Source organism: Panthera uncia (genome assembly GCF_023721935.1).
Source record: "Panthera uncia isolate 11264 chromosome A3 unlocalized genomic scaffold, Puncia_PCG_1.0 HiC_scaffold_11, whole genome shotgun sequence".
NCBI classification, from domain to species: domain Eukaryota; kingdom Metazoa; phylum Chordata; class Mammalia; order Carnivora; family Felidae; genus Panthera; species Panthera uncia.
The window spans coordinates 20,353,287-20,639,660 of NW_026057578.1; the positions used below are offsets into that span (position 1 = coordinate 20,353,287).

General features: G+C 49.7%; 5 protein-coding genes and 1 long non-coding RNA gene across 10 annotated transcripts; 1 reads left to right on the plus strand and 5 right to left on the minus strand.

Moving 5' to 3' along the window:
* Positions 1-17,159: 17,159 nt before the first annotated feature.
* Positions 17,160-83,126, minus strand: DHX35 (DEAH-box helicase 35). 3 transcript variants are annotated; one of them, XM_049650794.1, is made up of 22 exons: positions 83,062-83,125; positions 77,943-78,076; positions 73,402-73,494; positions 66,340-66,417; positions 61,225-61,329; positions 59,049-59,110; positions 58,137-58,206; positions 55,891-55,950; positions 49,463-49,575; positions 48,168-48,264; positions 47,141-47,299; positions 45,050-45,260; positions 40,649-40,773; positions 37,867-37,921; positions 34,340-34,435; positions 32,442-32,536; positions 30,458-30,535; positions 28,822-28,951; positions 26,600-26,681; positions 24,674-24,745; positions 21,915-22,026; positions 17,160-18,391 (listed from the first exon to the last, which is right to left on the minus strand). In XM_049650794.1, the coding sequence occupies exons 1-22, from the start codon at positions 83,099-83,101 to the stop codon at positions 18,347-18,349; spliced, it is 2,112 nt and encodes a 703-aa protein (XP_049506751.1). In that variant the 5' UTR covers positions 83,102-83,125; the 3' UTR covers positions 17,160-18,346. The 3 variants fall into 3 exon arrangements, with proteins under 3 accessions (XP_049506751.1, XP_049506752.1, XP_049506750.1); XM_049650793.1 differs by lacking the exon at positions 17,160-18,391 and having other exon boundaries at positions 21,555-22,026; positions 83,062-83,126; XM_049650795.1 differs by lacking the exons at positions 17,160-18,391; positions 73,402-73,494; positions 77,943-78,076; positions 83,062-83,125 and adding an exon at positions 71,838-73,394 and having other exon boundaries at positions 18,414-22,026.
* A 7,057-nt stretch (positions 83,127-90,183) lies between these two features.
* FAM83D (family with sequence similarity 83 member D) lies at positions 90,184-111,010 on the minus strand. The gene is made up of 4 exons (XM_049650796.1): positions 110,500-111,010; positions 99,085-99,252; positions 94,730-94,854; positions 90,184-91,613 (listed from the first exon to the last, which is right to left on the minus strand). The coding sequence occupies exons 1-4, from the start codon at positions 110,974-110,976 to the stop codon at positions 90,623-90,625; spliced, it is 1,761 nt and encodes a 586-aa protein (XP_049506753.1). The 5' UTR covers positions 110,977-111,010; the 3' UTR covers positions 90,184-90,622.
* A 2,278-nt stretch (positions 111,011-113,288) lies between these two features.
* PPP1R16B (protein phosphatase 1 regulatory subunit 16B) lies at positions 113,289-213,958 on the minus strand. Its single transcript, XM_049650798.1, has 11 exons — positions 213,617-213,958; positions 185,637-185,987; positions 138,161-138,231; positions 134,273-134,418; positions 132,261-132,364; positions 130,466-130,590; positions 127,473-127,598; positions 126,864-126,939; positions 125,806-125,935; positions 125,546-125,714; positions 113,289-118,115 (listed from the first exon to the last, which is right to left on the minus strand). Exons 2-11 carry the CDS (start codon positions 185,884-185,886, stop codon positions 117,606-117,608), a joined length of 1,707 nt encoding a protein of 568 aa, XP_049506755.1. The 5' UTR covers positions 185,887-185,987; positions 213,617-213,958; the 3' UTR covers positions 113,289-117,605.
* A 23,513-nt stretch (positions 213,959-237,471) lies between these two features.
* On the minus strand, positions 237,472-264,734 carry ACTR5 (actin related protein 5). Its single transcript, XM_049650801.1, has 9 exons — positions 264,281-264,734; positions 262,855-263,084; positions 260,567-260,736; positions 254,299-254,516; positions 253,315-253,497; positions 244,825-244,941; positions 243,735-243,874; positions 242,603-242,735; positions 237,472-238,088 (listed from the first exon to the last, which is right to left on the minus strand). The coding sequence occupies exons 1-9, from the start codon at positions 264,677-264,679 to the stop codon at positions 237,831-237,833; spliced, it is 1,848 nt and encodes a 615-aa protein (XP_049506758.1). The 5' UTR covers positions 264,680-264,734; the 3' UTR covers positions 237,472-237,830.
* A 6,219-nt stretch (positions 264,735-270,953) lies between these two features.
* Positions 270,954-276,277, minus strand: SLC32A1 (solute carrier family 32 member 1). Of its 3 annotated transcripts, none has more exons than XM_049650804.1 (4): positions 276,191-276,277; positions 275,357-275,680; positions 275,033-275,257; positions 270,954-272,868 (listed from the first exon to the last, which is right to left on the minus strand). In XM_049650804.1, exons 2-4 carry the CDS (start codon positions 275,423-275,425, stop codon positions 271,681-271,683), a joined length of 1,482 nt encoding a protein of 493 aa, XP_049506761.1. In that variant the 5' UTR covers positions 275,426-275,680; positions 276,191-276,277; the 3' UTR covers positions 270,954-271,680. The 3 variants fall into 3 exon arrangements, with proteins under 3 accessions (XP_049506761.1, XP_049506760.1, XP_049506759.1); XM_049650803.1 differs by having other exon boundaries at positions 275,033-275,266; XM_049650802.1 differs by having other exon boundaries at positions 275,033-275,680.
* Positions 276,278-276,342: 65 nt separating this feature from the next.
* Positions 276,343-280,719, plus strand: LOC125936614 (uncharacterized). The gene is made up of 2 exons (XR_007462077.1): positions 276,343-276,723; positions 280,388-280,719. It is a non-coding gene; the product is annotated as an uncharacterized LOC125936614 (long non-coding RNA).
* Positions 280,720-286,374: the final 5,655 nt, after the last annotated feature.

Here is a 286,374-nt window from a genome sequence, read left to right on the forward strand (position 1 = left end):
TGGTTACTGGAGGGGAGGTGGAAGGGGGGGGGGGGTAGGGAAACAGGTGATGGGGATTAAGGAGTGCCCCTGTCATGACAAGAACCAAGTGACGTACGGATATTACACGATATTTTAACTGACGGGAATTTAAATTAAACTTTGAAAATATATAATAATCAAAATAAAATTATTCCCCAAAAAAGATTTTTTTTTCCAAAAGCAATGATGAGGGGTGCCTGGGTGGCTCAGTGGGTTAAGCGTCTGACCTCGGCTCAGGTCATGAGCTCAAGGTTCATGGGTTCGAGCCCTGCATCGGGCTCTCTACTGTCAGCACAATATCTTTTCCTCTCGCTGCCCCTCCCCCACTGGCTCGCGCGCGCTCTCTCTCTCTCTCTCTCTCTCTCTCAAAACTAAATAAACATTTAGATAAAAAAGCAATGATGATTACTATAACATTAGGCATAACAGTTACCTCCTGGAGGAACTGACTCAACAGAAGAACATGGGGGTGTTAGCAAGGCTTGATTTCTTAATTCTGGGTGTTGGGTCCCAGGCTGTCTGCCCAGGCTGTCTGCTTTAAACTGGACATTTACACTTTATGCACTATTCTGTATATTAGCTATTTCTCGCAAGTTTTTAAATGTTAAAAAAAGACAAAAGATTACATGCACAGCAGAGATGGAGAATAGAAGCCTCCCAGCTTAGTGAAAGAGGAAAACGCCTCTTTATTGCAGGCAAAATAAAACATTTATCTGGTAAAGAGAGAGGAAAGAGAGAGCGGCGGGGAGATAACACCCCCTTTACCTCAAACATCCAGCAAGTTCATCCCGTCCCATACACAGAGGTGTTTCTGCACGAGCCCGACTCTTCTGCTCCCGAGACACTCTGCCGTGGACATCTTCCACTCGGACACCTGCTCAGAGCCGGGCTCGTTCCTTTCCGAGTGTGGCTCCACCATGATTCAGCCCCCGCACCCCCCGATGGATACGCAAGCTGTCCCCCAGGGTCCCACTGTCACAGACCAGGCTGCAACCCGCCTCCTCGCCCACAACCCTGTACACCTCAGCAAGGGGTTTCCGTAGCCTCAGTTTCCCTAAGTGGAGCATCTCTCTGGGCGGTGTCAGAAAGCTGTTGTCCAGCATTCATCAAGATGGGATTTTCCTGCCCTGTTTCTTTTGTTTGTTTTTTTGTTTTACTTATTTTTATTGTGAAATATGTATCAGGTCACAGGAATCTACCCCCGAAACCAAGAGCACACTGTGTATACACCGTATGTTAGCTGATTTGACAATAAATTATATTTAAAAAAAAGAAAAGAAATATGTATCAGGTAACATGTACCATGCGGACCGTTTCTAAGTTACAGGTCAGTCGTGTTAAGTACATTGGCATCGCCGTGTCACTATCACCAATATCCATCCCCAAAAGTGTTTTTTGCCCCCCAAACAGCATTCTGTACCCATTAAGCAGGAACTCCCCATTCCCCTCCCCCAGCGCCAACCCCTAGTCCACCTTCTGTCTCTGCGATTGTGCCTCTTCTGGACGTCGCCGAACAGTGGAATACACAGGACAAACGTCACGTCAGCCCTGTTGCTTTTTGCCCCCGGAGGCTCTCCCCCATTCAGGCACCAGCCTGCCATCAGGGGCGAGTGGAGCAGAAGAGAACAGAGCAGGAAATTCTGGCTTTGGGGTTTAGGATGTAATATTTGGAAGCATCCTGAAGGAGCTTTGCTTCCTGCAAAGAAAGAATTGAAACCGAGAAAACTTAGAGTGAGTAGGGAAGGCGGGGAGTAAGAAGCTGATCCTGACGGCCTCCAGGGAAGGTCTCACGGGGCACCTGCTCAGGGTTAGTGCTAAGTACAGGACGGGGAAGGAGCAGTAGTGCCTTGGATGAGACTGGCATCTGAAGGTGGCAGTGACCTGGACCCACTTCCTGTCTATAGTCCTCGTCATGTCAGCCGCGATGGCCGAGGGGGATACACAGCCTCAGTCTGCAACATTTCACTGTCTCTGTGCTTCTGAGAACGTCAGAGAAGTGAACTGAGACCCTAGAGGGAGTCTCAGCGTCCTGTGGCAATGAGCAAATGCCACCAACCAATCCAGGGCTGGTCCGCAGACACCCCGGCATGGATGCCATCTTGGGGGTGAGGGCTCACCATCCAGCGAGGACCTATTACATAAGCACCCACCACCCCCAAAGACAGTGAGCCCTCAGGAAGAGGGGGTAAGAGAAACCCCATAAGCGGTGAGTTTATCTCGAATTAACTAGATTTCATTATCTGCCAGATGGTGAAAGGGTACGTGCATTCGGAAGGGAGGGGACGGTACTGAGACAGAAACCAAATTCAACCACGAAATAATCTAAACACTTGCTTTTCTTGCCCAGCTGAGTTTTGAAGGCTGAAAACCCCAAACCACCGCCCACAGTTTGTATCTCAACGGCATTTTCAAACCATTCTCCGTAAGAGCTGGGCCGAACACATAAAAGTGTACTCTTTCCCTTCACCCATGCCAGCATCCACTGCCAATCCAAAAGGTACTCTTAAAAACAAAATTAAGTTCACTCCTTTCTGACGGAACAATCAGTCATTAACACGCACCGGTCCGTGATGTTACCAAATCTGTCCACACCAGCTCCTGGCACACAATGGGAAGAGAATGCCAAACCAGTGTTAATGAACTTGGAAACGAGTTCTTGGCTGGGAAAATACTGGGGCTTGTTGACAGATGTTGTTCCTCGAGGGCTTGTGAACATCGCGTCCAAGGCGATGGAGACATGGAACGTGGAGCATGGAGACAACCTTGTCAGAAGATAGCCGGGAGGGAGCATTGTGGGATGGTCTCCGAGGCTCACCGAGGACAGAGCCCTGCAGACGCTCCAGAGCCGGGGAGACGCCCCTGCCCGCCCAGCAGCCAAGCTCAGCATTTTCCCCTGCCACAGACCCATTTCTCTCCCAGCCACCGTCACCACCTCCCAGGCCTCTGGGCACCAACCTGGGCATCCAGTCTCAGTCCTCTGTCATCCATCAGACTTTTACCTCTTTCTTTGCACTAGTGCGTAGGTTCTTAAGGCTGGGGGAGGCCTCAAAGTTGTCAAGTTCAACTACATAACAGATGTCTTAACTCTCCCATGGCCCCATCAGTGATGGAGAGCTCCTTCCTTCCCAACAGCATCCATTCCATCCTGAATACCCTGCCTGTAGAAAGTCCTCGCCATTGGGAGCTGGGTACCTGTGATTTCCATGCTCCTGCAGGAACACACAGAGTGAACGCAACCCCCCTTCACACGCCAAGACTCATCTTCTCCAGAACGGCATCTTACCAGCCCCCCCTCCCACCCCACTCTGTCAGTTTCCTAGTGCTGGCATAACAAATTCCCCAAAACGTGATGGCTTAAAACTACAGAAAAGCATTCTCTCTCAGCTCTGGAGGCCAGTCCAAAATCAAGATGTCAGCAGGGCTGGTTCCTTCTGGAGGGTCTGAGGGAGAATTTGTTCCATACTTCTGTCCAAGCTTCTAGCAGCTGCCGGGAATCTTCAGCATTCATTGGCTTCTGGACGCAGCACTACAATCTGGGGCACTGTTTTCACGTCCCCTTCTTCTCTGTTTCTTCTCCTCTGTTTTCCCTTCTTCTAAAGACACTGGTCATGGGATTTCGGGCACATGCAGATAATCCAGAATGATCTTACTTTAAGATCCTACATCTCCAAAGACCCTTCTTCCATTCAGGCTGCCATTAACACAATACTACAGACCGAGTAGCTTATACACAACAGAAATTTGTTTGCCACAGTTTGGGAGACTGAAAGTCCGAGATCAGGGTGCTAAGCAAAGCCATGTGAGGGCCCTCTCCCCGAATTCATAGCCAGCATCCTTTTGCTGGGTCCTCATGGGGTAGGAGGGGCTGGGGAGCTCTGCGCAGGCTCTTTTATAAGGGCACTGACCTTGTTCTAGAGGGCTACACCTGAATCACCTCCCAAGGGCCCCACCTCCTCATGCGATCACCTTTGGGGGTTAGGACTTCAACATGAATAGGGGGGCAGATATAAACATTTAGACCAGAGCAGATCACATTCCCAGGTTCCAGGCACACGTATCTTTCGGGGCTCCATTACTCAAGCCAATACACCCTCTCAGCTCTTCATTCTGCAGACAAAACAGCCTGTCTCCCTGACATTCTTCAGACGGCAGAAGGTCAAGCCTCTTCTATTCCCTTTGGAATAAGATGAGGTGAAACCTGTACGTACATATGTGTATATGCATACGTGTTTTTCACAAAATTGTCACTATCGTTTTCTCTCTGAATTCATAATCTGTATCTATAGCTATATTTGGAAATCATGATCCAGTCAAAACCTACAAAAACAAAACCAAACAAACGCAGACAAATGTCCGAAAACCAGACAAACAGGCAGAAAACGGTTTTCTTTCTTTACCTCTCCATTTCTGTATACCCTGGCCTTAAGGAAGCCAAAACCTGAGACTCTGAACTAAGTCTGTTTTACCATTTTAGAATTCCGTGAGATTTGCCTTTGGAAAATGTGGTCACACGTAGTTCATTTGTAGCCCTTCCCATTCCCCAAACCTTGACAAGTGACGACGGATGAAAAGATCATATATGTGATATATAGCACATGATATATAGAACATAATGCATGACACATACTGCTGTGTGTAATTCATATTATATATATATACATTTTAGCTAATATATATAGCTATATATATAAATATATATTTTTAGCTAATAAAATATATTTATATTTTTATATATATTTTTATTTTTTATATTATATTTTTATATATTTATATTATATATATATTACATATATGTTTATTTATATTTTATATATATTTTTAGCTAATAAAAAATATATATATTTAGCTAGTGATCCATGCAGTGAAAATAAATAAGAAATCATAAAGCAGGGGAAGGGGGTTGAGAATGAACGGTGTTATTTTAGGTAAGGCAGGCAGGGGAGACATCTCTGAGAAGATCACATCACACAGAGATCTGAAGGAGTCTGTGACCACGGGGGACCTGGGGCAGGGCATGCCACACTGAGGGAACAGCAAATACAAAGGGCCAAATGAGAATGTGCAGAGCAATTACTCAAGACAGTCTTTTAAATGCAGATCCCTGGTCCCCGCCACAGAAATTCTGGCTTAGTAAGTCTGGGAGGGACCCAGTTACCCCCATTTTCATCAATACGGGTGGTCCAAGGACCATATTTTGAGAAAACATGGTTTTACATTTCTCCCCTGGTTGAGATCCTCAATCAGTCTCAGTGAATCTGTCCTATGCTTTTATAAAACCCCAATAGCTTCAGCGTTTCAGACCTACACACTCTAGTTAAAGTCAGCGACCAGAGCACAGAAGATCCGCCCAACACCTTCCTACGCACCCACGTGGCCTTCGTCAATACCGACAGAACATGGGGCCCATCGGGGGCTCTGGGGTGGGGGGCGGAGGATGGGAGAGGCTGTAATTGCTGGTGGGGGGAAGGATCTGAAAGGTGTGCAGGTCAGATGCTCAGCCCCTCACACCAGGGCACTGCTCCCCAAATTCAGGGCAAGGTACAATGATGGGAAATGTCCCCTCCTCCATCCAGACGTAGGCTCGGTCTACCTGCCGGGTCCCCCAGCACCCACACTGCACCCCCCAAGGACTCTGAAATAATGACCAGAGCTGCAGGTCCCTTATTGGCCACATGACTTAAGCAAGCGATTACTCCTCTGAGCTCCAAAGAACCCATCCAAAATGGAAATAAAAGTAATACCTGCCCCCGAGGGCTAGTAGGAGATGAGACACGGAAAGCTCTTGGCACAATCTCTGGTCCACAAGAGCATTCCGTAAAACGTAATCCATAATGTGAATAACTCCATTATTTAACCCAAATAAATTCGGTGTGCCCATAAGCCCAGGCTCGGTATGGCGGCACATTTAACAAGTCACAAAGTCCAACGCTCAGAAAGTTACTAGGGACCCGTCTACTCTTTCTCTGCCCGGATCCCTCAGAGGGAGACGAGGATGCCAAAGTCATCACCCATCACACCACTTCTTAACACGCCCTTTGCACGTCCTTTTCTTCTTCTTCAACTTTCTCCCCCATCCCAGCGACCCTGGCACCTCTCCCCCCTCCCCAGGTTCTTCTCTCTCAACTCCTGGCCAAAACATTCCTTAACTCCCATTTCACGTCCACAGTCTCTACGGTACATCTAAGCTGCTTAGATACAAGTTTCCCATCTCCACTTCTCCCTCCAGTCGCCCGGTAATGACCATGACGGTCATTACAAACGTGGGTGGCTCGGGTGTTACGCATCTGACTTCGGCTCAGGTCATGATCTCCCGGTTCGCTCTCTCTCTCTCTCTCTCTCCCCCCCTTTCTCTCCCTCTCTCTCTCTGCCCCTCCGTCACTAGCACCCTCCCTCCCCCTCTCTCCAAACACAAACAAACAAACCTGGCACCTTGGAGGAAGTGGTGATATTCGTGAAAAAAAGAAGAAAGAGTTTAAGCCACAAGCACACGTGCTCATCGGCCAAATGCAAACGGAGTGTGTGCTGTAGCACGTGTACCTGCGTGTGCACTTGCAAGGCACCCTTGTGCGGACCGTGCGGGCACGTGTGAGCGTGTCGTGTGAGCACGGTAGGTGCTTCACAAGCTGCGTGTAAACGCGCGTTGCAGTGGCCGCACATGCCCGTGCACACGGGCCACGCGGGCTCCCGGGGTCTGCGGTCCGGGCCCTGCCTCAAGCCGCAAAACGCTGGCCCCACAGCAGCCCGGCCACGCCGCACCCCTCCCCCCCCCACCCTGCCCCCAGCCAGTCCTCCCTCCCACTGGCCTCAAGAAACAAAGACAGTTTAGCAAGAACTCCCCAGCTAAGCGGTTTTTTTAAGACCTTCAGCCAGCAGTCGCCTGGCTGAGCTGAACGTCTCACTTTATTAGTGAGTTTGGCCTTGGGTGTCTGGCTGTTTGATCAATCCTGCCGGGGGTCAGTGATATTTCCTCCAGGCCCCCCACCCCCCGCCCCTGCCTCCCCACGCACCTGATGAACAGCGGTGCCCCTGGACCGCTGATCACCTATTGATCCTTCCCCCCCGCCCCCCCCCCCCCCCCCCCCCCCAACTACAGACCCGGCTCCTCTTTCCGCTGGCTCATCCTGCCTGTCTCCATTTGTCTGTGTCCAGCCCCTGCCCCGACTCTCGGGGCTGAGCGCTAGGGCCACAGACACCAAAGTCAAGGTCTTTCCTTTCTCGGGGCGGCCTGGCTTTGAACCCCAGCTGTGTGACCTTGCGTCAACCTCCTGTGCCTCAGTTCCATCATTTGTGTGACATATTAGAACCTACCCGTGAGTACATAAGGCAGCAGTTTCCAAAGTATGATCTGGGGACCTCTGTGGTTCCCTGAGACCCTTCCAGCGTGTCCATTATCGTGAAACCTATGCTCATAATACGAAGATGCTATTTGGTTTTTTCTGCTCCCAATTAAAGATTTCTTTTAACTCTCAGCGGAGGGTTCCAGAGACTACATGACATGTGATGTCTCAGAAACCTGAACGCAGACACAGCTATGAAAGCCCAGCTGTTTTCTGTGAAGCTTGACCCGATAGAGATTTGCAAAACGGTAAAACACCACCACCACGCTGCCTTCTCCCTAAGTTTTTTGTGTTAGGAAATGTAGTTACTTCTCATAAAGTACTCACGTTAACACGTAATGCGTTTATTATTGCCGTCTTAAACGAATAGGCAACTGTGGTTATAACTTCTCAGTTTTAACTCCGTACTGACACATTCGACCCCTACTAGCCAGAGCTCTTAGAGCTCCCCGGTAATTTTTAAGGGTATGAGGAGCTCTTGAGACTAAAAAGTTTGAGCGTTGCTGATAGAAGGGGCTAACCACACCGTGTCTGGTCACTGAAAGGACTCAGTAAATTCGTATTAGACGGAACCATCGATGGGCGATTTCCCCACTTGGGCAGAGGGTTCTGGGGTGGGGGGAGTTGCCAGGGCCCCTGACTGGGGATTTAGTCCCTGCAGCCAAACGGGGTGGGGGCCGTTCCCTCTACTGGCTTCTAGAGCCCTCCTTGCCCGGCACTCACTGGCAGCCTGGGCGTTCAGTGCCATTGCCAAGGGAAGCGAGCACCTGGCCGCCCTCCCCCCCCTCCCCCCCCCTCACTGGCCGCTCCTCACTCCGAGTTCACGCTCCAAGTCACCCAGAGGGACGCTCTTGCTACAAACAGCACATCTTACTTTATTATTATGCAATAATAAAAGCTACCTCTTGCTTGGCGGCTTAGGAAAGTCTTTTAATTCCTGCAACAGTCCTACGCGGTTGTTCTAAAACGTACCTGGGACTTTGTCGGCATCAGGCGGGATAAGATGACGAAGACAAGGGCCTTGAAAGAAGAACCTGTGACAGTCCCCAAGGGGGGGCAGAGGACACCTGGCAGGGCCCTGGGGGGGGGGGGGGGGGAAGAGCAGATCCACAGGCGGCGGGCACCGGGGGAGAGCCCGGCCCAGAGGCGCGGTTGTAGTTTTCACAGGAGGCACGGGCAAGGCAAGGTAAGCAGGTCAGGATTGGTTAGTCTGAAGAATTTTGCAGGCGCCAGGCTAAAGCGTGATTGACACAGATACGGCGTACTAGGACTCTCATTTTCATTTTAAAGATGAGGAAATCGAGGCAGGAGTGTTAAGAAGCCTGCCCGAGGCCCACAGCTGGTAGGTTGGTGACACAGGACTTGAACCCAAGCCTCGCGGCTACAAAAACCAGGCACTTAACCCTGTTGCCACCCTACCTTCTGCCGGGGACTTTCCCCCCACATAGGGGGCTGCTCGCTGGCTGGTGTCCAATAGCCCAGGGCCTGGACTGGGATGAGGCCAAGCCATGGCCGTGACCTCGACTACATGGCCTTGGCACAGAAGGACACAGCTCTGGGATCAGGCTTTAGCTCTGAGAACCATGACCTTGGCCATTGCTTCCTAGTAGGTGCTAGGCCTCCTGTTCCTGGGCGGTGACCCGGGTGTTCTGGCCACTCAAGGCCACAGGAAAGATGGTTGCAATGGACAGAAATCCAGATACAGGCGGGCCTTGGATGGTTCGGACTCCCCCCTGCCGGACCTTCAGATTTACTCTGGCACATCAGTTCCTCCTATCAGGTTCTCAGGTCCGCAAGGACCCTGGCGGTATAGCAGGGGTCTATGAGGATGGCCACTCCCTGGGGGCCGGCTTTACACCCCTCCCCTGCCTGCCCTGACTCCACTCTGAAGGTGCCTGGCCAGCCAAGTGAGTAATCAGAACTCCATAAAGCTTAGCTGGTATCATTTGATTTCTGTTGTTGATCATTGTTATCATAAACCAGACCCGTAAACTGGGAAGATTCATGCCTTCCTCCAGGAGGTTGTCGCGATTGAAGGATCTGGTGGGTCATGTCCAGCCCTAAGCAGGGTGGGCAGAGCAAGGGACTGTCCTGGGCGGTGTCCTCCATTCCCAGGCGCTCACACCGGGACCAGGGCAGCGGGAAGCGTGCCGGGTGGCCGGGTGGCGAGCTCACGCCGGGTAGGGACACGGGTCTGGGGGGCTCTGGGCACCAGCGCGCACGCAGGACCCAGGGCCAGGTCGGTTTGTCCTGGCGGCGCAAACGCAGGGCGCCAGCGCCCCCTGCCGGCTGCTGAGCGCAGCACCGCCTCTGCCTGCGCTGTGGGCGCGCGGGACGCTGCGCTCTGGCATCTTCTGCCAGGACTCGGCTCCCCTGGGAGCAAAGGCAAGCCCCTGGAGTGCGCCCCCGGCGAGCTGCCTCCTCTTCAGTGTTCCTGACACCTCGTCCTCGTCGGGGTCCCTGCCTTTCCTCGGGTCCATTTCCAATCCCACCATTACTCCGCTATGTGCCTGACACTGTATCATTCCCGGTCGCAGTGTGCCCATTCCTGTGCTTAAGACCCTGCAGGCAAAATGCTTGTCGCACAAAGCATGGCTTCCCCATTAGAATAAACAGGGGTCCAGCAGGTCCCTGGAAGTATTTTCGGCACTTTGCAGTCTTTGAGACATTAGTGCACCGTCTTCCTGGTGTCGGCCTCACCGAAATTCCTTTCTTGTTTCACCTCCACTCATTTCTCGGCCTTTGGACTTTGTCAGCGGCGAGGGGCTGAACCTGGTCTGTTTGGGACCTCCCCCCCCCCCCCCCCCCCCCGCCAGTGCCCTTGCACCCCTGCGCCCTGGCTACAGTACTCACAGGGGGATGTGGGTAATGCAGGAAATAACAAGGAGCTCAGGGCACAGGGGAAGAGGTCTTCACTGCCCCTGCCCCTCCATAGTTGCTCTGCCGGGTGCCAGAAGCAAGGGACCAAAAGCACCATCCCCTTTCCCGCAGCCCATTGTCGGGAACGGCCCGCCCAGTCTTGAGTCACTACCACCATATGGCCAGCAGAGGGCGGTGCAGCCCCATTCTGCGGCTTCCAAAGCTGAGCAGAGGCGCAAGACTGATTTTTACCAGATGGAACTCAAGGCCACACTGAGGACCTTCCATACTCCTAAGGAAGTGCAGCCTAAACGTGGGATCCTAGTCTCTCAGTGTGAGCTTCAGGGAAGCACGGGCTTGGCCGTGTTCGGGGCTGCATCTCCCGGAGCCTGGGATGCAGATGATCAATCCGAATTTGAATGTAGGGGTGTGCCTGCGTGTGTGCAGTTCTCCGATCTCAAAGATTTTCTGGGTGTGTCAGATGTGAGTGTGTCTTATCATGTAGGGTCTGGGGGGGATTCCACTAGCCACCGCTCACCTGGAATGTCCTGAAGCCCCTCATGCCTTTACTCACTCTCCCAGGGAAGGCCCGGTGTCCCCAAGGCCAGGGAGGCCCCAGTCCAGGCCTCTGTAGATGCCTCCAGACATATCCTTCTCCCCCACTCATGCCTAGCCACCCCTGCCCATCTGGGGGCCTCATCCCTTCATCCCAGTCTTCCTGAGGTGTCCCCATACCTCTCGTTTATTTATTCTTAAATGTATTTCTTTTCAGAGAGAGAGAGAGAGAAATAGCACACAAGCAGGGGAGGGGCAGAGAGAGAATCCTAAGCAGACTCCGTATTGTCAGCACAACGCCCGATGTGGGGTTCGAACTCACAAACTGTGACATCACGGCCCGAGCTGAGATCAAGAGTTGGATGCTTAACCAACTGCACCACCCCATGTACCTCTTATTTAAATAAAATGATTCTCCTTTGTGGGGGGGGGGGGGCAGGACCTGAGATCGTGGGAGGCTGTGATAGGTGTGGCAGGATGGGGCAGGGATCCAGTGGGACTGAAAGAGCAGAGGCCCCATCATCCAGTGGCCCCCAGCCCAGAACTACCTCGGCACCCGTGCCCATGTGAGCGAGTGAATGTTGTAAGTTACTGTTGTCAGTTTACAGGTAAGGAAACTGAGCTCAAGACAGAAACCCCATCCTGCCAAGGGCCCCGTAGTTATCTTTTTGTGGGACTGAGGCTTAAACCCGGGTCTTCTCCAGACACGAATGATTCCATTGATATGAAATTCTAGAAAAGGCAAAAGTAATTAATAGTGGGGCCCCCTGGGTGCCTCAGTCCGTTAAACGTCTGACTCTTGATTTCAGCTCAGGTCATGATCTCACAGTTGGTGGTATGGAGTCTGGAGGGTTCTGTGCTGACAGTGAGGAAACTGCTCAGGATTGCTCTCTTCCTCCCTCTCTCTCTGCCCCTCCCCTGTTCTCTCTCTCTCAAAATAAATTTAAAAAAAAAAAAAGTAATTCATAGTGATAGAATGCAGAATAGCAATGCCTTAAGCTGGGGGCTGGGGAAGGGAACTGACGACAGAAGATTGTGGGTCACGAGGAAGGTTTTTGGATGGAAATGTTCTATACTTGATGGAGGTGGTCATTTGTGGTGCGTATATTTGTCAAAACTCATTGAACTATGCAATTAAAATGAGTGCATTCATCAAATGTAAATTATACTTTAATAAAGATTTCTGGCCTTTGCTCTTTAAATCCGGGTCTCCTGACTCAGGTTTCAGTGCTCTCACCCCCATCACTCGGGAGGCGTCCAGTGGTGCTCACTGGTGTGTGTCCTTGTGGCCAGCATGAGTTATCCCCGCACCCAGTGGCTGTCAGACCCCCGCCCCCAACCTGCACAGGAGGCAGGAGAGCCCTCAGGAGAGGTCACCAGGAAGCAGAGCCTTTAACCCCAATTCTGGCTGCAATGATGCACTGATCAATTGGCAAAAACCAAATTTAAAATTTTATCCCATCTGAACCCACTCAGAACTGGGCCAGGCATCGTCACAGTTCAGGAGAGCTGACCTTGATTTATAAATCCCGGAACGGGAAACCTTTCCATTCCCCGTTCCCCTAGAAGCTGGGTTTCCATGACCCCGCTCACCGCTGGGACAGGCAACTGTTCCAGAATCTGCCCTCCTTCTGAGTCTGCAGCCCAGGCCAGGATGATTTCTAACACCCTTTCGCCAAGCAATAAAAAGTTTAGAGTAAGACTTAAATTTAATAAGCTCCCCGGTGGCCTCTTCCAGTTTGCATGTTGCCTCTCTAACCTGGCCCAGATTTCTCTTCCAAGGCAATTCTTGGAAAACCGGATGCCAGCGATAATTGAACTGGTCCTAAATGACGAGCAAGCCAATGGCAAGGGGAGAGGAGCCACACCTCGGGGCAGCAAACGACGGCTGAAATTTACACACTGCTTGGATGATAAAGGATCGTCAAGGGATCCTCAGAGCCATGGCATATCCTGTTCTTGTCAGCCTCATCATGATCGAGGCCAGCTCTGAGAGCAAGGAGGGACAAGAGCTGCAGTGGAGGGACAAGAGGCCCCGGGGGTTGAAGGCATAAATTCCATCTTAAGGATGCTGACCAGCAGGAAGGCCTCACAATGATGTCATGCATTCTATGGGTTCCTGTCTCAGACATACGGATGCCCTTTGCCCAGATAAATCACACAAGCTACCATCCACTGCCACAGTCTGTCCGTGCATAAGTCTGGGGAGGGCTTTTCCAGCGAATTCGTTCCCCGCTACTGAAAGGGACCACAGGGCCGCATGCTTCTCACCCCTCGGTGGCCATACAAGGCCTGTGGCTGTTGCTGGTTTTTGGATTGCCAGTGAGCTCCGCCGTGCGGGGGGTGGGTGGTGGGTGGGGGGGTTAGTATTAGCTACACAAGCATCATGAGAGCAGATGTCTGAGCAGAAACACGCTGTGATGAGGAATGTAAGCATTAAGACCTTCCATGGTGTTCATCAGAACATCACATCCGGGACAGAAGTGGCCCCTGCAGGGATGTGAGCCGGCAGGCCAGCCCCAGGCTCACCGAGATCAACCTCACGTAACCCCCGCCTGTCTGGGCCACAGGTAACCCTGTCTAAAACCCTGAATAGGAAAAGCATAAATGCCCTAAGAGCCAAGTCTCTTGAACATCTGAGGCTCCTTCTTCCGTCCTGTCCTGTGTGTCAATTTCCTGTCACCTCCATCCTTCTCCCCACCTCCAACAGGCAACCCTTACAATGCACATCTGTACGTTCTGCAAATGCTGTATTGTGTCTTTTGCACATTATTTTTAGCGTCTGTAAATGGTACTGTCGTGTCTATTTCTTACTTTTCTCACTCAGCTATTCTTGAGGCACGTGTTGTATGCTGTCTGTGCCTTGAGACTGCTCTGTAGTACTCTGTAGTCGGTGTCATCCAGACTTTTCCCTAAACGTCCTCCTGCCGATGGACGTGACTCATCCCCTCCCAACTACTCCGGTCCCTCCTACCACACTCCCACTGGGTTAAGCAGCCTCCCGCGTGCCTCCTTATGCGCCCAGGTGATCATTTTGTTGGGAACATTTACCCAGACGTGGAATTTCTGGACTGTGGGGCACGGTGCCCTCTAGCATGGCCACACCAACATTCCACTGGGGTCCCCACATCTCTGCCAACGCTTGGCATTACCCACCTTTGCACTTTTTACTAATCCGACAGGTGCAAAGAGCTAATGGTTGCTTTGGTTTAAATGACTGAAACATCTCTCCATAGGCGGGGTAGACTTTAGGGTCTGTTTTTCTAAATTGTTCGTTCCCCTTGCCCATGCTTTCTATTTTTCTGTTCTATTGTCTTTTGATGGTTGATTTGTAGGAGTTCCTTGTCTATTCTTGGCAGTTAATCCTCTGCCCATTTCAACCACCACAAACCTCTTCGCTCAGCTCCCACACCTACCAGTTAGGCCTGTCGCCAACCACGAAAACAAATGAAGCAGACTAAGATATAGCAGAAGGCGGGTAATGGAGGGGAAATGAAATGGAAAGTAAATTGTACCGGTGAGTTTAAAAAATAGTAATATTAAGGGACGCTTGGGTGGCTCAGTTGGTTGAGCGTCCGACTCTTGGTTTCAGCTCAGGTCATGATCGTGAGTTTCCGTCTGTGAGTTTGAGCCCAGCGTGAGGCTCTGTGCTGAGCATGGCACCTGCTTGGAATTTTCTCTCTCTCTCTCTCTCTCTCTGCTGCTCCCCTGCTTGTGCTCCATCTCTCTCTCTCTCAAAATAAACATTAAAAATAACTAGTAACAGGGGCGCCTGGGCAGCTCTGTCGGTTAAGTGTCTCAGGTCATGATCTCGCAGTTCATGGGCTCCAGCCCCATTTAAATATTTAAATGAATGTTTAAAAAAATAACTGGTAATATTAAAATGAAAATAATGTTAGGAAATATTTACAGAACAAAAACAAAAACCTAACTAAATGAGATTTCTTTTTGTACCTAAAAGTACAAAATAAAAGTTAGGAACAAATAAAGTATAAACAAGATCGAGAAGTTAGGGACGCCTGCGTGGCTCAGTTGGTTGAGAATCTGACTTCAGCTCATGCTGTCTCTCAAAAATAAACATTAAAAACTTTTTTTAAAAAGTTAGAATATAGGCTAAGGTAAAAATACTTTTTTTCTTTTTTTTTTTAAAACGTTTATTCATTTTTTGAGAGACACAGAGTGCGAGCGGGGAAGGGGCAAAGAGGGAGACACAGAATCCAAAGGAGGCTCCAGGCTCTGAGCTGTCAGCACAGAGCCCGACATGGGGCTCGAGTTCACAAACCGCGAGATCATGACCTGAGCCGAAGTCGGACGCTTAACCGACTGAGCCAGCCAGGCGCCCCAAGGTAAAAATACTTCTTAAAAAAAGTAGACAAACGAAGCAAATCCCACACATCCATATTCATTTTCAAGTTTCATGGTAAAAAGGGAAACAATGCAGAAGTCAGAGAAGTAAAGACTAAAGGGACAAAGCATCTGCCCCAGTGGAAGTCAAGCAACAGGTGGTAAGAGTAAACGCGGTAACAACAGAACAGAAAGCAAGCAGGATGGGAAGAAAAGGCTAAAATAAACCAGTTGAGGGCAGACAGGTAAGCCCTTATCAGCCAATCCTGCCCTCAGGGCTCCTGGGGTCCAGGGGTGAGGGCAGGAGGCAGGGAGCCTGGGCTCCTTTTGGATCATGTGTTTGTCCCCTGAGTCCGGGGCCAGCGAAGAGCCCAGCCTGGACCTCCGGATTCAGGGCCACGGTTAACAGACAAGTCTTGGGCACCACCACACTGGCTCCCTTGCGAACCTCCCGGCCTCCTTGGCTGGCTCACTGCCTTCAGCAGAACCCAGGCAGAGGCTGAGGCCGCGTATGCCCCTGGGCCGGGGGCAGGTGCCACACTGGGATCCCTGCTGCAAGCGGGGAGATGGCCTGTTGGAACAAGCTCAATACCACCCAAGATCACAAGGTAGCACCTCCGTGATCCGCCAGAGACAGTGGAACGTCATCTTGGCTTGCCAGAGGGAGCAATGACCTTGAGGACCGTCTCTAGGAGCCCTGCCATGCAGGCTCCAGCTACTTATCCGAAGTGGCCAGCGGTGTGGAAAATGATTTGATTGGTTATTTCCAGTTTCGATGACGGAAGGATTAAACTGAAATGCAGAGTTCCACCATCCTGTTTCAGCACGAGTTAGAAGCCTGAGGAAGATTCCAGGTGAGTCATGAGAGTGGAAAATATCTGATCTTATCTAAAGATGAGGTAAGGGATGTGGGGGCCGAGTCCCGCTAATTCGAATCCTTCCAATTACATCAAGACAAGGGAACCTCCCAGCGGCTCCCAAGGTTCACCGGAGAGTCAGCTTCTCGGCAGGAAGGTCGCTCTCCCAGGGCTGCGCTGCCCAGTGCTGATGTCGCCAGCAGGCCCCAAATCTGCTTGGCCCACAATCCAAGGGGTCCCTGCCTTGCGGATTTCATCAACCAGTTTTCGTGTTTGTTTTGAATTCGTTTTGAACGGGGAGACTGATGTAAGGCTGTTGGGATTTTACTTTTCCAAGGAACAGAGTTTCAAACTACCATGTAATTGTCGCCATCATTTTCTAAAAGAAGGAACGTGTAGCACCAAAAATGAAAAAAAAAAAAAAGACCAAAAGGTCTCTTACAGACTCACTTCAGCTTTTCAGAATGCTCATTACTCCATGTCCGTCATTCTGGAGGGGCAGCTGGTAAAAGTGTGGGGCCGGCACCACGTGACACCCCCCCCCCAAAGGACCAGCCAGCCCATTGGCACTGGGGCCCGCAAAGCGCAGCTGAGAACAGGGCAGAAGGCCCGAGGGGGCCCCGACTGAATGGCAGCACCCGGGCCACCGAGAGCAAGCAGCGCCGGTCACAGGCTGCCCCGACGTCGGACAACAGTAGACGAGCGCGGAGCTGGGGCCCTGCATCCGCCAAGTTCACAGTCGAAGTGAAACGTTCAGCTGGGACAGCACAGACAGGGCGGGACATGAGCACGATCTACGTTCACAAGGAAAGAGTCTTGTCGTGAGGAAGCCTCTTCTGGGTGCTGCCCTGGCCTCTAAGTGCCACCTTGGCCTCTGTGGTCCCTCCCACGGGGTAGCTCTCGCCCGCCCACCAGCCCAGTCGCTTGTCACCAGCACACAGCCTGTGTGCCCAGGCTGTGCTGAGGGACTGGGTGAGCAGCGCTGGGCCAGGGCCCCTGTGACGGCACCCTCGGGGAGACCGGCGACAGGAAAAGAGCCACCAGCAAAGAAAACTCCATCTCGGGGGTACAGGACACCAGATTTGCACAGGCTACTGTGCACCAGATCATCAGGTTTCTTAGCGAATGTCAGCCCCTCACTCAGAATTCACTGGACCATGTTAAAATACAGACCACGAGTACCATGGGCGGGAGGGAACATGTTTACTTTAGGTAGAAAGGTTTACTGTTATTAACAAGTTATCACTATTATTTACATGTTTACAAAATGGAAATAAAAATGACATACATATTTGGTGCCAAAAGTGGCACATCCAAACTAAGATCGGTACAAAAATAAATTTTCAAGCTACATGTTTTTAAAATAAAGGTCATTGAAACAGTAAGGGGAAAAACACCTGCATCGGCATGTGCTGAAACGCAAACGTCATCACGGCAAAGAAGCCCCGGGGCAGCACCGAGACCAGGGCCTGCTGGAGGGACTGCCCCGGTGTTCTCACAGAACCCAAGCAAACAAAAACCAAATATACAAGTTGTATTCCTGAGCTACAGAAGCTTAGAGCCTCTAAACGGTTGTGAATTTCTGCGACAGAGGGTTCCCGACGGGGTTTGAGCTGACGAGCTCACCGGTGCTCAGCTGATGGCATCAGGACGTGGTGTCGTCGCACGCAGACAGAAAGCTAAGCCCACTTGTGAGAGAGAGAAATCTTCTCTGCTAACAAAGGACAGTGCGCACGAGTCCTGCCTGCCGATCACCAAGCCTTGCGCATCTCCTGCCGCGTACAGACAGGGACACGGCACAGAGGGAGAACAGAAGCTGCTCACCTGGGGAGCCCCTGTGCCTGCCAGACACGCGCCTCAGTGACTCCAGCAGAAACTGCAGTGCGGTCTCCTCCCTTCGTAGACGCATGCTTGTCACACCTGGCAGCGGACTTCGTTGGTCAGCACAGCCGTGGCCCCGCCACGGAAAGCGAAGCCAGCCCAGCAACCCTCATCCACCCTGCACAGCACTTCTGCCTGCGGTGGCTAGCTTTCCTCCTGGTTCCCCAGGAAGCTGGGCCAGAACTCTGTGCCTGCTGGAAGTGGCATGCTGGGTCAGCGAGGGTGCTGAGTGAGCAGAGAGCCCGGCCCTCCCACCCCCACTCGGCCTGGGTGCGGCACAGCGGGATGCCTGCTCATGCACAGACTCCCCCGGGGATCCCAGCAAGGAACGCGAACGCGGAAGGCAGCGGGAAGGAAGGGGCTAACGGACGGGCTGCGGCCCACTGCAGGACAGTGGAAGATTCCATGTGAGCCGGGGCCTGCTCACTACCCAGGGCTGGGGGGCCACAGTGTGGAGGAGAGGGCACCGAGGCCCCTGCGGCTGAGCTCTGCTCACTGGTCCTGGACCTTGGCCCTTTTCGCTTTGAGGGACAGGTGCTGCAAGAGAAAAGAAACACCAGAGTTAGGGGTGCCCAGAGACCGGACTTCACAACGCCCACATATACAACCAAAGCCACCCTCTGGCTCACACCTTCTCAGCAGACGCCATGCCGCTCGGGCAACAGTCTGGAGGGAAAAAGCCCAAGTGATGGACAAAGGCCATGGACCGGCTTTGGGAAGGCACAGCAGCCCGAGGCCCAGCCCGCCACGGACGAGCCTGCTCAGCCAGGGCTCTGCGGGAAGGTGTCAATGGAACATGCTCTCCCTCTGCCCCAGCCCCTGGGACAGCACCGCAGCCACACCTTCCGTGCTCAGGGGATTGGGCTCAGGCTGCAGGTCACTTCACGTTTCCAGGAATTTCTTGCAAATGGTCAAGGAACCAGGAAATGGAGGAACCATTCCTCCTCCCCTCAGGAACAAGGAGATCCATCATTTCACCAAGCATCTCCGCGTGCAAGTGCGTGTGCTCGGGGCACTGACCCCCGTGCACCCCCTTGCCAGTGCGTGTGCAGGGAAGGCGCACAGGAAAAGGACACCTTTTTTTCCTTTCAGAAACGTTGCTCTCCACCAGTACAACGTACGATGTACAACATCATCATGGGCATCGGATGATAGATTTAGGGTTTCCATCAGACTTGATGTTCTAAGGTAAAGTCAGAAGTGCCGGAAACTGTGAAATATGCATTTAAGGCAGAGTATGTAAACACACGCTTTTGATAAAGGACCTCTGTTTACCATCTGAGGTATCCCTGGTATCCCCTCGACAGTCACAAAAAAGCAGCCAAGGGATCTTGGAGGAACTCCCAATCGGACCGCCAGTCCCCAGCACGCTCACGCCCAGCACCCGACGGCCGCACACCCACGTGGGCGGAGGCGGCCGCGCCACTGCCGAAGGGGAGTTGCAGGCCCTGGAAGAGCGCGGGGTGCAAAAGATGCCACACACCACCGAGCACGATGCACCAGTTGACGGAGTGAGTGGGACACAAGTCTAAGGGAGTCACAAGAAGTCTCCTAACCGCGTAAGCTGGAGAAAGGACCCATACGGGCTCTTGCAAAGGCCCTGGTTAGGGTTCTTCCTAGATCCCAAGGGCATCTCTGAGAATCAGGACATACAATTTAAGGACAAGGCGGCGAATCTCTGAACGGGTCACCCTGCTGCCTCCAGCTGGGAGTCATTTCTCTCCTCCCCACACTTTACCCAGTGTGACCCCTCCAACTAACGTGAGACGCTCACAGCCCTTAGCTTGGGGGTGAGGATGACGTCATCACGCCTGTGGGACCGTTTTTGGTGCTCATTTCCGACAAGAATGCTGAGTATGAACACAGCCGACTCTGGACCATTTCAGGCCCCTACACAGGGTGAGAGTGACACTCTGAAGACAACAGCGATGGAAAGTCACCACAGGTGCCAGGAACAGAGCCGGGGATCACGGGGGGGGGGGGGGGGGCGTGGGGCGCTATGTTCCACAAAGGAGCATCCACCACACGTGGGCAGCCACTGGGACCTGAGGGGCTCCTGGAGAAGTCCGTTCATTCTGGGCAAGTTCATACAGAAGGACCTCTGAACCGTCTGGGTAGGAAGGGACCGAGGTTCTTGGGGGGTTTCAGGGCCTTCGCCTGTACAGTGAAGGTGTGGCACCGGATGACCTGTAGAGGCCCAGGCATCTCTAAAGATACTCCGATCGCAGGCAGTGATCTGAACGGACTGATGAGTGGACCACAGGCATCTGGAGAGAAGAGGCCAGTGCAGAAACCTGCGATTGTCATTTTCTTCAAACTCCTGGGGGCTCTCTGCCCTTTAACTTGCTGGGCTCCAACTGTGGTTCCGAGCTGAGAGGGGAAAAGGACCCAGCCTCTAGGTCAATCCTGCTCCCCAAAGAACGAGTCCAAGACGGCTCCGGGTTCTCCCCTCGAGCCCCCGCACGCTACGACCTGAACCAGCCCTTCCCTAGCGTGTCGCTCTCAGCTCCCAGCCGGCGGCTCTGCCCACGTCTCCTGGACCTCGGAACTCTGCTGTTTCCCACCCGAAAGGTTCTTGGGGGCAGACGCTCCCTCACTCCAGGTGTGTTCTTGCCAGCCGGACCCAGCACGGGCGACACACTCTGAATTCTGATCAGTGCCTGCGGCTGATCTCGTTCCCAGCTGAAGTATCCGTATGAGGACATGTGAAGAACTATACAGGCTTGAGATAGTTTTCCTTTGACTGGATAAGATTTAAATACTGTAAGAAAGTTCTGGAAGAACAATGTCCCCTGACGTTGCTGGAGGGGAAGGGATGAGAAGAGCTTTCCATTTATGGGGCCACAACTCAAATGTGTCCCAGAGCTGAGCAAGTGAATTAATACACAAGTGAAGCAGGACTGTGGCCCCGGGACAGTGACAGTCACAGCGCACAGCCGCTCCTCACCCCTGCTGATTGCTGCCGACGGGTCATGCGGGCCCAGTGCCGGCAGACTTAACATTTCGAGAGAAACTTGAAATCCATATTCATCGTGAGATCTCCCCATTTTTAGATGCGCCCGTCAATCCAAGTTTTGGGTTGAGGACACTGCAGTCTGGTTACGACCCTGATGACGTAACAGGTTTTGGACTTTCCGTTCTGGGGCACACAGTGGTAAAACTGAAAAAGTATCTGAAGCAACTGTCTTTGGGCACTGGGCAACAGATAGCAAGGCAGGAAAAAAGAGAAAACGAAAAACAAAACCAAACTAATTCAGACGACAGAAAACCACCAGCAAGATGGAGGACTTCACTCTAACCATTCCAATAACCGCACGACGTGTGATTACGCTGAACCATCCGGTGAAATACAGGACGCAGACCAAACAGCATCAGTCAACGGAAGTTTGTGGACGCTGGTTTACCTGTCTTCACGCCAGCCTTCCAGATAGAACCACCACTCAGTTAAAGATCTTATTAGAAGAATGTATGGCCTTCCCCCCTCGCCCGATGAACAGACCATTTTTTGGTGAAAATAAAGAAAACAGGACCATGGGTCTCCTCTGCAAGGCTCACCACCCTGCGGGCCCTGAGCGTGGGCCGGGCAGGGAAGAAGGACAGACGTTCACGGTAATGCCAGCGCTCAGCATCACCCACCACTGTGTGAACCACGCCGGGTTTAAGCTCGCACACCTGTCTGTGTTCTTTTTGTGAGGCAATCTTCACCAGAGAATATTTGTGCCACTCCTTGTGAACATGGTCCAAAGTGTGATGTAATTTCTTTCGAAGAAAAAAAGCAGAGGGGGAGAGGAAGAGCTGAAGATACATTCTCTTTGTTGTCTTTTAGGCTGGAGGGATTATTTCTAAAGAAATACCTCTAAGCGCACTTCACGATGAGCAAATGGTACAGTGCTTTTACCCAGAATGGGGCAGAGATATGGTAGTGACCTTTTCACCCCACGCACTTTTGAGGGGGAACAAACTTAGGGCACTAAACGGGCGCGGAGCACCGATCTGTACTTCAACATACGGAGAGGCAGCTAACGGGTGGTTTTGAGGGACGGTCTCTATTCACCCCTACCGTTCCTTGTTGATAGAAGTGCGGAGCCAGCTCCAACAGCCAAGCAGACTCAATGGCGGTCACGTCCCTCATGTAGTACTTGGAGGTCTGTATGACCTCATTGTAGATGACCCTGCAACCAGGAGAGAACATGGATTTCCTGTGTCTCACAATGAAAATCAAGCACCACGGCAATCAGAGACGGCGGGTTCCCTCCCGTTTACCAGGGACCCCATCGCGTGCACCAGAGACCACACACAGACGCGTCCGCGCTGCTCGCTCGCGCCTCATGACCTGAGGGGTGGGTAAGTGTGTCCACTTTACAGGCGAGACTCAGTCTGACATGACTGTTGTCTGACACGTCAGGTCTGTTCAGACTCGTGTCTGAGCATCTGTTATCAGCACAGGACCTTTCCGGATTCCAGGTCTGCATTTACAGAACTCTCAACAGAACACCTGACTCTATTAGAAGATGCAGAAATAGAAGCAAAGACCTACCTGATTCTGAAGGGGATGGAAATTAACTGTAAAGAGACACAGGGAGGTTCTTAGAGATGAAAACATTCTCCATCCTATTTGGAGTGTGGCTTACATGGGTGTGGACAGGTGCCAATGAGCTCACTGTACATAAATTACACCTCTACTTAAGAGAAAAAAGGAGGTGGGGGCGGGGGGGTTGGCCTGAGGCTGAGGTAAAAGACACCAAGAGCCAAGAAGATCACTTCAAATCCCCAGATTTTAGAATGCATTTTTAGATAAGATACCGTTTCTGAGCGCCCGAACTGCTGATTCGGGGCTCCCCTAACAACTATAATCACCCAGCCACACTGCCACCGTGCGCCCTTTGAAGCCGGCAAATAATCGGCTGTTGAAGGGCGGATCCAGTGAAGGGGGGCCGTCTGCAGAAGCAGGAGGGGAAGGGTGCTTCCTCGGCCACCCTAAGGTTACGGGGCTGCCTCAGGAAGGGCCCTATTCAGCCACGCTCCCTTTGCCCTTCAGGGCTCCTTGGGAATGAAGCAGGAAAAAGAAGTCTCCCAAATTAAGCAACTCCCAAATTAGTCATCCCGAAGTCAGCAGACCCTTGGGGAAGGATCTAGAACGGAGATTCGCTTCCCTCTTCAACTCATCCTGCACACTAATGGACAGAGTATTTTAATCCATTAAAAAAAATTTTTTTTTAATGTTTGTTTATTTTTGAGAGAGCGAGAGAGCAAGAGAGAGACAAAGAGAAGATCTGAAGTAGGCCCTATGCTGACAGCAGACAACCCGATGTGGGGCTTGAACCCACGAACTGCAAGATCATGACCTGAGACCAAGTCAGATGCCCAATCATCTGAGCCACCCTGGTGCCTCGACATCGGGTAACATCTCTAAACCCCGAACTGACTGACCAAGCCCTGCGCTGGCTCAGCAGCTTTTGGACCTGCACTGGTTACAGGACAGAGTCTGATTCCTTGGTCTTGGGGACAGGATCTCAAACTTGACCCCACATCAGATCACCTGGAGGGCTTGTTGAAACTGGCTGCTGGACCACCCCCCCACCCCCACCCCGCCCCAGCTTCTGATTCAGAAAGGCTGGGCAAGGCCTGAAAATCTTCCTTTCTAACAGGCTTCCAGGTGAATCGGATGCTTACCTGGAGATGACACTTTGGAAACCACTACTCTGGGGTGCCAAGTACCTTACAATGGGCCTTCTTGCCCTCTACTTTCTCCTGCCGTGATCCCCTCTCCCCTCTCCACACATGGCACGCTCTTGCCTAGGCTTCTCCACCTAGCTGTGGTGAAGAACCAGCTGTTATTGTAAAATTTTCCAATCCGTCGGGAAAGAAATTATTTTTGTAAAACACAATACAAATGAATTACTAGAAAAATGAGATTTGAAAAAGACATACAAAAGGTAGGCTCCAGTTCTCTATTATTAAATTGGGCAGACAAAAACTTAACCTAAACGTGAAGCGCCTGGATGGCTCAGTCGGTTAAGCATCCGACTTCGGCTCAGGTCACGATCTCACGGTTCGTGGGTTTGAGCCCCGCATCGGGCTCTGCGCTGCCAGCTCGGAGCCTGGAGCCTGCTTCGGATCCTGTGTCTCCCTCTCTCTCTGCCCCTCTGCTCACACGCTGCCTCTCTCTCAAAAATAAATACACGTTAAAAAAAAAAAGTCTAACTGCCTCCTTTTAACTCGAGCGTGTGTCTCTTCCTCCAGGCATGTCACAGACTTGCACCACTTCCCAGACCACTTTGGGGCAGGCTGCCCCGATGACTCCCCACTTCTCAGAAAGGGGGTTCTTTCACGTTCCCATGACTTTGCTTCCTCAGTCTGTATTCCCTTCTCATCCTTTCCTGCCCAACAACTCCTATCTGCAAGCCCCAGAGCAAATGTCGATTCCTCCACGAAACCAGCCGTCACTCTCCCTGGCACATGAGGTGCCAACCTCAGTGCTTTCTACCCCTCCCCCGGGCCCTTGTCCTGAGGTGCTGGATGCTCAGGCCTGTGGCCCAGAACCCAAATTCGCCTCCACACTGCTGTGCCCAGTGCAGGGTTTGGCATCTAGTCTGTGGGTGAAAATGAACATTTGCTGAGTCCACGAATGAGCAGAGGAACATCACCATTTGCATAAGGAAATCTGTGACAGGGCAGAATCCTGTGGACGACTCAGCATAACAAAGTCAACAAATGTGTACTCCTGGCACAGTGCCAGGCCCGGGGGCCCAGGGGTGAACGGGAACCAGGCCTGGCCTTCTGAGCCGTTACTAGGCTAAGGAGTAGGGGGGTGCTCACCAGCGAGGCGGCTTCTCTGCGTAGAGGACCGAGGCAGGGTGGATATGTAATTCATGGTCGTCACGGATAGTCCTTGTGAACAGAAGAATTTAATCGGAAGTCAGTTTGAAATACTTACAGCAGGACTCTCCCACAGATGGTTCATATTATCAACAAATATATGCAGATCATACTTGACTCGGCCGATTGTTCTCTGTATATTCTCTAGAGCCCTGACTGACCCCTTGCCCGCTGCCCCCCGGAAGTCAGGAACAAATCACGCAAAAAAGGGAAGAGGAGAAAAAAACAGCATGTGGCCATTTGGGGAAAAACATGAGAATCATACTGCTCTGCCCACGTTTATGTTTATCTTACACACGTTCTTTTTCACAACAATCTCCTTAGGGAGAGAAATACCATACATGGTTACCTCTATAAACTTTTCTATTCCACAAAGTAGTAAAGATAAAGACCATGGGGGACATAAAAATAGGGGAAGAAGAAGGTTAAGTATGGGACCATCCATTTCTCTGAGACAGTATTTCCAATTCCAACTCGGATTTGATCCAATTTAACTAAAAAAATAACTACAGAAACACAACAGTAAGATCCGATCACAGGAGAGCATGAACACGTTAGAATGCTGCCACCCAAACCCTAATTATGGAGTGTTTCTGTGGGTGCCAGGCAAGCAGTTCGAGCACCATGGGTGCTCTCCAGATCTGTAATAAACCAACATGCTGGGGTCCTGGCTGTGCCACCAGGTGGCCTGAGCTCATTGACACTGAACTTTTGTCTCAGAGGAACTGACTGACCACTAAACCCTGTTATGAAGCCCTTAGTTGAGGACTCCAGTGAAAGAATTTTTTCAATACCGGTAGAAATTGCTTATTAATACCCTTGAGGCAGGTGGGACAATCAAAATGACAACAAAATGACAGGCCTCACTGGAGAAGCTCACAGGCCTCCCCAGAGTTGCCTCCAACATGGACAACTCAGTGCCGGGAGGGGGAGCTCATCATGACGGGCAACAGAATCAGGACACTGATCACGGGCTAGAAAACTTGGCCATACTAGTATGGAACTGGTATAGAACATACCAGAGGTAAATGTCAAGGGCAGGGGCTCAGTCAGCTACTAGGATAGCAGATGTAAGAGACCTGGCTGCCAGAGCTCAGTGCAACTCTGGGCTCGCTCACAAAGCCCGGTGTCTGGGAGGGAACATCGTGGCTGACCTCCCCCCCAGGGAATGGGAACAGAGTATTTTCTGAGGGAAGATGGGTAATGACAAAATAGTATGAGGAGGAAATGCAAAGAAAAGTCGGGGAGAAAGCCTTTGGATTGCTCCCGTTTGAAAGAACAGATGTACTCTGAACAGGTTCCGGTGAAGTTCTGGAGCAGAACGGCCGAGGTTCTGAGGTTATTAGGAGGGTGTTGGTGACCAGTGATTTTCTGCCCAGAAAGTGGAACTGCAAGAAATGGGATGTGGTCTGGGGCAACAGGCAGATCCAGCGCCAGAAGAAACACCTGCCAACACCCACAGACCAAAGTTACGGTGCATCAGGGCAGGCCAGGGTCTCGGTCCCCCAGATCGCTAGAGACCAACTGCCGACGGCCAAGGGAGCTTCTCCTGGAAAGACAGTCTAATAGTCCCTTCTGGTTGTATTATTCTGTTATTAGAATGGAAACATTTCCAGCCTCCAGGCTTGTAATTGTCATCCTTCTACAACATATGGATGGGCTAAATATTTGGGAATCATTTCCGTGAAGTTAAGATGTTATGCTTAAAGCTATGTAGTTAATCTCAACTGACCTCTGGAAGCAGGCAGATAAAGACAACTTATTTAACTTAATTTCTGTACTTTGCTGGCACATTAGCTTTCTAAGGGGGCTGGGTCATTTTTAAGATTTCTCCTTTAACAAATGACTTTGCAAGGTACTAGTTACCTATAAGCTCCGGTGGAATGAAACCTTGCTGCATTGGCAAAGAATCCCGAAACAAGGCACCTCAGGACGGGATCCGGATCACCTGTACAAGGTGGCAAACAGAGTGATGCGTGAGCCCCCGGCCTGCCCTATACTCTGCCCGCTCAGGCCTGTGCTGTGAGGCCCCACCCAAGGCTGTTTCGAGCCTCCTTGAAACCCCGTCCTGAACCAGCCCCAGCCCCATGCCTCCCGGTGCTGGATGCCTGCCCTGGCAGTATCCATGGAGGCCCCACCCGCCCACAACTGGCTGTTGAGGGAAGCACGCTGAACTGTCCCTTTAACTTGGGATGCCCCAACCTTCCTAGGCCACAGGATGACCCAACCAAGGCTGGGCACCAGAACCCAAGAGAGCACACCACAGGCTGGCCAGTGACCAAAAACTCCTTTTTAGGAGACAATCTTGTGCGAATAACGTTTCTTCCGCAAGACACAACGTTATTTCTGTGCTTATGAGCTACTGCACGTAATTCTTTGCAAGTTTCCAAATGTTCCATTTTGATTGGTATCTGTATTGCTACAGTGATCATCTTCCAAGGATACAGCCTGACCATTTATGAGATGATGTCCACAGGACGCATTCCAAATTATTATGCAAAGCATAAGGTCACGGAGGTGGCTTATGACATACGGTATTTCATTCATTCTAAGGTTCACTCTTTTTTTCCCCTTTAACTCACTGAAATCAGGACAGCATTTTGTAATTATACGTGACAGTACTTTTTTCTTTCTTAGTGGTACATAAAATAACAGCATGCCTTACAAATGACGGCATCGTAGAGCCAATGAAATACAGTATGTCCGTAAATAAGTTCCCAAAAGGTGGTATAATTTACAGAGCCATCAACAGTGCAGAACAATGTCAGTTTCACTGCATTCTTACCGGCAATGTTTTGGCAAAAAGGCACCCCTTCTTTTATTGTATGTTTATCAATTACTATCCGTAGTTCTTCTTTTGTGAGTTTTCTGTTCTTGAGCCCATTTATCAACTTGGAAACTAGTGTTTTTTTGGAGCATGTTAAAGGAACTCATTCTATGATAAGCTTTTTAATTTTTTATCTCTTAGATCTGCTGAAAATATTTTCATTATTTGCATTTTCTTTAACATCTAGAAGTTTCAAATGTGTAATTTACTGTGTTTCCATGATTTTCTCTATTGTTCCTCAGCACAGAACTGATAAATCTCAAATCTACATTTCTAACCACAATCTGATCCAAGATTCAGTCTCTGTTCTCCAACTGCTGCCCAAAAGAAATTTCTATGTAGACCATACATTCTTACCATTATTAGGTTTACATCACTTCCAAAGGGATGAAAATGGGCTCTTGGGGGCAGGGAAGGGGGAAAATCTTAGATATTACAATGGCTATGGCCCACCAAGGCTCAACCCTACCTTACAGAATCTTATTCTCCTTCGTATTTAACTTCTCTCGTTAGGAAGAATTTTATTTTATTTTTTTAAATTTTTTTTTTTTTTAAGTTTGTTTATTTTTGACAGAGACAGAGTGTGAGCAGGAGCTGGGGAGGGGCAGAGAGAGAGGGAGACACAGAATTTGAAGCAGGCTCCAGGCTCCAAGCTGTCAGCACAGAGCCCGATGTGGGGCTCGAACTCACGAACTGTGAGATCATGACCTGGGCCGAAGTCGGACGCCCAACCGACTGAGCCACCCAGGCGCCACCAGGAAGAATTTTAATTTAATGTAACTTTTCTCCTGACTGAGGGGTTGATAATGAAAAACAGGTTAGGAAACACAGATGTAGAAGTAAGGCTGTCATCTGTCTGCTAAGTGACAGGCGCTAGATCAACTAACTTCAGGCGGCTCTTGGTTTCAGCTCAGGTAATGATTTCACGGTTTGTGGGTTCAAGCCCTGTGTGTGACAAGTGCGGAGCCTGCTTGGGATTCTCTCTCTTTCCCTCTCTCTCTCTGCCCCTCCCCCGTTCATGTTCTCTCCCTCTCTCTCTCTCTCTCTCAAAACAAATAAATAAACTTAAAAAAAAAAAAAAAAACCCTCAGAAATAAAAATGGACCTTCTTAGAAAAAACAGGCTACTTTTACACGCTCAGCTTTTCACCGACACATGCCTGTGAGCCCCGTGCCGCACATCAGCACCACACCAGCATGTCCAGGGGTGTGAGTGAGCAGCAGAGAACGGGGCGTCCCCGGGCGAGGTGGCCTGCTCTTACCTTCGCTAGATTTCTTGGGCACTTGAAACTTGACAAGAAGCTTCTTCAACTGCTCTCGTACTGTCGCAGCTCTGACAAGACCCTTGTAATTCAGGAAATGCTCCTGGCACCACTGAGAGTTTTTATTGTGCTGCAGGGCGACCGAGACAGAGGGTGAGTGAGAGACACACAGACAAGTTCTCGACCACGGCTAAGCTGCGAGGCGCACCGCTTCCTCATGGGGACAAGAGCTTCCGGTGCCGACGGGTCCCTTTCGACCCCACCTCCCTAAACGGGCGCTGACCACCGTGCACCGTGTGACTGCTCTTCCAGCTCAGTCCCTGCGCTCAAGGGCAAAGGCGAACGTGCTGACAAGCAGTTGTTTCCTATCTGAAATACCCACCCGGGTGGCGAATTATCAGAAAGAACCACTTCCCTGTGGGTCTTTGTCAATTAACTTTGTAAGTCAACTTTCTCCGAGTTTATCAATCTGCGAGACTACAGGTGAGCAGCACTTGCCAATCTAGAAATAATGTGCAAGTTATTATTATTTATCCCCAAAGTATGATTTTTCTATCAACAGTGCTTAATTTTATTCTACATTCCTAAGCATGATCATTATGTCTTACACTGAGTTACTGCCGTGGGAATGTTATGTCTGAAATTATGCCGTAAGCCAGAAAGGACGCTGTTTCACATAAGAAGATGTAATTCACAGACTTTCGGAGGCAACTCCGCACAACGATGGTGTAGACCTGTGCTCGCCCTCCCCTGGTTGAGGGAGCCTCAGACTGCAGACGGCACGCTGTGCCGGTACAAACGAATTCTAACTGAAGTAACTCATAATTCATGATCTCAGTTAAGAGATGGGGCTTTTCTGAAGACTGTTCATTAACTGAATAATCTCCCTTAGATCTCTGGCAAAACAAAAATTCAGTACCTCTCCTCTTCTAAGAAAGTATTTAAGAAAATGATACAAGATACTGAAAACCTGAAGCATCTAATTTCCCCCTCCCACCCATTCCTATATATAAGAGATTTCTTATGGTTTTCATCAGCTTTAGAGCTGTCAGGACAGCTTTTCAGCGGTTTTTAGTGACAATTTCAAGCCGCATTATTTGCTTAGTTTTACAAAATGTTAAGAATATTCCAGAAAAACACAATAAAAATGAACAGTACCTACGGCTAAATATGGGTACGGCGTGTGAACAGACACGGGTCCTCACCACACGCCCCTCCCACCCACGGCCTGTCACGCCATCTCACACGCCCAGAGACAGCTCTGGAGATGCCACTCAGGGCCTCGCTTATTTGGCAGAAAATAGAACAGGACTTGGTATTCAGATGCCAGCTAGTGCGAACCAGCATCACCGGCGGGTGTGAGGCAGTAGGGAGAGCGCGGGCCCTGGAGGGGCACGGCCAGCCGGCCACGTCTCCAGGCAGGGGAAAGCCAGGGCGACTCGTGCGTTCTTCCAGGCAAAAGCGCACCACGGACTCTGGCAGGGGCCCCGCCCGTAGATCAGAAGTCCTGGCAATAATCTAATAGGAAGATAGGAGGTCTCTCGGTCATTCCTTTATAAACTGAACCTCTGGACTCCCCACTCCTAGCTCACTTCGAGTGGGGTGGAGGGGCCTTTCAGGTGGGAGCTGTGCTTACTTTGATAAACGCTTCATACACGTTGAGCATAGTGAGATGATCACCCTCCTCCACAGCAAATTTTCGGTGCACTCGCATCTGGAAAGAACAAAGTTGACTCCTGTGAGCCTCCTGTACTGGGAGCTAACATCACGCGGTGAGCAGCTCATGGCCTGCATAGTCAGAAAGACCTGGTCTGCACCGACGCTAGCTCTGCCTTCCCTGAAAACCTGACTAGTGACGTAACCTTTCTCTTCCTCAACTTCCTCATCTGTCAAATCAGGGTATCAAACCCATCGAGACTGTTGTAGGATTAAGGTGATTCACTGTAACACCGGCCACAGATGTCAGACAGATGTCAGCGTTCTCGTCTCTCTCCTCCTCTGTGCAGTCAACACCACCTCTTCCAGAAGAACCCCTCCAGCCCCCACTAGAACGTAAATTCTAGGGGGCTGGGCGGGGGCAGCTGTCTGGCACGTGGGAGACACTGTATTTGTGGGCTATCACCAGCTGCACGATCCTTTCAGACCCCATCTCTCAATTTTCCTTTCTGTTACCTCCTGGGCAACACCACCCTGCTCCCGGGAGTTCAAGAAGCAGCACGTACGATACAGGTTTGAGCTCACAAATACACTTATCTGCACAATTTTCTCCTTGCCTCAAATACCACATAATTAACCAACCTACCTACCCGCCTCCCTGCTTTCCATCCATTCCTTCATTGACTGGTATTTCCTGAGCACCACCAGAGGCCAGGCGCTGTTCTAAGCACTTGGAATGTAACAGTGAATCAAACAGGGGTGGGAGCAAAAACCCAACAGGTTAACGAGCCAAACATATACTAGAGCAGGTGGTAAGAAGCGCTAGAGGAGAGCAGGGCAGCGGAGGGGGTGCACCACCACGGGGACGTGCTGCCATTTCAGACATATGGCGGTCAGGACCTCAGGTTCCTCACCTTGGAAATGAGTCTGCCTGTTCTGAAGGAGGAGCGTGAGATTAACAGAAAAGCAAACAGGGGAGCCTGGGTGGCTCAGTCGGTTAAGCATCCGACTTCAGCTCAGGTCATGATCTCGTGGTCTGTGGGTTTGAGCCCCGCATCGGGCTCTATCCTGACAGCTCAGAGCCTGGAGCCTGCTTGGGATTCTGTGTCTCCCTCTCTCTGCCCCTCCCCTGCTCACGCTCTGTCTCTCTGTCCTTTGAAATTAACATTAAAAAAAAATAAATAAAAAGAAAAAAAGGAAAAAAAAGATAATAGAAAAGCAAACAAACAAACAAAAAAACAATGGAGGAAATGGACATAACCACCAGGCACAGGGACAGGCAAACTTTACAACATATGACACGACTGTCAGGGAAGGGGACACCAGCCCATAAGAAAGTCTCTCCTCCCCGGCACACACCCAAGCTGAGTTCCCGTGTGTGCAGGGCGGCCGCTTCTCGGCCTCTTCCCGCAGGAACCATCCCAACCTCACCTGGCCCGCCTCACCGCCAGGGGCTGACTTCCCCAGTCTCCCCAGCACCCACTCCTGCAGTGCTGTCTGGTGCCGGGCCTCAGGCGGGGGGCCCTGCCGTCTCCTGGGCTCGGAGCGCCCCTCCACCAAAAGCAGCCTGCTGTGCCTAGGCACGACTCATCACGTCACTAGTGTGTGCCACCCGGCTTGTCCCGGAGCAGCCTGAAGGCCCGTCTCCCTTATGGGGAAGTCGGCGGGACACACGTAAGACCGGAGTCTCTGGACTGTGAAAGGCAACTGCCCCATGGCTGTGCAATCACAGACGAGTTACCTAACCTTTCTGGGCCTCCACCTCTAAAAATGGTGAGAACGGTGTCTACCTTCCAGGTTTACGAAGATACAACGGAATGAGGCACAATGTCAGGCAAACACTGCGAATGCACACAGACTCCATCTGCACAGCCCTGTCATCGGTGGCTCCGGGGTCCTTTCAACAAGGAAAGCCCAGAATAAAGACTTAGGTAGGAATGGCTTGGGGAAAAGGCTGAACTTACTGCCTGAGACTTCTGGTTTGAGGGGACCACAAAGATATTCTGGATTTGCATCATGGCTGCAATGCTTAGAATTTCCTGAGAACAGCCAAAATTTCCTATAAAACAAAAAAAGCACGTTTGATTTCAAACACATATTGTGTCGCTGAGAAGTGAAAGACATCTTGTTATTTTCCTTACACCACAGTGTCAACCAAAGTCATACATTTCCACATGAACACTTTCCCCTGCTGAACTTAACGTCCCGTATGTGGCCCCGGTGAAAGCAGGCCTGGGAGGATTCTGAGAAAGCACAGCCTCTGGGCTCGGCAGCTGACGGGGGCGGGAGGGCAGGGGGCCGCGTCACTCGGGGCAGGTCCGCTCCACACCGGTTCCCTACTCCCATGTGGACAGAGGATCCTGGCCAAAACCCAAGAGGGAACAGAGGGGCAGCAGGGAGTGTGTGGGCTGTGTCCCCTCTGTGATTTCTCTCTTCCTATACCCTCCTCTGGGGTGGCCTCCCTCTCGCTAGGGCCCACCCCACCTGGCAAGCTCAAGGCACACGCAGACCAGGGCAGCACCCTGCCCTGGAAACTGGGTCTGTGGCAATCAATGCCTCAGGGCACTGGACAGTGAGAGCAAACTGCACTGCCCGGCCCCCTTCCCACAGCTCCCTGCCTCACGACCGATATGCGCCCCCCCCACCCCAAACTTAAGAGTCCCGCTTCTCAGTGTAAGCCTGAGGTCATCCGGGCACTCCTAAACACAAGTATAGCTAACTCCCACCATGCTTAGTCTGGCTTAGTCTGAAATACAGCTTTGCAAATTCCTAGTGAGTGCACAAGCTAGCCAAAGGCAAGAAAAATTCTTATTTCCTTTCCCACCGGGGATGGTGGCTGGGGGGAGAAACACAGAAACTATAGTCTCCAGATGATTCTGACATACAATGAGAAGATCTCTGACTTATGAACTTAACTCATAATCTCACAAAAATCTGAAGGCGTCAGAGAAGTTGGGACCCTCGTGTGCTGGGAGAGGGAATACAAAACGGTGGAGCCTCTGGGGAAAACGGTACGGTGCCTCCTCAAAAAAATTATAGAGTTACCGGGTGGCCCAGCAATTCCACTGTAAAGTATATACCCCAAAAAAGTGAAAGCAGGGACTCAAACAGATGCTCGTATGCCCGTGTTCACAGCAGCACTATTCACAACAGCCAAAAGATGGAAGCCATCCAAGTGTCCCTCTACAGATGAATGGTACATACACACAATGGAATATTATTCAGCCTTGAAGAAGGACATTCTGACATATGCTACAACATGAATGAACCTTGGAAGACAGTACATCAAGTGAACTAAATCGGTCACAGAAGGACAGACACTGTAGGGTTCCACGGAAGTGAGGTTCCCAGAACGGTCAAATTCATAGAGACAGAGAGGAGAAAGGTGGTTGCAGGGGCTGGAGGGGAGGGAATAGGGAGTTGGTATTTAAGGGGTACAGAGTTTCAGTCTGAAAAGATGAAAAAGTTCTTCTGGCAGGTCTGGAAGTGGATAGTGATAGGGGTTGAACAACAATGTGAATGTACTCAATGCCTCAAAACTGTACACTTAAAAATGGTTAAAATGGTAAATTTTATGTATTTTTTACCATAATGAAAAAAAAAAGAAAAAAACTTCTCTGGTTTTGTTTTTTTTTTCAAACAGGTCAGGCGTTAGGTCTAGGCCCCCAGAAAAGAAACAGAAGTTTTTGCTGAATTAATGATGACAGACACTGAATCCCAAGTTAACAACATGCCCCACATCAGACAGCATCATGGGAAAGCTCCTTCGCTCCTCAGAAGATTCCGTGCCCTCTTCCCCAGGGTGCACAAAAGTCGAAGAAGTTGGTGACAAAATCAATGAGAACTGTCCGTCTCCACCTACCTGATTCAAGCAGCATTTTTGCAAACATGGGATTCAAAGGAAACTCTGCTATTCTCATGCCAAGCGGTTCAGTGAGGCGACAGTCTTTGTCCAGACCTGCCAGAAGAACAACAACAAGGAAAATCAGAAGGCACGTACCATTGTGTTGGAAGATGTAGTTATCGAGAGAATAAAAGGCGATATGTGCTAAAAAAGATACCCAAAAGATGAATCATGCTACCAAACTCCATTGACACCGGACGGCTGTTACAGTAAAAGAAGAAAAGATCCCCTCTGGGCTCCTGAAGACCCAATTTTGAAAAACGGAGACTTCTAACAGCTTCTATTCAAGGACTGAATTACAGGGAAAGGGCCCTGCAGCCTCCCCTCCTTCCCGCTCCCATCACCCACCCCAGAGCCTGCTCTTTTCAAGTGCAGATGTCCCAGAATGGCATCCTGCACCGTCTGTTCCTCCCGCGGTAAGAGAGCAAGTACAAGGCCAGCGACTCTGAAGCTGAACACTTGCCCACATCTCTCTTGGATGCCAGCGCCAGAAGTGTTTATCCAACTGCCTCCTGGGCAGTCTACTGAATTGGGCGGGTCCCAGTTCCCCACATCCCTCCTTGTCTCTTCACCACTAGCCAATATACAGGGACTGGATTCCTGAGACGGTGACTATTTATTATTTTACTACCGTTTAGACTGTTCCCAAGGTGTGCCGGCCCAGAGAGAGTGTGAGCTGCAGAGCTCAGAGTAAGACAGAAAAGGCAATTTCTCTTCTGTTCCCATGTAATCATCTCTTGAAAGGTGGTAATTCGGCTGGTGACTGTTAATTAAGTCAGGTGGTTCCCCCTGCCTTCTCCAGCTTATTCAGGGAGGTGAAGAAAGAGAAAATAATTTTAACTTCCATTCTGTTGGACTGGAGGAAAATCAAGCCAGATGAAAAACTATGTAGTCAGTGTTCCCTCATACTCGTTACAGACTATCCCAGGAAAGCCGACTCTCGGGTTCCTACTACACGCCTGAGAACAAGGGATGGAAACCAGCTCACACTCTCCCTGGGCTGACGCGAGGAAGACCCACCCAAAGGCCTTTTAAATCACTGACGATCTTTTAAATCAGTCATTGGCTATTCCTTCCCAGAGAAGTATCATAAAGGTAATGAATACAGATGGACCCCATACAAAAAAATTAACCCGTAAGATCACAGGGTCACCGCGGTGGCTCAGTCGGTTGAGGGTCCAACTTCTGCTCAGGTCACGATCTCACAGTTGGTGAATTCGAGCCCCGCATCGGGCTCTCTGCTGTCAGCACGGAGCCGACTTCAGATCCTCTGTCCTCTCCTCTCTCTGCCCCTCCCCAGTTTGCGCTATCTCTCTCAAAAAAATAAACATTAAAAAAAAGGGGGGGGGTCACAGATGTACTAAATGTAAGAGCTAGAAACTATAAAAACCTTCCAAAGAAAACCTAAGAGATATCCATGCCCATGGGTCGGCAATGGTTTCTTAGGTTAACACACCAAAAGCACAAGCAACAGAATTAGAAATACGTATACTGAACTGCGTGAACACTTAAAGCTTTTGTATTACCAATGGTACCATCAAGAAAAGTGAAAAGCCAACCCACTGAGTGGGAGAAGTATTTACAAATCACAGATCTGATAAGAAATGTATACCCAGAATACATAAAGAACTCCTCCAACTCAATAATAAAAAGACAATAACCCAAGGGAAAATGGGCAAAGGATTTGAATGGACATTTCTCCAAAGTTCTACGGATGGCCAATAAGCACAGGAAAAAGTGCTTAACGTCATTAGTCACTAGGGAAATGCAAATCAAAACCACAAGATACCACTTCATATCCACGAGGATGACTATAACACAAAACACAGATAACAGGTGTTGGCAACTTGCTCGAATGTTATTATGTGAAGCAAGTGGAATCTTCATACACGGCTGGTAGGAATGTCCACCAAAAACTAGCACACAAAGGTTTAGAGCAGCATTATTTGTATTAGCCAAAAATACAAAAATTTTGTATTTGTACAAAAATCAATTGCTCAGTGGATAAGGATACTATCTGGTATATCCAACCCACACGATGCTATGTTATTCAGCCATAAAAGGGAATAAATTATCAACACACACTACAACATACATGAACCGTGAAAACATCGTGCTGAATGAAAGAAGCCAATCGCAAAAGACCACATATATGTGACTGCACTTCTGTGAAATGTCCAGAACAGGCAAATCTACAGAGACAGAGATTCGATTAGCAGTTGCCTAGGACAGTTGCGAGGAGGAGGGGACAGGGAGTGGGAGTGAGCACGAGTGGGTACGGGGTTTCTTTCTTAGGTGATAAAACTGTTCCAAATGTTCTAAATGTGGGGTGATGGCTGCACAACCCTGTGAATATACTAAAACCACAGAACTGGACATTTTAAATGGGTAAGTTCCACAGTATGTAAATTATACTTCAATAAAGATGTTAAAAACAAAACAATCTCAAAGGACAAAACCTCTACTGAAACTCACTACCATACCAGACATTATGCTCACTTGGGGCAACATTCATAGAAAAGGTAGGTACTTCCTGAACAGATGAATTCAGGCTACAGTTTTCTCTATCTTAAGATAAACACTACATTTTTATTTATTTATTTTTCATTAATTTTTTTAAAGTAGGCTTCCCATCCAGCGCAGAGCCCAACATGGGGCTTGAACTCGTGACCCAGAGATCAAGACCTGAGCCGAGACGAAGAGCTTAACCAACTGAGCCATTCAGGCTCCAACACTACATTTTTTTTTTTTTAATTTTTTTTTTTTTTTTTTTAACATTTATTCATTTCTGAGACAGAGAGAGACAGAGCATGAACGGGGGAGGGTCAAAGAGAGAGGGAGACACAGAATCTGAAACAGGCTCCAGGCTCTGAGCAGTCAGCACAGAACCCGACGCGGGGCTTGAACTCACATCGTGATCGAGATCGTGACCTGAGCCGAAGTCGGACGCTTAACCGACTGAGCCACCCAGGCGCCCCTCCAACACTACATTTTTAAACGAGAGAATAGAGGTTCCTCGATAACATGGTGTTTCCTTGCCCCCAAAGAATTCCACAGGCTGGTCATCAACCCAATTCTCCACAGGGAACTCCAAGAATGGAATGATGGGGAAGAGGGAGACAATAGTGAGCCTGAGATTTCAGGATGCAGTGCAGGGACTGAGAAAAAGGTCTGGAGAGGTAACACCTGAAATACTGGTAGGCAATCTTCTAGATGTCTTTCAGGAGTGTGGCTCCAATGATGGTTATTAATAACTTCTGATGTACTGACATGCTTTAGGTATTCATTGTCATAAGTGGACTTCATCTATTAATTATGATCCCACCTTTTTTATTTCAATAAAGCTTAAGCGTTATTAAAAGGATTGTATATGTGGGGAGAACCAATCCCACTCCTAAAGACACTAAGAGCCCTAGTGTGAATACAACCTACCTAATACCATCTATTAGTAAACAGATTAGAGAACACGGATGAGACAGGCATACCTCCCAGAGCATAGAGTAACTCCAATGCTTGAACCATCGACTGTGCTGGAGGGGGCTGTAAAAACATAAAAATCCTCCTAAGTTAATTTTTTCAGGTACCAGACACAAAATGTGACTATTTCCTGCTCAAAGCCGCTCTTCCCTCTTAGGTGCCCCATACTTCCCGGCCTCCGGGCCTCTATTCATGTCAGCGCCCCCTGAGGTGTCCTTTCTCTCCTCAGCATCCTTAGTGCTAATCGGTCTTCAACCTCAGCTTGATTAAACATTGCCCCTTGAAGCGCTCCCCACGCTCCCCTCCATCAGGAGTGATGGCTCCCTATCTTGAACAACCTCCCTGTTTTTCTCCACTCCCATCGGACATTTCTGATTTTTTTACTTCGTAGTCTCCACCTTCCATTCCAGCAGCCCCGGTGGCCAACCCTGGACCACCCAGAGCCCGGCTCCAGGCCTTGCCTACAGAGGGCAAATGACAGAGGCGGGACCTGAATTGCTGAAAACAACAGAGAATGCGAGGCAATCTGAAGTTAAGCAAAGCTGCTATTGTGACCTTCAGTCTGATTCTCTGAATCCAAATCACATCCCTAGTATTTTCACCTAACCACACACACCTAGTATTTCTCTCTGGCCTCATCTGATTTGGGACCGTACGTGAACACTATGTTTTAAGATAGCTGGAAGGACTGCTTATGTATAATTTTAGTTTGTTTTTCTCATTGTATGATTTTCTGTTTTCATTGTGTTTTTTCACCCATAGAAACTTCACCCTGATTATTTGGATGGCTGCATAATATTCCGACAAGGTCATACTCTGTAAAGTAAGCAATTGTCTTAGTCCTGCGCAACTGACTGGTTTCCAGTTCTTTGCTACATAATTAACACTGCTAAATATACAAACTTACATGTACCCTGTGATTTCAATTGTTTAAAAAAAAAAAAAAAAAAAAAAAAAAAGAACAACACAGTTTCAGGAGAAAATAACCAGAGAGAAATCAACAAAGATGAATTTATACGTATTTTCCTCATTCTTCAACTGTCCACAAATTTATGATTTTCATTATTCTACTTAAAAATTTGATACACAATGATACTATAAACATGATCATACACCGAAGTGTTTTTTCTTCTTCTGAATTATTTTTTCAGCAGAAAGTTCCCTGAGAAGAAATACCAGGCATTTCTAAGGCTCCTTAGATAATGTCGGAGAGCCCTCAGGGACTCAAACGGGAGTATATAACTGCCGTCCCAAACCGTGCCAGCTTTGGATTTTACCATTTTGCTTCATGGGATCATTTAACTAACGTAAAGCGGTGCCTTACGGCTCTTTCAGTCCGCACATATCTGTCTCCCACATGGGTAAGCTTCCCCTGTCCACGCACTCTGCTGCCTCCTTTCCTTCGGCTCCTTCCCCAGCAGGTAGCTCACAAGTTCCAAAGGACGCCTGAAAACTCTTTGCACTTTCTCAAGTGCTGATACGTCATTTCTGCCTTAATACATATTCCTTTCATCCTAGATGTGAGGTTCCTCTTAAGCTTCTAATTTGCATGTACTGTTATCTTTTCTTTATAACTTCTTGCACACACCAGTAATCAAAGCGTGCGTTTTTTCCATATTTATGGTGAACACACAATTGTTTTCTTTGGGACACAGGCTGACGTTTTCTATTCCTTCATTCACCTAGTTCATCATGACATGTATATGCCATCAGGGACTTTATCATCCGGGAACCCAGGCTTGTCACACAACAATGCAGTCGGGGCAGAACAGAGTTAAAATTCAAGTCTTCAAATCATAAAAATTCAGGAAGAAAACATGACTGAATGTTTATTAACTGACCTAGATACGAGGAAGTGTGTCATAAGCAAAGGAACGACAAAACAAATCGTAGAGACAAAGACAGAAAGACTTGACTGTGGAAATATTTATAATGTCTGCACATTTAAAAAACAAATTAAAAAAAGAGTAAAATACAAATAACTGGAAAAACCATTTCCAAGAAATACTACAGACAAAGGTTAATGTCTTTATTAAAGGACTCCTAAAAATCACCACAGACACTAATTCTAACAGAGAAACGGCTTAACGATTCGGAAGAAATATAAAGTGGACAATAAATTTTTTTTAACTGTCTTTTAAGAAATCAAATATTAAGGTACAGCTATTTTTCCTTCCTCCCTCCCTGCCACCAATGCAATCAGCAAGGCTCTACAAGAAAACAAAACGGCATGATGAAGGCACCACGAGTGGGCATCGTGCAATACCGGACTTCAGGCATAAAAGCAATCTGGCCACATGTCAAGGATGTACAAAATGGCTATGGCCGTTGGACCCAATAATTTCACTCCTGGAAACCTGTCTCGAAATAATCCGGAATGAGATCGGCCACAAGGACGTCCCTGCAGCTCTCCCCCAGCTGTCAAGCTCCCTCACGTAGGCCCACACACGCTGGCTGTCCTGGCTCTCCCGTCCCTCCCACGTGCTGAGATCCTTCTTGCCTTTCAGGTCTCACTTCACACACGACTAACCAGGGCGGGGGCCTTCCTTGGTCTCTCAGAGCACCAGGCCCATGCACTGCAATCAGTTACTTGTCTCCCCCCCCCAGCAGACAAGTACAGGACGTTGCGTCTGCCGTCTGCCTCCACTCCCCCATACCCTGCGAGGGCCTGGTGCAAAGTGACACACGACGCATGAGCTAAGTGGAAATAAAAAAGAAAAGTGACGTGCTCTGCTCTATCTGACGTCCTGACATTCACCAGTGGGCATGCAGACAGAGAGCAGGACTTACCGACATGAAGTGGAACCTGAGGACGTTGTCGATCCCTAGTGCTTTCAGCTGTAGGATGACAGGTGCCAAATTGCTACGCTGCATCTCAGGGACAGTGCATTGAGGCAGCTTGTCAAAGGCTTCCTCTGAGGATAGGAAATCAGAACTGTTTGGGGTCAAATGCCACAGTCAAATGCAATCGTTACGCCCAAGGCACAGGTTTTCGTCTCTGACAAGAGGCTTTAAGATTCTAGGATCGGATGCATAGGATGTCACAAAACAAAGTTGTTTCGTATTTAGAAAAGACCACTCTATATAAAAATACCTTAGCTGTTTATACCTTTATAAACAAACAATATGCCTTTTATTGAAAGAGAGAGAAAGGGGAAGAGGGAGAAAGAGAGAGAGAGAGAGAGAATGTGTGAACACGAGTGGGGAGGGGCAGAGGGAGAGAGAGGGACAGAGGATCCAAAGCAGGCTCTGTGCTGACAGCAGAGTCCGATGCGGGGCTCAAACTCACAAACCGTGAGATCATGACCTGAGCCAAAGTCGGACGCTTAACCGACTGAGCCACCCAGGAGACCCCCTCCCTCTTTTTTATTTTTGAGAGAGAGAGAGTATCTTTATAAAAGTCTGTCCTTTTACTTTTAGAGCCTTTTTTAATGTGCTTTTTGCCAGTAAAACATTAATCAAAGCAACAAGTACTTGCTGAATCCCTACTGGTGCCCAGGCACCATTACCCTCTGCCTGGGCTGCAGCAAGTCTAGAAAGCAAGAACTGTACATATCAGCCAAGAACAATCTCAACGCAAATCACCAAAACGGTAACCACAATAGAGCAAATGACCAAATCTTACAAAGGGCAAAAATCGTCCAAATCTATCTTTTAAAACCAACGGGCCAGGTATGCGTCACACTCAGAATCTGATGCTGCCCCAAACAGATCAAGGAATGCTGACATGCCCCGTCAATGACAAAAGGTGACCGACAGGAAAAAGCACCACAAGGTGATGCCAAGATGGGAGGCCACAGGAGAGGGGTAGGGAGGAAGAGGCTTTGGGAGGCCTTTTAATAAAAGCCTGACAAACAGGGTGGAGGAAAAAGAGGGAGGAAGGGATTAAATCACTTCTGTATATATTCAGTAAGCTTCTGGATTATACACAGCATGCTCCACCCACAAATCCCTCTAATCAGTCAACATTTTAACTACGCACACCCTCTTTAACACAAGGCTCACCCAAGCTCCATGCAGATCATAAGGCTTTGGTTAACTAAGGAAAGTAAACAACAACAAAAGGTATCATGAAGAAACAGCACTATCCCTGAAGAACTTCAAAAATGTTTTCAGAAACAACCAATATTCTGAGGACTGATGGATGCAGATTGCCAAATGCACAGGTCTAGCTGGAAGGTTCAGAATAACAGGCGACAACAGGAAGTTCCAAATGGGATCCTCCCTCTGGGTTTCAAGAGTATTTGGGGACAGCTTTTGGTAGGATAACCACATTTTCCAAGCACACTGCTGGCCAAGGGAGAGCAAAGTTATCAGATACGAGACAACCCTGCTGAGATACTGCTCTCAGGAAGCAGTGCTTCCCAAGAGTTCAAGGACACTCAATTAAATTCCACTGAGGACTCGACTACACAAGGCCCTGGGCCAGGAGCTGCGGGAGCAGCTGTGAGACGCTTCAGTGATATGAAAGGGCTGGCACCGAGACCGGAAACAGTAAACTCCAAGGCTGGGTCCCAGTGAATGGTCCTCCTGAAGGAAAATGGAGGCTCAGGGAAGGAGGAAGCACAGTCATTAGAGGAAGCGTCTGAGGTCACTTCATGAGGAAGCTGCCATTTGAGAAAGGATCTGAAGGATAAGGGGGATCTGCCGGGCAGAGGAAACAACCCAAGGAAAGGTATCAAAAGTATGAGAAATGGGCGTGGACAGACAGAAGGTATGTTCGGGAAGAGCACGGTTCAGCTCGGATGCGGGGCAGAGCAGGGTACGTGGGTCGTGGCAGAACATAAGTGAGGGCAAGTTCTGGAGGGCTCTGGGAAACAGTGAAGGGTCTGAGCAGAGAGCACTCTGCTCAGGACTACATTCTGTGAAAGCGCATCTGGAAGCCGGTTAGCCAAAAAAGCCTAGAGGCTGGATGCTAACGCACCCCATTTCTGTCGGGTGAACCCTACCCAACCCCACTCCACTGAAACTGTTCCTGCTAAGGAAGTCAGTGACCTTTCAACCAAATCTACCTGCCTATCTTCAGTCCGCGTTCTACGATTTCACTTCTTTGGAGCACGAGATAACGCGGGCCATTTCTTCTTTAAAAATAACAAGAGTTCCTCAAAAAGTTCAACATGGAATTATCATATGACCCCACAATTCCACTCCCAGGTTTATGTCCAAAAGAATTAAAAACAGGTACTCAAAACACACATTTTCATAGCAGCAACTATTCACAAAAGCCAAAAGGCCGAAATAATCAACTGATGAATGGATAAACAAACTGTGGTATATCCATCCAATGGAATATTATTCAGCCATCAAAAAAGAAGGAAGTGCTGGGGCGCCTGGGTGGCTCAGTCAGTTAAGGGTCCAACTTCAGCTCAGGTCATGATCTCACGGTTTGTAAGTTCAAGCCCCACACTGAGCTGTCAGCTCAGAGACTGGAGCCTGCTTCGGATTCTTTGTCTCCCTCTCTCTCTGCCCCTCTCCCACTTATGCGCATGCGCTCTCTCTCCCCCTCTCTCTCTCTCTCCCTCAAAAATAAATAAAAATTAAAAAAAAAAAGAAGAATGAAGTATGAATACAACAGAGATGAACCCAGAAAACATTTAGCATTCATTATGCTAAACTGAAAGAAGCCAGACACAAAAGGTCAATATCGTATGATCCCATTTATAGGAAATATCCCGCACAGAAAAATCCACTGAGACAGAACAGACTGGTGGTTGCCAGCGGGCAGGGAGGAATGAGAAGAAAGTGCTTGATGGGTATGGAGCGATGGACATATTCGGACATCAGACAGAGTCAGTGGGGCACACTATAAATGTAATAAATCCCACTGAACCGTTCGATTTAAAATGCTTAATTTTATGTAATGTGAATTCCACCTCAACACATTTATTTTCAAGTATCTTGGAACTTTCTCTTCTCCTAACTTTCCAGATCCTTTCAGGCTCAGTGCTCTCCTCTCCAACCTTTCCTTCGTGCCTTCAGTGGTGGAAGACCCCTCCACTCTGGCTTCAGGCTCCGCCTCCCCACGTCCCATGAACACTCCTTACTCGCTTCCTCCACACCAAGTACCTGCACCTTCCATTCCCTCTGCCTGGTGCTTATCCCTTCACCTGGATAACCACTGGGCAGCCAGTGAGATCAGGTGCAAATACTCAGTCGTGAAGCCCTCCCCAGCGGGATAACTCCCTGTTCTCTGCTTCCAAGGCTCATCCCGTTACGGCAGCCCTATCACACCGTGACGTGCCAATCTATGCCAGGGGCTGCCTCTACCCCCTGGCTGTCCGCCACGTGCCCGCAGCCCACACCTCGCCTAGGCCTGGATCTCCAAACCCTGGCACGATGGCTGGCATACAGCAGGTCCCCCGTCAACATTCGCTACAAGAAAGCATAACATCAAGGACTGAACGAGGGGGATGGTTACCAGAAGGAAAGAAGAGACAAATGACAAAAGCCCTGATCTGGGAAATGAGTGCAGATGGATACTGGACACAGGAGAGAATTAAAAATGGTGTGAAAATTAGGTCTGGACAACTGGGAGAAACCTTGGTGCCATCGCCCACAAAAAGGCAGCACAGAGAGAGAAAGCAGCTGTAGAGATATCACCGCCGAAGGCAAGGCTGTCTTCAAGCTGGAGAGAAAGTTCCGTGAGGGCTGCGACAGTCTTCATCCTAATTTTATTTTGCTCCCTCAGAGTCTAGCCTGGTGACTGGAGTGGAACAACTACCCGTTTCCATCAGTGGTCTCAGGACAGAGCTTGCCATGTTTGCTCTGCAAAGACGCTCTGAACCAGAGGTAAAGATGGAACCCAGTGTGAGGCCTCACAGGAATCAGGGATGCCGGAACAAGAAAGCAGCACATTAAGCTGAGGGAAAAGGTAAGAAAGACAGGACCCGAGACATGAGGCCCAGGCTGCAAGGTCACACGGCCACAGGCAGGCCTACACCCAGACGTGAGGGTGGAACGGGGACGGCAAATAACTGCTGACTCATGGGCTCGCTCTGGCCGATGGGAGCAGTAGCAAAAATGTGCTAAGTTTAGAGTCAAGAAAGCAGCAGGGGCCGAGGGCAGAGGGCCTTGTGAGGGGGCTCTGGATTTTATGCGAAGTTCTGCCCATTAGGGAAAACGCGTGATCTTCTCCAGTGCTCAGGCTTCACTATGAGAAAGTCAAAAACCCTTAAGGAAAGCCACACTAACCTGTATAAAGGCGGTAACATTTTCCCGAACGGCTGCGGCCGCCACGTCCTGCGCGCTGGTTGGCCGATGCCTGGGACACTGGGACCACCACCAAGCACTCAATGGCTGTCCTGGGATTGTAGGCTCGGAGTTTCACGAAGCCACAGTCGATCACATACACAATCCCGCTGATTGTAATGGAGGTTTCAGCCACATTGGTGGCTACGATCACCTGGGTCCCCACAGGAAGAAGAGGAAAAAAGAGCTGCTTAGATCTTTTCACTGTTAAGAAACTACTCAAAATCCTACAAGATTTACCGAAGATATTTCCAACAGTGTAGAATCTGTACGAGGCAGTTTAATAGACTGGAAAGGACATGAGTTTTAGGGTCAGTGTGCCCTGGGCTTGAAATCTGCCTAAGGTGTGTCTTTGGACAAGTTACTTGCCCTCCTGCACAGTCCCTCACCTATGTAATATCCACCCCTCCTGGGCTGTGGAGGGGATCAAGTGCGAACTATATACATAAAGTACTTACAGCCTGGTGCTCGGCCCATAATAAAGACTCAACGAATGTTAGTTTTTGCCTTTTGCATCACTGAAGGAAATGACCACCTTGTACATCCTTATTCATTTATTTGCTCACATTCGAACCATTTCTGAGAATCTGTCTGTGCTTTTGCAGGTACTGCTCAAGGTGCTAGGGATGTACGAGGAACAAGAAAGTCAAGGCCCCTGTTCTCCCAGAGTCTGCATCCTCGTGGGAGAGTCTGGGTGAAGAAGCCGTGAGCATGAACAAGCAGACAACCTCAGAGAGTGACAAATACTACGAAGAAAACGCAACAGAGTAATAACACAGCATTACTGGGTGCAGTGCTCATTATGTGTTAAATAATAATAACGTGGTACGCTACTGTGGATGGCCAAGGAAAGTCTCTCTAGAAGATTTTGGGCTGAGGCCTGAGTAACGAGAACCAGCCAACCTGCTGGAGATGCGGGCAGAACAAACAGTTCGGAGCAGAAACAGCCAGGGAGGCTAGAATCCAGGGGAAGTACAAGAGGAGGCTGGAGGACAGCCGGGACCAGATCGCGCACAGTCTCTGGGCCACCAGGAGGGCTGGCATTTTATTCTAAGCGCACCAGGCACTGCCCCTGGAAGATGTGAAGCAGCAAGGAGCATGCATAACAGCACTCAGAACCTTTCAAAGGCACTTCTCCATCTATCGTTTTGTAAAAATACACACTTAGTAGTTTATACTAGAGACCCACCTACCCAAACTTGTTGTTATTTATGCTTCGCAGCTGAGAAAACTGGGCCTTGAGGTTGAGAAACCCATCCAGGCTCCGAGTAGCTCAGGCACAGAGTCCAGGTCTCCTGACTGGTTGGCCACAGTCCCCGGGCTCGCAGGCTTGAGGTGCTCCACCCCAACGACCAGGAGGCTGGGCAACTTCTCCCAAGTGGTCAGAATCGGGAGTGGATCCTCAGACCAGCCCTCACCCACCGTGTTCTCTACCATCCGCTTGCTGATAAACAGCTACAACAAGCCAGCTTCAGGCCAGGTCTGGGCCTTCCTCGTCCTCTGGGAAGGAAAGCTGAGCCAGGCCCAGGGGACAACGAGCGGGACACAGGCTGGCCGCCTGCTTGTTCCTTCCAACTCATGTTTCTCACCACACCCTTCCCCACCCCAATTTCCAGGCTAAATATTTTTAAAACCACACTTTGAATGAACTGATCTAAACTTGGCTCCATAGGCTAACTGCTGATGCCTAAAACAAACGGTTTAGAAACCATTTGTAGTAACTCATCTACACGATTCACTAAGACACTCACGTCAGGCAAGCCGGTATCGTGCCATAGGGAACAATATTAAGCAGACAGAAAAGAGGCAGAGAGGAGTCACTTGTTCTGATCATTGCTGTCACAGTGATCCTTCTGTGGGGCAGCTTTAGAGATTTCTGAACGCCGTATTCATTGTGATTTATTGTGTGCGTTTAGCTCTACTGCACAGAAACCTGGACCTAAAAGTCTTACCAAGTTTCACTTCCATTAAAAAACAAGCAAACAAACAAACAAAAAACGTCTGCCAAGGCCCTGGTCAGCGGGTTAGTCTCACCTTTCTGACGCTGCGTGACACCCTTTCAAACACTTTCATTTGCTCAAAGGAAGGCAGTCCTGCGTACATGGGCAGGACCCGGAGGTGTCTCTTCATCCCAGTTCGCCCTAGCGCCCGAGCCTGCTCGATTAGCATAGACACGACCGTTTCCACCTCTTCCTAAAAACATCGAACCAGGAACCAAAGAACCCGAGATCAGTTTGAAGCACGTCATTTTTGAAAGAAAATATTAATTCAGGACCGGAATTTTAACTGTGGTGGGATTCACGATTCCCAGGGCGAGCACACTCTGCTCTGGGGCGGTTTTTAATCAAATGCTACTGAACAGTGGTGCCTATGGGGTGAAAATTTGCAACTGTCAGGTTCATTACTGACATCTATCCTATCTGCAGTGAATACAAGAGCTCCCAATCAACAAAAACAATGACTATTTTACTCGGCTTTCAAGTACTGTGGTAAACAAAGCACGTCCTACATGTGGACAAGCTGTGACACATAAAATCACTACAAGCTTTCCCCAGAAAGGGCTACCGTACTGTGGAAAGTGTTCGACAGTGGAAAAGACTACGGCTGGAGGGTGGTTCTGAACAGTGCTCCAACCCTGAGTGAGCAGTGGGGCTTGTTCAGGTGATTTTCCAGGGATGTGCCCGCTCACCACCCCAGGAGGGGTGGTGTCGCCGGGAAAGAGGCATACAGCAGCCAACGCACATGCACAAAGGGTCCCTAACACAGCATTTCACCACGGTTAGCACAACAGCCCGCTGACTGCCTCGTTTACTTTGGAACCAACTAATAAATTTAAAATACACTGAACCCTCTGCAGATAGAACAGGCGGGAGCTAATGATTCCCTGACAATCCAGTCGGTAGATGAATGACATCAATCCAAACAATTTTATATGCAATTAATTAATCACAAGATACAATAAAATCTGAAATGAATAGTTAAGTAAAGGAACACGCCCCTGTGTTAATTTTGGTGTTGCCTTAACATGTCTGTTTATCAGAGAAAATTCCAGTGGAATTACCTGGCCAGTAAGAAATGCTAGTATGTCTCCATCTCCCTCTGTCTGGTGAATTTTCATCACAGTCTCTACAGTTGATTTGATATAATCTGGAACAGGACTGAAAAGACGTAGGAGATAAATTCATCACTAGGACACGCTCATCAATTATAGATTAATTAGCCTAATAATCCAGCAGCAAAGCCTCATGAAAGTTAGTTTGGGCCTGCCTGGCAGGTGAACAGTATGTGAATAAATAAAATAGTCATTCACTTTTTTCCTTTTTTTTTTTTAAAGGCAGCATTCAAAAGTAATCCATAGGGGTGCCTGGGTGGCTCGTCAGGTAAAGCGTCCAACTCTCATTATTTCAGCTCAGGTCATGATCTCACGGTTCCTAAAATCCAGCCCCGTGTCGGCTCTGTGCTGACAGTGTGGTGCCTGCTTGGGATTCTCCCTCCCTCCCTCCCTCTCTCTCTCTCTCCACACACACACACACACACACACACACACACACACACACACGCATGCTCTCACTCTCTCAAAATAAACATTAAAAAAAAAAGTAACCCATAATTACATGGATACCATGATTCTTAGCTTTACCTGCAAAGAAATAAAAACTCATGCAAATAAATGTGCTATCTTTAGCATGCACAGATGGCTGGTCAGTGAAAACTGAGGGCTTTGGTTCCAGTGCTAAATTCCACACTCTTTCCATCTTCCCTCCTGATCACTGGCAGCAAGTCTGAGTGGGGTACTCGAAGCTAATGGATGCGTTGTCCAGCGAGAACAACTCAGAAGTCAGACTCCCAGCTCTGGCCTTATCAACCACTGCGCCAGGCTCCTGGTGTTCGTCTGTGCGGTGACTAGGTGTAGGAATTAGGATGCACCCTTCCTATCCAAGGGGGCTCCTCCCAACCATGTCAACCAGGCCTTCTTGCAAAGATGAAGAGAGCGAAGAAACAAATGATTCAAACCATTACTGCTGCTCTCGCAGACAGGCAGCCTGGGAAACCCCCGTTCTGAAGACCACCAGGCCTCCTCCCTGTAATCTCGTTACCCCTTGGCTCTCTCCCACTGAGACCGTGACCACAGACGCCCAGCAATCTGCCCACCGGTGTCAAGAGTTCAAACGCATTGAGCAGCGACACCGACAGGGCTCCAGAACATCCTGCCAGTGACAGGAGACACGAAACATGCCCCTCTCCCCAGCCTGGCATACTGCCCTTGGGGCTGGGAGCGGATGCAATTGCTTCTCGTTCCACAACACAGGCCAGGTCTGCTGACGACCATCATTAAAAAGGCAAGGGTCATCAAACCTTTGTAGATAAAAGATGTCCACTGGAAATGTTCGCCCTTCTACTGTAAGGATCACGCACGTATCCCTCGTTGGGTCACTGGTCTCATTTTGATTAAAGAAATCCCGGAATTTCTATTAAAACAACAAAACAAAACAAAACTTAATTTCTCTAAAAAAAAAAAATGATTCACAGTAACTCACAGAAAGAAAGAAAATAATACAAAACTGGAAGAGCAGGGGCTGGGTAGAAGAGACTGGATATATATTACATGGCCTATGGGTTATAAAATAACTACTAAAAATTGTGTTTTTATTACTGCAATTTTGAGGAATGACATTTCAATGACGGACTGACTCTACTAAGGTTTGATAAAAAATAATGAAGATTTCAAAACTATTCACTAATGGATCTGGGTCAACATGTAGCTGTGATATTACTTATCTCATTTTCATCCTCTGTATTTTATTTAACAGAAAACTGGGTCAAAAGGTGTGATGCAAATTAAACACAGATTAAGTCGGGCCGATCTGGAAAGCACATATGTGATCACACAGGTTATCAATTAATAGAGGAAACTTACACCTCCATGAACACCAGGTACGGTCCTGGCACCATGGTTACGGATACCTATTTACGATAACCTTCTCAGACTTTAAGCAGGGACGGTGTCTCCTCCGTCTTTCCATGCCCTGTGGGAGCGGGCACAACACTGCGTATGGGGGAGGTCACGCGCTACACACCTGAGCCCTCCCACAGCACCCAGCGGACAGAAGTAGCTCCTGGCAGTTTCTCCGGGAAAGGCAGCTATGTCCTCCTTGGGGGCACTTGACCACCAGACTGGCAGTCTATAGGGAGGCCTGGCCCGAGAACTCTGGCCAAAGATGCAGCAGGGAGGCACCACTGAAGATCCCCTCTCGGAGAACATGACCCAAGATACACAGAGAAGCTGGCAGGGGAGCGAGTGCCAGACAGGAAGTGGCTGTGCCGACGGCAGAGGAACACGGAAACCCTGCTGGGTGGAGTGTGTCATCTGAGTCCCGCCGGTGATATCCCAGTCCCCCCGAGGCCTGGCTGGGCATCCCTTTCTATTACCCTGGGAGGTCTGCCTACGTGATCACAAGTCCTGCCTCCTTTACTTCCCCGCCTATCTTTGCCAACCATGCCGCGGCCCGCTCTTGGTGCCCGGGAGCCGGGGGCGCACGGAGGACGGCATCGAGCACCGAGTGAATGCACGTGGAGGAATACTTCTTCTACAGTCGACCGGATTGAACTACAGAAAATGGGATGCTATACGCTGACCTCAAAGTTGTGTCTGAGAAGAGTCGGCACAGACATACAAGTGCCTCATGCCAGCAAAGGACCATGGTTTGCAATGAAGAACCACAGGGCACCATTCTTCGCTTCCCTTTTGGATAAATTCCCTTCAAGGGACTTCAGCCCTCCTGTGTCCGATGATGTGCATGTAGCACAGGCAGGCTGCAAGCGACGCCCAAACAACCGAGCAGGGATGGCTCCTCCACGCTAGAAAGACTGAATACTCCAGGGGACGGGCGCGCAGAGAACCAGTCACAACACAAAGCGAGGCAGAGTGACTACGTGACCAGAACAAAGCTGCCAGTGACTGGGAGAGAACGAAAGGTCAACGCTGAGTGGCTTTCAGGGAAGGCTTCAGAGAGGCAGCAGCACCCCTGGCTGAGCCTGAACGGATGAGGAAGACGATCACTGGCTGCGAAGGAGATCAGACACCGCCCCCACCCCCAAGCCCCCAGGATGAGAGCAGAGTGCAGACTAAGGCATAAAGGGGCCCCCGACAGAGGAGAGGGCCCAAGGTCTAGGGCAGGCCAGCCCTGTTCGGAACTAGTCCTCTTGTCTACAAAAGAGACAAACTGCTATCTCCCCTGCAAGGCCGCCACACAGGCCACATAAAGCGTACGTGACTGTAGTCGTGACTTGTACGTGTACGTGACTATAGTCCACAGGGCTGGCCTAAAGTATGTATCATCAGTAAGCGATCGTGTTACCGCTCTGAAAGGGCCAAACGTCATGCCGCACGGGCACTTCACCTGACGCACAAGGCGAGAGCGGTGAGGACAGGCGTGACGTCGTCAGACCTGCCTTCTGGATGCCTGGCTCCGGTGGCCATTGTGAAGGCGGGCAGGGGCAGGAAGAGGCTGGAGGCCGGCCGACTAACTCAGGAAGCTATCGGAAGAGCTCAGAGGAGAGAATGAGGCGTACGCTGGGCAGGGGCCGGGTGAAAGCGAAGCATATGCCAGAGGTAAGGCTGACGGGGCCCGGCAGCCGGGGAGTGGAGACCAAGTTATCCCTTGGTCAGGGATAACACTCCCTGAAGCAATGCAAGTCTTGAGACCGAACAACTACGATGAGAGAGTACCACAGAGAAGGCAACAGTCACGGGGCTGTGAGTTCAGGTGGCCGGTGACCAGCCAGCTGCGAACAACTCAGCGGGAGCACAGGAACGCGGTCGAGACGGCCACAAGCCCAAAGTGTCGGCTGAACCAGAGGCCGCGGAGGTGGGCAGCCCTGAGGAGGAACGGCAGCCAGCAAAGGAGTCTGAGGGGAAGCCGCAGGGAGGCAGGAGAGAGGGGAGACGGCGGGGATCCAGAAGTAGCAGACTGAGAAGGAAGATTTTAAGAAGGGCTTGGTGGGGGCGCCTGGGTGGCTCAGTGGGTCAAGCGGCTGACTCCTGACTTCGGCTCGGGTCAAGGTCTCACGGTTTGGGAGTTCAAGCCCCGCGTCGGGCTCTGAGCTGATGGCTCTACGCGGACAGTGAGGTGCCTGTTTGGGATTCTCTCTCTCCCACTCTCTCGGCCCCTCCCCTGCTCGTGCTCTCTCTCAAAATAAATCAATAAACATTAGAAAAAAAAAGGGGGGGGGGGCCTGGTGAAGAGAACCGAATGTTACCGAAAAGCCAAGCAGAACAAGGAGGATGGCTACACCTCATTCCGAACATGTGGTGCCGAAGAGAACGGACAGGGACTTGCTCTTTCAGGAAATGAAACTCAGTGTTACTGAGGAGGCACAAGATTTTTAGCCTCAGGATAATTACCTTTCATCTTCATCTGGAAACATAAAACACATACTACATAGAGTTACAGGCTAGAGACCAAATAAATACAGCGTGAGGCCGAATGAAGGAGCGGCGAGAGCGAAGTGAGGAAGGAGTTCAACGCACCAGGAAAAGGAGCGTGTGAGTCAGGTCTCAAAGAGGTGGGCTCGGACCAACACAGACACACGGCCCGGAACATCAAATGACAAAAAGAGGACGGTCTCTGGAACAGAGTGTAAACGATGAGGACATCTGCTGGGCTGTCTTCCCAGCTCATCACATTCCCCTCCCCGACAGCTGCCCAGACCTGACCCACAGAAGTGGGCTCCCAGCGGCCATGTCTACACCACACGCCCACAGCCCTTGGTCAATGCAGATTGGTCCCGAGGGGGTACCTGACCCCAGCTGACCCTCAGTTCCTTCTCTAGGAATCTGGAAAGACAAATCAGTCTTCTGCAAGCAGCTGGACCAGTGACAAAAAACCTCGGCATTGTCAGCAACCAGATGTCCCGCCACGTGGATGGAAGCACATAAAAGAAAAACAATAGCCTGTGATACAATGGTCAATTAATACTTCCTAATTATACCTGGTCATGTTCTAGAATTGCTCGCACAATTAAGCTTCCATTAACAAAGCAGCTAACTGAATCAAGGCCACGATCCGATGGGCCCAATCGTACTCCGCCTGCCTCTGCCCCCACCAGGCCGCGGTCACCGGTGTCTTCGCTGCCAGGCTAGGTGTCCCCAGGCCCTGAAACCAGAGCAGATGGCATCTACCCCTCCAGACAGGGGGGCCTGGAATTAGTCCGTCGTCCACAGAGCCAGGAGCTGAGAAGCCAGGGGAGAGGGTCTGGCACACCTGGGCCTCCAGGGCAAACGCTGCTGTAGCCACATCCTGCCACCTCGACCCTCACTCTCCCCACTCCCTCACTCCAGTACACTGATTTCTCTCACCCTCTTCCTCTCACGTAGGGACTCCCACCCCACGCCCCACGCGCACCCACTCCCACCCTCCGACGCCCTCAGTCACATAGGACTGACTCCTGCCCGCGAGATCCCTGCTCACGCACACACAGGCTCCTCCCCCTCGCAGAGGAGAAGCTGAGCAAGGGTGGGTGAAGGAGCGAAGGCCCAGCATGCCTTGCATCATAAAGCACCCCCAGGCCGTGCCAAGCTTCCTACACTCCACTCTCCCACTTAAAAAACCTACTTCCAGAAAGTCCACCTATATCAACTACTATAGGCAGAATGGAAAGAAGCCGTTTTTTTTAAGTCTCTGGGCCACACCAAAAGACAAGGAAAGGATACTGGAAGCAATAAATTTCCACAACAATTCTAAGAAAACACTGGGACGTCATCATTTTCAAACACAATAAAAACTGTTGGCAATCATTTTTAAAAGAGAAGGGGAGACGAAGGTAAGAGGTCAAACAGAAGCAGATGCTCTGTGCAACGTGGGCACGGAGGCAATGACGGGAGGTGAGGTGGGGCAGAGCCCTCTAACCGGTGTGCCGGCAGGTGCCATAGGCTATGGGGTGAGAAGTAATTCAAGAGGGCAACAAAGAGCTTTGACCCAAAAGTTATCAAGAGCCAACTAAAGACAAGAGACGGCCTTGACAAGGTCCGAGAAATCAGCCAGGCTACACACGCAGACACCCCTCTTAGACACACTGAGTTTTTTCTCTCTCCAAGTTTCTCTGAATCCCTGAAGCCACAGGGAGGCCAGGAGCCAGGGGCCAGGCCCTTTTCACATCTCAGCTGGATGAAAGAACTGGCCTGCTGACTGGTATCTCTCTCCACATCTACTCCTGCCTCTTCTACAGGGCACCCAGGGTGATCTTTCTAGAACTTAAAGTTGATCAAGGCACTGCCCCTCCTCACACTATCCCAGGGCTCCCAATCAGGTATGGGGTGGATCCTTCCTCCTCTGCTTGGCCTATAAGACCTTCCATCATCTGACCCCTCCCAACCTCTCCATTTTAATTCCCAGGGCTTCCCATTCTGTCAAAATTCCCTAAACCTATAAGCATCTACTCTGTGCCAGACACTGTTTCAGGTGAAAGGGATAAAATACTAAGACATTCCAAGTCCCAATCTTCGCGGAACTTTTATTTTACTGACGGGAGACACACAATAAACAAACACTTGGCTATGCATACAATGCTGGGTACTAACAAATGCTAAACAGAAGAACTGAGCAGAGTACGATAATGGAGAGCAGCAAGGCGCGGTTTCAGTCAGGGGAGTGAGAAAAGGCCTCTCAGAGAGACTAATACACGGTCAAACCCGGGATGAAGTGAGGGAGCCACGAGAACGTGTGGGAGCACGGTCTAGAGAGAGGGTCCCGCCAGAGTAAAAGCATACTTGGGTTTTTCTGAGGAACAGCAAGATGAGGCCGGGTGCGAGGTGCATAGGAGAGACTGTGGACGGAGAGGAAGTCAAAGAGGTGACAAGAGAGGGGACTGGGGGCAGATCGTACCCCACAGGCCCTGGAGGCAAGGGAAGACTCCCACCTCCACTTGCCTCACAGCCCCTTGGACACATGGCATCATGCCCCCGTGGTTCTATGCTTGCTTAGAATGCCCTTCCCCACCCCTGCCATTCTGGCAGACTTCTGCGCATCTTTTGAACCCAAATGGGATGTCTGACTTCTGTGAAAGCTTCTGGACGTCCTCCAGCCAGCTAGACTTAAGCAGCCCTCGCTTTAGCCGTCTCAGCACCTTGACATACTGATCTGTAAACATCTATTTATGTGTCAGCTTCCCAAGAAGTTCAGGGAGGGTATCGATCACCCGTAGCCAGCACTGTGCTTAGCACAGTATATGAGTATATATTTATACTTACTTTATTAGTATATATTATACTTATATTTATTTATATATTTACATACAGGAAGTGATCAAAATTATCTAAGTTGAACTGCTGTTAGAACTAAAATATTACTTGGTAAGAGAGAAAAATAACGTAAGCTGAGCTATCAAAGTAATAACATGGAAATTATTATATATACAGGGAAAACTTCAACTGCACATGCAAAAAAAATCTAAACATAAATGCCACAGTCATAAATAAATCCAAGAAATATAACCTCATACCGAGAAAAGTAACAAAGAAACTGCCTGCGTGGGGAGAAACACAGTATGTAGAGAAACAAGACAAGTAGGTAATTATGAACTCACTTGATTACAGGCTAATTTCCACCCACAAGCTAAAAAGGAGTATCCTCTGATCAAACGGAATCTAGGACATCGGATGGCCCCACAGGGAAGGTAGGCCATTCCGCCAGAGATCAGCTCTCGTTACAGGTAACTTCCCATGGACACGTCCAACAATCCCAGTGCTTACAGGGGACAGCGGGGGGTGGGGGAAATGCTTGTACCTCTGCATCCAGAGTGGCTGAAGCCACAATCAATCGAAGATCCCCTCGCTTTCTCTGAATCTAAAAAAGAAGGCATTAAGAAACAATGATACAGTGCAATATCTAGTCCCTGAAATTTACTTCAGAATAATTCAGTGCATCTATTTTTGGGGGGCCTGGGGAGAGCTTACAGTTATAAGTTGGTATTAGAGTGACAGGTAAAAAGGTGGCTCAATATACTATGCTAACTGTGTAAGTAGTAAAATTTTCCAAAATAAAAAGCTAAAAAAAATGTCTATAGAAAGCATAAAGGAGCTTTAAGAACTGAATTTGAATTTACCAAAGGTAAAACCATTTTTTCCTGATACTTGGGTCTCTGGATAGCCAGACGGTATACACAGTTAAAGCATAAAAAAATTCATTAAAAGCAAACAAACAATAAACATTAACACCAAGACAGAAATATGGACAAAAGATCTTAAGGTATTCAGAGAAAGAAATGGTCAACAGGCAGAGAAGCAACGATCATATAAACTGTAGCAAAACTATACAGTAACAATGACATTTCTTTCATCTACCACACTGGCAAAAATCTATTTAAGGCTAATTACTCAGGAATGGCAAAGATGCAGTGACATGAGCCTCTTGTTATACTGTTCCCAAGAGGATACAAGCAGGTGGGATAATCCCTTATAAGTATCAGAAGTATAAATCTCTGGCCGAAGAATAAAATAACAAAAATAACAGGAACAATGGCAACTAACAGAACTAACGTAAACTAAGTCACGCACTATTCCAGGGTCCCTGTGTACAGCCGTGTGGCCTATGTGCTGCACAAAGATGCCTGGCTGAGGCGGCTAGGGGCATCTGAAGTCCAGACCACCCTCCCCTCACCTAACTGTGGACAGACTCTTAGTGTGGGCATCTTTTTCTAATTTGCACAAAGGTGGGACCTCACAGTCTATTTGTGACTCTGTGCCGGGTACCGTCCTACGAATTGTACACGATCTTACTTGAGCCTCACAATAAATTATGATACAGAGCAGCTCTGTCCCAGAGAGCTCTCTCCAGTGACAGAGAGGTTCCGTCCAGTGCAGTAGCCCCTGGCCACGCATGCTTATAGAGCTCTTGAAATTTAGTCGATGTGACAGAGGAACTGCGTTTAAATTTTTAATTCTATTTTCACTAATTGAAATCCGACTAGCCACGGGTGGCTAGCGGCCGTATGCGAAAGTGTACTAGCACAGATGTAGACGTCTACTATCCCCATTTGAGAGATACGTAAACCCAGCAGAGTCAGAATTTGAACCCAGGCGGTCTGACCCGGAGTCCATGCTTTTAATCACCCTGTTCTACCACCTACCTCTCTCTAGACTCCTGCGATTAGGACTGCGTCCAAAGAAAACAATCGGAAAGTACGGGGAAGGGAGGCGAGGTAAAACTGAAACAAGACTGGCAATGAGTTGTAATAGGTGAATCCGGACGATGGCCACAGAGGGGTCATTAAGCCCCTCTCTTTACTCCGTGGTATACCTGAAACCTTCTACAGTAAAAAGTTAAAAAAAGAAAAGAAACAAATGCAACAGATTTCATTACAAAGGTGCTCACTGAAGTATTATTGAAAATACTTCAGGGGCGCCTGGGTGGCTCAGTCGGTTAAGCATCCGACTTCGGCTCAGGTCACGATCTCGCGGTCCGTGAGTTCGAGCCCCGCGTCAGGCTCTGGGCTGATGGCTCGGAGCCTGGAGCCTGCTTCTGATTCTGTGTCTCCCTCTCTCTCTGCCCCTCCCCCGTTCGTGCTCTGTCTCTCTCTGTCCCAAAAATAAATAAACGTTAAAAAAAAAAATTAAAAAAAAAAGAAAATACTTCAAATCTGGAAGCCATTCAAATGCCTAACAGTAAGGCAAGAGAGAGACATGTGATTATATAGCCGTTATTAAAAATAATGTCTTCGGGGACTATTTAATGACACAGAGAAGTGATCTTGATGTAATATTAAGAGAGATGTGCGAGATACAAGTTAGCACATACAATCCAATGCCTCTTATGCCAACACAGATTCAGGTACACACAGATACACACAAGAATAGAAAGAACCGTATCAACATTCTACCAGTAATTTTCTCTGAGTGAGCAGAAGTATGGATCATTTGAATGTCTTTCCTTCATATTTTACTGGATTTCCCAAATTGCTACAATTACTTTCCTAACCAAGCAATAAAACAAAACAGAAACAGAAAAAGAAAAGTCTGGCGGCGAAATCACACCTTTTTCAGCAAGCCAATGGCAATGTCTGTGTACAAGGTCCTCTCGTGGGCTTCATCCAGCATGATGGCACTAAGGATCAAAGGGAAGACCTCAGTGAGCATCAAACAAACCACCTGCATGATCCCACCCAGACCATCAAAGGGACTTCTGGGTATCTAGTCCCCATGCAATCACCTTGTATCGAAAGGAGAGCTAAGTAACTCGTCTTTGTCAAGGAGACGACTATTCAGCTAACAAGAATGGTGACACTGACATATCTTGGTGAAGAACGGTGCATATTTTTTTGCTATCTTTAAAGAGTTTTATAACCCACATTGGATTCTCATAGGACCTAATACCTGACTTTTAAATCACAATATAACACATAACCCCACAAAGCACATAGAATTAAGAGCAAGGCCCCACTACCCGAAGACTGTTAGGCTGCAGATAACAGCACAGAGACATGCGAGCACAGATGGGTCACATGTATACACGGGTGTCAAATGCGACATCCTTCCCCAACATACCCCAGAGCCTGTGTAGGACAACGTTGGTACGTTAATGAGTAATGGACAAAGACACACAGAGTGTAAGTAATTATTTGGACTCTGCATATAATATCCAACAAACATCGCCCATTTCTGTGCTGGCATCCACAGTCACCATCAAGCCGGGGATATAACAGAGGCCAAGATAAGTATGACGAGTCAACAGATTATTCAAATAATGACAGGACTTTTAAGGTGCCCATTTTTTACTGTCAGTAAACTCTGAGAAAGCGTCAAAGGTCAAAACAGCCCAGGTAAGGAGGGAAAGCTTTGGGCCAACTGAAGGCAGTTGCAAATCCCAGCTACTGACACAACTGCTTCTCAATCTACTTGTGTGCCTTTCAAACTTCGGGGAAGTTATCATAGGAAAAACACATTTACCTATATTTTGTTAACAACGGATCAACCATCATTTCCCTGACCAACATTCCATCAGTCAGAAACTAAAAAACAGAGACACAAAGTTTTAGAAATAATTCATTTACGCTGTACGTTCATGATTTTTTTTCAAAGCTCAAGTGTAACCAAATGCATACAGCCTCTTTGCCAGTATGCGTACAAGGTAATTCCCACAGAGGACTGAGGAAATGCCCCGACATTTCTGTTATCAAGCCATGGAACTGTTCGCAAACAAGACTTCAATCACGGGGTCCGCGGCTGGGGCCTGCAAATCTTCCAGCAGAATCCCACCCGCATTTACTATCTGACATCGGCTCAACCCTGCTTCCTCCGGGCCTGCACTCCTGGTACTGTGGATGAATGGCCGTGAAGACAAACCCTGTCTGCGCAAAGAAAGGCCATGAATCTGAGGCCATCGTTCTTAAGATGTTCCAGGGGCCCCTGGGTGGCTCAGTTGGTTGAGCGTCCGACTTCGGCTCAGGTCATGATCTCACGGTTCCTGAGTTTGAGCCCCACGTCGGGCTCTGTGCGGACAGCTCGGAGCCCGGAGCCTGCTTCGGATTCTGTGTCTCCCTCTCTCCGTCCCTCCCCAGCTTGCACTCTGTCTCTCCCTCTCTCAAAAATAAACAAACATTAAAAAAATTTTTTTAAAAATGTTCCAACTCAGACTTGCAGCTCTGAGGTTGCTAACTTGGGCTTCGCCTGCTATCATCTTAGGGAGGCTGGATAGGGCGGTGGTTAAGAAAGGCTGTGGTGTCCGTGGGCTGGGAGCCCGGATCCTCTTCCCGCCTCTCACGAGCTGTGTGAACCTTGGGCAAGTTACCTACCCTCTCTGAGCCTGACTCCTCATTTGTAAAACGGAGATGATAAAGGCATGTACCTCGGAGGGTTACTGTGGTATAATTAAGAGAGACAGGACACGTAAAGTGTTCAGCACGGGACCTGGCACACAGTGTTCAAGAATATCAGCTATTATTATTTAGGATTAATGAATGTTTATAAAATGCTTCAAAAACATGCAGTAGTAACTACGTTATTAATGTCGTCTAAAAGAACTCAGTACTTTAACCAGGCTAACCATCTCCCTCGCATGCTGTAGCTTAGTGTTCCTACTTTTTGTTTCGTGTTTAAGAACAGGATGTGCTTCCATCCTGAGCCTGGTACCAGCTGCCACAAATACGCAGAGCAGTGAGGAGGAGGACCCACCCCCGACGACAGGCATCAGGTAGGAGCAGAGCACCTTAAAAATGATGGCCAAATGGAATACGGAAGCTTCTCGTGAAAGACTCAGAAACGACCGTTTTAACAATTTGCTAAATTACCTACTTTCAATATATTTGATGGTACAGAAGAATGTTCCCTTGACCTAGCAAAATCTCAAAGGTAACAAAATACAGAAATGTAGAAAATAAGATCCCTATTTTTATAAATCACCACCTTGTTTGGTTCCTCTGATTCTTTTCAACTTTCCTCTGCTGCAAATTGAGAGGTCATGGAGATTCTCAGAACCAATTTCCATTTCATCAGGGCATTTTCATGGTTCTGCAGTACTGTCTGATGAGAACGACTCCAGCACTGCCCTGAGGAGCAGACGCCCCGGTGACTGTATACTGATGGTGACTGGTTACCACGGATACTGATCGTTTCAACAGTAGCAACTAGTCAAAGAACACACAAGTAAAATCTGTCATCCTGTAAAAATGGCAAAGTTCTAACTTTGGGAATTCCATGCTTATCAACTGATACTGCCTTGTCCCTGTTGTTAAGTCTTTCGCAGGCAAGTTTCTTCGTTTTGACAGCCGTGTGAATTGGTGGAAAAACAATAAAACACACGGAAGAAAGGACAGCCTCGAGTCCTGGTTCCATCACCAACGGGCACAGACCTCAGACAAGCCATTCAACCTCCCGGGCCCTCAACCTCTTCATCTGTCGAACCAAGGGCTTAACCTTCCTTCCAAGGTCCCTTCTGGGCTATGATTCAAGGACTCTCTGGGAGAGCACCGCACCTCCCGCGGACTCATCTCCCTGAGGGCAGGGTGATTTCATACACTTTCTGCCATGGCATCAAGGTCCCCGTCAGCAGTGAGGCTGCACGTTCGCAATTTCCCCCCAATAATCTTCTTGGTTCACAGCACGAAAAGCAGTGTGAGCACTTCACCTTAATTCTCGTGGCCAGTGGGTCGGTGCAGTCATCAAAGCGGATGCAGTAGCCCACCTCGTGGCCCAGCAGCGCGCCCCTTTCCTCAGCTACTCTCCCTGCAACCTTTGGGAAGAAAGATCATGCTGAAAACAGAGACGCAGAAATTACTGCACAGAGCACATCCTGTGGAAAATCTAAAGGTCCCTTATTTTTTGAATAGTATGTGAACACCATGGAGAATGAGAAGAAAAGGGGCAGGTCATTAGAGAGCAAGCATGTGATTTATTCTACACCCAACTTGAGGCAGCTTATAATTAACTACCGTGTAACAATAAGCCGCACAATGGAATCACATAAAGATGTTACGGACCAAAGAAATGGCAGATAAAATTCAAAAGATCAAAGCCAATGAGAGAATCTTAAAACATGGATGTGCCAAAATGATTTCAGTTGAGCCACAAATTCGGCTCGGCATTTCCTGGCGGCCGAAGCAAAAAGTTGAAGAAGTGACAAGATTACACCGTAGTAAAGCTTTCTTTAGCACACGGACTAAGGACAAATTTTCACATCTTCACGCCTCGAAATAAAGTACCTTCCACTGGACCATGAAGGCAGGAGAACAGGAATGATCCCATTCAACACTGGGCCAAGTTCATTTTCCCTTTGGAGGCAAAGCAATGACGTTTCCAGAGGCAGATAACCTAAAACAATTTGCAACAGTGCCCCAGCTACCAAAAAAGCAGTAAAAGGGGAAACAAAAAAGAAGAACGTAGGTTAAAAGATGAAAAAAAGGAACAGGGTGGATAAGCAGGTGAGAAGGTTAATGAAGGATCCAAGTTACCTTAATAAAGTAAGAGTAGAAAACAAGATACATAACAATATATTAGAAAGACCACAATCTATAGATTTCTTCTTCACTTACCAACATATGACAAATGAGAGGTGAACACAGGAAAGAGAAGACAAAACCCAACGGCAAGAACTCCCACCACCCCTCGAAGGCAAAGGCTGTCAATTTATTAATGGAGAATATTTGAAATAATAGATAAATATCAAAGTGGGAGAGCAATAAAAAGAAAATAAAGAGTTTAATGTTCACCGTATAAACTACCTAACTGAAAAGAACCACAGGCAAACGGTAGTAAAGAGGCTTCCCGGGGACCTGGCACACGGCCCCCCACGCGAGGCAGGCAGCCGGGCGACCGCTCCCACAGGTGAGGCGACCTCTCCACGGAGTCTCCGAGTCCTGGGTCGGGGACGTGGGCCGGCACAGGAGCTGTCTGCAGGCAGGGCTTCCTGCCAGTGCCGCTGGGCTGCGGTGGCCCCAGGGGCAGGAGCCCGGAGCCTCCCTGCACTCAGCCCTCGGGCCAAGCCTTATTACTTCATGATTCGGACGCATCTGCTATCCAAGATATTTTATTTTCAAACTTTTTATTTTAGTCTTTCATGTACGATCACATCACTGGACATTGAAAAGGCTTTCTGACAGGTTTTTACCTCTACTATTTAAGTTTCACTCCCAATGACTGCATCAACCGGACTGGGTAAATACTATATTTTTGACACAGGCAAACAAACACAGGGAAAAGGAAACAAAAAGGAGAACCCAGTCACCGAGCACTAACCACCGGCCCGTGCTGTGCTCCAAGTTTGCAAAAACTGTATCTCGCTAAATACGCGCACGGCCCACGAGGTGGGCGAGGTACCCTTGTTTTCCCAGAGGAAGAAACTGAAGTAAGACAGGGTTAGGGCTTGTCCTGAATCACAGGTCAAGGCAGGGCCTGGTCTTGAAGGCGAACCCAGACCCTAGCAGTCCAACGGATCTCCTCATTAGGCGGACCGCCTCTCACGGAGATCGAGCAAAGGCTTGCGCGATCTGTTCTCAGGCTCTGAGATGGTTTTCAGAGTTTAGTCTGCACACAAAGTACTTTTTGAGATGTAGCATTCCCAACTTCACAGCTCTATTAATACTACCCCGTTGATTTCTACACTCTTTGCCCTTTCAAGAGAAGGCATGGGGCTTCGTGGAAATTACCCATAGCTACAAATTTGGAGCAAAACACGGAGTGATTAAGAGCTGGGAGTCCGAACTACATACAGGAAAAATTGCTCTAATTCCTAAGTAACTGAGTCATCTTTCAGTGACATAGAAGGTTACTAAGTCTAGTGGTTTCCCAACTGTTATCTCTGTTTTTACTTACACAGGCTCAGAAAAAATGTTTATCAATAATTTCTGCCTTGAAGACAATTAGAAAATGGACTTTAGGGAAAAAAAAGATGACACAATAATTAAAACTCAGTACAGAGCACAAGTAACTCAAGGCAACAGGATTAGTTTCTTGTCCAGGTAAAGATGACAAAATAGAGGCATTCCTCTGAAGAGCTCATTTGAAACAATAAAAGAAAGAAAACATATTATCAGCCACAACCTGTATCTCCGATGAAAGGAGGAAAGAGCCACAAGGCCAGACAACAAACTGGGAAGCACAGCTGCCAGATGCCCTGAGGCCTGACTCTAGAAAGGCTCCAAGGTCAACCATGGCCGACTACGGGGGTTTTTAATGTGACACCATGGCCCTAACGGTCAGGACGGACAATCCTTATTTTAGGAAGACAAGAAACAGCAGCGTGTTTGGGTCCAGAAGACCCAGGACATGTCTCAGTGGAAATCCATTTTGATAGCAAACAATCACAAGGGGGAGAGGACTGAAGGAGATGCATGCAGTCAGGCAGCAAGTATCGAATCCTAAGTCAGAGAGCCCAAAGAATTTTGTCATGAGCCTTGACAGACCTCTGCAATCACTACAGCCTGCGCCTCGAGCTCCGCAGCCCCACCTTGGCCCAGCAAAGGAGGAGAAGAGATGTGGGGGGAGGCCGTGCGTTATCAGGCCCAACGGAGCCTCAACATTCTGCGGCCGTCGGTGGCCCATTGCAAGGATGAGCACTTATCATCAAAGTACTAACGTCAGCCCGCCGCAGCGAAGCCGACCAGGAAGGAAAGAAAGGCAGGAACACAAGCAAAAAAGCAATTAAAAAGAAATTTTAAAAGTCTTTTCCATGGTTCAATCCTAGGTTCCGGCACACACGAAAAAGGGACTTTCCCAAGAAACAAGCAGGATTAAGGTCTTAAATGGGCAAGTCACAAGTCAGTCTGTGGAGGTCCCCAAATCTCACAGCTTCCATAGGACAGACCCCTGAGAGGCTTTTCTCAGATTTGAGAACAATTCCCCAAATGTATACAATGCTACAAACAACCACTTACAAAATTAAAGAAACTTTTCCTCAGTGGCAATAATAAAAAGCAAATGTGAATCGACTGTTCCAGGGAAACACGAAAATGTTGCTCTACTCCCTCTGTAAAAAAAAGAATAGGAAATCACTGTCGTGTGAAGAGGCGATCCATGGCAAGGCAGTCAACAACTGCCGGCCAAAAGGATTTACGGAAATGTGTCAGGCAGTTAATAATAACACTGTGTTATTTTTCTGGATTTTTTAAAAAAAAATTGTAATATTATCACCTTTAAAATTTGTAATGTATTGTAATATCTCCTCCCATTTTAGACATTTATTTTGAGGGAGAAAGAGAGAGAGAGAGAGACAGGGTGTGTGCACATGCAGGGGAGGGGAGAGAGAGAATCCCAATGCAGGGCTCAAACTCGTGAACCATGAGATCACCACCTGAGCTGAAATCAAGAGTCAGACAACTGGGCTACCCAGGCGCCCCTCACTTCTCTTTTAAAGCAAAACAAATAACAAAACAAAACAAAATGAAAAAAACCTTCGAAGAAGTGATTATGAGACCCAAGTAGAGAGATATAAAGGAACCCAAACAGAATACATTTGACTAAAAACAATCACAAACATTGCAGACAGCCTTGGAGAAATCTTACAAAAGAAACCACAAAAGAGCAGATGATTCCAGAGATGGTGATAGACACTAAAAGTGAACAAAGGATATCTAATATCACTGAACTGATGCCCTTACACAAAAGAAAACATACATGGAACAGAAGTTTGCCAACATCTAACAGAAGAAAACCTGAGATTTGAACCTGAAGGCGGAAAGTTCTTCCATATTTAAGAAAAAATGAGACAGAACAATCAGCATCGAGATGTATCCTGGCACAAAAACAAGCTTACAAGCAGGGAAAGTGAGCCAGGAGGGCAGCGGAGAGAACCCACTGGAACTCAGGCATCTACACAGTGATCCTCCAGGCCAAGGGCAGTGCACAGTGTCTGCACAGTTCCTAGGGAAAGAGAGTGTGAACCAAGAACTTCGTAACAAAGACCACAATCAAACGTTCTCAGGCACAGAAAATTCAGCCAATGAAGAAGTAAGGCAAAATGAACCATTCGAGGTTAGCAAAACCATGGAAGAGAACTGGCGATGAACACTGGCTCTATTTAAACTAGAATTAAAGTTCATCAGCTGTGGGAGTGATTGGTGATTACAGGAAAAGAACATGTATTTATAATCCTTGAAATTAAAAATCCTAGCGCTGCATCTATAACAAACGGAGGGAGAAAATATACAGAGAGTAAGTGTGCATTTGTTCGTCTGTCACAGGAAACTACCGAACGGGGTTTCAAAAACAAGTAACATCGTCAAGCTCTTTGGAACCTTCTTTCTTAGTTTTTAAGCTCTCATACGTTTTCCTGTGGCGAACATCCGTCTCTCCCGCATTCAGCACCGACTCCTGCTTCACTCCAGTTTCCCCTTTTGTTAAATCCAACAAAGGCAAATGCACAGCCGGGACCCCATGTTTGCAGAACTACTCCCGTCCATCCAACCGATTCATCTTTATGTGAACATAAAAGCAGAGCTGGGAATGATGCTCACAAATGTTCAAAAGGTTTTCACTGGGCGATGAGATTTTCGTTTTTTCCTTATTTTTTGTTTGTTGTGTGTGATTTCCTCTGTACTTTATTACTACTTTAAAAATTCGTCAAGCTCATACAAGCACCAACTTTGCAAAAATAAGCAGGTCACAGCTCTTTTTAAACTGAAGAATTAAAATACTTAAGGAGCCACTTCGTATTCACTTGGAGCTCTCAGGAAACAAGAAAACAAAATAAGCCACTGAAAACAGAAGATGCAGATGGGAGTTTTTGCAATACGGAAAAGAGACTCACTGTGACAGCTGCCACTCTTCGGGGCTGGGTCACTCCCACGACTCTTCCTTCGGCCGTCCAGCCAGCTTCTGCAAGGTACTGCAGAAAAAAGCACACCTAAGTTTGCACGCGACACCACTTCTCCAGAACCCACTTCCCCCAAGGTAACTTCGTCCTGTGTCAAAATCGCTGACAAAGTTAGTAACAGAGGGTTCTTATCCCAGCAGACATTTTGGAAATTATTTCGCAAATGAGGGACCTGAGGCTTGGACATGTTAGGTAATTTGCCTGCGTTCACATCAGAGCTAATAATCAGAAGAACCAAGGCACGTGGTCAACATTCTGACGCTCCGGTCTTACTAATTTCCAGGTGCCAGTGCTGCCTGGAGGAATAAACAGCTATCCGTGGGTCACACAGAACGCTGCTGAATCCACAGAACAAAGAATTTTAAAGTACACGCTGAGCCAACTCAATGTAAATATCAACCATACAAAACATCTTAGTCAGATTAAATAAAAATAACTGGGTTTTGTCCGTGTACGTACGCCATTACATCAGTACACAAAAAATTTGATTATGTGTATTTATCTGATTTATTTACATATTTATTTGCTTTATGTATTCATTTGTTATATATTTATTTTATCGTTTACATTTTTAAAGCCTGAAGTGGATAAGAGTGGTTATCAGTTATATATTTTTATAACATCGACATTGTTTCACCAGGAGTACATATTCTACAGTAGGAAAAAAAGAACAAAAATGCCACTACATAAAAACGTACCTGCTCACTCGTTCAAAAGAAATAAGGGAAGGAACTAGAGAGAATGCCGGTCTACGAAGGATGGGCAGGAAAAAGGGAGAAATAGAAACAGGGCAGCAGGGGAGGAAGAGGGAGTGACAATGTTCTGAGTAGATGATTTTGTGGAGCTCTGACTCTTAGAGCCAGTCATGTTTCACGTGCTCTTCAAGTACCCAAAAAATAAACAAACTGACCGGGATGTAAGTGAAGAGAAATCAGAAGGAAATACAAACGCTAACACATGGCCCTTTCTGTAGTACAAATGAATGACGTGATCACAACGAAGCCAGTGGAAAAGACCTGACCTAAGTAACTGGAGAACAATGTCTGGACTGGATGCTGTAAAGCCAAAGACAAAGAGAATTGTGATCCAGTTACTAAATGTTAGTAAATAAGCAAATGGGCATATGGGTTAGCAATTCTAAAAGTGTTTTATGTTTATACTAGAATCTAACACATAAGTTAACATACTGTAAACAATGAGGTCTGAGTTTCTCCCTGTTGGAGAAAAGTTACAAATCAAGAAAGGCTAAAATGAGCCCTGTGGTGTGGGACTGGAATCAGAAGTATCGGCATAAGTTCAAGGTTTTTAATACGTATACAGATTGACATAGATATACAGATGCTCTTATATGTGGGGATTGGTAGTCACATAAAGATTTCCTAAATCTACCCACCGAAGACTCATAGCAATGTCACCTCAGTAGCATGGGCACCCTAGCACCCAAATCTTGATTTCTAAACACCATTCTCCAATAAAGGAACCAGGGCTCCTTGCAGAGTGTTGGATTCCAGGTCTAGGGCAGGGAAAACCTTAGACAAGCCTGGAACATCCTATGGTACTAGAAGGTAAGGAAAGGTTCAAAAAAAAGGACGGAGGCTTTTAGAAAGAACACAGGGCCTAAGTAAAGGAGCTCCTGATGATCAAATGAACAAACTAAAAAGGATAGCACTGGATTTTAACCCACAGAACAAAATATAGATCCATGAATCCACATTGACGTACATAAATAATTGAATAAATAAATAAATGAGCGAGAAAAGACAGTTCTTCCTTACAGAAGATTCCATTTAATGAAGGAAAAAAAAAGAGAAAAGAGAAAAGTATTACGCAAACACCTGAGTAACTGCTGCAGACAAGATCCACTGAGGGAGGGGCACCTGGGTGGCCCAGTCAGTTAAACGTCTGATTTCAGTTCAGGTCACGCATGGTCCTGCAGTTCGTGAGTTCGAGCCCTGCATCGGGCTCCTCGCACTGACAGTGTGGAGCTGGCTTGGGATTCTCTCTCTCTCTCCCTCTCTCTCTGCCCCTCTCCTGCTTGTGTGCGCTCTCTCTCTCTCTCTCTCTCTCTCTCTCAAAATAAATTAATTAAAAGAAAAAAACAAAAGATCCACTGAGGGATGCTAACGTTAGGAGGCAAATCCTGAAGGGAAGGGGAGTATCTGCAGTCTAAAAATATCTCCCCCCAGGATATTTACCAACTACAAAGGGAAAGACAGTAACTTTATAGGCAAACCCTGGCACCTTAACCAAGATGAACCTCACCAGTGATCACACATTAGCATCTCAAACCCCGTGATACGACGCACTGAGAAGGATACAGCAATTCTGTGGTATTCTTTCCCAAAATGCATCAATGCATCAGCCCATTCTAATCATGGCAAAACATCATGCAAATCCAAACTGAGAGGGATTCCAGAAAATAAATGCTCAGTACTCTTCAAAAATGTCAAGGTCACGAAAGATGAGAAAGACAGACTCCAGGCTAGGACACCGTGCCAGCCTAGAGAAGACTAGGCAGAAATAACAACTAACTACAACATAGGGTCCCGGATCTTGGAACTGGAAAAGGACACTGGTGAGAAAACTGAAGAGACTGGGTAAGATCTCCAGCCCAGCTGTTGCACCATACCAACAGCGATGTCCTGCTTTTGATTACTGTACTAGGGGAGGTGGGGTGAGAGGTTTAAGGGAATTCTGCATTGTTTTTGCAACTTTTCCATTTGTCCAAAATTAGCTGGAAATAACAGTTTAAAAAAAAATGACTAAGGAACAACATGTTTTAGATAATGTAGGTTTTTTGCTATAAAAACTGTCAAGTTTCTCTCTCTTCTATTAAACATTAAATACATACACAAGACACTACCAACCACACCAAACAACACAAACGCAAAACCAGAGCCACAAGAAACAATAGCTACGGGGCGCCTGGGTGGCTCGGTCCATGGAGCATCTGACTCTTGATTTTGGCTCAGGTCATGATCCCAGAGTCATGGGATCAAGTCCTGCGTCGGGCTTCTCACTGGGTGTGAAGCCTGCTTGAGATTTTCCTTCCCTCCCTCCCCCCACGCCTTTCTCTCTCTCTCTTTCTCTTTCTCTCTCTCTCTCTCTCTCTCTCTCTCTCTCTCTCTCTCTCTCTCCCCCTCTGCCATTCCCCCCTGCATTCTCTAAATAAAAAAAAAAAAAAAAAACTTAAGAAAAAAAATGAAATAATAGCCAAGATTCAAGGATTACATTACTAATTGCCAGAACCGTGCTGAGCACCTTGCACACACAAGCCCATTTAATCCTCGCAACAAATCCTATAAGGAAGGTTAACAGCATCATCAACAATTTAGAGATAAGCAAACAAAGAGATCACATAACTTGTCCCGGGACAGATTAAAAATCTAAGCACTGGAATTTAAGCTCTGCAAACCACAGCCCTGTCACAAAACTGGGACACAATTCTCCCATCCAAAATAAAACATACATAACTGTAGTCAATCTCTTAATAACAGTGGTAAGCGAAAGAAAAAGAATTCCCATAATAACAAACAACCTGTCCACGAAGCCAGTCTCCTCAATACACCTGTGGTTCAGACTTCTGCATGCTAATGACCACTGACAGATGGAAATGTATAGCTGCTGGAAAGCAGGTATAGTGTTGCTATCAAAAGGCAGTGTTATGTCACGCTGAGTTCCATCTCCGCTCTTTTTAAGGGTCACTAAATCTGGTCCTCTTGCTAAGGAGTGGGATTAGGAAGCACTCCATCAAAAACAGCACTAATAAAAATTGTAGTAAGGAAGCTTGTTTGCATAATCCATTGTTTTGACAGAGCTCTGGGAAAAAATATCATCTGGGTTCTACATATAGTTTGTGAAATTTCAAAACTGGTGTTTGGTGCTTCAGCATGCAGTACTTTTCCAAGGAAAGATATTATATAAATCCAGCAAGATGGTTTGTTAAGAAAACCTGCTCCATATTCTTGCCATGACCTTCAGCTCCTCGCTCAGCCTGTCCAATTTTCCTAGGCCATAATAAGAAGTTGTGGTAATCTTGGAGAAGAGAAACTCCGTGGTGAGGAAAGGGAGATGATCCGTCCACACGAGGGGTAGCAGATATGCGGACCAATAATATAATCATCTATCACAATGACCTAGCCAATTTCACCAGCAAAGCTTAGGAGACTCACGCTTTACCATTTATTCTTTTGTCCTTTTTTCAACTGTGTACCAGAAGAATGCATTAAAAAAACACAGTGTCTGTAAGAAAATACAGTTCCTTAAAAGTAATTAAATTCAAATGTACGTGCCCTTGGATCCATTACCTCCATAACTCCTCTATTTATTCTGTAAGTATACCCATATGCGTACAAAATGATACATATGAAAATTGATTCACTTCATCACTGCGATAATACAACACTGGAAACAACCTAAATGCCTCTCAACTGGGAACTGGTAAAATAGATTACGTAGAATCTATGCAACTGAAAAATGACACATTAAGTGGAAAAAAGGACCAGGTATATTAAAGCATGGATACGTGCCACCATTTGGGCTTTAAAAAGAGGTACACGCACACTTTTCTGTAAACGCAGTAAGAAAATCTCTATCTGCAAAACTACTAACATCCGTTGTATCTGTATAAAGGAAATGAGGATCAAAAGATAGGGCAAAAGAGAAATCCTTTCTTTTGATGTTCTTCCATGCCTTTGAATTTTAAACGATGTGAACCCATTAAATATTCCTCCAAAATTAAAAAGATGAAAATAAAGTAAACGTTAAAATAAACCTTAAAATTTAAAACGAATTACCTTCATTCGCTGCCACACTGCCCAGGCTGGATCCTCAGACCCCGCTCTCTGGCCTCCAGGCCACTCTTTCCCTGGACTCGCTGCTCAGCAGGCCCTCTCCGTTACCTGGCAGCTAAACCTTGCTGGGGGAAATGACCAGATCGTTGTGCTGTTCTGTACTATGGATCCAAATATCTGCCACCCACCTGATAGGAGGATTATATATACCGTCACCCTACTGCTATCGGGCCTGGCCGTGAAACTTGCTTTCTCCAAGGCAACGTGAGGAGTGCCACAACCAGTCACGAGTCCTGACACCTGAGCCATCTCACAATTCCGCCATCTACTCCCAAGGCCCGGACAAGAACTGGGCCAGCATCCTAGGTCCCACTGACCATGTGGAGCAGCCATCTTGGGTCATCGACCCGAGACCACACGGCATAAAGAAGAAATACACCTTTGTGTTCTTAAGCCACCGAGATTTTCAGGTTCTTTGTTAACATAACACAGTTATGTTGAGATGACTAAATAAGCATACAGACTGATTCCAAAACAAACAGACCACCTCAACTCACGTGGCCCATTTTCACCCTTGCTCCCTCCTCCACATCACCGCTAATGTCCTCATCTGTAACACGAAGGTAATAATAACAGTACCTGCCTTGCAGGGTCGCTGGGAATTAAACAGAGTAACATGTGCAAAGTGACCACTTTATGTAGCACTTGTTCACTACTCATTACTTGTTTCATGGTGATGATGTCTGGGATTATCACGACTCTCTGGCGGTCTCTTGGTAACTTCGCGTGGCCCTTCTCCCGTGGCTCTCTGCAGGAAGCAAGTAATCTGCTAAGGGCTTGATACCACGTGCACCTGTCTTCCTTGCAGCTCGCCATGTGCCCTGCCGTCCTTCCTCTACTGCTGTCCGTTCCCTTCCGCCTGTCTTTCCCGGGCTACACATTAATCACCGGGGGACCTTCTAAGAAATACCTATGTCTGGGTCACATCCTAAACCCATTAATGGGTCGGGTAAGAGAAGTTACATTATCTCTTTATACAAGTTCAAAAATAGGCAGAACAGGGGCGCCTGGGTGGCTCAGTCGGTTAAGCGGCCGACTTTGGCTCAGGGCATGATCTCGCAGTTTGTGAGTTCGTGCCCCGCGTCGGGCTCTGTCCTGACAGCTCGGAGCCTGGAGGCCGCTTCAGATTCTGTGTCTCCTCCCCTCCCCCACTTGTGTTCTGCCTCTCTCTATCAAAAATACATAATTTTTTTAATTTAAAAAAAAAAAGGCAGAACAAATCTGTGGTATGAGAAGCGAGAATAAGAAATACCCTTGTGTTGCAGGAACAGGAGGAGAGGCCAGGAGACCAGAAGGGGACACGAGGGGACTTCTGGGGCTCTGGTAATAGTGTTCTGCTTCTTGATCTGGGTGCTGGTAACACAGGTATATTCACTTGTGAAAATTTATCAAGCTGTACAATTATGACATGAGAACTTCTCAACATACGTTTTATACTTCAATAAAAATCTACATTAAAAAGGAAAGAAAGACCTGCAACGACCCCCATCCCTGACCACTTACTTACACATCACTCTTCACCCTCATAAGACATACTTTGATCTCACCCTAACTGTGAACTCTTGCTGAGTCCCAAACACTTCTCACACCCCAGCAGCCCTGAGCACAATATTCCCTGGAGGAGAATGTCTTCCCACCAGCTGCCATGGGTATTCAACGTCTACTCTAAATGTCATTTCTCTTACAAGGCCTTTTCCGATCCTTCTGTCAACTTGTGTCCACGCTAGATAGGGCTTTGCCCTGCACGGGGGGGTTCCTTCCACTCCCACGGGGGGTATTTCTTTAGTCGTCCATTTTTATTTACAACTATGGCAGTATTCCTTTTACTTTCCTCTTCACCTGTAACTATTCGAAGGCCAAAACTACACATTACACCTCTCTGAAGGAGCCCCCACCATTCCTTTCAGAGTATGGCTATTCAATCGTTACTGTGGAATTATATTAAATCCAAGACGAGTGTTACTTTGACACTAATCAAAGAAACCACAAGAGCCAGAAGTTGAATAAAAAACATCCAGTTGGGTTGATATTTTCTCTCTGATGGCAGATCTTAAAAATGCAAATTATAGTAAAGAGAGTTCTCAGGTTACAAAACCCTTCCAGTCAAATATAAGTGCAAAGACACATCGAAGCGTATACTCACTTGTGGGATCTGTGTGCTCTTTCCACATCCCGTCTCTCCGACAATCACCACTGTCTGATAGTTTTCGACCAAGTATAATATATGATTCCGAAGCTGAAAAATACAACCCTACATTGTAAAAAGCCATACATTTCCTCAAAAGAACGAAACAAAGACTTTTAAACATTATGAAATGAGCTGTCGGCCAAAGGCAAGTCAATTTTAAAAAGAACTATCAAAATGTATTTCCAACTCGCAGACATACTGTTGGTGTCTATATAAGCTGAACCAAGTGCAATTGAGAGCAATAACTCACCAAAACATACAATGTACTTAACCTTTAATTCAACATTGTCACTTCCAAAGAGTTTAACTGCAGACGTACTAATACATGTGAACAAAGAAGTACACACATACAGCACACTCACTGAAGGGTTGTTTGTAACAGCCAAAACTTCAACCAGTCTAAATGTTCACTAACAGGGTTAAGTCAGTTATGATACACTCCAATAACGGAATACACATGGTTGTTAAAAAGAACGAATGTCTATTTGCAGTGATAACCAATGGTCAACAAGGTATGTTAAGAGAGGAAAGCAAGACACAGAACTGTGTAAATAATACACTACCATTTATGCTTTTAAAGAAAGGGTAAATACATATATGCTTATGTACGAGCTCTCTTTGGGAAAAACAAAACAAAACAAAACAAAACAAAACAAGAAACTGGTCATTGTAACGTCTCCAGGAGTGGAAGAGGGTGGCCAGGGAGGGGCAAGGATGTGAAGGAGACCTTTACACTTTGTACAATTATGTATTATCTAATTACAAATTCTTCCATTAACTGGGGGAAAAAAGAAAGAGAGAAAAAAGAATATGCTTTCACCTCTACCTCTATATCTGAGTTCACACTACAGCACCTGTAGGTTGCATCTAGATTTCAAGTGAGCCTTCCTTTACCCATTTAGTGTGAGCAGAAATACTGGTTTGGCCCCTGAAAACTCAGATCATCTCCACATCCTATCTACTTAGCTTCAGGATATATTTTTGTACCCGCATTTGTTTACAGATGCACCTGATATTCCGGAGAATCATGAAAGTATTCCCTAACTACCTGGTTTGGAATGAAGGAAGCCCTGCCAAGTTCCCGCACTCTGACCACCGCTCAACCCATCTGATTCTGCACCAATAATGTGGTGAGGACTGGGAGAGCAGAAAGGCCGCCTAACTGACCCAGTAAGGTACTGGCTGTTTGGGGTTTTTGAATTTGGGGTCTAAGCATGTAGTTCTCACATCTTAGTGTGAAAAACCTCTTAGGATATTTGTTAAAAAATGAAGATTCCTAAGGCGCCTGGGTGGCTCAGTCGGTTAAGCGTCCGACTCTTGATTTCAGCCCAGGTCACCATCTCACGGTTCGTGAGTCCGAGCCCTGTGTCGGGCTCTGTGGTGTTGGCATAGAGCTTGCCTGAAATTCTCTCTCTCCCTCTCTCTCTGCCCCTCCCCTGCTCTCTCTCTCTCTCTCTCAAAATAAGTAACACTTAAAAAAAGTAAAAATGAAGATTCCCAGCCCTACCCTCAGGGTTTGATTCAGCAGGTTTAGGACAGAGCCCAGGAATCGGCATATCTCAAGCCCCCAAAGGAGAGCCTGCTGCAGGTGACCTATACTGACTAGCCTACACGCTGGACTTTGTGCTTTCTTTTGTTTTGGGTAAGGGAAGGTGAGAGGTTTGGGATCTTTGCAGGTATTTTGTAAATGGAAAATCCATCCAGTCGATGGGGGAATGGATAAATGGACGGATGGTCAAGGAAAACTTGAAAGACAATCTGAATACAGACAGAAACAGACAAGGCATTCCAGGAAAGGGAAATAACATAAGCAAAAGAAAGAAAACGGAAACAAGCAAATAGTACCAACTCTATTCAAGGGGCACCAACAAAAGCCCACAAAAAGCTCCGGGAATGGTTTGGAAATGATTACGAGAAGGGTGGTCCGGGCTTCCCTGTGAAAGGCTGTGCGTGCCGAGCTAGAATCTGGACTTTCCTGGGGGGCGCTGGATGGGCTGTCAGTGCTGTGAGAAAACTGGGCAGCACCACACGAGACTGGGCACGAAAAAACAGAAGGCAATTAATTCATACGTCACATCCTAAATACGAAGGACTGCGAATGGAGAAGTCCAGTGTGTGACAACAGAGAGAGAAATGACAAAATTTCCGATTGGGAGACAGAGAATGACACTACCACCCAGAGGCCCAAGCAGGGAAATCCAAGAGCTGGTGAGGAGGGGGGGACTGAGCTTCAAGAGGCGGCTGTTGAGGGAGTAAGAGGAAACCTCTCATAGCGGCGTCAGGGCCCTAATGGGAACACCAGCCAACAGGAGGCAGTCGAGGAGCAGGCAGCCTTGTAACGTCATCAGGGGAAAGGGAGTGACTTTAAATTTATTGCCCCTTTCGTTTCAGTTTGTTTTTAAATCTACTTTTAGTTATGGCGCAGGGGTCGGTGAATGAGTTAACTTTTACCCTTTTTGTCTACATTTATCTTTAACTTCTCAAGAGATCCAAAATGTGCTTAAATTTAAATTGTTTTGCTTATCAATAACTTATATTCCTCTTCTTACCATTTTAATTTCCGTCAACGTATGTTAAATCTTGATGGCTTTTTCCCACTGTTTCATTTATCATATCTTGTAAGTTCAGTTGGAGAATGAAGAACAGTCCAGAAAAGGCCAAAATTCAATACCTGGTAAACAGTAATTATCTGTGTACTCAAATGTTTACTGTATGTCAGGTACCCAGCTAAAGGCTCGATGTGGATTAGCTCGTCTGGGCCCCTTACGGATCCTCTGAGGTAGGTGCCATCAGTCCCATGTCACAGATAACAAAACAGAAGCTCAGATGGTCAAGCAAGATCGCACAGCACACAAGCGATGAAGCTTGGGTTTGAACTCTAAAGTCGAGCCCCAGAGTCTCGATACTTCACCGCAGTTCAGGCTGTCCCTTACCAGTGAGGCAGCAACAGTGAACCTATAAGCTTATCTCCTGAGGGGCAAACCTGTTTACATTCACACGTACTGGATGAGGCTAATCACCTGAGGGAGAAATCCAGAAACATCAGTACACGAGTGACTAAAATGTTTGGGGCCACATAAAGCTCTAACCAAGGTGACTTGGCTAAAGTAAGAAGGATTCTGCTTCAAATCCACTTGGAGAAAGCACGAATTAATAGAAGAGGAATCATTAGCACGGTCTATACAGAGGGACTCCCTTAGCGGAAGAACTTGGCAGCCTTCCCCCAGCACTGTCCAAGCGAAAGAGAGACAATCACAGGTGCTGGTGGCCACACCTACTCGGGTCATTCCAGAGGCACCTCGTGAGGCAGGGAGAGCTCGTCACCCTTGATGGGGGGCTATATGAAATATTCTTCAGCTATATCTAAATGGCCTTTGGCCCTGCACAAACTTCCCGATTACAATTTGGCTTCCCACGTGGTCTTGGCAACAGGGAGAAAGTGTGTCCATGGACCGTGTCTGTCCGTACTGAAGAACTATGGCTATAAATGAACATATTCTGAATTCTAGCCTATGCTCTGGCCTCTTGAGATAAATATGTCCACTTCATGAGACCAATAAAATCAAGTGTCTGGATGTGCACACAGCCCATAACAACCACCCACATCCCGTCACTGGGTCAGTTGGAGTTGACCTCTTCCACCGAAACAACCTCACATTCCCAACTAGTCTTGTTTAAAATTTGCCTTTAAAAATAAAGCTAAGGGGCGCCCGGGTGGCTCAGTTGGTTGAGCATCCGGCTGGCTGAGGTTATGATCTCGCGGTTCGTGACTTTGAGCCCCGCGTCGTGCTGACAGCTCGGAGCCTGGAGTCTCCTTCGGATTCCGTGTCTCCCTCCCTCTCTACCCCTAACCCACTTGCATTCTGTCTATGTCTCTCTCAACAATAAATAAACATTAAAAAAAATGTTTTAATAAAGCTAAAACTGGCCATACGTTGGTTAATTTGTTGAAGCTGGAGGCATAGAAGTTCGTTGTGCTATTTTCTCTACTCTTCTTTATATTTTAATTTGTCCACAACTGAAAGCAAAGTTTTTCAATACATAAGATTCAACTAAAAAAAACCTTAAGGACTTTCAAGATTGATATGGTTAACTAACACACACATATTTTGAAAAGCTAATCCCCTTACATAAGGGTAGCTCTGAGCTCACTGTGTTCTGAAGAATCCTTTTTTTTTTAATTTTTTTTTTAATGTTTACTCATTTTTGAGAGACAGAGCGCATGAGTGGGGAAGGGGCAGAGGGAGAAGGAGACACAGAATCCGAGGCAGACTCCAGGCTCCGAGCTGTCAGCACAGAGCCCGACGCGGGGCTCGAACTCACGAACCGTGAGATCATGACCTGAGCCGAAGTCGGACGCTCAACCGACTGAGCCACCCAGGCGCCCCCTCTAAAGAATCATTAAGAGTTGGAGGACATCATCCACTTCAGTACCAAGTACGGAGCCACTGCACGCTGCTTTGGACCAACAGACTGCGCATTCTTATTCAGTGTACCTTGAACACCGGCAGCTTCTGCCTCTGCTGCTCTATGGAAAGGGCAGCGTAAGGATTGTAAACAACGGTTGTTGCAGAATTTTCGGCTAGACTCTGTCTCTCTTCAGAGATGCTGACGCCGGGTCCCTCTGTACCTGCAACAGAAATGCTTTTTTCAGATGCTCTGATGTAACCAACGAACAGAAAAATGTGCAGACGTTGCAAATTCAAAGACGAAGGTAAACAACACCAGCAATGCGCTTTATCTCAAACTACTAAAAGAGAATCAACTTTAACTTGAGGAAAGCATCTAGGAAAGGACCTAGGAAAATACAAAAATCTTCCCTAAAAGCGTCAAGAACAGAGATGAGAGTCCCACCGGGCTCCAAACTGGCCACACGTAACTGTATGTCACAGAGGACAACGCTTTCAGGCCCGGCCTCCACATATTACTACTAATTACTGAAAGTGACAGAAACCCAATGGGAATTGGCAGAGGCGAAGGAGGGGCGGCACTGCCGCAGGACTCCAGCGGCAAGGCCTGGGGACGCCAGGGACCGGGTACTCCAAAGCTGCGCTGGCTTTCTTTCTCTCATCTCAGAGCCTCTCAATCAGCTCCTTTCTGTCGCTAAGTTTGGCTTCTTGTAGCAGCTGGAATCAAGGCTGCTGACAGGGCGAGCTCAGGCTCACCCTCCCTCACCGATCACCCGTTCGCTCACCCGACAAGGACAGGAGGGCAAGAGATACCGCAGCGAACACTACAGAGGCAGGCCCTCCTCTCTGCAGCTTGCTTGCTTCTTTTATTCTGCCTCCCAAGAGAATGTAACTTAGTGCACGAAGTGGTTCTAAGTGCTAAGGAGAAAATAAAAGACTAGGTAAGGGGGATCAGGAGTCCCAGGTGTGTGTGGTCTGGAGGGTGGGGAGCCTCTCCTCCCAGGTCAGGTCCAAGGCCCAGCCTGATCCGATCAACCATGGCCAGTGGAGCGGGATGCGCTAGGCGGCAGCCCCCATTGTGAATCACAGAACCGGGGTGGCTGGGTGCAAAGCGCTGTTCCAAGAAACCACTGTGCTCAGCAGATTAAACAACAGCTTCCCACGACAGCTGCTTGGTAAGAACAATGACAAACTGATGCTCAGGAGGGTGAAGAGTAGGGAAGCCATATCCCACCATGAAACACTGTTCAAGGTACACTGTTCAAGATTTTAGCCTGAGAAGGAAAATGCCTTACAAGGAACATGGGTCCAATTTTTATGATCAGCTTCCGTAACTTTTCACGGGGATTCATTTGTGTAGCCCTCGAACAGAAACTGGAAGTGGTAAGTGACACATAACGCGACATAAGGAAGCAATTTTCAAAAGCTAGAGCTGGTCAGCACTGGCGCGCAATGTCTTTGGGAGTCATAAAAACCCTCCCTGGAAGTTCAACGACGTGCCCCACCGCCTTCTGTTGGGGGGCGCTACAGAGATGCTTATCCAAAACTATCATCCCCCAGGCCTTCTGAACTCATGGAGATGATAATGCTATGTGGAAACACAGGGGCTTTGTGACAAGCACATTTAGCCACCGATTTATTTTTACATTTTTTGGAGGTCCCATATCCCTTCGACAATCTAGTAAAGGCTATGGACTCTCTCTCCTGAAAAATACACCAGAATGTAATTGGTCAGGAGACAAAATGCTCGTGGTCCATAAACCCCCTAGAGCTAAGTTTAGAATCATTGCCACAGATCTTTAATCCCTTTTCCATTTATTTTGAGGAACACAGTTGTGTTCCAGAGGTCCAAGATTGCCAAAAATCGGGTAAGTGGGGCACTGCTGTATTGTTTTTTGCCAAAACGCTGACCTTCCTTTCAACAAGATAAAAGATAGAAAAGGACCTGGAACAAAGCCTGGGCTCAAAGAAGCAGGTTTCCTTTCCTTTTGTCTCTTATGACCGCTACATCTTAATAACTTCTTGTAGACTTTACCCACGAAAAATCTGCAAAGAATACCTTAACCTCACCAGCTCTGTTTTTGTCGCAAATTCCCTCCTTTTCAGAACACAATTAAAACTTTTACAGCATGTCTAGAACATGCTAGCATTGCTCCCGCAAGGTCTCTTCCTCCCCCCCACCACAGTTCAATCCACCCAGGTATCTTCACTACCCCACCCCTCCCTGTCTCTAACCTACATCCAAGTATATTGTTATGAGATGTTTTACAAGAGCTACTGCCAATCAATAAGGAACATGTCTCCTCCTGACAAAAGACTTCATTCAGGGGAGTCTGGGTGGCTCAGCTGGTTAAACACCTGGCTCTTGATTTTTGGCTCAGGTCATGATCTCAGAGTTTCGGGAGCCTGAGCTCTGCATTGGGCTCTGCACACTGACCTCGTGGAGGCTGCCTGGGATTCTCCCTCTCTCTCTGCCCCTCCCTGGCTGGAGTTCTGTCTCTCTCAAAATAAATAAATTAAAAAAAAAAGAAGAAGAAAGAAAGAAAGACTTCAGTTGACCAAATCAGAACTGCTTCCTTCTATGTATATTCCACCTCCCATTCTGACCGCCTATGGCTGCCTTTCCCTTGGGAGCATTCTCTTTCCTTACAAGAGTACACGTCTGTAATCCTGCAAACCACAAATGCCTTCATTTCTCCATCTACAAAACAAGGATGACAGCAGCACCCACACCCTCCCATCTGGCATTCCCTCTAAACCAGTTTTTTAATTTGAGTGGTGCCCAATTAGTGGATTATGGAAAGCATGTAGTGGGTCATGACCAGCATTTTTTTTCTTAATTTTTTTTTTTTTAATGTTTATTTATTTTTGAGAGAGACAGAGACAGAAGGCGCGTGGGTTAGGGGCAGAGAGGGAGGGAGACACAGAATCCAAAGCAGGTTCCAGGCTCCGAGCTGTCAGCACAGAGCCCGACACGGGGCTCGAACTCAAGAGCTGTGAGATCATGACCTGAGCCGAAGTCAGTCACTCAACCGACCGAGCCACCCAGGCGTCCCAGCATTTTTTTCCCAATAACGAACTATAAATAGAATACCATCATCTCCTGCCTCGACCCAAAATATAACCTATCCTATCACAACATCATCTTGCTACTCAATTATCTTGGTTTTTAGGACATGCTTGAGGCACACATCCCATTTTGCCTTGTTCATGCTGCGCCCTTTGCCCAGCTCTGTACTCCTACCTCTCCATGAAGTAAACCTTATTCGTGCTTCAATGTTCACCTCAAAAATGTCACTATCTTTATGAAGTACTTCCTATCCACACAATCTTTCCCTCTCCTATACTTTTATGTAATGATAATACTTAATGTGTATCTAGTGCTAAAAGCTTTACATGCATTCTCATTTAATCCTCAAAAGAATCCTTTGGTAGGTGTTATGCCCAATTTACAGATGAGGATCACTGAGACTCAGAGCACTTAAGTGACTTTGCCAAATCACCGGTTTAGTATATGGCAGTCAAGGATAGCTCTACAGACTGACTTGTGGAGACTATCTTTCTTACCATCACCTTTTTCTGCCTCATTTTAATATCTCTCCTAGAGGCGCCTGGGTGGCTCAGCCGAATGAGCATCTGACTCTGGATTTCAGCTCAGCTCATAATCTCACAGTTAGTGAGTTCAAGCCCTGCATCGGGCTCTGCGCTGACAGCGTGGAGCCTACTTGGGATTCTCTCTCTCCCTCTCTCTCTGCTCCCCCCTCCACCCCGCTCTCTCTCTCTCAAAAAATAAACTAATAAAAAAATTAAAGGATACCCAACTTCATATTCTAACTGAGAGAAAAAGAATAAATCTTGAGAGCAGAGCAGCAGCCTGGTCACCTGTCTCCTGACCACAAGGTTAGGTGTTCAATAAGTATACTCTCAACAAATGAGCTAAATAACAGAATAGAATGCTTAGAATAACCACATGTTCTTTAGCCAAAATAGTATCCTGTTCTGATTTTCAACATTTCATTCAGGCCTTTATCATACTTAACACTTTGACCTGTTAATAAAGGCTTGAATACATAAAATGCAGGCTATCACATTACCTAATGAGATCTAATTTCTGGCTACAAATAAAATTCATGATGGATAACTGGCTGACGATTTTAAATACTGAATAAAACTGTCGTTAAGTGACAAACTACATATTTTTTAAAAAAGAATTAACACATCCCTTGCTTGGGCTTCTCTCCTACATCACTTATATGCAAGGTTAGAATTCCATCTAACTCTGTTCTCATTTCATTTTTTGCTGCAATCTACTTTGCACATCCGGACATGCAGAGGTGCAAGTGGTGGAAAAAAACAAACTGGTAATTGTTAAGAAACTTTTGCTTTTTACAAGAAATTGATGGAAGGGGAGGAACTAATGTATCTAGCAGGATCTGGCAAGTACACATTCTATAAAATCCTGATTAATGAAGAAATTAAAGCAAATCAGGCCAAGCATTTTGCGACTAAGATTCGTGTTTGCCTGCAAGAGAGAAAGCGGTGGTAGCCAATACGAAGGAGGATGGTCACTTTCTGGCAGCCACTCGGGATGGGCAAGAATTACCCTAAAACAAAACAAGGCTTCTTTCCCTTTTTATGAGGACTTACTCTACGTCGGGCAAGGCGCTGTGCTCATTATTCAATCCCACAGGATAGTTATTATTCTACCCATTTTACAGGTGAAGAGGTCAAGGCGACTCAAAAAATTAAGTGACTTGCCCCAAGGAACTCTGCTACCACAGGGCAGAGCCGAGAAGTCTGACCCCGGCAGCGCGACTCCAAAGCTTGAGCTCCTAAGCCCTGAGCAGCACCGCCCGTCCCGCCCCAGCGTAGCCCCAGGACGGTAACAGGACACGCGTGGGCGCTTCAGCGCTTTTCCAGCGTTGGGCAAGACACGCATCAGGAGCGAGGAAAACGAGGCCCGGGGAAGCTGAGACTCGAACAAGGTGACACAGAGACTTTCTGCCCAGCCTGGGGGCGGACCCCCCGAATCCGTCCGGACCACGGTGAGCACCAGAGCCACAGAACCCATCCGCTCCGCGGCGGCGGTGGCCAGCCCACCGAGGTCAGGCCCGCGAGCAGGTCCGCAGGCCCCAGGACGCCGGCTGCGGGGCCAAGACCAAAGTCAGGCCGCCGCATCTGCCCAGCGTTCCTCCAAGGGCCTTACCGGGTCGCCAGAACTTCACCGGTCCCACGGGCGCAGCCATGCTGGGGTGAAAGGTCACGAGGGAGACTCCACCCCTCCGTTGCGTGTGAGCCCCCGGAGGGGCCGGGGGGCGTGGCCCGCGAGAAGCCTCGGCCCAGGAGGCGCCGGCGGAGTTACGGCCACGCCCCCGTAGTCACCACCACCCCCGAGCCACGTGACCTACAGCGGTTCTCCAAGACCGCCCCGGCCCGCCCCCTGGCCCACGTGACCGGGCCCGCCATATTGAGGGAAAGGACGCCGTTCTCCGTGCTCTTCAGTGTGATGTGTGAAGATTCTGGATGCCCTGCCCAGGAGCTTGGCGTGGACTGCGTGGCCGCCGTACACCTCCGGAAGGACGAGCTTTGGGAGAAAGCCGCCGGCACCAGAGTCTTGCGGCTACCGGCGGCACGCGGTGGGCACGGAGATAATCCATCCCGAATTAGCTGTTACGTGCTGATTATGTTACAAGCCGTCCCAGACCTACTGGGTTTTTTTAAGTTTCCTCCGTATTTTCAAATGAAGGTTCATAGTAACTACCTCGTGAGTTTGCCGGTCTAGTAAATAATTCTTGGGAGCCCACTGTACGCCCAGGTACTGCGGTTTCCGCCCCTTAATTGCAGTTTCTGTCCAAGGCGGTGGGGAGGGTGAATAGTGAATGAAATAAATGCTTGATAAACAGTAGTACTTATTATCAGTGAATAAAGCCATCGGAAATGGTATGGAAATTTCCCGGAGCCTTAAGAGTAATGCTCTTAAGTAATGCTCGAAAAACAGTGGGGGGGGAAATGGGTTGAAATAAGAGCCTTAGAAATGGGCAGGTAAGTTAGGCTAGGGTACTAACCCAGTACTTCCTCCAATTTGACTGCTCATAGGATTCCAGTGCTGGTTAAAAATACAGATTGTAGGGGCGCCTGGGTGGCTCAGTCAGTTGAGCCTCCGACTTCGGCTCAGGTCATGATCTCGCGGTGTGTGAGTTCAAGCCCCCGCGTCGGGCTCTGTGCTGACAGCTCGGAGCCTGGAGCCTGCTTTGGATTCTGTGGCTCCCTCTCTCTCTCTCTCTCTGCCCCTCCCCTGCTCACACTGCCTCTCTCTATCTCAAAAATAAATAAAACATTAAAAAAAATTTTTTTTAAATAAAAATACAGATTGTAGGCCCTGATCCAATCCTGAGTCAGAATCTCAGGGGTATGCCCTGGGAACCTGCATTTTAGGAAGCCCCACAGATGATTCTTTCAGTCAACAAGCTTGAAAAGGATTCCGCTAGCCCAAAGAAGAGAAGAAATATTTTATGGGTTGGCAACTAATAGGAAGGGATAGGCCTCAGAATTTATGCATTTTTAGAGCTGTGAAGAAAATTCTGCATTTATGAGAAATGGCATAGTCATGGAAAGACCAAGAGCTTTGGAGATAAGTAGCTATGATTTGGAATCCTAATTTTGCCATTTGCTCCAGCCTAGCTATAATATAATATAATCATGTAAAATGAGTTATTCAAAGGTTCTGCTAAATGACATAACATGTAAAATACCTAACAGTGTAAGACATAAGCATTCAATGTTTGTTCTCATTAACTCAAATAGAGCAAATCCACCAGGGGGAAAAAATACATCAGAATTTACATACCTATATTCATTTTCCAAATATCCCCTTTGATTTATTTCCACAGTAATAAAAATAGGGTTCAATACATGATAATCTCTCTGCCAAGAACTCTTTATTCATCTTTAAAATATACGGGCACCTGGGTGGTTCAGTCGATTGAGCATCAGTCTCTTGGTTTCTGAGTTTGAGCATCAGCCTCTTGGTTTGGATCTCATTGTTTCCAAGTTTGAGCCCTGCATCAGGCTCTGTGCTGACAGTGCAGAGCCCACCTGGGGTTCTCTCTCTCTCCCTGCCCCTTCCGTCTCTCTCTCTCTCTCTCTCTCAATAAACAAACTTTTAAAAAATAAAATAAAAATATACAGGCCAGCTCTAAGAATAAATTCACTGGCTTAAGCCTTCCTCCTCTGGACTCAGAACCAGTGTGTTCACTATTGTGTTACCACTTATTTAGTTGAACTATAATTTGCCTCCACTATTAACATGGAGAGCTTCATAAAGATCCTGTCACATTCATACTCATAGCCCAGTAACAAAGCACCTGTTGAATCATATACAGGTGAACGCCGTGCTTTATGCTTAGTTTTAATTCTTCATGTCATTGATCCTTCTTTTATTTTCACTCAGGGCCAAAGTATAGAAGGAGGGGTTTATACATGAATACAAGGGAAAATGAAATAAAAGCCACTTTTTATTATTTCTATATTTTATTTATTTTTTTTTAATTTTTTTTTTTAACGTTTATTTATTTTTGAGACAGAGAGAGACAGAGCATGAACAGGGGAGGGGCAGAGAGAGAGGGAGACACAGAATCTGAAACAGGCTCCAGGCTCTGAGCTGTCAGCACAGAGCCCGACGCGGGGCTCGAACTCACGGACTGTGAGATCATGACCTGAGCCGAAGTCGGACGCTTAACCGACCAAGCCACCCAGGCGCCCCTATTTCTATATTTTAGAAATCACTCTGACTTACATGAAGAAGTCTTCCTATTTAGAAAGAGGCAGTAGATTGGCCATTCCCAAATTACTGGATCATAATCTTAAAGCTAGAGGAGACATCTAGCCTAAATTCTTTGTTTTATTGAAGAAAAAAAAAAACCTTGGCTCTTGGAGATTAAAAGGACTTGGTCAGACCCAATGAGCTAATTTTAGCATCAGAACTGAAACTAGAATTCAGGCTTTCTAATTCCCAAGCCAGTGGTTTTTCACCCACATGGGCCATTTAAAACCATTAGAGCTTAGCTCTCCTAGATGAGAATTAGTTCATCGGCCTCAGAAAGTTCTCAAAGCCCGACGGTCCCTAGTGGGTTGTTTTGCTTTCACAAACTTCTTTTAGAGGAAACACCTAAGTAATAACCTAGATGCCGATGGTGTGGTTTTATTGTCACAAACTAGGAGTGTTTTAATAGACTATCTTATTCTTCTTAACTATTTTCAGAAAGATTGGCCTTAAAATAACTACTCTAAAATTAAAACTTGCTTCTTGAGATGGCATCCAGAATTTAGTTCATTGCCAACAATTCCATGAAAGTTGATCATTTTGTTACATAGTATATTTTGTAACTTGTGAATAATTGCTTTTCCAGAAAGATAATATTCTTCAAAACCACGTGTCATGGATATGTTAAGAAGTTTCTCTGTGCTAGGGCGCCTGGATGGCTCAACCCGTTAAGTATCCGACTGTTGATTTTGGCTCAGGTCATGATTCCAAGTCCTAGAATCAATCCCCCAGTTGGGCTCCATGCTTAGCATAGAGCCAGCTGACGATTCTGTTCCTCCCTTCCTCTGTCCCCTTTCCCCCTTCCTGCTTGCGCTGTCTCTCTCTCCCCCGCTCTCTCAAATAAAAAAATAGTATCTGACTGTGTTTCCATCCCTGAACCAATCACCAGGACCACGGAATATGATGTTCTGAGTGGCTTGAACCTCAGTCATTAGCTCCACCCCGAGTCAGCTGTGGCTGTGGTCAGCTTCACCAGAACCACATGGACTGAGAGTTGGAAGCAGAATGGTTCCTCAGAGGGAAATCTCAGGATGAAATTATCAGAGGTGGATTGAAGGAAGCAAAAATAACAGATGTCCGTTACACCATCCATGCATTCGTGTGTTAGAACTCTTGGCTTCTGAGAAAAAGTCCTAACTGCCCTGGGTCTCCTCCCCAAAGCCAGATCAGAAAGAGCTTTGCTCCAGCCCAAAAAGAGGTCGTTCTTTGCAGAATTGCATGATACTGGGATTTCCCCCTGGGTCTCAGTGCAGCCCTCTGCAATTTGTAACTTATGTAAATCTGTCTGGTTTGTTGGCTTGCACACAAATGAATGAGTTCACACACATATATATTAGCATAAGCAAAAGTGTTACTTAGCTCCGAGGATTTGGGTGCAGAGGTGTGGAGATCCACTAGGAAAGAGATTCAGCTATCAGGGGAGTGACTGTCACATTGGCCTGAGGGACGATGCACATCTATGCAGTTGGATGCGCTGGGGAAGGCCTCCTTAGACCTACCAGGTGCTTTCAAGATAGGAAGACCGTATGCTTTATTGTACAAGCTGGGACACTTCTGGGACTGAAAGGGGGTGGGGATCTACAGACATAAACTGGAACTCTGCCAAGCAAACTGGGGCGTATTCTCATAGAGTGTCTGAATACATTCAATTCACTAAAGCTTTTGACAACTGCCCTGGTGCGTTCAGTGTCTGGGCACACCTCAAAGTATCTGTCGTGGGGTTTATCATCAGGGCATTATTATCCAAATTCTTCACAGTATCATTTAGAAAAATTTTTTTTAATGTTTTTATTTTATTTTTGAGAAAGAGACAGTGTGAGTGGGGGAGGGGCAGAGAGAGAGGGAGACACAGAATCCGGAACAGGCTCCAGGCTCTGAGCAGTCAGCACAGAGCCCGACGCGGGGCTCGAACTCACGGACCGTGAGATCTTGACCCGAGCTGAAGTCAGACGCTTAACTGAGCCATCCAGGTGCCCCCACAGTATCATTTTTCTTAAGTTTACTAATTTATTTAAGTAATCTCTATATCCAACATGGGGCTTGCACTCACGACCCCAAGATCATGAGCCACACATTCTTCTGACGGGACCAGCCAGGTGCCTCCCCCAGTATCATCTTTATAGGAGGGTCCTTGTGAAAAATTCTTACCTGGTCTTAGTCACAAGAATTCTTCCTGAACCCGAATTTAATCTTACGGATGCTGTGAATGGTGGGTCTGACCAGGTTTCTCTCTCTGCCTCAGCTATCGAGAAGCTTAAAGGTAAACATGTGGCCTGCCAAAGGGAGTGTGCTGGTCGTTATGGCACGCACATGTAACCTCATTCCAATCCCCCCTTGGGCTTCTTCATGTAACTTTTCCTTTACACGATCTGTACCCTAGGTTTTCTTCTGAGTAACCTCAAGTTCCCTTAGTAAAAGATAAATACTCCCCAACCCAACTGCCTACAGGGGTGGGGTGGCCAGCTCTCCAGTTGACTGCTTAAGTTTTTCAAAAGAATGTCGACCCTGCAATCCAATTGGGTTGACCTTAAAATTGTATGGATCTCTAATTTCAAACAAATCAGCAAGGAGAAAATAAGACAACTGAATTTCAACACCGTTTGATGATACCGGGAAATTTTTAAAGTTGTTCAGGTACGATCTTGGTATCGTGGTTTTTAAAAGGGAGCTGTTTTTTGTTTTGATCTTTTAGACATATATTCTGAAATATTTACAGCCAAATTTGCAATGGCTAAGCCTGCCATTAGATGAGGAAATAATTCTCTCGCAGAAGGGGCAACAAATATTTTGTACCAAAAGTCTGCCCTAGTCACCCTCCCCTCCCCTGGGAGCAGGGCCAATAATGGACATTGGAAACAAGGACCCAGCTCACTCTGAGGCAGGTGGTCCTCAGACCTCACCCTGACACACTCTGCCCCGGAATGATCTTTCCACGCTCAAGTGCCAGAAAAGCTTTGCTCCAAGAGACCTGGCCATTTTCTTGGGATCCCATATTTCTCTTGTTCTAATTTCTAATCACTGGCAACACCTTCAGAGAATAATGGTTTGGGGTCCGACTCCACAGAAAGAGGACTCTGTGGGCAGATGAGTTTGTCATGGGCCACATACCTGCCCTCCTCTGAGAAAATCACTGGGATCATCACCTCTCTCAAAACTCTCGAGTCATCCCATTTAAATTTATTTGATCCATCAATTCCCAAACTCAGTTATCATCAAATATCCCAATGCACAGCCTTTTTTACGAACGCCTATCAGCAGTTCCTTAGAATACACGGAGTTGAAATTTCAAATGTGCCTACATTTGTTACTCAGGTTAAATTTTAACTCTGAACTCATCAGGGTATTAACTGCATTTCCCAAGGTACACCCTGTAATGCCTCTACGCTCCCTGCAGACAGACAATCGTACAACAAAGTACCAGACTCAGAATCTGAAAAACCTGTGTTCGTTGCCTTTATCAGCCTTGTGACCTAGAATACGCCACTTTACCTGAGCTTCAGTTCCTTTGCCTGTTTATTGGGAATAACAAGCTGTCCAGCCACGACTTGGTTGCGAGGGTCAGAGACAGCATATAGGAAATTCTCTCCATCTGCAAATGGTTTCAACCAGCACTATGTCTGTGTGAGGCTTGGGCCTGAGTTGTTTACAGTCAGATGGGAACCGGTTGTCTGGCTGGCTTCACGGCCCAGATTAAGGCACGAATCCAGCAAATAACCTGGTGACCGTAAGGGAGGCCTGGTGCACGCATGAAAACCTGCAGGCGCGCTCATGACCGGCTGCATCGGCAACGTGCCGACGTGGCAGACAACGCCCTCCCTTATTACAGATCTCTGCTGCTTTGACCGAATCAGAAGGAGGAAGCCACCTCTGAATTCTCTTCCTCTGGTCTGGCCACACGAATGAGACTGGACAAAAACAGGATTCCACAGCCATACCAATCCTGATTAGCAGGGTGTAGAAACCAGTTGCATCGCCTGCCACCGAACTAGCAATCTGGGATAATTGTCAGTGTCCTCTTCTGCCCCTACTCCAGGATATTAGATTGCTAAATCAATGTCAGTACACCCATCTGATGAAATTGGGCCCATGGGGCCACTAGAGTTAATATCAGGGATGAATCCGGGAATGCACACTAAGGCCGCCTTTGGCAGAGAAGCAAAGAACCAAGGTCCTTGTCTAAAGGGCTCAAGCTTTTTCTTTCAAGAAAAGACAAGCAGAGCACATGAAAAGACCTGCAGGTCCTGGCAAGTTCCCTCATTCAAACTATACGGATAGTAACGCCAACATTCCTATCCCTGAGGAAGGCATGACCCTGAAACTTACTTTAGGTCTTCTAACTTTTAAGTGGCTATTTTCTCTTAACAATCTGGGTCATCTACTTTTTCCCCTCCCCAACTCTATTAAAAAATTCTGCAGAAATAGCTGTTATGTGCGTTTACTTGTGACACACACCTAGGGTTAAAAAGAAAAGAGCGGGGAAAAATAACACTCAAGCCATCACCAAACAAAAGTTGGTTGTATTTATTTAATCCTAAGAACACAGATACCTGAAGAAGAGACAGACAATAAGAAAGTTTTTTCTAAACAGGATTTTGATAAGACCTAGTGTTCAAATCTCTAAAACAGAAGAGCACACAAATCTAAAAAAACACAGCACACATTTTATCTCTTACCTGAATGAACCTGAGAACCCCAAACACTCTCTTTAAGAGATATCAGTTAAAGTCGTGCAAAGAAATTGTACCCATAGTGTTTCGACCATAAAACCAACACCTGGTTTATACATGACAAGAACAGGATAAAAGCACATAAAATAATGTGCAGTTTATAGAATTCAGGGAAGAACGGGGGGACCAAAGGTCAGGTGAACAAACTGTAAAGCAGGGTGCTCGGTGGACCAGCACCGCGCGCCTGATGGAACCAGGAGGCGCCGAACGCCGAGCGGTCACTGGTAGGAGGGATACAGCGCGGTGTCTCTCACAGCCAGGAGATTCACTGATGCTCTGGTAACGTTTCCGGAGTGAAAACCGAGGTAGTTCTCAGCAAGGAATGTTCTCCTGGAGAGCATGGCCAGCATGTGGTTGAGCCGGGACCGGATACCAGCAAAGTGAAACTGGCGCTCTTGATTCAAGTTCCTAAAGGAGTCTCGCAAGCACAGATCCAAGTGGGGGGCGCCCCAGTACTTGGCGTGTCCAGCGGGGACAAAGTCAGGGGCTCTGCTGGACGTCTGGGAGCCCAGGGAGCTTGCCACAGAGCCCTGGGAAGACAGAGAGGAGGAGGACCTCAAACTGGGAGATCTGGACACAGACATCCTGGACACTGGTGACCCTTCTTTAGACTGGGTGCCCTGAGAAAAGAGAACGTTCTCGTCCACGTCAGTCTGGGTGGTGGCCGACGTGGACCGAACCACAGCTTGGGAGCTCGCGACCCTGGTGGTGACCGCGGTCTGGGTCCCGGCACATGCCGTGGTGACGCTGGCTTGTGTCCCCGCGTCGCTCGTGCTCACTGCTGGAACCTCCTCTCCTGGCTCCGTCTGGGTGGCCGCATCGGTCGTCCTCCTCCCGCCCTGTGGTCTGTCCTGGCAGCTGATGACATCGTCCTCATCGCCGACGGTGGAGGACTCGCAGTTCTGGTGCCTGGCCTCTGCCCTGCCCTCAGCGGGGGCCTCACACCCCAGCTCAGCCTTCTTGGGGGTGCTCGAGAGCCGAGACAGCCGCAGGCGCAGCAGGCCGCCCAACGTGAGCTCCTTAGACAGGGGTTTACTGTCGACTAGATGGTCAAACTTGCCGCTGATCTGGAAGTCAGACAGCAGCTTGGAGCTGATGGGCTTCGACTGTGCGTACAGGATTCGGAACTCCAGATCAAAGTGTTCAACCACTTGGCCAGACAGAATGACCAAGTTACTGCTATTTAATTTGCCATCTGTCCACGTAAAACTTAAGGATTAAAAACAAACAAACAAACAAACAAACAGAAGCTGGTAAGCATGAGCACTCTTAGTTTACTCACTGTCAAAATGAACAATAAAGCCTAGATATCCTGCTCCAGGAGTCACAACTCTGGTGACAGCATACCCACCATTCGGTGTAAATTCAACACCCCAACCCCATACATAACGTATGTATGCGGTAACAGAAAGAAAAAGGCCAACTGTTTAACCAACACACTGAGACTTAGACATCCACAGCCTCAGCATTTCTACAAACTAGAAGGGGCTTCAAAAAGATTTAGGCAAGCACCCTGATTTTAGAAGTGATGAAACTAGCTAGTGATGTCCCAGCGGGAAGCTGGTCTAGACTGCAGACTAGACCCCAGGACGTAAGGACTGTTAGTGCAGTGCTCCTTACTACCTGATCCCATGCTGCCATTTTCTTCCTTTCTTTTTTAAGATTTTTATTTATTTTGAGAGAGAAAGTGCAAGCAGGGGAAGGGCAGAGACAGAATGCAAAGCAGGGTCTGCACTGCCAGCACGGAGCCCAATGTGGGGCTTGAACTCATGAACCATGAGATCGTGACCTGAGCTGAAGTTGAAAGCTCAACCAAATGAGCCACCCAGGTGCCCCTTCTTTTTCTTTTTCTTTTTTTTTAATGTTTATTTATTTATTTTTGAGAGAGAAAGAGCAAACGGGGGAGGGGCAGAGAGAGAGGGAGGCAGAGGATTCGAAGTGGGTTCTGTGCTGACAGCAGCGAGCCTGACGCGAGGCTCAGACTCACAAACAGTGAGATCACGACCTGAGCCAAAGTCAGACACTTAACCGAGCCACCCAGGTGCTGCCAGTGCTGCCATTTTCAATGGGGGACAGTAGCACATTCCCCCATTCCCCACATTCCCCCAGCTGATTAGTGGCCATGTGCCCTGCCTGTCAGGCATCCTTCTTCCTCTAGTAATAGAACCCCATCCACCCCAGCCTTCTTCTTAGGCACTTCCTGCAATCACAATGGGTGGACATATGACCCAGGCTGACCAGAGTATGCCACCCACTTGGGTCAGGGACCTACCCAGGATGGGCACGTGACCTAGCTAGGACCAAGTAATTCTTCAAGGACTGATGCCAGTGCAGGCAGAAAGAAAGTCTCTCTCTTTGGGAGAGATACTAAAGGCTATGTAAGTAAACCTGGACCTTGCCTTCAAAGGGAGAGCGTGACTGAGAATAAAGATCAACTAGAAAAAAAGCAGGACCAGGAGACAATATTCTGATCAATGTGTGCCCTCCAGGTCAAGATGAACTGAAAACCAACTGCACCTTTCTACACTCCCAAGTTATGGAACTCAATAAATTCTATTTTGCATAAAGTAGTTTGAGCTAGCTTTCTACACTCCCGATCACCCCACTGATAAAGAAGTTTGTATCAGGAATAGGATGCTTTATGGGCGCCTGGGTGGCTCAGTCGGTTAAGCATCCGACTTTAGCCTGACTTCAGCTCAGGTCGTGATCTCGCTGTCTATGGGTTCGAGCCCCGTGTCAGGCTCTGTGCTGACAGCTCAGAGCCTGGAGCCTGCTTCGCATTCTGTAACTCCCTCTCTCTACCCCTCCCCCGCTTGCACTCCGTCTCCCTCTCTCTCAAAAATAAATAATAAGCATTAAAAATTTTTTTAAAAAGGAATAGGATGTTTTAAATGAGAGATCATGAAACATAGTGTCAGCCCTGTCTCTACCTTGAGAGCTGCCTTCAAAGCCCCAGAAGAAAGATTCTGAAAACCTTTAATGAGATCATGCAAACAAGACACCTATCCAACACCAGGAGTATAAAATACCGTCAACAAATAGAAGCTATAATTCTCGGGGCATCTGGGTGACTCAGTTGGTTAACCAGCTCTTGGGTTCATCTCAAGTCACGATCTCATGGTTTGTGAGTTCGAGCCCTGCATCAAGCTCCATGCGGACAATGCGGAGCCTGCTTGGGATTCTGTCTCCCTCTTTCTCTGCCCCTCACCCCACTCAATCTCTCTCTCTGTCTCTCTGTCTCTCTCTCACTCACTCAACATAAATAAATAGACTTAAAAAAAAAAAAAACCTATCATCATCATCATCCTCAATGGTAGCATATCTCATTTGCAGAGGGTAATTTTTATATTTGATATTTCAGGATGGCCAAAAACCATTTGGGACTAAGTTTGTATACGCAGATAAAGCTTGCTTCGGGTGAAAATCTAGTCTCCTCCTGTTATTTATAAACGTCTTATGAAAGGAAGTCTCAAGGAAGTGTGAATTTTGTTCTGAGCAATGATGGTACTGTCTGAAAAGAAAGGCACCAAGAGTTTCTTGATCTGACCCCCTCAGCTTCCACAACCTTTTGCACATCTGCCAGGGCTGACACAATCATCACTCGGGAATGGGCGTTTCTCCAAAAATAAGTTTTTCTTTTTTAAACTCAAGACATGCCTCACGCACACCGTCAGACGATCGAATGCACAGACACACTGCCATTGGAGCCACGTAAGTAAACACGCTGCATCTTAACTTCTGGAGATTCGTGAAAATCAATGATCCAATCATCTGCACCCTCTATTCGACGACACTCTACCGTAAGATACCACTGCCAAGTTAAGACTTCAAAATTGGGGCTAGAAACCTGGATCAGTACTTTCTAGACTAAAGCACTAAGTTATAAGGCTTGAAGGAAGGTGAAGGATTTAAGCATAAGGTAACAGCTTCGGCTCTGCCCTCCACACTGACGCTGAGACCTGTGATGACCCTTACCTGCAAGTGAACAGGGACAAGGGGCGGGGGGGACCAAGGAACAGGAATTGAGACTGCTCCTGTCACCGGTAACCCCAGTTTGGCCACCGCAGGCCTTGGCAGAGGCTCCAGGCAAGGTTCAACATCCACGCCTTAGTTTCGTGGCCCCCCAGGGCAGGGGAGGCGACCCGCACCCCAACCACCTCCTGCAAAAGGCCGCTCGGACTGACGTCCTCACGCGCACAGATGCACACCTACCAGAACACCCAGCCATGGAGGCTCACGTTGAGAGGAAAAGCAGCTTTTCCTTTATCTAGCATGCACCCACTGCGAAGTTCAGAGTCACAAGCACGGGCAGGCTAGAGACTTACCTATAGGAGCCCGTAGCCACGCGAATGCCATCAATCAGTGTGAACTTCTCGTGCACCTGCCCAACTATCTTAGTCCCCGACCTCGCATAGTAAGTGTTTCCGGTAATAGTCCGGACGGTCATCAGCTGTCGGCGGGGAACAGGGGAAAAAGAAACACACAGGCCAGTGAGCAAACGACAGAGGGCTTGGGCTACAGTTCCCGAAAAGACGCACTAGGTGGCAAAGGAGCGGTCCCCCGTCCCCTTCGGTAATGGCACACACGCACACTAGCCAGCGGTTCTCGGGACTCGACGAATGTCACTTCACTTGGTCCGTCTTCTCGTGTGCCCTGTTCTCACACGGACTTGTGAGACTCTTGGTTCACGGGTACATGCGCTCTCAAAGAAGAGCCACTCGTTCTTTGACACGCCAGAATCCAAGAAATGACATTGAAACAGAATGTGGGGGATAAAATCAGCAAAGAAAACACCCTAATAATAAATGTCATTTTAACGAAGGCTTAAGGGAGCTAAGCTGATATTTCTCCTACTCTCTTATTTGACTGCATCAGTAATGACTAACAGCCCACCCTCACTTACCCCCATGCCATCCTCAGTATGGGGAACAGGACGAGCCTTCTCTAACACGGGACTTCTGAGGCGGACACACTCACATCACATGTGGCTTCACCAACAATGTCACATCTCCTACGAATTTATCAAAAAGGTACTCCGGTAATACGCTGGGGCCCCACAGTGCGTAATCATCCTTGGAAAATGACCCGCATAAATGTATATCCGATGGTATGTAAAACACTAAGACGATCTGCGTTATTTGGAACAAATCAGTACAGCGTCAGCTTTATGCCTTTAGAAACCTGACACAATTCAAATTAAATGCTTAAGATTTTTGTTTGATTCTCTCATTCATTCCATAAGCAAAGAAAGTCCCTACCGTGTGCTGAGCCTTGAGACAATAGAGGTATCAGGCATGTTCCTTACCTTTAGGGACTAAGGGAGAGAAAAGTAATGCGTGATTCAAAAAACAAGGTATGACATCATCCAGAGAAGTGAAAACCTACATCCACACAAAAACCTGTGCACAAACACTCACAGCAACTTTATTCATCATAGTAAGAAACTGGAAACTATCCTAAAGTCCTTCAGCGGGTGAACAGTTAAACTGTGGCACAACCACACCACAGGACACTCCTTAGCAGCAGAAAAGAACTAACAATTGATACAATAATTTGGATGGATCTCAAGCGCCTTATGCAGAATGAAAAAAGCCAATCTCAATAGGTCATATACTATATGATTCCATTTATAGAACATTCTCTAGATGACAAAATTATAGAGATGGGGAATAAATTTACTGGTTTCCAGGGGTTAGAAACGAGGAGGAGGGCACAGAGAGGAGAGCAGATGGGACCATAATGGGAGCAAGGAGATGGTTGTGGTGATAGAATAGTCCTGTATCCCGACAGTGGTGGGACAGTTCTGGATCTTGATGGCGGGGGGGGGGGGGGGCCTCAGGGGGGCACACATGTGATAAAATGGCATAGAACTGTCAACACATGTTGTGCCAACCCCAGATTCCAGGCTGTGATTTTGTACTAGAAGTCACATAGGATGTAACCATTGGGGAAACCGGGTGAGGGACACATGGAAACCTCTATGTATGACCTTTGCAACTTCTGTGAATCTATTGTTCCCTTTTTATTTAAAAAAAAAAAAAAAAAAAAAAAAAAAAAAAGAATTGAGAGAGAGACGGAGCATGAGCGGGGAGGGTAGAGAGAGAGGGAGACATAGAATCTGAAGCAGGCTCCAGGCTCTGAGCTGTCAGCACAGAGCCCGACACAGGGCTCGAACTCACAAACCGCGAGATCATGACCTGAGCCGAAGTCGGACACTCAACCGACTGAGCCACCCAGGCGCCCTGAACCTACTGTTCCTTTAAAATAAAAACATAAGACAAAACAAAAACACCATGGCATGACATAACATCACTTCCGTGGTCTTACCAAAAACATGATCTGAATTTAGCCATGAGGAAGCATCAGACAAACCCAAATCCTACAGAAAACTGGCTAATGTTCTTCCAAAGCACCAACACCCTAAAAGACAAAGACAGAGGAGCAGCTCCAAATGAGAAGACGCTAAGGAGATAGGACAACTCAATGCAAGATTCGGTCCTGGGTTGGATCCTGAATAAGAAAAAGGGCATTCATGGAATGATCAGTGAAACTTAGAAGGTCTGTAGATTATGGTATTATATCAAATGGATTTCTCAATTTTGAAATTTACACAGAGGTTTATAAGACGTTAACATTTAGATAATTTGGGCAAAGAGTATTCAGGAACTCCTTATCGCTAATTCCTTTGAAAATCCCATTATTTCAAAATAAAATTAAACAAACAAACAAAGAAACTAGGACCTTCCATAGAGGTGCCCCCAGAGCAGGTGGGGCAGGGGGTTCCTGGAGGAGATACCGATTCCTGACCCAGGTTTCAAAGGATCCACATATAATAGCAGGCATTCAAAAATGTCACTGTGGGCACATTTAGGTGTAGTTTTCTGCATCTTTTCCGTCGGTGCTTACCCAAATGTCGTACAGGCCTCTGTGACTGCAGTCAAAGCGCTTTTGAGGGCCTACGCACAAACACGTGACCAAGTGCCTACAGACAGGACACCCAGCGTCCAGAACCAGCCACAGAGCGAGGGTGTGGCAGATGTCAGCCCCCACTGGGGGAGGGTACAGACTCACCAACAGACACGTCCTGGTGAGAGAAGCCACCAGGGAAGACGGTGCTGCTCTAGGAAGAAGTCAAGGCACTACAAAAATTGGGGCGTCTGGCTGGCTCCATCAGTAGAGCATGCGACTCTTCGTCTCAGGGTTATGAGTTCGAGCCCCGTGTTGGGTGCAGAGATTACTTAAAAAAACTAAAATCTTTAAAAAAAAAAAGACACTACAAGAAATGCTGAGGCCAAAGGTACAGACTTCCTTTTGACTCCTCCTCAAGGCAACAGTCAACACTGTGCAAGTGAGTCGGCAAATAATGCTGGATTGGATAACTGGATCGTCTCTAAGCCAATCTCACGATCAGAGCTGTGGCCAGAGCCACTCTGATTCTCCTGCTGCTGGCACACAGCCCTCGTTGCAGGGAGAGCCTCAGAGTCAAACAGCACATCTTCCATCGCTTCCCCTGGCTCTGTGTAAAAGCAGTCACAGGCTGAATGTCTGCGTGCTTTTCCACGCCTGACATGCATTTGCCTTGGGTCCCCCTGACCTCATACTTTAACCGAGTGCGGGTCGCACGGCTGGCTCATTTCATCCTGGCTCCAAGCTCCGATTCTACCTCCGCCAGGAATTGGCTTTGTAGCGGCCGTGATAAGTTAGCAACAACCTGATCCTCGGTTTCCCCATTTGGGAAAACGACCACCAAGAACTCGAAGTTTAATAGCCAAATTTTGTAAACCAGATTACTTGACAACAGGGTCGGGGCGGGGGGGGGCGTGCGCTGATGTCCACTCTGCAAGCAGCCTATAGCACCGAAGCCCAAATGCGTTGTTCGGTTTGCTGACTGCTTTATTTCCAGCGCCTGGAACAGTTAAGTGGCTCAGAGAAGGTGCTCACATAGGTGATGAGCCAAGTGGATGAATTAAGTTCCAAAGCTCACAGCTCACATTAAGCTGCTTAATTGAAAAAGATGAATAACAAATACGACGATGCCGCTTGCCTCTTTCTGCTACAGAGAACAAGCTGGCTGAGTTATGTAACCGTACATTTAAAGACTTCAGTTTGAATTACTGTCATGCTCAGAGCAAAGGACGTGAAAAGCCTAATTTTACAGCAGCGAGAACGGAGAGGCAGCATGTGACGGTGATCAGGAACACGGGGCTGGAGGCAGGCCCACTGCGAGGGAGGCACACCCCCGCTCCTTTCCAGCGGCAGACCCCGGGCTCTCTGTGCCACCACGTCTGCGCTGAAACAGGTACTTACCCGGCAGGGCTGCGGTGACGACGGAGTTGCCTAACACTTGTCAGGAGCCCAGGACAGTGCCAAGGACGGAGCAGGGGCTCCGTCAGCGGTGGCCGGGCCGGCGCTACTGTCAAAAGCAGCGCCTCCAAGGCAGCCCCATGCGGCCAACAGCCGAGCTCCCGGCTGTTCAGGGGAGGCCAAGGTTTGAAACCTGGCTCTGTGGTTTCTTTTCTGCGAGACTGCAGACAAATGGCTTTGGCCACAGCCTCCGCTGCCTCTCGTGTCATGGGGATCCAACCCCTGCCCCACCCTGCACCATCACGTAGATCATGTAGGTTACAGAGGCTCAGTCTTACTGCTGATTAAGGAGAAACTGGAAACATGGAACACAAACCTTCTCCTTTTCAGGATGCACTTTCAGGTCCATGCACATATCCAAAAACTGCGAGAGCAGAGCCTGGTCCAGGAGGATGTAGACAGCGACTCCCTGTTTCCGACATATTTCCTGTAGGTCCCTGAAGATGTCGATGTCCGTGAAAACATCCATCACCACCGCAATCACCTATGGCGTGAGGCAGAGGGAAGAGCAAGCTGTCGGCTCACGGGAACACCAGCTTACGGTGCACCGTCCAGACTCTGGAGCCCCTCTCCGAGCCGGGAAAGGATCCCCACCCTACGGGATCCTTCCTCCCTTCTCCTTCTGCACTATCGGTTTGCCCCCAACCGCAGACACCTCCTTCTCCAAAGACACTCAGGCCACATCTGGATTTGGCCCAGCTGACCCTCCCGATCGCCTCCTAGCCACTGTCCTCCACGCTTCCTCGGACCAGTCCTTTTTTCTCCCCGGCAGCACTCCATTCATGCCTGCTGCTCAATCTTCCACACTCGGCATCAGACTACAGTTCCGAGATGCCTCAGCCATGCGGCCCTAAGCAAATTACAGTCGTTCCCAAGGTCTGGTCCTGCGTCTGCAAAATAGGCATGTGGTCAGAACTGAATGACTACGTTACAGGAAGCACAAGGTACAAAATCCCCTCAAGTATCTGTTCGCGGGTTCCCTTCGCCAGTCCAGACAGCTCACCACAGGAAGGCATCGCTCCAGCCGCCAAGCCTCTCATTACACCCTTTGCAAGTTTAAGAGTGGGGCCCTCAGCGAAATCCCTCCAAGGCTGTGGGGTGTCAGAATGTGCAGACTCAGTACAAGTCTCTGCACACCAAGCCAGAGCTGGGGCCCCGAGCTAAGGCCACGGCTCCCTGGGCCACGGTTTGCAGCAGCCTGGGCCGGAAGGGGGTCTCCCTCCTCCTCACTTCAACAGTGAAAACTAGTGTCTCTTAGGACCACATTAACTCCTTTTCGAACATTAAGGTAATTTATTTATGGGCCTCACTTCCTCTATGGGGACGGAGGCCCTGGAATGGGATAGACTCATCTCTGTGACCCTAGAGGACTCAAGACAGTACCCGACAGTCATGACCCCTCAAGGACGTGGGTGTTCAAGAAGCAAACGGAGACAAACAGGAGATCCCGTGGTCTGTCTCCAACACCCCAAGTCTCGCCTACCAGGAGGCCACCTTGGAGAGACCTTGAAAGGCCAGCTCCCGGGAAGTCACTGCTATGAGGAGTCTGGGAAGATCCATTTCTCTCTGGCTACTTATCCCTGCCCCTCCCCAGTGTTGATGAAGCCCCAGCTGTCGAGCTATTCCCCGGGGAAGGGTTTGCCTCAACCCCCCAGACACGTGATTTTTCTGAACTGGTGGCATCTCAAGAAGTTCACGGGCTCCCATGTGCTTTTATGCATCTTATTTGGAGTTGTATCCACCCCCAGGTCACACAGCATCGTGGGCAAAAGGCAGAGAGGCCTGGTCACAGATGTCAGCTCTGCAGCTCACCACCATGTGACCCGAGGCATGCTGCGGAGCCTCAGTTTCCTTCTCTGGAAGAGATGGACAGTAACAGCATCTATGTAAGGGGCTGCTGTCGGGATCGCAGGGGACAAAGACAGAAAGGGCTTAGCTCGGGCATGAAACGAACAGGCGTTCCATTTTGTGGCCGGCGCCTCTTCAGAGTCTATGGCAGGCCGAAGCCTGGGCCAGGCAGAAAAGACGGCTGTACAGAATGTGACAGACACCGGACTTGTCCGCAAAAGGAAGACACGCACGCAGGGGGGCCGAATGATACACACTGGACGAGGCGATCACATCACGGGAACTTGGAGGTGGGAAGGAGATGGTCAAGCTGCGGTAGACCCGCTCCAGGCCCTCAAATGTTTACAAGAGCAGAGAAGGATTCCTGGCGGGGAGGGCCTTTGAGCTGAGTCACGAAGAAGGGCGCAGTCTTGACAGGGGAGAAGTGAAGGGGAGGGTCTTGAAGCCACGTGGCGGCAGAAGAGGCAGGGAATGATGGGGCAGGGGCCAGCGTGGCCGGAACGGAGAGTGTGCGTGATGGGGAGCAGCGGGACAGGACTGAGAGACAGACGGGTGAGCCAGGCGGTAAAACCAGGCGGTGACACCTCCACAGAGGTTTTGAACACACTCGTGTAGGAATGAGCGCAGAGCTCACGAGAGAAAGCTGGAGGAAGACACATCCAGGGTCCGTCCCTGTCCTCAAGAAACCCAGGCCAATGGGGGACAGAGGCAGCGCATGGACGTGCACCCAGACTCCCCGTGGGAGGGACAGAAAACCCCGCCCAGCTGGCTGGCTTAGAGAGGGCTGGAGGGTTGCTGGAGGCAGGGACCCAGGAGCAGGGCCTGCCAAACTGGGCTTTGATTCACCACTGAACCAAACAATACAAACGCCACCTTTGTTAGGTGGTGAGTAAGTCTCTAATTTGTCATTGGTTTCATTATTTGGTGTTAAAGCCCCAGCCTTTCCTGTGGGTGTTGAAAATAACTGGATCGGGACGCGAGGTGTTAAGAAGGTGGGTGCAAGTGCTTCCCTCCCTAACTTCCCCCTGGACCCAACATCCCCTCCCTCTCTTACTAGAGCGGGACTCTTGAAAGGTTTGCGACGGAGGCACAGCCCTGCGCAGGAAAGCAATGAGCACGAAGACCTTCCCTCCTTCAAGACCCCACCCCTGCTTTCCTGTACTCTCCCCACTCCAGCCCCGTGCAACCAAGTCCTGCAGACTCAACGAGACCTGGGGCTTCTCCAATCTCTCAAGGGACAGTCTCCTCACTGAGCTCAGCAATGGCCTGGACTCATTCGCTGGCCAGCCAAGTGTCTGCTTTCCAAGGCCGGACCTGTCTCCCAGGTGCTGGGGCTCCTGCTACAGGTCTCTGGGCCCTGCAAGGATGCCCAGACTTGGAACCGGTCCCTGCTGTCACTCCCTGAGATATCATGCGGGATGGACAAAGGAGAGACGCATCTGGAAAGGGGTCATCCTGTGCCCATCAAGCCCCCACACGGCCACTGTGGGCACTGCCTACCCCAGCCTGGGCCGCCAAGAGCCTGCCCGATCTCTTAGGGCTAGAAAGCTCTGCAAGAGGTGACTTTTGAGAGTCTGTTCCAGGTCGACCCCCATCTGCAACTCTGTGCAAATCAGTCATTACAGGAGGAAACATCTAGCCGCCAGAAGCCCGGCTGGCTGGTCTGCCGCCCAGTACCCCATAGTTCCTGCACATCTCCAGCCACATCTAGAGCAGCCGTGACTGTGTCAAGCCCCACACCATCCTCAAAGGTGCCCCCCACCACCGCCACAGTCACTGCAACTACTCCTTGATGATTTAAACCAAGGGATCGAGTGACACACACAGTTACACAGTAGCAACCACTGCGCTATTGTGTATTGGGGACAAGCAGACACTCTATTCACGTTCATTTTTCACGTGACCTGGGAGCTTTTCCATTTGCTTTCTTGCACAAAAGCTCTAAAGAGAGATCTAGAGATTTCAAAACACCAGTAATTGTTATCTCCGATTTACGGATGAGGAAAATAAAGCTTGGAGGGGCTAGGTTACTCGTTCGTAGGGATATTCTTAAACAAATGCAGGAGCTGGAGTCTCAACCCCGGCCTGAGCGACTCTAGAGCCACCTATTAGAAGAGGGTTAAATATTATTCCAAACAAGCCTGAGGTTCAGTGTTCAAGGGACAGAGCTTGGAATACATCCTGAAGGGACCAGTGGAATATTTCGCAAAGGACATGGGATGGAGCCCGTCGGAGGAGGATTACTAATAACACGAAACAGCTCACAGGACGAACGTTCAGGAAGTGTGGAGTGCCGTAGCACATGGGCACCTTCCCTCTGCAGGCGGTCCCGCCGAATAACCCAGAACGGACTAAATCAGGAAACCTTGGGAGCACAGGCTGTAGAGGCGGACCTGACGCGGAGGCCAGCTCCTCCGCTTTCGAGCACCCCGTGCCCGCTGGCGCGGTACCTAAGTGTCGCTGCCTCCTGTCGCCTGCAAATACTACTGCCGATCCGGTAGCGGCTGCAGTGGGTTCAGTCCAGAGAGGGCACCTGATGGCTCCTGGCACACAGGAAGCCCTCACACGGCAGCCTGTGTGTCTTAGCCCCAAGTCCGCCACAGTCTCCCTCCCTTCCCGCCCACGGCCACAAAGCAAGGACACGTGTGCAACACGCTTGGAATTCTGCCAGAGGTCTGCGCACATTCAATGACGCGTCAACCTGCCCGGGGGGGGGGGGGGGGGGGGGGGGGGGTGGCCAATGCCAGCCCGGCAACTGGATTCTTCGCGCGGACCACATGACTCTCAAACCCATTTCCTCCAGGTCCCCCGTGCTCTCCCACCTACTCTTCTGGAGATGGTCTCGCTCAAAAACAAGAGACCTCTTTTCTCCCCATTCATTACAGGTTTTAAATAGAACAGAAACGATCTCCTTGAAATGTCTTAAAAAATTTTTAAGTTAACTTGGCATTATCTTCCGGAGTTAGAAACAAAGCAAATGTCCACGGTCGACCCTAACCTTGCCTGTGCGAGTTGGTCTCTCTCGGTTTCATGGGCTGTCAGTGTACGATTAACCATTCAAGTGCCGGACTAAGGTGCTGGCGTGGCCTCCGTCTGCAGCCTGGCACAGCGGCTCTCCCGGGAGGCAGGAAGGCGCGCCAACTGCTCGCGGGCCACGGTGGCAGCCACGTGGCTGCCGTTGTGTCCCAGCGTGAAGTACGCATGCCCGCTGGGCTTTCAGAAAGAAAAAGCATCCAGAGGGGCTTGGGGGACTTAGGGGGCTATCATTCTGAGTTATTGATAATTACGTAAAACATTTACCTGGCTCCGACGTCCGATTTACAAAACAGGATGCTTTCAGAGACACCTAGCTTCCGTCCTTGTCCCTTCCCTTTTTCTCCTTTCCCTTCCTCCTTCTGCATTACAATCACTTCAATCCATTTTTGGTTCATCTTCCATTTTCTTGAATATAAAGAAGGCTGCCTTAGGCCCATGTATGTACATACTTGTTTGCTATAAACAAGAATGTGTATTATGTACGTGTGTGTGTGTGTGTGTGTGTGTGTGTTCACATCCCCCTGTAGATTACAAGGCAGAATGTGATGCACGCTGTTCTAGAGCAGTGCTCATCAATGCAAGCTTCTGAGAGGAAGGAAACGTGCTAGGTCCGTGCCATCCACACAGCAGCCGCTAGCCACCGGCGGAGACTGAACACCTGAAATATAGCTAGTGAGGCAGAGGAACTGAGTTTTTCATATTTCATTTGAATGCACATAAATTGAAATTGCCACTGGTGGCTAACGGTGACTTCACTGGTCGGTGCGGCCCTAGACACTTAGTCACTGCTTTCTCAGAGCCGCAGGGGACTCCACTCTGGGGACGCAGCCGTTCTACTGAAGGACATCTCAGCTCCCCCAGCCTCTTGCTATGGTTAAGTAGTGCTACAAACAGCCTGCTACACGCGTCTATGCGTGTTTTTGCCAGTGTTCTCTTTGGGACAGACACACACACGCGGAGTTGCTAGGCTGATGCGTAAATACAACTGAAGTGTCGCTGCATATGGTCAAATTCCCCTCCAGAGGCTATATCGTTTGCATCAGTGTCTTTAGAAAGCCCGCATACCCAGTACTTTTTTGGCAAGCGAACGGATCCTGTATCTGTAAAGGAATCCGGATAATCCTGTATCTGTAAAGGAATCCGGATGATCCTGTATCTGTAAAGGAATCCGGATGATCCTGGGGCTTCCCTGCTGCCTGATGGACGCCAGCTGGCAACAGTGAAGGAAGGAACCGGCCGACAGAGAAGGTGGCTACGGGACCGAGAGCAGGAGGGAGTGGGAGTGGCTGTTCCACGGGGGCAGAGCTTCAGTCAGGGAACACGAAACCATTCTGCAGACAGATGGTACAGACAGATACACGATGTGAATGTGCTCAAGCCCAGTTAATGGTTAAAATGGCAAATCGACTTGCGTGTATTTTACCGTAATTTAAAAAAAAAAAAAAAAAAGAGGGGCACCTGGGTGACTCAGTCAGTTAAGTGTCTGACTCTTGATCTCAACTCAGGTCTTGATCTCAGGGTCACGAGTTCAAGCCCCACACTGGGCTCCACACTGGGCGTGGAGCCTACTTGAAAAAATATAAAATAAAAAATAGGGGCACCTGGGCGGCCTAATGGGTTAAGCTGACTTTTGGTTTCCACTCAGGTCGTGATCTCACGGTTCGTGAGTTTGAGCCCCACATTGGGCTGTGCACTGACAGTGCAGAGCCTGCTTGGGAATCTCTCTCTCCCTCTCTCTCTCTTTCTCCTCCTCCTCCTCCTCCCCCCCTGCTCATGCTCTCTCTCTCTCTCTCAAAATAAGTAAACTTAAAAAAAATAAAAAATAAATAAAAAGAAAGAAATGAAGTGGCTAACAATTCCAAAATCCTTCACCTGACTCATAAAACCAAAAGGAAGAGATAAAAAGCAGCCACCCTGTCTGGTGAGGCACAGCCTAAAGTTGTGCATCAGACAGGCTTTCTAGGCCAGTGCTTCTCAACCAGGGACAATTTTCTTCCCCAGGGGACATCTGGCAATTTCTTTGAATTGTGGTAAAATAGATAATAAATCTGCCACCTTCATCATTTTCAAGTGTATTTTCAGGGGCATGAATTACGTTCACCGCATTGTGCGATCATCACCACTATCTGTTTCCAAGAGGTTTTCATCACCCCAAACAGAAACTCTATAACCTTTAAGCAATAGCTCCCTATCCTCCCCAACCCCCCTTGGGAGACTTTTTTGAACATCACGACTCTTGGCCGGGGATGGTGCTTCTGGCATCTTGTGGGCGGGGCCCGGGGAGGCTGCTGGGCACCCCAGGCACAGGACAGCCCTCCAAGACAGAGCGTGATCTGGTCCAAAACATCCACGGCAGAGTGATGCTGAGAAAGCCCGCCCCGGGCTGACTGGGGCATCCGGAGCAGGAACTGATCACACTGCACAGATTCTACTGAAACTCAGAGGAGCGTTAAACAAGACCAGGAGCACCTTAGTTCTGATACATCCACACGCACATCAAGGGCCTCGGCCAGATTTCTCAGCAGCCACTCCTGGCAGGACTCTTCGTCAACACAGTGACGCTTCTCCCAATGCTCAGGTTATCAAATGGATGCCCCAGGGCGCGTCACAGCGCAGGTGTCTCTCTGGAACACGGGCAGCTGGTAAGAAGGATGCCTGAGGAGTGTGGAACCTCCAGAATGGGCTCTGCCCATGAACTCCCATTCAAAACCCAGAGATACCCCAAGGGCCAGCACAGAAACCCATCACCAGTGGGGGCACGCAGCACGTCCAGGGAAGGTCTCCACTCCCACCTGACCCCTGGGGAGGTGGGGCCCAGCCACACGCTGATTCACAGGGCAGCAGAGGCAAAGAAAAAAATGTCTCCTCGACAAATTCAGTAATGTAGGGAAAGGCTCCAGAGTAGGTGTGTCAGGGAAAAATCCTGTTCGGTTCAAAATTATTCTAGAATTCCCTCGGGAAGCCAACATCTTGGCTCTCGGGTCCAAAGCAGTCAGTATTTCCTCCAGCTTTGGTGGAGCTCGACCAGGTCAGCAGTCAGCCTGCATTCAGAATCCAGGCTGCACATACATCATGTGTCTTTTCAACGCCGTCCCTCACTCACGTGGCAGGATGCCCACGCTTTGAAAGGCGCTCGGAAACTGAGCCAGTGGAGGGCCTGGCAGACTCCCAGCCCCGGTCACACCTACTCTGGGACAAGAACTCGCTGGAAAGGCAGGCGGAATCGCTCAGACCATTTTGTCACTTCTGCCCTGCCTCTCCTCTCCCTGCCAGACACCCTGCATGCGGCCCAGGTCCCAGGTGAGGATGAAACCTGTCCAAAAACCCTCCGTCCAGGCTGCAAAGCTAGGATTAGACACCTCCGTTTCCCAGGTGACCCCGGTTTCTTGGGCCTGTATCCTGACCACTCCAGTCTTCTTCCCGAAACGGACAGGAAGTATTCATCCTGTCCTAGTCGTTTTCCTGTTTATAGGATATGCAAGGAGGAAATAAAAAGTCCCAATCTTCAGAAACTGTTAAAAACCTTCAGCCTGTCGCTGAAAACTGCCAAGGTGCCAATCCTCTCTCATGCCAGGGAATCCTCGGGGAGCAGAGATTGCGAGCATGGGCTTGGGAGCTAGGCAGACGGGCTACCTCTGTGATCTTGGGCAAGTTACTTAACCTCTCTGGGCCTGGTCTCTTCTTACCTGTGGCCTCCTCCTAACAGTGGGAGGGTTCAATGGGAGAATCCAGGTAAAGGGTGCAGCACAGAAATTGACCCACTGCAAGGGCTCAAGCATACCATCAGGATACAGATGCGTAACAGCTTTTCATCTCATCCTGAGACAGCCCGGGACCGGCATCGTCAGCGTCCTTGCTGTCACAGGGACTGAACTTCAAAGGACGCAGCCGGAGTGACGCAGCCACTCCTGTGCACACAAGGCGCAACTCTACCCCGAGCCGCAGCTCTGGTGGGGCCACCCGGTGAGCTCGCTATGATATCACCCCCATAAGGCCCTGTCCACCTGAGGACGGAGACAGCGCCTAATCCTTGCACGGCACCAGGCCGAGCGCTGGGACTGTCGGGGGCTGAGGGCCGCCGTACTTCAGTTGGGAGTCCTGGCTCTGTCTTTCCCCAGCTATGTGACCTCGGGGCAACTTAACTTCTCCGTGCCTCAGCTCCATCACCTGCGGAGTGGGGATAACTGCACCTACCTCGGGACTACCTGCTTCGCAGAGCATTATCGTATTCTTTAAAGTAAAGGGGATGAGGCCTCAAGGTTAGCATGTCTCAAATCCAACCCGTCTCCGGGTCCCCACTCTCGGCCTTGTTCTTCCTCCTAATTTGGTAGCTTCACTGCCCACCAAGCTAAAAAAAAAAAACCTCTGTCCTCCCCAACCCTGCCTCTCCCGTGTTCTCCTTGGCCTTGCTCATTCTCCTGTTCCCTCCCAGGCCAACGAATGACCGAGTCCTGCCATTAAAACTTCCCCTGCCCAACTCCCCAGCACTGCCTTAGCACACACCCTCTTCTGGTCGCTATATCCCTATGGCATCCTCCTTACAGGCACCCCACACACCAGCCTCGGCCCTCTCTAACCCGGGCTCCCTTGTGCTCCCACCAGAATGACTGCTCAGGAACGCCAATTTGATCATGCTCCTCCTTCAAAACCTTCAATGGCTCCCCAGTGCTCTTTAGCGGGCAAAGCACGGCTCCAGCCTCCCCTTCAGCCTCCTCTTCTACCACTAACCCTGCCTACTCGTTGTTCAAGCTGTGAGGAACTTGGCTGCCTCCAAACATGCCAGGTCCTTTCACACTTCTGGGCCAGTCTCTACCCTCTGGCCTGGCAAGTCCCACGCATCCTCCTGGACCCAGATCCAAGGTCACCACCTCTCCTGAGGCTTGCTTTCTTTCTTCCTCCAACGTCTCTATCTGTAGCCACCTCCCCACCCATTCCACCAGCAGACTGTCAACTCTCAAGTGTCCGGCAAGCATCATGCCCTTCACCTGCGGCCCCTAGCCCCTGGCACAGCATCCAATACGTGGTAGGTGCCAAATGAGCAAGCAATTTGGCATCCGGCAGAGACACTGAAAATATTAATCAGATCTAAAGGTAATGTACCACCTTTCACCATTAAAATCGCCCAGGTTCCAAATACAGCATCTCAAAGATGTGAGTGTGTGGCTGGACCGGGGCACAGAACAGGGCAGGACATTCTACCCTGGAATGCCAGTATTACAGAATGCCCCCAGGACAAAAGGGTGGCTGAGGGCCAGCCTCGAGCCCCTTCTAAGGCCAGCACATGAGTCGACAGGCAGCTTTCCCTCTGGCCTTAGCTCCAGAATCCCTTCACTACCACTAAGAAATGGAGCTGGGCAAGAGGTTAGGGCAATTCTCCTCTCTTTCATGGAGACCTATTCATTGCTTTTCTCAAGTTGCAAGTGCCCAAATTCCCTCCTGGAGGCAAGCCTGGAAATGCACCCCACCATCAGGCCTTTTTCCATCCTCTTACTCTTCTCGAGTGTCTGCTCCATCAAAAGGACCGTCAGCACACCCAAAGCACTGCACGGCTGATACCAGCGTAGCTGGAGCCTGCACCTACCCCCCCAAAAGCAAAGCCCTAGCCCACACTACCCTCTACCCACTGCAACCCCACCAGCAGGAAAGGAACAGGCAGCGTCAAGAACACTGGTGAGAATCTGGGCTTGTTCCTGGGCTTGACTGTTTCCGCCAGAATGATGCAGATATCATAAGCCACAGATACACTCAGGTACCAGCCCTCCTGAGTCTAACCATGGCCTGGGGCTTCACCTGTCATGTTCCTGGCACAGGTGGCCGCTAGGAAGATGGGCACTATGCCAGTCAGCAAGCAAGGTGGCAGCTAACTACGGCTCTAGACTAGGGTGTCCGACCCCACTCACCTGATGCTACGTTCTCGCAGACCCCTAGGTACCCAGCACCCTGCTGCAGTCGAGATTTCCCACCCCACCCATTCTAAGAGTCAAGACAACAGCACCAAAACCCACTGGGAAGAGAGATGACCCAAAGCAGGGGATCTGCCCGTCTCATTCACGGAAAGAGCAATTTCCTGGGGCGCCCTGGGTGGCTCAGGAGGTTGGGTGTCTGACTTCCACTCAGGTCCATGATCTCCCGGTTGGAGGGTTCCAGCCCCATCAGGCTCTGTGCCGGCAGCTCAGAGCCCGCGCAGCCTGCTTCGGATTCTGTTGTCTCCCTCTCTGCCTCTCCCCCAACTCGCTGTCGCTGTCTCCCTCCCCCCCCCTCTCTCTCTCTCTCACACACACACACACACACACACACACACACACACACAAATAAATAAGCATTAAAAAGAGAGAGAGAGAGCAATTTCTCTGGTCAATGGCAGGACGGAAAGAGGCAGGATTCTCAGTTTACCACTGGAATGTACTGGCTTTCTACAAGATAAGACACGCGGCGGTGACTAGCAATTAACAGACTCCTATGCCCCAAAGTTGTCTCTGGGTACAATCTTTCTGGAATTTTTCCCTAGGTAACGCACTTACTTCTTAGGAGATGGGATCCAGTGTTGGCTGGCAGCCAGGAAAATTAGCACTCTCGTTTGGTTTTAACTAAAATGTGGAACTAGAAGTATTTCTGGTCCCCTCCCCCAGGGGATGTGAATGTCAGGAGTTGGACCTCGGCCACAATGCTCCTCCTTGAGGACTGCGGCTTCCCCCCACGTCCCTGACACAACGAGCGGCCGAGTGATCAGTGATCCGAGCGAAGCCACGCAGAAGGGGCGAGTCGGGGCCCCCAGGACCACCCGGCCCCGCGCTCCATTCTTCCGAGGGCCTCCCGTCCGCCCCGGGCCCCGAGCCGGGGCGCTCACCTCCCGCGCGGAGCGGAGCTGCTGGCGCAGCGCGTCCTTGCAGCCGTAGGGGCCGCCGGCGCCCGCGCCGCGGGGCTGGAAGTGCGCCTCGACGCGCGTGGCGCCGCGGTAGGCGCCCTGGTAGAAGGCCGGCCAGCCGAGCTCCAGCAGCGGCGGCTCCAGGTCCGACTGCTCGGGGAAGTAGGTGCCGGACGAGCAGTCGTGCGACGAGCCGAAGGAGTCCTCGGCCCCCGCCGCCGCGCCCTCCTGACCGGGCCTCTGGGCCGCCCGCAGGATGGCGCGCACCTCGTCCGGGCTCAGGAAGCGGCCCAGGCGCTCTCTTCGCAGGAAGGCCTCGAAGGCACAGGGGCCGCCCGCCACCAGCTCCTCGAGCGCCAGGCGCCGCGCCTCGCTGTACAGCTCGGCCGGGTTGGGCGGCCCGCACGGCGACAGGCAGGCGGCGGGCAGCTCGTCCGGACCCTCGAGGCGCAGAGCCATTGCGAAGACCGGACAGAACAGGACCGCTGCAGAGTCGGCCGAGCGCGGGCGTGCCGGCAGCTTTATACGCACCTTTGAATCTAACCGGCCCGCGTCCCGGCCCTCTCATTGGCTGCCACCTCTAACGGCGGAATCCAGGCGCTGCGAACGCCACCACGGCCCCTCCCCCTGATGTGCTATTGGCTGCTCCGCGGCCCGGCCCCGCCCCGCGCCTCCGCATTGGCTGCCGGCGGCGACCGAGTCCAAACTCTGGGGTCGCTCCGTGGGGTTTCAACGTGGCGGCTCCACGGCTGCGCTGATGAGTTGCTCCTGCTCCGGGCCTGCGGGTAGCCGAGCTCTTAAGGGTCAGCTAGAGAGAGGGAGTAACGAGCCCCAGTGACCCGGCCGCGGCGCAGGTAGCGGATCCCGAACTGAAGCCTGAGAGTCCGGCCCCCTCCATCCTAGCGCGCCCCCTGCTGGCCGCGCTGCTCCCGGGCTCTCACTCCGGGCTTGGGCGTGACTGACCAGTCCTGTCTCCGTAATCCCCTGCATTTAAATCATTCGTAAACCCGTTCAAAAAATACTGGCTTTGATTACACCTTCAGGTAGCTTTTCCTTTTCTCGGCCCATCAAGTTATTGCCCTGGCAAAATCCCAACCCTGGTTAAACCCCACTCTTCACCTACTTTCCCCCGCACCTGGGCAGCCCTACGGTCCTGGGGGAAAGACTACGCAACCAAGCTGTCGGTGCCTTAAATTCACAGTCTCAAGTGGATCCTGAAGATTGACTGCTAGCCTACATTTCCCTCAGTCACCCTACCTTTTCCTTTCGTTCTTACTCTTAGCGTTTGCTTCGTATTTCACTGAGAAAATAGAAGCAACCAGAGAGAACCACATGCTGCCATCACATCTACCTACCCGTCTACATCTCCGCCCACTTCTGGGCCTTCTGTTACTACCAATGAACTGTCCCTGAGCCTAACACCAATCCTTCCGTTGGGGCATTAGCTACCAGCCCCTCTGCTAGTAACCTGTATCCCTACAGCAATGCTCTTTCCCGGATCATCAGTTTCCCTTCTTTTACTGCTTCATTCCTCTCAGCATACTGATATTGGAGTATTTTTCATCTTTTTTTTTTTTTAATTTTTTTAACGTTTTATTTTATTTTTGAGACAGAGAGAGACAAAGCATGAATGGGGGAGGGTCAGAGAGAGGGAGACACAGAATCCGAAACAGGCTCCAGGCTCCGAGCCGTCAGCACAGAGCCCAACGCGGGGCTCGAACCCACGGACCGCGAGATCATGACCTAAGGCCGAAGTCGGCCGCTTAACCGACGGAGCCACCCAGGCGCCCCAGGAGTATTTTTCATCTTAAATCAACCTTCTCTTGACCTTCCTCTAGAGTTTCCTCTCCATTTCTCTGCTTATTTTTATAGCATAAAACCTGAAACCAGTTGTCTCTACTTGCTGTCTCCAGTTTTCCTCCATTCTTTCTTGAACTAGTCGAAGGGGCTGTGCCTCCCCTGCGCGACCAAAACCTCTTGTCAAGGTCATGAGGAGCTCCACAGCACTAAATCCAATAGTCAGCTCTCAGGCCACGTTTTCTTTGTGTGAATGAGAAAGTAAATATACAACTGTAAAGTGCTTCTTCGTAAATGTGATCCAGGAGGATCCAAGAGAGCACGGTTCTCTACCCTCTTTCAAGACACCAACAAACTTCCGCTTATGACAAAGACAAGGACCACAGTCTGGGGCTGTGCAGCCACATAGCTTGTCAATGCCCCTATTGCTGGAAATAAAAAGTGAGAATAACCAGGGTCTCCCCTGCTGTCGTGTTGTAGTAATGTAAAGTAGTATAGAGTATTTTGCCAGTAGGAGGACCAGGGTGGAGGGGTGAAAAACGGTAAGGCAGGTGGGCCGGTGCACTCCAAAACTAGAAGGACAGCCCCGTTATTTATACATGCTACCAGATAAACCTTTGAAAGTAGGGGGGAAAAAACCTCATATACTTATGAGTTATTACAGGGTTCCATGTTATTCCAAAGGGAACATTTGACAAAGTAAAGGTCATCCCCAACCACCCTTCTTTGGGTTTCGCCATCCCCCGATGCATTGGATTTCACCATCCCCCAATCTAGAAAGACATCTACTCCGAGTCTGAGCCCTCAGAGCTCCCTCTGCTTTAGGGGCCTTCCAGGAGAGCCTTCTGTCGTGGGGACGGGGACCAGGAGCCCTCCCCTGCCCTCCATCCCAGAGATCATCTCTTGGTGAATTCAACTCAGCATAATTCAAGTGAGCTCGCCGCAATGACCACAGCCACACTAGCAGGTGTTATTAAAAGGAATTTTAATAATCTTAATTAAAAACTCTCAACAGTGAATTCTGTCACAGGCCTTGGCAGCTGGAAGCAACCCCAGGGTCACGCCCCTTTGGGGTGTGGTCGAGCCACGGTCTTGGATCGAGGCCCACCACTGCCACGTGGCGAGGAGCTACCTGGAAGTTACTTCAATACAATATCAAAGATCCGCGAGGATTTTTTTTTAAAAAAGTTTTAAATATATTAGACTCTCTTGATTGCCATTTTTTTACACAAAGCTGCTGATACAGTATACAGAGTTTTAACGTTTTTTCACATAAAATACATTTTTCTTCAGTGTTCTCTGTACATCAGTGGCTTCTGGTCTGGTGAATTATTGCGGAGGGCTGGGTGTCTGCAGACTTTTCCTCGGTGCACAGAGCCAGGCCCCGCACTGTGGCACTTGCAATGTTCATGGGAAGCAGGCCCTCTGGCCAACTGGCCAACAAGAGACTCCTATCAAGGAGAGGTCTACAGCTTCTGGCAAAGGGGGTCACTTCTGGAGAGTCAACAACTGACCGCATGACCCTTCGCTCTTATATGCACTGGGATGGCGGAGGCTGTCCCCAGGCTACAATAGCAAGAGTTAAATGCAGTCCCTCTGAGCATCTTGTAAAAACTGCCCTTCTGGAAAGTGCCCCAGTAAAACCTACTCTGGGAAGGCAAGCGGGAGAGAGAGCTCAACACCAAAAGGTATCTGGTACCAATTGCCAAAAACGGTCTCGTTATTACAGAGCCAGCAAACCATGGCGCTGTAGAACAGGGATACCCCCTTGTTTGCTTTCCTAAGCCCACTGACCCTGATCCAACACTGGAGCAGTTCAATCGCAGCTGCATATTTGGTGAATTACATCCTGAACCTGGGCCTAAGGTTTACTCCACTTCCCTGAGCTCCTGGCCAGGAACTATCCGGTGACAGCCACAGTTGTCAGTGGTCCGGGGGCACAGGGTGGGAGCAAAGGCCAGAGCTCACAGTGAGCCACGTGGCACGTGATTTGTGAGTAGCCTCCCGTAATCAGCCAGGAACTACCACCAGACCTGGGGCTCAGGAGTGAGCTGAGCATCTGGTATACCTTGCCAGCGTTCTCCCCGCTCCTTGATCCACACCTGCCAGGAGGAGGCAGATGCATGAGGAAAGGCTTCAGTGTTAAAGGAGAAGTTCCTCACCTCCCATTATCCATTGGTGGGGCAGGGGGACTCCATAACAAAGGAGCAAAAATGAGCAAGAGACAGTGAGTTTCAGAACCCGAGGTGCAAGCAGCAGCAAATTCCAGACTCTTTGTCCTTCCACATACTGACCTCAAATCTGCCAGTCTACGATGCCCCAAAGATGCTGGCCTGAAGGCAGCTCTCCCTGAAAGTCCCAGACAGACTTGGAATGCTGTCTCCATGGAACTCAAGAGCCAGCATCTGCATTTAGTGGCAGATGTTATCCGGGGATGGCCAGGACGGCAGTTTCGCTGCTGATGGGTTTCCCACTCTAGAGACTCCAGAGCTAGAAACCAAGGTGAAGCTACACCAGGATGCTGTCCCTCTGTCTCAGGTGAACTTCAGAGGGGCTCCTGAGACCTCAAGGTATCAGATGCTGGTCGTCAAGGGATAAAAACTGTAAAACGAAGTCTCCTCGCCTTGTCTTGCTCCTCCTTTACCCCCAGAGCCTAACCTAGTGCCTGGTATGTCTCAGCTACTCAATAAACGACATGAGAGAATACATGAATGACCCTGACCCCGCCTTGTCCCTCAACACCACGGAGACCCGTAGGTTGAGTTCCCAGGTACTCGAAGCCCTAACAAGGAACGGCTTACCCGGAATGAAAACAAGAGCTAAAATGCCCATGAGTCTGCACTTGGCTGCTGTCGGGGAATCCGCTGGGATTCCCGGCCTTCTTTCCAGCTGGGAGATGCGTGGCCCAGGAGGCAGGAAGTGAGTGGAAAGAGGGAGCGGCCAGAAGGGCTCAGAGTGGGCAACGAATGCCTTCAGTCTCTGGCCCCTGAGCCAGCAGATCCGAAAACCTGCACAGCCCTCTCCTGGGAGGGTATGGCTTCCCTTGGCACCCTTCTGCTTACAGCTTAAGTTGGCTCAAAAGGAGTTCAGGGTCAGTCTAATCTGAACACTGCTTTAAAGTCAAAGGTATGTGTGTTCTGATCATTCTTGCCCCGCTCCAGCCATGGGCTGACGTGACGGAGAGACTGCCGCAGAGGCCAGGGGCACGGGAGGCATCACACATCCCTGCCTGCAGTCTCCTGAGCTGCCCCTCCACCCTCCACTGGATCTGTCCTGGACTTGGGGTGGGGCTGGACTGCTGCTGTGACCCTCCCTGCTCCCAGGAGCCACCAGGTGCACAGTGACTCCACTGAGCCCTCTGCTCTCTGGTCCAGCTGCCCTGCTCCTGGAAAAGCATCAGCCAGGCCCCTGGGATCCAGCTCCCTCTCTGGGCTGTGGGGCCATGGAGGCCACAGAGGGGACTGGGGCTGATAAACAGCAGACCCCCTTACTGGAATTGTGGCACAGGGGGCTCCTCCAGCCCCGGCTCCCTGGCCCAGGGGCCCCTCAGGGAGAATTTCTCACAGGCTCAGAAAGAAGTTTAAAGGGAACCCAGATTTGTCCCCCAAATCCCAGAATTTGGACCTAAGGAGCCCCTTCAGAGCTCTAAGGAGGTAGTTGTAGGATAAATGAAAGGCGCACAGAGCAGGGAACAAACCTGCGGCTTATGAAGTACACCAGTAGGTTTTGGCTGAGCCTGTGAACAGTACCCAACTCGTGGGCAGCAATTTCAAAGGGGCTCTTGAGAAAATGCAGTCGAGAGACGGTGGGCAGCTTGGTTTTCCCTCCCCAGCATCAGGGAGATCAGGGCTTTGAGACTGTTGGGCTGCAGTGAGGCCCCTCTCTAGCCCCATCACCGCTGTCCTGAATGCAATGCAGGGTGTTGGCCATGGGCGCCTTGGATTTGCAGCCCTGGGGTGTCACCACTCCCGCGAGAGCAGGCTGGGAGACCCTGGGCCAAGCAGGACCTCACAAGGGCCAACTGGAAAACTTGTCTCAACGAGCATTTCAGAAAAGGCAAATCTGGGCTGGGGGTCCTGGGCATTTACCCCGGGAGGGGTGGGGGCTCCCAGCAGTTTCTCACTGTTCACTCCGATGGCTCACTCAGCCTGAGGGAGTCTGGATGACAGAGGCTGGACCGAAATCACCTGGATATTCACAAAGATTGGCCAGGGCACTGGGCACAGGTCACCAGAGAGGGTTGTAGAAATTAACAACACAGACTCACTCCTCGCCCTGGAAAGCCCTTGCAACCGAAGCTCCTCACTTAGCTTCATTCTTCCAACACCAGTCAGTAAAACCCAGTGATCATGATGCTATCCACGAAAGAAAGCAAGAAAGCAAATTCAGTTCTCTCCCACCTGTAGTTTTACAGCCTAAAAGAATCCTTTTAACCAACGCACTTTCGGAAACACTAACCTTATTCCCCCTCACCTCCAATTTTTGACACTTCCATCCAAAAGTAAAATAGGATTTGGATTATCCCAGGCATGGAATATCCCAGGCATTAGCCTGGTTTTCTACCTCGGCCTCTGGGTGGTCACACAGCTGGCCTCCGGCATGGGCAAGGCTGTGGGGAGGAGGCCATTGCCCGTCTCATTGACCCCACGTGGGTTCAGAGCTTCCTCTGAACAAAGAGTGGACCTCCTCTCCTGCTAGATGTGGATGGTAGCCCAGGCCCCCCCGCGTGACCCTGGGCAGGACCGTGGGTCTCAGCTTCGCAGCCCCCCTCCCCTACTAAAGCCACGTTGGCAGTGGTGATGAAACGGAGTCTTAGCCTCAATCCTCTTGGGAAGAACCCGCAAATTCTCAGTCCCACCTGCTTCCCATGAGCCCAGCTGTGTCATTCCTACACAGGGTTGAGCGTGTGTGTGTGTGTGTGTGTGTGTGTGTGTGCGCGCGTGCGTGCACGTGCGCACCGATATGGGATATGCGAGTCCCGGTCCAGAGAAGCCTTAACCGACAACAGAACTGGAATGGAATCCCAGCGCCCCCCCCCCCAAAATCTGACAGCGGGGTGAGTCAGGAAGCCACGATGGGGCCTTGTTTCTGACGGCACACGATGCAGCAGGAAGCAGAGCCGTGGGAAGTGGTGATGCTATGGGCCGCTGGGTGAGAGGTGGGCTCAGCTCTGGAAAGCAAAGCCCACCTCCCCGCAAGCTGCCCTCTGATGCCTCCCCGGCCAGGGCTGCCGGGTGGGTGGATTCCAGAGACCCCTCCCCGAAGCATCTCTCTCCTCCGCCACACAGAGACTAGGAGATGCGGCAGCAGCCATGGACCTTCTCCTCCATCTCCTCCATGGGGGCCTTGAACTTCAAGAGCGGGGGATCTCCGCTGGTGACCGTGTAATATACCGAGGTTCCATTGCTGCTGTAGGGTGAAGTTCTGCCTCCGATCAAGGGGGCCTTGCCTTCGCTGCTGCTCTCGCCCGTCCTGCCCATGCTGCTGCCCAGGTGAGTGCTCAGGAAGGGGTGGCTGAGCAGCTTGGCCGCAGCCCGCTGCCGCTTCAGCTCCAGAAGCGTCTGGGGACTCTGTTCCTTGTAGCCGCTCCAGGGCGAGGTGGCATCGGCCACGCCGGGGCTGCCATAGGCCATGTTGTAGTCAGGCACCTCGTGCACTTTCCAGACATCCCCGTTGGACAGTGCATACTGGTAGGTGCTGACTGGAGCCCGGAGGCCATTCTCAACAGGCCCGTCCATTTCACTTCGTGGGATCTTGGTAGAAAACTCGGAGAGCAGCACGGGCTTCTCCAGCCGGGGGTTCTGAGGGGGGAGAAGGACAACATTACCAGCCGGGCAGAGGATCCAAACCCACTCCCTGCTTGCACCTCTGCTGAGGGCCTTATTGCCTGGACCTGTCCTCTCTCCATGTTCCCAACCGAGCTCACAGGACCTCCGTTCTGCTTCAGGGGACTCGCCGATCTATGCGTTTTGACAGAGCTGGCCAATCCCCATCCTTGCCTTGAGGACTGGACCATGACCCCAGGCATGGCCAGTCGGCAGATTCACTGCAGGAATTGGTTCTTGGCTGAAACTGGTTGCACAAAACTCATCCCTGGGATCTGTGCCAGAACAACTGGGAAACAGAAGTACTGTTTATGCAGAACTCGAGGGTGGCCACAGTGATGGAAGCTGGGGGCCTGGGGGAGACGGCATGTCAAAGGGTCCACTCGACAGTGCCGCTGACATAAAGGGAGACTGAAGGGGTGCACCTTGAGCCCCAGTGTCCAGTTGGCCCCAGACTTTGTGGTGACATGAGCCGATAAATTCTTGTTTTGTGTAAGCCATTTCTAGCTGAGTTTTTGGTCACTTGTCATCTTCCTTCTGTACTCCCAGCAAATATCCACTCCAAACAGCAGAAATTCTAACCCAGAAACCCCTGGATAACGAGAGCTTTGAAAGAAGCTGCTGCCTATAAACTAGAAACTAAAAGGTGGCTATATTTGGTGACAAAAAAAGCAGAGCAAAACTCACCAGAAATAAAGTCAAAAGGCACATAAAAATATTTGCAACGCATATGACAGAAAAGGGACTAATTTCCCAAATAAATAAGAGCTCTTAAAAGTCCATTTTAAATTTTTTTTTTTCAACGTTTTTTATTTATTTTTGGGACAGAGCGAGACAGAGCATGAACGGGGGAGGGGCAGAGAGAGAGGGAGACACAGAATCGGAAACAGGCTCCAGGCTCCGAGCCATCAGCCCAGAGCCTGACGCGGGGCTCGAACTCACGGACCGCGAGATCGTGACCTGGCTGAAGTCGGACGCTTAACCGACTGCGCCACCCAGGCGCCCCAAAAGTCCATTTTAAAAAGCCCAACTACCCAGGGGCACCTGGGTGGCTCCGCTGGTTAAGCGTCCGACTCTTGATTCCGGCTCAGGTCATGATCTCATAGTTTGTGAGTTCAAGCCTTGCATCTGCTGTCAGGGCAGAGCCTGCTTGGGATTCTGCCTTCTCTCTCTCTCTCTCTCTCTCTCTCTCTCTCTCTCTCTCAATGACGCTCCCCACTTGCTGTCTATCTCTCTCTCAAAATAAATAAAAACTTTTAAAAACTTTAAAAATTGAAAAATATATATATATAAGGCCAATTACCCAACAGAAAAACAACAACAAAGGACGCTAATGTGCAGCTCCCAACAATAATAATAATATTCATAGCATATAAACACAGGAGACAATAGTCAGTCTCACTAACAACTAATGACATAAAAATAAAAGCAACAGAATATTTTTACCTATCACATTAACAAATATTTTTTTTTATTTTTTTTAACGTTTATTTATTTTTGAGACAGAGAGAGACAGAGCATGAATGGGGGAGGGGCAGAGAGAGAGGGAGACACAGAATCGGAAGCAGGCTCCAGGCTCTGAGCCATCAACCCAGAGCCCGACGCGGGTCTCGAACTCACAGACCGCGAGATCGTGACCTGAGCTGAAGTCGGATGCTTAACCGACTGAACCACCCAGGCGCCCCAACAAATATTTTAAAACTCTGTTATGCCTCAGGGTCGGCAAGAGTGTGGGAAAACTGGCAGGTATATAAACTGCCACCACACCTCTTTGGGGGATAATATCACATCACGCCCCCCCCCCCCCCACACACACACACACACGCACCCCACCAAAAAAAATTGGTTTTTAAGGAAGAATGCATACTCTACACCAGCAAGCCCATTTCTAGGACTTCATTTCACAGATGTATGCTCCCTTAGGGGAGAAAAGCCTGGAAGTCACCATTAGGCAGTGGGGAAATTATGGCAAGTAGCTGTGCTGGAACGTTCTGCATCTGGTAAAAAGAATGAAGGCAATCTTCATGCGCTGACTTGTGATTCCAAGAATTTCCATTTCTTGGAAAGATCTCCAAGAAATATACAATTGGGCTAAATCATGGTAAGGGGAGGGGCCCTTTCTATAGTCAGCTTCCATGTATGTGTGCATATTCTTTTTGTTTTTAACGGCTCCTTTCGAGCTACACAGGCAGATTGAAGCCACATTTGAGGCTTTTTTTTTTTTTTTTTTTTTTTTTTTTGATTTTTTTTTTTTATTTTCTTTGCTTCCGGAATGGTCCTGGAAAAAGACCATTCTTCATCGTCTAAATAAGTGCTTCTCTAACTTCATGTGCATATGAGTCACCTGGGGCTCTTGTTAAAATGCACATGCTGAGTCACCAGATCTGGGTTGGGACTTGAATTTCAGCATTTTTCTAAGAAAATTCCAGACTGACGCTTTGAGTAGCAGGGATCTAAAACACTGGAAAAGGCAAGACCACGGAGATGGTAAAAAGATCAGTGGTCGCCAGGGGGTTGGGGAGGGATGAACAGGTACACCAGGGATTTTTAGGGCAGTGAAAGTATTCTGTATAAAAGTTTAACGATGGATATGTGACATTACACATTTGTCAAAATCCACAGAATGTACAACATCCAGAGTAAACTCTAACATAAACAATAGACTTCAGCTAATCATCATATATCCATATTGGCTCATCAATGATAATGTACCTACTACGCTAATATAAGATGTTAATACCAGTGGATATCGGGGGACATGATGAGGGGTGTGTGTGGAAACTTTATGTACTTTCTACATATGTTTCCTGTAAACTACAACTGCTCCAAAAAATCAAGTCTATGAGTTTCTTTTTAAATACACCAGTACAGGGGCGCCTGGGTGGCTCAGTCAGTTGAGCGTCCGACTTCAGCTCAGTTCAGGATCTCGCAGTTTGTGAGGTCGAGCCCCACGTCGGGTTCTGTGCTGTCAGCTCAGAGCCTGGAGCCTACTTCAGATTCTGTGTCTTCTCCTGTCTCTGCCCCTCCCATGCTCATGCTCTGTCTCTCTCTGGGTCTCTCAATAATAAATAAACATTAAAAAAAATTTAAATACATCCGTACAATGCCTGGACACCAGGCCCAAAGATTCAGATTTCATTTGTCTGGGTTGCAACCTAGACATCAGAACAAACCCAAAAACACCACCCCAGGTGATTTTCTCGTACAGTTAAGTTTGTGAGCTACTGGTTAAGAGATGGGATTGTCCCATCACTCCTGAGTTCCAGGGATTCAGCTCTGCCAAAAGCGTGTGCCAAAGCCAGCCCTGGGGGTTAACCGGATAGAGTCTTGGCAGAAACCTGACTTGCGGGTCAAGCTGAGCAGATACTCCCCCCCAGATGCATGGTCCTCAAACTCTTGTGTGCCCCGGAATCCCCTGGAGGCCTGGTGAAAACACAGATTGCTAGGTAAACCCAGAGCCCAGTGTTTATGATTCAGTACCTCTGGGGCGAGGCCAGAGAATTTGCATTTCTAAATTTTTTTTTAATGTTTATTTATTTTTTGAGAGAGATACAAACAGAACACGAGCTGAGGAGGTGCAGAGAGGGAGGGAGACACAGAATGTGCAGCAGGCTCCAGGCTCTGAGCTGTCAGCACAGAGCCCGACGTGGGGCTCGAGTTCACAGACTGCAAGATGGTGACCTGAGCCGAAGTCAGATGCTTAACTGACTGAGCCACCCAGGCGCCCCTGGGAATCTGTATTTCCAACAAGTTCCCAGGTGATGCCACTGCTGCTGGTCCAGGGACCACACTTGGAGAATGTCTGTCTTAGAGACCATCACAGCCCTGTCAGTACCTACAGCCTTGAAAGGGGGAGGTAAGAAAAAGGAAGGAGCTGTGGGCTTTGTAGCTGTGCCCTGTGATCTCCTTGGTTTACCCCGGGGGCTGGGACTGATATCTGGGGCCCTGGACCCTGACAGCTGTCCTTGACGCTGGATGGCTGGGCAACTGGTGGGAAGACAGCCATCTTCTGAATGGTCTCTTTCCAGGACCATTCTGGAAGTAAAGAAAACAAGTACAAAAATTCAAGCTGCTATCTCTCCCCAGGCCTGAAACCCCAGCCCCAGAGGCAAAATGGCCCATTCTCTTGCCTTCAACAAACCCCTAAATAAACCGCAGTCTGACGAGGAAGCCGTAGAAATTATCAACAGACTCGGGCCACCCCCCTCCCACCCTAATTCCCTGCAGGGCTAATGATTTACACGGCTCCACGCCAACTGAGCACTTGTGGCAGAGTCCCTGGCCTGGGAGATCTGAACAAACACAGTAGGTGTGAAGGAGGAGCTGCTTCCCTGAGGATTTAAGAATCTCGGTCTCTCTCCCACCCATCAATAAGGAAAAGATAAGCAGCCCAACAAAAAGGGGCAGAAGAACAGACGTGGCACAAAAAAAGATAACCAGACGGCCAATAAGCACATGAAAATGTGTTCACCACCAACCACCATCAGGCAAATACCAATTTAAAATGCAAGGGACGCCTGGGTGGCTCAGTCGGTCAAGCGTCCAACCCTTGGTTTCGGCCCAGGTCATGATCCCCTGGTTCGTGAGTTCAAGCCCCACATCAGGCTCTGCACTGACAGAGTGGAGACTGTTTGGGATTCTCTCTCTGTCTCCCTCTGTCCCTCCCCCACTCTCTGTCTCTCTCTCTCTCTCTCTCCAACTCTATCTCTCTCTCTCTCAAAATAAACATTTAAAAATGAAATGAAATGAAATAACTAAAATAAAAAAAAATGAAATGAAATGAAATGAAATGAAATGAAATGAAATAAAATAAAATAAAATAAAATAAAATAAAATAAAATGCGAGCTACCACAGTAACCCCACCAGGATGGCTCGGATGGAAAGGAATGAGTACACCAAGGATTGGCAAGAAGCTCTCAAGTTTCTTGAGCACTGTTGGGAGAGTAGATGGGTATTATCACTCTGGCAAAGTGCTTGGCGGTATCTCGCGTAGCCTCCCCATGACTCATCCTGCATTTCTGGGTATAGAGCCTACAGAAAATAGTGCTGATGCCCACCAAAACACATGGATGAGAATGTTTTGAGCAGCTTTATTCAAAATAGCCCCAAATTTGAAACAACCCAAAGCAGGAACAACCTGCTCCTCCACCAGCAGGAGAATGGACACGTGCGTCGTAGCCTAGCTAAACGACAGAACTTTCCAGAGCAATGAAAACGAACGAACTCTGCTGCTACGTGCCTGTACATGGACGAGTCTCACAGTCAAGAATGAAGTCAGATACAAAAGACCACCTACTACCTGGATCCATTCGTATGCAGATGTGGACACAAAACTAACCTCTACCGTTCCAAGTTAAGTAGCGTCTCTCTTTGGGGAGGTGGGGAGGAAGGACCACCGGAAGAGAGAACATGGGAACTTCCTGGGAGTGATCGAAATGTTCTATGCGTTCGCCTGAGGGCACGCATTTATAAAAGTCCATTGAAAAATCCATTTAAGATTTGTGTACTGGGGCATCTGGGTGGCTCAGTCGGTTGAGTGTCCGACTTCGGCTCAGGTCACGATCTCGCGGTCCGTGAGTTCGAGCCCCGCGTCGGGCTCTGTGCTGACAGCTCAGAGCCTGGAGCCTGCTTCGGATTCTGTGTCTCCCTCTCTCTCTGACCCTCCCCCATTCATGCTCTGTCTCTCTCTGTCTCAAAAATAAATAAATGTTAAAAAAAAATTTAAAAAAAAAAGATTTGTGTACTTTACCGTACGTAAATCCAACTCACGAAGGAAAAGTAAATAATGTGTAGTGGAAGGCATCTGAAATGTGATTTGATTTCAGTCTAGAGCTGTTTTCTCCCCAACCCCCAAGCTTAGGGACCAGGCAGAACAAAGCCTCCGAGGTGCCCTCTCTGTCCCCAGCCAAGGCTCCACTGGATTCCCTTCAGTGGGCACCTTCCCCTGCGGGTGAGACAAGGCTGCACGTGACCTCTCTGCTCCAGCTGGGAAGCAGGGTCCCACTGCGACAGGTGGGCACTCTGGGCAGCTAATCATTTCGCATCCCACCAAAGCCGCACTCTCTAGAGATGTGTTCAGCTGCTCATGGTCGGTAGAAGAACCAAAAAAGGCAGACCACTGCTGGGATGGTCAGCCCCTCCCTTTTTTGTCCCCAGCAATTCTGCGCTGGCCCCAAACTTGCTGGCCCCACGAAGCGAGACAGCAGCCATGCATGGAACCTGAGTCCAGTAGTGTCCTCCCAAAAGTCACGGCCAACCCACACCTCCGAATGTGACCTTAGTTGGAGGTAGGGTCTTTGCAGATGTAATACATTAAAATAAGGTGAAGTCACACTGAGTTAGGCTGGGCCCTAATCCAACAACTGCCGTCTTTCTACGAAGAGAAAACAGAAACACAGACACATACAAGGAAGAAGGCCGTGTGAAGACAGAAGCAGAGACTGGAGTCATGGAATGCCCGAGCCACCGGAAGCTAGGAGAGAGGCGTGGAAAGATACCCTTTCAGAACCCCCAGAAGAAACCAACCCCGTGGACACTTTGATAGTAGACTTCTGGCCTCCGGAACCACGAGAGAATAAATCTCTGCTGCTCTGAGCCACCAAGTTGATGGTAATGTGATACATACAGCAATCCTAGGAAACCAACACAGCATCATTCCCTTAAGAAAGTTGAATGCCCATGGGGCACCTGGGTGGCTCAGTCAGTTAGGCGTCCAGCTTCGGCTTAGGTCACGATCTCACGGTTCGTGAGTTTGAGCCCCGCATTGGGATCTCTGCTGTCAGCATAGAGGCCACTTCAGATCCTCTGTCTCCCTCTCTCTCTGCTCCTCCCCTGCTCACTCTCTAAATAAATACATAGATAGATAGATAGATAGATAGATAGATAGATAGATACTAAAAAAAAGAAAGAAAGTTTAATGCCCAGACCCCTGACTACTCCTCGAGCAGGCTTCTTGGAGGTCCTCCCACTACCCTCCTCAGTTTTTCAAAAAATGTCTTCCAACCGACGTGTTCTGTAAACACAATGGTCAGCATCTTGTTATTCCCCACCACGGCCAAAAAGTTTTAGTGCCTTTAGCTCCCAGGATGGCTGCTGCACTGAACCTCCCTTCTGGAAAGCCCAGAACTAGGTTTGCGGGAGCACGAGCAGGCGCATGGCAGTTACCTCCTGTCTGTTATGAGACCCTACTGTGTGTCGAAGCTCCTGGCTCTGACTCTCACAACCCCCAGGATCGCCTCATTAACCACAGGAGCCACCAGCATCAGATGGGGTCCGGCTGGTTGAAGGGCACTGCCCGGCCACCCTCCCTTGGAAGGCCCCAAGAAGAAGAGGCAAGACCGGGCTGGGGTCCTGGCCACCTCCCAAGTCAGGGCTGACACCGCGGCAGGGGCATGAAGCCACTCACTGGGTCCTTATTCTCTTGGTCTGTCCTGGTCTCCCTGATGTCCCCGTTGTAGGCGGAGGTCCGCTGATCCTCGGCCGCACTCCGCTGCTGCCACAGTATGGCCTCTCCCTCATACTCCTTCCGGTACAGGTTGGTCCTGTCCGACAGGCTGGCTCGCCGCACCACCTTCCTGAGGGGAGAGAGGAGGTGCTAGAGGGCTGTGCCCAGGTGCCACAGGCAGGAGCATCCCCAGGGGCCAAGGCTGGCCGGCCCTGGCTCACCCACGGCTCCCGGCGCTGGAGGTCCTCCGGCTCAAGGACGATTTGTGTCTCAGCTGTGACTTCATGATCACGTCATGCTTGTGTTTTAGCTCCAGCAGCAGGACTTTGAACTCCTCCTCCTCACACAGGTCTGAAGGGGCAAAGGAGACTGTTGTGGGGAGCAGTGCAGGGGCCAGTGGCCCCTGAGGGCCCTCCAGGCCACGGCAGCTGCCATCCCAACACCCTGAGAACTCCCAGAATCTTTTGGGGCATCATCCAGGGAGGAAAGAAAACAATGCCAGCCTTACTTCCTGGGCTACACCCCAATCCTTAGAGGATAAGAACAGGAACCCCAGGATCTGTACAGTCACAGCTCCTAAGGTTCCCAGCTGTGGGAAGAGCCATCCCCCTTTGGTAGTTTCCAACAGGAGTCATCAACTCTCCAGCGATATAAGACACATCAAGAGAAACAAGCACGTACTCTATGTAGTCCAAGCCCCAAATTACATGTATATCAAATCATATATACCTACCCATTCAATCCACCTAATCATTTCATTCATCTGACCCAGCCATCCATCCACAGATGTTCACTGACCCAGCCATCCATCCACAGATTCATCCCCTACCCTCCCATCCATTTATTCATCCATCTATCCAACCATCCAGCCATCCAGCTGTCCATCCATCCATCCGGCCAGCCAGCCAGCCATCTAGCCAGCCATCCATCCATCCATCCATTCATCCAGCCAGCCATCCAGCTGTCCATCCACCCATCCTCACATCCATCCATCCATCCATCCATCCATCCATCCATCCACACATCCATCCATCCATCCACCCATCCATCTATCCAACCTTCCATCCATACATTCATCCACTTACCCATACACGTTTCTATCCACCTATCCAGCTGTGCATCTGCACATTAAACTACCCTTCATTAATTTATTCATTCATCCTATCCATCCACACACGAATCCACCGTCTAGCCAACTATATATTTATCCAATTATTCCACTATCCATCAAATAATTAATGAGTACCTATGTGTATATTAGTTTTTATGCTGGACTCACCTATTGGCATCTCATCCATGGATGTCCTAGCACTGAGACTGGCCCCATGGGACACCAATAGCTCTGCCATCTGCATCTGAAACAGGAAGAAGCCCACGTTCCCCTTCGGCTCAAAAAGCCTGGGAGGTAGTAAGAGTGCCCAATGTTTCTCAGGATATGACATAAAGAATGATGGGGCAGATCGGGTTCCCAGGGAAGGCTCTGCACCCTGGAGCCAGGAATCCTGTCCACACAATGGGCGTGACACCTCCTCCAGCATGCCTGGGCCATGCCAAGGGACAGAAGAAGAAGGAGTCAGCTGTAAATCTAGAGCTGTCAGGAATCCAAGGAGGGACGGCAACAGCTGTAATCAGAGTTTTGTATCTGGGAAACAAAAGGAGAAACTCCTCAAATCAAAAATGTGAGGAATTTTCTAATGTGGCAAATGTGATCATCATATTCTTAGGACACAACCTGTCGAATGGTTTTGCAAACTCTCAAGGTCCTTTCCTATCCCACAAACTAGCTGTGGTCAACCCCTTCGGTGGGTCTTGTGAACCCTCTGCCAGCCCAAAGGACAGTGGGCTGGTCCTGCGTGCCCTCCCTCCCAGCCCGACGGCGGAGAGTTACCTGTCCCCAGAAGGCGGCCGCGTGCAGGGGCTCCCAGCCATCCCAGTCCTTCACGTCCACACGCACTCCATGGTCCAGGAGGAGCTCGGCTGCCCGCAGGTACCCATTGGCTCCAGCTATGTGCAGCTGAAGGAGAGAAGGAAAGTGAACATTCCCTACGGGCACCAGTCCCACTTCTTCCCCAAATCCCAGCTCATTCCGGGGGGCAGTGAATGGAAGAGAATGAGTCGGAAATCCAGCCACATTACAAAGCATTCTTAAGGCCACTCTCCATCCTGTGGTGGGTCTGAGAGCCCCTGTGGTTAAGGCAACAGCACTTACTGAGTCCCTACCACGTGCTGAGCTCTGAGGAAGGGGTTTCTGAGGCCCAACATGGTGGTTTTAAAATGTCTACAAATTCTTTGACATACCTCCCTTAAGAGATGGAGTTTCATTCCTCTCCCCTTGAATGCGGGCCAGAACAAGTGACCCGCTTCTAACAAACAAGACATTGTGAGGTGGTGGTGTGTGATTTGAGGTGAGGTCATACGAGGCATTGCTGGCTCTACCTTAGGCTCTCTTGGATCAATCATTCTAGGAATCAGCCAACATGTAGTGCAGACCCTTAAGCAGCCACAAGGAGAGGTTGTAAGGAGGTGAAAAACTGAGGCCTCCGGCCAACAGCCAGCACTAACTTCTTAGCCATGTGAGTGCGCCATCTTGGAAGTGGATCTTCCAGCCCCAGTCAAGCCTTCAGATGGCCGCAACCTCATGAGAGGCCCCCACCAGAGCTACCCAGCTAAGCTGTTCCCAATTCCCTACCCACAGAAACCATGTGAGATAACAAATATTTACTGTTGTTCTAAGATGCTAAGTGTTGGGGTCACTTGTCACACAACGATAGGTAACCAACACATCCAACAAGGGAAAGCTTCATGTTGAGGCCACAACTCTTCTACCCAGCACCATTCAAGGCCTCTGGGGATGGGTGCCGCCTTGCAGACCACAAATATCCCATCTGCTTGACCTCCAGAAAATATATAAAGTGCTTAGCGCATGACAAACAGTAAGTGATTGTCTTGGAGGGCCGTGAGTGATGGTAAGGTGCACCCTGGGAAGAAAGGAAGGAGTAAGGAGATGAGGCAAAGAGAAACCAACTGCCCAGCCAAGGTGGGAGATAGAGCTGAGATCCCAAGGACGCCAGAGCTCTGGCGGGGCTGAGGTCTGCGGCCACAGAGCTCCGGTCAGTGGGACAGAGAAGGCATGACCCCAGGAAGTGGCCCTTCAGAACACAGCCCTGATGGTCAGACGCTGCCCCATCCCGGGGTAAGGTTGCTATGAGGTTCTGGCAAATAGAGGTCTTCCTTTATTTTTTTAATTTTCAGAATAAACCCGGGGTGTGATCTGGTACAGGCATATATGAAAATTAGAACAATCATCTGACTTACAAACGTGTGGTTTGCCAGTTGTGGAGAAGGACACCGAGCAGGCCAGCCAGACATTACAAACTGTGGGGCCTCATACTTGGCTGGGAAGAAAATGGCACGACCGGGAGAGTGATATTGCTAGAATAACCATAACACTGGGGCGCCTGGGCGGCTCGGTTGGTTAGGTGTCTGACTCTTGCTCTCAGCTCAGGTCATGATCTCACAGTTCGTGGGTTCGAGCCCCACATCAGGCTCCACGCTGACAGCGTGGGCCTGCTTTGGATTCTCTCTCCCTCTCTCCCCCTGTCCCCTGAGCTCGCTCACTCTCTCTCTCTCTCTCTGTCACAGACACACACATGCACGCGCGCGCGCGCGCACACACACACACATAAATAAACTTAAAAAGATGTTAATCACTAACATCCACTGAGAGTTTATAGACTCTGTGCTAAGCACCTACATACAGAATCTCACTTATTCCTCCCAACAACCTGGTGAGGAAGGTGCTATTCGTATCCCCGCTTTACTGGGACGACCTGAGACCCAGTAGGGGCCTGGCCCATGTGGTCTGGGCCACCCTGAGGCCAGCCCTCAGCCCAAGAGAAGACCCGTGTGTCTAAAGGGTCCAGCCACACACCCAAAGGAGCTCCAGCCAGGGTGGGCCATGCCCTGGGACAGCTTAGCTTTGATTTCATACTGCCGTGTTCAGTCTCACTACCTAACTCTTATCTTTTAGCGCTGGGCTGAGCAGGGACCCAGTGAACAGGAAAAGGCATAAGGCAGAGGGTGGGGCTCAGGAACCGGGTGGGGGAAGCTCAGTAACCACACCTGGGCCACCGGGTCAGGCCTGAGGGGCACTGAGGGGTCTTGCTGGTGAACCCCAGCTGGTCAGCTCAAGATTCTGAGACTCCTGAGTGTTTACGACCAGCACGGACCCCAAGCCCAGGCCAGGACCCAGCCATCAGCAGGGGTTGCGGGGGGGGGGGGGCATCCGGGCTTTCAAGGCCCTGCTCTTGTTTTCAGTTTAGAGCCTCAGAAGCAGGCCCTCCCCAGTACTAGGCTGCATCGTCCTATGAAAGCCTATGGAGAGAGGTCAAGATTTCTAATCGCTGACACTCGAGCCAAAAGGATGAATGGAGCCAATCACGCAGATCTGAGAGAGAAGGTTCACTGTTCTAGCTCTCCAAAGTCTAGTAAAGCATGTGGCACGGAGGTCTGTGTCGACTGGATGGATGAATGATGGCACCAGCCACCCCTGGAGGAGGGGGAAATCATGAGCTCAGGATGGACACCTGCAGCTCGAAGTAGAGGAGGAACTTGGACACAGAACGGGCGGACAGCAGGGCTCCTGACTCCCAGCCCCAGCTGAAAGTGGCCAGATTCTCAAAGGGGGTGAGCCCCCCGCTCTGCTGACCTCCATATTCCAGAGCCAACTCTGGCCCCAAAGCCGTCTGGGGGAGGTTCAAGGCCCCAACTGTATAAGCTTAACCTCCACCAGGTGCTGGCCCACTTCGGCCACAGCTGGTCTTGGTTCCGGTGCTGACGCCCCCCTGCCCCAGCCCAAACCCGCCTGGCCCATCTGCTCACCAGTGTGGCACCCTGGGCATCTATCCAGTCAAGGTCCTGGCCCGCTGCGATCATACAGTGGATGTCCGCAATCATCTGCTGCTCAGGGGCTGCCCGCATCTCGTTGATTTTCTCTTGGGTGATGCCTGCATGGGGGGGGGGGGGGGGGGGGGGGGACACTGAGTCAGCCCTCCGGGCCTAGGCCCCGAGCGGGGAGGGGTGGCGGGGCAGAAGGGCGAGGCACCACGGCTCCTGCTCCCCGAGGTCTGCCGGGCAAGGGAGAAGACAGACATGCCCATGGGTCATTGTCTCCCAAGCCCAGTGAACACGCACACCGTGCACTGGCCCAAAGGTCAAGGGCCATGCCTGCCTGGAGCCCAGGAGGCACTTAAATAGGATTGGTTACTGCTACATATTCTGTCTCTCTACACCAGAAATCCCTACCATCCACCTGCCTGCCTGCAACCACTCAGTCGGCTGGCCCTGTCTTATCCTGCAGGTCTGGCCGGGATCACCTCCTTTGCTGACGCCCCCCCTGCCTCGACCACCTGTCTGACCAGGGTCTCTCTGTTAGTTCCCTTCCTCTCTCCCATGGCTGTGTCTGTAGCACGAGGGCTCAATGCTTAATGAATTTCTGTTACGGGCATGAATGAATTAGCGAACATGTAACTTCTGAATGGCAAGTTGAATAAACTGGAGTGGAAGGACCCGGACAAACATTCGATAGCCTGAATCTCCGACTAAAAGTCTAAGCGTTACTGACAGTTACTTCATGGTGTTTAAAAAGGCGAAAGTGACATGTTCTACAGAAATGTCCGTCAAATCAAACATTCTTGCGCAGAACTGAGGGGAGGTCTATAAACTCGAAAGGAGGGGAAAAAAATTACACGTTTATTATCACCAACCATGAAATGAAATACAGTTATTTCCTTCCACCGGGGACGTGGGGAAAATCCACAGAATTAGCAGGTGCCCGTGACCGTCACCAACAGAAAACTGCAGGTATTTTCTTGCTGTTTCGTGAATTAACAAAGTTTCTACGTAATACATTTAAAAATGTTTTGGTAGCCATGTTTTAACATGACTGATCTCCGCTATGATGCTGGGAATTTGAGAACCACATTTAAAAGCACTATTCCTGAAGAGGTGCCCCTGGATTCACCAGACTGGTACAAAAGTGAAGGACCCCTGCAGCAGAGGAATAGGGAGAGCCCGGGCCAGCGACCACATCGGTGGCTACTGCCCCAACCCGGAAGGAGACTCAACGGCAGGGTCCCGGCCGGACCTCAGACTGCAGTCAAGGGTCTGGATTGGAGGCTTCTTTCCAAGGAGGCCTTCAGAAATATGCGTGCGGGGTGGTGGGGGCGGGCAGGTCTCTGATTGCCACATTTGTTTCCTCTCTGCGGCTCATTTGTGAGCTGAGAACAGCCCACATCTTGTTTATCCCGGCCCCTGGCAGCCAGCGTGGTGCCTGGCACAGAGCGGGCACCCGCGAATGTTCTTGACTCTCGATTATGTTTCCAAAGGGGAATATATCTTTATTGTGAATGTTTATTGAATTGAATTGTCACAGCTGATGAAGAGGAGACGAGGCCAGCTGAGGCCGCCCGCGCGTGTGGGTGACGTGATGAGAACAGTGCCTCCCTCCTGCACAGCACGTTTTCCAGGGGCCTTTTGTGGCCTCGTCCTGTTAGTCACCCGGATAACAACCACGACGAGGACCCGTCCTACTTCCTGAGCGCGGAGCATGAGGCGGGCCTGCAGCCAGCTAACGCGTTCACCTGTGCCCACGTGACGCGTGGTACCCCGCGCTTACCCTGGTACGCCATGCACGTCTCGATGACATCCAGGGTGGGCTCATCCTCACAGAGGTCGTAGGGCATGTTTCCATCCGAGTTGACGGCGAGCAAGTCGGCCCCACTGCAGAAAAAGAGTGAGCGTGAGGGCCGGGGAGGGGTGGCTAGGGTTGGTCTGGCTGCCTCGCCCCCGCCGCCCCCAGCCTCTCCCCCGCAACCCCACTGGGCACCCCAGCACCCACTACCCCTCCGCCTCGCTGGGGCACCCCAGCCAGGAAGGCAGCTTCAGGATCCCCGGGGGCCTCTGATGGGAGCTCCCAGGAAAGCCGTCCCAAGCAGACCACCCCCAGCTTGCTGCTCTGTTGGGCCAGCAGACAGGCGCTTGAGGACAGATGTCAAAGTCTTCCTTGGTGACGATAGTACAAATAACACTAACGGCATAAATTATCACACATCTGCTTAGAGCCAGGCTTGATCTAAGCCCTATACACACATCGTCTGAGTGACTCTTCGTGCTAGTCCTTTTGAGTTGTTATTGCGGACCCATCTCACTCAAGGGGAAACAAACACTCACACAAGCGCAGTCACTTGTGCAAGGTCACCCAGCAAGCATGCGGGAGGGTCAAGGTTCAAACCCCGGCTCTATTTCAGTCCTTGTCCACCGGCTCCCCCCGACCTTCTCCCAAGTCCTGGCCCGAAAGGCTGACAGGACAGGGGCAGGACAGAGCCCTGGGGCTCTCTGGCAGAATCTGGTTTTTGGCCCAGTGGTTCCCACACGCGATCTTGAGATGCCCTGCAGAATTACCCGGGGAATCACCGAAATACATTGCAGCTTCCTGGGCTCCGCTCCAGACCTCCTGAAACACAGTCTCTGGGGGTGCGGCTTTGGATTATGTATTCTGAACCCACGCCCCACGTGATTCTGGTACAGATCAGCGCTGGGGACCCACTGTACTCGGCTGGCACTCCCTTTTCCTCTGGGCACCATCACTGATCAGGCTGTGGCCACTCGATGTTCCCCGCGGCTCAGTCAGATGTGCGATAATTTAAAATTGAACGTTGTCTTTTCTGTGTGTCTACAGAACCTGAGCGGACTGGAAAGCCTTCCAGGACAGGAAAGGACCCTCAGAAGAGCATATAGAGAAATGGCCATATTCCTAGGAAAAACACTGCCACGTGGTGCCCCTCAAAGCAGGTTCTGTCCTGAAGAAAAGCATGTAAATAACATTTGAGAGACAGGGCCAAGGAAGCAAGTATGCTTTTTTTTTTTTTTTTAATAGCAAAAGAAACCAAAAATGGCAACGAAACCCAAAGAGAGTAGAAGAGATTAATGTAAACTCATGGGCCCACAGAGACAGAAAAAAAAGAGAATTAAAAAAAGAGAATGCTACCCTGATACAAAGCCAGACCAAGACCCTCCAGGAGATGGAAACTACAGACCCATATCCTTTGTGAACACGGATGCAAAAATCCTCAACAAAATACTAGCAACCCCCACTCAGCAGCATATTAAAAGGATTCACACCAAGACTGATCGGGATTATTCCTGCAATGCAAGAAAGGTGAGTTTTTATGTCGTGTGCTAATAGTTTGGGGGAAAACCGCAGGGAGAGACAGATTGAAAAGAGACAAGAGCAGGTGGGGGAGAGGGGAAAGTGGGTGATGGGCAGGGAGGAGGGCACTTGTTGGGATGAGCACTGGGTGTTGTATGGAAACCCATCTGACAATAAATTATATTAAAAAGAGAGAGAGAGAGAGACAAGAGTGGGAAAGGAACACAGAGGTGGAGGGAGGAAGGGAACTGGGGGCCAGAGGAAGAGAGAGAGAAACAGAGACAGAGGTGAAGGGAGGGCATGGGGACAAAGAGAGACACACGAGGCACCACAAGAGACAGAGAAAATGGCACCGCAGGAGGAAAAGGAGAGACGGAGTGGGGAGGGGGGTAGGAAGGGGTGGAAGGCAGAAACAAAACAAATAGAAAACCACCAAAGGCAGAGGGGAGGCTGTCCCTGGGGAAGAGAGGGTCACGTACTACTGAACGAGGATTTTCACCAGGTTGATGTGACCGCAGGTGGCCGCGGCATGCAGGGGCGTCCACAGCTCGTTGTCCTTGGCATTCACGTTGGCACCATGGGAAAGGAGCAGCTTGACGATTTCCTCAAAGTTGTCGATGCAGCACTGCGGGGGGTGAGGGGGGACACAGGGTCAGCTTCAGCGGGGCCCCGGCCCTTGCGGGGTTCCCCTCGAGAGGCCACAAGAAGGACAGTGCAGCCAAACTGTCTGCATTTGAATCAAGTTGCATTACTCACACACTGTGTGACGTTGGGCAAGCCACATAGCCTCTCTGAGCCTCGGTTTCCCCACGAGAAAGTTAATAACATTCAAGATAAAAATATAAGTGAAATATTAAAAATCCAAGGGGCAGAGAGAAAATACTTTGTGAGTGGTGGAAACGAAACAAAATTTTGAATGAGTCTTCAAAATCTTGTTCTTTTTTAAGCCCCAAGTAACCAAGCCTCCCCCGCCCCCCGCAAAGAACCCTCCTCCACATCAGGGCTCTGGGGACCCTGACAGAGTCCCTGAAAGGACACAGCCAGGTTTATGCTCTGGCCTGTCCACATTTAGGTCAGCCCTGGGGACAGGGAAGGCTCAGGAACCCATAGCCCCCCAGGGAGACAAACACCTCTGACAGCCACCAGAGCCCCCAAACTCCAGGGACAGAGAGTGAACGATTCTAAGGGGACAGGGGGGCCTCAAGCCAGGGCCCTGAGAGGACAGAGGCGAGGATAGAGGAGGAAGAAGACAGGGAGTCACTCTATAGACCGGGATGGAGAAGCCAGCAGGGGACAAAGCAGGCGTCTGTGCTCAGTGCTGCCCCATCCAGGGAAGGGCTTGGTCCCCGTGCAATGGGAGACGTGGCAGAGTTATACTCAGAGGAGCAACATAATCAGACTTGTTTTAAAAAAAAAATCCTTCCTCTGGGTGCATGTGGAGAACAGACTGCATGTGAGCACTTTTTGAGGAGGAGAGGGACAGGGAGAAGCTATGGCAAAATCATCCAGTTAAGAGACGATGGTGGCTGGGCCGACAGGACTATCTGTGGACATGGGGAGAAGGGACTGGATGCCAGCAGAAGGATCAGGGGCACTTTTGGGAGCCCATGGCCCTACGTGGCGATGAGGCTGGGGATAGGGTGGTACCATGGCCCCCCACCCCACCCCCGGCAGAGCCAGGGTTCAGTGCCAGAAGGACATGTGGGAAAAGAGCAACCGTTTGTGCAGATAATGCCAGAGATCTCTTTCCAGCCTGTCTAGAGTTGGCTGGGTCTGAGGGCATCTCTCCAGACAAGTGGGGCAGAGGGGTGACCCCAGAGGGGTGTGCCTCAGGTGGTGGAGAGAACCATGCAGTGGCACAGCACGGCCAGCAGAGGGAGCCAAAGGCACTGGAGGGAGGCAGCGGGGACCGACAAGGGGCCCCTGTCCCTGCGAGCTGGGTCTGGGGAGTTCCTGTCCACAGCAGGAGCAGGTCAGCCCCTGGTGTCAGGGGACAGCCGGGCCAGAGAACCCACCCTTAGGGCTACAGAAAACGTGAGGACGGGGTAGCGGAGGAGCTCAGGTTGAAAGGGGAGGGGACTGTGCACCCAGAATTGCAGCCTTACGAGAGGGATGCCCAGGGACTGGACCAGCCTGCACCTCCGAGGCTCGGCCAGAGGAAGGGCTGGGTTTGGGGTGCACGCTGAGGCGGTAGGTGGTGGGGTGGGCAGGCCTCCTCCCCTACATTCCCCAAGGTGGGAAATGGCACCTGCGGTTGGATGACTCCTCCCGCCCCCTCACTGCCCACATCCAATCTCTCATGGGGTGTGGATGCCGCCTTCTAAATCACTGCCCCCAGCCCCACTGCCCTGATGCGGCTTCATCATCTCTCCCTGCCAACCCGTCGCCCCCCTTCCCACACCCTCAACCCACAGAGCTCCTCGTCAATCCATGAGTCCCAGTTTACAAGCCCCGAAGGTTCCCTGTTGCCAAGGGGAGGAGAGCCACACGCCTTTACCAGGCGTGCGAAGGCGCTTCCAGCCTGTGTTGGATGCAGCCGCAGTGACACAGTAATGACAGCCGGGCAGTGGCAATAACAGCCTGTCACGTTATCAAATAACCCCGGCTAGTGCTTTCTGAGGTGCCGCTAGGGCCACCTCGCTAACTTTTGGCCACAGACGACCTCATTCAATCCTCAGAGCAATATTCTGAGTGCCGCATAGCCCCGCGAGGCTAGCGTCCTGCACAGTGCAGATGCACAGGACATCCCATCACCCTAGAAAATTCTACTAGACAGTGCCGGCCCTGAGCCTCGGTTTCCTGGGCTATAAAAATGGGAACCATAATATTTCAAAGGGCTGTTGAGAGGATCAACTACACTTCACATAAGTGGCTCTGCACAGAAGCGAACGAGGTGACAAATTTCAATAACGATAATGCCGTCTAATATTTATGCAGCGTCAGGAGACGCTTGAAGGGCTGTCATGCATATTCGTTTAATCCTCGCAACGGCCCAGTGAGGTGGGCACTTACTATTTTACAGATGAGGAAAGTGAGGCACAGAGAGCTTACGTAACTTGCCCAAGATCACACAGCCAGAATTAGTGGGTGAATGAAGCCCTGCGGAGCGGAAGAGAAGCCAAAAGGACAGATAGGAAGCCACTGGGCTGATGGCTGGGGGTGGGGCTTGCCCCTGGGGCTCACGGGTAGGGCAGCGGCCAGTCTCCGTCCATCCCTTCCTGCCCTCGTGAGCTCATGGAGACGCTCTCGGAGAGAGAGCTTGGGGTTCAGGCAGCCTGGGCTCCCACCTGCCAGGCTGCGTGCAAGTCCACCTGCTCAGAAACTTGGGCCAGGGCACCGGGAGACTTCCGTGTGTTCAGGTCAGCACGCACATATGGAGCACTGACTGTATACCAGCACGGGGAAAGATGGTAGGACGTACCAATGGGCAGGAGACATGGGCTCTGTCTGGATAGAGGGAGGCCAGCATCGAATGGCTAAAATGGCTACCGGAGCAGGTGCTCAGAAGAAAAGGACACTATACGATAGCACAGCTCTCAGGCTCTTGCTGCACACGGGGGCTGATCAGGGCACACCCCCACACGCCATGGGAAACGTGGTGGGAGGAGCCAATGTGTGGAAGGAACAGAAAAGCCATGCGGCTGGAGCCCGGAGAGGCAGGGAGCACAGAGCACTGGTCAGGGGCCAGGCCTCGAGGCACCACGTGGGAGGACAGCAAGAGTGCTTTGAGTAACATCAGACTTTTGGCCCGAGCGTCCCTGAGGCCACCGCGGGAAGAACGAAACACGGCAGGGCAACGGAATGCCGGGGCCCAGCTAGGAGGCTCTGGCAGCATCCAGCTGAGTGATGACAGCGAGAACAGCCCCTCTCGGGCCAAGGGGGGGCTGGCCCATCGCGCCGCCCCGGAAAGGATGTGGGCCACGAGGGCACCTGCTTCATGGCCACGGACCACGGCTGTGCGACGCTAGGCGGCTCACGTGGCCTCCCTGTCAATCACCCTTCCCACCAGGGTGGACGGAGGCCTCGGTGGGTGCGAACAAACATGCTTCGTAAACCTCGAGCTCAGAGCAAACTTGCTTTGTTTGTCGAGCCCTTCGCTGGGCAGAGAGGACGCGGTGACAAAGGCTCCCTGTGCCGGGAGGCTGTGCGTGTGCCGCACGCACGCGTGCCCAGGGGCTCCGTGGGCGTGTCGGCGACAGACCCGCGCATCTCCCAAGTAGACAAGAGCCTTTCAGACGAGGCAGCTGAGGCTGCCCTTCCTCCCCTCCGCCCTGGGGGTTATGGGCAGGAAAAGGCCGGGAGATGGCGTGACCGTTCAGCTGGGGCGCAGGGATCCAGGGACCCCAGGTCCAAGGACCTGGCCTTACCTGGTGCAGGGCTGTGAGTCCGTCCTCATTGCACAGATCAGGGCTGACCTTGTTCTTCAGGAAGTAGCGCACTGCAACGGAGGGCAGAGGAGTGAGCAGGTGTGCGGGGGGCCCAGGTGAGACCCACCGCGCCCAGGTCCTGATGCGAACGTCCTGGGCACAGGAGGTAAGTGTGAACGGCTCTCCACCATACGGACGAGGAGCCGCTGTGGGGCAACTAGGGGGGATCTGGGAAGGGCAGGGACACGGCCGCTGCTTCTGCAGGACGGATACCGGCTCAGCACCCCCGGGGGGTGGGAGCAGGGGAAGAGGCGAGGTCTCAGGCGCAGCGGGGATGGACGCGGCCCCTCAGCTCTACCCTCACCAGGCCCAGTTCCTAGAACCACAGGCCCGTGGCCTCCCTGGCCCGAGGGTGAACTGAGGTCCACACGAGGGGGGAGCCTGAGGCCTCTGCCCAGCCTTCTGGCAAGCGGCGACGTCTCCAGCAGGGCAGGAGTCTGGGGGGGGTGGGGGGGGGATATGGTCTCAGTCTCTGGAGCTGCCTGTCCACTATGGAGCCAGCAGCCGCATCTGGCTATTACAGCCTTTTAAACTTACACTCATAAGGATTCAAAAGTCACGTCCTTGGTCACTCTGGCCACATTTCAAGTGCTCAAAAGCCACACGTGGCTACCGTATTAGAAAGTGCCGAAACAGAACGTTTCCATCCTCACAGAAAGTTCTATTGGACAGCGCCGCTTTGGGGCGCTATAAATGGAAATGAGCCCCATCGCCAACTGTTAAAAGCCTTCCGTAGCTCCCCAGTGCTCGGGGAACAAAGTCCAAAACCCCTCCTAAGACATATGGTGTTCGCATGATGGGATCCCTCCTGCAGCCCTCCATCTTGCACAGTCCAGGGGGCACCGTTCATACCGCCATCTATAAGACCGGCACCCCCTGGAGCAGTGCGCAACTTGCTCAGCGGTACATGGTGCTCCTACCTACCTACCTCTCCAGTCCCATTCCTTAAACTCCAAACACCTTCCACAATGGTCTTTCATCAGTTACAGGGTCACCTTGCATCCTCTGGTCTCTGAGCTTTTGCATAGCCCGTTCCCACTGCCTGGAAGACTCACTCATCCATCCATGCGTCCCTTCATTCATCCACCCATCCGCTATCCATCCATCCAGCTTCATTCATACATCTGCCCCTAACACGCATACACACACACACACACACACATCTGCCTCACTCCTCAACCTTCAGATCTCAGCTCAAACTCCCCAGACGAGGCACTCCCCTGTTAACATACACCCACAGCTCCTCTGAATCTAGTTTATAGCCTTTCACAACCGAAATTACATAACTATCTGGGTCATTAGGGGCTTTGGGTCTGTCTGCCGTAGGACACTAAGCCCCAAAAGGGCAGGACGGTGACCTGGCACCTACTGCTCCTTCCCTGAGGCCTGGCACACGGTAAGTCCTCAGCCACTCTTCCTGGACCGTGGCCTAATCGGCAGCCCCCTAGCTCAGCCCAAGGACACAGCCTCTCCGGCTCTGAGCAAATCAGACCACCCTGCAGTGGTGACCCCCACAGCCTCGGGGCAGGTAAGAGTTATGGCAAGATCACTGATCGCCGAGGCCCAGCCTGCCGATCCATGGGCCAGTGGAGAGCCCGTGGGGCTGGCTGGTGGCCTTTGGGAGAGTAGAAGTGGCCATTGTGCCCCTGTACAGGACGGATTCTGGGAAGGTTCTGCTTATACGAGGCAAGCCATCAAATCCCGCAGGGAGCGCCGGGGTGGGGGTGGGGGGGACCAGGCTCCCTGTCCAGAAGACACTCGTGGAGACAGAAATTAAACACCAGCTGCAAAAGCAGCGTCCGTGTGCAGGAATTATTGGGAACCCAAGATGAGGAATCACTCCCATGGCGGGCAGTTATTTTCAGCCCAAGAGGTACGAAGCATCACCCCCATCTCCACGGAGCCCTTCGCACGTATGAGCCACGGTGTCCCTGGAAGTGTGCTCTGCTCCAGCTGGGAGCCTGGCTCTGGGCACAGCTCACTGGAGCAAAGAGCCCACGGCACGCGCCCAGGGCGCGACCCGGCTTTCCTGCCTCCGGTTCAGCAAGAAAAAGGATTCTTACATCCATCCACAGTGCCTCCTTACTGAGCTCCTCCTGTGCCCCCAGGTCCGTGCAGAACCACTTTCCTTCATGGGGCTCCTGTCTGTAACGATTCCCCTCGTGGAGAAGAAGAGACAAAGGGTCATAGTCACGGGAGACCAAGCAGAGGAAAGCAGGTCCTCCGACTCCGAGGCCCTGACTGTTGACCACAGGGCTGCTCCACTCTGCCCCTGAGGCCAGTGGGAACCAGCACTAACAGAGTGATCCACACACAGGACGGAAGAAACACTGCAGGTCCTGGGGGCACAGTCAGGTCTTTCAGAACCGTGTTAACTGCGAACTTGCACCTCTCGCTTCCTGTTTAAACCCTCTCATGGCTCCCCACGGCGCTTAAAATGAAGTTCAAAATCCTTTCGTGGCCTTCACCGGAGTGGGCAAACTATGGCACACGGGCCAAATCTGGCAGGCAGCCTGTTTCTGTAGATTAGGTTGTTTATTGGAACAAGAAACATTTCATTTATCTACGTATCACCAATGACTGCTTTCACCCTGAAACAGCACAGTTGAGTCGCAGAGCAGAGGCTGTATGGACCACACAGTCTAAAATATTTACTCTCTGGCCCTTTACAGAAAATGTTTGCTGGGCTTCAAGGTCCTGCGTGGTGGGGTCCCGCCTACAGGGCTACCACCTTGCACAATTCCCAGGCTGCATTCCTCTCATCACGGTCTATGGGAATGGCTTCCTCTGGAGTTGTGCAGTGTGCAGCTTGCTCAGCTGTACCCAGCAGTCCTGTCTCCCTACCCCTCCAGGCTCATCTCCCAAAAGCTACTACCACCATTTTTTTTTAAATTTTTTTAATGTTTATTTATTTTTGAGAGAGAGAGAGACAGAGGGTGAGCAGGGGAGGTGCAGAGAGAGAAGGAGACACAGAATCGGAAGCAGGCTCCAGGCTCCCAGCTGTCAGCACAGAGCCCAACGCGGGGCTCGAACTCACGGGGCGTGAGATCATGACCTGAGCCCAAGTCGGACGCTCAACCGACTGAGCCACCCAGGCGCCCCTTATTTTTAAAACACAAATAAAAAACAACCACTAAGCTCCCGCCTGGTCCCGCCAGGCGCCGGGCGCTGGGGATGAAACCGTCAACATCTCGCATTTCTCACAAGCTCCTGGCCTGGCTGTAAAAGACAGAAGCTTCTCTCTCGAGGGAGCTCCAAGCCTCTGCTGGCTCAAGGACCGCAATGAGGTGGTCCCCACCGCCCCCCATGCAAGCAAGGTCCCCCTGAGATGGCAAGGAGGTGGCTCCCACCCTCCTCTCCTGTATTCCTGCTCCTGGCATCCACCCTGTCGCTCCGCCCACACCTCCCTGGCAATCTGGCTGGAATCTGGGCCAAGCAGGGCCGTCTGCTCCCCTCCATCTCCAGCTGTAGCGAGTGAGGGTGAAGGGACCCATCTCAGCAGGAAGCTGGTGGCGGCTGCCTTTGCGGGGAGAAATCACTGCTGATGAGCTGGTGGGTTTTCTGCCACCTGACCCACTCTACCCCACAGAGCAGACGGCCTGACCTCGAGCTGGTCTGTGCGACACCTGCTCCCGGCCCTGGACCGAAGGACAGAGGTGTCTGCCCCCCCAGGCGGACCTTGGGCAATCCACACTTGCGGGGGGCGCTCTGGGGCTGAGCAGCTGCCGCCCGGCCATGTGACTTGCACAGTCATGTCTGTGGGGCACCCACTCACCGGCCCTCCTCCCCCCTCCCCGCCCCGTCTCACCTCCTTTTCCACCCAGCGCCCAGCAACGAGGCCACATCCTTCCACTGCCTCCGAGGCACCGCGTGATGCAGTCTCTGGCCCTCCCCGAATCCCTCAGTGACCGATTCAGTGGCCGCTGGCTTCTTTCATTTACCAAATCAAAATGAAAGAAAACAAAAACAGAGCTCCTCCAGGCTTTTACACGTGCAGGTTCCTGTGGCTGGAGCCCTCCTTCTTCTCACTCTTGGGCCAGCGAACTCTTCTTCAAACCTCAGATTCCAGCTGAAATGTCACCTCCTCTGAGAGGCCTTCCCTGATCACCCCAGTCTCGGGCAAGTTGTCTGAGTTACCCACTCCCATAGTACCTTGCATTTCTGCATTTCAGCTCCACAGCAGTGCCTATCCCGATTTGTGAATACAGGCTGATTAGTCTACAATGATTATATAACTCTTTCTTTAGTTTTTTGGGCTCTGTGAGGGAGCCCGGCTCCTAGCAGGGGCTCCAGAAATTATTGTAGCAAAAGCACCAGAAATCTGCTCCCTCAGCAAATTCCTAGTTTTCGATTATTATTTTTTAAATATTTATTTATTTATTTTCAGAGAGAGAGAGAGAGAGAGAGAGAGAGAGAGCGCGCAGGCGGGGGGTGGAGAGAGAGGGGGAGACAGAGAGAATCCCAAGCAGGCTCCACGCTGTCAGCACAGAGCCCGACGCAGGGCTCGATCTCAGGAACCGTGAGATCATGACCTGAGCTGAAATCAAGAGTCGGACACTCAACCAACTGAGCCACCCAGGCGCCCCAATAAAGCATTCACTATAGTCGCCATGCTGTGCATTAGATCCCATATAACGAACTAAAACTTTGTGCCCTTTGGCCAATATCTTAAAAAAAAAAAAAAAAGGTAACTATATAGGGAGATGGGTATGTGAATTAGCTTCACTCTATTAATCATTTCTCTCTCTAGATCAACATCCTGTTGTATATCTTACATATATTCAATTTTTATTTAAAAATAAAAATTTTAAAAAGCAAGTCTATTGTGTGAATGGACGAAGGAAGGAAGCGAGGGAGGAAGGGAAGATTGCTCAGGGGGAGGGAGGGAGGGGAGGGCCCAGAGAGCTGCTTGCCCCTGGGACCAGGAACCCTGGGGACATGCGTACAGCCCTGCACACACCACAGGGCGTGTGACTCAGGAACTGAAAAGCCACAATACGGGTTTTGTACAGAAATGAAGCAGCAAATATCCCTCCCTGAGCCTCCACTGGCAATGCAGCTGGAGTCCTTCAGGCCACTCCCAGGCCGGGCACGGACACGCATCAGTCCCCTCCTGCCCAGGGTCCCAGACCTCACGCCCTCTGCCTGACACCTTCCGTTACTCTTTGTGCAGCCAGCCCTAACCGTGCCGGGCACAGCGTTAAGCACTTTGTCTTTTAATCCGTTAGTCCTCCTGATCCGGTATGAAGATTAACGGCCGGCTAGTATCACCTGCCTGCTATTATTGCCCCCGATTCACAGATGGGAAAACTGAGGCTCAGTCTCGAGCCAGGGAAAGGACTTGTCCAAGGGCACGTGTCTGGGAACAGCAGAGCTCGGACTTCTGACCTCGGCTGGCTGCCTCCAAAAGCTGAACACTTCACCGCTTGGCTAAAATTGTGGCCACACAAGGGCCCGGGCAGGAACGTGGACGGCAGAGCGAGGAGCAGGGTGAATGCAGCAGAGAGCCACAGACAGGATGAAAAGCCAGAAGGGCCGGGACCATCGCCGATCATTCAGTGTTCAGTGCTGGTTAATGAAGACAGTGATCCCTGATAGTCATCACAGCGACCCTCTTAGTGCAGCCTGCAGACGGGGACACGGTGGCACAGAGGTTAACACTTAGCCTGAGGTCCCGTGACAGATGAGTGGCAGCTCTGGGGTAGACACAGAAGCCTGAGCTCCAATGCATCCTCTGTCCATCTCCCTGCTGCACCTCTGTTCTAGGCAGACCCCCCCACCACCACCACCCGATGCCAGGCACGCGGGAGGCACACGGCCAGCTGTGACGCCAACCCACTGGGCTGCTCCCCCTCCACAGAGTCTCCTGGGTCCAGCACGTGCAGCCTGGTCCAACCAGCTCCTCCACCTGCCCTCCCGCTCCCCCCCCTTCCCAGGGTGCTGTCGGAGTGGCCGGGCACCCAGCCTGCTGCTCAGACACTGCCAGGAGGACCAGCGCTCTCAGAAAGGTTGTCCTGGGCCCTCGATGTGCCACGCCTCCAAAATCACTCGACTGCAACCTCTCCACCCACCACTGCCCCCCCCCCTCCCTGGAGCAGAAACAGCCAGAGATAGCTGCTTCCAGGGAAGCCCAGCCGCCCCAAGGCTGGGGGGAGAGATTCAGTCGAGTCTAATGGTGGCTTCCGCAGGGGCCGGTTCACCCCAAGATGCCGGACGGTGACTCAGCCGCGGTGGAGGGTGGGCAAGGCAGACCCGGGCTTCCCTCAAAGCCACATCCCCAAGTGCAGGCCCCAGGAGCCAGGCCTTGTTCTTCCCCAGGGAGCCTCTCTCCAGGATCCATCTGGGAAGAAAAAAGGGCAGACGATAACAGGGTTGGCAAGGAGGAAGGGACTCCGGAACCCTTGTATGTTGCTGGTGGGAATGTGAAATGGGGCGGCCACCGAGGAGAAGTCTGGCAGTGGCTCAGAAAGTAAATATAGAGTCACCAAGTGATCCGGTGATTCCAATCCTGGGTATAGACCCAAGAGGAATAAACACAAGTTTCCCCACAAAAACTTGCCCACAAACGTTTACTAGGAGCAGTATTTATAATTGCCCGAAAGTGAAAACACGCAGATGTCCAGCAATGGATAAAGAAATAAGTAAAATGAGGTTTATTCATAGTGGAATATTATGCGGCTATGAAAAAGAACGAAATGCTGACACATGCCACAGCATGGATGAATCCTGAGAACATCACACCAAGGGAAGGAAGCCAGACGCAAAAGGCCACGTGTTGTATGATTCCATTCGTATGAAATTTTCAGAGTAGGCAAACCCATAACGATAGAAAGTAGATCAGTGGCTGCCACGGGCTGAGGGCAAGGGGCCCTGGGATGTGACCGGCTAATGGTACAGGGTTTCATTTGGGGTGATAACAATTTTCTGGAATTAGACAGTGGTAATGGTTACGCAACCTTATGAATATACTAAAGACCACAGATTGCACACTTTAATGTTTATTTATTTATTTTGAATTGGGCGGGTGGGGGGGGGGGGGAGCATGAGCAGGGGAGGGGAAGAGAGAGAGGGAGAGAGACAGAATCCCAAGTTATCACCACAGAGCCCGACGCGGGGCTCGATCTCACGAACCACAGATCATGACCCGAGCCAAAATCAAGAGTCAGACGTTTAGCCGACTGAGCCGCCCAGGCATCCTTTGCACACTTTAAACGGGTAAATTTTGTGGTATGTGAGTGATATTTCAATTAAAAAAAAAATAGGGAGGGGGGCGCCTGGGTGGCTCAGTCGGTTAAGCGCCCGACTTCAGCTCAGGTCATGATCTCATGGTTTGTGAGTTCGAGCCCCACGTCGGGCTCTCTGCTGACGGCTCAGAGCCCGGAGCCTGTTTCAGATTCTGTGTCTCCCTCTCTCTCTCTGCCCTCCCCTGCTCGTGTTCTCTCTCTCTCTCAAAAATAAATAAACATTAAAAAAAAAAAAAAGAGGAAGGGGCTCTAAGGTGGCCTTGAGCACCCTGCTGAGAGCTCGTTCCCCTGCCAGCCTGGGGGTTCCACGAGGTGAGGACAGTATCTGTCTCATCCATTACTGTACCCACGGTGCCTAGGACAGTACCTGGTAAACAATAGATGTTTGATTCTTACTTAAAACGGGAAAGAAAGAAGGAGGCCACTGGCCACTTGATCCCTCCAGGGCCCTGCATGATCTGGCCTCTGCCCACCCCTGCTGGCATCTTCCCTCCTAACCACCCGGACCCTTTCAGGACCACCACGTACCACCCTCTCTCTTGACTCTCGTGCCCTTCTCATGGGCTATCCCTCTGCCTGACTTTCTCAGCCTTCACTTCATGGTTAATTCTTAACCGGGTTTCAGGTTAAATGTCTCAGCTTAAATGTCACTTCCTCTGTGAAGCTGACACCGAGGCTGGGGAAGGCACCCTTCTCATGCACTTCCTGTTCCCTCCCCCAAACACTTAACACTATGATGTATTTGTGCATGCATTTGTCTGTGTTTTTACTAGACCAAGAGGTCTAGTGAAAGGGCTGGAGGGGTAGGAGAGTAGGAACCGTAAACTTTTTGGCTACTATGAGATGGTTTGGGATCCCAGTCAATATCTGATGACTGCGGTGGTAAAGAGAGCCTGCTCGGTCTCTACCCAAGCCTCAGAACTGGCCAGAGCATCCTCTCCTGGGCTGGTCTATACTTCGTGCTCTGGACAAAAATGCTCCCAGGCCAGGCCATAGACATTTTCATCTCAGAGAGAATCTTCATTCCTTGACTTATACAAAGAGGTTGGTTTCTCTCTTAGCATCTCCGATACCTTCAAAACTAGGAAGGCAAGATGGCCAAGGGCATGTCAGGCATGTAGCTATAATATTTTCTTTTCTAGAACCTCCATGCCCAAGACACATGGTCATGCTGGACCGAAGTTGTTGACAGGGACTCGCATCAGCTACCCAGAAGCCTCTGCACATGTGTAACTTATATCTAGTATTAGATGTGCGCAGGAAAAGGGATTGCAGACCCTTTAGAATGCCAACTCTGTGCAGGCAAATCCTGTCTGTCTTCTTATCTGGAATATCCAGCACCTAGAGTAAGAGCTCAACAAGTAGTTGTTGAGAGAATTAACAAATAAAAAAACTCTCCTAAGAAAATGAAACTAAAGATACCAGGAAAATCTAAGAAAAATATGTATACGATCCATATGAGCAAAACTACAAAACTCGAATGAATGAAATCAAAGAAAAATAAATGGAGAAATAGTCTATGTTCACGGACAGGAAGATTCGATATTGTCAAAATGTTAGTTCTTTCCAACTTGATCTATAGATTCAATGCAATCCCAACCAAAATCTCAGTCAGTGATTTTATTAATACTGACACATCGATTCGAAGATTTATAGAAAAAGACAAAAGCCCCGACACTATATTGAAGAAGAAGAACAAAGTTGGGGTACTGGCACCAGCTGACCTCAAGACTTACCCCTAAAGCTACCATCATCAAGAAAGTGTGGTATTGGTGGAAGAAGAGACAAACAGATCAATGGAACAGAACAGAGGGCCCAGAAATAGACCCACATGAATATAGTCAACGTTCATCCATTGCTGGTGGGAATGCAAATTGGTACAGCAACTTTTGACGGTTTCTTACAAAACTAAACATACTCTTACCGCATAATCCAGTAGTCACACTCCCTAGTATCTACTCTAAGAAGTTGAAAACTATATCCACAAAAGCCTGCACACAAAAATTTATAACTGCTTTAGTCATAATCACCAACACTTGGAAGTAACCCAGAGGTCCTTCAGCAGGTAAGCGGGCAAACCATGGTACATCCAGACAATGGAATATTTATCCAGTGCTAAAAAGAAATGAGCTGTCCAGTCATGACAAGACATGAGAGAACCTTAAATGCATATCGCTAAGTAAAAGAAGCCAATGTGAAAAGGCTGCATATTGTATGATTCCAACTATATGATGTTCTAGAAAAGACAGAACTATGGAGACAGTAAAAAAAAAATCAGTGGTTGCTAGGAGGGGGGAGGGATGAATAGGCAAAACACAGGGGATTTTTAGGACACTGAAAACACTCTGTATGCTACCATAATGATGGATACACATCATTATACATTATACATTTGTCCAAACCCACAGAATGCACAACACCAAGAGTGAACCCTAATGTAAACCGGGGTCTTTGTAGGCTAATGATAGGTCAATGTAGGCTCGTCAGTGGTAACCAGAGTAGCACACTGGTGGGGGTTGTTGATGATGGAGGAGACTATGCATGCGCAGTTCCAAGGGGTATATGGAAAATCTCTGTACCTACCCTCATTTTTGCTGTGCGCCTACAACTGTTCTCGGAAAATTCAGTCTAAATAAATAAATAAACAGAAGGAGACCAGGGAAACCTTGATACAAAATAAGCTACAGTCAATGCTCGTGACAAATGCAGAGTCTTTCTGAAACGTGGGGGTGGGAGAAGAATAACTTCCTAATGTAGCAGCGGATATTTTACTAGATTTCCTCAAAGGGAGAAAGAACTGAATTTAACTCATCTCATCAGAGAAGACGTGGGTCTGTAAGGTTTCTCCACCAAAGCTACAAAGGCTGTGCCTATTTACTGTTTTCTTTTCAATGTTTATTTATTTTTTATTTATTTTGAGAGAGGGAGAGAGAGCGCAAGTGGGGATGGGGCAGAGAGAAAGATGGGGACAGAATCCTAAGCAGGCTCCACAGCTTAAAGTGCAGAGCCCAATGTAGGGCTCAAACTCACAAAGCCGTGAGATCATGACCTGAGCTGAAGTCAAGAGTTGGACGCTTAACCGACTGAGCCACCCAGGTGCACCTGTGCCTATCAACACCTCAGACTCAAAGTGAGGGTACCGCCAGTCCGGAAACATGACCCTGGAACTTCCCCCATTCCATTCATGAACATACTGGACCCCAACTGTGCCAGGTCCCTGTTCTTCACTAATTCTGCTTCCACAATTTTCCCGGTACCTCTCCCTGCAGCTTCTCTGGGGATCTGGGAACCTGATCTCCCTTCTGCCCTCCAGAGCCTTGGCCTCCTGGGAACTCTCCAAGGTACCTGTTCTTTTTTTTTTCCCCAACTGCCCTCTCTCCCCAAACTCCCTGCACTCCTCTTCGGGACTTCCTCCTGTTGCTGCCCCAACCCCATCGCTCTATCACCTCTCTTCTCTGCCTACTTATTGCTCCTCATTTTTTAAAGTAATTATTTCAGGGGCGCCTGGGTGGCTCAGTCCGTTAAGCGTCCGACTTTGGCTCAGGTCATGATCTCACTGTCCGTGCGTTCGAGCCCTGCGTCAGGCTCTGTGCTGACAGCTCAGAGCCTGGAGCCTGGTTCTGATTCTGTGTCTCCCTCTCTCTCTGACCCTCCCCCATTCATGCTCTGTCTCTCCCTGTCTCAAAAATAAATAAACGTTAAAAAATTTTTTTAAAAAATAATTATTTCATATCTCCATGCAAGTAACAGATAAAAATATTCCCAGCTCTACACGCAGGAGCTGCATATACATGAAAACGAAAATGGCTTCACAGCCGTCATAATAATATGTAGCGTTTACTGAATATTTTCCAAGCGTGAAGAATACCCAGAAGAATGCCCAGATGCTACATGTCTCATCCCAGTTAACCACGACAACAATCCTATGATTTAGGTGCTATAATCAGCTCGTTCAACAGGGAACGTCCATGATTTGCTCAAACTCACTTAGCTAATAAGTGTCGAGAACCCATATTAGTGTGGTTGATTCCAGGTACAGCTGGTGTTTCAGGCATAACTAGTGACAGGAGAGACTCACCCATATATAACTAAGAATAAAACCCATTCCTATCAATATTTAGTACGAGGAAACAAGTTGCCTATGAAGGGGGATATTCCTCCAGCTCCCACCCGTCCACTTTGAACCTTCTGTCTGTTTTCCCTGGTTCCACTCTCCTGTCCCATCACCACATCCTTCCCACCCCCCCAGTCTGTCTGCCTGGCTCTCAATTTTCTCCTAAAGACGATGCATGTTGCTTCTGTCTCTCAGTGCTGTGTCACACAGAACACCAGCAAATCCCACTCTGGGCTTCCACCTGTCTAGCTGAGGAAAGTAAACAAGACTTTTGAAATTGTAAAGGGAACCACCGGAGAAAGTAAAACCGGGATTTTGTCTTCTATACCAACGGGAAAGGTAAAAGAAAACATAGTATTCATTAAAGTCACAGAATGAAAGAACATAGAAACATAAATGTCACAAGGCCTGAGGCAAGATGACCAAAAACCAACTATCTACTACAATAAATGAAATCATCTACCCTCCCCTATAAAGCAGTGAAGATTTGGTTGTCAAAAAGAGAAAAAAAAAACACCATTCATCTGTGTGTTGCTTACAAGAGATACATCCCAACAAAATAACAGAGAGCGTAAAAATAAAGGAATGCTCAAAAATAAACCACCAAATGCGAAAACAAAGAAAGTGGGGGTGGCAACATTACTATGGTGCAGAATGGATTTAAACAATTTTTTTTCAGTTTATTTATTTATTTATTTTTTTGAGAGAGAGAGAGAGACAGAGAGAGAGCAGGGGAGGGGGCGGAGAGACAGCGAGAGAGAAAATCCCAAGCAGGCTCTGCGGTGTCAGTGCAGAGCTGGATGTGGGACTTGAACTCACGAGCCGTGAGATCATGGACCTGAGTTGGTCCATAAAACCAAGAGTCGGTCCCTTGACTGACAGAGCCACCCAGGCGCCCCTTACGGTGGTTTTTTAAAAAGATATTTCAAAATGAAATCATAAACAGAAAGCAGATTAGTGGCTGCCTGGGTCAGCGGTGGGGTGGGGAGAACGAAGCAATTATCAGTTAAGAAAGCCTGTGAATCGCATAATACACCAAGCAAAATCCAGCAAAACAAAAATCGTCCATATATAAGTCAAAACTATGTGTTTTTTTTGCGAGGAATCTCCAGCACATACACATGCTAAAGATAAGAGGAGGGGTGGAGGAAAAAGATTTATGGACAAGGACGTTCACAGCAGCACTGTTTATATACATTGTTTATAATAAAGAATTACCGGAAACGACCCAACATCTAAACAATTAGAGACTGATTAGGTAAATTATGGAACATTCATATGATGGAATATTCTGTAGCTCGTATCTTTGAGGAATTTTTAAGGATGTGGGAAATTGCTTGATATATAGCGTAGAATGGAAAATGAGAGATCAAAACTGTACATTCAATGCAATCTCAATTAGAAAGGAAAAATGCCTTCCACACAGGCACACGCTGCTTATTGGAAAAACCATTAAGATACGAACGATGGTTATCAGTGATTTTTATTTTATGGTGGCCAGAATTTTCCAAGCATTTAAAAATACATATGCACTACTTTCATAACCAGAATTTTCTTTTCAAAAAAAAATTTGTTTGAGACAGAGCGTGAGTGGGGAGGAGCGGAGAGAGAGGGGGACACAGAATCCAAAGCAGGCTCCAGGCTCCGAGCTGTCAGCCCAGAGCCCAACGCGAGGCTCAAACCCACAAACCGTGAGACCATGACCTGAGCCAAAGTCAGACTCAACCAAGTGAGCCACCCAGGCGCCCCAGTAACCAGAATGTTCCAATTTCACTAAAACACAAAATGATACATTCCACACACCATGAGAGCCAAGCGGTAAGAACTACATTTCTGCGAAATTTCTAGGGCAGAAATGAGGTCTCACGCTGGCTGACCCCTTGAAGCAAATGCTGAAGCTGAAATTCCTGTGTTGGGTAGGATGTTAAATAGAAACAATAATAATAATAACCCCTTTGTTTGCATTGTGCAGGGGTCGGCAAACTATGGTCCAATGGCTAACATCGTGCAATTTTGAACTGCTTACAACTTAAGAATGGTTCTATATATATACATATTTTTGGCAGTTGGGGGAATAAAATCAAAGAAGCATCATATTTTATGACACGGGAAAATTACATGAAAGCCAAAAATCAGTGCCCGTAAATGAAGTTTAACTGGAACACAGGCTCGTTTGTTTATGTATTGCCTTTGGCTGCTTCCTCTGTCAGAACAGAGACTGGGTGGCCCACGCGGCCGATGGTGTTTCTTATCTGGCCCTTTACAGAAAAAGTTTGCTGATCCCTGGTGCAGGGCTTTTTAGCTCGCAAAGCATGTTGAAAACCGCAGTCATTTCCCTCCCACGATAAAAGCCTCGTGGTGCCAGGTAGGAGAGGGAGAAATCAACACACATCGAAGGTAGGCCGTTGCATCGTGGCCAGGCGGGCCATGGGCAGATCGGGCTCAATGTCTGCACCTGCTGAGAAACACGGGGGCACAAAGCCCGGAGAGCCTGCTGTCGCCTCTCTCCCCACCAGCTCAGCCCCCGGAGCCCCAACTCAGCCACGCAGCGCAGCCGAGTTTCCTGTTAAGAGCGTGACCTTCTGAAACCAGTGTGGTGGAGGCTGCAGCTGCAGGAAGGAGGGTATTTTTATCCGGGCCCTGCTTCCTGTTTGACGGCTGGGGGGTTTCGTGTGCTGGCGTTCGGTTTTGTCATTTCTGGTACAGACTCAGCACCCTTGCCACAGCGGAACAGAGGCGTCTCCTAACAGGATAGCTGCCTGCCACCCAGGCCCACCGCCCAAGGCCCCTGTCCTTTGTCCCCCACCCACGCCCCCTGGCTGCTGCAGGACCACCTGTGAAACGTGTAGAAACGAGAGAGCCTGGCTGGGCAGGGGGAGACAGACGCGTTTCTGCTACAGGACATGGAAAAACCCGCTCTTTTATCAGAGAGGAGCAGGCTGGGCCAGGAGGGGAGCAAGTCTGCAGGTTTTCCAGAGCTTCTGGAACCCACTGCTCTTAGCAAGGCCTGGCTTGGGGAGGGCCGGCCTGCTGCTGGAGCAGAGTTAAATACAGAACTTGGGAATGTCCTCAGCCCTGGGACCTGGGGATCATTTGCTGATGCTCCCAGCAGCAGACGAGAATGGACTGTCCCCAACGGTCCTGTCCCCAGGACTTAGCCAGATGCGGGAACAGAGAGCAAACACATCAGCATCTAACAAGCCAGCGATAGCAAGAACACACATGTGCCGGGCACTGCCTTGTGTGCCTGGCACAGAGCAGGAATTAGCTCACCGGATCCCCACCACGGCCCCGGGCTGGAAGGGGGCAGCCTCTCTGATCACTCCTATTTTACAGCTAGGGATACTGAGTCACAGCCCCACCCTTGAACTCCATGCTTGCTCTGCCATAACAATTTCAACACAGGTCTTAGAGCTAAGCTGGACCCCAAGTCTCCAGAGCCAAGGGATCTGCAGCCCGGAACCTTCCTGTTTCCTGTTCTGCCAGCACGTCCGGCACCAGGCTCTGAGAGGCATGAAAGGGCCAGTCGGACCTTTGCTACGGTCATTCGCACCCTGGAGATGGGACACCAGAATGCACCGTCGGGGGGACAGGCAAGCCACCCAAGCATGGCACCTGGCATGCAAACACAGGGGTAGTGGCTAAGAATTCAGACCCCTTCAGCCAGTGACCTGATCCCAGGCATGTCTTCTCCTCTATCTGAGCCTCAGTTTCCCCCATCTGTAAAAGAGGAGTTATAACCTCATCAGGTTATCTGAGAGGGAGATTATAAGGTATTGATGAGGATGACAGTAATAACAGCAATGACAACATGATTTAGTTGGCCCTCCCCCCACACACACACAAGCCACCCACAGGAATGTGGAACCCAGTGCTCACGCTCTAAGTCACCTAATGGTGGCTCCAGGCGTAAAGCATCTTTGGCAATCTTGTGGGATGACCCTGGGATAGAGGCAAAGGGCAGCCTGGGTGTGTCAGCCCATCTCCAAACGCTGCTTATGCCTCCCTTCCTCCCAGGCCTCCCACTGACCAGAGCTGACCGGCGTGTGGCACCATGGGACAGAGTGTGGCTTCCGAGGCTGGGTCACAAAAGGTACGGTGGGCTCGGTCTTGCTCCTCCGATCACTCACTTGCAGGGAAGCAGCTGCCACGTCAGGACGACACGTAAGCAGCCTTGTGGAAAGACCACGTCATGAGGAATGGAGACCTTCTGCCACCAGCCGTGTGAGAGAGCCACGGTCAGAGAGCCACAGTGAATGAGAACCTCCAGCCCCACTCACACCCTCAGATGACGGGAGCCCGGGTCACGTACTGACCACAACTTCCAGAGAAACCCTGAGCCAGAACCATCCAGCTACCAGCCCAGGCCCCCAGCGCCCCAACCTGACCCCCGCCCTCCCGCACAGTCAGATCTCTGTTGACCAGGGAAAGTCTGCGCTGAATCCTGCAGCTGACTAAGGGCTTCGGTTCCCCACCGCCCTCAGTGCCGAAAACAAGTCAGGCATCGCCTGGGTCTCTTTCTTGTTGTAGGGGCCCAACCCAGGCTCCCGTACTGTGTGAGAATGGAATGGGTCCTGAGGCACCTTCTTGAGCTAAGGTGCCGCTGACCTGGCTAGAGACAAGTGGGGAGGACACTGCCATCCCCTGCCCCCAGCGGCCACCCACCGTCTCCCAAATCGCAGACCTGAAGGTGCTCCTCTCCTGCTCAAAAACCTCCTATGGCTCCCCATTGCCTTCACACTATCGGTGGACTAGCCCCAAGGTCCTCACAGTGTGTACCAGCAGCAACAGCAGGACTGGGGAAGTCGTTGGAAACATAAATCCTGTGGTTCTCCCTCAGACCTACCAAATCAGGAACCTCAGGGGAGGGCCCAGTGATCTACAGTTTGACAAGCCCTCCCGGTGATGCGGATGTTCCAGCCTCCTCTGTCATCATTCCTTCCTGTGTCTCCCGGGCTCTAGAAACACCCTACTCCTCCACCCCCGTGTCCCCTCCGCAAATACTCACCAGGCACCAACTCTGTGCAGGTGTGGGCGTCCAGCAGTGAACAAGACAGACAAGAGCTCCATTCTCTCCCAGCTCGCAGTCTGCCCTCCCCTCGGTCTGGAATATTCTTCCCTTTTTCCCACCAGCTAAATCCCTGCCCAGCCTCACACCACTGTAGGAGACATTCGGCGATCACCAGACGAAGACTAAATGAGTGAACGAATGCATGACTGAACGTACCACCTCGGCTGAGTCTTCCTTGACCTTGATTCACGTGCCCACCACAGTGGGCAGTGTGCACCTCATCCGCAGCACCTGTCCCCCTACACCGTGGCCCATAAGGTGCCGTGAGCCCTTTGGGGCTGGGGAGCACTTCGTACGTGCACCACCCAGACTGAGATACACTGTAAGTGTAACAGGCACTGGGCTTTGAAGATTTATACCAAAAAAAGATACGGAAAATGTCTCAGTAACGTTTTGTACTGATTGCATGTTGAAAGGATATATTGAGTGAAAGAAAACACGTTATACAAGCTCATTTCGCCCGTTTCTTTTCCACTTGAATGTGGCTACTACAAAATTTAAAATTAAGTATGTGGCTCACATGATTCTTCTGTTGACCAACACTGAGCTAGACTGTACTTAGTCACATGACTATGGGCACAGGTGTGAGCTCTGCAAGGGTATTTCTGTCCATCTATGCTTCCTCCTTCCCTCCCTCCCTTCCTACCCTTCCTTCCTTACCCCTTCCTTTCTTTCCTTCCTTCCCTTCCCTCCTGCCTTCCTTTCCTCCTACCCTCCCTCCCTCCTACCCTGCCTCCCTCCCTCCCTCCTTCCTTCCTTCCTCTCCCCCTCCCTCCCTCCTTCCTTTCTCTTTCCCTCCGTCCCTCCCTCCTTCCTTCCTCTCCCCCCTCCTTCCCTCCCTCCTTCCTTTCTCTTTCCCTCCGTCCCTCCTTCCTTCCTTCCTCCTTCCCTCCATCCCTCCCTTGCTGGCTTTCTCTCTCTTTGCCCCTCCCCTCCTTCTCCCCATGAGCATTTATTGGCCATCTGTTCTTACACTGCCACCATGAGACCTGGCACAAAGTAGGTGCCGGCACCATTTGCTAAATGAATAAACCAACACTCAGAAGCAGACCGACCCAGAGATGACCCTAAGGGAGTTTCCCTCCTATTGAACTCCCACACCTGCTTGTTTGAGTGTTGTTTTCCCATTTCATTTCAAAGGGAGCCAAATTCCAAAGATGTCCTTACGTAACGCAGAGCTGGGGTCAGTTTTCCTCTTGTAGATGGGGCTCAGGTACACTCGGGTCCTGGGGCCAGGGCTCTGTGTGCAGGACAAATTGTTCTCGAAGCTCCAGAAGGCTGGCCAGAGCTCTTTAGTGCCCAGCTCCCCAGGGAAGGGAGAGCACCGGGCTGAGCCATACACTGCCCCGCAACCTTGTCCCCCATGAACTTGAAAGGACGAGGGTTGTGGGTGTGTCGGCAAGACTCAAGCTTACAAGCCTGCTTTGGGAACCGCGCAAGAGTCCCTGTGGGGATTCCAGGCCTGCGTCCTGGAATCTCGGACTTGGTGCCCCTGATGGTGCCCTTCCCCATCGCCACCACCCCACCCTCCAGTTCGAGAGGCTGCAAGATACTGGGATGAGCCACAATATCTCAGATGAGCTGCCCCTTGGGGCTGGGAAGGCAGCAAGAGGGCTGGCATGGGGGTGTGGCCCTTCGTGCCCTGGGACCCACTCGCAGCTAATGCAAGGTTGTGGCCCCCACCCCATGGCCCATCACCAGCAGTAACATCCCTCATGCTCCCACCGGTTCTACACCCTTCCCAACTTAGCGCTGAACCCCCTTTCCCTGCCTCGGGGCCTTTGTTTATGTCACCGTTTCTGCTAGAACGCTCTCCTCTAGCCCACCCTCTTCTGACTTTCTACACAGCTGGCTCCTTCTCATCCTTCAGGTGTCCCGAAGTCCTCGGAGAGAACTTCCCCAACTGGCCTTCCTCACTACCCACCATCCTCTTGTCCCGACCAAGGCATAGCAGGTGATCTCGGGGGAGGGGGGAGTGAGCTGTCACCTATGCCTTAAAAGAGTCTTCTCTTCCCCTTTAAAGTCCTCCATGGGCCATGACACAGTGTTTCAGGCATTCAACCACACACCTCAAATATCTTCACGGGTAGGCTGGAAGAAGCCCCCCCCCCCCCCCGCCAGGAGTCAACGCTGTTACTCCTTTTGAATGAGTTCTAGAACAAGCATGACTAACGGTACTCTTCACACCCACTAGGGTGGCCATAATCAAAAAGCAGACAAAACAAGGGCTGGCGAGGATGTGGAGAACCTGGAACGCGCCTGTACTGCTGGTGGGAAATGCAATACGGTGCAAGCTGCTTTGGAAAACAATCTGACAGCTCCCTAAACACTGAAACAGAATTACCGCACGACCCAGCAATTCCGCTCCTAGGTACGTGCCTCCAAATCGCCGGAAAGAGGCACTCAAACGCACGCACACTCATGTTCGTAGCAGCATCATTCACAACAGGCACAAAACAGCTCACGAGGAAAACAATCCAAGTGCGTACATGTCTTTAGTCATAAAAGGGAACGAAGCACTAATTCATGCTACCGTCTGGGTGAACCTTGAAAACATCATGCTAAGTGAAAGAAGCCACAGTCGAAAGGTTACATATCACAGGACTCCATTTATAAGGTATGGCCAGAGAAACAGAAACAGATCGCTGGTTGCCAGGGGCTGGACGGAGGGCAGCATGGGAAGTGACTGTTTACCGGGTACAGAATTTCCTTTTGGGGGCGTGAAAATGTTTTGGGACTAGATGGAAGTGGTGGTTGCACAACACTGTGAATGTACAGAATGTCACTGGCTCATATACTTGAAAATGGTTAATTTTATGTGATGTGGATTTCACCCCAAACAGACAAACAAACAAAACATCTAACCTGTAGCGGTTAAAAAAAAAAAAAAGCCATCAGAACAGTACTTGCCAGGAGGCGGGTAGAGGACAGGCTAGGAAGGTGCACAAGGGAACTTTCTGGAGGGATGGTGATGTTCAAGACCGGCACTGTCCAACAGACATACAATGTGGGCCACATATTTTTTTTTCTGGTGGCAACATTAAAAAGCAGATAGGTTTTCAATGTGACAATAAATTTCATATTTAAAAAAATAGGTCTTAATAATATATATTTTTAACGTTTTTTAAATTTACTTATTTAATTCGAGGGGAGAGGGAAGAGGGATAGGAGAGAGAGAATCCCAAGCAGGCTCTGCACTGTCAGCACAGAACCCAGTACGGGGCTCGATCTCACAAACCTCGAGATCACCACCTGAGCTGAAATCAAGAGCTGGATGCTTACTCAACTGAGTCACCCAGGTGCCCCTTAATAATAATATATTTTAATCTTAATACTATATTTTAATCGTAGTATTATTTTAATTGTAATAATACATTTTATTTAACCCACTACATCCAAAATATTATTATTTCAATATGTATGTCATAAATATTTTTAAATTCTGTATCTTGACTGTGGTTTGTCACACAAATCTCCATCTGTGATTTAGACAACTGCAGAGCTAAACGCACACACACACACACACGCACACACACACACACACACACACACACACACATGAAAATTGGCCAAAAAACAAACAAACAAACTGAGTAGCGTTGATGGATTGTATCAATGTCAATTTCCTAGTTGAGATACTATATTATAGTTTTATAAGATGTTACCGTTGGAGTAAACTGGGCAAAGAGTAAAGGGGATCTATTATTTTTTTTTTTTATCTAAAATGAATCTAAAATTGTCTCACAATAAAAAGGCATAAGTTTTGCTCACGGGGGCAGGGACTTGAACTCCTGACGCAGAAGGCAGAAGCAATGTGGGTATGCAGCCTTCATACAGATTTCCCAGGCATATATACTGGGCTGAGCCAAACCGGACCCAGCCCTTGCCTTGGTGGGGGTCGGTCACAGGGATGCATGGTAACAAGACGACCACTCAAATAGATGGAACCATGCCATGAGGATGCCGGGCAGGGACCAGGCCCAGTCAGGGGCTCGGCACCTGCCACAAGCCTGCAAATCCCAACTCATATAGTCAAAGAATAAGGACAGCTGATAGCTAACGTACTTTGGAAACTTCCGCTATGCTGGACACTGTGCTGAATAAAGCAAGGCTCCATCTAGTCCTTGGTGCCACCCTTTTGAGAAGGTGATAGTATTTCTATTTGGCCAAAAGAGAAACTGAGGCACAGAGAGGTTGAGTGATGCAAATCACCCAAGATTACCCAACAAGCAGCAGAGCACAGATTTGAGCCCAGACGGTCTCACTCCAAAGCCCTAGGGCTGCCCCATGCACTCTGGTGACTCACAGGCTGGGTACCTGGTAGACCTTTAACCATCCCCACCCCTGGAACCACCGCCCCTCCATCACTCCCATCAGCACCAGGTTGAATATTTGAGCAGTAATGCGCTGACGAGGCCGGAGGCACCACGTCTGCAGTGCCCTTTGCCCATCATTGCGGGGGGTGGGGGGGCTGGGAGGGGGGCTTCCGTTGGACTGCAGTGTGTGTGTGTGTGTGTGTGTGTCCCTCTGGGCTCAGACTTGCCCTCTCCTCAAGCCCCTTTTAAAAACAGCAGTTTTAGGCCAGCCTGGGTGGTTCAGTTGGTCCAACTCTTGATTTCGGCTCAGGTCATGATCTCACAGATTGCGGGTCGGAGCCTTGTGTTGGGCTTTGTGCTGACAGCACGGAGTTTGCTTGGGATTCTCTCTCCCTCGCTCTCTCTGCCCCTCTCCTGCTCACTCTCTCTCTCTCAAAATAAATAAATAAACTTTAAAAACAACCCAGCAGGTTTTTTTTTATTTTTTATCTTTTAGAAAAAAGCCATTTCAAAAAACCCGAAAAAACAGCCGTTCTCCATCAACCAATGAACAGATAGACAAAACGTGGCACATCCATTCATAGGGCTGTTATCCAACCATAAAAAAGAAAGAAATGCTGATACATGCTGCAACATGGATACACCTTGAAAAGATTATTCTAAGCGAATGAAGTCAGACAGCAAAGTCACATATTGTATGACTCCATTTACATGGAATGTCCGGAGTAGGTAAATCCTTAGATTAAGAAGGCAGGTTAGGGGCGCCTGGGTGGTACAGTCGGTTAAGCGTCCGACTTCGGCTCAGGTCACGATCTCGCGGTCCGTGAGTTCGAGCCCCGCGTCGGGCTCTGGGCTGATGGCTCAGAGCCTGGAGCCTGCTTCCGATTCTGTGTCTCCTTCTCTCTCTGCCCCTCCCCCCTTCATGCTCTGTCTCTCTCTGTCTCAAAAATAAATAAACGTTAAAAAAAAAAGAAAAAAAAAAAAAAAAAAAAGAAGGCAGGTTGGTGTTTACCAGGGGTTGAGGAGAGGGCGCTGGGGAGTGACTGCTAATGGGAACAAGGGTTCCTCTGGAGATGATGAAAAGGTTCTGGAAGAAGGTAGGGGTGATGGTTGCACAACACTATGAATGTACTAAATACCAGTGACTTATACACTCGGAAACAGTTAATTTTATGTTATGTGAATGGCACTTCAAATTTTTATTTATTTATTTTATCTAAATTCACGGTAGTTAACATATGGTGTAGTATTGATTTCAGGAGCAGAACCCAGTGATTCATCTCTTACGTATAACACCCGGTGTGCATCCCAACAAGTGTCCTCCTGAATGCCCATCACCCATATAACCCATCCCCTCCCCCCACCTCCCCTCGATCAGTTTGTTCTCTGTATTTAAGAGTCTCTTTTGGTTTGCCTCCCTCTCTGTCTTTATCTTATTTTTCCTTTCCTTCCCTGTTCAGCTGTTTTGCTTCTTAAAGTTCACATAGGAGTGAAATCAGACGATACTTGTCTTCCTTTCACTGACTTATTTTGCTTTGCGTGAATACACTCTAGTTCCATCCGCATTTTCAAATTTTGAAAACCCAGTAGTTTCCAGACCGCGGAGCACTTTAACTCCGCAGGTGTACCCCGATTCCTGACATAGGCACGGAGAGCTGTGTCTGGGCCAGGGAGGCCTGCCCCCCACCCCGGGCTGCCCCAGCACGCCCAGCTGTGCCCTCACTGTGGGAAAGGACTTCCTTTGCCTCACACCCCAGACGTCCACAGTGTGAGGGGAAAGCAAGCAGCCTCCTTTGTGCCGGGTCCGAGGGGCTGCCCACAACAGGAGTTCGGGTGGGATACTCACTAGGTGCCCTCGTTGTATGTTGCCCTATTTCACCCTCAGGACAACCGTGAGATACATCCTGCTGTTACTCCCATTTCGCAGACAAGGCAAAGAGGCTCCGAGATCAAGTTCACGGCTGAAGTTCACCTAGCAAGCCCACGGTAGAACTCACAGGCGCCCCCCCCCCCTTCCGGCTACACACACACTCAGCCCGCAGAAGACCCAACACCTAGGGCGTGGGGGCTCCTCTGTTCCACAGCATGTGTGACGACTCTCCCTCCAAAACCAGAGGCAGGGATCGAACCTCACAGGCTTCTGAAATACAGGTGCTGAAAGCTGTCCTCAAATCAGAGACAGGCTCGGCAAGGGGCTGACCAAGTTTGCACAGAAGCCAGGATACAGACACGGGATCCTGGCAGAGCTGGGTCAAATCCTGCCCTGCTACTTCCTGGCTGTGCAAATTCTGGGCAAGTGACAACTTCTCTGAGCCTGTCCCCTCAGCTGTGACGTCGAGCCCACGCTACGGGCACACAGGTGACGCAAAGAAAGGAGCCAGGGCCACGCAGGAAGCAGTCAGAGCTGGGGCAGGGCAGCACACGGGCAGAAAGGCACAGGGAGGCAGAGAGTGCTGGGGGAAGCCCCTACTTCTCCTCCTTCTGGTCCCCGCACACCCCAGGCCCCAGGGCCAACTTCACCTTGCCATGTGGGAGCCAGGTGCTTCCCGGGCCTGGACAAGAGTAGTATTTGTCTCAGCTCCAAACCGGAAACTCGGGCCATTCTGAATCCAGCCTGGCTAAGAGGACAGAGCCCAAGGGACAGAGAGGCCGATGGGACTGGGGCTGGGGCCACTGGCATGATTTCAGGCCAACCCAGCCCACTTAACGGTGTTTTCCCAGCCAGAAGGAGGCCACGCTAATTAAGTAGTGTGTGCCCGTCTGCAAATCGATTTCTGCAGTTCCAGCTCTGAGAGGGGCCGGTGGCTCCCAAACTGGGTCAGAGACTGCTAGTCCCTCAGAGTCATTCAGAAGCACTGACTTCTTACCTGCACCTCTGCTGGTGCATCTAGGCCCCACACACCCCCCACCCTGGTGCCTACATCCGGGTCACCGACCAAGGTCTTAACCTCCCACTGCCTTGTCCACCCTAATGGGCACCGCACTCCTCCCTGGAGAGGCGGGTCCCCGGGCTACTCCACAATGCGGGGCTCGGAGGACCAGAGTGAACTTGAAGTCACACTTGGTGGCGGGGTGGGGAGAGGGGAGACATGGCCAGGCATCATGGCTGGTTCAGGGTCAAGGTCTCTGGGGCTGCAAGGCCAGCTCATGGGCAAGGCCTAGCAGAACTCGCTGAGTTCACAATGAGAACAGAAGGAACCAGCCCAAACAAAGTCCAAACAAAGTCCAAACAAAGGCAAAGGGGCATCTTGGGGGTTAAAGATTACCAGCCGAAAGGCCCAGGCTGAGGGGCAGAACTCAGACAAGGCCTTCAACGGAAGTCGTCAGCCGTGACCCAGTTATATGCTGGGGATATCCTAACAAAAATGAAAGATTTTGTTTATCAGGGGCTTGCTATGTGCCAGGAAGTATGCCCATGCGGGTGACACATTTCTTTATTGAAACCTTGCAGCATCCTGTTGGTGTCCCCATTTTACAGATGGTAAAACTGAGGCTCGGAGGGATGGAGTGACTTGCCCAAGGCCACGGCAGAGTCAGGACTAGACCCCAGGCCTGGCCGACTGCCAAGTCCTTGCTCTCCACCATTTGCTAATCCGCTTCCTGACTCAGGGGAAAATGTCACAGTGCACCCGTGGTGGCCCGCCAAGGTGCTGGGGCTTCACTGAGCCTTAGATTCGGATGTGATCCAATCACACTGGCCTATGAGCTCCCTGGGGTCAGTGCCCAACACCATCATGCTGCCAGAGCTGGCTGCCTGTGACCTATGGATACCCCAAGACTCAGGGGCCTGACCAATGGGGATGCAGCGAGGGTGAGCCTCACGGATGTGTCCAGAGGAGACAGAGAGGAGTCAGGCCCCAGGAGGACGTGGAGGGCTTCGTAAGTCAGAGGAACTTGGCTGAAGGAACCCTGGAACTGCCAGCGGAGGGAGGCCCTGGGGGCAGAGGCTGCTGTCTGGCCAAGCCTCCCATTTTGCTGAGGGATTTGCAAACTGAGGGTAGGGCTGGCTCCCCGTGGACAACTGGGGAGATGCGAAGAGGCTGTCGGTGCAGGGTGAGTATGAAAACGAGAACTGACAGAGAAGGCCAGGAGACTGCCACAGGGAACCAAGCCGGGGAACGGGGCGCTCTGACCAGGTGCTGCTGTGTGATAATCCTCTCCTCTGTCTCCCCACAGAGCCGTCAGTGCAACCTTCCCACAGAGAAACCACAAAAGCAGCAGCAACCCTGACACGGCTCCGGGGCCACAGCCCGCCCGGGTCCCAGAAGATCTCCCATGATGGGTGTAGGAGGTCCTTACGGGCTGAGGAAGTCATATGACCCCCTCTGTCCCATGACCTCTGATTGCTGCAGAGGGGGGCAGCTTAGTGTGGAGACCGGGGCATAAGCCAGAAGGCCTGAGTTCGGTTCCCAGGTCCGCCACTAACTAGCTGTGTGACTTTGGGCAAGTTACTTTATCTCTCTGTGCATATGTCCCCACTACCCAGAAACAGGGTAATTAACAGAACCTCTCATAAGGCTGTCAGGAGGACTCAATGAATATTTGAATATTTATGAAGCACTCGAAATGCCTGGCACATAGCAGGTGCCAGTAAGTTGGATGCCCCTTTAAGCTGTACAAACTGAGTCAAGGGCAAACAGTATATAAAGCAAAGCTTCCTCCCACCTGCTCCAAACCTAAGCAAAGCATGCTGACCAGGCCCACGAGCACACAGTAGGTGCTCCAAAAACTGTCGGCTGCTAGGGCAGAATCTGCTGTGTGTTCCCCAAACTCTGTTCCTTCTCTTCCTGAGCATATGGCTAGAGTATCTGCCCCCATTTCCCTTGTAAAGGCAGGACCACACTCTGAGTCCTGGTCAATGGAATGTGGGCACCAACGGCGTCGGTGGAACCCTGCAGAACCCTCCCTTGCCATCCCCACACGTTCGCCATCCCTGGCCTGAATGGACAGGACCTGGGGGTCTACAGCCCAAGATGGTGCCACAAGCCACATACGGTCACGAACACTTGAAATGTGTCCAATCTGAATTGACATATAGTGTCAACACATTCACCAGATTTCAAAGACTTCTATAAAAACGAACCCGAATGGGGGCGCCGGGGTGGCTGAGTTGGTGAAGCGACCGACTTGGGCTCAGGTGATGATCTCACGGTTCACAAGTTCGAGCTCCGCCTTGGGCTCTGTGCTGACAGCTCCGAGCCTGGAGCCTGCTTTAGATCCTGTGTCTCCCTCTGTCTCTGCCCCTCCCCTACTTGCGTGCGTGCACGCATGCACACTCTTTCTCTATCAAAAATAAATAAAAGCATTAAAAAGTGAAAAAAAAAACCCAGAGGTAAGATATCTCATTAATAAGTATTTATACTGACTGCATGTTGAAATACTATTTTGGATATACTGGGTTAAAGAAAATATACTATTCAGTCTATTCATAATTTGCTAAAATTGATTTCACCTGTTTATGTTCACCTTTTTGAATGTGGCTACTATGACATTTAAAATGACACAGTTTTCACTCTTATGTGGATCCTGCGAAACTTAACAGAAGACCATGGGGGAGGGGAAGGGGAAAAAAAAGTTAGGGAGGGAGGCAAACCATAAGAGACTCTTAAAAACTTGGGGCGCCTGGGTGGCTCAGTCGGATAAGCGTCCAACTTCAGCTCAGGTCATGATCTCACAGTCCGTGGGTTCGAGCCCCACATGGGGCTCTGTTCTGACAGCTCGGAGCCTGGAGCCTGTTTCAGATTCTGTGTCTCCCTCTCTCTCTCTGCCACTCCCCTGTTCATGCTCTGTCTCTGTCTCAAAAATAAAAAATAAACAGTAAAAAAAAAAGAGAGACTCTTAAAAACTGAGAATAAACTGAGGGTTGATGGGGGGTGGGAGGGAGGGGAAAGTGGGTGATGGGCATTGAGGAGGGCACCTGTTGGGATGAGCACTGGGTGTTGTATGGAAACCAACTTGACAATTTCATATTTAAAAAATAACAAAAAAACCAAAATGACATATGTGGCTTGCATTATGTCTCTACTGGACGGTGCAGACCTGGAGGGCAGAGCTTAAGGATAGAAGGATCCTGGCACAGGGTCACGGCATGGAGGAGAGTTACCTAAGAGGGCCTTTCAGAGTGGGACAACCATCACCACAATCCATTTTAGAACATTCCAGAACCCAAAAAGGAACCCTATGCCCATCAGCAGTCATTCCCCGTTCACTAGGCAACTCCAGCCCTAGGTAACCCATGAACACCCATGCTGGATGGTTACGTGAGGAAGACATAAACTTCAAAATGTCACAGCAATTAGCACCTTGTTGCAGATTAAAAAGATGGCCACAAATTGTGTGCATCAAACTCCTGCCTTCAGGAGGCGGGGTCTTCACCCCTTCTCCTTAAATCTGGGTGGGCTTTGTAACTGTTTCAGGCCTCAAGATATAGGCAGCTCGGACTTCCTGGATCCCAGAACATGTGCTCCGAGAGCCCTGAGCTACCACATAAGAAGTCTGACTATACCAAGGCCGCCATGTTGGACAGGCCATGTGGAGAAGCTCTTGGACTACACGGAGACAGAGAGGTGCCCAGCCACCTCCAAGAGGCCCCACCCCCACTACGTAAGTCACCCTAGCTAAGATCTGAGCGGAGACGAAATTTCCCTGCTGTGCTCGATCTGAATTCCTGAGCCATGGAAGATCATGATAAAATGGTGGTTGTTTCAAACCACTAAGCTGTGGGGGGCACCAGGGTGGTTCAGTCGGTTAAGCGTCTGACTTCGGCTCAGGTCATCATCTCTCAAGATCCGTGAGTTCGAGCCCCATGTCAGGCTCTGTGCTGACAGCTCGGAGCCTGGAGCCTGCTTCGGATTCTGTCTCCCTCTCTCTCTGCCCCTCGTCCGCTAGCATTCTGTCTCTGTCTCTCTCTCAGAAATAAAATAGATACAAAAATAAATAAATAAAATAAACCACTAAGTTTTGGAGTGTTTTTTTATATGGCAACAGAGAATCAGGACCCCTCTCTGGTAATATAGCTCCCCTCCCCATCCCTACTTCCTTACACCTTTCTGAGTAACTTCAGGGATTTGGTTAATAAGCTCATTGCCCCCTGCATGGTTTTGCAGACCTGAATCGTAGCCCCGTGCTCAAATCGTATTGTCCAAACAGGGTGCCAGCTGGTAGGTCCATCCATTTACCCAGCAAATCAGGTTTGATCGTTCCCTCTGCCTCTGTTTCTTTTCCTCTCTACCTGAAAGTTCTCTTAGACCAGGATTCTCCTCCAAAAATGATACACTCTGAGTCTGCCAGGACCTGGGACCCCCGAGCTCTGCCAATCAACAGTGGACTTCGCTTCAGCACAACCACCCCTTGGGAATAACCTCCTAACTTCAGGCTGCCTTTGTGCCCTCCTTGGCGACTCCCTACCAGCTTCTCCCGATCGCAAGGAACCCCCCGCAATATCAGAGAAGTTGGCCCTCTGGCCTGACAACACAAAGTGCCTGCTATGGACTGAACTGTGTCCCCCTCAAATTTATACGCTGAAGCCCTAACCTCCAATGGCAATGGCATTTGGAGATGGTGCCTTTAGGAGGGAATTAGGTTTAGATGAGGTCATGAGGATGGGGCCTTTGTGATGAGATTAGTGGCTTCATAAGAGACACTGGAGGGCTTTCTCTCTCTCTCTCTCTCTCTCTCTCTCTCTCTCTCTCTCTGCCATATAAGGACACAGTAAGAAGGCGTCCATCTAAAAACCAGGAAGATGATTCTCACCAGAAACTGATTACGCTGCCACCTTGATCTTGGACTCTCGGCCTCCAGAAATATGAGAAAATACATGTTTATTGTCTAAGCCACCTGGTCTATGGTATTTTGCTCGGACGGCCCAAGCTGACTAAGACAGAATCCTAGTGCCTGGCTGAGGTCCCCAGGCCATGGCCGCCCAGGAGAGACTCGGGGGATTTTGGCTCCCAAGAGCTATGCCTTGAGAGACACCCAGGTCAATGCAATCACCAGTCATTGAGTGTCATGAGTCACAGGCTGTTTATTAGCCAGAGCACACCGAGACCAGAATACATTTGCCAAAAATGGAGTTTTAAGAAATCTACAGCGTTGTGTGGGCTTTATGAATATATTTTCAGCTGCAGAGACAAAAATGGTGTATTTGACATGTCCTCAAACCTACTTACCGATCTATCTGTATAAAATCCAACCCCCTCCGTTAATTAGAGCTTAACCTTAAGCTTCTCTTAGCGAAAAACAGTTTTGCCAACCAAGAGCCTCGGGAGCGAACGGCTTATCTCGGAACGGGCAGCTTATTAAATAAGGCATCACGTCACATATGACAACGAGACTGCACTGCTTTCATGAGATACAGTCAGGCTCTTCGGGACCCAAATGTAAATTTTTTTTTTTTGAACTAAAACAATTTCCCGAAGCCTGAAGTTATTTCCACATTATGTTTTGCAAGCACCTGGTGTCAGAAAATGTTTTTGAAAACGTCAGCTGGGCACGACCCTTGACATGGCATCTGTCCCAAGACATGCGTCCCAAGAGGACGGAAGGAGAAACTTCCCAAGCCCAAGAGCTTTCTACTCCGATGCCTCAGCCTGTGCAGATGATGGAAATTCACCACGGACTATAAATGTCTAAGTGCAAATGAGGTCCGATTGCCAGTGGTGGGTACACCCTGGGGAAGTCAGGTTCTAAATTGTGACTTTATTCAACAGACCTCGTTGGGAATGGCTTTGGAACACGGCTAACAGGCAGCTGCATCCACCCACAGGTGGGGGCCCCGGGCGCTTGGCTTCTCTCTCAGGCTCCTCACTCAAGTAGGACACTCTACCTGAGCCCTCACTTCTGGACCAGACCTTGCTAAGTCCTCTTAAGGAGTGAATGGGGAGAGAGGCGCCTGGGTGGCTCATTTGGTTAAGCGTCTGACTTGAGCGCAGGTCGTCATCTCGCGGTTCGTGGGTTCGAGCCCCACCTTGGGCTCCAGGTCAGAGCCTGGAGCCTGCTTCAGATTCTGTGTCTCCCTCTCTCTCTGCCCCTTCCCTGCTCGCACACTGTCTCTTTCTCTCAAATATAAAATAATGATAATAATAATAAAGAAACATTAAAAAAATTTTTTTTAAACGTGAATGGGGAGAACTGGGCTTTTGAAGAGGGACTATGCTCCTTATGGGTGTAATCCGTGACTGTGGCATAAGACTCAGAGCACAGACAATGCTTTGCTCTGCTGCTTAGCTGGGCAAGCAACTAGACCTTACTAAGCCTCAGTTTATCCCCCTGTAAAATGGGGCTACCAGTCATACTTATCTTACGGAGTTGTCAAAAGGATGAAACGAGATAACGCATGCGAAGACATGCCACAGTGCCCGACACTCAAGTGGCCAATGACAACTGGCGGAGAGAATGATGAAGGTGACAGCGGGGCAGTGGGGGTTCGGACGTGGGCTCTGCTGAGGCCTCTGGCAGGTGGTTTTTCACCCATCCTCTGAGGGGCTGAGAGAAGAGAGAGCCCCTCCCCGAAGGGAAGAAACGTACTTTCTTCCACACTGCACCCACACCCCACTGCCACAACACCAGCCTGAATCCCGGAGAGCTTTGCCCCACTAGCATACTGGATTGGAGCCAACCGACATACCCTCAGACAGAGTTCGTTTCTCACCGGCAAGACCTAAGAAAGTGGCAGAATGGAGGTGCCTGGAGCACGCAGGGCAGCGTGGTCCCTGCTCCAGGTCGGGGCCTCTTCTACGGTCCCACGGCAGGAACTCCCACCTTGTGTCTCACCGTCATTAGCCAGTTACTTTTCCGTTCTCCAACCAGCCCTTGACGGCCCAGCTACTCCCCCTCTCCCTCTCCCTCTCCCTCCAGCTACTCCCTCTCTCCAGCTACTTTCCCATTACTTTAGCTGTTCCTTCGCTATCCAACTCCGCGTCAGCCACTCAGAGGATCACTCGGCGCCCAGCTACCTTGCCAGATTCCCCAGCTTCTCTCTCATCTTTGCATGATCTAGAGTTAACATCAGTTTGGAACAATCAAGGGAATCTTGGCTTTAGTCAGGACAAATCTGTCCTGGTCTATATATACCCCTCTCTGCAGGAAATTATGTCTTCCTGGACCAAGCAGCTGATGTTTAGAGACAGAATGTTTCCTGCTTATTATCTGTGAGGCCTTTGGTCTGGGCTACTGGGAGTGGGAAGGCAAAGCCCACATGGTGCAGGGCATGGAACGCTGCCAGGCAGAGCCAGGAGTCCCAGCGAGGGGGGAGGGACCCTGGCAGCTTGGGTAGCACGGCCCTGTAGCAGATCTCCTGGTTCCAGATGTGACGGCAAGCCCAGAGGCTCCCCCCAACCTCACCAGAGCCCTGCCCATACCCTCCCTGCAGGTTGAGATGCTCTCTCCTAAAAGCCAGGAGAGCTTCGTTATGGATCTGATTAAATCATAAGGAATCTCATCCCAAACTTGCCAGAAAACAAGTTATTTTCAGCATCCGTGGGCAGCAAAGGAAGAAGAAAGTCATGAGCCGGAAGGAATGACTGTGTAGAAACCTTGCCCATCCACAGGAAGGTTGGCCGCCATGTCTCTTTGACGAAACGTTAGGGGCCAAGGAACTTGGGAGAAGTTTTGCGAAATAATCTAGGGTATTTTTTTTTTTTTAATGACAAGGGAAGGGATCGTATTAACTTCAAAAGGTCAGAGAAAGCCGTTTATAGAAGCTAATTAGGGTCCCTCCAAAGAGGTTTTATAATTACAGCCGGGTTTTGAACATTCAAATGGCTCAGGCTGAGCAACACAGGTATCTGCGGCCGCCTTACGAGGGGACACACAGAAACCAGGAGATTCCAGGCACCTTGGGCTCTACAGTCTCAGTCGACAGTCTGACAGAAGCTCTCCAGGGGGCAGGCCCTTCCACTCTAGGGAGTCCGAAAGGACCCCCTGATGCAAGCATCCTTTAAGTGTTACATCATGTGGGGTGGCCCAAACCTTTCATTTCCCACTGGCTTGGGACAAGAATTGCTGTAAAACGGCTTAATTTTCACACTAAAGTGTAAATGACTACAATCGCAATACTCTTATATGAATGACTAATGGGAGGCTGGCACTGAGTAAGTGCAGACAGGGGCAACGGAGTAGTTATGGCAGTAGGGGTGAGCGGAAGAAGGATCCGAAAGAAAACAGAAGAGATGTTAACCTTGCCTCTGGCCCACGATAACCAAGGCTAACGGCAGATGACAGCAATAGCTAAGTGGCTGTATGTGCTGTCCAGACTGCATCTCTAGTCTCTACTATTCTCTCTCCTTCACAGATTCTCTCTACAGTCACTATTGTCTCTACTTCACAGATGAGGAATCCAAGCGCAAAGAGATCAAGGCATTCACCCGAGGCCACAAAATAGAGATTAAAACTTAGTTTTGTCTGACTCCGTGATAACTCCCAAGGCCTATTACCATCTCTGCAAGGCTTCCCCACCTTTCCACCGAAAGCCCCCTCCGATTCATTTTCCCTACGCCATCCATGTTTTTAAAGATTCTATCTCTCGGGCACGCTGCGTTTGTGAACTAATAATTCGTTCCATCTGGCTGATGATTATTTTTCTGTTCCTGCTTCTGTTTCAACATTGATCCAGACTTTAACCCCAATTACTGAGGGTTCAACATAATATTATGAAATCACATAAATCATTGTCATGGTTATGTAGTTAATAAGCAATAAAATTAAATAAACACGAGAACCATTCCCCAGTGCTGAATCCTGACTGCCACATGGTTTTAGAGTCAATGCATATCACATACTTGGCATCCTCAACCCACGGTCCAAGATGGAACAGTGTTTGGTTCACCTGGTACATCCCGGACATTGCAATATATCAACAACCAATCACAGCATTTGACCAAAACAATATGCCCAGGGTTATCACACGGGGTTGCTGGGATTCTGGTGTAGAGCAAAGCAAAGTCTGGAGTGTGTGGTCGACTGTAACAATCACAGCCCCAATGAATCACGCCTTTCAGTACCTATGCACATGTACAGACTCCTCCCACACGGACTCTGAGCTTGGCCATGTGACTTACTTTGGCCAATGAGACATCAGCAAACATGATGCAGGCAAAGGCCAGACACATGCTTGTGCACAGGAGCTTGCCTTCTTGGAGTCCTGCGGGAAGCCCGGCATAAAGACCGCAGGGAGAGAGAATCCCAGCCATCCCAGCTGCGCCCAGACACTGGCCGACCCAGCCAACAGCTGCAACCTCATACGGAGCCCAGGTAAGAGCGGCAGAAATGCCCAGTCAATCCAAAGGATCGTTGAGAAGTTGTTTCAAGCCACTGAGTGTTTCAGGGTGGTTTGTTACGTAACAACAGGCAGCCGAGACGGCAGAGTTCTTGCTGATGACTCACCTGGAGAGCTGCCACGACTACCTCTGTGATCCCCGGGAAATGGGGATCCTTAAGCCAAAAAGCCTGTGTCCTCGGGTTTCTCTTGAAGGACCGGGAACACTGGCTCCTCCATCAAGATTGGGCTTCACGTAGCTTTCCGCGTGTAAGTGATGAAGGTAGCACCTCCCTCTCCCCGAGGTAGCAACCTTCCTACCTCTTCATTTAGATTTCACCTCTGCCCCGGACACAACTGTCTCCACCAAACGGGACGGGCAGAGGACGGGGCGGTGGGATCAGCTCTGCTTGCTGGCACAAACACGGGACGGATGTACTAGGACAATGCAATACTTGGAGCAGATTCTAGAACCTTCTTCTATTTGCTAAACCCCAGCCTTCCTCCACATGGTTACTGAATGACTTTGGCTCTGGTGAAAGTTGTAGAAAGGCTTAGGATTTGCTCATTTAAAGAGCCCCTGAGTTCCTCTGGCAGAAATACTGACCGTTTTCTCACTCCATTGTGAAGGCAACAGTGGTTCCGAGAAGCCAGACAAGAATAAACCATGCCCCAAATATCTCCTCTGTCTTCTCAACAGGGTCAGTTTGGACTGAGAAATGTTAAAGAGAGGGTGCGTCTAGTCTCCAGCAAGCAGCGGACGGCCTCTCACGTAGCTCCTTATCAATATCCAGGGGAAATACTCATCGGGTGTCACAGTGTTTGGGGTCTGAGGAGGTTCCAGGAGAGTGCCAGTTGGCTGAGCGCCCCAGGGCTGGCCTCATCTTGGTGACCGACCACATGTACCAGCCTACCACAAGTGGTTTCTTCGCCCAAGAGTGGCCTCCTACCATCTGAGTAGAGGAGGCTGCTGAATAAAACCACAATATAGTCTCCCTTGAAGATAGGAATTGTCTTGCACTCCAGAAATTCACTGACGCATGGTCAACTCATTCTGCACCTGTAGGCAGACCTGGCTGCGAAGCCAAGTTATAATCAGAGGGCCGCAAGGAAGTACATGATCATCACGTTTAACGGCATTGTGTCCAGACGGGTTGAAGTCTCCTTTTTCATAATCACAATGCCTTCCCCAGGGGGGGTGACCTTCAAAAGTTGTTGGTCACATTGTCCCGACCCCTGGACAGTATTTAGATGGCCTTGCTCATCAGTGATCTCCTAGCCTCCTCTATCTAGGCATCTGTTCTTCACAAGGCTCTCTAACACAATCCACTCTTCAAATACTGACTTTGCTAGACTCTGAGCTCCATTATGGCCTGACCCAGCCTCCTGTTCACTACTGAACCACTGTTGCCAGTCTGGAGATGTCCAGACTGTGTTCCATGAATGTCTGTGCGTGAAATTCTACCCTGATCCATTGCATGTTTTGTTATAATTCAATCCTCCGAGGAAAATTTCTTCTAAGTTTATATAGGACAAGAAGTCTCTCTCTCTCTCTTTTTTTTTATAGTAGAGACTCCTGCTATTGTTCCCACATACCAACTACAAAACAGTATAGTTAAATTCATTTCAGATAAACAACTATCCCTGATGGGTAATGATTGGCTCAGATACATGAGTAAGGAGCAGGGTCTTTGGTTGCGTCCCAGGCTCTCCTTGGCTGTAGCCTGCTTAACATTCTTATCAAGGATTTAGATGGGGTCCAGGACTGTGTTGTCTGATACAGTAACCTGTAGCCTAGCCACAGGGGACTCCTAAAATGATTTTAAATTAAATAAAATTAAAACTTCCGTTCCTCAGGCTCCTGGTCACATTTTAAGTGCTCAAGAGCCACATGTGACCAGCAGCTACCGTAACAGCGCATTTTCATCATCAGAAAAAGTTCTACTGAACAACTAACTCTGGGGTAGAAGGCAAATGCTGATTTCATTGTGTTTGTGAATGGCACGGAATAGAAAGTGCCGGTGAATATTTCATCTAAGGTGGACATATTTAATTATGGCCTGCCCATCATCCATCCTCCCTCCTGCTGGCAACAGCATCCCAATTTTCCCTGGGGCAGGTATAACGTATCTCCAAATGTCAGGCCATGTGTTTTGGGAGGAACTGACTTCAGGGGTGGGCACGTGACATAGATCAGACCAATCACTGCATTGTATCCGCGCTCTAGCCCCTGTGATCGGCTCCGAGGTAGGCATCTTGGCCAATGAGATTCAATTCTGGGACTTGGTGAACCTGGGAGACTGTTGGAAAGAGAAATTATTCCTAAGGAGGTTACCGTAAGGACAAAATACACACTTTGAGCTGCTGACAGTGATCTATTATTCAGAGACACTTTTTGGTGGCCCCCTGTAGCCACATAGGCTTAAATTAGTTTGAGTTGGATTTCCTGTCACTGGTAGCACAGAAGTCTTACTATATCATTCAAAGTCCAAATTTTTGAGCAGGTGGATAATGGGCTCAAAATTCAACAGGATAAATTTAGAGTCTCGACTTCAGTGTTGAAAATCACCTGTGTGTCCTACAAGGCTTCTAGAGTGCCAGCGACGTCCCATTGCTCAGAGTGAGGACGAGTTACATAGGCACACACAACTTATGAAAATGGAACCAATTTTGTCATTTTCTGTACGAAAAATATACTTCGACAGATAGTTTTTTTAAAAAAGCACTCAGTGTTAGCTCAGTTGGTTAAGTGGCCCTTGATTTCGGCTCAGATCATGATCTTGCAGTTCATGGGACGGAGTCCCTCCTTGGGCTCTGTGCTGAGGTGTGGAGGCTGCTTGGGATTCTCTCTCCCTCTCCTCTCTCTCTACGCCTCTCCCCCCGCTTATGCTCTCTGTCTCAAAATAAATGAAATAAACATTTTTTAAAGACAAAAATAAAATCACTTGCATAACAACAGGATGGGGAAGATGTAACTTCACTAATGGGACACCCACTTGAGGGTTTTAGTTTCTTATAAACACCATATGAGTTGACAGCTGGCCAAAAAGCCAATGGAAATTTGGGCCATACGAATAGACACATTCAACCAGAATGAGGAAACTGACAGTTCCATTCACCTGAGGGTGAGCCAGATCAGACTTGGGAAAGCTATAGACAAAGGAGAGCATGTTCACAAATCTCAAAGTCACATCTTATAAAAATCCGTAAAAGGACCGGGGGTTGTTAGCCTAGAGAGAAGAGGTGGGAGCAGAGGTTATAGGCATGACAGCCTCAGTGAAACACCAGAATGAACAGATAACCTTATCATCTGCAAATAAGGTTATTTTCTACACGAAAGCCCTAAAAGCACCGACTGAAAAAAATGAGACGTAAAATGGCTTTCCACAAAATTAATACATAAAAACTTAAAGCCATCCTTTCAAGAAATAAACAGGACTTATATGGTAACAGAAAAAAAAAATATCTGTAGCTTTCCTAAAGGGCATAAAAGAATACTTGCCCAGGGGCGCTTGGGCAGCTCATTCGGTTAAGCGTCTGGCTTTAGCTCAGATCACGACCTCACGGCTCTTGAGTTCAAGCCCCGCGTCAGGCTCTGTGCTGACAGCTCAGAACCTGGAGCCTGCTTCCGATTCTGTGTCTCCCTCTCTGCCCCTCTCCCAGTCATGCTCTGTTTTCCTCTGTCAAAAATAAACATCAAAAAAAACATTAAAAAAAAAAAAAAAGAATACTTGCCCAGTAGAGACAGGTGCCATTGGCCTGCTTAGACAAAACTCATGACAAGGGAATCAGTTTGGCCCAAATGAATTTTTTTCAATTGTGGTAAAATATACAGAAGATACAACTCACCATATCAGCCACTTTTTAGTGTATGGTTCAGTGACATTAATCACATTTACATTACCGTGCACCCGAAACCACCATCCATCCCTATGACTTTTTCCATCTCCCCAACCGAAGCTCTGGACCCGTTAGACAATGACTTCCCCCTTCTCCCCTCCCTCCAGTCCCTGGCTAAATTTGGGGGGGGGGGGTTGCTTTTTAATGTTTTTCATTTGTTTAATTGTGGTAAAATACACACAAAATCTACCAGCTTCATCATTTTCAAGTGTCCAGTTCCGTGGTATTAAATATATTCACAATGTCGTGCAACCATCACCGCCATCGATCTCCAGAATTCTCTGCATCTCGTGAAACCGGAACTCTCTACCGATCTACAATATTAATCAATGTTGGAGGAATCTATTTTTGAGCTCTAGTGGGAAAGCTTGACCAAAAGTTCTTAAATGTGACGTGTACGACTGAAAATAACCGAGAACATTTTGCAAAAAAAGGAGCAATTTGAGGAAGGACCTGTTCTCTCGTATATGAAGCCACACTAGAAAGCTAGGATCAAAACATTGTGTAACTGGCACAGAATCAGATTGCTGGAACACAATAAACAGCTTGGAAAGTCACCCTTCTCTTCACCGACGAGGCTCAGAGTACGAGCGTGGCATCACATGCTCCCCGGCAAGGGAAGGAAGCCGGACAATTGATAATGCCTTGGAAACACAATGGATATAGACAGATTTTCATTTACCACTTTGCGCTGTAACGAGTCCCAAAAGAATTAAGTGTTTAATTTATTTACAAAAGGCCACGAAAATCTAGAAGAGCATGTAGGTTAATATACAACACTGGATGAAGAAACGCTTTACAGCAAGAGTCAGCAAACGTTTTTCTGTAAAGGGCATATTTTCATCTTTACAGGTCCCGTGGTCTCTGTTGCCATCACCTAACACTGTCATTGTCGTGTGAAAGCAGCCATAGACAATATGTAAATGCCTGGGTGTGGCCGTGTTCCAATAACATTTTATTTACAAAAACAGACGGTGGCATTCAAGCCATAGTTGTGTCACCCCTGCTTTAAAGGGATAAAAGCAAAGAACAAAATAATGAAGAAAAGAAGCCAATATCATTAGATTTAACTACATAAAAACGATCTATACACAAAATGTTAAAGCAAACACACACACACACACACACACACACACACTCTCTCTCTCTCTCTCTCTGAGAAAGTATGTGCATCATACATGACAGCACAGGGTTGACATCCTCCCCACCATTTTCATGCTGTCTCTCCTCCCTTTCTCTCCTCTGTCACCCACAAACATTACCCCGTCGTTGAAATCAATTAAGAAAAAGAAACAAGCTAGTAGAACAAATGGAGACACAAAAAAATAGACAACTCGGAGAAATAAAAAAATGAATGCCCAGTAAGCCTATGAATAGGTATTCAACCTTAAACTTCTCGGGGCGCCTGGGCGGCTCAGTCTGTTAACCATCTGACTTTGGCTCAGGTCATGATCTCAGGGTTCGTGAGTTCGAGCCCCACATCAGACTCTGTGCCGATAGCTCAAAGTCTGGAGCCTGTTTCAGATTCTGTGTGTGTGCGTCTCTCTCTCTCTGCCCCTCCCCTGCTCGTGCTCTCTCTCTCTCACTCTAAAAATAAACATTAAACTTCTTAGTTATATTTGAATTAAGACAACAGGACTATTTTCCCTATATTGAATCTGTCAGCTTTCTGTTCATCCAGCAGTGTCGATGAGCAAGGCAGAGGGGAGGCAAGGCTGGACACAGGCTGAGGGAGGTGCAAATTAACCAAATAAGCAATTTATACCAAAGCCTTGCATATGTTTATATCGCAAATCTATGAACCTCAAATCTACCCAAAGTAAATAACCAAAGTCGTGACCAGATACTTTCATACAATGATAAACAATGATAATCACTATGGCATCATTTATAGTAGCAAAAATTGGAAACAACCTGAAAATCCAATCATAGGGAGTGGTTACATACATTTTGGTACATTCAGACGAGGGAGATTGAGGGCGTCATTAAAAATCCCCTTTGCATGGGGCGCCTGGGTGGCGCAGTCGGTTAAGTGTCCGACTTCAGCCAGGTCGCGATCTCGCGGTCCGTGAGTTCGAGCCCCGCGTCAGGCTCTGGGCTGATGGCTCGGAGCCTGGAGCCTGTTTCCGATTCTGTGTCTCCCTCTCTCTCTGCCCCTCCCCCGTTCATGCTCTGTCTCTCTCTGTCCCAAAAATAAATAAAAAACGTTGGAAAAAAAAAAAATCTCCTTTGCAAAGACCGTATTAAGACAATAAAAAACTGTCAACCTCTAAGCAACATCTGAGTCAACCGACAGACCTTTCTTCTAAAAATGCCTCCCTCAAAAAAAATAAATAAATAAAAATTAAAAATTAAAATAAAATAAAATAAAATAAAATAAAAATGCCTCCCTCCCTAGGCTTCTGAGATGCCACACCACCCTAGTTGTCTTTCTTCCACCTGGCAGATGACTACTGGTCCCCTTCCTTCTCTTCTTGGCTCAGCACATAGCATCTGAGGTGTCCCAGGGCTTTCTCTTGGTTTGGTTCTTTGCTCCATCTACCTTGCTATTACTACGGGCACAAAGTCATTACAGTTCTTCTGTGTCTTAAATGAAGTGATACCTCATTGTGGCTTTGATCTTCATCTGCCTAATGAGGAGTGATGTTGAGCATCTTATCATGTGTCTGTTGGCCGTCTACATGTCTTCTCTGGGAAAATGTCTATTCAGGTCCTCTGTCCATTTTTATTTGGATCATTTGGGCCTTCTGCTATTGAGTTGTATGAGTTCCTTATATATGTTGGATATTAACCTCCTATCTAACACATAGTTTGCAAACACTTTCTCCCATTCCGTAATTTGCTTCTTCTTTTGTTGACTGTTTCTTTTGCTGTGGATAAGCTTTTGGGTTTGATATAGGCCCACCTGCTTATTTTTTCCTTTTGTTGCTTGTACTTTTGGTGTAATATCCCCCAAGAAATGAGCTAATATTTTCTAACAGATAATACATTACATTAAAAAAAAAATAGGTATGGATAAAAGAGCCATTCAAAACGCAAAGCCACCAATGGATTTTAACATAACAAAGTTAAGAAAAGCTAACACTTCATATGGTTTCAGAATCCACATTGAGATTAATCATCAAGAAACTATCACCTGTTGGGACGCCTGGGTGGCTCAGTCAGTTACGCGTCTGACTCGACCTCAGCTCAGGTCATGATCTCACAATTCGTGAGTTCGAGCCCCACATCGGGCTCTGTGCTGGCAGTGCAGAGCCTGCTTGGGAGTCTGTCTCCCTCTCTGTCCCTCTCCTGCTTGCTCTCTATCCTTCTCTCAAATAAAAATAAACTAAAAACTAAAAAATAAAATAAAATAAAATAAGAAAAAACTACCACCTGTTGAGTTTAGTTGAGTATTAAAGAATATCCACAATTATCTGAAAAGGCAATTAAAATATTTCCTCTATTTTCCAACATATCTGTGTGAAGTAAGATTTTGTCCATTTTCTTAAACCAAAATAATATATCACAACAGAGAGAAGCAAAAGCAGATTAAAAAAAAAATCCAGCCACCTTCTTTTAAGCCAGACCTTACAAATATTTGCAAAAGTATAAAACAAGGCTACTCTATGTTTTTTGTTTTGAGAAATATCAGTATTTTTCATAAAAACATTTATGTTAACATGTGTGGTAGTTTTGGAACATGCCCACCATTTCTCCTCCCTTCAAGAGGTGAAGCCTAATCCCCCTACCTTTGAACGATTTAGTGACTCATCTCTAATGAACACAATATGGCAGAAGGGATGATATGTGACTTTAAAGTCTAGATCATAAAAGGCATTGTGGTTTCCCCCTCGCTCTCTTGGATCACTCTCTCTGAAGAAGGCCAGCCGCCATGTTCCGAAGACACTCAAGCAGCCCTGTGAAGAGGGCTATATGGCAAGAATCGGAGGCCTCCTGCCAAGAGCCATGCGAGTGTGCCATCTTGGACACAGCTATTCCAGCTCCATTAGGCCTTGGGGTGTCTGCAACCTTATGAGAGACCCTAAGCTAGAACCACCCAAGCTCGGTTGGCCCCAGATTCTTGATCCACAGAAATTGTGTGAGACAGTAAGTGTTTATTGTTTTAAGCTGCTAAATTTTGAGCTCCCGTACTATGTAGCAATAGATAACTAGATAACTAGTGTCTAGATAACAACAGATAACTTGGTGTTTATGGTTTAATGAGCACATGTTTATTTTAATTACTCAGCTTTCATTTCTAGTGGTAAATATCAATACAGAACCCAGGTAAACAAAAGCTCTTAAGAGTTCTCAGTTTTTAATAATATAAAGGGGCCCTGAGACCAAAAAGGTTGAGAACTATTGCCCTAAGCTTTTTGGCCATTGCCCCTTTATTAAACTTTTCTCAAACTACCTCATGTCAGGGCACCATTTCTTTCCTATCAGGACCCTGAGTAATAGGAAAATATCAAAATGTTACTGATAGTTGTTGCTGTTTGGGGTATCTTGATTTTACTGCCTTAATGGGGTTTTTTTTTTTTCTGTACTTTAACAATTTCCTACAAGGATGACTGATTTTTAAAATTAAGAGAAGAGAAACTTCCCTTTTGAAAATCATCAAAAGTGAAAGTCAGACCTGTATTTCCTTTGGATGAGTCGACCATTTAAGCACAACATGCGGAGCCCAGATGTCTGTCGGTGCACCTGCGTGCCAGGGAGAGGTCCGAAGGGCAGATGGTGGTTGAGGGTCCAGTAGCCACAACACCTGCCCCCCCCCAGCAACCTCAGCCAGACTGGCTCTTTCGCGCATGTTACACATTGAGTTTCTGCATAATTTCACATAAAAGTTTCCACTGCTTGAAAAAAAAAAAAAAAAAAGTTTGAAAACCTTTACCGTGAGAATGAATAACAGTTGAAGAGTTAAAATTAGGCTATAGAAGAACCACTCAAACTTTTTTTGGGAATGTGAACAGAGTTTCCATAAAGAAAATCCTGCACATTCTGAGAGAACAGAAGCCCTGACAACTTAACAAATGTTCGGTGGTTTCAACAGAGGCTCGCTCATGTGGCCATGGAAAAGGTGACAGCTAGGGATGAAGAGCTTATCCGGGGACCCCTCCGATCCAAGGGGCCCAAGAAGCCAGCAGAAGCAGCAGGGCCTTAAGGCCCCGGGAGAGACAGATCCGAACCACAGGTGAGTGGCTCTCTCGTTTTCTCAGGAAAATCCAAAGCAGGAGATGCCAAAAAGCACGGACTTCGGAGACACCAGATCTGGGTTCAAGTTCCAGGTCTGACACTAAAAACTTAAGAGATCTTTGGCAAGTGACATAGCCAAACTGAAGTTGGAGAACGCAAAATGGTTACAGCCATTTTGGAAAACAGGTTAGCGGTTTCCTAAACAGAAATTTGCCATGTGACCCAGCAATTCCATTCCCAGGTAACCACCCAAGAGAAATAAAAACATACATCCGCACAAAGACTTGCACACAACTGTTCTTAGCAGCATTATTCACCATAACTCAAGGTGGAAGCAATCCAAATGTTCCTCAACCGGTGAACGGAGAAACAAAATGCGGCATTATCCATACGATGGAATACTAAAGGGCGATAAAAGGAAGAAAGTCCTGATACATGCCACAACCTGAACGCACCCTGAAAACATTACTCTAGATGAAACAAGCCAATCGCAAAAGATCACATATTAGCTGAGTCCCTGTACGTGGAACATTCCAGAAAAGGCAAAGATACAGAGGCAGAAAACAGACTAGTGGCTGCCTAGGGCTGGGGACAGGAGTGACTACAAGTGGGCACAAAGTGTCTTTTTGGGGTGACGGAAAGTTCAAAACTCGGGTTGTGGCGATGGGCGCACAACTCTGTAAATGTCCTGAAAATCATCGAATCGCACCCTTAACATGGGCACATTCTGCGATATGTAAATTAAAACCCAACAGAGCTGTTTTTAAAAAATGGGATTTGACTCTCTACCTCAGAGGGTTGTTGTGAGGATGAACTGAGATGACGTCTGATACAAAGTAAAGCACTCGATAAATGATAGTAATGATGACAATCGGTGTATATACTAGTAACGGATTATGTAAGTGGAGACCACACATAATGCAGAATTGCAACAATTTATAGCACTCATCTACTCCTTAGCATGCCACTCCAACATCCGTAAAGTCGATTTAACCCCAGGACAACTTTTTTTGTCTTTTTTTTTTTTTAACGTTTTTATTCATTTTTGAGAGACAGAGGGCAAGCAGGAGAGAGGCAGAGAGAGAGGGAGACACAGAATCCGAAGCAGGCTCCAGGCTCTGAGCGGCCAGCACAGAGCCCGACGCGGGGCTCAAATCCACGAACCGTAAGATCATGGCCTGAGCCGAAGTCGGACGCTTAACCGACTGAGCCACCCCGGCTCCCCAGCGCCAGGACAACTTCCTGAGGCGGGTGTATTATATCATCTTCATTTTCACAGACGGGGAAACTGAGGCCCCAAGAAGTTTAGTAACCTTCCCACGGTTGCACAGCTGGGACACAGCAGAGGTGGGATCTGAATCCTGGAGAAATGGCTCTGGAGTGCCTGCTCCTGGCCACAACACTGCACAGCCTCTCAGTAAACGCCAGCTTGTCTATTCAGTTACTGCTCTCACTGGCGGTGCAGTGGGGTGCAAAGAAGGCTCACAGACAGCTCCCCAAGACTCAAGACCCAACCCCTAGGGTTACAGGAGTCAGGGGAAAGAGTATTCCAGACAGAGGGGTCTGCATATACAAAGGCGGGGAGGTAAGAGAATGCAGGGCGTCTGGGAAGAGCGGGAGATGGCTGGAGGACGGGGCGATGCTGGGCAGAGGGCGCCTGAGGGTGGGGTTCAGGCAGGTCCAAGGCCAAGGAGGGTCCCTGGTGCCCGGACGTTAGCCTGAAGGCAATGCAGAGCCAGAGAAGGAAATACAGAGAGTCCCTCCCCAACGTTGCCTTTCTCTGGGTCGACTCACATTGCCCTGGCAGGTGGAGAAGGTTGACTCAGCCACTGCTGTGAGCTGAAGGGAGCGGGGGAGCTGCCACCCCCATTCCCATCCCGCCGCGAGCTGACGCCCCTGCAGCCTCCCCAACACCAGCTCCACCGGCACATAGAAACCATCGCAGCCAGCTGGGAGCAGCGGGCTCTGTCATGCTGCCAGGGAGCTGAGCGTAGCCCGGCCAGACTGCCGGCTGCCTGATGGAAGCTTCACGCCCCTGCCCAAACCCAGCCACCTGAGGACCCCGGGGGGACCGCTCACCCCACCCCACGGCCCACCACAGCGCCCAGTACGCTGGCCGTCCACCCTCGCTCGGCTGGCCCCAGGGGCCAGCACTTTGCTCATTCAAATTGAATACACATGTCCTTGCCTCCGGCTCTTCCATTTTCCCACATCCGTCCTTGAGACACAGCTGCCTGTGTGCACGGAACATTCACTTGGGCCAAAGCAAAACTACTGAGGAAGCCTCCATGCCTATCAATGAGGAACCAGTTCAAAAATTCTGCTGATGGGGCACCTGAGTGGCTCAGTCGGTTGAGCATCTGACTTCGGCTCAAGTCATGATCTCGCGGGTCGGGAGTTCGAGCCCCGCATTGGGCTCTGGGCTGACGGCTCGGAGCCTGGAGCCTGCTTCGGATTCTGTGTCTCCCTCTCTCTCTGCCCCTAACCCCACTCTCTCTCTCTCTCTCTCAAAAATAAACATTAAAAAAAAAATTTTTTTTAATTCTGGTGAATCCAAACCACGGAATACTACACAGCAGTTAAAAAGAATAATACAGATCTATTATCCCAGGGTACCGTGATGAAAACACCTCCAAGACACGTTGGAAAAACGTGGGTGGAAAAACAAATTGCAGAGTAACATATCCAGTGTATCATCACTTGGGTAAAAACAAAACAAAAACAGGGGCGCCTGGGTGGCTCAGTCGGTAATGCGTCTGACTTCGGCTCAGGTCACGATCACACGGTTCATGAGTTCGAGCCCCGCGTCGGGCTCTGGGCTGACGGCTTGGAGCCTGGAGCCTGTTTCGGATTCTGTGTCTCCCTCTTTCCCTGCCCCTCCCCCACTCGCGCTCGGTCTCTTTCTCTCAAAAATATAGGAACATTAAAAAAAACAAAAACAAAAAAACCCCAACTAGCCTCTCGAGTTCTCCAAGTCTACAAACACACAGGTAAATAAGAAAAACGCCTGGAAGGAAGCACATCAAAGTAACAGAAAGAAAGAAGGGGTGGAGGGAGGGACCCTGTGTATGCCTCTGTGTTGAGTTTTAGAAGAAGAATGTGTTTATGGATATTTGGGTTCTTTAAAAAGTGTGTTAACACACACACACACACACACACACACACAGAGGGGAAAAGCGGGTTAAAATGCCCACCACCCTGGGGCTGCGTTCAGCGTCACTTTTCCGACAGCTGTCACATTCAGCATCTTGTCTAATTCTTGCCACACCCCCCCTTGAGGACAAGGTTCAAAACTCCATTTTACAGACCCAGAAACTGGCCCAGAGAGGTGAAACTAGCCGCTCAAGATCACATGCAAGGCCAAGGGGGCTCGAGGTCCTGGCCCCGAGCCCAGGGCTCCTTCTCAGCGGCACGTGGGCGCCAATGAGGGTGTGGGGCCCACGCTGGGGCCGGGCAGGCGCCCCTGTTCTGAGCTGTCAGCCAGCTCACAGAGCCCCTTCAGGGAGGGGAGTGGGGCTTTGTCAGGGAAAGAGGGAGGAAAAGACGAGCGGCAAAAGAAGAGATGATGAACCGCCACCCACGACAAAAATCAGACATCATTGATGTGTCGCCCACTGAGTGGGATGGGTCTGCCGCGTCACCCAGCAAATCTCGTGTGGGAAGGAGCCTCGCAGGGCCGGTCCCCTGAGCCTGACATTTCAAGCCTCTCCCTCTCTCTCTCTCTCTCTCTGTCTCTCTCTCCCCCCCCCCCCCCCACCCAGGCTGCTCACCCCAGGCTCTCAGCTGCAAGGTTTCCAGCTGAGTGGTTCCGGGAATGCTTCTGCTCAGTTCCCAGAACACCATAGCCGGGCAGTAGAACTGTGCTCCTCAGAAGGTGCTAGAACCTGAGGAGCAATGTGCGAAAAACCCAACACCCTCTAGTGCAGAAAGTGCCGTCCCTCTTTCAACAACTATTTTAGCACCACGTGTCTGAGGGTGTGCAGAGGCAGGAGGCCGGAGGGACCCAGGAAGCATGGCTAGGCCTCTCCAGGGACAGCCAGAAAGGACTCCTGTACAGAAGGAGGGGACTGGAGGGGGCACAGGACACATACGCAAACCTCAGCTGCACAAGGACCGGGCACGTTCAGAGAAGAGAGCTTTGGTCAAATCACGGATCCTCCAGTCATTCATATAACGGGAAACAAACCCACGAGGCCATGAGACCAGCGACAACAGCTGGCATCCTGAGCTTTCTGGTCCCAGCTTTGCCACCTCGGTCAAGGCTCTGGGTCTCAGTTTCCCTATCTGTAACATGGGTGCCCATTACACGTGTCTTTAGGGTATCATGACATCTGGATGGAGGACAGGTAATACCATAATTAAGTAAAATATAACAAGTACAGGGTATCCATAAAATCTGGAAACGGATTCTATGAGTGTATCTATATGGGTTTGTGTTCATTTGTTTGTTCTATGTGTGTTCGTGCTCATTTATTTGTTCGCTTTATCGAGTGAAAATGTCCTAGACAACATTGTATATATTTGTCCGTTTCCAGACTTTATGAACACTCTATGTATAAACATAATTACACATATAAATAGTATATTAGACAAACGTTATATATATACACATATTCATTATATAAATATAATGAAATAAACTATAGTCATAACATAATAAAATAAAACATACTAATAACTCCTCACACAGAATGAGAGACTATCCATGCCCAAGAACTCGGGGGTATTCCCTCATTTCATGCTCACAGCAAGGCCTTGCAGCAGATACTAGCATTTATCCCCACTATACAGAGGGGCAAACTAAGGTACAGGGAACCGAAGTGAGCCGCCTACTTGCCAGAGTCACCCCGGGTCTAAAAGACAAAGCCAGCTTCAGAAGTGAGGGCAGTCTAACTTCCGGCCTGTGCTATTAACCTCTACACCCGCCCGGCTCTGCAGCCAAGGCCAGACAAAACTCAACCGCACACGGAGCGCCCTGGGCGGTGGCGGGGCGCCCAACAGGGCCTTAAATGCAGGATCCTCGAGTATGGCTCTCTTGGAGGTTGCGGCAAGACCAGATCCAATTTGTTCACCATACTTGGAATAGAAATGTGCAAGGGGGGGGGGGGGGTCCTAAACATTCACGGAGGGAAGGGAAATCAGCATGGAATTCATCAGCCAAAGGCTAGAAAAAAAAAAAAGTCTCCGATAATTCAGGCCCCGCGAAGTAAGCGCCCTTGCTAGCACCTGCGGGGCTGCCCAAACCTGGGAGGGGGCCAGACCCCGCCGGCACCCCTCCGCCGCGCAGCCCCTGGAGGCCAGCCCCGGGGGGCGCCCGGGGCCGAGGGCGGAGCCGCCTACCTTCCTCGGCGTCGTTCCTCAGGGAGGCCTCCAGCAGGGCCACGCTGGCCTCGAAGGACACCTTCTTCCGCCGGCCGCCCGTGCTGCGCTTCCGCTCGTGCTTGCGCTTCCGGTGCTGCAAATCCTGCTCGTACTGCGCCCACTTCTTCAGCTGCTGGGCCCGGCGCTTCTGGGCGGCGCGCAGCCGCTCCAGCGTGGGCACCTTCTCCAACAGCTGCAGCTCCGTCAACAGGTCCACGTGGCTGGCCATGGCCTTGGCGCCTCCCCACTCCCCGGCGGGGCGCTAGCGCGGTGCGCCGGGTGCCAGCGGAGCGGGGGGGCTCCTGCGGGACTGGGGCCTCATGGTGGGGCCTGTGCGGGGAGAGAGACACAGATGGACACGCCGGTCAGGCTCAGAACACCGATCAGAGGGTGTCGCTCGCCCCGTGTTCAGAACACTTGCTTTTTCTATTTTACTCCTTTTTTTAAATTGAGATATAATTGGCCTATAACGTTGCGGAAGTCTAGGGCGCAAAGCGTTGATTTGATACACTTATCTATTGGCAATATGGTGACCCTTGCAGCCTTAGCTGCGTGATTACTCCGTCGCGCCGCATAATTACTGCTTTTTTGGGGTTGCATTGTTATTTTACAGAAGGTTGTTATAGTCTTATAACATATAAGGAGCTTGTTATACTGCTATAACACATAAAGGGTTTTGGTCATTTTTAAAGGAATTAATACCATATTTTACATTTCTCGGTATTAATTTATAATATGGTAAATACTGACAGATATAATCCACAAAAACAAAATCTCTTGGAGATCCTTAATTTTAAGAGCATAAAGGGGTCCTAAGACCCCTTTAGGCAAGTTTGGTAGTTGCCTACCTACAGGAGTCTAGAACATCTTAGTTCAAGTTTTCTTCTTTGGATGACCTTAAATTTTTCTTTTAAATCATGCCTTTTGTGGGTTGCCTAGGTGGCCCAGTCGGTTATGCCTCGACTCCTGGTTTCAGCTCAGGTCACGATCTCACAGTTTGTGAATTTGAGCCCCACAATGGGCTCCATGCTAACAGCTAGGAGCCTGCTTGAGATTCTCTCTCTCCCTCACTCTCTGCTCTTCTCCCACTTGTGCTCTCTCTCTCTCTCAGAATAAATAAACAATAGGGGCGCCTGGGTGGCTCAGTTGGTTGAGCGCCCGACTTCGGCTCAGGTCATGATCTTGCGGTTTGTGAGTTCGAGCCCCGCGTAGGGCTCTGCGCTGACAGCTGGGAGCCTGCTTTGGAGTCTGTGTCTCCTCCTCTCTCTGCCCCTCCCCTGCTCATGCTCTGTCTCTCTGTCTCTCAATAATAAATAAGCGTTAAAGAAAAATTTTTTTAAAGAATAAATAAACAAATCACACCTCTTGCTCTCCTAGATTCCTGGACAACACGAAGTCGACAAAATTTCAATCTCATTCCAGCGGGTCCCTGTCCCTCATTCAGCACAGACCCTATGGGTTCTCACACACAGGGAAAGGGTCTTGGCACAATCACTCGCACCTCTTTAAGCCTGTTTTCCCGCCTTTATAATGTTGTAGCCACCTCCCAGAACTGATAGGAATAAAGAGAGCTGACCAAAAAGGGTTATACAACTAACAGCAGAAACAGCTTGGAGGAAGAAGATCAGGGACATGTAAATGCAGCCCATCCGGGAAGTCACAGCAAGGCTGGTGGATGATTGTGGGCTGTTGGGTAATTAGACTGGAGACTGGCGCAGGTCTGCATTTGCATAATGCCTTAATGCCTGCTGGTCCCAAGGAGTCAGGATAGCCTTGGGCTTCAGGAAGTGATCACTGGTCTTCTGGGTTCCCTGCTCTGCTCCCAGACTGTCCATCCTCCAGACGCTAAAGACCAGGCTTCAGCCTTAGCCTGGACCCTTGGGAGCTCAGGTTGGGCCAGGCTGTTCTTCCGGTCCCTCCCAGCTCCCAGTCTGGAGGGCAGACAAGCAAATGGGGAAGGGGCTGGCTTGGCCAGGCTGGAGGGCAAAAGCCCTAAGGGTCCGAGTAAACTTGATTCAAATGTAAACAGAAGCTGAAGGTAAGACTCGGCAAAAAAACAAAACAAAACAAAACAAAAAACACAAACAAACAGCAGGCCTACAGCCTTTGGTTGCTTTTTGTTTCGTTTTGCTTTGAATACCATGCAATGCTTTATTTCTTTATTTCTTTATTGAGAGAGAGAGAGAGAGAGATGCAAGTGAATGAGGGGAGGGGAGGGGGGGGGTGGAGAGAGAGAAGTGGGGCTCACCTAAGGCTTGTGTTTTTACCTGAACCGGGGCTGGAGCTCACCAGAAGGGAGGCGCGAGCCCACCCCACGTGGGGCTCGTGCTCACCTGATGTGGGGCTCGAACTCACCAACTGTGAGATCGCGACCTGAGCGGAAGTCAGATGCTTAACGGCTGAGCCCCCCAGGCGGCGCCCATGCAATGCTTTTTAAAGTAATTTATTAAAATTTTTATTTTGAGATGTTGTAGATGCACATGCAGTTGTGGCAAATAATATGCAACGTTTACCTAGTTTATCCCTATGATAGCATCCTGCCAAACTGTAGGACAAGATCACAACCAGGGACCTGACATTGACACAACCTAGCAACCCATTCAGAGTAGGTTTGGGGCGCCTGGGTGCCTCAGTCGGTTAACCGTCCTACTCTTGATATCTGCTCAGGTCATGAGCTCACGGTTTCATGAGTTCAACCCCCGGGTCAGGTTCTGCACGCTGACAGCACAGAGCCTGCTTGGGATTCTCTCTCTCCCACTCTCTCTCTGCCCCTCCCCCGTTTGTGCTCTCTCTGTCTCTCTCAAAATAAATAAATAAACTTAAAAAAAAATCCCTGGGGGCGCCTGGGTGGCTCAGTCGGTTAAGCGTCCGACTTTGGCTCAGGTCATGATCTCACGGTCCGTGAGTTCGAGCCCCGCGTCGGGCCCTGTGCTGACAGCTCAGAGCCTGGAGCCTGTTTCAGATTCTGTGTCTCCCTCTCTCTGACCCTCCCCCATTCATGCTCTGTCTCCCTCTGTCTCAAAAATAAATAAAGGTTAAAAAAAATTTTTTTTTTAAATCCCTGGTTTTACATGAACTCGTTTGTGTGTGTGTGTTTAGTTTTACACAACGTCATCCGACGTGTAGGTTTGTGTGTCCACCACCACGGTCGAGGTACGAACAGATCCATCACCCGAGGATCCCTAACCTCCCTTCTCTCAAAGCACTCCCATCCTCGCCCTTGGCAATCACTAACCTGGTCCCCATCTCTAGAATTCTGTCACTTCAACAATGAGTAGGGTTCCATTGTGCGGATGTACCACGGTGTGTTAACCCTTTACTCACCGAAGAATGTCTGGGCTCTTTCCAGCTTGGGGCTATCACATTCATGTGCAAGCTTTGTGCGAATACAAGTTTTTACTTCTTTGGAGCAAATGCCCAAGAGTACAACTGCTGGCCCATGTGGTAATGACATGATTAGTTCTATGTGAAAACAAAACAAAACTGTCAAACTGTTTCCCAGAGTGACGGTACCATCGTTCATTCCCGCCAGCAATGTATGAGCATTCCGGTTCCTCCACCAGCATTTGGTGCTGTCGCTGTGTCGTATTTTAGCCATTTAGATAGATATTTTGGTTGCCTTTTTCAAAAGTGGGGAGTTCGGAAGCGCTGTATTCACAACCACATCATCTCATCATGATGGCCAGACCTGGCGGACCACATATTCACTTCTCCCCACTTCCTCAAGTGATCAAACGCTGAACGCATACCTGCTCTGTGACAAGCCCTGCTTCAGAGATGGAACACGGACTAGCTCTACCTTCTAGGAAACCCCAGTCTGTCTGTCTTCTGTCTGTCTACCAGTGTATCTACAAATTCTTTTAATCCTCCTGGCAATCTAATGAGGTAGGTACTATCATCATCCCCGTTTCACAGAGAGGGAAATTGAGGCACAGAGAGATTAAGTAATTTACCTAGCGTCACATCCTAGCTAGAAAATGGAAGAGCCAGTCCGTCTGGGGTTATGAGGAAGGCTCTCCAGAGCAGGGGACAACCATTAAGAAGGAGGAGGAGGAGGAGGAGGGGCACCTGGGTGGCTCAGTCGGTTAAGCATCCGACTTTGGCTCAGGTCATGATCTTGGGGTTCATGAGTTTGAGCCCCGCGTCGGTCTGTGTGCCGCCAGCTCGGAGCCTGGAGCCTGCTTCGGACTCTGTGTCTCCCTCTCTCTCTGCCCCTCTCCCTTTCACACACACTCTTTCTCTCTCTCAAAAATAAATAAACATTAAAATTTTAAAAAAAAAGGGAATGATGAGGAAGAGTAGTTTGCCAGATGAAAAGGACAGACATGGGTGGAGAGGAAGCTGGGCGGTGTTTAAAGGCATGCAGGGGGGCTGACCACCATGGAGGGAATTCTAGGGACCAACACCCACAGTCACAGCTTGAGGAGAATGGGCTGCTCAGCCCAAAAAGAAGAAGGGGCGGGGCGGGGGGGAGGGCAATTTGTGGCGAGAGGCCAGACTTCACTGGGAAGCCCCTGGTCCACGTCGCATTTGGCTGGCCGCTGCTTGGGTGTTGGACCACACCATGTTTTATCACGCTGTAATGTATTGCTAATGTTTACAACTTGAACCTTTAACATCCAAAATCAGATCTTCAGGTTTTCTTAGACCATCTCAGCACCGGCCACACGGGGCTCACGCGGCAACAACCCGCAGATGCGGAGGAGGACTGTCCCATACAGGTAGGGACACCACCCTCCCACCCATTTCCCCACCTGACCTCCTTCACTAATTGGCATCACTTTGCCGGCTCCTGTGGTCATCTGAGTTCGCAAGCCCCGTCTTGGGCAGAATGAGACAGCAGTCTCCAAATACCCAGAAAGAAAAGAGAGTCTATGTATCTCCCCAGGGAAGAACAGGACAGGGCGCAGGGGCACAGTGCTGTGCACCTGTCCTCAGAGCAGCCCAACAAACAATTCAGCGAGGGGCTTGTGGTCTCAGGAGGCGGCAGATTCTCCATCACTCACTGGAGAACGCCGTTTCCCCTTTGGTCAGATCGGCCTGAGTATTCCACAAGATTGCTTTTGGCCCTCACATTCTGTACACACTTACTTCTTTCTGCAATATTGAGTGTTTACTGATCACCCACTAAGTGAGAGGTACCAAAGCCTGCCAAGACTAAAGATAAGAAGCATACCAATCACTTATCCTGTTAATTAAAGCACTTAATCCTTTTCTAAGGACTCCCAGCCATCTTCTTAGCCAAGTGTTTCCCTAAGTGTGGAAAGAGAATCCACTCCAAGAAAATTTTCAAAAGTATGGGACAAGATTTAATATCACGGGAACTCAGAGAAAGAGCAAATTCTCTTCTTCGCCTCTTTTTTAATCCATCAGATTTTCTCCAGGAGACAGTGTCCGTGGGGTGCTCATAGACCTTAAACATCATTATAACCCTGTCAATCTCCCTTGTAAACAAAGAGAAGGCGGGCCTCAGGCTCACAGCGTTGGGGATAGAAGGCGAAAACATTGTTTTGTTTTCTGTGGATTTGTTTTCGCAGTTACTGTTTATTTATGGTGGTGATAAAATAAATAAATAAGATTTCCTTTTGAAATGAATCCACTTCCGTGGAAAACTAGCAAGGTGGCTGCCAAAAATATGAAATAATGATGGCACTCAATGCTGGCAAAAATTTAAGTGATTGGCGTTTGGGATATCCAGCGGGCTATTGATGGCCAATGACAATTTTATAAGGGAAGCACTCATGTGCACTCATGATTTCATCTGACAAATATTTCCTGGGTATCGGTATCTATCACATGCCAGGACTGTGCTGATGGCTAGGGGTACAGCAGGGCCAAAGACAGGCACAGTCCTTAGCCACTGGATAGATGGCATCAGGCCCCAGGCAGACAGAAGGCACTCACTGCAGTGTCCTCCCTGGCTAGGGCAGTGTGCTCGGGAGGACAGAATTAAGGGCAATTGCCCAGCCCCCTGCAGCAAGGTGAGGACGGTGCCTCCCAAGGGCCAATAAAAGGGGCCAGAGCACATTTTCCTCTGACTTTGCTCTCCCTGCCAGCCCCTCCTGCCTCACCCCTCTAGGTTCCCTGGAGCTGGAGCTCCAGGACAGCTCCCTCTTGACTGCTGGTTTTCAGGTGACCCAGTTTCCCCCAATAGACCCACACACCTCCTCCCACCCCCGTCCGAGAAAACCCTGCTTGGTCTAATTAAAGAATTGCCATCGTGCTGCTAACACAGCAGCTGGGCGGCCCCCAAGGCAGGGCACTTGCCTGGGTGCTGGGGCAGCCCACAGAAGTCCCGGCTCCTCTGGGCTGTGGACCGGCCCCCTCCGAGACCTGGGCACACCTGTCCGCACTCTCAGAGGAAGCCCTGGATGGTGATGGGGACGCAGCCCAAACCGTCAGGACCTGGGAGACCAACGGCATCATCAGCACTTAAAGGGGATCCCCAAGGAGGCCCTCATTTGTAGGAACACCAGCCCCACGGAGATATATGAAGCCCAGTGTTTTGTGGGAACGTCCACAAGGGCCATCCTGCAGAGAGCTGGGCACATGTGGCCGAAAGTCAGTGGCGTGGTCAGCGGCACGGCCAGGCTGGCGAGGCAGGTGTGGAAGCGGTCTGCAGAGGCCAGGTTGGGGTGAGATCACCCAGGAAGTGTGTGTGATATAAGGAGAGAAATCAGAAGCAGGGGGAAATAGGGCAGGTACTTAATTCTCCCACAGGTGTCTGTATGAGGTCTGGGTGGATGAAACAAAAGAGGCTGATGGTGGGCCGCCGGAAGTCTGAGGCCAAGCCACTTGACCTCAGCGGGGCAGGACAGGCATCTGGGGTGAGCCTCGATTCTGCCTCCGGTTTCTGTCTGACAAAATCTGAACTTGATTTCTCTTGGCGCCTCTACTAACCCTTGCTGTCTGCTAAGGGGGAAACTGAGTCGGTATACACCTGCGGGAGCAGGGGCTGCACTCCAGAAAGCTGAGCCTTGAAGGGAAAAGGGTGAGGAAGTTTGCTGGGGCTTGGAGGCAAGGTGGAAGAGGGGCTGGGGAGGACACTCTACAGAACCCCTTCCTCCTTGAAAATAAGAAGACGGCCGTTACAGGAGTGTCGTTTGGGGAATGATGGGTCTCTGGGGAAACCAGAAAAGGAAGAAAGGCATGGGTCCCTTGAAAGACACAGTGTGCTTGCTGGGGGTCCTTGTAGTTTCCCCAGGGTTACTCTGTGCTGGGCCCTGATTGGCCAGAACCTGTCAGCGAGGGCCAAAGCCCAGCCATGTGTGATTGGCTGGGGGTAGGCACGTGACCTAAACTGCCCCCAGTCAGGAGCTCTGTTTTCCTCTTGCCCCTGAAGTGGAAACATGAACCCCAGTTGCAGCCGGAAACCAGCCTTTGGAAGGAACCAATACTTGGGAGTAGGAAGAGGGAAACGAGGGTCCTTTAACTTAGGGGCTTCTGGACTTCCAGAAGGCACTGTTGTCTGAAGCAAGATGAGTGGCCTCTTGCTGGGGCACATTGCCCGATACAGCGGCCTAAACTTGGGGCCCCACGCCGAAGGCCAGCCTCGAGGAAGAGGGGGAAGGCCAAAGCCACGTTCTATCAGGTTCTATCAGCAGCCCCACCCCCCGCCCCCCACCCCAAGATGGGAGCAGGGGGCCCGGGCCTTGGGACTCCTCAGTCCCAGGGGAGAACCTGGCTGACCCCTCTTTGGACCCGAGCCTAGTAGCGCTTGAGAAAAACAACACGGAGGCAGGTGAATTCAAATTGAAGAGCCTTCAAAATATGAGTCAGACGGTGTCTCAAAGTTCACGCCGTTAAAATGTGAAGATTTTTTTTTTTTTCCCTTGTTCTTCGGCTATTCTCCTCCACACAATATTGGCAGGATCCTAGAGGAAGACCGTGCGTGCTTTCTCCTCGCGCTTCCTGTGCTGTCGAGCACGAGGGAAAGGGGAAAACAAAACAAACAGCACTGGCTTGCCCTCCTCCTTGGATCTCACTTGGGACCCACTTTCTCTCCTAAAGGATGCACGCCCCCACCCTTCCGCAACACGCATCTTTGAATAACAGCATCGCCACCCCACCCCCCCATCCCACCCCCACCCCGCTCCCCTGCCCCAGTATAAAAATGCCTTACCCATGAGCAAAGAGACTTCCGGCACCCTCGGTGCTCCAACTATCTGAGTTAGAAATGAGCCTGGTCACCCTCAACCCCATCCTCATGGGATGTGATGGACTCACTCTCCTATCCCTGCTGGGAGGTACCTTCTAGACTTCAAGCACAGTCATCCTAGACAGACATTCTGGTTTTAAATCTGGGGACTCGGGTCCCCAACGGCCTGCTCCTCAAGTCTGCCTCTCCCAGCTGGGCTCCTTCATTGGGACCTCTGAGTGACGGCTGTGGGCTCGGCCCTGACTTGTCACTGTCTCTTGAAGCCCGTTTACCATGACCCGATTGGGCAAGACTTTGAGGGGAACCAGGGCGAGGGAGGATGGCAGGATTCAAAAGCCCACAAGTTCAGCAAGAACAAGGAGGGATCAAGTAACTTGCACAACTTGAACTTTCTTGGGAAAAGAGTCTTACCCAGCACCGGGGATAATAATAGCCCAGTGGACCTCTAACTGAACTGGCTGGGCCATATTGGCAGGAAAAGACCAGGCCTTAACAAAAGCCATGAGCTATTTTCCAGGTCTCTAGAGGACAGGGTTGGGATCATGGACGAGCAAAATGAAGAAGCAGGATCAGCCTGGCATGGGGAAAAATCGTCTCACGTTGACAACTGAACTAAGCCCAGCCATGGCACAATGCTGGGGTCCCCACCATCGGGGACTCCAAGGCTACTCACGAGGCTGCTGAGAGAGAAGGTCCCACCACCCATGTGGGCTGGTAGGGTGGGACGGTCCCAGGGAGCCCCCATCCTGGCCCGGCAGGCAGATCATCTGTGTTAGGAGCAAGTACTCCATCATGCACATTTGCAGCCCAGAACTTGGTAACCACCAGGCTAGATAGTCTGTAAGGACTATTCCAAATAGACACTGATTGACGATGTTTTGGATTCATCCTGCCCGTGATGGTGAGGCAGCTCACACAGGCTCAGCTCCAAGAAAGCTTCAAAGGAAACCACAGCTCCAACAGGTGAAGGAAAACCCATGCACACATCAGTCTTTCATGCTGAGTTTCTCCCCGCGAACCTGAACCCACAGAGAGGCCCACGTACTTTTGGATAAGAATGTCAAGTGTGGGGGAGGCTGCAGGGGCCAGAGGGAAGGTGCCAAGGATGGGGCACACACAGAGCTGACATGATGTCTACGAACATTAGTCAGTCACAGTGACAGTGCTGCACCAAACAGCCAGGCTTCTAAAGAAGCTTATGTAAGAGCTAAGCACGGGGAAACAGGAGTCAAATTACACATACTGCTTCTCCAGGCTTCAGGGAGTGTGGTCCACCCCCTCTCTTTGCAGGGAGAGAAAAAGCTCCCTTTGCAGCTGGAAGGATCCTTTTCCAAAGGAGGCCACCTGTGGCCACAAAATGCCCTCCTGGGTTACACATTTATTGAACAGGGGATGGCCATTCACACTGGCTAAGCCTAGAGTGGCCTCTGTCTTCTCTGCCTGCCTCTTTCTGCCTGGTAAAGCTTTCTTTTTTGACAGCCCAGGCTAAGCTTTTCTCTGTTGCACCAACTCTCAGGTTAGTGATGGCTACTTGGAGCGCTGTGAAGGCAGGGTTTATGGGGCCATGTGTGACAACAGGAGGAATGAGTGGTGGGATCGATTAGTAATGTCTGCCACGGATAAAGCAGTGAGGAGTGGCTTGCATGCTTACTGAGCACACATCTCAGAGCATGCTTGCCTAACCTTGGATTTCAACACTTGCCTTTGCCCCGTTGTTCAAAATCCTTAAACACAAACATCTAGAGAGTTATCAGATTGAGTGGAAGGGCCCTTCAAATCGCAGTATAGGTTCTAGTAGGAATCTCTCTAATAATTCACCCTATTCTCTAATAACTTCAAGGGGGTAGAATGAAGAACCAACCCCTTAAATTGACTGGATCCGGATTCTAGGAAGTGTATGCTGAGCCAGCTCAAGCAAAGGAGGGCAGCTTGCAAGCTGACCGCCACCTCTCTCAGCTCTGCCCCTGGAGAGTAGGAGATACACATTCTGGTGACCGGATGGGGTCCATTCTTGAAGGGGGAGGGGCAGAGTCACTACTACAAGCCCGGGATCACTTTCTCGTCCGTTCCAAACATCGCGGGTCCAACACCACTGCCAACATAAAGGAAGAAGGGGACTGTGGTCTGCTTCCTAACAAGACCTCTTTCCACTTCAGAAACTAACAAGCTCTCTCCTCCCCTTTGGGCCGGGGGGGGGGGTGTTCTTGGCCAATTGGAAGTAGCAGAGATGGAAATTTTAAGGAGTTTTTCATATTGTTTGTTCACTGAGGTTTAGAGAAGATTCCAAGGAAGTGAGGACAGCAAAAAAAAAAAAAAAAAGAGAGAGAGAGAGAGAGAGAGAGAGAAAGTCCCACAATGGAGGAAGGAAGAAAGAGGAGGGAAGGTCAAGGCAGAGAGTGGCCACCTTGACCATGCAACCAATAAGTGGTCGAGCTGGGATGTGAACCCAGGTCTGCTTAATTCCAAAGTCTAGGTACATAAAGGGAGAAGAAGAAGAGGAGGAGGAGGAGAGGAAGAAGAGGAGGAACTAGGGAAAACCCTACAAGAACCTGAACTGCTTTAAAAGTCCTTCCTCATGGGGCCCCTGGGTGGCTCACTTGGTTAAGCTTCTGACTCTTGATTTCAGTTCAGGCCATGATCTCACAGTTCGAAAGTTCGAGCCCTGCATCGAGCTCTGCACTGACAATATGAGGCCTGCTTGGGATTCTGTGTCTCCCTCTCTCTCTGTCCCACCCACGCACTCTCTCTCTCTCCCTTCTCCCCCTCTCTCTCAAAAATAAATAAATAAACTTTAAAAGACCTTCCTCATGAAATGCAAGATTTCAGAGAATCCACAGTGTTAGTGATCAGGGAGGCAGGAGGACACTTTGACTAAGAAAACGAACAGCTGAATTTGTACTAAAACAAATACTTAGTGAAGTCAGTAGAAAGTAAAATGTAATGACTTAATGAAACTAAGGCATCGCATCAGAGAAGCTATAAGATGTGTAGAAGAAATTAACCCAGGGATAAACAGTACAAAGTGACAAGGACAGCGTCTGTCCACGGTGCACTTCCCACGTATCAGGCTCTCTCCATGTAATGGCCCTCGGAACCATTGCACCAACCCTGCAGTGGAGGTATTGTTCCCATTTCAAAGACCGGAAGACTGAGACTCAGAGGTAAGGAACTTGGAAGGAGGGCTGATATTCTGGTGGTTGGTGGCTAGCCTCTCTTCTGACTGGTCTATGCCTGTGCCATGATGGTTAGGTAATTTTAATATCTTCCCTGCTTGAAAAGAAAAAATAATAGCCCACTGTTGACCAGAAGCCTTACTGCTAACATAATATAACAAAAACAATGGATTAATGCATCTTTGTATGTTATATGTACTATATTCCGTATCCTTGCAATAAAGTAAGCTAGAGAGAAGAAAATGTTATTAAGAAACTCATAAGAGGGGCACCTGAATGGCTCAGTTGGTTAGGCATCCGACTTTGGCTCAGGTCATGGTCCCTCGATTTGTGAGTTCAAGCCCCACGTCGGGCTCTGTGCTGACAGCTCAGAGCCTGGAGCCTGCTTCAGATTCTGTGTCTCCCTCTCTCTCTGCCCCTCCCCTGCTCATGCTCTCTCTCTCTCTCTCTCTTTCTCTCTCTCTCAAAAATGAATAAAGGTTAAAAAAAAGAAAGAAATTCATAAGAGAAAATACACTTCTGGGACTGTACTGTATCAAAAAAAAATCCACGGATATGTAGACCCATGCAGTTCAAACCTGTGCTGTTTCAGGGTCAACTGTAAACTCACCCTAAGTTTCATAAAACCTGCCTTCCTAAACCCCTGTGGGCCCAGCCTTCCCTTTCTTGGTGAGCACTTTCTCATTTTTACTTCCCCCAACAGCTCCTGAGCCAGATTCCCACCAGCAACTGTCCTGTCTCCTCTCCTCCCCTCTCCTCCCCTCTCCTCTCCTCTCCACCAGATGAAATTCAGTAGAGTTAGCCAGGAAGTTTCCAGATGCCCGGGGTTTCGCTAAATGACACTTCTGTGCATTAGGTAGCCTTTGAAGTCCCTCTGTCCTGGGTCTGTGACCTCCCAGGTCAGCACGCGGCGAGGAACAAGCCGCATTGGACTGCCTTTCATTACTTTCCTTCCTCCGCTCTTTGATCGCCAGCCAGCCTCCCTTCTGATTCTCTCCCCTTGGCTCCTCTGGAGCGTGCAGCACTCCAGGCAGACCTCTGCGCTTCCCCTCTGACCAGCTGTATTTCCACCAAACACGGTCAGTTCTCAGTAAGCCACAGACGCGATGCCCTGAAAGTGATGTTACTGTCACAGCTGAATTTGTCTCCTCGCGATGAAAACACAGGTTCACTTCGTGAGCCACTTCGGTCTATCCTCAGACGTCTGGGGCCCTAATCACAACCCTGCACTCAACATTTCCCCCAGCAAATTACCGAAAACCCTCCCTATCTTATACCTGGTGTCACCCGGGGGGAGCTGGTTTCAGGATTTTCTTCTGGCAGTTTTTCTCCCCTGATTCACTTTCATTTTTTGTTTTTTAACTTAAGACCTCATGCATTTACTCAATAAATCAATAAGAATTTATTGCCATCTACTATGTGCTAGGCAGTAAAATAAGGGGGCTCTGAGAGTCCCTGAATGAACCAAACTATTGATCAGAAAGGTTCTGCTTTAGGTAATGGCAGAGTAGCCTCTCACATATAATTATTATAAACCACACACGCGCGTGCGCACACACACACACACACACACACATCTATCAGAAGGCACTCGGTTTGTTCAATTACAAGCATACAGAAAATAGAGGGGAATCAACACCCGTAAGAAGGAAATGGTGACTTCCGTGTTTTTATAGGGTTTTCCCCAAGGACAGAACCCAGTTAACGTTCATGGTGGCTACAACGTGGATGGAGACCTTTGCTCTTATTGTCTGAGCAATTAGAGGGCAGAATTCAAGTGACTACACCTGGAAAGTGAGGAGACAGGTCTCAGAAAATAGCCACAGGACAGTAGCCCCGAATTCTGAGTATAAATTCCACCCAAGTTTCTCTGAGTGACGCATGTATGGGGGGAGGTTCCAAGCAGCTCAGCTAAGACCAAAGGAACAGAACAAAAGATTCCAGCTGTTGTCCACACAGGGGAAACTGAGTTCAGAGTTTGAGTTTGGTCAAGTTAACTGCCTGATAAAACAAACGAAGGAAATCATTACCGTTCTGGGGAACATAATAAAATCAACGGTCTCTTCAAGTCTCGCTCACAATGGTTCAGAATGTCATCCAAAATTACTAGAAAAAAAAAATTAAAAACAAACAGGAAAACGTGGCCCAAAGTCAAGAGGAAAGGCAATCAACAGAGATCTACCCCAAGATGCCCCAGATGTTGGAAGTCAACAGATAAGGATTTAAAGCAGCTACCTGTAACTTCGCTCGAGGGTGTAAAAGAACACAAATGAGCAAATAGAAACTATCGACACAGCAAAGAAGAAGACCCAAACTCTTCATGAGATCAGCTAAACCCCCACCAACGCCTTCCTCGGCATCCTGCCTCGTGCTTTCCACTAAGGACAGTCACGAAGTTCTCTCTCATACTGAGTTCAGTGACCCTTTTTTGAGTACCTTCCAAGTGCCAGGTATTGGGCAAGCTTTGAGGGGCAAAAACACAACACAGAATCTTAAACCCTGGTCCCAGAGACCAGATCGGTCATCTGACAACATCTGTTGAGACCACCAGCCCCTTCTCAGCTCCTTTCCTTCTCTGTCAGGTCTTCAAGTAGGAAAAGAGAGTAAAGTCCCACTGTGGCCTCTTTCCAGCTTCCAGATCATTCCTGACGGCACCATGTGCCCGACAAAAAGCACACACAGGAATGAGGGGCAGGCTGTCAGACCTCCGCAGTCTCCTTCCACAGCAAAAGCATGGTCCAGTGGCTGATTACAGTCAGTGGGTCTGTAAAAAACTCTGCGTACAGACATCAGAGGGAGTCGACGGGGAGGCCCTTCTTCATCCTGTCGTATTAAGAGGTGTTTTCCTTTTTCTCTGTTTATTTTGAGAGACAGAGAGACAGAGAGAGAGCATGTGAGCGGGCAAAGGGCAGAGAGAGAGAGAGGGAGGGAAAGAATCCCAAGCAGGCTCTGCACTGTCATTGTGGAGCCCAATGTGGGGCCCAAACTCACGAACCGTGAGATCATGATCACCTGAGCTGAAACCAAGAGTCAGACGTGTAACCAACTGAGGCTCCCAGGCGCTCCCTGCTTTTTCAAAACCTGTGAAGAAAGAAGTTCTCAAACTCGGCTCCACGTTGGAATCACCTGGAGATGCTAGGAACTTACATTAAGACCACAGAGCAAGACTACTATACATCCACGAGCACGGCCAAAAAAATTTTTAAGACAGAAAACAGCAGCTCTTGGCAAGACTTCTTATACACTGGGAATATAAATTGGTACCACCACTTTTAAAAACCGCTCGGCAGTTTTAATCCAGCAGTTTCATTCCTAGAAGTATACCCAAACAGAAATTTCTACATACGTTCCCCAAAAGGCACGTAGAAGAATGTCAATAGCGCGGCTTGTGATTGTCCTAAGGTATGTAAACTATCCAAAATGCCCACCCTCAGTAGTCTAGAGAAGAATGGCTCAGTCACACTAGGACTTACACCTAGTGTAACCTCCGCAATTACACCCGTCAGTACGGAAGATTCTCACGGCGTTAACCAAAATAAGCCAAACACACACAACGGTGCATGCTATACGATTCCATTTAGGTGAAATTCAGCAGCAGGCAATTGATCGGCATAGCGGTTTTGGGGTGGAGGAGCTTCTGGAAAGGGACCTAAAAGGGGCTGCAGGAATACTGGTAAGATTCTGGTTTTTGAGCAGGATCTGGGCATCTGCAGCCAGTGAACAATTCATTCACTTCAGGGTTGTGTACTTTCCTATATTTGTTTTACCTTAATAAATCATTAAAACTAAAAAAAAAAAAAAATACTGATGTGTGTGGGGCCCACCTCGAGAGATTCTGGTTTAATTGGTCTCGGGTGCAGCCAGGCATTGCCATTTCGAAAAGCTCCCCAGTTGGGCTAATGTACATCCAAGAACCACTGTGTTAGAACTTGGCAACCCTCCTTACTACTTCTCGGAGCAAACAGTGCTGGTGCTTCTCCAGAAAAGTCTAAAGCAAGATGTTTTCTGTCGTAACACCAGCAGCTCCAGAGATGGTTAATAGGTGTCACGTGGGGAACGGGGGTTTCATGGTCAAAGATGTGATTTTAAAAATTCTGATGATCAGCTTTTATTGGGCACTTAGTGAACTCCTAGAGCTAGCTTTCTTGCTTTGTCCCCACTGTCTCGTTCAGTTAGCACAACAAGGGGTGCCCAGGTGGTTCCGTCGGTTGAGCTTCCGGCTCTTGGTCTCAGCTCAGGTCTTGATATCCGGGTAGTGAGTTCAAGCCCCACGCTGGGCATGGAGCCTACTTAAAAAAAAAGTAATCATCACAACAAGCCAATGAGGAAGGTACTGTGAGCCCTCCTTTTATAGAAGGGTTGAGCACAGCTCAGGGGGGTTAAGAGATTGCCAAGTTTACACAGCCAGGAAAGCAACAGGGCTAGGATCCACATCCACATTGGCCTTGACACCAAAGCCCATGCTCTGAACCGCTACTCTAGACTGTCTCTCCAGGAAGTGCCTGACTGTAGAACTCACCGGAACTTTCACCAGGCTAATGTGAGCTGTGGGTTGCCGAGACAGGATCGGGGAAGGCAGCATCTCCCAAAGTGGTTCCCTTACCTCCGGCCCACCACAGACACCACTGGCAGAGTGGTCATTCTGAAACTAAGTCTGATGCCATAGCGCTTCCCTCGTAAGGAAGCATTTCATGGCTCCCCATGGCCTCCAGAGTAATGGGTGGACGCCTCAGTCTCACAGCCCATCTGGTGTCTGGCCTGGGCATTTTAGCTTTATCTCTGGCCAGCCCAACCTCCCTCCCCAGCCCCAACCTGCTAACGCTTAATTTTCCAGCTACACAGAACCAGACCGACCGGCCTCACACCTCAGCAATGGTAGCCCCCAGGGGCCGAGACTCTGCTGTCTCGAGACTCTGCCACACACGGATTTACTGCAATCCACACAGCCAGCCTTGAAAGACAGACATGATTGTCCCCAACGGACAAATTGGGAAATGGAGGCTACTCTTGAATGGCCCAAGCCACACTTCGAAAGGGGCAGAACTAGGATCTGAACACAGACTCGGGTTTCTCCGCTCCACGGCCCGCACAATTTTCACTACACCACACCCCCCCTCCTCACCTTCCTTCATTCTGTTCCACAGGGTGGCATCACCCTTCTGTCCCTCCACCTGGCAGACTCCCCATTCTCTGAGAGCGGCTACAAGCACTGGGATCATATCCATCATCCCTGAAGTGCTTTCCAGGCACCAAGCTCAACACCCGCTTTGTCTCCTTTACACAGTATTGTCTCAATGCTCCTTTTCTTCCCTCTGGATTGTTCTTTATCTGCCCTGTGCCAAATGGGTTTCATTCTCCTCCCCTCCAGTTCCAAGGCACGTGACCACATCTCCCCTGTGGCGCTCAACCCTCTGTAGTAATTGTTAGTTTCAGATCTGCCTCTTCCCTTGGACGAGATGCCCTCCAAAGACAAGGGATACATATCATTCCCCTTTATGTCCCACCACACAGCCGCCCCAGCAGGCAGTAGGTGTTCCATTGGGACGACAGTGGACAGGAAATCAGGAGACCGAGAGACTGAAAATTCAGAGATTATTCCATCCGTGCGTCACAAGGAGTTATCCTGGTTTGGAACCAGCACTGGAGAATCAAACCAGACAAAATAGATCTGGCTGATGGGGGGAATGGGGGAACACTGAGGAGTCGACTCAGGACACCCCTCCCGGGGCCCCTGCCACAGAAGGGTGGGATAAGATTGCCCCTAGCTTCATGGGCTCTGTGTGCCCCCGCTTAGGTGATTTGCTGTAAAATGATGCTTATGTTCATCCCCACAGCGTGGTTTCAGATATTCTCAACTGCTCCCCACCTTGTGTCATACTTAAATCATCCCAAGTGAATGAAGAGACATTGGGACCGTGGCCCCAAGCAAATGTACAGCTATGGCCTGGCTCCCCATAGTCTACAGATGGGCAGACTAGGTGATCATACCCCTTTCTAAATGGTTCTGTTCTTTTCAAGTAGGAGGCCCACTTACAAAACAGAGGCATCTCTGATGTCCTCCCATTCACTGAATACCCTTTCTGTGCATCTGCCCCACGGTGGGTACCGTCCGGAGTTCGTCTCCTCCTAACCCCTGGGGAAACCGCCCATTCCTGCCACCCACGGCCAGCCTCTGCGAGGGCCAGGGTCGTGGGTATTCGGATCCAGCTTTCTGCTCCTTTGCTCTCACTCTTTCTGGACTAATGTGCACGTTTGCCCGGGCGTGAGTGATCGGTAATGAGTGCTACAGACTCAGTGGGGATTCTGCACCACCTCCTTCGGACTGATGGGTTTCCATGAGCAAACCTGGAAACCACCAAAACGACTCTCTGAAAATTTCCTATCTCCCCACGTTCCTAGCTGCCTGCCTCTTCTGCTGCCCCCACTAGGGGTAAGCTGCAGGATTTTTCTGCTTCCAATCAAGTCGTTTTCTTCTGAGGATTTCAAGTACCCCTTTTGCCCTCAGGACAGGGTGTATTCTGTATTTTACAAGTTCATCTGTGATGTTCATGCAGATAGAGTTTATCGAGCAAAAGTTAGCTTCGTTTACGCATTCCTCTGGCACGCTTGGACCACACTGCTTGGTTTTTATCTTTCCACGTGTCTGCTTCCTCCAGAAGACAGGGATCAACCTGAGGGCAGAAACTGGCTTCGTTTAGTTTTAGATCTCTAATCCCAAGCTTAAGGCCAGGTAAAATGTAGTTCTTGAATATTTAACAACGCTTATGTAGGCAGAATCTAAAAGGTTATAAAACCAGAATTAACGTGGCCCCTGAAACATTCTTTCCAGTTTATTCCTATTGGACTGGCAAAACCATAGTTGCGGGAAGAGGGTGGGGAAGAGGCATCTGCACACATTGCTGAGGGGATAGAAAGTGGTCTGGCCTCTTGGGAGGAGAGTTTGATGATGCCCATCATAGTTCAAACTGCGGGGAAATTTCCACAGGGATCACATCGCGCCAGGGTACAAAGAGATATGCTGCACCGGCAAGGATGCTGTGACTTCACAGCTCTAGTAGGAGAAAAACTGGAAACAACCTTCACTGTCACAAGGAACTAGAAAATCCATTACGATAAATGCTTATTCCTGGAGAACCACATAGCCCTAGAGACAGAGGTATGTTGACATGTGCTAAGATAAATGAGCTGAAAGGGGGAGTTTCAGAAGCATGCTGCAGAGGTGTGTTAAGAAAAAAGGACAGACACATAAATGAATGGGGGTTTGTATGTATGTATATAAGACATTTATGGAAAGTTTCAAAAACATCCAGGGATTTCTTCTGGGGAAAAGAAATGAGTGGCTGGAGATGATGGTTGGGGACATTTCACTTTCTGTTTTCCACATTTCTGTACTATTCGGATGTTAACAATGATTTTGTATTCTTTTTATAACTAAACAGGATAAAATGCCGCAATAAGAAAACAAAAGCTTGGCTTTATATGTAAAAGAAGATAACTGGGGGGGGCGCCTGGGTGGCTCAGTCGGTTAAGCCTCCGACTTCAGCTCAGGTCACGATCTCATGGTCCGTGAGTTCGAGCCCCGCGTCGGGCTCTGGGCTGATGGCTCGGAGCCTGGAGCCTGCTTTCCGATTCTGTGTCTCCCTCTCTCTCTGCCCCTCTCCCGTTCATGCTCTGTCTCTCTCTGTCTCAAAAATAAAATAAAAACGTTAAAAAAAAATTAAAAAAAAAAAAAAGAAGATAACTGGGGCGCCTGGGTGGCTCAGTCGGTTAAGCGTCCGACTTCGGCTCAGGTCATGATCTCGCAGTCCGTGAGTTCGAGCCCCGCGTTGGGCTCTGTGCCGACAGCTCAGAGCCTGGAGCCTGCTTCAGATTCTGTGTCTCCCTCTCTCTCTGCCCCTCCCCTGCTCATGCTCTGTCTCTCTCTGTCTTAAAAATAAATAAAAACAGGGGCGCCTGGGTGGCGCAGTCGGTTAAGCGTCCGACTTCAGCCAGGTCACGATCTCGCGGTCCGTGAGTTCGAGCCCCGCGTCGGGTTCTGGGCTGATGGCTCGGAGCCTGGAGCCTGTTTCCGATTCTGTGTCTCCCTCTCTCTCTGCCCCTCCCCCGTTCATGCTCTGTCTCTCTCTGTCCCAAAAATAAAAAAAAAACGTTGAAAAAAAAAAAATAAAAAAAAATAAAAACATTAAAAAAAAAAAAGAAGATAACTAATGAAACTTTGGAGAAAATCTTCCCTATTTCTTTGTAAGGCAATAGGCAATGTCTATAAAGCAACATTGGCTCTCTGTCCAGTTCATGGGGCGCCAATGATGTCTACAGAGTTCCAGAAAGGAACCTGGAGACAGGGACAGACACCGAGAAGGGCCAAGAGCCCTGAAGGAAATAAATATGGGAATGCATGCCTTTAGTTGCTCTTGGATGACAGAAAATAAAGCCAGTTCTGATTGAGACTCTGAATCAGTCTGGGAGCCAAGAAATTCTGAGAACTCACCAAGCTGGAATGTACATGGGGCCTCTGACCAGTGCCAAGAAGTAAAGGCTAGGGATGCCTAAGTAAGTAATAGACGTAAATAAGTAATCTGGGTGAGCTCAGGCCCCAGGGACGTCAATGACCCAGGACTCTGCACACCTATCCCCTCTGTTCTGAAGGGATGCTCCCAGGGCAGACGTGACGGATGCTGATGTAATCAAAATTGCAGATACTATTGAGTACATCCTCTGCATGGAGCAAAATGGTTAATCATGCCAGCCTATTCTATTATTTTTCCTATTTTACATGCAGGGAATTGAGGCTCAGCGGAGTTAAGCAAGTAATTTGCTCAAGATTACAGTAAGTGCTAGAGGCGGGGATCAAACCCAGGTCTGACTCCAGGGATGGCCAAGGCCACTGCTAGCCTTTCCCCTATCTGGGAAAGAAATAGAAAAAGGAACTTCCTCGGAGTTGGGACAGCCCCAAAGCGCAACGGCGTTTTTGCCCAGAGAAAAGCCAGAGAGCATAATGATTTAAGTGCCAGCACACTGAAGCCAGACGTCCTGTATTCAAATCCTGACTCCCGCACTTAATGGCCATGTGACCTGACGTAAGTCATTGGACCTCTCTGTGCCTCGCTTTCCTCAGCAGTAAAATCAAGGTCGCCGTAATGCCCCCTCTACAGTTTGCGAGGATGAGACTAAAGGGGTTAAATAAACAGTGCTTGGGGCGCCTGGGTGGCGCAGTCGGTTAAGCGTCCGACTTCAGCCAGGTCACGATCTCGCGGTCTGTGAGTTCGAGCCCCGCGTCAGGCTCTGGGCTGATGGCTCGGAGCCTGGAGCCTGTTTCCGATTCTGTGTCTCCCTCTCTCTCTGCCCCTCCCCCGTTCATGCTCTGTCTCTCTCTGTCCCAAAAATTAAAAAAAAAAAAAAAAAACAGTGCTTGCCTCGTGATACGTACCAGATGTTGACGATTATTATTACGATTAAGAAAAAGGTGTCCTTCCTTCCAGGCAGATGCAACCCTGCAGGGTGCAGAGCTTAGCAAGTGGGGCAGATGAGGTTTCTGCCCCCTCCCTGTGCCATCGGGCAGTGCACAAGTCCACAACCTCACATATCACGCCTGCTGAGCGATTCACTTCCACACATAGCCATTATTTCCTCCCGGCTTCCCCTCTGCCAGCCTGGCTGTGGATCAGAATCTCCTGGCCCACTTTTTACAAACACAGATTCCCAGGGCCTGGCCAGTTCTGATACAGGCGGGTTGGGCTAAGCAGGGCCTGAGGATCTGTATGTTCAACAAGCCCCAGGTGATCAGTGACGTGGGAACGGCATGTCCCTGGACACACATCTCTGGAAGCACCAGACGTCCCCACCTGTTCCTGCCCTTGGGAGCAAGCGGCCTCGTTTTCATGTTTGGTCCCAGGTCTGGACACACGGAGAGGGGGAGCAAGAAACATGTGCCCCTGCAAGCCAGCCGGCAGAGCAGATGGCTGGGCCAACAGGAGTGACGAGCTGAGTGCTGTTGTGTTTGCGTGAGTGACACCAGAGACCCTTCCCCTGGAGACGTGGGCTTCCCCAGACCCTTGCCACTCAAAGTACAGCTCACAAACCAGCAGAATGACTCCCCCTTGGGAACCTGTTAGAAATGCAGACACTCAGGACCCAGACCTACTAAATTAGGTTGTGCATTTTACAGGAACCCCCAGATGACTCATGAGCAAGTTTGAGGCACATTGTCCAAGAAGGCGTCCCCCATCAGAATAAGTTCTAACTCGTGCGCACCTCTAACCTGTCCAAGCACCCTCTGGGGCCGATCTTTTCCTTTGGACTCCCAGACAGCCCCAGAAAAACAGCTTTGCATAGCCCAGATCCATGCTCGGCAGCCAGCCTAGGGCAGACAGTGAACCTCTGCTTAAATGAGTTACTTATTTCTAAGTCGGCATTAAAATAAGCCTTCCCGGGGCACCTGGGTGGTTCAGTCGGTTAAGCGTCTGACTTCAGCTTGGGTCATGATCTCATGGTCCGTGAGTTCGGGCCCGGCATCAGGCTCTGTGCTGACAGCTCAGAGCCTGGAGCCTGCTTCGGATTCTGTGTCTCCCTCTCTCTCTGCCCCTCCCCTGCTCATGCTCTGTCTCTCTCTGTCTCAAAAATAAATAAAAACATTTTAAAAAATTTAAAATAAGCCTTCCCAATGAATTGAAAAAGAGACAACAACACCAGCCTCTGGAATTCTGGGGCGTAAAAACATTCCCTTCTTTTGTACGGAGTTGTGACCCCTGCTTCCCTGGCCAAAGCCATCCAAAGACATCAAATAGCCCAAAGAAAACAAGCCGTGTCTTCCTGTTGGCCCAGCTTCAAGTTATCAGGCAGATTTCACACTGGAGCTTGACCTCATTAATCCAAAGCCTATCACATTGCTGTAAATGTCAGTGGAAAAATAGCCATTCAGTGGGTTTCCTTCATTCCACCAGAAAGGGAAAAAACAGGAAGGCAACAGCAGCTGTGGCCCAGCTTGGCAAATCCCAAGGGCCCCGCTGACAGGGCGTTCCTTGTCGGCACCTAGTTCGCCTGCCCCGGCCGGCTCGTCCAGATAAAGGTGAGTCCTACGGGCACGTGACCAAAATGCACTGGTGACTGCAGCAATGGTTCAGATCAGTTGGGCCCCCCAGCACCTGCTGGCGAAGGAAAATAGCTTGGTCTGAATTTCCTTGGCCTGCATCACCAACTGGCCATTTATCATTCAGTTTCATCTAAATCTCTCCTGCCCATTCAAAATGTCCTACAAGCCAAACCTCTGGGACTCCAGGGGACACAAGGCCTTCCAAGTCCTCATTCATCCTTTTAATGCATATTGATTGTCTCCCATGTACTGGGGCTCCATGCTGGGCAACCGGGGACACGGAGCTGAATGAATTAGACACAGTCACTGACCTTATGAGGCTCATAGCCCAGTGCAACTTTCCTCAGCCTCGGCACTATTGACATTTGGGTAACTCTTTGCTATGAAAGGCTGTCCTGTGTGATGCAAGAAATTCAGCAGCATCCCTGGCCTGTACCCGCCAGACGCCAGTAGCAGCCCCCCACCCCCACCCCGCACCTCCCCAGTTGTGACAGCCAAAAATGTCTCCAGACATTCCCAAAGGACTCCTGGGGGCCGAACTGTTACCAGCTGAGAACCACTGGTCTAGCGAGTAAGACAGACTCAAAAAGTAATGACCACAAATAACCATATGATCACAACTACGATAAGTACCACAGAGGTCAATGTTGTGGATATTATATCGATGTCACCTACGATGTGGAAGCCAGGTTTTCTCTGTATGATTACAAGTCTTTATTACAACTCCGAATTATACATATTATGTATATAGTATATATGATCTGTATTTCCAGGTGGAGAAATTGAGGCTCAAGGAAGCGAAGAAATTGCCCAAGGCCCCAAAGCCAGTGGAAGGCAGAGCCTGGATTTGAACCCCAGCCCTAAACTCCGCCTCCTATGGAAAAGGAAATTTGAGCCTTTGCCTTCTGAAAACAGGCAAGGTCACGTGACGCGCGCGCGCGATGCACTGACCAGCAGTCCTAAAAGACTCATTCCTTCCTAGCGGGTCCCGGTAGAACTCAACCACCACCTGCCACATCAATGAGGTTACAAACTGCCTGCCTCAAGGCACATTTGTGGGACCCTACGGGCCAAGGGATGCGGCCCTGAATTCCGAGACATCCAAGAACACCTCCTCCCCTTTGCCAAATGCCTGCCCACGGGGCCTCCCCAAAAATCAGGGCAGGGAGAGAATGCAGCAGTGTCCAGGCAGCCAGAGAACTCCCCACCGTGACCCATCTTCAAGGTGCCTACTGCCCAGCATCCAAGGGTGCACAGTGGAAGAAACCAGACGTTCTGCATGAGTGAAACATTTAGCGATTTACAAGGAGCATGAGTGAAGTGGTACGGGACAGCACGTGGAAGCTTTGGAGACCCCCGACATGAGTTCCCGCCACATAGGAGCCCCAGGCCCCTTAGCGAATCGCCTCACCCTTGGTGCCTCAGTGTCCCCTTCTGTACAACAGGGATAAATGCATCCACTTCAAGTCAGTCGGTATGAGCATTCCATGGCAATGCAAGCAAAGACCTTGGACAGTGACCAGCCTCCAGGAAGTGTACCGGCACCTGGTACAATGTTATAATCAATAAGGAGCCAGATCACGGCACTTCCTCCACGTACATCCCCTTCCTTCAAATGAGCTACTGAGTCCCAGGAAGAGAGAAACAGATGAAGAAGTAGGAAAAGCATCTCGGGAAGAAGGAGGGGATCTCCGTGCTTTCCTAGTAGAAGGAAGAGGAAGGGACAGCTAACATACTGGCAGATGAGCCCGGGGCCAGCCCTCCCTCCCGTGCAGAAGTTAATCCTAGACTTTCTTGGGTGTGCAACCGGACAGCCCTCCACAGGCCGCAGGGTGCCTGCTTCGGGTCAGCGAGTGTTTAATCATTTGGGACCCCTCGGAAGGATGGCCTCTGCCCACCTCCCTGGCCTCGCCTGCCGCCCCAGCGTCCGTCACGCCCTATGGTGATGGCACTCCAGCCTCGGCCTCTGCCCACTGCTCTCAGAGACACCAAGCGCTTTCAAGCCCCTGTGCTGTTGCGCAAGCCGCTCCCTCTGCTCAGCCTGCCCGCCCCTCTAGTACCCGCCACCTGGAAAACTGTCTCTGAAGGCCCGCGACGCGCTCCCACAGCAGCTTGCCCACCTGTCATCGGTCATCACAGACTAGTAATAATAGCAACTAACATGTGCAAAGCTCTGATTAATATCTAAAAGGCCCTGCGCTGAGTTTCTTACCCAGGCATCTGCCCATCACCAGCCAGCAGCAAGGTGGCAGCTTCAGGAGGGAAACCTGGGTTGGTTAGCCCCGGCCACCTGTCCACCCGCCCCTCGGCTCTCCCCTCCCCTTCTCACCAGTGAAGCTGTTATCCCACGGTGTCCTCGCTATCTGTTTCCAGGCCTGCCTCTCCCCCGCAGAGGGGAGCCCTGATTGCTGCTTGATTCATCTTGAAATCCCTCGCTAAGCACAAGGTCTACAATGGAGTAAACACCTATCGAATGAACCCACAAATCCTGGAAAATGGCAGCCAGATGTGAGAGGCTAACTCACAGACTTCCTGGGGACAGGCCCAGGCTGGACTCCAGTTCCCAGGAGTCAGGCCTCCCCAGCCAAGAGGCTTTCCCTGTCCTGAGAGCTAGAGGCAGAAGTGGTCTGACTCCCCCAGACTGGAGGCGGTGGGACCTTTGACAGCCCAAGGCAGAGGAGGAAATGGTGGTGATGGTGACGATAACCATTTCCTGCATTCCTGCCCACACCAGGTGCTGCACTAAACACTTTCTGTGCATTATTATCTCACAGAATCCTCACAACCCCACGAAGTAGGCAGTGTTATTGGCTCCCATGTTACAGATGAGAAAACCAGGACTCAGAGAGAGCAGTAATTTACCTGTCATCACACAGCTTTTAAGTATCGAGCTATCATTTGAACTAAACCTGCCTGGTGCTCGTGGTCTGCAAACTTTGTAGCTTTCTGCAGGAGGCAGGCTGGTCCAAGCCCTCCCTGAGCCCAGCCTCTAAGATGTGCTCGGGCTAAAGAAGGTTTGTCCTGATCTCTGCTGGCAGAATGCCCTGCGGGACCCACTATACGCCAAATGGTTCAAGTCCGAGGTGCAGGCAGGGTACAGGCTGGGGCAGCTAGTTGGGGGAAGGCAGCAAGGTTGGGTGGGGTTCTTGAGGGTCCAAGTACGGCACAGGAATCCAGGAAGGTGCCTTCCGCCATCTGCAAAACCAGGCTAGCTGCAACCTCTGTCGGCCAGAGAAAGGTCCCTCTGGGGATGGGGCTGGTTTTGAAAAGAAACTGAGGCCCTAGTTTCCAACAGTCCAAATGGGCTCTGCCGAAAGGTTCTGGCCTTGGGGAAAATCCCACCTTCCTGAGTCAGCATCCCCTTCCCCCTGTCCCTCAGGCTCCCAAACAGACTTCAGCAGCTAGATTAGGATTTAACCTTCTCTCCAGCACCAGTGACCGGAATGAAGTCTGAGCATACGTTGTTGGCCTTGCCCGCGTGTCCTTCCAGGAGGCAAGGAGCCTCCGCACGCTAACCAGAGAATGTGCAGGTGAATGTCCCAGTGGGAGGAGGTTGACAGAGGGACAGGGAGGGTCAACTGGTCTTCCTGAAGGAGCCACTGCAGAGGCTGGGACCAGGAAACGGGTCAGGAAGGTTTCAGGGTGGGCGACACTGTTGGGTACACTCCAGTTGACCAGAGGGTTCAAAGTCAAACGTCCAGAGTGGCCTGGGTGACATCTTGTCTCCAGCATCTTGCTGGCAAGAGGGGGAGAGAAGGGGCCGGGGAAATCTGTGTGGGATGGCTCTGTGAGCAGGCGGCGAGCTGAAAGGACTCGCTCACCAGGGCCCACAAGCCGCCTGCAGGCTGGAGCTTTGTGACCAAGCTGGGGGAAGATGTGGAAACTCCCCCGGCCCCCGCAGAACCACCCTCCAGGACTCCACGGGCTGCTCCTGCCTAAAGGAGACACACCCCACTCAAAACCACTAGGAAGGGTGCCAGTATTTACCTAAGAGCATTCCTCCCGTCCCGCTCCACTGCACCAAGCACTTCACGTGGGTCCCCTGGCCACCCCTGCCCACGGCCTGAGTATTAGCCCCATTGTCTTAGAGGCAACTGAGGCTCCTGGAGGCCAAGTGCCTTGCCTTCCAGCCCAGCGCCAGTCACTGGCTGAGCTAAGAAGCTTTATTACCAACCTAGGGGGAAGCCTCCCAGATGGAGGGTTTTTCCCCTCGCTGGTTCACCAGCCGCAGGAAATGGCAGGGCACTCAGGAAAGTACCCCGTGGGCTCAGGCGGCTAATGACAGGCCCCTTCCAGAGACAGCCCTGCGGGAAAGGGAGCCTGGTACCTCGGGGCCCTGGGTCCTCCACAGAGGGCGATTCAGAGGCGGCACCTGGTGCCCGCGGCCGCGGGGAGCTGGTGAGCGCTTCTGACAGCGAGAACAGGGGCCCATTATGTGGAATCCAATCACATGGGCGCGCAAGCAGCTCGGCTTTCGGTTCTGAGAAGCGCTTATGCAGCCACCTCTCTCCCCGCTCCCGAGTGCCCGGGAGTCCCGGGTCCCAGGCTTTGAGCGCGGCCCTCCCGGGAACACCGGATTCAAAGCTCGCCTCGGCTCAATCATCTGCTCGGGGCTGGGAGCTGCATCAGCAGCGGCTCCCGAGGAGCCGGCTCCAGACTGGGGGAGGAGGAGGGAGGGAGGGAGTCTGCATCAGGGAAAGGAGGCTGGCAGCGGGCGCCTCCCCCTCCCTGCGTTCCACTCGGGCGGTCTGGGCAGCTCAGCCTGGGCGCTCCGGGTGACCTTGGGCAGACCCCTCCGCGCGACCTCTTTGGGGCGGGTTGCACGGGTTCTGCCCATCCCAGGCTCTCGGGGGCGCTCCTCGGGCCGGAGTCGGGGCGCGGGACTCGGGAGGAGAGGCGCGCTCCTGGCGCGGGGACCCGGCAGCCCGCGCACGGCGGCCCTTTGGAGAGGCCGGGAGCACCTCCCGCGGGGAAGAAGCGCGCGGGGTCTCCCGGGGCCGGCGGGCGCTGTCAGCTGGAGCCAGCGGCGGGGCGGGTCCGCACGCGGGGGCGCCCGCCCTGGGGACCTTTCCCGCCCGGGCAGAAGCGCTCCCTGCGGGGATCTGGCGCCGCCACGCGAGGGGGCGGCGCCCCCACGGCGGGCCCCGAGGCTGGGCGCCCCGGCCGTTTGATGCTGGTTGTGGCTCCCGCTTCGCGGCACCGCGACCCCCGGCAGAAGCAGCCGAAATCCCACAGGCTGCCCCAAGAGCGGGCCCCGGTGGCCCCGGCCAACAGCCTGCCGATGCGCCCCCTACCCCAGCCTCGTCGTAGGCGCGCCAGACCCGGAGAACGCCCCCACCCCAGCCCGACTCCCCGGCCTGCGCTCCCCGCACCCGCCGTTCCAGCGCCCCCTCCCCCAATTACCTCCAGCCGCCGGCCCTTGGCCCACGCGCCCCACACACCCCCAACCAGACCTTCCGCGGCTGGGACCACCTCCCCGCCGCGATCCTCATCCCCGCCGGCTCCAGCCAGGGAGGGGCGGCGTCGCCGGGGAACTCACCCGCTCTCCCTAGCCCGGCCCCGAGCGGCTCCGGCCCTGGCTCTGTCAGTCGGTCCCCGAGCCGCAGCTGCCGGTGCGGCGACAGAAGCTGGCTGAGCCCGGCCGCCAGCCTCCGCGCCGCCCCTCGGCTCCTCCCCCTAGGCGGGGCCTGAGCTCCCGGGAAGTGGGTGGGCACGCTCACCCTGCTCCTCCCGCCGTCCTGGGAGCTCGCAGAAGGGTCCCGGCACCCTGGGGGTGCGGGCCCCTCCACTGAGCAGCGGAAATCGAGGGCCATGGACGTTGCCAGGCTTCGGAACAGTCGTCCTTACAGTCTTCCCCCCTTTCACGCCCTCTCCTCACCATCACCAAACGCGGAAAGGGGGAAGCCCAGGACTGCATTCCTGCTCCCATTTCGTGGAAGGGCATCATGAAGCCCAGAGGGGAGCAGTAACCTGCCCGAGGTCATACAGAATCAGTACCAGTGCCAGAAACCCAGGTCTCCTACCTCGAAGGCCTGCGCAGCCTGAGTCTGAAGCCTTTCCGGGACCTCAAGAAGCCCAACTAGGCCTTGCCCTGGGGACAGGTTTGTGGGGGCAGGTTCCCCAGACGGGGCGGGGGTGGGGGGTGAGGAGAGATCGGTGGGAGCTTGGGGGTTGTGGCCTGCGACATGGACTGTCATCATTTCCTCTTTCTGTAAAGAAAGGAGGCTAAGGAAGGAGGAAGGAAGTGGTCGCACCTTCGCTGACGTCTGTCACTGTCTGAGGTGTGCAGCATCCAGAAAGGGGCTGCCCTCCGGAGATCTAGTGGTAAAAATGAAAAAACGAAAAGCAAAACACACCGAGGTGGTTTCGATCATCGAATTCGAGCCTCTTTCCGGGGCTGAAGGCCTCAGCACTCTGAACACCATCTTTTTTTTTTCTTTTTTTTTTTTTTTTTTTTTTTTTTTTTACAGGATCTAACTATTTTTGCGTCGCTGTTGAGAGGGCCCTACTCCCCACCCCACCCCCCAGGAAGAGAAGAGAAAGTTAACAAAGGGAAAAAACCCATACCAAAACATTCTCTGGAATCCACACTCCCTGAACACTGGCTTTAGAACAATAGCATTCTCTTGTCCACAAAGGGCCTTGTTTCCTGAGCTTTCTCCGCCTCAGCTTAGAGCCCCAGGCAGCCCAGGGCCAGTCAGTGATGGTGCAGACAAGGTTTAAGTTTGGGGAGTTTTGGGGTGATGCGCAGTTTTTCACGCCCCAGCAATCCAGTTTGAAGGAAGAATTCCTCTTGGCCATCACACTAGCAATGTCCTTTTGCGGTGGCCGGTAGAACCCGAGTTTAGGGATTTCCTGTTTGCTAAGGCAACTCAGTAACCTTCCTTGGGGAAGGTGAAAAACTCAGGGCTGGGCTTGTTCCAGGCCCTGGGGCCCCTCAAGTCTTTTGAAAGCCCCCCCCCTCATTCCCCCCCCCCCCCCCCCCCCCCCCCCCCCCGGCTCCAGCTGTGAGCTCAGAGGGCGGGAATCCATCTAAGGCAGGTATTGAACTTGGAGCCTATGTTCCTGACATGAAGCCCTGAGGATGGGCCCAAATCCCCATGTTGTATTGTTCATTCACACCTTTCACCGTATCTGATGCCAAAAGTTCCGGTGCACTCACGCTTCCTGATTTCAAAACACAGCTACAGTAATCGAGGCAGTGAAGTATGGGTACGAGGACAGATATGCAGACAATGTGATAAAACTGAGAGTCCAAATATAAACCCTTCCACCTACGACCAATTAATTTTCAACAGGAGTGACAGCGCAATGTAATGAGGAACCGATAATCTTTTCAACAAATCTTTTCGTGCACAACTGGATGTCACGCTGGGACAAATGGATTTCCTTGTGCAGAAGAATGAGGCTGGACCCCTACCTCACACCGTGTACAGAAATTAACTCAAAACAGACCAGACTGACACGTAAGAGCTAAAGGCGCAAAACACTCATCAGAAAATGTAGGCATAAACTGTGACCATCGATTAAGTAATGGCTTCTTAGATGTGGCACCTAAAGCACAAGCAACAAAGAAAAAAAAAACAGAGAAGTCAGGTCCTATCAAAAAAAAAGTTTGTGCTTCAAAAGTTGGGACATCATCAAGGTACCTACCTGGGTGGCTCAGTTCGTTGAGCATCCAGCTCGGCTCAGGTCACGATCTCACAACTCATGAGTTCGAGCCCCGCGTCGGGCTCTGTGCTGAAAGCTCAGAGCCTGGAGTCTGCTTCAGATTCTGTGTTTCCCTCTCTCTCTCTGCCCCTCCCCTGCTCACGCTCTGTCTCTCTCTCTCTCTCAAAAATAAATAAAAACATAAAAATTTTTTTTTAATTTGGGACACCATCAAGAAAGTGAAGAGAAAGTAACTGTTATGGGCTGAATTGTGTCCCCGCAAAAATTCACATGTCTAAGTCCCAACCCCCAGTACCTCAGAATTAACTGTATTTGGAAACAAGCCTTTAAAGACGTGATTAAGTCAAACTGAGGCCCTTAGGATAGGGCCTGAATCCAGTATGACTAGTGTCCTTATAAATGGAGAAAAGGACATCTGGGATGCACACATAGAGCAGAGACCTTGTGAAGACATAGACAGGGAACGGATGGCTATCTACAAGCCAAGGAGAGAAACCTTGGGAGAAACCAAATCTGCAAACACCTTGATCTTGGACCTCTAGCATCCAGAGCTGTGAGAAAGAAACTTCTGTTGTTTAAGCCACCCAGAATGTGGCATTTTGTCACAGCAGCCCTAGCAAACTAATACAATAGCTCACCAGATGGGAGGAAAGATTTGCAATCTGATAAGGTCTTGTATCTAGAATATGTAAGGAGCTCTTACAACTCAATAATAAAAAGGCAAACAGTAAAAACCTTGGTCTGCGAGTAACTCGTTCTACGAGTGTTCTTCCAGATGGGCCAACATTTCTAACAAATTTTAACTTGATTAAACAATCGATGTCTTGCAATACAAGTAGTACCTGATGCCAAAAGTCACATGATCACAACTGAGCCAATGGTTCTTCTCTCCCTCTCCCTCCCTCCCCGTGGGATTCTGGGTGATTGTCTCTCATGCTCAGATGCTTGGTCTTAACGCCTCAGTGCTTGGCAGAAATCAGTGAGTTTTCAGAACGTTGGAAGGTGCCCACAACAGGCACTACTGTATTTTTTGTCACTTCAAAGCATCTAGGGACAGTCCTTTGCTTTCCCATACAAGAGTAAGCTTAGGAATGCTTTGCTTCATCCGGGGTCAGGCTGCCTGTGGATAGAAACCCTTTCCTCTGCTGCCTTATTGCCAGTTACGTTACATACAGTATATGACTGTGGTCAACATCCGTGCGAGTGTCTACGATGGCCCCCGTGCAGAAGATTCCGTTCAGCCAACAGACAGCAGTGATTCCATTAGTGATAGTGACAGTCGTCCTACACAATAACCCTCCTCTCTCTTGTCTCCCGCACACCAGCCAGGAAGGTTTTCAAAGGTAAGTACGGGTTAATTTGTTTATTTTTCTTTACATTTTGTATTTTCTTTGTTATTTTGTTTTATATTACAGTATCGTAATCATTTTTATATGAATATTTTTGGGTTGTGGAATGAATCATCTGAGTGTCCCTTATTTCTTCCAGGGAAATTTGCTTTGATATACAAGTGCTTTGGAATGCAAGCATGCTTCCAGAACAAGTTATGCTCGCAAACCGAGGGTTTGCTATAACTCGATTCAAAATTTGACAGAGAATCGGAATAGACATTTCTCCAAAGAAGATACAGAAGTGGCCCGTAAGTGCACGAAGACACGCTCAACGTCATTAGCCATCAAGGAAATGCAAATCAAACCTACGATGTGATCCCATTTGAAACTTAATAGGAAGGCTGTGATCGAAACGACAGGCAATAACAAGGGCTGGCAAGGAAGTGAAGAAATTAGACGCCTCATACATTGCTTGGAGAAATGTAAGATGGGGTCATTGCTTTCAAAAACGGCCCGCCAGTTGCTCAAAATGTTAAACGTAGAGTTACCAGATGATCCAGAAATTCTACTGGTAGCTACACAGCCGGGAGAAATAAAGGCATGCCTCCACACAAACCTGTGCACGAACCTTCACAGAGCATTCTGCACAACAGCGCCAAAGTGGAAACAGCCCACATGTCCATCGTCTGTTGGATGGGTAAATAAAATGCGATATATGTCCACACAATGCAGTATTACTTGGCGATCAAGAGGAACGAGGTACCGATACATACCACAACACGGACGCACCTCGAAAGAAGCCAGACACGAGACCCCAGGTTGTACGATTCTACTGGTAGGTAATGTCCAGAACAGGCAAATGTATAGAGACAGAAAGTAGATCAGTGGTTGTCTGGAAATGGGAGAGGGTTTGGGGGGCAAGGGGAGCATGATTGATCAAAGGCACTAGATTCTTTTGGGGGTGATTAACATACTAAAACCGATGCGGTGATGGCTGCCCAACTATGAATATACCAGAGCCCGCTGGATGGCACACTTTATTTTTTTTTAATCTTTTCAATGTTTGAGAGAGAGACAGAGTGTGTGCAGGGGAAGGGCAGAGAGAGAGAGAGAAAGACACAGACTCGGAAGCAGGCTCCAGGCTCTGAGCTGTCAACACAGAACCTGATGCGGGGCTCGAACTCACGAACCGTGAGATCATGACCTGAGCCGGTCGGATGCTTAACCGACTGAGCCATCCAGGCACCCCTGGATTGTATACTTTAAGTGGGTGAATTGTGTAGTATATGGATCGCAATAAAGTTTTCACCAAAAAAAAAAAAAAAAAAAAAGTTAAACTGGTCCCTTGAAAGCAACCAGAGGACTGTGTCTCCCAGCCTGTCCCCTGTCCCCAGGCACCAAAGCCCTGCTTTATATTTTGAGCTCACCTATGGTCTATGAGACATTAGGATACAGTCCAAGGCCAATGAACATTCTAATAGATGGCGGGAAATCTTTGAGGACCTAAAAATAAACGGATTGGCCCCAACATATAAAATCTGACACATCGGTGTTTACAAATACAGAATTAAATATCTACGTAACTTTCCACTAGTCAAGTGCAGCTCAAGTGAACTCACAGTTACATAATTACACAGGAGGTAGAACGGGGGCTCATTATATGGTTGTTATGAGGTAAAGCAAGGGGTCCAGAAGAAGAAAGGCCCAGAGGCTCCTGAGTCTGTGGGAAAAATGAGCTAATCCCACTCACAGGGATTCATTTTCGAGGTTATTTGAGCCACTGGTTCTTAGTACCAGCCGGTGGGCAGGTGCCGGGCTGGCTACATTCATTCATTCAACAAATACGTCCTGCGATGGCTGGCCCCCGGTGAGCCTTGCTGGGAGGCAGGTGCTGCTGGTGAAGGTGTCGGCAGGAGAGCAGGGAGTGCAGAGGGTGCAGCGTGGGCTCCGGGGAAAATGAGCCAGGGTGGTAGAAAGGCATGCTGGGTAAGCGTCCTGGCTCCACTGTGAACCTGTTGGGTGGTCATTTCCCCTTCCAGGGTGTCAGTTTCCTGGTCGGTAAAACTCCTTTTGTACAATACTCGCACGGGTTTGTGTGTGTGTGTGTTTTCCCACGTCCTCGTGCTTTTGAGGGAAGTGACCTTTCTTCGACCTCTTTTGTAAGCTTCCCAAAGAGCACGGTCAGAAATGTTTGCACACAGTGGGAGCCCCATAGAGGTGTGGAGGGAACACTAGATGTTCTCGGCTAGCAGGTGAGCTCCGTGCTGGGGATACTGTGAGTTTCAGGGTGACTGGGGGAGGGGGCGGACGGGATTTCATTTTTATATTCTGTTTACAGAGAATTCTCGTAACACGGTGCCTTTCGATCTTGGCGGTACGTTGGAATCACTGAGGGAGCGCTGGAAAGGATGGATGCCCCAGGCCACTTGAATCGGATTCTGGAGATGCGGCTCCTACTTTTAAACACACACTTATTGGGGTGGCTGGGTGGTTAAGTGTCCAACTTCAGCTCAGATCATGATCTCACAGTTTGTGAGTTCGAGCCCCGCATTAGGCCCTGTGCTGACAGCTCAGAGCCTGGAGCCTGACTTGGATTCTGTGTGTGTATGTGTGTCTCTCTATCCCTCCCCCATTCATGCTATCTCTCTCTCTCTCTCTCTCTCTCTCTCTCTCTCTCTCTCAAAAATAAACATTAAAAAAAAATAAACACACACGTATATACAGGGATCACAAAAACTCCCCAGGTGATTTGAAAATTCAATGTGCATCCTTGGGGCGCCTGGGTGGTTCAGTCGGTTAAGTGTTCAACTTTGGGTCAGGTCATGATCTCACAGTCTGTGAGTTCAAGACGTGCGTCGGGCTCTGTGCTGACAGCTCAGAGCCTGGAGCCTGCTTCGGATTCCGTGTCTCCCTCTTTCTGCTCCTCCCCCGCTCATGCTCTGTCTCTTTCAAAAATAAATAAACATTTAAAAAAAATTTTTTTTTAATGTGATGTGCATCCAGGCTAAGGATCACCACCTAAGTCTGTGTTTCTCAAAGTTCACAGAGCACAGAATTACCTAGGGCAAAGGGAGGAAGAGGGTGTTAAAACGCTGCTCCCCAGGCCTGTCTTTGGCAGTGCTTTTCCATTCTTTGGTGTAATACAGTCCTAGGAATATGCATTTTAACTGATCCCCAAAGAACAATAGGTCTTAGCTAATGCCTCCCGCTGCCAATGCCATAGTGATCTCCTTCTCCTGCAACTCTTACCTTGACTTAAGCAGGATTTCCCAAATTTCCTGAGTAAAAGAATCACCTGGGGCACTTATTAAAAATGCAGATGTCACCGTGTGGTCACCACTATAATGACAATTGAGGAAGCAAGGGTCATCAACGGATGCTAGAGCCACTGAGTAAAAATTTGCTGGATGACAGAATGTTCACATGGTTCAAATGACCACGTCCCAAATTATGTACTGATTTAAAAAGGGGGACATGCACCTTTACAATAGAGAGATCCAGAAGGCCCCACCTCAGCCCAGTGATGGAACACAGCCTCGCCAAGAATGGGACAGCCTGACATTGTGTGTGTGCCCTGATGTGATGCAATATGACGTACGCGTCACCTTCTATGGCATATTCTTGCCAAAAATACTTAACCTGATTTTAATCATGAGGAAAATTTAGACAAATCTAGAATGTGGGGCATTCCACCAGCCTGGACTCTCTTTTACAAAGTTAATTTTTTATTTAAAGGTGGGGAGCTATTCTAGATTAAGAGGGAATAAAGGGGCATCAAAGCGTGGACCTTGGTCGGATCCTGGATTGAGGAAGTGAAGGGCTACAAAAGAATTCTGTAGACTATAGAGAATTTAGCTCTTGTGTGTATATTAGATGCCATTACCGAAGCAACATTAATACTCTGAGATGCGATCACGGTGTTGTGGTCATGGAGGACGGCTCCTTCCCTCATTCTTCGGGGATGCCTGCCAAGGGGAGGGTGAATGAGGAAGAAAGAAAAGCCTAAATGTGCCAAAATGTTCACCATCGGTGAATCTAGGTGAAGGGTATTCAAGGGTTCCTTGTACTTCGCTTTCGATTTCTCTGCGAGTTTGATATTTTTCGAAATAACAAAATCTGGACACTGGCAAGGAATGCAGATCCCGGAGCCCCGTCCCTTGAAGGTTCGGATTCCGTGGGCCTGGAGTGAGGCCCAGGGTCTGTGGTTTTAAGGGGTGCCCAGGTGATTTTTCCCTGATGCAGGGCCTCGCCATCCCTGGAGGTTCCCCCCCCCCCCCTAACAGCACCCCCCCGTCCCCCACTGGCTGCCCTCCAGTTCCCCAACACCTTGCAGATACGGTACTCCCATCTCCTGGAACATCCTGTTCCCTCGTTCTCTGCTGAAACCCCACGCGTCTTTCGGGTCTCAGCCCAATGTCACCTCCTCAGTGAAGGCTTCCCGGAAGCCTCTCAGTTAAACCCCCTGGCCTTGGCTCTCATGGTCCCCGGGACCACAGCTATCATTTTACATCTCTTTGTCAGCATTGGATTCAGGTCTGCCTCTCCCGTTTGGACAGTGTGAGGGGTTGAATGGTGTTTCCCCCTCCACCCCCCCCCCTTCAAATGTGGGGAGGACCCTCAGGACCTCGGAATGTGACTGCATTTGGAGACAGGACCCGGCTGACACCTTGATCCCGGACTTCCATCCTTCAGCACTGTGGGAAAAGGAGTTTCTGCAGTTTAAGTCCCCAGTGTGTGTCTCCTGTCCTGTCCTGTCCTCTCCCAGCAGACAGATGGGTGGGGCGCGTCCCCCAGCAGGCGCCAGGTCTGTTTTGTCTGCAGGAGGAGCACAGGGAGGATGAAGGGATCCTGCTTCACAAGGTGTGGGAAGGGCTTACAGAGGCCCTGCCGCCGGTCCCAGCTCGCTCCGGGGTTCAATAAACAGCTCCCGGATGCGGCAACATTTTGGACAGCGGGCAGCTCCAGGTTTGTGTTTTGCTGTGGTCGCCGTGGTGGCCCTCAGCTCTGTGTCCATCTGGCCGCTGTCACTCTTTGCCTCTGGGGGAGGACAGAGACCACCCGGAGCAAACAAAGTCGTTCTCCACTCCTGAGTGGTAACACCCACGCTGGAAAGCCAAAGCGCTCGTCCTGGGTTACGCCTGGGACAAGAGAGGAAGGGTCTGGCGGAATGCTAGAAATCCAGGCTGGGCAGATGAAGCAGCGCTTATCCCCACACAGGAGGCTCGGCTTCTGCGTTCTTGAGCGAAGGCAAGCAAAACACCCGGGCGAGAAAGGTTGCCGGCCGGCAGAAAGGCAAAGCAAATCCTTCCTCTCAGGGAGGAACAGGCCAGGGATACGACACAGGAATCCCTTGGAGTGAGGGGGAACCCAACACCGGTACAGCCACTTTGAAGAGGACTTTTGCACTTGTTTGGAAAAGTTGGATATGCGTGTCCTGTGACCCAGAAACTCCACTTTTAGGAGGACCTGGCCTGGAGCAAGGCTCCCACCAGTGTAGGAAAAGAGGGGTCTAAGAATATTTATTGTAGTTTGATTTGTAATGGTAAAAGATGGGCAACATTCTGAATATCTACCGACAGGGGACTGGAGATCAATAAGCGAAGGGCTATTTTATTTATTAAAAAAAAATTTGTTTTATGTTTATTTATTTCTGAGACAGAGACAGAGCATGAGCAGGGGAGGGACAGAGAGAGGTGGAGACACAGAATCCGAAGCAGGCTCCAGGCTCCGAGCCGCCAGCACAGAGCCCGACGCGGGGCTCGAACTCACAAACCGTGAGATCATGACCTGAGCTGAAGTTGGTCGCTCAACCGACTGAGCCACCCAGGCGCCCCTACGAAGGGCTCTTTTATTATGATGGAATTCTAGACAACAGAGAAAATGAACTAAAATAGAGCTACCGGTGTCAACACAGACAAATGTAGAAAACAAAAATGTGAGTGAAAACGAAAGCAAGTTGCAAATGGATCCTTGCAATGTGATTCTTTTATATTTAAACACACAGCAGCAACCAGTTATGATACATACGCTCGCCGTAGAAGTGTGAAACAGTGGCCCCCGTAGATCTATTCTGCTCTGCACCGCTGTGGGCTAAGCCGTAGGGATTCCCTTGTTCTCTGGCTTCTCGTAGAGCTTAGCCAAAGGGAGGCACCAGCAGGTTTCGGAACACTGAAGAAACAAGGCCCTGTGATTTGCCTGTATCCCTCCCCTGAAGCCCAGGGCCTCCTTTGGGGGTCCTCTCCGTGCTTTGGTAATTGCTGACTCCCCTCGCCTCAGTCTTCCCATTCGTAAAATGGGGATGATAAAGATGCCTACTTTCTAAGTTCATTGTGTGGACCTGGTGAGCCCAGGTACTTGGCACAGTGCCCGCCAGGTTATAAACACTCAGAAAGTTAGCTTTTATTATCATCAGTCATCCTTTCTCTAGGCCTACAAGGAAGCACCGCCCTCTTTCTTACACATAAAAATCTCCTGGCTTCCTTTAACGTGACTTGAAATTTCAAAATACAAGTCTGCAAGGAATCTCTTCTCTGAAACCATGGGAACCAAATGTGCTCTGGAATTCAGGCTCTGGGGTTTACTAAATATAATGTGGTGCATATACTCGATATCGGTGATTCTCATACTTGAACATGAATCAGAATTACCCTTAGGGGTCGTTAAGGCACAGATGGCCAGACTCCATCCCAGAGTTTTTGACTCAGGTCTGGGGTGGGGCCTGAGAAGTTCCATGTTTGACAAGATCCCAGTTGATACTGATGCCGCTGGTCTGGGGACCACACTTGAGAACCAGTGCTATTAAATTTTTTTTTTTTTAACGTTTATTTATTTTTGAGACAGAGAGAGACAGAGCATGAATGGGGGAGGGGCAGAGAGAGAGGGAGACACAGAATCCGAAACAGGCTCCGGGCTCTGAGCTGTCAGCACAGAGCCGGACGCGGGGCTTGAACTCACGGACCGCGAGATCATGACCTGAGCCGAAGTTGGCCGCTTAACCGACTGAGCCACCCAGGTCCCCCAAGAGAACCAGTGCTATTATATAATACCCCTAGAGGGAATCTAGGGCAGCACCCCATAACCAAACACTAATATTTCTGCTGTGAAATGTCGGTGAGAGACGATGCATGGCCTCACGTCAGTTCAGATTGGGTCTAGCTATTGAGCGAGTTTTGCAAACTGATGGAAACCTTTCACTTTTCAGAGAATTTTGGATTTTAAAGGAAAGTTTAAGGGATTGGGGACTTGTAAATGAAATCTCATGACCAAAGACAAACGCATACAAGAAACAGTAGTGTTAGATTATGCTTTTTCATGTTTTTTTATTTATTTATTTATTTTGAGAGAGAGAGGGCGAGCTGGGGAGGGGCAGAGAGAGAGGGGGACAGAGGTTCCAAAGCGGGCTCTGCGCCGACAGCAACCAGCCAGATGCGGGGCCCGAAGTCACAAACCGTGAGATTATGACCTAAACCAAAGTCGGATGGTTCACCGACTGAGCCACCCAGGCACCCCCAGATTATGCTTTTTAAAACTACACTTGACCCTCCACCATCAGGGATTGTGAATGTCTGAATGAATGAGTGAGAATAAGCTGCTTGTGAGGGAGAACAGTAGGTCTCTCATTCTCTCTATTGGCCACCAGGTGGCAGCAACAGCTCTGCCTCAAGGCTGGGGAGAACATTGGATGGAGAGGGGCGATCCGTGCCTTTCCGTGAGAGAGCCAGGCTCACGGTAGCTGCTCTAGAAGAGCCTTTGGGAATTCATGGTGCTATGTAACTACCCCAAAACCTTAGTGGGGCAAACAACCATTTTATTATGCTCATAAATTGTGGATCTCAAATTTGAAAAGGGCACAGTAGGGACAGTTTGTCTCCGTTCCACATGTCTGGGGTGTCAGCTGGGAAGACTCAGGGGCTGGGGGTGACTCAACAGCTCAGAGCGGGAATCACCTGGAGGTGTCTTCCCTCACGTGTGTGACGTCCCTGCTGGGTGTCAGCTGGGACCTCAGCTAGGTCCGCAACAGGAACATCTACGTGGGGTCTCTCCATTCCTCGCAACATGGCAGCTTGCTTCAAGCGTGAATGTCTCCACCCAGCCTCAAGGGGAGGGAACACGGTCTGCCACGGGATGGGAGGAATGTCAAGGTCACTGTGGTCATTTGCTAGGGCCGCCATAACAAAATACCACAGACTGAACAGCTTAAACAATAAAAATCTACTTCCCATAGCTCTGGAGGCTAAAAGTCCAAGATGGAGGTGTCAGTGGGTTTGGTTTCTCCTGAGGCTTCTCTTCTTAGCTTGCAGTTGGCGGCCCTCTTGCTCTGTTCTCACATGGTCTTTCCTCTGTGTGCCCACCCCTGTGTCTCTGTGTGTCCACGTTTCCTCTTATAAGCACACCAGTCAAACTGGATTAGGGCCACCCTGATGCTTATTTATTTTGGAAGGAAAGAGCGACAGAGTGTGAGTGGGGGAGGGGCAGAGGGCGAGGGAGACCCAGAATCCGAAGCAGGCTCCAGGCTCTGAGCTGGCAGCACAGGGCCCGACTTGGGGCTCAAACTCACCAGCCGTGAGATCGTAACTTGAGCTGAAATCCAACGCTTAACCGAGCCACCTAGGCACCCCCTTAATCACATTTTTAAAGACCTTATCTCCACATTCTGAGATACTAGGGTTAGGGCTTCAACATATGAACTTGGGGGGACTCAATTCAGCCCATAACAGCCACACTGTCAGAAGAGCATGTGGGATGGGAGACAGTCCTACAGCCATCTTGGGAAAACACAATCTGCACGGCCCCCCCTCCTCTCATTGCACCAAAGGCTCCAAAGGCATCACAGTTTGTTAAGCACATCAGACTCAGCCTACCCCCGTGCCTTTGAACACACTGTTCTGCCTGCCCGGGATGCCCTCACCCACCCTGCTCTAATAGGCCACCCTCATTCACCCGTCCAGAGTCATTGCTCGTCCAAAACATTCATGACCTCTGTCCTGGGTCATCGCTGACCATCATTATCTTCACCACCTCTTGCCAGCCTGGCCACAACCACTGCCACTCATGGACCACTTCTTTGTGCCAAGCTAAGTTCTACTGGTCTCATTTAATCCTTAACCCTCGAGGTCAGTTTTATAGATGAAGAGGCCAAAGCAGAGAAGTCAGCAACCCAGAGCTATGAACAAGTAAATGGCAAAGTCAAGACTTGAACTCAGGTCTGCCTGCTCCAGAGCCTGTGTTTGTCACTTCTTACCCTCCGGGGCCTCTGATGGCCTCCTCTGTGCCACCCCCACTTTGGTTCAACCCTCCTATCAAAGCATCAACCCCTGCAATGATTCGGACTGCACCAGCTCTGGTCCCATCTGCTGGTCTTACCTGCTTATGCTCTGACTGCTCCAGGGACGGTCTCACCTGAGACTGTGAGGAGGCCGAGGGCCAAGCACGCCTTGCACGTTACATTGTCCATTACATTGTAATGCGGTCACATTGACTGTTCACCATGAACCACGTCTCTCAGTATTGACGCCTTTGTGTACCCCCTCCCACGTGGACTTGGGACTTGTCCCAGTGACTTGTTGTGGCCAGGGGGACATCAGCAAATGTGATGCGAGCAGGCGCTCCAGAAGCATGCGTGCACAAGCTTGGAACACTGCCACCTTGTGCACAAAACCGGAGTATACCTGAGGACGGGAGACCTTGGGCAGAGAATGACCCTGTCGCCCTACCTGTCCCAGGAATCCCAGCTAGGGGCTGGATTGCCCATGGTCATAGCCAGCGTGCATGTTTTTGTCTCAGATTTGCCTTCTTCACTGACCTCTCAACCTCAGGGACTGACTGTCTTTCCCCAAGTTCACACAGCCTGTGAGTGGAGGACTCAGAATTCCAGCCCAGGTCTGGCCATCTAGAAAGCTACAACAATAGCAGCAAGAATAACAATAATTAATAAATATCATAACAAAATACAAAATAAGTAAAATAAAATTTAAGTTAGGGGCGCCTGGGTGGCGCAGTCGGTTAAGCGTCCGACTTCAGCCAGGTCACGATCTCGCGGTCCATGAGTTCGAGCCCCGCGTCAGGCTCTGGGCTGATGGCTCGGAGCCTGGACCCTGTTTCCGATTCTGTGTCTCCCTCTCTCTCTGCCCCTCCCCCGTTCATGCTCTGTCTCTCTCTGTCCCAAAAATAAATAAAAAACGTTGAAAAAAAATATTTAAAAAAAAATCATGAAAATAAATAAGGAGTATAATAATAAATATGTTATTATTATAATTTTACTTTTTTGCTACAGTCCTCTACTTAGTATCAAGGACATTATAGATTTGAACCTTATCTGGTATATTTTTATCTCCATATTCTTGTTTATATTTTCAGGATAGCACACTGCTCTTTAATTAGAATAGCCATGATGTTGGGGCACCTGGGTGGCTCAGTCGGTTAAGTGTCCGACTTCGGCTCAGGACATGATCTCACTGTTCCTGAGTTCAAGCCCCGCATCGGGCTCTTTGCTGACAGCTCAGAGCCAGGGGCCTGCCTCGGATTCTGTGTCTCCCTCTCTCCCTGCCCCTTCCCTGCCCACGTTCTGTCTCTCTGTCTCTCTCTCAAAAATAAATAAAACATTAAAAAAAAAAAGCCACGATGTTGCCACCTTGCAGTCCACTTGTTTGTTCCATTATATTAATATAGTATTCTTCCTTTTTCCTTTCTTTAGTTCCTTTGTTCCAGGAACACAGTCTTGGGCTTGGTCTGTGCATGACCGTAGCAGGTATAAGCCAGGATCCGTGACATCCAATCCCAAAGCACTGCTGGAGTTAACGCAAGCACAGTACAGGCCCCAAAATGTTACAAAATAACCCAGCTTTTGTTTTTCAAATGCCATGAAAGGAAATGGCAGACACAAACTTCCCAGGAACACTTAACGCCTTGTTTCCCCCCTCGCCCCTACCTGCACACCTGCAGTCTTCCCAGTTCCCCTGTCTCTCTCGACCATCTCTTTCCTGTCCTGCTTCCTCAATTTCTCCCAGCCTCTGCAGTTCTGTCTCCCTCTCCCTGCTTCCTGGACTCTACATCACAAGGCTTAACTACCTGTTGCTCACACGACACTAGAGATGTCTGATTTTTTACATTTAAAAATCCAGGGGCGCCTGGGTTGGCTCAGTCAGTTAAGCATCTGACTCTCGGTTTTGGCTCCGGTCATGATCTCACGGTTTGTGGGTTCGAGCCCCGCACTGACAGCACGGAGCCTGCTGGGGATTCTCTGTCTCCCCTCTCTCGCTGCCTCTATCCCATTCGGGCTTTCTCCTTCTCTCCAAAGAAATTAATAAAAACTTAAAAAATGTATTTTTAAATAAAAGTAAAGTCCAACAGATTCTCACTCAGGTCCTGAGGACTAACAGGGGAGCGTTGTGGGGCTGGTGGCCACAGCATCACTAAACAAACATCACTGATACGAATCAATTCCATTCCTACATGCCGGCAACAATTAGGAAATAGCCTTTTTAAAAAAAAGATGCCATTTACGATAGCAATGAAATCTAGGAGGTGTCTAGGAATAATAAACCCACATAAGATCTTTATGGAGAAAATTAGAACACTGTAACTCCAGACAGTGAAGAATTAAATGTTCCAGACTTTAATAAAAGGTTCGCACGTGAAATAAATAGCATATACAAAACCCGTACGGAAAAGATATATATGTCCCATGTCAAACTAGGTAAAGGATATGAATGGGGAATGCTCAGAAGAAATATAGGTAAGCAGAAATCAAAGAGCTATTCACTAAAACCACAGTGAGATATAATGTACTGAGCATTAGAAAAAGATTTTAAAGTTATAAATATGCAGGATCTGTTGAAGTCTGGAAAATGGGTGGCTACCTGTAGAAAGAGTGTAAATTGGTATCATTTGGGACAGTGCTTTGAAGTACCAGTCGACATTTAAAACATCCTCTCATCCAGCAACTTCGTTTGCAGAGTGCATCCTTTCCGAATATGAGTGTGTGAGGGGATATTCACTGCAGCATGATCCGTAAGGGAATAAATTCAGAAACAGGGCTATTTAGGGGCGCCTGGGTGGCTCAGTCGGTTAAGTGTCTGACTTCGGCTCAGGTCATGCATGATCTTGTGTTCGTGAGTTCGAGCCCAATGTCGGGGTCTGTGCTGACAGCTCAGAGCCAGGAGCCTGCTTCGGATTCTGTGACTCCCTCTCTCTCTGCCCCTCCCCCGCTCCTACTCTGTGTCTTTCTGTCTCTCAAAAATAAATAAAGATTAAAAAAATTAAAAAAATAAATTTAGAAACAGAGCTATTCAAACGCCATTCAAAAGCAGAATCATTAAATAAATCGTGACATGAAATACCATGGAATACCGTTCAAATGTTCGAATGAATGAGCTGACTTCACAAACAATGTGCAGGAAATATATGAATAAAACTGGTGTCGTCCTACTGCATGACATGAAGACCGGAACAAAGGAAAAAGGCACTTTTCCATTTGGGGCTAGAAGAGTCAATAAAGGAAAGATACCGTCTTCCATTTCTTGCTCTGTAATTTTAATGGGATGCAAATAAATGTTCCAACAGGATTTTTCTGGAACTTCACAAACTGATTCCAAGGATCATGCAGGAAAAAAAAAATTTTTTTGAAGTCCTTAAAAAAACAGAGAGAATTCTGGGGAGACAAACTCTGTTGCATTTTAAAGTGTGCAACAAGGTAAGAGTACGAGTTCATTATGAATTCAGGAACAGACAGAGAGATGGATAGAGCAGATGAGTGAGTCTGGGAGTAAACCACAAAATATAAGGTCATTTAATAAATAATGAAGGTGGCATTTAAATCAGTGGAGAAAAGACAGATTACTTAATAAATATTGTTGGTACAATTGGCTGGTTATCCGAAAAGTAATTCAGCTGGAGTCCTACCATAAACCTCCCAACAGCAATTCCAACTGGATAAATAAATCATGATACATGCGTGCAGTAAAATACTCCAGAGCAACGGGCATGAGCGAACCACAGCTACATGCAACAGGGATGGGTCTCAAATTTTTATTTAATGCTTATTTTTGAGAGAGTATGAGCCGGGGAGGGGCAGGAAGAGAAGGGGACAGAAGTTCTGAAGCAGGCTCCATGCCGACAGCAGTGAGCCCGATGCGGGGCTCGAACACACGAACCGTGAGATCGTGTCCTAAGCCGAAGCCCGACACTCAACTGACTGAGCCACCCAGGTGCCCCACAACAGGGATGCGTCTTAAAGACCATGTTTAGGGATGCACAATTAGGTGGCAAAACTATAGAGAGCACAAAAAAGAATATGTTAGAAGTTGATACAGTGGTTTCTTACCAAGGGAAAAGGGCAGATTTTGATCAGGAAAGATCATATTGGGGGTTTCCGGGGAGGGGCATGGACACCAATGTTCAGTTTCTTGACCACCAGGATTATACAGGTGCTCATTTTCTAACAAGTTGTTAAGTTATATACATTTATATTGTATGCCATTATGTTTTTTTACATTAAAAGGTTTAAAAGAACTAAATATATGGAAAGAACACATAAGATTTTTCTTTCATTACCTCAGAGTAAAGCTTTTCTAAAGATGAGATAAAACCCAAAAGCAATTTTAAAAGATTGCTTGATTTGAGACCATAAAGAATTATGCATGGAAAAATACCTCAACAAAAGTCAAATGACAAACACCCATTACAGGAAAATGTTTGCAATTCTTACCACATTTCTTAGTATAAAAGGCCAAAGGGTCGGGGGGCAGTTTTTCAGAAGGCTGTGGATGAGTTATCCATGGAACATAACATAAAAACAAAGATAAAAGAAAGAACACGGAGGTTCTCTTTGTACTGATGTGGTATGATTTCCAAGATATACTGTTATACTGGGCATAGCACGCTACTGTTTGTGGGGAAAGCATATACAGGTCATGGACATGCTGATCACATTCTCACGGAGTTGTCATGTTTGTGACACATACACACATACATACGTTTTTCAAAGATGACAAAGAAGCCACTCCGTATGCAACGACGTGGAATGACATCTAAGACATATTGCTATGTGACAAACAAAACAAGGCTAAATGAGAGTACTAATGCTTTTTAATTTAATTTTTTTAATGTTTATTTATTTTTCACAGAGAGAGAGAAACAGAACGTGAGCAGGGGAGGGGCAGAGAGAGAGGGAGACAGAATCCGAAGCAGGCTCCAGGCTCCGAGCTGTCAGCACAGAGCCCGATGCGGGGCTCGAACTCACACACTGCAAGATCATGACCTGAGCCGAAGTCGGACGCTCAACCGACTGAACCACCCGGGTACCCCTTTAATTTTATTTTTTTAATGTTTATTTATTGTTGAGAGAGACCGAGAGACAGCGTGAGAGTGGAGGAGGGACACAGAAAGAGAGAATCCCAAGCAGGCTCCGTGCGGTCAGTGCAGAGCCCGATGCGGGGCTCAAACCCATGAACCATGAGATCGTGACCGGAGCTGAAATCTACAGTTGGACGTTTGACTGAGCCACCCGGGCGCCCTGGAAAATGGTGGTATTCTATCATTCCTTCTTCTTCTATTAGCTGGGAATCCTCTATAAAGAAAAATTCCCCTGTCATGTATCTGTTTACCATGGGGTACATTTGGTACGGGAAAGGCAAGATGAATACCTGCTTCTTTCACTTTATATCCTTTTCAAAATTATGAGCGGATTCCTCCAAAGATTACCAACGATGAATTCATGGATTTCGACACCTGATGTGCTTTAACCCTTCATTTGTATTCTTTCTGATGCTCCAACGATCTCATTCCTTGGCCAGTGGGAGCCACTTCAAGTTAGCTCCTGGGTTCTTTCAAGACGACCCGGGAGTCTTTGGGAATCTTTGATAGTTTCCTTGCTTTCTGATGCAACAGGATTTTCCAGGTTCATCTTGTATAATTCCTGCCCCAGAACGGGAAGCAGTCATTTCTCCAAAGAGCCCTGGTTCCTTTTAATAAGAAACAGTGCCTTTTAATGAGCCCTGGTTCCTTTTAATGGGAAGCCACACTGGGGGTGTTCCTTGACACTGGGTTGTTCATTATTTCTAGATCCTATTTCAAGGAAGACGGTACTATGTTTGGAGAGAAAATACATCATGTGCTCTGATACTTGTGATCCAAATTCAGGATTATAGGACTTTTAATTTTTGATTTTATATTTTTATCTCTGGTCTCTTAGGCTGGAAATGTTGGTTTCTAACAACATTAACATAATTATTTGCATATATATGTATACATATATATACACATATGTATATATACACATATATATGTGTGTATATATATGTATACATATGTGTATATATATATATATATTCATATCTTCAGAATAGCCATACCAATGCCATTACTAATAACATAATTGCTGAAAACAGCAAGGTTTGCTTACAGTTGTTTTTAGTGGGATACAACTATATCCCACTGAAGATGTACATTCACTTACTGGACTTTTTTTCTTCATTGCTGTGAAAAAAGTCACTTAAAATAAAATCACCTAATTAAAGTCACCTCATTCAAGACATAAACTAAGACCCCTCTGTGTAAGTAAGCTGCCAACTTGATAATGAGGTTCACTTGTGCCACTCTGCTTTTGATTTTTAAGGATTGTGCTCACATTGTGAATAAAAAGTTGGTTTGTTTTATAACTGCATGTAACATATACACAGTTCCAAAGCCAAATATGCAAAGCGTGTATTGTTAATTCAAAGTCATAGAGGAGAAAGAAGAAGAGGGAAATTGCAAATACAGACAATGGACAAATAGTTTTACCTTCATTTTTTTTTTAATTTTTTTTTTAACGTTTATTTATTTTTGAGACAGAGAGAGACAGAGCATGAACGGGGGAGGGGCAGAGAGAGAGGGAGACACAGAATCGGAAGCAGGCTCCAGGCTCTGAGCCATCAGCCCAGAGCCCGACACGGGGCTCGAACCCACGGACCGCGAGATCGTGATCTGAGCTGAAGTCGGACGCCCAACCGACTGAGCCACCCAGGCGCCCCTTACCTTCATTTTTAAGCAGAGATATGTCAAATGAAATGCTATTATTTGGGCAATATATAATTAAGCAAAGCTACCAATTACATTTTTTTTTTAATTTTTAAAGATACCAACCTTTTTGAAGATTTATTTTTACAGCACGATTACATTTCTCTGAAACCCAGATGACTTAAGAGAGTCCTTTGTTACAAATAACATCTGCAGCCAAAATCAGAGCAGGATGAGAGTCCCACATTTTATCCGAACGGGCTCTCTGAAACAGCTTTCTGCTGCTCTCGGGAGAGTGCCTGCTTTTCCAAACTTTCAGGGGGAAGAGGAACCGCCTCCTTCTTTCTGAGAGTCTCTTCCCTAGAAATTGCCAATGAGGAAGATCTTCATTCTCAAGGTCGAGCCTTGAGCAGGCCTGGGAACTCAGAAGACGGAAAGGAAAAGAGCTTTGGGGAGTTTGCCAACTCTGCTCCCAGAGCTCACAAGGGGCCAAGGCCCAGGAACTTCACCTTCCCCGGCCACCCCCCGCTTTTATCTTCTTCACCCAAGCAGACTCTCTGGAAGCTCTTTTCATTCTGGTCCTTCTCCAACATCAGTCCCAAATTCAGAAAAGAGGCTTCGGGATATTCTGCATCCACGTCACCTCTCAGCCCCCAAAAGTGGGGGCACCACAGGTCTGTTTGCTCATCCTATTTCCAAAACCCAAGGCTCACCACACAGAGGGGATGCCAGGATGAACTGGGTGTAATTGGCAGGTCCCCAGACTTCCCAGCTACCTCAATAATCTTGGAAGAGCTTCCCTACTGTCAGACCCAGAATGTGGGGAGAGCTGCCAAGAAGAGGCTAGATTCTCCTCCTCCGGGGGGGGGGGGGGGGTCTTTGTAAATGTTTTGGTTTTATTCAGATTCTTATTTGTGTACTTTAGCAACTAGGTGTGCCCTCTCACAATGGCTGACGGGAAGGCCTATGACAAAGCCTGACAGGACCACTATCAACAAAAAGACTTCCTCAGTTCATACTCTTGGAACATCCTTTACTGTGAATACTGACGAGGGCATGGACATTTGCTGGCAAGGATAATGCCTTCTAGATTTAACAACACTTCTATTTGACCCAGTCCAAAGAACTGCTGGTGTTCCAAGGTGGGGAATGATCATCAAGTAAACTCCTCCTCCCAAACTAAAGTTGAAGAGTTTCCAGAGGTTTATCTAGACTGAGGAATGCGCCCATCAACTTGGCTCCTGGGCAATCCCCAGATGGTTGTCCAGGCTGGGAGAGGGCTGGCAGGATCCAATATAGCCCCCTCCCAGCCAAGTGTCCAACAAAATGTTACTCAGGCTGGAAAGAACCAAGCAGGTGAATGCATCTTCCAGAGAACCCTTGTTGTCCAGGTTGGAGAATGGCTATGGGGAGAATCCCAGTACACTTCTTCTAGATGGTTTCCAAAATCTTCCTTCCAGAAGGAAGCCTCCGCCCGTCCTTTGGCATTTCCTGAGAAGAATGTGCAAGTACTGAAGCCAAGGAAGCCTCCCCCACCCCCCACCCCCATCACTTTCTTGACCAGTAAGAGTCAACTTGCAGGTAAAACCCTATCTTTCTAGATTTCTCCAAGACTACCGACTAAATTTAAAAAATTAAAAACGTGTTACGGGGTTTACACCGTAAGTGAATAACAAAGCACATGATACCAACGGCAAATCTCCAATGTGAAAAATGGAGTTCTATGTGACAACATTCTTACACTGTAGGTGAAGTGTTCTAGAATTAAGTAATGACAGACTATGATAAGTTAAGCATGTACACTGTAACTTCTAGATCACCTTTCAAAAATGACAGAGACATAAGTAGTCAGAGGAGATAAAATGGAATGCTAAATCACACAGGGCTAAATTATGTGCTCTGGCCAATGAAAGAAATCTTGAGTAGGTGTGCTATATATAACGTCAGTTCTTGGTGGAAACATTTCGGAGCCGGGACTGGACTCCTGATGTTCCTGGTTCCTTCCTTTGCGTTGAGATGGCAGAATCCTAAGATGGCATGCAATGATTCTGTGGGACAGTGCATGCCCCCCACCCCCAGCCCACACGCACATGCTGACATTCACTGGACACACAGCATACGAAATACACCTTGTGTGAAGGCTCTGAGGTTTTCGGTATTTGGTGGCTACGCTTGCATCCCCGGAGTAAAAACCACTTGGGTCACCACATATTATCCTTTCATGTGCTGATGGATTCCGTTTGTAAATAACTGACTTGTGTTTACTTCACTGATATTTTTAAGGGAGGCTGGGCTATGGTGGGTCTGTGTGCGTGTGCACGCAATCAGATTTGGATAGAAGTTATGCCTAAAAATAATGTAGAGAATTTCTTTTGTTTTCTATGCTCTGAAAATAAGGAACATTGGAAGGATCTGGTCTTTAAAGGCTAATAGAATTCTGTGAACATAACTGGATCAGAAGCCTTTTTGAGGGGGCAGCTCTGTGACAATGGTCTTTAGTTTCTGTATGGAAATGGGTCTTTCCAAACTTTATAGATCTCTATCAGGGTCAGTCTTGGTAAATGATATTTGCCTAACACATGATGATTTTATCTATATTTTCAAATGTATTTGCAAAGACTTGTCCCACAGTTCTGATTTTTCTTGTTTTAGTATTATTTCCTTATTTCGTGTATTTGTTCTTTCTCTATTCGTTCCACTAAATTTTTGTTGGTCTTTTGCTAGCAGGTTTTGTAGTATTTCTTAAATGTTATTGTGGGTTTTTTTCAAATAAGCTTATTTTACCATTTTCGTTTTATCATTATTCAATTTCTTTTGTCAACTCCCTAGTGTTATACAGTGCCTTTAGAAAGTCTGATGACACCTAATTTTCCTTTATAGTGCAAATCACTTTGTCTTTTCGCCTGAAGGCCCAGAGGACTTATTTGGCTAGGATTTTCTTAGAGTTGGCACTTCTGAGCCAGTTTTCCCAAGCATGTACACAGCATGTCTCTGCAGTACTTATATGCAGAACATTTTCTCTTAAGGGGTAAAGTATTATTCAATTACCCTTTAAACATGAATTTCGTTCCATTGTTTCTCTTCTTCCTTTACAATAGAAAATTCAACACAAATTTTCTTCAACTATGTTCAGCTTGATTCAGGTTCCTTTGCCTTATCTGTAACTTTCTCTTAATTCTCTCTCATTTGGTTATTTCATTTTCTTTCTTCCCGGGTGAGTATCTCCCCCCTTGAGCATCTTGGATTTAGGTTTCTGAGATCACTTTTCGGTTTTATTCAGTTTCTTTCCTGGGTCCTGTCAGTTCCCATTTCACATCCGTCTGGTCATTTCTACCCAAAGCTTTCCATTTCTGTTGTGGTACCCTCCCGACTAGATGTGCTTGCCTAATTATTTAATTCATGTCTGAATGCCACATTGCAATTTTCCTCTGGCTTTTTTTCCCTCAGTGTTTTCTGCTGACAAGTTTGACTTTGAATTTTCTGGATTTGGTCTTTTCTCGCAGATCCCCATTAGGATGCTGCAGTGTTACTAATGTTCACAGTTGAGCGTGTTAGGTTTACCTGAGCAACCCTCAGCTGGAGGATACGGGTAAGGAGCAGGGCAGGGAGAGGGTCTGGGCGGGTCTCCAAGTCTCTCGGGGGCCCCCCCTCCAGGCGCTGCAGCGAGGCATTCTGCAGTATTCGGCACGGTTGCGTGGTCAGGCTTCCTCCGATCCTCCGTTGGCTGTAGTAAGTCTCGGAGCGCCAGCCCCTTCTGTGCTTCCCCCTACACCATCTCGGGCTGCCTCGGGGCCTCCCTCATCCCCAGAAGGGGATCCTCTCCAGGACCGTCAGCTCTGGTCTTGTGCCCTTTCCAAACCCTCCTCCCTATTCCTTCTAGGAATCTTCTATCTTGTGGGCAACTTATCTGCTTCCTTATGGCTTAAAAACTTCCCACCCATATTCAGATTCCTTCCCAGACTCAACCTGGACATCTGTTTCTGTAACCAGTGATCACAAACGTGGTGGCTAAAGCAACAGAAATTTATCCTTTCGCAGTTCTGCATCGGTGACACCCAGATCAAGGGGTCATCCGGGCCATACTCCCTATGAAAGGGGAGAATCCTTCCTTGCCTCTTCCAGCTTCTGGTGGCTTCTGGCGTTCCCTGGCTTGTGGCCACCTTACTCCAGTCTCTGCCTCTGTCTTCGCATGGCCTTCTCCCCTGTGTCATTTCTTATACAAGGACACCAGTCACTGGATGGAGGGCCCACCCTAAATCCAGGCTCCTGAGATTTCGTGGGTGACTGCTTTTGTCACACCAACATCACCATTTTTTGTATACGTGCGAAAGGCCTCCACCTGCTGGGCGTTCACACAATTCTGAATGAAGTCAGAAAAACGTCTACACTGATAGTATAAATTTTAAAGGATTTTTTTTTTAGGGATTTTCTTTAAAAAAGATGTTTTTGAAATGAAGAAACACAATTTTTACATTTTGTACATCCCTGTCCTCCACCCGTCTTCATTTACTGCTGCGGAAAGCCGATGCCACAGCTCATCCGTGGTTCAGCGAAGACACCAGAAGGTCACATAAAGTCTCTTCGTTGCAGGAGCCCCAAGTGAATGCAATTCCAAGAGTAACTCCCAGGGTCCCTTCACTGCTCTCCCCAGTGCTCGCACCCCAGCGCTACCAGAGGGCTCAGAGTGGACAACAGTTGGCACAGCCACCGTCCGTCATGCCGGCCGACACGGCCCCGGGTCCCAGAGGGCCCCTGCTACGCCTGTTCGCCAGCGCCGCCTCCACTGGCCCCCGAGCCTTTGCCGGGAGCCTGCGCGTCTGAGAAGCGTGAGGCCTGCTTGGGCAGGCGGATGGGGACATAGATGTTGGACGCGCAGTGCTCCTTGAGGTACTCTCCTCCCTTCTCTTCATACTCCTTCCTGGTGATCCAGACCTCGTCATCATCCAGGTGATCCAAGGCCCAGTCCCGAGCGCCGTACCAAGCGTCCAGCACCGGGTTGGAGGCAAGCTGAACCTGAAACACAAACAGCGCTCAGCAGAGGGCTTGAGGAGTGAGGGTGCACAGGCGCGGCTGCAGCCCCCTCCGTGGCATCCCCGGACACACGCGCGGGACGGCCCCCACCCTCCAAACACGGCCGAGCCGAGACGCCGTGGACGTTCCGAGAGAGCACACAGGAGCGCAGGGCACACCAGACTCGACCTCCATCAGCGGTCGGCAGCTATTTTACAAACGCCAGGCCCGCGCTGGGTCAGAGAGGGCCCAGCTGCCCCGCCCCTGCTCCCGAGCTGTCCACAAGCGGAGGGCAGCGGAGGCTGATGCGAGGCGGCTCTAGCCTCGGCGGCAGACAAGCCTCAGGAGCGGAGACCGAAGAGCAGCACCTGGCGCGTTCTCCAGGACGCGGCCAGTGCTCTTTCCGCGGCCTAGTGTCACAGCGAGGCTGAGGTCAGCGGCCCCATGGCAGCCCCTCGACGAGGCTGACCCGACCAGAGTGGGGAACAGCCTCTGTAGCTCGAATCGGGCTTCCAGCTTCCCGGAGTCTCTACCTGATTTCCCGCCTCCTTCCCCCCTCCCTCCCCCAACCCAGGAGCCTGGGGTTGGGATGGTGGGTTCAGAACTTTCTGAAGTAACAGGCAGGTGACACGGCGTGCGATCGGCGGGCACAGGTGGAGGCGGATGAAGCACATAAACACCAAAGTCAGGAGGCTGACGGACGGGGCTGCCGTGGGAGGGACTTGCGATAAGAGACCGCGAATAAACGCGGGTAACAAGGACCCTGCGCTCTGGCCAGAAACTCACTGAGAGACGAGAGCACTAGCAGGGGGACACTCCTGGCACCGGCTGAGTAGTGACAACCGGTGGCTTTTGTTATTACCAGTGAAAAAGCAGTCAGATACGCATATAACAATGGAATACGAAACAGCCATACAAAAGAGGCTTCGAACGTGTAGCTACTGACACAGCAGGTAATTTAAGAAGTTAAAAAAAAAAAAAATACAGGTCACAAAATAAGCCATCGACATTCTCTTTTTTTAGTTAAAATCATACACGTTTAAAAGTTCATGTAACTTTTAAAACACTACTACAGTTGGATTTAAAATGTTTTGCTGTTAAATAAGAAAAAACTGGGGCGCCCGGATGGCTCTGTCAGTTAAGCATCCGACTCTTGATTTAAGCTCAGGTCATAATCTCAGGGTCGTGAGGTCGGGCCTGGCGATGGACACGGAGCCTAATTAAGACTCCCTCACTCTCCCCCTCCCCTCCTTTTACACACTCTTTCTCTCTCTCTCAAAAGAAGAAAGGAGGAGGGAGGAAAGAGGGAGGAAAGAGGGAGGAAGGAGAGAGAAAGAAGGGAGGAGGAAGGAAGAGAAGGGAAGAGAAGGGAAAAGAAGGGAAGAGGGGGGAAGAGGGAGGAGGAGGGGAGGGAGGAGGAGGGAAGGGGAGGGAGGAGGAGGGAAGGGGAGGGAGGAGGAGGGAGGAGGAGGGACGGGGAGGGACGAGGAGGGAGGAGGAGGGACAAGGAGGGAGGAGAAAGAACCAAAAGAAACTTAAAGTATGCAAAAGTACACATTTAGGGTCTTAAATGGTTCATGTTTGAGCCACTGCTGAATACATAACCTAAATTCTGAAGATCAGGGGTAGTTCTGACATGACGCACACTTGTTACATCAGCAGCTGCAAAGGAGCAGGACAGGAGGAAGAGACGGAAGATGGGGTTGTGCCACAGGAGACCGAACCAGCTGACGGACAGCTGGAAGGGAGCCCTGGCAGCATTCCTACAACGAATGTTCACAGAGTAATTCACGGGAAAGGCTTTCACGAAGATCAAGACATAGAGCTTAAAAATCCAGTAATACGACGTGTGCTCAGTTCTGTCATCACAAGTCACGGCCACTGGCGCACACCCACACCCACCCTCTGCGCCATTACCCCCACGGTCTGGGCACCCCCACCCTTCCGAGGCCCTTAAATGCTGGTGTCATGTAAGGCCTAACCATGGACATCACCCAGCCTCCCAACAGTGCCCTCTAAAGACACGGTTACGCTAGGGGCTCTGCGTCCACCCTCCCGCCGCTCTCTCGAGCACTAGGCAGCTGGCTAGGAATCACTGTTTCCTGGACATTCCCCCGGAAACTCCACTCTACCCGCCGCAGGAGTGGAACTCCTTATCCACCCTCTGGCCTGCTCTCCCTCTCCCATTCCCCAGTCCAGCGGAGGTCATCTGTATCCCATCAGCTACCCAACTCAGAACCTGGGGGTTGTCTTGGGTCCCACCCTTCTGTCCCCAAATCTGGCCTGTTACTCAGCTCACCCCCCTCACCTCTGCCACATCAACGTCCCCCTGCTCTCTCCTGATGCCTGCTGCATGTTTCTGGCACAACTACCAATGACACCGAGCCAAGGCCTGGCACACGACAGTTCACAGGACAGTCCGTTCTTCCCTAATGCAGGCGGGCCTAGTAAGGCGTACAGTTAAGGACAGGGAAGGCTTCTGGAGGAAGTGACATGTAAGCCAGCCGTGGGACACTGGACCGAGATGGAAAGAGCGTTCCAGGCAAAGGGACTGAGCAAGTGCAAATGCCCTGAGGCAAGAAAACATGGCTTACTGGGGAACAAAGTAGAGGGTGGCAGGGAGAGTGATTCAAGGTCAGATCACAGGAGACACTGCAGACTGTGGTGAGGAGTGAGGACTCCACCGTAAAGCCCAGGAGCTGCTGCCTAACTGTTCCCCTGCTTCCGATATTTCTCCTGATTCTCCCATTTTCCACAACAGTCAAAAGTATCTTCCTAAATTCAAACCGAAGGAAACAATTCCCATGCTTAGACTCCTTCTCGGTCCCATGTGGCCTAACAGTAACAACAGCTATGCAGGAAAGTGGACCCACAGGCCTGACTGCTCACGAGGCCGCCCCTGGCTGGCACCCGGGGACCTGGATTTCAGGAGACTCGTGAAAGCAGCTCAGTGCTCCCGATGTCTGAATGTGCTTTATGCTGAACACCTGCTTCCTTCTGTGAGTCTGGAATTTGGGTACGTGCCCGGCGGGGGTGCCTACACGATCAGCCCCCGGTGAAAACCTTGGACACTGAGTCTCTCTCAAACTTCACTGGTTGGTGACATTCCACGTGAGTTGTCACAGCTCGTTGCTGGGGAGAATCCAGTGTGCCCTGTGTGACTTCACCGGGTGAGGACTCTGGGAGCTCGCACCTGCGTTCGTTCCCCTGCACTTCCCCCCGTGCACCTTTTCTCCTTACTGATTTTGCTTTGTTTCCTTTCCAGTCATAGCCAGGAGTATGATTATATGTGGGTTCCTGTAAGCCCTAGCCGATCATGGAACCTGGAATGATCCCAGGGAGCCCTCCCCTACCCCGCTGCCCCCTACAACAGTTAAGGTCTGAGTGTTCGTTTTGTGCAGGCCCTATGCTGAGCACTTGAACTGCACCAGCACACTGAATCCTGCAAACCGGAGATAGGATTACCTCTTTGTACCAGGGAGAAAACAAAGGCGTGGCAAAATTCAGTAATGGAGATGATGGAGTAGGGACCAAAGCCCAAAACCCACGCCGTGACTGTGTAATACATCATGCAGCACAGGGGACCAAGGCCAGCCTCTCAGCAGGACGCGTGGGCTCTGCATGGCTCTCCACCACACCCCTCTCCACTCCTCTTTAGCAGCCCAATGCTCCAGCCACGCTCAGCTGCAGCTTACGCCCTCAGCCGGCCTCGGGCCCCTGAGCCTTGGCTCATGCTGATCCCGGTCTGCAATGTTCCCTCCATCCCACCCCTCTCCAGTGTCTATATGGAAAACACCTCCTCATCCTAGGAAGAACTCATTTCCATGGAGCCTTTCCTGACCTCCAAGACTGACTGGTGCCCAAGCCTGAACGTCCATCATGTTCTGGGCTATCATGGCCTATTTAGTCAGCTGCTGTCCCTCTGGTAGCAAGTTCCTTGCAGCTAAGGGCCGTGTCTAGGACCTGTCGGGCATCTGCAAGGTGCCTGGTCCTCGATGGGGGCTCAGACCATGTTTCTCAATGATCAGAGATTCACTAGATACGTTATGGGACATCCACACCATAGAATAAAAATTTTAAATAATAGTACTTTGGAAGAATGACATCAGGAAACACTCATGGTGGGTTAAAGAAATGTAGGTTACAAGACAGGTTACCCTCAAGTATAGAGAATCTGTGAAAGAGAAGCTTTGCCTGTAGAATAAGGGATGGGTGAAGAGAATGACTATTCTTAGTGGGTACTGACTGTATTCTCTGAATTTTATTAGATTGTATGTCTTTTTTCAGTTAAAAAAAAAAAAGAGAGAGAAATATTAAAAACATGATTCCCATTCTGCTTTAACAATTCAACGTATATCAAAGACCAGAAGGAAAGCCACAAAAATGTTAACAGTGGATATTTGTGGATGATGGAATTAGAAAGTAATTTTCCTCCTCTAAACTACTGTTTATTACTTCTGCTATCAGAAAACACTAATGCTATTTACGAAACAGCCGGTTACATAAACAACCAGTACCTTAAAAGAAGACTGAAAGGGCCTCATCTCCAACAGCTCCTTCTCGATTCTACCTTTCATCCCAGGGTACATCATGTTCCCACCGGTGAGGAAAACGTTCTGAACCAGCATGTCCTGAACGTCCTTGGAGTACCTAGGAGAGAGACAGTTCCTTCCGGTATACTCCTACCAACTTGAAGCTCAGGGGAGAATGCAGATGTAGAAATATAAACCCTTGGCACAAAAAAGAAAACATCTGCACAGAAAGTGTTTAAAAAAAAAAAAAAAACACCTGGCATTTTTCACTTACAACTTTATAGAATTCATTTCCTTAGCAGGATTAGAAGTTTTGTGCCTTGACACGTTTTTTAAAAAGTGACTTTACGGAGGACTGATTTACAAACGTTTTGATGAGGTCTGATAAATCTATACATCCTAGTAACTATCACAAGATACAGAATAGTTCCATCACCCCAAAAAGCCCATCTTTCTACCTATGTGCTTATTTAAAAAAAAAATAAAAAATATAATAGCTTCATCTTATACATGTTCGAGCACTTTCTCGTTACGACAAAGCTTAAAGCCACTCCAACAAAGTGGCTGCAATAGTTTCCTTCCTTGACAGGTGACAGTTTTCACCCTGTTTCAACCAAGGCGGCCAGAGTACTACAAATCATGCTCTCGGCTTGTCCAGCTTGAACTATGAAAACTCGCACTGCAGGAAAACACCTGTAGAAATGGGATGGGAGGAGCATTTTACAGAACTGCAAACTCTTAAATACAATGTCTGCAAGGAGGAAAAAACTTTTATAGGCTCTGCACATATTTAGGGCACTTAAAAATCGCTCATCTTCAATAACGTCAAAGTTTATACGAAAACCAACGCACATATGTTATTGTTGCTGAAACATAAAAGAATTTCTTAAAGCTCCTCAAATCAACTGAGCATTTACATGTTCAGAAAAGAATTACAGAGTCCTTCCTCTGTGCCGAGGCTGAGGAGAGAGAAAGAATACCATCTGAGCACAGCAAGTCAATGAAAAGGAGGACATGAGGCACATTTTCAAATGCCCGACCCATCTCCTCTATCATTCAGTGCAAAATCCAAGGAAACGGTTCTGGTAAATCTAAGGCAAAGAAGGACCAGCCTCACCTGTCCAGGATGTACTGAAGGGTCTCTGCGACCCCCGCCTGCTCTTCCCCGATGAGAGACGGCTGGAAGATAATTTCTGGAGCCCGAATTCTTTCTGTCCCAACAAACAGCTGATGATAGGCTGCCAAGTTAAACACGGGCTTTAAAAACCCAAGGTTTAGAAGATATTTTTAGGCCACAGTGACAAACATTCCAGTTGCCAGTTCCCTCAAACCGCACTTCTTATTCCAACATAGCTTCTGTCCTTTGTTCGTGCCAGAACAACCTCTCCCCAGCTCTCCTGATACACTAATTCCATTTTCTACCTTTCTTCCACTTCTGAATCACAAATACCTACAACTTTGCATCATGAAATGGTCCCTGCGTTGCAAGAAAAGAGACCTCAAGAAGAGCAGCAGCGGGAAGTTTCCTCCCAGGTGAGCCTCAGACTCGGGTCAGTCTGTCTGGTTGCCATTGCAATGACAGAAACGTAGGCCCAAATGAGGATTAAGCACAATGACACTGGCTTAAATGTATATGAAACCATAGGGCACCTGGATGACTCAGTCTTTAAGTGGTTAAGCGTCTGACCCTTGGTTTCGGCTCAGGTCATGATCTCGAGGTTCGTGAGCTCGAGCCCTGTGTCAGGCTCTGTGCTAACAGCGCAGGGCCTGCTGGGGATTCTCTCTCTCTCTCTCTCTCTCTCTCTCTCTCTCTCTCTCTCTCTCTCCGCCCCTCTCTCTGCCCCTCCCCTACTCATGCTCACTCTCTCTCTCTCTCAAAATAAATAGACTTTAAAAAAAAATAAAATAAATGAAACCACTAAAGCTAGTCTTTAAGTCTAAACTTCTCAATTACTTGCCTAAATGTTTCTGCCAAGCAGACTGTTTCCCACAGGTTCACAGATCTTAGTGCGGGAACCCCATTAACCAGCAGGAAAAGTTTTGACTGCAGAAGTTGTAAGCATTAGTACCCCCACCTCCCGCCTTCCTAGAAAATACAACAGGAATTTTTTTTTTTAAACATTCCTAAACAAGCAGACTAGACCAGACTGGTCATTTATGTCAACAGTTTCAAAGCAGAAACATGGTGCAGGTTATCGGAGCCCAACCTGGACAGTGGCGACTGGCTTCTCCACCTCAGGGGTTTCCTCTGAAAACAAGGGTTCAAAATCATTGATGCTTTCCACGTCTTCCAGAGTCGGCTCGAGCTGCTCCAGGTCAGGGGTCTAAGGACAGAACAAACAGGACGAAACAGCACCTGTAACTTCAGGCCTTCACTCTACCAGTTCACCGTCACGGACAAGAATTGGTGTTTCGCTCCATGTCCTAAAAGTTGATATAAAAACGATGAAAATTTTCTAGACTGTTAAAAAAAAAAAAAAAAAAAAGAGGAAAACAAGTGAACACAAGGATTAAAACCCTAAAAAGCCAGGAACAGGCTTTGCTCCTGTCCCCTACCTCACACAAACCTCAACAGCCCCCCGACCCCACCTTCTCTCTGAAGCCCTGCGGTGGGGCTGCTCAAACAGGACCCGGGGGAGGGCAGGCACACACCACACGCACAGTTCGGGGGGCCAGGGTGCAAGAGCTGGCGTCCCACAAAGTGGCCCAGATATCAGCAAAATTAAATAAATCTCTTATATGCTTAATAAATACAACTGCCAACACTAATGGGCTTAACAGCCAGTCCCTTAACAGCCAGTCCACTGGGCTGGAGACGTGACTAAGAGCCCCCGAGGTGACAGCTTCGGAACTGTGGCGCCCCACACAACAGGCTTTCCTCTTCAGCCACAGGGAACCTGGGTGGAGCCTACGCACGCTGGCACCGCTCCCAATAGAAGGTTCAGGGCCCACCGTAACTTGGACCTGGACAAGGAAGCTGGGCAGCGGTAGTGCGGTTCTAGATGACATCTCTAGCCATCTGTGGTTCTGCCACGTGAAAGGCAGAGGAGTTTTACCTCTGGACTCAAGGGGGAGAAGTTACAGGAAAAAATGCTGTGTCGCCTTCCTTGAAAAAGGGTTCTAACAGTGACAGCTGCTATAGAAAGGACTGTCTCACAAGGTGTCTTGGGAGGGTGCAAGCTGACTCAATACTGACCGCCTGGCATGCCTGAGGGGAGGTCCCTGCGTTGAGTAAGTGTCCTGCGAGCCTATCCTCACCCTTGGACATACCCCAACGTATGTAAACTAGCAACATAACTCACAACACTTACACATACTTCTTTAGAACACGGCCACATATACTCAAAGGTACACTAGCATCCAAATTCACTCTTAAACAATGCTCTTCAACACTCATCCAGCAAACACATACCAGAACAGTCACGTGCATATACAGCTTCTAGAACGAGGTACAATGAATCCTAAGTTCTATTCAATATAGACGATTCTACCATATTTAAGGGGAGGGTAAACCTTGGAAAGGACGAGGACACTTCTTCCCTTGAGATTAGAGAACAGGAAGAGAGGGACTGGTTTGGAAATAGGTGATTTAAGGAGGAAAGAGGGTGGGCTGGGAGGCAAGAATCTAAGCACCTCACCCTCAGTGAAGGAGGCAAGAGCCATCCGAATACTGCATCCAATCCGGGAGCAGGGAACCTGCTCCTTGCACGATCCCCCTCAAGAGAGGACTACTACCCTTCCCGGGTGGGGAAACGGGCTCAGCAGGTGAAATGACTTGCCCAGGATCACGTGACACTAGGAAGTGGGGGAAACTTGGCCTAAGACAGATGGCTCACTCCAAAGTCCTCACTCTGCCTCCAGCTGAAATTCCATACATCATGAATCTGAGTGTGACAGGACAGCCGGGCTCGCGGAGTACGGAAAACATCTACCTGAGGTCACGGTGAATGAATGAGAACCCAGGATTTTACATGCAGCAGCAAGGCCAGCAGAGTGAATGACAGACAGGCTTCTCCGCCCCAGTGGGGGCCGCAGAGCGTGTGTGAAGGAACGCTCCCCCCGCAGGTCTGCGGTCTCGAATCTGCAAGACTCTCATCTTCCAGAAAGGAGCCCCAACCCCGGGAGCGCCTGTGCCTGTTCCGGCTCGGCACTAAGCTCAGGGGTCCCAAGAGAGGGTCAGATACAGATCGTGAAAATTCCCTCTCACTGGGTGGCTTGTGGATGATGAGCCACCAGGAGCAGTGGCCTGTTGCAGAAAAGAGATGAGGCTTTGAGATCACATGGATCCCGCTCTGAATGGCAAAGATTTACTTAAGGTCACAGCGGCGCAGTCTGAGGCCTCGTCCTCCTCTGTAAGCAGGGCACGACCCTAGGGCAGCGGTGGGCCGAGAAGAGAACAGTTAGTTCGTCCTTCTCTTTTAGCCAGACACTCACTTTGGCCCCTTAAATAACTGTTATAACAGGCTGGAGACACACAGATGGCACCTGTGGATTTAAAATAACTACAGGCAAAACCTATGGACCCCGGCCCCCAAATGACGAGTGAATGAGCTCCAGGGAGCTCTCACCTACCTCCCGCTCTACTCCCCACACCTCCGTCGTCCTCTTCTCCATCCCAACCTCCACTCCTCTGACCTCTCTGACCTCCCGGTGACGAGCTCCCCTGTGCACGCACACCTCCCTCCACCCACCCGGAGCCCGATCACAACTGCCACCCCCACCCCTACTCTATCCGCTCTGCTGCTCCAGCGGCCACTCTAGAAGCCTAAAGGTCACCACCCGGTGCTCTTTGCACTTCTGCTCCGGGGTAGACTGTACTTCCCGAAGACGCTCACAGTATTTTCCATCCCACATGCTCTTCCTTAATGGGACTTCGACACTCCCCATGAAGAGGTGGGTTCTATTTCCTCCCCTTGAATCTTATTAGGGACCCGTGAGGCTCCAACCAACACAGTATGGTGGAAGCGGTGTCACGTGCATTCCAATGTGATGTCATAAAAGGCCACACAGCCTCCTTCCCCTTGACCTCTTGAAACGTTCGCGCTCTGGCTGCTCTCCCTTGGGGAGCTCCCTCCTGGAAGCCAGCTGCCATGCTGAAAAGCCCAAGGCACACGTTCAGGCCACGTGTAGGTGCTCAGGTCCACCCTCCCGCTGACACAGCACATCCCTAGCCCAGGTGCCAGTGACGTGAAAAACCCTCTGGGGTCCCAGTCCCCAGCTATCCAAGCCTTCGCAGCGGAGGCCCCAGGTGGGCGTCACGGAGCGGAGATCCCTGCTACACTCTCTCTGGACCCCTGACCCGTCAAACTTGGAAGCACAACACAATGGTCATCATTTCACGCTGCTAAGTGTGGAGTGGTTTTCCACACGACGGCAGGTGAGGGGAATGCGCTCCCGGTGGGCAGGAGTGAGAAGGCCGCAGGCCGCCACGGCCGGGCCTGTCGTCCTCTTGAGCCTCCCTGCGCCTCCCCCGGGGCAGGGTCTTCAGCCTCTCCCAGCACTTCTCCTCGGCCCCTCTGGCCACTACTCGAGGTCCTCGGCAGACGGCCTCCTGCACTTCAGAAAGCCCACTGCCCGCCTACCTCCATCCCACCCCTTCACCTCTTCCCTGGCCCTTTCACGCTCCTGCGCCCTCCCAGGTGGAGCCTACCACCCACCGCCTTACATGTCTCCCGTCCCCCCCTGCTGCTCTCTTCTAACTGCTCTTGATCAGTCTCTTCCCCCAGCTTTTCCTCCACCCCAGGGCCCCTAAGCAGTGGACCCGGGCATCCTTCTTCTCTCACTCCCCATGCGATTCCAGGTCCTTCCGTGGCTGGATCCTGGCAAGTTCCACCTGAAGTCCCACTGAGACTTTAAAGACAAGGTGCTCGACCCCAAGGCTGCCTCCACCCACCGCCTTTCAGGATGGCCTCTGTGTGGCCAGAGTGAACGTGCAACCGGACTGCTTGGGTCTGAAGATGGGCGGCACTACCTCCGGCTGCACAGCCTCGGGCAGACTCCTCCACCCCTGCGCCCCAGCTGCCTCATCTGTCAGCTGGAAATACGATAGTACTTACCCAACCGCAAAGATTCATCAAGACCACACCTGCAGAAGTGCTCATGGTCTGGCACACGTCACACGTTCTATTATCAGCAACTGCCACTCCTGTCACCACTGCCCCTACATGGCACCAAGATCCCTGGATGCTACCTTTTTACGTTTATTTATTTTGAGAGAGAGAGAGAGAGAGCACGCACGTGCATGCGTGAGCGGGGAGGGGCAGAAAAAGAGGGAGAGAGAATCTCAAGCAGGCTCCATGCTGGCAGCACAGAGCCTGACGTGGGGCTCGATCTCATGAACCCATGAGATCACGACCTGAGCCGAAATCAAGAATCGGACGCTTAACCGACTGAGCCCCCCAGGTACCCAGACGCTACCTGTGAAGTGTCTCCCGCACCCGCCATACCCATGGCTACTCTCCCACCCCCCATGAGCTTTCTCCCAGATTACCACACACATTTCTACCCTGCTTCCCGCCTCCAGCCTCCCCTCTCTCCAAACCCATCATCCTAACTGCCAGCAGTTATCTTCCTAACACCAAGTCTCCTTGTATTAGCTCCTTGCCGGACATCCTCCGAAGGCTCTGTCGGAAGGATAATACCCAGGCGGACTGATAAGGACCTCTGTAGGCTGCCCCCCCCCCCCCACTCCCCTCCGGTCCTCCCCCCACCGCTCACCAGACCTACCGGGCTCCCTTGCACGCGTGCTTCCTGGCATCGAACTGTCTCCGTCTATAATGTCCTTCCCTCCTCATCTGCTACCTACTGAAATCATATCATCTTCCAGGCCTCAGCTCAAATATCCCTAGACTTTCTTAAAACTTCATCAGGGGCACCTGGGTGGCTCAGTTGGTTAAGTGTCGGACTCTTGATTTCGGCTCAGGTCATGATCTCACCGTTCATGAGATCAAGCTCCACACTGGACTCTGTGCTGACAGCACGCTGCCTGCCTGGGATTCTCTCTCTCTCTCTCCCTCTCTCTCTCAAAATAAACAAGTAAATATTTAAAAAACAAAACAAAACAAAAAAAACTTCACCTAAATTCCCACACCATCTGCCAGCACACCAGATAAGCTTTATTACAGTCAACTAAGTGTGATTCGATAGCCCTATTTTTTTAGGTACCCAAGAATGCAAGAACCGTGCATCTGCATCGCTAGTCCCTGGCATACCATGCCTACCACTGAGCGGTGAGCGCCTGGGAGATACCCTCAAATCTTCCTGGAACAGAGGATTATAAAATGTTCGAGTTTCAAAAGGCTTCTTCAGCTACAGCAAAAATATCATCATCCACCTTCACCTAGCTACATTCAAAAGCATGCTACCTTAAAGATAACTTCTAAGCTTCGCTAAAAATGATAAAAAGAGGGGCACCTGGGTGGCTCAGCTGGTCGAGCATCCGACTTCAGCTCAGGCCATGATCTCACGTTCCGTGGGTTTGAGCCCCACATCAGGCTCGCTGCTGTCAGCCGGGAGCACAGAGCCCGCTTCAGATCCTCCGTCTGCCCCTCCCTCGCTTGTGTTCTCTCAAAGATAAATAATTAAAAAAATAAAACGATACGAAGATATTTTACTTATCCAAATTCATACGATTCACGGAGAAACAAAGCTAGTAATTTCAGAGCGGACGACGGGCCTCCAACAGAGAACAGATTTCTCTACCGTGGCTGGCTTCTCTCCCTCTAGGGTTTGCCAGGATCTCCACACGTATTGTGTGGCGTTCAGGAACACAAACAGGCATTCTTTTGGAACTGAACTGAACGACAGTTTGCCAAAGCACATCACAGAAGATGCAGCATGTTCCCTGGAACAGTCTTGATTGCGTGGCATAAGAACAAGCAGGGGCCAGCTCTCATCTTGGCTAATCAGGCAAGAGAACCTTCTATATTAAGCTCATTGTGCTCTCCAACAAGCGATGTGCTCTAGAACTGTGCTCCCCCTCCTGACGGAAAGCCAACATCCTCTACTTCAAATACTTCATTAGGAATGCTGACAAAGCCTACTCCTTTACAACACCCTCATCAGAATATCTGCAGAACAGCAAGGGCTGGAATGGACTGGTCTGTGGGGACAAATGGATTTTAGAAAACACTGTAAGTTAAAAATTTTGCTGAATTAATCCAATACGGCATGACTGCTTGGATGGCATTTCAATATGAGCTCTGATTCCACATAAATCCATTCTCTCCATTCTAAAAGAATTACATGGTTGGAAAACACTACAAATACTTTTTGAGAACCAGCCAGCCAGTGATGCGGTCACATGGGACATATATCCCACGAAAGTTATGTAATCGACCCTAATCACTAACGATCACCTTCAATAAATGCTGACTGACCCTCATAGCTTTGGGTACAGATCAACTCATCAAATTTGTTGTATACAGAGAAACTAAAGTCCAACATCTCAAAATCTCCCCAAGCCCAGAGAGAGCGAGAATACATATCCCCAGAGCACAGAACAAAGTAGGGACTTAATTAATACCTGCTAAATGCATGAAAGAGGGGCTGAATCACAGCATGTAACAAATGCAGAAAAATCAACAAACAGAAGGAAAAACTAGGTCTCCAACTGCTCAGGAATCACATTTTACAGTCATTTGGGCTTTTCATCTTATAATTTTTTTTTTTTTTTTTAACGTGTGTTTTTTATTTTTGACAGACAGACAGCACGAGCAGGGGAGGGGCGGACAGAAAGAGAGACACAGAATCCAAAGCAGGCTCCAGGCTCCCAGCTGTTAGGACAGAACCCAACATGGGGCTCAAACTCACAAACTCACAAACCGTGAGATCATGACCTGAGCTGAAGTCAGACGCTTAACGGATTGAACCACCCAGGCTTTTCATTTTAAATTTGAAATCCCTTGCCCACCTGCCAGTGGCTCAGCAACACATCTGTGGTATAAAGATGCTGATGTCCTGTCAGGCATGACAAAAACTGAATATGGGTGAATAAACAACAAAGGCAACACGGGTCTGGATCCCAGTAAATAGCTGAGATCTGAAGCACAACCAGAAAACTCTCAGAGAGGGGAACTAGGAAGGCCCCAATGGGTGCTGTGAGGCTGACCTGGGACGCCATGCCAGACTAGGACCTCAGCCATCCAGGGAACCATGTCTAGGAAGGTTGACGTGGGGTCTGCTCTATCTGATACACATGCCCTGGCCAGCTGCTGGCCTCCGGGAGTCTCAGCTGTGGGAGAGCTGGCGCTGGAGGCTGAGCGCAGCAAGGATGTGAGTGAGGCTCCAGCTGAGAGCTGGAATCTCAAGAACAGGCTCCCCACTGAGCCAAAGACAGCTCCCAAGTCACTGGCAAGTAACCACACCACCCTGCACCAAACTGGATTTTTCCATTTCTAAAAGTATAGGTTTTAGAATTTAAAGAAAGTTGATTTAAAAACAAAAACCACCAGGGCACCCAAGTGGCTCAGTCAGTTAAGCCTGACTTCGGCTCAGGTCATGAGCTCACAGTTCATGAGTTCAGGCCCCATGTTGGCCTCTGTGCTGACCCTCGGAGCCTGGAGCCTGCTTTGGATTCTATGTCTCCCTCTCTCTCTGCCCCTCCCCTGCTTGTTCTCTCTCCCTTTCTCTTTCTCTCTCAAAAATAAATAAATATTAAAACTAAAACAAAACCCACCAAGCTAGCCTGGTTAATCCTGGTCCAGAAGTGCCACAAGGCAATGAACAAGTCCTTTGTTTTAGAACTCTAGAGCTGACAGATTCAGGAACAATGCACACACTTATTAACACTCTCCTCCAGTTTTTTTTTTCTTTAAAAAAATTTTTTTTAACATTTATTTTTGAAGGAGAGAGAGACAGAGTGTGAGTGGGAGAGGGACAGAGAGAGAAGGAAACATAGAATCTGAAGCAGACTCCAGGCTGTGAGCTGGCAGCACAGAGCCCGACGTGGGGCTCGAACTCACAAACCGCGAGATCATGACCTGAGCCCAAGTTGGACGCTTAACCAACTGAGCCACCCAGGCGCCCCTACTCTCCTCCAGTTCTAAAGACAGGCAACCAGCTACTGATTTCGGTGCTACTGTGCAGCACCCAGGGCCCCATCTCAGCTTTGCCACCTGACCTTAGGCCACCTCAACACTAAGAGTCCACTGGCAGGGACACAGAAAGGGTAAGACAGAGATCAAATGGCTTATTCAGTTTTAGTAATAAAAGGCTGATCTTAAATCAACCCACAGATACCTTATTGAGCACGTCTACCAGTTGCTGTAAAAAATCCATCAACTATTACGAAGCACGATCTCCGACAGTAGGGGGCGTCAAGACAGAAAGGAAGTAAGTGAAGTATCAACCACAATATATTTAAGTAAACATCAGAAAAAAGTGGAAGGGACTGCAAATAACCATCGGAGGAGAAGGTTCAGGTTCAAGAGGGCCCCACACGACCAGTCCGCGAAGGCTCTTCCTACCCTACATGCAGAGTTCTCCTGCCCAGGGGGCCAGAGGCCCACAGGGTGAAATCTCTCAGGTCAGAACTTCAGTCGGCACGCATGTCCCCACAGACGGCACTCCCCACATCGCTTTCCCAAGTCTGGTCACACCTCTTTATGCCAGCCTCCTCAAGACACTCCTCCCGTCCCCAGGAAGGGCTGTCCTCTCTAAACGACCCTACGGGACCCTCCTCCCAAGGCCCTTGGTACCTCTGGCTTGCTGTCCACCACATCCACCTCGAGGGTGACTTCTGCTTGAAGGATTTTCTGCTTAGCCTGCTCCACGGCCGAGCTGAGCTTCTGTATGTAGGACTGCAGCTCTTCTGGGGAGTCCATGTTCAGCTCTATCAGAGCCTTGTGAAACTGATCCATCTGGCCATCCTCTAGAAGTTCCTGAAACCAGAGCGGTCACAATTCACTTCAAAGACGTCAGTGCGCTCACAAACAGGAAGGAGAGAGAAGCAGCTTAGAAGCCGAACAGAGAGAAACTACAGCAGGAGGGGGCTCCCAGAACACTCGGAGCCTGCGCCTCCACAAAATCTCACCTCCCACCGGAGCTCCACACCCCACCCTCCTCCCCAGCTGTCTCTAGGCTGCACCGCGTCAGGGCCTCAGCACCACCTGATTCGGAAAAACTAATCTATGGTGACAGAGGTCAGAAATGTTACCTTTTGAGTGGGGTGGGAAGGTAACTGGCTAAGAGGGGGCATGCTGGAGGTGCTCTGGATGGCAGACACATGGTGTGTTCCACGTTGTGAAAATCCATCGAGCTATATACACATGCTTAATTAAGACTTGTGCACTTTGTAGTATGTGTGCTACGTTTCAATCAAAAAGTTGTAAAACAGGATGCCTGGTTGGCCCAGTCAGTTAAGCATCCGACTCCTGGTTTCAGGTCATGATGTTGCAGGTTCATGAGTTCAAGCCCCGCATTGGGCCCCGTGCTGACAGCGTGGAGCCCGCTTGGGATTCTCAGTCTCCCTTTCTCTCTGTCCCTCCCCAACTCGCCTGCACATTCACACGCTCTCTCTCTCTCCAAAAAATAAATAAACTTTAAAAAGAAGTTATGAAACAAAGATTATAAGGCCAAAGTAAATGAGTGAGGCCAAGTCCAGAGACACCTGCTGCTGTGTACCGGGTACAGGCCCCCCATGCTGAGCCTACACCGGAGCCCCTCGCGGGACCCGCCAGCACCTGCACGCAGAGCAGTCTGTCCAGCCGCTCCTGGTCCAGCTGTAGCTTCTCCTCCCGCCGGCGGGCATTGAGCTCCTGCAGGCGCCGCAGCTGCTGCTGCCGCCGTTCCTGCTTCTCCTCGGAGCTCAGAGTGCTGCCCAGGAGCTTGCTGGAAAACGGGAGCTGCATCTTGTGGACGTTGTTTTCGTAATAATCAGGGCACCGCCATTTCTGCAGTTCTTCGGAGAAATCATTTTGAAGTTATGAAATGGAAACAGTATTAGCAGAGAAATCAGAAAGGCGATACCAGGGTTCTGGATCCGGGGAAGATGGAGAAGGCACAATCCACCCAATTTCTGAATCCACCCGGTCAACAAAATGCAGCTGTAACACCTGAACATAAGGCCCACTGATCCTTCTCAAAGAACTGTCGAGTAAAGGGGGAGCCTGGGTGGCTCAGTCGGTTAAGTGGCTGACTTTGGCTCAGGTCATGATCTTGCAGTTGGTGAGTTCGAGCCCCATGTTGGGCTCTGTGCTGACAGCTCAGAGCCTGGAGCCTGCTTGGGATCCTGTGTCTCCCTCTCTCTCTGACACTCCCCGTCCTGCACTCACACTCTGTGTCTGTCTCAAAAATAAATACACATTAAAAAAAAAAAAAAAAAAAAAAGAACTGTCGAATACAGTTCGCCAGACAGAAATGACACCAGAAGGAAATTCAGAACATTGGGAATGAAGGAAGAGCAATAGAAAGGACAAAAATCTGGTTCAACATGATAGGCTAGCCTCCTCCTGAGTTCTTTAAAGTTATGTTTGACAATTCCAAGTAAAAAACCATCACAGGTCCGCTGGGTTTCCCTTGTGTGTAGATGTGATCCATAGGACAACCCAACATAAAAGAGGAAGGCTAAAGGGGCCTCTGGGGTGCTAACATTTCCACATTCCACCTGAAGTCGCAAAACACAGATTCTAAGAACACCATGAAAAGTCTATCTACTGTAATCCCAGGGCAACCATTAAAAAACTACATAGAACGATACGGTAAAAACACAACGGATAAATTAAAATGCCAGTACCAAAAAAAGTTTTAAATACTCTAACCCAAAAGAGGGCAGGAGAAAGAAACAGGAACAACAAAGAGAAGGAACACCAGAAAACAAGTAATAAAATGGTACAACTAAATTCAACATAGAATTAATTTTAAATGATCTTGGGGTGCCTGGGTGGCTTAGTCAGTAAAAGTGTCTGACTCTTGACTTGGGCTCGGGCCCCCATCTCAGGTCATGAGATCAAGTTCTGCGTCCACACTCAGTGTGGAGCCTGCTTGGGATTCCCTCCCCCCTTCTAAGTCCCTCTCCCAAGTGTGGGTGAGCACACAGGCTCTCTCAAAAAATTAAAAAAAAAAAAAAAAAAGGTCTTAACATACTAATTAAAAGATAGAGACTGACATAACAGATTTTAAAAAGACAGCTACTGAACTCACTTTGGGTATAATGGTATAAGTAGACTAAACGATGGGAAGGCAATTCCATGCAAGCACGCATCAAAAGAAAGTTGGAGTGGCTATATTAATGTCCAAGCAGACTTCAAAGCCAAGAAAACTGCAAGGCATAAAAAAAGATACTGTATAATGATAAAAGGTAAATTTGTCAAGATGATGTAAGAAACCTAAATATGTACCTAACCAAAGTGCTTTAGATACTTGAAAGCATAAACTGACAGAAATGAAAGGAGAAATAAAAAAATCTACAAATCATCCCTTGAGACTTCGAAACTCTTAATACTCAACAGAGCTAGTGGATGGAAAAGGAACAGGGACACCGAAGAGCTGAGCAGCACCACGAACTAGCGTGCCCAAGCGACGTCACAGAATACTCTGCCCAACAGCAGAGTTCATGTTCTTTCCAAGCATGAATGGGACAATCCCCAAAGAGACCGTGCCTGGGCCATGAAACAAACCTTCACGAGCTCACCTGATATTTGACCATAATGAAACTAATACAGAAATAAATCGCAAAAATATAACAGGAATATCTCCAAATACTTGGATACATAACAACACATTTGTTTTTTGGTTTTTTTTACTTTCCACTTTCCACATCAACTATTTTTTAAAATAGCAAATTGGACTTAACCCCTAAAACCTAAAGATTGTTTTTATTCTAATTCTACTAGAGTTAATATACAGTGTCACACTGGTTTCAGGCGTCCGATATAGTGATTCAGCACATCCATACATCACCCGGTGCTCAGCCCAAGTGCACGCCTTCATACCATCACCTATTTCACCCATCCCCCACCCCCTCCCCTCTGGAAACAATCAATTTGTTCTCTCGAGTTAAGAGTCTGTGTCTCAGTTTGCCCTCCTCTCTTTTCTCCCTTTGCTCATTTGCTTTCTTAATTTCCACATATGAGTAAAATCACACAATATTTGTCTTTCCCTGATTGACTTATTTCACTCGGCATTCTACTCTCTAGCTCCATCCATGTCGTTGCAAATGACAAGATTTCATTCACTTTTATGGCTAAAAGTTTCTATGTATGCCACATCTTCTTTATCCATTCATCTATCAGTGGACATTTGGGCTGCTTCCATAATTTGGCTATTGTTAAATAATGCTGCTATAAACACAGGGGTGTGTGTATCCCTCTGAATTAGTGTTTTTCTATTTTTTGGGTAAATACCTAGTAGTGTAACTGCTGGATCGTAGGGTAGTTCTATTTTTAGCTTTCTGAGGAACCTCCATACTGTTTTCCACAGTGGCTGCACCAGTTTGCATTCCCACCAACAGTGTAAGGGGCTTCCTTTCTCTCCACATCCTCACCAACACTTGTTCTTGTGTTGTTGATTTTGGCCATTCTGACAGGTATGAGGTGATATCTCTCTGTGGTTTTGATTTGCATTTCCCCGAGGATGAGTGATGTTGAGCATCTTTTCATGCGTCTGTTGGCCCTCTGGATGTCTTCTTGTGGAGAAAGGTCTGTTCATGTCTTCTGCCCTCTTCTTCATTTTAAAAACCTTACACAAATCACCCTTCTCATTCAAATACATAAAATCAAACAAAAATTATATAAATCTTTTCATTTTAACAGAAATGAACAAACTGAAATCGCTTCTAAAGAATCCTGTGTGGATAACGTAAGACATGACTCACTTTGTAAAAGAGACTTAAACATGAAAAGCAACTATTTTATTTTTTTCTATTTTAGAGAGTCATGTGAATGGGGGAAGGGGCAGAGGGAGAAGGAGAGAGAGAATCTTAAGTAGGCTCCATGCTGAGCCACTCCACATGTGACTGGATCCCACGACCAGGAGATCATGACCTGAGCCAAGATCAAGAGTCAGATGTTTAACCAAATGAGCCACCCAGGAACCCTGAGAAACAATTATTTTAAGTTATATTCATTCGAATTAACATTATAGAACACATTCAACTTCCGTGGCGCGTGGGTGGCTCGGTTGGTTCAGCGTCCAGCTCTTGATCTCAGCTCAGGTTATGATCTTATGTTTGTGGGATTGAGCCCTGCGTTGGGCTCCATGCTGACAGTGTGGAGCCTGCTTGGGATTCTCTCTCTCTCTCTCTCTCTCTCTCTCTCTCTCTCTCTCTGCCTCTCTCCCAACTTGCACTCTCTTTCTCTCAAAATAAATAAACTTAAAAAAAAATTCATCTTCATTGAATACTTAAGAAAATTCTGCCCATTTTTAAATTGGATTATTTGTGCTTTGGGTGTTGCCTTGTATCAGTTCTTTATATAATTTGGATACTAACCCTTTTTCAGATATGTCATTTGCAAATATCTTCTCCCATTCAGTGGGTGGCTTTTTAGTTTTGATTGTTTTCTTCTCTGTGCAGAAGCTTTTTATTTTGATGTACTCCCAATAAAACAATACATTTCCAAATAATCTATGGTTCATAAAAAGAAGTCTTGAGGGGAATAAGAAAATATCTGAACTCGGGGTGCTTGGGTGGCTCAGTCAGTTGAGCATCTGACTCTTCACTGTGGCTCAGGTCAAGATCCCAGCATCATGGGATCGAGCCGTGCACTGGGCCGAATACTGAGCGTGGAGCCTGAAGATTCTGTCTCTCTCTCTCTCTCTGTCTCTCTCTCCTTCTGCCCCTCTCCCCTAGTTGTCCTTTCTCTCTCAAATTAAAAAAAAGAAAGAAAATACCTGAACTCAGTAAAAATGAAAATATAACAAGATCTGTAGAATGCAGACAAAGCAATGCTGAAAGGGAAATTTTGCAGCATTAAATGCTTGTATTACAAGAAGAATGATCTTGGGGGCACCTGTGTGGCTCAGTCTGTTAAACATCTGACTTCAGCTCATGTCATGATCTCATGGTTCCTGAGTTCGAGCCCCTCATCGGGCTCTGTGCTGACAGCTCAGAGCCTGGAGCCTGTTTGGGATTCTGTGTCTCCCTCGCTCTCTGCCCCTCCCCCACTTGAGCTCTATCTCTCTCTCTCTCAAGAATAAACATTAAAAAAAATTTTTTTTAGGGGCACCTGGGTGGCTCAGTCAGTTAAGCATCCAACTTCAGCTCAGGTCATGATCTCACAGTTTGTGAGTTCAAGCCCCGCATCGGGCTCTGTGCTGACAGCTCAGAGCCTGGAGCCTGCTTCTGAATCTGTGTCTCCCTCCCCCTCTCCCCCTCCCCGACTCGCACTCTGTCTCTCAAAAATAAACATTAAAAAAAAAAAAGCAAGAAAAAAGAAAACTACAGATCAACATCCCTCATGAATATAGACATAAAACCCCACAAAATATTACCAGATCAAATCCAGAAACATATAAAAAGACAAATATACATGAACAAGTGGCATCTACCGCCCCCCAATCAATGCTAGTTCAATATCCAAAAAGCAATCATTATAATCTCCCATATGAATAGTCCAAAGCAGAAACACCATAGGATCATATCAACTGGTGCAGAAAAAAAAAAACATTCAAAATTCACTCATGATAAAAATGCTCACTAAAACTAGGAACAGAAGGCAATATCCTCAGCTTGATAAAGGACATCTGTAAAACACTTCAAGCCAACATCATATACTTAATAGTGAAAGACTATGTCCCCCCACCAGGCCAAAAATAGGAACTGGGAACAAGAAAAGGATGCCCACTATCACCACTCCTATTCAACACTGTACTGGAAGTCCAGCCAGTAAAATAAGAAAAAGAGAAAGAAAGGCAAACAGATTGCAAAGGAAGAGACAAAACTGTTCCTATTCACAGGTGACATGACTATGTGGAAAGTCCCAAGGAATCTACAAAAGACTAAAAATAAATAAATTTAACAAGGTCAACACATAAAAATTAATTGCACTTCTAAACACGAACAATGAGCCGCCGGAAAGTGAAATAAAAAAGCAAAAACTTAGACACAGATCTAACCGAACATGTATAGGATCTGTATGTCAAAAACTACAAAATGCTGATGAAAGAAATCAATGAAGGCCAAGGTCAATGGAAAGACCTACTATGTTCACGGAGTAGAAGATCCAGCATCGTACAAAATGTCACTTCTCCCCAATCTACATTTAATGTTACATCTCGACTTAATATTATGTTTAGGTTTATATTAAAAATGCTGTTGTTTCATATCCCACCTGATCTATAGATTTCATATACTTTCAATCAAAATCCCAAAAGAACATTTTTGTAGACATGAAGAAGCTAATCCTAACTTTTTTTTTTTTAAAGTAGGCTCCACGGGAGCCCAACTTGGGGCTTGAAACTCACGACTCTGGGATCAAGAGTCAGACACTCAACTGACTGAGCCACCCAGGCACCCCCATAATCCTAATGTTGATACGGGAAGGCAAAGGAACTCAAATAGCCAAAACCATTTTGAAAAAAAAACAAAAACAAAAAACCTACAGATGTAAGTTACCAGTTTATTGAATAGTTTAAGTAAATACCAAAAGGAAAAGGGGATGCTAATGAGAGTAAAAAGTGAGCAAGAGAGTCATCCTGGAAACGATTTAAGGAACACCCTGAACACAGACAATATCTAAAAGCCTCAAGCAGGGACGCCTGGGTGGCTCGGTGGGTTAAGCATCTGACTCTTGATTTCACCAGGTCATGATCTCACAGTTCACGAGGTCCGAGCCCTGCACCTGGCTCTGCACCAACAGCATGGAGCCTGCTTGGGATTCTCTCCCCCTCTCTTTTTGCCCCTCCCCAACTCATGCTTGCTCACACACTCTCAAAAATAATCAACAGTTTTTAAAAACTCTTTGACAAAATTATAAATAAATAAATGCCACAAACAGAGGCCGTCTCCGTTACCTGCCACATAATCTTCAGCAACGTAGCTGTGCTCGTGCAGGATCTCCTCCATGCGGCTGAGAGTGATGGCTGCCAGATGCCCAGGGTATTTCAGCTGCAGGAGACGCTGGAGGTAGCCAGCTGCTTGGCTTCCTCCCAGATTGATGCGTTTGCAGTTTTTAGCATCTAACCTATAAGCAAGGAATGGAAAAGAGCACTGAAATTTGCGGCAACATGGGAGAAAGGACAGGGAACACTTCGTGGGGGGTTCGGGGGGAGGGTGACAATGCAGATGAACGAGGAAGAGACAGAGCAGCCGGGGGAACAGAAAACTTTAGAGATGAAGGGACTCTGAAGTTCCCTCGATTCAGCCTCTGACTCAGTGCAGGAATTCCTAGTCCACACCCAGACACGTGGCATCTAACTTCTGGCAAGGGTGTCACAAGGCAACAAGGTTCAACGGGAAGAATATGTACTCTGAAGTCAGACCCTTATGTGGCTCGTCATGCATTTCTCAAACTGTGGTCCTGGTAGAATTAGCTGGGGGAAATGTTAAACGTGCCAATTCCTGGGACTCATTTGCTTTGGGGTAGGGCTGGGAGTATGCATTTTATTTAACAAGCTCTCTAGGTAAGTCTAACATGGGCTAGAGTTTGAGAACCCTCCCCTGGACACTCCACTTCTGCTGATGCATACACATTAAGTAACCACGTACATACTGGCTTACTGTAACCTCCTGAAAGGACCAGGTCCCTTCCACATCTTGTGAAGGGGAAGAGAAATCAGAATAGCCTCTTTCTTAATGTGAGAAAGGGTAGCAGGACACTAGGATCTTGCCGCAATTGCAAAGTTTTTGCTATATCACGCTTCACCAGCAGATGCCAGCATAGAACAGGACAGGCTCCAATGTGATCGTTTCTTAACTTTCAGGTAAAACACTTTTCTCTCAATACTTTTCTGTACACTCTGTTTACATAAAATAAAAAAAAATTCCAAATACAAGGAGTGTTTGGTAACGTGTAAAATAAATACTTCTATCTTCATAAATGTTTGTAGAAACTTCAAGAGAAATTACCACTATAGGTCTCAATAAATTCAACATTTATTTTGACTTAAATATTCAGACTCTTCTACAGTTCCCGAAGTGCCATCACCTACATTTATCTCACTTCATCCTCAGAGTAACCCTGGAAAATTAGTTTTTCCCCATTTTACATGTTAAGAAGAGGCCAAGTGGAGAGGGTAAATAACCTCATTCTCAGCAGGGCCACAAACCCAGGCATTTAACTCCAAAGCCAGGGCTCTGCTCCCTACTTCCCCTCTGTATGCAATAAGAAACCTTCTCCCGAGAGCACGATGCTGGTCTAGTCTCTTCTTCAACAATGAAAGCCCAACTATAAAATGAAAACTGGTCTAAAAATGACAGAAACTGGGGCACCTGGGTGGTTTAGTCGGTTAAGGTCTGACTTCGGCTTAGGGCATGATCTCACAGTTCATGGGTTCGAGCCCCACATCAGGCTCTGCACTGATAGCATGGAGTCTGCTTTGGATTTGTCTCTCCCTCTCTCTCTGCCCCTCTCTCCACCTCAAAATAAATAAGTAAAAAATATATATATATATATATATATATTTTTTTTTTTTTTTTTTAATGAGAGAAACTACCCTCACCTTTTATCCAACTTGGAAATATTTAATAAGTATCTATATTATGTGCCAGGCACTGTACCTGAAAAGTACTAACCAACTGTGATTAAAGAGCTTTAAATTAAAAAATAACCTTTTTCTTTTTTTTTAAATTTTAGAGAGAGCATGAGTGGAGGAGAGGTGCGGGGGGGAGAGAGAGAGAGAAAGAATCTTAAGCAGGCCCCACACTCAGTGTGAAACCTGATGTGGGGCTTGGTCCTACAACCCTGGGGTCGTGACTGACCTGAAAACCCAGAACCTCCCCCCCTAAAAAAATAACCCCTCAATAAAAAAGTGACTCCAGAACAGAAAGGCCATTTAAATTATTCAAATAATTTCTTCAAAACGTTTTTTTATGGGTACCTGCTACTTGCAGGTGATTATCTTGCCATAATCAAAATAGTAAAATTCTACAATTATGGAGTTGGACTTCGAAGACCATCTACAACAACTCCCTCCGGGTTGGAAGGAGAAGTGACTTACCTGAAGTCACACAGTGAAGTATGTCAGAGCCAAGGCCAGAGGCTAGTTCCCAGTACAATACTTGTTCTTTCCACCCCACCTTTAAGGTGGGCACCCAACAAATGTTTCCTGAATGTTTCTCCAGTGCCCTAAGTGCTACTCACCTCCCATCTAAGATGGGTAAAATATGGGTACACTGGTAACCAGATGAAATGATGAGCCCGCTGGAAATCAAGTTCTTTGGCTTATTGTGGTAGAAGCTGAAGAGGCTGTCTATTCCATAGGCAACCTTAGGAATCCCATAGCACTCGAAAAGAAGCTCGGACATCATTTGTCGAGAATACAGCGGGTTGCACACAGCTTCCGTCAAAACTATGGGATGATCGACACAGCCCTACTTTGAAAGAAAAGACAGAACAGACCACTGATAAAAGAATACTCTTCCTAAAGAATAAAAGAAACCAAAGGCCTACTGTAAAGACTGAATTTGCTTTCGGTCTTCAAACACCTGGCCAGAAGCAACCGTAAAACGCTCATCTCTACTGGAGGTTGTTTTTGGAAAATATGAAAGCACGGTCAATCGAAAGTTATTAAGTGAAGCCCCAACCAGACTGTCAGCAAATCATATTGGCTCGATCTTCAAAATACCTCCAGAATCAAATTGCTTCTTGCCACATCCCCCTCCCCTGACCTTCACCTTAGTCACCATCATCACCCACTTGGGTGACTGCAATGGTCTCCTAACTGGTCTCCTGATTCTACCCTATGACCCATGCCAGTCCATTCTTCATACAGCAGCTACGGCGGGCCTTCTGGAGCATACGTCATGTCCCTCCTCCGCTCAACACCCTGCAATGGCTCCTCGTTACACTCCGAGTAAAAGCCTATAAGGTGCGTGATTTGCCCCTCATCACTTGTGACTTCCTCTCCACTTACTACTCTCCTCTCACTCTGGCTGCTCTCACTTAGGATTAGGGCACACCTCTCCCTCAGGGCCTTTTCACTGGCTGTGCCCTCTGTTTGGAATACTATTCCCTCAGATATTCCCATGGCTTGCTCCCTCAATCACCTCCTTCAATCCTTGCTTGAACATCCCCTTCTCCCTGAGTCCTACCCTGACCATCCGAAAAGACGTGAACCGCCCCCCCTCCTCCTATCATGCCACAGAATCTACTACTTAATTCTATTGTTTATTGGCTGCCTTTTCATACTAGAATGTCTTTCCATTCTAGCTCCACAGCGTAAGTAACTTTGTGTTACATTCACGGATGTATTCCAAACGCCTGGAAAAAAGTGCCTGACACAGAGTAGGTAGGTGCTCAATGAATGAATTCATCAACGAATGAGCACCTATGCCCGAAGGTATGCTGCAAGAGAAAAGGACCGTTGTTTAGTCCACTGCTATTTCCCAAGAGCCCAGCATAGGGCTTAAACGCGTTGGGCGCTTAAGATTTGCTCGACAGACGAAAGGAATGGCTAAATGACAATGAGAGCTAGAGTTACCGTAGTGACTACGACCTCTCAGCGAAATGCGCGGGCACAAGACCTCACCCCTCCCCTCAAGCCCAACCCACCTCCCCCTCGCTTCACCTGTGAGGAGACACCCAGGTGCTGGAAGCTGTAGTCAAGCAGCAGCTCCTGCAGCTCCAGGTTGACCGGTACGTTGCGGTCGAAGGGCGAGCGCAGCATCCAGCGCAGCGGCTCCAGGCTGCCAAGCGCGTTGCCCACCTGCGGGCCCGCTCCGCCCCGAGCCCCGCCACGCCCGCGGGCGCACACAGCGCGGAACTGCAGGCGCGGCTCGGGGCCCGGGTCCGGCCCGGGGCATGCCCAGCCGGCGCGGGCCTGGAACGACCCGTTGTCCAGCACCAGTGGCACTGGCAGTGGCCCGTGTGCCTCCGGGCCGGCCTCCAGCACTGGGTCTGGCGCGGCGCGGGCATCGCGGAACGGGAACACATTCGCCACCGGTCCGGCCGCACTGGCCGCGGCCATCTTGGAGCGCGCGCGCTGTGCCCGCCCCTTGCCGCAACGTCCGCCCAAACGACGCGAAGCCCCGCCCCTCACCGCAATGCCCGCCCAGACGACACGAGACTCCGCCCCGTGCGTGACGATTGCTCCCAAGCTTCCTCCGCTCACGAAACCCCGCCAGTCTTTTCGCCTGACTCGCCCCTAGCGACCCGGGCGGCCTTTGGGATCGCTAGGCCTCGCCCATCCTGGCCTCGAAGTCCCGCCTTTGCCTAACCTCGCCCCCAACATCCGATCTGGCCACGCCCCTTCGCTCCAGCCGGGACGCCGGACAGTTAGCCCCGCCCCGGATGCGTAACGCCACCAGGCCCCGCCCCTTCCGGGCCTCCAGAACGTGTCCCTAAACTACTTCAGGCCCCGCCTTTTCTCTTAGTCACACCCCCATTTCCCGGGTAACTCACCTTCAATCGCCCTTGGCTCCGCCTCCACAGAGTTACGAAGCCCTTAGCCCAGCCGTCAGGGAAACAAACTCGGGGGTATTGACAGTGTTCAATTTCTTGACCAGGGAGCTCGCTACGTACACACTTTCAGTTTGTGAAAATTCATCAAACTGTCCACTTACGATCTGTGCACTTTCCTGTGTGTAGTCTTTTGTAATACAATATGAACTCTTTTAATAGATTCATTATTAAATAATTCAATTATTTATTATTTACTAACTCCCACAGCCCTCTCACTGAGACCTCAAAGACTGAGAAAAGGACTAATTGATTCTCAATATATACATTCTCTCTTCCTTTTAGTGGTATAACTCCCTCAAAATTTCATCTAGTATGATTTTGTGACCAAATTCTGGCCAGTGGGGGTGGGAGTGGAGGTAATGTGGCACCTGCCTTCCAGTTTAGCTCTAAAAGGATTGGGCAAGCTCTCCCCTGCCCCATTTCTCCCAGCTAGGGGTATAAAAAGGTTTAAAAGCACATCCCTTGACTGTACGCTTTCAGGTCTGGAACCCGCAACTTTGAGAGAAAAAAGCAAGTTAGTTATAAAAGATGGTAACGTTTTGGGGCACCTGGGTGGCTCAGTTGGTTGAGCGTCCAAATTCGGCTGAGGTCTAATCTCACGGTTTGTGAATTTGAGCCCCGCATGGGGCTCACTGCTGTCAGTGCAGAGCCCACTTTAGATCCTCTGTCCTCTCTCTCTCTCAAAAATAAACATTAAAAAAAATTTTTTTTAATGGTAACATTTTCAGCAAGAGATGAAACCTTAAACGTTTCTCAAAATCTCTGTGAACTCTTCTAGGCCAAAGTGAGACCCAGGCTAGTGGCAAAGTCAGATTAAGGTTGTTGCCTTCCAAAGCAAACCCATTATCTCATCTGAAAGTATCTGAAAGTATCTGAAAGTATCTCATCAGTCATTAAACTGAGAAAGCAGGAATAAGCAGAACACAGAGAACAGTAAATATAAGTGAATGTAAGTTCAAGAGCTACATTTATGGGGCGCTGGGTGGCTCAGTCTGTTAAGCGTCTGACTTCGGCTCAGGTCATGATCTCACGGTTCGTGAGTTCGAGCCCTGCGTCAGGCTCTGTGCTGACAGCTCAGAGCCTGGAGCCCGTTTCAGATTCTGTGTCTCCCTCTCTCTCTGCCCCTCCCCTGTTCATGCTCTGTCTCCGTGTCTCAAAAATAAATAAATGTTAAAAAAAATTTAAAAAAAAAAAAAGAGCTACATTTATGTATACTAACATGGGAAAAACTTCAAGATTTATTTTTAAAAGAAATAAGTGAAAGCAGCACAGTGTATAGTAAACTACCTTGAAGAAAGGGTGGGGACAAATATATATGGATTTGCTTGTATTTTCATACAGATAGACAAGAAACTAATATAAGAGTATACTTATAAAGAGAGGAGCCAAGGTGGGAGGGTCAGGTATGGGGAAAATGTTCACAGCATACTTTAAAACATTTTTAGCCATGTGAGTGTATTACTTTTTCAGGGGGAAAAAAAAGCACCGTGTATAAGTAAGGTAGACTGGATTCTTGTTTCTGGTTCTCCACTCCCATATAATAAGATTATAATCCATACCACCTGCCATGTAACTTTGTAGGGCCTCTCGCTATAAACATTGATACTGGGCTTGGCCACGTGGCTTGCTTTCAGCCAGCGCTAAACAAATGTGATCTGAGCAGAGGCTTTAAGTGTGCTTTGTGGTTTAGACTGCCCTCTTTGCACTCCTGCTGTTAGTCATAAGAAGAACATGCCCGGAGTGTGAAGAGGATGGAAAATACATGGAGCAGACCCAAACCCAAACTGCAGCCTAGAGCCAAGTCCAAGCTGACCCATCATCTACAGTTGGGCTGCCCCGTGGATCCATGAACAACAACAAAATGTTTGCTCTCCACTGAAATTCTGGGTTGCCACGCAGCATTACTGCAGGAGAAAATGGACACACTAGACTAATGCTATCCAATAGTACTTTCTGCCATGATGGAAATGTTCTACAGTCTGCAATGTCTAATGCATGAGCCACATGTGAGTAGTGCAACTGAGGAGCTGATTTTTAATTTAATTTAAATTTACATTTGCATTTAAATAGCCCCGCGTAGCTGGTGGCTACTCTGTTGTACAACACAGCACTAGACAAAATCTATGGTGGTAATTATTTGCCCGTAGAAATGACTAGAAGAAAATAGATCAGAAGCCTACTGTATTCATTTCCTAGGGTCGGCATAATAAAGTACCACTAGGAATGGCTGGAAACAGAAGAAATTTACTCTCTCGTAGTTCTGGATGCCAGAAGTCCCAAAGAAGGTGTGGACAGAGCCATGCTCTTTCTGACGGCTTTAAGGAAGAATTCGTTCCACGCCTTTATCTTATGTTTGGGTGTCGCTTGTAGTCCTTGCCTTGTACACACATCACTCCACTCTCCGCCTCCACTGTCACATGGAATTCTCCCTGTGTGTGTATCCCTTTTCCTCTTCTTGTAAGGACACCAGTCATATTGAATGAAGGGCCCATCCTGACCTTACCTTAACAATTAATCTGTACACCCTGTTTCCATCCCACCCACAGAGTGTTATTTGGAGCTGCCGGCGTAAAGCTCCTCCCCTCCCCATCCCCTTCCAGAACTTGACCCTTAACGCTGCTGGACCACCCTGCTGGGCGTTTGTGGCTAGAGGTCTCTCCCCTCCTGGCCCCTCTTCGACCCCACAACTGGCAGAGATGGTACCCGCAGCATCACTGTGGGATGAGTCATAGCCAGGCTCTTAATAAATCAATATCAAGATTTAAGCCTGCACTATAATGTTCAAAATAACATGAACAAAATAATAAAATGTGAAATCAAGACAGGATCCTTAGTGCTGATATTTTGCTTTTGCTTTGGACTCGGTATGGCTGAGCAGAGATAGCACTGCCACTGGTCCTGTGCTATCTGAATGTCACTGGTACCGATCCTGCATGCTTCCATAACAGGGAAATACGCTGACGGCTGCAACTTGGAAGGACACTTTTTAAAAAGGTGGATCGCTACCTGGATAGATGGATAGCTATAGGGTAGATAATCCAACACTGTAAAACTGTCGATTGTTCAGTCTAGGTGGCGGGCTATGCACTGTCAGTGTAGAATTCTCTCACCTTTTCTGTAAGCTCGCAAGTGTTCTTGGAAGAGGAAGAAAAATAAATAAATAAAAGCCGTGGGAAAAACACCCAAGGTTGGTTCTCTGGGGTCAAACCAGCTCCACCTCCTGAATCCCTGCACGTCCAGGCCTGGGTTTCCCACCACACCTTCACTGGCAGTGACAACTAAGCCCTCTAGCTGATCTGCCCCCTCCTTGACTGCAGCCTCTCTCTGGCCCTTGCCCTTGAGATCTTTCATCCCCACCAACAGAAAGTCGAGGATCCTTCTCAACTTCCTGACTGGTCCCTACGAGCCTATTTGGCTCCCTCCATCCATCCAAATGAATAAAGGGAACAGATCAGTCCCTGGGGCAGGACATGCCATTCAATGAAACACTTGGACAACATAGCCTCCTTCTCCTCCTTCTGTTTGAGGGGAAAACGATCAAAAGCCCACTTTTGAAATATGAAGGACCTGAAAATAAAGCACTAGAGGTAAGCAGTGATTATCAATGGGGCAGGGCGGGGGATGGCAGGGTGGGAAGAAGCAGTTAGAAATCTGGGGTATGCAGGAAAGAGATTACCCAAAATCTAACGGTGGAGAGCCTTCTTTGAGGGCCGGCAGCTTGCGCTGTCACCACTGGGGGGCGAGGTAGGACACCGCTGGGGAGCAGGCAGCGACTCCTGGGTTCCTCCGGGGACAAGTGTCTTGGTTCCCAAGCCTTGAGCCAGGTACGCCAATAACACCGTCGCAAGGCTGCCGCCAGAAGGGACCGCTTATCTGGATCCGTGCTGGGAAATGATGGGCACCCTGGGACCCGGAGGTGGATTCCGCCTCTCCTCTTCAGTTCGACCCCCTGATGAATCTGACCGGGCCTATCCGCTCCCTCGGACTCTACCCGAAGAAAATCGGAATGCTTCGTTTGAACTTCTACCCACACACTTTGGTGTTGGCGGCAGGAGTTCGGAGATGGGCCTCAGCTACCCAGGCTCCCTATTTCTTCCAGTTGCCTGAATGCGAGTCTGGAATGGATGTCCTACCCACGAGGGTGCAGGGTTTCTTCTGGGGCGCCTAGAAGGCTGGGTCTCCGGACCCTCACCCTCCGGACTCGCTGTGGGGGAGGGGGGAACCCAGGCTCCTGTAAGCTGAGCACAAAGCCCGGAGCAGGACGCAAGGGAGTGGATCTAGGCAAGTCCACGGAGGTGGCAGCCACTGTCCAGAACCTGCCAACTGTCTCCTTTGTCCTTCTAAAGACGGGAAGGATGGAGCTGGTGCAGCCTGACGCTCCCACCTTCCCATCCACTGCAGCAGCCCGGGCTTTTTCTGAAGACTGCACACCTCCCTGCGACTCAGAGTGCACCCCAGGGTCTGTGGACCCACTGAGAAGTGGCGGGTAGGGAAGGGAGGGGTGGTCAGCTTCAGGACTGAGAGACATCAGAGAGCTTAGCAAACAGGATCCTCTGCTCAGCTCTGGATCCTGAATGCGCGACAATAGTGACAAGCGGGATTAGGAGACAGCGGACATCCCAAATAGCCCGTTTAAATAGTCAGAACCCCGGGCAGCAGAGGGCAGATCTTATCCCTGTTCTGCTCCATAGCTGCAGAATCAGGATGGTGCGAGGTCACCTCTACCACAGGCATGCCCACTCAATGCTCTGCACACACGCACGCACACACACACACACACATATTCATCAAGGCTCTCACAAGACTTCCGTCCACCCCACACGCAGATCTTTATATCTCCTACACATGCGCATACAGGCCTCCACAGCCGTCGCTGAGGGCAGGGAGGATGGACATTGTTCTTAGGCAATCTCCCCGTGCTTTCTGGTGCAGAGATCACACCAAGAGAATTCGTTCCAAACTAGTCCTCTCTGACTTGGTGGCGGTGACAAAAAACCTCCCGCACGGCTACTCTCAAAGTGAGAGAGGACCCCAGGAATGGCCCAGCCTTCCTGCATTCCTGGATCCCGTATGCTAATTCTGACTGTGACCCTCGGCAACCATGCCCAGGACTGGCACCCCGCAGTTGGATCTGCACACACACAAAAAGGACTGGACCCTCTAGGTAATTAAAAAAAAAAAAAAAATCCAACAGGCTGCTCAAGGAGAGGGGAGACTGGGATCCAAATAGCTCAGGCTGTTGATTCTAAACAGCTAGATCTCTTCGCTGTGGCTGTGTAAACCTCCGCTTGGACTTGAGGGGGGATTTCTTGGGTGAGAGATGCCTGGGAGGCCGGGTTGGCCCCTGGCCCTGGGAGCCCTGGGAAATCCACAACCTGAGGCTGATTTCCTTTGTATAGTATCTTCACAGTCCACAATCAAGTGTGAATTTCTGCACGCCTTTGTTTATTGTCTTTTTTCTTTTTTTGTCCTTTCAAGATTGGAGGTTGAGAGTCTCTGGAATGCTCTCAGATGGATTCGGAACAAATCGTATCTTGGTGGCGGCAGGGCCCTGGCCACACGGAGACTGCTGCAAGCCCCACAGGCTCCTTCCCCTGCCTCCCCCCAAACACCTGGAGAGCCTCCTCTTAGTGCTTCTCACTCCCCCCAGGCTCTCCTACAGGCGCTCTTCCATCCACACCTGCTTCACCCGGTCGGGCCAGAGTCGTTCCCGGCGCTCCAACGCTTTGGGATCCCCGGGGGCGCAAAAATGCAGAACCGACAAGAAGCCCGCGCACCTTTTTGTTTCTTCTTTATTTACGGATATAATTAATGTACCGCACTCTAAATTAGAGATAGATTTTTTTTTTCTGATATACATTTCGTCTTATTCACCACGAGCACACCACACGCACAGTAGAACAGTTCCACGACCTGATAAATTGCACAAGATGAGTTTGGATTCCTGAAAACCGGCAGGCAAGCCGGCCCTGCCTTGGCTTCTCGCCTCCCCGCTTCGTGGAAGGAAATCGCCCACCCGAAACGGATTTCCCAGCCAGCCTTTCCCTCTGCAGGGTTGAAATGTCTCTGGAATGGGAAGCGCTCTTGCTGGAAATGGCTGGACGTTGCAGATTCCGAGCACTGGATGGCTGTGAAATGTCCCCCCAAGGTCAAGTTTCTGCGCCTGCGAGCTGAGCCCCTTCTCCCTCCCTTCCCACCCGCTCGGTGACAGGGACCAAAGAGTAGGGGGCCCTCCAGGAAGGACAGAAAGCCCTGCCCACAAATTCGCCCCCCGCCTCCCCAGAAACTAGGGTGTTGTGGGAAAGAAAGGACAACAGAAACGCAGACGCGATGGATTGTGGATTCCTATCCCTCCCACCCCACCCCACCCCCGTCCCCAATAATCAGAAACTAGGAACCAGAGATGTTTAAAGCTTGGCTTCCCAAGCGCGGCGGCAGGGCGCACAGGGCTGGTGGGGGTGGGTGGGGAGGGTGGGAAGGGCGCGGGAGCGCGGGACCCCTCCCGCCCTAGTCCTCCGCGTTGGTTCGGTAGGCCTCGATGAGGCCCTCAAGCGAGTGCACGAAGCCGGACACACTGCAGATGCCACCGATGACGAAGATGGCGACATCGAAGAAGACTTGGTGCCACAGCAGCTTGCGCCAGAGCAGGCGCAGGTGGAAGAGGCTGGGCAGCAGGAAGCAGAGGCCGGCGCCCGTGAGACTGCCGGTGAGGCCCATGAGCAGCGCGAAGTGCGGCACGTAGATGGCCATGAGCAGCGTGAAGACGACCAGCGCACAGCGCAGCGTCAGCCCCCACGATTTGAGGCGCCCGTCGCCGCCGTAGCAGGCCGGGAAGAAGGCGCGGCTGCCTTCCTGGAAGAGCGACTTCTCCAGCACCTCCACAGCAGCGAAGAAGGGCAGCGGGTAAGACAACAGCGCCTTGGCCACCAGGAAGATGTTGACCACGGCACGGATGGAACCGGGCAGGTTATCCGTGATGACCTCCTTGGTCTCGTCGGCCCAGGTGAGGTAGGCGACCAGCGCGAAGAGGCCCTTGAGCACGCAGGCGGCGATGTGAGTCCAGTTCATCATGCAGTGGAACTCGCTGGGCTGCTGCATGTTGCCCTCCAGCGAAGGCAGGAAGATCTGGGACGTGTAGCTGAACACGATGATGCCAATGGAGATGGGAAACTTCTTGACGTCGATGTAGAACTTGACCTTCTCCCAGGCCCAGTCGCGTGCCCGTGACAGGCAGTAGGCGATGACCAGGATGTTGATGACGAAGTGGGCCAGAGTGCACAGCAGGCTGAACTTGGACACCGCCTTGAGGTTCTTAAGGAAGGCGCAGGGCAGCAGCACGGCGGTGGCGATAATGGCCCAGGACTTCTGCGACACGGGCAGCCCCGGGAAGCTGTTGTACATGAGGTTGCCGCTGACCACCACGTACAGGATGCAAGTCATCACCAGCTCGATGATCTGCGCCACGTTCACCACGCGGCCTCCCAGCGTCGGGAAGCGCGGCGCGCAGCACGCGTTGGCGATGGCCACGTACGAGTCCCGCACTCGCACCACCTCGCCGTCCTCGTTCTCCTCGTACAGGCACGCGATGAGGATCTTGCCCGTGTAGCAGCACACCACGGCGGCGAAGATGATGAGGAACAACCCTAGGTAGCCGCCGTGCAGGATGGCGTAGGGCAGGCCCAGCACGAACATGCCCTGTGGAGCGGAAAAGGGAACCAGACGCCGGGGCTCAGCGGCAGCAGCCTCGTCAGAGGGGGCCTAGAGGCGTGGCTTAAAACTGGGGCCGCGAGGGGGCGCTACGCGGAGTGAGAACGGGGCTTCAGCCCCGGGGAAGAGAGGTTAACGGGCGGCTGCAATGGGGGTGTCCCGCGGCCTCACCTGGGGAAGCCCGGGCGTCGAGTCAGATGGAGAGGGAGGTGTTCAAGGACGGAACTGAGAGGGAAAGGTGCGCTAAGGGCCGGGAGGTGGGGAGGAGGCTGAGCGTGGGGTCAAGCCACAAGGAGGGAAAAGGTATATGGAGATATTTTGGAAGTAGATAAGAAGGGGGTGGAGGGATCAGAGCCAGAAAAGGGCGGTGAGAAAGGTAGAGAGCTGGGCCTGAGCCACTAGGAAGAGGGGGTGAGGGATTTTAGGTGCGGCTCCAATGGGGTACAGGGAAGCTAACGAGGGCCTAAGGCCGATTGGAGAAGGGAGCGTTATAACAGCAGGGGCCGGGAAAAGAGCTGGGGTAGGGCGGAAGAGGGGCTACAGGTGAGCGAAGCAGAGGGAGGCCAGAACGGAGGAAATGTGAGAGTGGCCAGAAGGCCCTAGGGGGGAGAGGCCAGAAGGGTAATGGCGGGGGGGGGGGGGGGGGGAGGAGAAGCGCGAGCAGTGACTGAGAGGCTAAATCAAGCAGGAATCAAGCTGTGGACTCAGGCGTGCGGACTGTGGAAGGAAGGTTTAGAATCCACAAAGAGAAGAAAAGCTAACGAAATCCAGGGTTTCCGAGGCCTCCAGGCCTCCCGGCTCCCACCCTGGCCTCCCTCCGGGCCTATGGAACGGGGCCTTCAAAGACGCCCCTGGAGAAGGCGGGGGTGGCAAGGAGGCGGTCGCGGTCTCCTGCCCCCGGTTCCTCACGGCCGTCTCGCAGGGCCCGGGAGCGGGAGGCGCCTCGGGCCCGACCACTTAGTGCGCAGGGCCCTGCTCAGCCCGGGTCCCCGAGCAAACCCGCCGCGGCCCTCCCGCTCCCGGGAGGCCCACGTTGTGCGCCCCAACGACCGTGCGCTCCGGGGACGCGAGGGGGACCAAGCCACAGGGCCCGGGGGCACCTAGGGCTGAGGCCTCCTCCGCTCCGCGTGCCGCGGCCTGCCCGCCTCCGCCAGTTCCGGGGGTCGTTGTGCGCATTCCAAACCCGGTCCCTGAAGAGTCCGGCGCCTCCTGGTGGGGAGTGGGGCGTTGCGAGTAGCCTGAAGGGGTGGCCGGCCTGGAGAGTAGAGGCAGTTCAGAGCATCCAGAGGCGGCTTCTCCAGGGTCACATGCGGAGAAGCTGGTCGCCTCTTTGCGGTGTAGCCGGAATTTCGGGCGAAAGGGGTGAGTCTGTGCGCAGAAGCACCGAGGTACCACGGGCCATTTGTGCTTGTGTGGGCACATAATATGTGTGCTTATGTTTGTGTACACCTGTATGTCCCCAGTAGGGCTGCACTTGAGAAAGTGGGCTGAATCCTGTTTGCACGAGTCTGCGCTTGTGTGCCTGTGAACGTTCAAATAGGTTCGTGTGTATGCTTGGTATGTCCAGGTATGTGCTTGTGTGGGGGCGTATGAAGGTGCGTTTGAGGATAACCCCGTGGTCTATATATAGTCGCATGTCGTGCGCACCTGTGCCGGGAGTTTGTTCGTGCGGGAGGGGGGATGTGAGCCTGTGTGTCGGTGCCTGTGTCACAGGAGGAGACTCCCACCTCAGCAGTCCCCCTTCTCTTTTCCTCCCCAACATGCAGCTGTGAATCCATTCCGGAGTCCCGAGAGACACCGTTCCCTCCAATCCTGATTTTCCTTCTCCCTCACCACTCCCCGATCCCCCTCCTCCCGTTTCCCTCCCTTTTGCAGGGTCTCAGGGCAAGTGCCTCGGACCAAACAGCAGCCTGGCTGTCCAGCGGCTGGCGCCACTGGAGGGAGCGCGGATCTGGGCGGGAGCCGCCGCTTGTAGGGTTGCAGATCCCCCCCGCAGGGCTGGGAGGGAAGGGGGAAGGCGACGTCCTGAGGAGGGGAGGGGGGGGTCTCTCGGCCGAGATCGCCCGGGGACTCAGCTGGGGGTACGGCCTGGTTCTCTGAGCTAAAGGAGGTGGAGGGTGGGGGCAGGCAGAGCAGGGAATCCCGCGCTCACCTGGATAGCGTTGGTCACGTTCCAGCCCGCCTCCCACGCCGTGATCTTGGGTTTGTCGTGGCCCCCGAACTCGCCACCGGCCCCCAGAGCCTGATCCTTGGAGCCCGAGGGCGGCAGGGGCGCGCCTCCGCCGCGCTGGTAATGGATGTCTCCCTCGACGGGCGGCTCGGCGCCCTCGTCCCCGCAGGGCTCGCCCTCGGTTTTCAGGATGTCCATCTGCAGGCCCTGACGGTGCTCAAAGTCGAGGTCGTCGCAGTGAGCAAAACCCACCGCCTCCTCGTCGGTGGCCGCCTGAAAACCCATCCTGGCGAACATGCCGCTCACCTTGGCCTGGGACTTGTTGGACACTGTTGTGGCCACGTTGGACAGCTTGCTGCGTAAAAGGGTGGCCATGGCTGCGGCGGGGTCCGTGGAAAGGACACAAGGGGCTGGGGGCGCGGGGGACGCGCGGCAAGGCGGCGAGGGCCAGGGGGGCGCGAGGCCGCTATCTTCGCTCGCTTTCCCCGCGGCGTCCCAGGGCGCTCTGGCTCATGACCCCTTCGGCTGGCGTTTGAGGCTCGCTCGAAGCCCACCCCGCGGGCGGGCGGCGGGGCTGGCGGAGCGGCGGCGGCGAGTGCACTGCGGAGCTGCCGCGGGGCGCGCGCTGGGCTGCGGAGGGCGGCGGCGGCGGCGGCGGCGGCGGCGGCGTCAGAGCAGCTACGCGAGGCTGGCGCGGCGCCCCCACCCGTGCGCAGCCCAATGCGCTCCCGCCCCTCGGAATCAGGCGGGGGGCGGGCGCTGGGGAAGGGGAAACACCCGGAGGCAGGGGGTGCGTGGGGAGGAGGGCAGCGAGAAGAAACAGGGTCGCGAAGGGACTCGGGAGAACTGAATGGGGGCCGGAGAGGGGCGCCCGCGGGAGGACACCGAGAGGGAGCGCACCGGGGAGGGGTCTCGGAGGGCACGGTGGGGGGGCTGGAGTGCTGCATTTCTGGGGGAGGTGCTAAGCTCGGATCCTAGCCCTTCCCACCTCGCCGCGGCAAGGAGGGAGGGGGCCGGAGCCTGCTGATTCTAGCGGTCCCGCGGCGGCGACTACCCCCTCCAGAGCCTGGGAGGCTTTCGGCCCCAGAGCTTCTGGCCAAGGACCAGTCTAGACGTCCAGAAAGGCAGCGGGGCAGTTACCTGTCTCGGGCGGCGCCGGCCGTCTGGGCGTCTATCTGTACCAATTACTCACACTGAAACCTGGCCGCAAGCCCCCTTCGGAGGCAGTCCGTCCTGGTCCAGTTTCAAGAATGCTCAGCCGGCCCTCGGTCACCGGGCTGTCTCAACCCGTCCAGGGACGCCGCGATGGAAGCGATTCTGCGGCTCGGTCGCCACCAACCGCTCTCCATCCGCTCCAACCGCCACCAACCGCTCTCACTTTCTTTTCGTTGAGGAGTCTGGAAGGAGCAGGACTTCGTGAGGGCCTTTCTCGACAGCCTCTTGGCGGGTCTGCGAATGCACACGCCGCACAGGGGCTCAGCCGGTGTCCGGCCCGGAGGGAAGAAGGGCTCGCCGCGGGCCCGGGGCGCAGAGGTGCGCGGTGCGCTCGCCGAGGCGGTGAAAACCTAGATCGTTGCTGATGAGTGGGGTGCTCGAGTCAGAGAGCGACCCCGAGACAAAGACCGATACTGTATCAGATACCGCTACGGGCTGAATCTGAAAGGACTCCGAGGGTGAGATTTGGTAACTGTGTTTATTCTGTACATGTGTGGTTTCGTGCGCATTTCAGCCTGTGCGTGCGCAGAGCTTGTGTGCTGGATTGTGTGCATAAGTGTTGCCGACTGGCTTGCCTGCGTTTCTGCCTGTGTGAGCCCTTTTGTAGTTGTGTCTCCGTGAGGGTCCACAGCTCGGTAAGGGTCCCTGCGTGTGTTCCCAGCTGGGCTCCGGCCGGGACGACTCCTGAGCAGTAAACAGCAGCTTGGCGACCTGGCTTCGGTGGAGGAGGTCTAGCGGCTGTGACTGGGGTGGGAGTGTGGGGAGGGAGAAACTGAAGGAAAGGAAAAGAAAGCGATCCCCAATCTCCCCCTCTCAAGGCTCTGTCTCTCTGAGAACCCCAGTCTCTCCCCCCCCCACTCCCCTACCCCCCCACCCCCCACCCCCGCCCCTGTAGTATTTCTAGATTAGCTCACGTCAGCGCACAAGTAGGGCGGCCTGAGGGCTTTGACCAGCCAGTTGGAGCTTCCTGGACAAGACAGGCTTCCCCCCTACTCCCTACCCCCCACTGCCAGTGCCTTCCGGTCTCCCTGAAGCTCTTCTCCAGATAGGAACCTCTGCCACATTGGACGGAGATGCTCCCTTGATCCCTCCCCAGGTACTCTCATATTCTCCCAAAAGCCTGCTTGCCAGAAGCCAAGACAGAAGCCCACCCCCTAACCTGAGCAATCCAGTCCCCTGCACTATGAGGAGAAGATACTGCCAAGAAAACCTCCCCATAGAGCCCAGCTCCAAACACAGACCCCCCAAGTCACGATATGACCTAGAACAAAGAACAGAAATCCTTCCTCCCCAAACACAGATTGTCTCTTCCAAGGAGACTTGAAATAGAACTGATCTCCCATCCCAGAGATCATCTTCCACTCCATCCCCAAAGGCTGGGGAGAGAGATCCCCTCTCCCTACAGACTCCTACAGGCAAAGATCTTCACCTCCTCATCCTTATCCCAGCTTTTCTGTTCCTGGTGAAATTCTTTAGTTCCACACAAGGTGGTCCAGGCAGAGACTAGGGGTCCCTAGTGTCTTCCTCTACCCCATACACCCCCACACCTGGGGGTGGCCATTGATGCCTTTTGACAACTATGTATCAGTTGGTCATTCCTGATTTATGGGTGGATTTATGATAGTCCAAAATGCTTATCCTCTTTTTCCTTTTCCCTTATGATGTTTGCTGCTGTAAGACCCAAGGTGGACTGGGAAGTTCTTTCATTAGTGAGAAATGGTGTCATTCATCATTCATTCATTCAGCAAACCTTCTCAGCACCCTACTGTGCATGTGACTCTCTTCCCACTGTTGTGGGAACCACCAAGACAATGCAAGCATGACCCCTGTCTAGGCTCCCGTGGCAATTCTTGGGTCGGTGGGGACACTGGAGAACATTCAGTCCAATCATCCTTTCTGCGATGCTTACACCGTCCCTAAAACATCCCAACAGAGCCTTACATTTACAGATAGGCACACTCAGGCCTGGCAGTGAGGTGTCCTGCTCAAGGTCATTCAGAGCCCAGGGTAGAGGCAGTCTAGGCCGCAGGAATCCCGATGCCCCTCCTGTGCCTTCTCTTCCATGACCTTGTCTGTCCTCCCATCTCCTCTCCCTGGTTGTTTGGTATTCGGTCACCTCACCGTCAAAAGAGATGATTTTTCGAGCAGACGTTAGTTCTTTTGGCAATAATTAGATGCCAACATTGGAGGAGGAAAGCCTCTGTATCCCTCTTTTTTTTTTTTTTTTAATGTTTATTTATTTTTGAGAGAGAAAGAGTGAGCAGGGAAGGGGCAGAGAGAGAGGGAGAGAGAGAATCCCAACCAGGCTCTGCTGCCGCAGAGCCTGACTTGGGCTCAAACTCATGAACCATGAGATCATGACCTGAGCTGAAATTAAGAGCCGGATGCTTAACCGATTGAGCCACCCAGGTGCCCCTGTATCCCTCTTTTCTTGCTATTTGCAATAAATGCCTCTTCCCAGGCCAGGGTGGCATGCTCCCAAGCAGCCTTCCTTTACTAGAAAATTCTGCTCCATCATGTATTAGCTGTGTGACATTGGACTACTCACTTAACCTCCCTTAGCTTCTACTTCCTCGACACTAAAATGTGAAAATAATAACAACTGCCTCATTCGGTTCTTGAAAGGATTCAGTGAGTCCTGTATACAAAATGCCGAGCAATGGACGCTCAGTGCCCGATGCATGGTAGAAATTACTTTATCATCCTGTTGTTGTTGCCATACCAAATAGCCAGGTCTCATTGTTTAGGAAAAAGTGAGTGTACAAGAGAAAGTCTGTGATTGGGTGTGAAAGTCAGAGTGAGTTGGCATGTGCGCTCTTCTGTCTTTGTCTCACCTCCCTGTCCTCACGCCTTCCAAGGAAAGGAATGGAGGTCAGGAGTTGGACGGAGGGCAGGGGACCTGGCAGGCAGCCCCAGGAGGCAAACCGGACAACCTGCCTAGCTGGTAATGAGCTGGGCCCGCTCTAGTGAAGCCATCAACCTTCAGATTCTTCTGATAGCTCCTCTAGGGGCACCCTCGCGAGAGGAATTTGCAGCAACGTGGCCCCCTGCGTTGAAACAACACACACATATACACATACACTCACACAACAGAGGACAAGCCAACCGACAGATGCACAAAGAAATGAGGGCCAGCACATAGCTTCAAGTACACCGGCAGATTTATACTGGGCAACGCACACAGGTCAAGGACAGGCCAGCACACAGACACAAGATTTGAACTGACACTGCCTGCCACACAAAGAAGCCAGGACAGACACCCACAGATGGATCCCCATGCACACCGGCACCCAGATAATAGACTTAGACACAACAGCAGCACAGGACAGGCATGGACGTGGAGAGTTGTGCACACACTGACAGACGCCCAGACATGGGAACACACATGCAGATTCACACTGAGACCGATAGGCACCCCCGAATGAAAGAATACCCCTATATGATTACTGAAGGGGAAAATAGGGGAGAAAGAAGGGAGGAACAGGGTGGAGGAGACACAAAAAGGAACGTGCTGGAAGAGGGAAGAGGAAGACAGAGGGAAGAGGACATTCCAGGCAGGAGCACAAAAGAGAGAGGTGCCACTGCCTCCTTTTGGCCAATGCCAGAACCCAGACCTGTGACTAAGAAAATGGCAGCTGGGAGGGCTTGTGGAGGGGGAGGAGGACCTGTCCCTGCAGCCCACCCTGGGAGTGGGGGCAGGGGCTCTCCTCTCAGGGCCACACAAGGTCCCAAAGTCTTGAGGGGCTTGGGCCACATAAGAGGGAGTGTGAGGGGACCCCAGGACCCCTGCCAAGCCCCTGATACAAGGACAGTACTCTGGATCAGTCCTGAAGCCTGGGCCCAGGGGGAAAACGTATCCCTCTCCCAACATGAGATCCGGTCTCTCTGTTTTTGATGCCTTCAGTACCCAAGGGGTTAAATGCCTGGCTGATGGAGTTGGAGGCCACTTTTGGGGGGAATAAATAGGGTTAAATAGAACTGGGCTTATCTGCCAGAGCAGGCAGCAACATGGGGGATGGGGCAGGAAGCCCTTGAATTAATGGCCTGGAAAGCCAACATCATGAGCATCATTTCGGGGCTGAATGATCACAGACAGACCCCCTCCTCCTCTTCCTTTTCCAGAGCAAGTTCTGTCTGTGAGCCTTTTCCTGCTGAAGGGACAGAAGCTGGCTCTATACATCAGGCCCCCTCCCTCAAGCTGGGGCATTGGTGAGGTATTCCTACGGCTGGAGAAAGCCACAGCTACCTTGCCCGAAACCGGAACTCAATTTCCTGATGCTGTGTCTCTGGGCACAAAGGAGGAGAGGGACCAGCAAGGCTGAGGGTTCCGAGTGGAACAAAGACCCCGATTCTTCCCCTGCTTTGGTGTGACAAATCAGGTGGGACCATGGAGGGTATCAGTGCTGCCTCTGATAGCTCAGGGTAAAAGATATTAAAATACATTAATGACTAAATATGAGTGGTTTTCCTTGCTGAATTAGCATCCCATCTCTGGGGGTATGCAGGCAGAGGCTGGATTCCTATCAGGGACAATGTCCAGGGGAGTCTTGTCTCAGGGCAAGGGAGGCTGGATTTCATAACTTTTTATTTTATTTTATTTTATTTTATTTTATTTTATTTTATTTTATTTTCGAGAGAGAGCAGGGGAAAAGGGCAGAGGGGGAGAGAGAGAGGGAGAGAGAGAGAGAGAGAGAGAGAGAGAGAGAGAGAGAGAGAATCTTAAGCAGGCTCCATGCTGTCAGCATGGAGCCCCATTGAGGCTGGATCACACAACCCTGGGATCATGACCTGAGCTGAAATCAAGAGGTGAATGCTCAACTGACTGAGCCATCCACGCGCCCCAGGATTTCATAACTTCTGGGCTTCTAGGGCCAAGCCTTCTGTGAAGGTGGCTCTGAGAAGAGTCCAGGGCCAGGGCCCATGGGGACCCAGGCCTGGCCCTCAGCAGCCTTTGAAACCAGAAGAAGCTGCCTGGAAGTGAAGGAGGAGCGCTGGACCAGACTTGATGGGTTAGATCAGTGATTTTTTGACTTTTTCTGGGAGCACAGCCTCCTGTTATGCTGGAAAACAGGGAACACAGCGACCTCACTCCCCGCTGGGTACCCAGTGCACAGTAGACACTCAATAAACGTAGGCGGGGTTGTGTTAAATTGATGTCATAAAACCATTTGCACCCATGATCTTTCAGTATAATTGGTTGAAGAAACACACATACACAATGGCCAAAATCCAGCCCTGAATTCTGGGTTCTGTAGCCCCTCTAAATGGATCTGTCTTTTATGCCCACATCACCTTCTGCAGAGTTGAAAGCTAGTCATGCAATACGCATGTAAGATGGGATCTTTGTTCAGAATGGGCTTGGGGTGCACACACAGATTCAGGGACTCCTTTCCAGACCACTCAGCACCCTTAGGAATCTGTGGGTCACTGGTTATAGCGACTGGGAGAGACAGCCACGGAGGAGGCTCTGAGTCTGGTGAGCCCTGCCTCGAGGACCCCGGGCTCCAGGAGTGCAACGGGGCTCCTGGACCCTCAAACCTTGCTTGTTCTCTCTGCCGGGTAAGGAAGGACACAGTGACAAGGTGGCCCTCTGCAGGCCAGGAAGAATCCTCAGAAACAGACCCTGCCAGATCTTGATCTGGAAGTTCCAGCCTCCGAACTGTGAGAGAATTAATGCCGAACTGTGAGAGAATTAATGCCGGTTGTGTAAGCCACCCAGCCTGCGGTGTTTTGTTACGGCACTCCAGCTGACTAAGACACTGAGTGCCTCTGCCAGCCCCTGACCAGCACTAGCTTAGCAGGCAAAGATTTTTCTAGGTCACACACACGTCACACGGACTTTCCAATTCTCTATAGCCTGCGCATGATGACTCCATGGCCTTCAGCTTAAGAGCCCAATCTGTTAAGTTTGTCTCTCTCCCAGTTGCGCTGAGAGCTGGCCCCGGGTGAGATGCCAATGTTAATATTTAACAAGTGTTTATTCTGTGCATGTATTCTTACGTGATTGCCTTACGGCGTCCCTGTGAGCTTGGATTGGTTTCGTGTCCATTGACAAATGAGGACCCTGGAGCACAGAGAGGTTCAATAACTTGCCTAAGGTCTCACTGATAGGTTGTGGTAGATCCAGGATTCAAACCCAGGTTCAGAGCTGTCCTTACAACCTTAGTGCCCTAGGTGAGCTCACCTGGAAGGACTTGGACCCTGAGCTCCAGGGAGGGGCTGCAATCCGGATCTGGCTCCCAATGACCAGATAGATCTCCATGCACTGACTGGTGTATATGTCCACTCTGGCACCTTCTTCTTCCAACTATTCAGGTGACTCCTCTGGGACAGGGAGGTGGGGAGGCACAGGGTGGGCACACAGTTGGTGCTCAGGAGAGCTTGTGGATTTCACTCAACTCTGGTCCCGGGGAGCCGCATCCTGTGTCTTGGGCTTTCCAGCCTCAAGAGTCTTGTGGCTCTTCCCCCACAGGATGGCTTAGCCCAGCAGAGTTGATAAAGGCTCCTGGGAAATCACTTGTTTCCTAACCTGCGATGTGTGAGCTCTCACCCAGAATTGGTTCTTTTTATATTATTATTCTTTAATGTGTATTTATTTTTGAGAGAGAGAGGGAGACAGAGCATGAGCAGGGGAGGGGCAGAGAGAGAGGGAGACACAGAATCTGAAGCAGGCTCCGGGCTCTGAGCTGACAGCTCATGAACTGTGGGGCTGGAACTCATGAACTGTGAGATCATAACCTAAGCCGGAGTCGGACCCTCAACTGACAGAGCCACCCAGGCGCCTCTATATTATTATTATTGTTTAAGATTTTATTTTTAAGTAATCGCTACACCCCATGTGGGGCTTGAACTCACAATCCTGAGATCAAGAGTCATATGCTCCACCCACTGAAGCAGCCAGGCACCCCTTTATGATATTATTTTATATCTAAAAAGTCTACCAGCAGATTCTAGGTCTCCTGGATGACCAGACTGCTTTAATTGTCATAGGTCTCACGACAAAAGAACAGAGGGGGGCTAAATGCTAAAGCACACAGAACCATACTCACTATGCAAGTGGCGATTTAATTTCAGCAGTACATCATCCATCACGTTAAATTAACGGTGTTATTTTGATGTGTGTGTGTGTGTAGCTTTGTATCCCACTAGCACATCGTCCTAGCTTTTCCTGTTGTATAGAGCTAAAAGGATAAAGCTTTATACTTAGCTTTATATTTGTACATATTTCGGTAAAATTGTAATAAAGATAATCCATCAATTGTTGGCAAGGGGCTGTAATTTTTTCCCCCTTTAAAAGTGGTTTGTGTATTACTCAAGTGTGAGAAGCATGCGTTTAATTCATTCTGACCAAGTAGAAAATAAGCTTCACACATTGGTGCCCCACACACAGCCCCTGCCACCTGGACGGGTCCCCATCCTCAGTTTGGCTCCCCCACTGCTGCCTTCGAGGGGAAATATGACAGCGTAATGAACAGTTGTACGACTTGCTATAAAAAGGCAATTAAGGGAACTATTGGACTGGGACAAGCCAGCGTGACCTGGTTAATAGCTCTGAGCCCAGACGGGCTGCGGGGAGGAGGGGCAGAAAGAGGGGGAGGGGTTTGCTGCTCTACAGTGGGCGCAGAGGCTGATCGTCCTGCTGCCCACTAGGTACCCAGGGCACCCAGGCCAGCCTCACGACTAGTGGGTCCAGGGACAGCCTGAGGGGAATGCTGGTTCAGAGCTCAGCTCTGGAAGTCCCCTCCTCCACTCTTGGTCGAGTGACCCTGGGCAGGTGGCTCAGGGTCTCTCAGCTTCAAATTACCCATCTATTAAAAAGGGACAAAAAGGATTGTCCTAGAACGAAGGCAGTAGGAAGGAGGGATGAGGCATTCACTGTTAAACTGGTCAGTGCTCAGAAATGCACATGGAGGGGTGCCTGGCTGGCTCAGTCGGTAGAACATGGGATTTTTCAAAAACTAATTAATTAATTTTTATTCATTTTGAGAGAAAGAACACGAGTGTGGGAGGGGCGGGGGGGGGGGGCGGCGGAGAGAGAATCCCAGGCAGGCTCTGTGCAGTCAGTCAGTGCAGAGCCCGGCACGGGGCTTGAACCCACAAAAGGGTAAGACCGTGACCTGAGCTGAAATCAAGAGTCGGACACTCAACCGACTGAGCCACCCAGGCACCCTGAGCATGCAACTCTTGATCAGTTCAAGGGCCATGTTGGGCGTGGAGCCTCTTTTAAAAAATTGAAAGAAAGAATCACTTTGTGTTCATCAGGATCTTTCAATTCAGCACAATCTGTGGCTCTCTCTCTCTCTCTCTCTCTCTCTCTGTGTGTGTGTGTGTGTGTGTGTGTGTGTGTGTTCTGTTCTAATTAGCCCACCCAGGCTGTGCAGGCTGTGGGTTCTTGGATCAGATCTTCTGGAGTTGTCCATGTGGCCATCCACCTTGCGATGAGCCCTCCCATTTGGGCCCTCTCTCTTATGTCCTTAGGCTCTAGTCCTCGTTGTCTCCGAATGCTCCTGTTTGTGAACCATCTCAGGTCTGTGGAGACAGAGAGAAACACTTCCTGCCCCATCCAAGCACCTGTTTCACTCTCCTTAACAGTGTGGGTGGCAAGAATGGCGAACTGTACCATGACGAGCACCTGGCACCTAGTAAATGCTCAGTAAAAGCTAGCTATTATCATTGTCGTCACCATTGGAAAAGCTCTGGGTTTATAGTTGACACGTAGCATGGTGCCTGACACAGAGTAGGTGCTCAATAAATGTCGGCTGACTTGGTTCCACTCTTCACCATCCGTGATTGTATACTAACCCCTCCCTGGGCCCTGATTACCCATTAGTCAAATAAGGATACAATCCTACCCCACGGTCAGTCGGTCAGAGATCTGCCTTGTAAACTGTGGCAACGGGTTCTGTTCGTCTCCACCTTCACCCCCACTCATCTGTGCCTGGCACGTGGATCTGAGAGCCTGGGGAGGCTCAACCCCCTCCCCACGTGCATTTATCCTAAAATAGAAAACCAAGCAGCATGCCTGCGTTGGTCTACAGGGCCCCTATTTCCTCCTCCCCACAGCCTCAGATGGAAGTGGCATTGAAAGCCAGCCCAGCGACAAAGGAGCAATCAGGAGTCATTATGGCTCATTTAGGGTGGGCTTGGTGATTGGCTGAGATGCACCAGCTCGCTCCCCACTCGGGAGGAAGAGGGTCTGAGCCTGGCGGCTGGAAACCCAGTCCCTCAGCCCCCTCCCTCCAGCCTCTGGCCTCACGCCAGGCAGAGGGCTCTGAAGGCAGGGCTCTGAAGGAGGCTCTGAGCCCTACTCAGGCCCGCCATCCCCAGCCACCTAAGGCTTCATCTGTGGCCAGACGCTAACTGGTAGGGTTCTAACATCACATCTGGCCTTCTCCATCATCCAGCTGCCCTCATGACAAAGTCCAAACTCCCTCCCCATCACTCCCAGTGGGCAAGGCCCCATGAGTTCTGACCCCAGGCCTGCCTCAGCAGCCTCCTATCCAGCAGCTCAGGGAGATCTCTTTGCTCCCCCTGCAAGGAGGGACCTGCTGCCCACCCCTGCTCCCATCCACTCTCGTTTCTGCGGCTCAGAACCCACACTTAAGCCAGGAAGGGCCGAATTCAAATCCGACCTCTGCCACTTTGTAGACGCCAGACCAGGAGTCTCACCTGTTCAATGGGGATAATCAGACCTCCCTCCCAGGGTGGCCCAAAGGATTACATCAAAGGATGAAAGGATCTGAAAGATCTCATAATAATACATCCTTTGTGGATATTAGCTAGTATTCTTATGCATTCTTAGGTGGCTGTTTCGAGGTTACCTCCTCCTGGAAGCCCTCTTTGATTCCCCAAGATTGGGTTCACCTGTCCTAAGTATTCCTACAACCCTCTCATACTTTGCCCTGGCCTGCTGCATGCACACGCAGGTGTGGCCTGTGTCTTACTCGCCCGTGTAGCCTGGCACTCGGCACAGAGTCTGCCCTGGAGGACGCTCCTTACTGGCCTCTGGACAAACCATCGCGCTGACTGCCAGGGGCAGATGGGGACGCCCAGCACCCCTGGCCCCCAAGAGGCTGGACCCAGGAAGGTGAATCCCCAAGCCTCCCCGC

Coding starts and splice junctions, on each gene's coding strand:
- FAM83D (XM_049650796.1), bottom strand. CDS start 110,976: ATGGCTCTGCGCCTCGAGGGTCCGGACGAGCTGCCCGCCGCCTGCCTG. Junction 99,253..110,499: donor AGCTCCGCTCCGCGCGGGAG/GTGAGCGCCCCG, acceptor CTCACGCCATAG/GTGATTGCGGTGGTGATGGA. Junction 91,614..94,729: donor GTGGCTACGGGCTCCTATAG/GTAAGTCTCTAG, acceptor TTAATCCTTAAG/TTTTACGTGGACAGATGGCA.
- SLC32A1 (XM_049650802.1), bottom strand. CDS start 275,425: ATGGCCACCCTTTTACGCAGCAAGCTGTCCAACGTGGCCACAACAGTG. Junction 272,869..275,032: donor ACGTGACCAACGCTATCCAG/GTGAGCGCGGGA, acceptor TCCGCTCCACAG/GGCATGTTCGTGCTGGGCCT.
- ACTR5 (XM_049650801.1), bottom strand. CDS start 264,679: ATGGCCGCGGCCAGTGCGGCCGGACCGGTGGCGAATGTGTTCCCGTTC. Junction 253,498..254,298: donor ACAGACTGCTCTGCGTGCAG/GTGCTGGCGGGT, acceptor CTCTGGTTTCAG/GAACTTCTAGAGGATGGCCA. Junction 244,942..253,314: donor TGGTGGACAGCAAGCCAGAG/GTACCAAGGGCC, acceptor TTCTGTCCTTAG/ACCCCTGACCTGGAGCAGCT.
- DHX35 (XM_049650793.1), bottom strand. CDS start 83,101: ATGGCTGCGCCCGTGGGACCGGTGAAGTTCTGGCGACCCG. Junction 73,495..77,942: donor AGAAGCTGCCGGTGTTCAAG/GTACACTGAATA, acceptor TGTATTTTTCAG/CTTCGGAATCATATATTATA. Junction 22,027..24,673: donor GCAGAGAAGCCGCCTCGCTG/GTGAGCACCCCC, acceptor TCCTGGTTGCAG/GGTCATCTACAATGAGGTCA.
- PPP1R16B (XM_049650798.1), bottom strand. CDS start 185,886: ATGGCCAGCCACGTGGACCTGTTGACGGAGCTGCAGCTGTTGGAGAAG. Junction 130,591..132,260: donor GACGTGCATGGCGTACCAGG/GTAAGCGCGGGG, acceptor CCCCCCATGCAG/GCATCACCCAAGAGAAAATC. Junction 127,599..130,465: donor ATGCCCAGGGTGCCACACTG/GTGAGCAGATGG, acceptor TCTCTCCTTCAG/CTGCACATAGCTGGAGCCAA.